At 44.7% G+C, this 213,417-nt stretch overlaps 3 protein-coding genes across 4 annotated transcripts; 2 read left to right on the plus strand and 1 right to left on the minus strand.

Annotated features, from left to right (window-relative positions):
- Positions 1–22,061: 22,061 nt before the first annotated feature.
- ITGA3 (integrin subunit alpha 3) lies at positions 22,062–125,443 on the plus strand. Of its 2 annotated transcripts, none has more exons than XM_033918180.1 (26): positions 22,062–22,341; positions 69,767–69,894; positions 71,670–71,749; positions 72,048–72,297; positions 74,814–74,900; positions 77,452–77,668; positions 81,373–81,566; positions 82,230–82,318; positions 82,456–82,592; positions 82,953–83,036; positions 83,279–83,346; positions 84,380–84,516; positions 91,852–91,998; positions 92,254–92,351; positions 102,737–102,902; positions 105,077–105,145; positions 108,252–108,331; positions 108,933–109,010; positions 109,617–109,719; positions 110,341–110,517; positions 118,434–118,544; positions 119,294–119,407; positions 120,061–120,159; positions 121,941–122,066; positions 122,498–122,648; positions 123,995–125,443. In XM_033918180.1, the coding sequence occupies exons 1-25, from the start codon at positions 22,163–22,165 to the stop codon at positions 122,606–122,608; spliced, it is 3,129 nt and encodes a 1,042-aa protein (XP_033774071.1). In that variant the 5' UTR covers positions 22,062–22,162; the 3' UTR covers positions 122,609–122,648; positions 123,995–125,443. The 2 variants fall into 2 exon arrangements, with proteins under 2 accessions (XP_033774071.1, XP_033774072.1); XM_033918181.1 differs by lacking the exon at positions 22,062–22,341 and adding an exon at positions 24,324–24,433.
- Positions 125,444–134,105: 8,662 nt separating this feature from the next.
- PDK2 (pyruvate dehydrogenase kinase 2) lies at positions 134,106–162,204 on the plus strand. The gene is made up of 11 exons (XM_033917548.1): positions 134,106–134,381; positions 144,982–145,123; positions 147,615–147,686; positions 148,705–148,889; positions 151,932–152,021; positions 152,123–152,200; positions 154,369–154,445; positions 154,530–154,628; positions 154,719–154,826; positions 157,041–157,154; positions 159,590–162,204. Exons 1-11 carry the CDS (start codon positions 134,258–134,260, stop codon positions 159,728–159,730), a joined length of 1,230 nt encoding a protein of 409 aa, XP_033773439.1. The 5' UTR covers positions 134,106–134,257; the 3' UTR covers positions 159,731–162,204.
- Positions 162,205–166,859: 4,655 nt separating this feature from the next.
- On the minus strand, positions 166,860–179,014 carry SAMD14 (sterile alpha motif domain containing 14; the record flags this gene model as incomplete). The annotated part of the gene is made up of 8 exons (XM_033917552.1): positions 166,860–168,362; positions 171,167–171,322; positions 173,980–174,096; positions 174,256–174,415; positions 175,207–175,281; positions 175,509–175,596; positions 175,921–176,179; positions 178,640–179,014. Coding segments are annotated over 8 exons (1,386 nt in total), but the record flags the coding sequence as incomplete, so codon positions are not given.
- Positions 179,015–213,417: the final 34,403 nt, after the last annotated feature.

The following is a 213,417-nucleotide window of genomic DNA, read 5'->3' on the forward strand; positions in this document are numbered from 1 at the left end:
GGCAGACTGGATGGGCCATTTGGCCTTTATCTGCCATCATGTTTCTAAGATTGTGTTAGAGGCAAAAACTTTATTAAGTATATTAGAAGCAAGAAGCCTGTATAAGAATCAGTTGGACTGCTAGATGACTATGGAGTAAAAGGGGCACTCAGGGAAGACAAGGCTATAGTGGAGCGATTAAATTAATTCCTTGCTTCAGTCTTTGCCGAGGAAGATGTGGGGGAGATATCAGTGCTAGAAATGGTATTCAGAGCTGATGAATCAGAGAAACTGAAACATATAGCTGTAAACCTGGAAGATATAATGGGGCAATTTCACAAACTAAAGAGTATCAAATTGCCTGATGCAAATGGTATACATTTCAGAAAACTGATAGAATTGAAAAATGAACTTTCTGTAGGACAAATTTTTTCAATAAAATTTTATGAACTGAAAAATGAACTTGCAGAGCTATTGTTAGTAATTTGCCATTTATCTTTAAAATCCAGCATGGTACTGGAAAACAGGAGGATGGCCAACATAACACTTAGTTTTAACCGCTTTTAAACTTTGAAGTGATATATACAGTCATTAAATCAAATCAAAAAGGGTTCCAGAGGTGATCCGAGAAATTATAGACCAGTGTGTCTGACTTCAGTCCCAAATGGTAGAGACTATTATAAAGAACAAAATTACAGAGCAAGTTGGAAACAACTGAAAGGGGGAAGAAAATTTGAGCGAGAGAAAAGAGAAATGCTGGACTGGGAGAGGAGAGAATGGTGAAAATTATGGACTATGAGGAGGGATGACGGGAGGAAAGAGAGAACAGGGCGATGCTGGATCCTGGGGAATGAGATGGAGAGATGCTAGTTTAGGAGACAGGACAGGAGAGAGAGAGAGAGAGGAGATACAGTATACAAGAAAAGCTGTGAGGAAGGCCAAGGGGGTTAACATGGAGATGAGAGAGTGGTGGATGTACAGTATATAGAAGTGGGAAGTGGTAAAACGGGGTAGTTGGACACGGAAACGAAGGGTAAAAGACAGGAGAAAGGAACTAGAGGGCATGAATAATAAGAATGTTGCTGGGGCTAGTGAGCAAATGAGAGTTAGATTTGGGGGTGAGTACAGAGGGTTGAATGGGTAATGTGTGGTGGGTGAAAGAGAGACGAGAATAAGAGGCTGAGAAAGGAGTGAGACAAAGGAAATGACGGAGCTAGGGAGAGGGAAAGAGTGAGAGATGGGCTGGGAAGGAAGAGAGAATGAGAGAAAATTGATAGAAGAAAAGTGAAAACAGTCTGAAAACTGGAGGGTGAGAAGCAGGGTGAATGTTGTTTGAATAGAGTGGCAGAACATGAAGGAAAAAGCTGAAAGGGAAAGGTCAACTTCAGAGATGTGGGGAAAGTGGAAGAAAACAGAAGAAAAGAGTGTTAGGGTAAAACAGAGAGAGGAAAGCAGAAAAGAGACACTGGACCCAATGCAAAAGGAACAAAAATGCAAAGACAACAAGGGTAGAAAAAAATATTTTATTGTTAATGTATTAATTGGAACGTCTTTGATGTCTCTTTTGCTCAGTACAAGTACAAATTCATATCAGTTTCTATTTCTGCCATACAAGTACAGTCTGACTTCTTGAGGTTTCCACTTACAGAATTGTTGCCTTTATATCTCTATGATTAATCTATAGTCACTTGTTTCTTATTTGGTGAAGGTCTGTCTGTCTTTTGTGTACCTGACCAAGATGCAGTATTCTGCTCGTATGTAGATTCTGTATAGAGATTTAACATAGTAAATGATGGCAGATAAAGCTCTGCAAGATCCATCCAAATTATCCAACTAGGCTTCTTATTATTCTGCACCATAATCACATACGTGATTAAACCAATCAACCAACAATCCAACCATATTGTTAACAAACAATATTTTACTCACTCATTTTTGTATTTTATTTTAGGGTATCTTCCCCTCCCCCCACTAAGATTCAATCACTGTTTGGTTATTCCTTCATTATCTAGAACTAGACTGGACTCCCTGTGGGGGTCTGCATTTCTCAATGTAGCTCCAGCTCTTTGGGATACCCTCCAAGCTCATCTTCATCTAGAGACTAACCTACAAAAATTTAAGAAGCATCTGAAGACATATTATATTCATTAGCATTTTAGGTCAATAGGTCAACAGATTGTACCTCCATAACTCTCGCTCCTTGGAAGAATATTCTCTTGTAGTTATTACTTCATTTGAGTAGGTTGCCACTAGGAGGATTGAAGACATCATATGTGTGTGTTTGTTATCCCAAGTTACTTAACCCGCCAGCTTTAGAGACCACTTTCTTCTCATACAAAGATCTGGCGGGTTAAGTAACTTGGGAAAACGCCTTGAAAAAGCTCCGGCAAAACATGTCAGTGGCCTGAGTATCCCGATGATTAAGACCACATGGAAAAAGCTAAGGACTTGTAGAATCTTAAGTACTAGTAGCCTTCGAGGGAAAATGAGTTGAGATTTAACTTTTGCACTTGCACGTTGCGCTTTAAAATAAAAATTATCTATTCAAATTAAACTATTAAGTTGGATAGTTGAAGAACAGTTTATCTAGAACCTGTGATAAACCTGCATGTCAAGCTTAAGGCAATGACTGCATGGAGCCTGGAGTGGTCTTCTGAGGTTCTTATGAAAAATGGATCTGCTTGAATTTGGGAGTAATCACTAACAGTGTATTCCTGGAGGTGAATATTGAGGATTGCTTCAAGCTAAAGGACAGAGGGTGCTGTATTGAGTACTGTATTTTGAGCACAAGAAACATTTGCATTTGAAATCTCCTGTACGTATGTCCTGGATCTTCTGTTCCACTTTTTTTGTTGTTAGGTACATTAGATAGATTGTGAGCCTGCCAGGACAGAGAGGGAAAACGCTTGAGTACCTGATTGATAACCTTGATAGGCGGTATATAAAAACCTAATAAACTTGAAAAATGCTTGTATCAGAATCCATGTAACATAAAAACATGACGGCAGATAAAGGCCAAAAGGCCCATCTAGTCTGCCCATCCGCAGTATCCATGATCTCTTTCTCTCTCTGAGAGATCCCACGTGCCTATCCCAGGACCTCTTGAATTCGGACGCAGTCTCTGTCTATACCACCTCTTCCGAGAGACTGTTCCAAGTATCTACCACCCTTTCTGTAAAAAAGTATTTCCTTAGATTACTCCAGAGCTTATCACCTCTTAACTTCATCCTAAGCCCTCTCATTCCAGAGTTTCCTTTCAAATGAAAGAGACTTGGCTCATGCACATTTATATTACGTAGGTATTTAAACATCTCTATCATATCTCCCCTCTTCCACCTTTCCTCCAAAGTATACAGATTGAGATCTTTAAGTCTGTCCCCATACACCTTATGACGAAGACCACACACTATTTTAGTAGCCTTCCTCTGGACCGACTCCATCCTATTCATATCCTTCTCTTTGAGTGTGGTTTTGCACGCCATAACCAAAGAGTGAAGTACAAAGCAAAGCACTGTCCCGGTGGTATAGTAAGTTGGGGGTGTCCACCCCAGGTGCCATCATGGTTTGGGTGCCAGTATACCTCCTCCTCTCTGCTCCCTGCCTCTTCCCACTTCTCCCCCCACCGTGTGTGCGCCCCCCCTTCCCTTCCCCTGTACCTCTAGTTGTTCACCTCCGCGACTAACAACTTCAACGTGCTCCTCGTAGCCACATCAGCTCCCGCTGACATCACTTCTGGGTGCAGCGCGCAGGAAGTGACATCAGAGAGAGAGAGAGGACGCGGTCGAGAGAAGCACACTGAAGTTGTTGGCCGCGGTGGTGAACCAATAGAGGTATGGGGTAAGGGGGCCACACGTGGCAGGGGCATCACCCTCACTATGCCACTGCACTGTGCTATCAGCCAATAGGCAAATAAGAAGACGCTTTTTCTTAATACAGCCTCTGTTTCAGTATTCATTTTTCCTGCACAGAACTCATTCTCTCTGGAGCAGCAGTCGCTAATATGTTGACAGTAAAGGGTTTTCTTTTTCACGTTTTAAGACCCTTTAACTACTATTTAAGCTGTTTACTTCATTAGCTGTTTGTGCAGCCTACTTAGAAAGTGCCACGGGACAGACTCCTGGGGTTTGCATGGTTTCTACGCATGTCAGAAACACACTATGATAGTCCCAGCAGGGGATAGGTGGGAGGGTGGGCAGTAGCCCTGAGTCCAGAGATTAGTTAAGCTTTGGAACGCGTTACCAGAGGATGTGGTAAGAGCGGAGAGCGTAGCTGGTTTTGAAAAAGGTTGGGACAAATTCCTGGAGGAAAAGTCCATAGTCTGTTATTAAGACGTGGGGGAAGCCTCTGCTTGCTCTGCATCAGTAGCATGGAATGTTGCTACTTTTTGGGTTTTGGCCAGGTACAAGGGACCTGGATTGGCCACCGTGGGAACGGACTACTGGGCTTGATGGACCATTGGTCTGATCCAGTAAAGCTATTCTTAGGTTCTTAACATTGTTTTTTTTATACATTTGCACACGGTCTATAAGAAACTCTTTTATTCTTTAACCTGCAGCATATGGAGAATTTGATGATTTACCTCGTTGGCGTGTTTAGCATGCCCCTGTTTTGGACTTAGGTGCAGGTATATAGGCCAAGGAAACTCTGGCCTAAGGCTAGGACGTCTACCAGCACCTAAGTCCACATTATGCGTTGCTAGGTGCGATTCTTTAGTTAGCGCCTAACTTAAGACTGACAGGTACTAACTTTAAGTGCAGCTTTGTACAACGGCCAAAACATGGGGCAAATCCTCACTCCTAAATTAGGTGCAGATCTGCACTTATTCTATAATTGTGCTCTTAAATTTCAGGGATGCCCCCGATCCTCCCATCACCACGCCCCCTATTTAGAACCATACCTACAATTTAGATCTGGAGCCTAAATTTATGCTCATAAATTTTAAATAATTCCAATGAGCACGATTCCAATTCTCGGCGCTACTTGGCTTCTTATTTGATAAAATTGTCTTGCAATTTGGTGGTGGTTAATGTATGCCTTTGTTCTGCAGACCAAAAGACAAACAGGAGAACCCGCCTTTACAACAGTGAGGGGCACGAAAACAACGAAGGAGAACAGATGGGGCTCAATCCTTTTTATTATATTATTGCAATAAAAATGCCAAAATAATGGCTGGCAAGGAATGCAGAGAAAGGCCAGTTTCATTTTCATTTTTATGAAATTTTCGCTACATTCGTTGCCAGCCATTATTATGGTGTTTTTATAGCAATATTTGGACATCTGGATTGACACATCTTTGGTTTTATCATTGAACATCAAGACTCCTGAGGCAGGCCTTCGTGGGCCGAAACACGATCGTGTCGAGTCGGTTTTATACTAAAAAAAAAGGATTGAATGCCATCTGCTCTCCTTCATTGTTGTTTCCGTGCCTCTGTCCTGCAATATCCTTCTTTGTTGTATTGTTAATTATATTTTGTTACATTTTCTAAAAGTTAATAAAAATAAAAAAGAAAGTAAGGAGAAGAAGAAACCTCAGTGTTGTGATTCTCTATCTGGGTAACATAGTAGATGACGGCAGATAAAGGCCTGAATCGTCCATCCAATCTGCCCAAACTGATTCAATTTAATTTTTTAATTTTGTTTTCTTCTTATCTATTTCTGGGCAAGAATCCAAAGCTCTACCCGGTACTGTTCTTAGGTTCCAAATACTGAAGTCTCCGTCAAAGCTCACTCCAGTCCATCTACACCCTCCCAGTCACTGAAGCCCTCCCCAGCCCATCCTCCACCAAATAGCCATATACAGATACAGACCATGCAAGTCTGCCCAATACTGGCCTTAGTTCTTCAATATTTACTATTATTTTCTGATTCTAGATCCTCTGTGTTCATCCCACGCTTTTTTGAACTCTGTCACCGTTTTCTTCTCCATCACCTCTCTCGGGAGCGCATTCCAGGCATCCACCACCCTCTCCATAAAGAAGAATTTCTTTACATTGCTCTTGAGTCTTCCACCCCTCAACCTCAAATTATGTCCTCTGGTTTTACCATTTTCCTTTCTCTGGAAAAGATTTTGTTCTACGTTAATACCTTTCCAGTCTCTCCTCATACCGGTGATAGTGAGCTCAGTTTGCAGCAGGGACAGATGCAGCCAGGCGATCCCTCATAAGAACATAAAATATACATACAGCGCCGAGTCAGATCAAAGGTCCAGCAAGCGATGAGTTAATGCCAGCAGGAAACTGCAAGTTAATTCCCAGCTAGCATGGAAACTTTCATGTGGCCACTGGATTTTTGGTAGGGAGGAGAGAGGGGAACGTTTACATTTTGTCGCTAACTAGTTTGGGGGTTTCTAGTTCAGTACTTAGAGCAGTGGTTCCCAACCCTGTCCTGGAGGAACACCAGGCCAATTGGGTTTTCAGGCTAGCCCTAATGAATATGCATGAAGCAAATTTGCATGCCTATCACTTCCATCATATGCAAATCTCTCTCATGCATATTCATTAGGGCTAGCCTGAAAACCCGATTGGCCTGGTGTTCCTCCAGGACAGGGTTGGGAATCACTGACTTAGAGAATGACACGGTGACAAAATTCATCACCGTTCCCGTCCCCGCGGATAACCGCGGGAAATAATCCCATGCCATTTTCTAGTGTCTATTTCAACCTCGGTCCTTCTACACCAGCATTCTTCAAAGCAAAGCTTGCGGGTCAGTGGTTGTGCCCAATTATACTCTGATTCTTCCCTCTCTCCTTAAAGAATGACATGAAGATGGTTTCCCGCGGTTATCCGCGGGGACGGGAACGGTGATGAATTTTGTCACCGTGTCATTCTCTGTTCAGTATCTTGTATTTGTACTACATTTCCCAGAATGCTTAGGGCTGGGAGTTTAAAGGAACATATGTAGCCTGGACTGGCAAGAGATATCACAGATGGCTTGGGGGAGGGGGGGCTGAATTGCTTCCAAAATGCCATTTCTCTCCCATCCCCTCTATTGTTGAATCTATCTTTGCTTCTCACCATGGGGTCAGAAGGCGGGAGATGAAGGGATAGAAAGGAGACATGTTAGAGCGTGTCCACTGTGGGAGTTACACATCTAACAGCAGTTAAGATACTCATCCCTGCAACCTGTTCAGGCATGAGATTTATCTCACTGATCTTTGCCTAGGGAGACTGGTTTTCCCTTTGGTTAGACACGTGCCCTTAGCTGACAAGCCTTCAGTACTTGAAAGGAAACCTCAATCCATCAGTGGTGAAAAAGGCAATCCAATTCAGTCTAGCTCCCTTTTTACCTGGACTTGAAGGGTTTGGACTCTGGCCATCGGGGTTTGTAATTTATCACTGAATTTCTTGATTACAGGGCATCAATAATGATCAGCCTCTCCAAAATAATATTCTACTTCCTGTCACAATATTTATTTTAAAATGTATTACTCGCAACCATCCAACAATTCTGAGCAAGTTACAATCCAACATACATGTCACAAACTGCGAAAAGACATACACAACACGATAAAAAAGATTCACTTAAATAATTCCTGCTCAATCATTTACCAAAACATTTCTGGAAAAGCAAAAAGTTTTAACCAATTTCCTGAACTGAAGCTCTTTTCTGCCTCTTGCTCATTATACGGAACAGACAGCATTGATAATGCTTATCCTTTAGTCAATAGTCCTTATTCTCATGTCATATAGAAGTACAGAGGAGCACACAGCATTGATAATCCTCATCCTTTATAAAAACAAAAAAAAACTTGTTTCTGCTTCTCTCACATTACACAGCAGTGCCATGGAACACAGCATCGATGATCTTTATTCTTTTGTCAATAATCTTTCCCTATACACATGTCATATAGAAGCACACGGAGTTGATCATCCTCATCCTTTTCACATGAAGCCATCTGTCTCCTCCTCTTTCACTTTATACAGCAGTACTGAGCATACAGCATTGACGATTCTTATCATTTCCACAATAAACTGTCCATCTCTTTTTTTATCACATTACACAGCATCGATGATTCTTATCCTTACCCTCTTCCCCAAGGAACACACAGCAGTGATAATGCTCAGATTTTCAACAATAGCCCTTCTTCACCCTCACACTACACAGCATTGATGATCCTCATCTTTTCCAACGACCCTTTGCCACTTCTGGGAGTTTCTTCTAGAATGGGATGCTACAGATATATGTAAATTAAAACATTATATAGCAGTGCTAAAGAAAAGACAATATCTGATCTTTAAGAGGACAATAGTTTAATTCTAAAGCAACTGTGAAAATAAACCCCCAAGACCATTTTAACTACCCTTGGGTCAGGATACAATAACATCATTGAATTAGTCAAATAATGCCACTGATATCTCCACTCTCACTACTAACCCAATGTCTCCTGTAGCTCTGAACTTAGAGCCAGTTTCTGTAACTTTTCCAAACTTGCAAACTGCTGTCCCTCCCGAACCTCCTGTAGGGATTTCTTTCACATTTCTAAGGAGGGCTTTTGTTGTGTGACTTGAATGCTACACACCCCAGAAGCTTCTGACCCACTTAGCAGGGTGCAGGTGGTTCTGGAGGTTCCTGCTTCCGTGAGTCCCAGCTCAGCTCTGTCTGTCTGTCTCACATCTTGCCGCTCTGTACGTCCACAGACAGGAAACCCTGAGTGAAAGTAGACAAGAAAGGAAGTCAATTCTCTTCAAAAACTTTCCTCTGTGCAGTGATGTCAGGTTTCAGCCCACCAGAACTCTCCATCTAGCCTCCATACCAACCATTTAATCGCACTGCTGGGTGTACACAGCACTGTACAGCAGTGACAAGTATTCAGGCACAAATCCCCTGATTCTTTAAAGCTGGGTGCTCCACCTTATATTTAGGCCCTGATTTCAGTGGCACAGTAGGGGGGAGGGGGTGGTGGTCCGCCTAAGAGCGTGGCACCCCTCCTCCTCCTCTCCTTGCCACGCGCATGAGCCCCTTGCCTTTGCCTGTACCTTTTTTACTTCCCCAGCGTGAGGCATCGGCGTTGTCTCTGACGTCACGTCTGCAACCCGCGCCTATGAAGTGACATCAAAGGGCGAGCCGACACCGAAGTGGGCACGCTGCTCACGCCAGAGAAGTTAAAAAGGTATGGGGGAGGGAGGGATGGGGAAGAGGGTGGGGGGAGGGGCACCGCCGCCCCGGGTTCCGCTCAACCTTACTACGCCACTGACTGATTCTATAAACAGCGCCAAGGAACACAACGTAGAGCAAATGCGCTTAAAAATGAATCTTTCAAAAATTTGAAGTGCAAACAATTTTTTAAAAGGCCCACCTTGAAATACGCAGACGAACAGCGCCGATGTGTGCGTGCAGATTGGTTTTGTCTGTGTATGTCTGTGGAGAAGAGAAGACTTAGAGAAGATATGATAGAGACCTACAAGATCATGAAGGGTATAAAGAGAGTAGAGAGGGACAGACTCTTCAAACTTTCAAAGAATAAAAGAACAAAAGGGCACTCGGAAAAGTTGAAAGGGGACAGATTCAAAACAAATGCTAGGAAGTTCTTCTTTACCCAACGTGTGGTGGACACCTGGAATGCGCTTCCAGAGAGCGTAATAGGGCAGAGTACGGTACTGGGGTTCAAGAAAGGATTGGACAATTTCCTGCTGGAAAAGGGGATAGAAGGGTATAGATAGAGGATTACTGCACAGGTCCTGGACCTGTTGGGCCGCCACGTGAGCGGACTGCTGGGCACGATGGACCTCAGGTCTGACCCAGTGGAGGCATTGCTTATGTTCTTATGTTCCCTAACTTTTGGTTTGTTAGATTTCCTTTGAGCATCGCTTTCTCTGTTTTTGCATTATGCACTTATTGGCCTGGCTTTGCACGATCAGCCTTTGAGCGATCAGATCACAGGGGTAACTGAAATGCCTTGACCATAAGTGTGTCAGACTAATACCAAATACTTATTTGATGAGGTTGGCAGTGTACCAAGGAAACATTTATAGGTCTGTGAGCAGAGTGGGTGATTGTGCTCTCAGTTGCAGAGCAAATTCCAGAAGTGAGAGTAGAAACGGAGTCTTCTGGTTTCACACATACCAACTGACTTTCCAGACAGTTCAAAACCAGCTTCCTGTTTTTCCCACCAGGCTCAGAGTCCATCTAGTACAGGGGTAGGCAATTCCGGTCCTTGAGAGCCAGAGCCAGGTCAGGTTTTCAGGATATCCAAAATAAATATGCATGAGGCAGGCATGCAAATCCATCTCATACATATTCATGGTGGATATCCTGAAAACCTGACCTGGCTCCGGCTCTCGAGGACCAGAATTGCCTACCCCTGATCTAGTATATCTTGAACTTGAAGTCACATCATTTGGAAAGATTCAAAGGCAAGCTGTATCTGCTGTTTTCCCAGCTCTGGGTTCCAATCATCACACATCCTGCGCTTGGATAATGGACAGTTTTTATAACAGAAAAGGCAGCTCAGTAGAGCATCTTCCAGTGCAGATTGCATTTACTGAGCAGGAATAGGGGCCTCTGGCCTTTATTCATGGCATGTATCAACAAAGCCTACTATGCACTGTAATAAGTGAAAATAAGGCAGCTTCTGGCACTTCATTAAGAAGGATGTTGAAACGTTTCCTGCAGAAAGCTGATTCATACACCGGGCTTCAGGGGCACCATCCGAGGGCATGAGGTGGGAGTTTTCTTGTCTCATGAGCCAGTCTGCAGGTGGGAGAGAGAACTCAGAAGTTTGAACGTGGGAGTCATGACAATTATTGTATAAAAAGAATGCTTCATTTTCCCGCAAAAGGCTGGGGTGGGGGTGCTAAAGTTATAATGCAGGAAGAGTGATTAGATTTCTAAAGCATGAAACCACTAAGCTAAGCAGATCTCGGATGTGTCAGCAATTGGCATTGAGTGACTCGTTCTTTTGATTTTCCATCTCCTATCAGCTCGTTAAGATTAATACAGGGATTTCTATGTTTGCATCTATAATACAATGTCCGCCATGCTATGTTTTACCATGCTTTGTTATGTATGTAAACTTGTAACCCGTTCTGAACTCTCCTGGGAGGCCAGGATATAAAATGAAATGAAAGCAGGGATCTCAAAGTCCTTCCTTGAGGGCCGCAATCCAGTTGGGTTTTCAGGATTTCCCCAATGAATATACATTGAAAGCAGTGCATGCACATAGATCTGGTGCATATTCATTGGGGAAATCCTGAAAACCCGACTGGATTGCGGCCCTCGAGGAGGGACTTTGAGACCCCTGGCTCAGAGGATGAACATAAGGATACAGAGCCTGTCACTTCTAGGACTGAAGGGTTCAGGGGATGGACACAGGTGGGCTTATCATATGACTTCAGTAAAACCCAAATGCCTCAATCCGTCCTCCTTTTCCTGAAGCCATATGGTTACCCTAGCCCAGGGGTGGGCAACTCCAGTCCTCGAGGGCCGGAATCCAGTCGTGTTTTCAGGATTTCCCCAATGAATATGCATGAGATCTGTGTGCATGCACTGCTTTCAATGCATATTCATTGGGGAAATCCTGAAAACCCGACTGGATTGCGGCCCTCAAGGAGGGACTTTGAGATCCCTGCTATATAGGGAGGAAAGCACAGGATGCTTGTACCATTTTTGCCACATTTCTTCTATGGTGGGGCAGAGTGAGAGGGAAGCACCGTTTATCAGCTGCACTTTTCTGAAGGATGTTTTGCCCTTACACTTCTTGTCAGCTGGGTTCTCTTTTTCTGCCTCTCCACATCTCCTGCAGACCTATTTTTTCAGGAAGTTTTGGTTATCTCCATGACTCTGTCTCTTTTATTACGGTGATCTTTCCTGCTTTATTCTCTGATTCATAACTGCATGTCAGCTGGTAATGCCACTGGAGCTTCAGCTGGTAAAAAGAGCAGAGAAGGAACTCACGGAGACTAGGGACACTGAGCTTCTCAAGAGATCCACCAATGATCCAACTCTTTGCCCAAAGACAGAATGATTAATAATTTCCAATTTGGATGCTGTGATGCAAACAGATAGGATGCCTCTCTGGTATATAATTGTGCAGCTGGAGACACACACAGCCACGTATGGGATGGATGGTTTGATGGCTGTACATTTCTGGCACCAGCCGGACCACACAGATGTCATGAGGAAGTGGACCAGTGTTATTAGATATGGAAACTGTCAGCATGTAAGCAATAGAATGGAATAGACTTAGTAGGGTACAGTGACTTGCCCTAACATTGCTTAGGAAGTGAATAGCAAAGCTGGGATTTGCACTTAAGGGAATTCATTCTTCCCTATGTGTTGACCGCAAAGACAAAACCAGCTCACTTTGACTTCCAAAGTAATCCTAAAGCCTAAACTAATCTAGACCTATGGAGCACTTGAGAACTACCAAATAACTGGGGGATGCACAAAACTTACCGATCGTGTCTCAATTGTCGCTAAACCAGTTTAGCAATCGATCAGATCAGATTCCCCAATGCACAAAACTGCCCACTGCGTGTTTTCCAATCTAATCCGACCCATGCAAATTAGGAAAATCCCATGCAAAATAGCAAAGCGATTGATGCACTAACATCGCTTGGCAATTCAGCATCAGGTTTTACTGATCCTAAAATCCGATTGCTCTAGATCTGTCAGTAACTGTGTTACCGACGGGTCTGCCTGTTTTGTTTTCATTTGTTTTTTTCAATGGCACAGATATTTGCATGTATTACACACACAAAATATCTGTCCCATAAAGAAAAAAATGAAGTCCCCCCAACAAACTTGCCCCCGACCCCCCCCCAACCCATGGCAAGAGGGATGCCCACTCCCTCCTGCCACAAAGGAACTCCCTCCCCCACCCAGAAAAAAAGGCAGTAGGGATGTCCACTCCCTCCTGTCATGAAGGTACCCACTCCTTCCCCCTTCCCCCTGAAAAAAAGGCAGGTGGGATGCCCACTCCCTCTTGCCATGAAGGTACTCACTCTCCCTTCAGGCCCCCCTTCCCCGTACATTGGGAGCAAGAGGTACTGATAATACTTCCTGCTCCTCCCTTGACAACGACACTGGGCCTTAGGTGTCTGAGCCAATCAGAGACTTCTAATCTAATCTTTAATTTTATATACCGATTCATCCCAGCAGGAGTGCTCGACTCGGTTGACAAAATATTAATAAATTAGAGAAAAGATTAGAAGAGAAACTATATCTTTTAGGCCAAAACTTTATCTTTTATGGTTGATTATTTGAAACAAGATAATTGACCCAATGATCTCCACAGACAAATCCAAGAAGAAACAAAAAACAATGTGGAGAAATGATGTTCCTGAGATGGACTTTATTAATATTAAAACCACATAAAAACCTCTAGGACGCAATCCGCTGAAAAGCTTTGGACCCTGGACCCAATACGGTCCGTGTTTCAACAGAATGTCTTCCTCAGGGGTCCCTATGAAGTCCTATGGTAAAGATACGTGGATAAAAATGGCAGTCGGAAATAAACTGATCCGTAAAAGCTGTGTGCAGGACAAGGGCTTTTTTTTCACTCGGCTTTTTGAGTCCATGTCCTGCACACAGCTTTTATGGATCAGTTTATTTCCGACTGCCATTTTTATCCACGTATCTTTACTGTAGGACTTCATAGGGACCCCTGAGGAAGACATTCTGTCGAAACACGGACCCTGGGCCCAGGGTCCAAAGCTTATCAGCGGACTGCGTCTTAGAGGTTTTTATGTGGTTTTAATATTAATAAAGTCCATCTCAGGAACATCATTTCTCCACATTGTTGATTATTTGACAGAGAATAATCATTAATAAATTTCTGAAATAAGTATGTCTTCAATGCTTTACGAAAAGTGGGTAGATGAGAGAGAACTCTAATTATAGAAGGAAGGAGCCAAGTTTGCCACGGGTCGTGAGGTGGGGGTTGGACAGTGGCTCGGGGTGCCAGTGCAGGGTGGGAGGTAATGGTGCTTTTTTAAAATCGGTCAGGCTGTGCATGTGTAACTCATGCACAACATCTGTTCCTTTAAATCCCCCCCCAAAAATAAAATCCACAGAAGCCCTAACAGCAATGACAAGAGGCTGCTTCCCCTGTCACTACTGTCAATCGTTCACTGAGCGGGTTTCAAACTCAAGTTGGATGCACACCTTCTTGCAGATCATATTGAGGGATACGGGAAATCCAGGTCTCCAACAAGGAGCACCTAAATGGGCCTCCGCGTGTGCAGATTGCCGGACTAGATGGACCTTGGTCTGATCCGGTGAAGGCGTTTCTTATGTTCTTATGTTCATTTGCATGCAAACTTGATAGTGCATCGATCGATCGCTGTTGGAGAATTGGTCCACAGCGATCGAGCGCATCTGCCTTTCAGTTTCAGCAGACAGGGTGGGTCTACTGGGCAGAGATTATATTGCTACATATTAACTGGACTGTGTACGCAACTGGGACAAACTTCCAGCAAAATGGTAAACATTGCACAGGCTGGACTCAGGCGCTGGAAGCCAAGGGATAAGAGGTCAGCTATATCTCACTTGCAAAAGGGAAGGAGAGACAGAAGCCCAACACCCGGATCAAGAATCCAGTCCAGGACTCTCTCTGATGGGTGCAGTCATTTCTTGTTGTGGCTATGGCTATGGCCTGGGTATTTCCCTGCCCCAGAGAATTTGCAACATGGAGGCTGAAGTGACTTGTTCCAGATCACAAGGAGCATCAGTGAGAGATGAAGCTTTATTATATCTGAATAAATGCTTTGATGTTTCAAAATCAGTTAAAAGTAAATGTTGCAATGACCGAAGTATTTATACATTGGTCGTGGAAAGAATTTGGGTTGGTGTCCTCCGGATATTTCTCTTGCTGGTGAGGTTGTTCCAGTGCGAAGGCAGTTGTATTTGATTCTACTCGGTCTTTTAAGGCCCATATTAAGACAGTGATATCCAGCGTTTTCTTCAAGTTGCATCTACTGCGGAGGTTGCGTGATTGACAACTTCCCAACGGTTATGACATTGATGATTACGTCTCTATTGGATTACTGTAATTCCATTTACCTAGGCTTGCCTAAATGTGTTCTAAGTGCATTGCACGCATCATTGCTCATGCTTCGAAATTTGACCACATTACGTACTCTGATATCTTGCGAGCTTCATTGGTTACTTGTTGGCATGCGGGTCGAATTTAAAGTTCTTTGCATGATCTCCGTGCAGAAACCCCGCGGATGACTATCTTATCTTTAGTTTTGTATAGGTTGTGTATGTGTTCCGACTGTTGTATCTTTTCCTTTGTATGCAAATTTTATGTATAACAATTTTTATTGAAAGAATCAAATAATCAGTACAATAGGATAATACAAAAATACATTCAATACAATAAGAATCACAATAATATTTCATACAAATTTAAATCATTCTTTCAAATTTAATTTCCATATGAATTAATTCAATTTTATCTACACCCCCCTTAATTCCATCCCCTAAATGAAATCCCTCATCCTCATTCTGGCCAGGCGGAGGGTAGTACACCCCCAGCACTATTCCCTTTCCTTCACAGATGGAATTTCTCTCCATAAAAATTCTACATTGCAATCTGTTACCTGCGGAATATGCCCTCTCCTACAATTTGATCCGTCCTTGCATTGCCAATATACATAATTTATACCTTGGTATCTTGGTGTCCCATCGTCGGTTGTCCTCCTTCCACCATATTACAATTCCATCTACCTCTTAATTTAATGCTATCCATTCTAAGGGGTCTTTCTATTAAGGTGCGCCATATGCTAAGACATCTATTATATTCCTATGGGCATCTTAGCATTTAGCGTACACTAATCTTTAGCACGCGCTAAATCGGTTAGCACACCTTAATAAAAGGACCCCTAAATCTCTTATTTTATTTTCAGGCTTACCATTGCATTATTTTTGTTTGTGTCTATAACCTGCTTAGCAATTAACAGGGATAATTTGCAAATTTCAACATGTGTCTGCTCTTTCCATAAAGGTACCTGCCTTACTATGGCTTTTATTGCAACTTTTCTATTGGAATGCACTAGTATTGCCCGATTTCCGATTTGAATCGATTCACCGATTCACTTCGGGTGAATCGATTTGTAAAAAAAAAATCAGGATTGCCGATTCATTGGCCAACTCTCCTCTCGTCCTTCAGGTCTCCTAAAGTAGGAGAGGCAGCGCTGCCTCTTGTTGGCCATCCACTGCCACTTCCGCTCTTGCTTTAGGGGGCAAGGGGGGGAGGGTCAGTCGGGAAGTGCTGCATAGGACTTTGTAGTGTCCTCCAGCTTCCTCCCTGGCCTCCTGGTCTTACCTTCAGCTAATTAGGGCAGCCTGAAGAGGATTGCCGGTGCTGTAGCAATCCTAACAGGCTGCCATCATTCTCTGCAGCATGTTCCCTCAGCCGCGATCCTGACCCTGATGTCAGAGGAGGGGTGGTAGGGAAGGAGAGAGAGATGCTGGATGAAAGGGTAGTTGAGAAAAGGAGAGATTGTGGATCTGGGGATGGTGGGGTCCATCACTGCAGCTGCGGGGAAGGAGATGAAAAAAGGGAAGATGCCAGATCTCCAGGGGAGGGAAGGGAAACGGAATGGGAGGACAGAGATGGAAAATGGATGGTTAGCACCGAGAAAGAAGAAATTGACAAATGGGCAGGAGACCCTGGCAAGCGAGTAATCAGAAGATGTTTGTCCCAGAGCCTGGGATCAACAGGATTTGAATAATGACTAGACAACAAAAGGTAGAAAAAATAATTTAATTTTCTGTTTTGTGATTACAATATGTCAGATTTGAAATGTGTATCCTGCCAGAACTGGTGAGCTAGGATTTAACAGAGAGAGGAAAAGTCTTTTTTGTTTGTTTATACCCCAACGCCAGTGTGGTTAGAAGGCAAAGGGGATGTAATGGGTGAAGAAGCTATAAAATAAACCCATCAGGACGTTTGAAAAAACACCTAATTGGGCAGGAAAATCGAATAATTGGTTCAATAGGCTGAATTGAATCGAATGGAAATTTTTTTTCCTGACTCGGGAGCACTAGAATGCACTAAAACATCCCTGTTTTGATAGTATTCTTCAAAGATAGTCCTCTGAACCATACAAGTCCCAGAGAGGGAAACAGAGGACAGGACATGGGAAAATGTTGAGGTCAAATTGTGGCTGAAGCCAAAAATCTATCAGTAAAAATGAGCAGCAGGAGTGATCTGGATGCCGTCTGTCTGTTTCTCTCTTTGCAGATGATACCACACCCACTTAAAGCTGGTGGCTTATTTCTCTTGTAATGTATTCCCATCCTTCAAAGGCACAGGATGCTTATAACAACATACTGTAACATGTAACTCTTCTTTTGACCATATGAAGCCTTTGCGTATTTGCAGGGGGATGGTGGACCATGCAACCTTCCTGCTAATGCAGGTGTGCCTTGGGCTTGGAAAGGTTAAAAAAACACTGCTCTAACCATTAGGCTGATGTCAAGGTCCCGGACTGTCGCCTCTCGCAGGATATATTGGGGACAAGCAAACCTCTGATTCCAGAGCACACCCCTCCTATTTTGGGATGCAAGGAATCCACCTTTTAAGTATTGCTCCTATCAGTTGGGTTCTAATCCCAGCTCCGCTCCTCTATTCATCATCATGGGTTTGGGCCATTATTGACCTGAACATCTGAACTGGCTTCGTAGCCCAAGATTCACCAGAGGGCAAGTGAAAGCCACAGCTGGCTACCTCTAGCCTTTCTACATGCTTTATCTTGTGATTATACTCCCAATTTCTTATCCATCGACTGTCTACTGGGCTCTAGAGGACGTCCCCACCCGCAGGTCACTGTGGCCTTTCCCCAGCCAGTTCTCAGCCCTGGCAAGTGAACGCAGCTTTTGGTGGTTCATTCTGAGGATGCCAGGAACAGGTTTAGGAAATGCAGAACTCTCCCCGCCCTTCCCCTGGCATGGACCTTCCTACCGGGCACAGCTCCTGTATTACTCACCATAGAGGGAGGGGGGGGGGGGGGGGCGGCTCAGAGATAAGGATCAAGGAAATGAGTCAGGCTCAGCATGTAAATCTGCCGTTCCCTTTCTCTGGCCAGATCCATTGGGAAGTCCATTTTCTGCTTGGAAAGTGTCCAGGGAGAGGTTACAGAAGCCCCAGCGCTACCGATAACATTACATGCACTAATTACACCATCAGTCTATAGCAAACAAAATTATGAAAGATTCACTTTGCTTCCCTTCTGATGTTTGTCTCCTTGCTGAAGAGAAATGAACCTTGAAAGCCTTTTCTCAGCTGTTCCTGCGCAGGTTTTCTCACTGTGGATTAAAGCGTTGCTGGGCTGTTTGTCATCTGGAGTCCACGCTGCTGCACAATGCAGGATGGAAGTGCACTGTTCAAATGAGGAGTGTTATTTTTCTAGGACCTAGGATGCTTCCTTATTCCTGTTTACAATAAGAAATCATTAAACCTTGCACTGATGAATGGCATAGTCAGAGGCTAAGTCATGGTTTCCAAGCACACCCTGGGGAGAGGATAATATTTGCAGGATGAAAGGGATACCTCTGTGCATTAAGTTGGTAGACAGAGCCAGAGAGAGACCAGGAGCTCCACTGCCCCCTTCTGCTCTTCCTCTATCTCCTGCCAGAAAACTAAAGCTGCCTAGTTTCAGAAGGGAGACCAGATTTCTGACAACACTAGCTTAACTAGCTAGACTACAACTCCCACACTGCTTTGAGGTATAAACTCAGCCCCGGGACTGGCCCTCCTAGAACTGGGTAATTTGGCAACGCTGCCATTCTGGGCTGTACCCACAGAATTAAACAACCTGTTGCAATGTAACCTGGTCGTGACTGAATCCTTGAGAACGTAGCGGAGGTGGCAAAGCCTGGTAGCCTCAGTGGCTGTCTTTCGCAGGCCTCGGAAGGGCCGCGTGGCACCTAACTCTGGATCCAGCGACACGTCCTATCCAGTCTGAATGTGATAATATGCCTCTTAAAAGGCCATTTGGGGGAAAAAACTGGCAAACGTCCAGCTCACATCTGTTCAAATCTCATGATGAAGCCAGAACATTTGGACTACCAGGCGACACAAAGGTGAAAATAGTTTTCCCACGAGAGATGAAATTACACTCTGAGAGACAAAATCGTTGGCTATTATCATTCCTAAAATGCAAACAGATATTCTAGAACAGTGGTCCCCAACCCTGTCCTGAAGGACCACCAGGCCAATCGGGTTTTCAGGCTAGCCCTAATGAATATGCATGAGCAGATTTGCATGCCTGTCACGTCCATTATATGCATATTCATTAGGGCTAGCCTGAAAACCCGATTGGCCTGATGGTCCTTCAGGACAGGGTTGGGGACCACTGTTCTAGAAGGGGGGAGGGCAACATGAAAGGGTGACCAGTGATAAGGAGCATGGGGGGGGGGGAGATCTGAAGTGAAGAGAATAGGGTTTGGACAAGGTGTATTAATTGCCTTACAATCAAATACTCAAGCATTTTTTCCCTATCTGTCCCGGCAGGCTCATAGTCTAGGACAGGGGTAGGCAATTCCGGTCCTTGAGAGCCGGAGCCAGGTCAGGTGTTCAGGATATCCACAATACATATGCATGAGATAGATTTGCATCTCAAGGAGGCAGTGCATGCAAATCCATCTCATACATATTCATGGTGGAGATCCTGAAAACCTGACCTGGCTCAGGCTCTCGAGGACCGGAATTGCCTACCCCTGGTCTAGGAGGATTAAGTGACTTACCCAGGGGTCACAAAGAGCAGTGTGGGATTTGAACCCACAACCTCAAGGTGCTGAGGCTGTAGCTCTAACCACTATGCCACACTCACTCTCCTCCAAGTGTGAGCATATGGGTGACGTATTAATTAGATTCCTTATTCATCAGCCGTAAGTCCGAGGTCATAATGCCATTGTACAGATCCATGGTGAGACCCCATCTGGACTACTGTGTACAATTCTGGAGACCACATTATCAAAAAGATGTGCAGAGAGTTGAGTCGGTTCAGCGAATGGCCACCAGGATGGTCTCAGGACTCAAGGATCTTCCGTATGAGGAACGACTGGGTAAGTTGCAGCAGTACTCACTCGAGGAACGCAGAGAGAGGGGAGACACGATTGAGACGTTCAAATATGTCACGGGCCGTATCGAGGTAGAAGAGGATCTCTTTTTCCTTAAAGGACCCAAGGCAACAAGAGGGCATCCGTTGAAAATCAGGGGTGGGAAATTTCATGGCGACACCAGAAAATATTTCTTTACCGAAAGGGTGGTTGACCGCTGGAATAATCTTCCACAACAGGTAATTGAGGCCAGCAGCGTGCCAGATTTTAAGAAAAAATGGGATAAGCATGTGGGATCTCTTCATGGAGGTAATTAGGGGGTGGGCCATTAGTGTGGGCAGACTAGATGGGCCGTGGCCCTTTTCTGCCATCATGTTCTATGTTTTTATTCTACCTGCGCTCCACAGAAACTAGTTTATCTGCTGCATTCAGGCCTTTTTTCTGTGTGTAGTGGGTTAGTAACTGAAGGGTTAAGTGACAAGGAGCTGCAGTGGGAATTACTAGTAACCATTTCTATAGGTGTACACAGCACTGTACAGAATTAAACCCGGTTCTCCTAGTCAGCCCACTGCATGAGCCATCAGGCTACTCTTCCACTTATACAGGTGTGTGCAAAAGCTGAAGGTTGGGTGAGGAAGAAGCAGAAAGGAAGCTAGGAATGGGTTTAGTAGGTCAGTACTGTGGGGAGAGGGATATGGATAGATGATGAAGGGGCCAAGAATGAGGAGTAAGGTGTGGGGTGGACAATGACACGGGGACAAATTTTTCTCCGTCCCTGCGGGAACTCATTTTCCTGTCCCATCCCTGCGAGTTCTTTTCCTGTCCCTGCCCCTGCCCCATTCCTGCAAGCTCCGTCCTCATCCGCACAAGCCTCAAACACTTTAGAATCCTAAGTAGCAACATTCTAGAGCTCAGATTGTGATGTCATAATGCCTCATTCCACCAATGCCTAAGCTCCGTCCTCATCTGCACAAGCCTCAAACACTTTAAAATCCTAAGTAGCAACATTCTAGAGCTCAGATTGTGATGTCATAATGCCTCATAGCGTTCCCTTAACGTCCCATCCCTACAGAGAATCGGTACGCGTCGTACTCTCACTTTCTCAGTCACCGCCCCTTTAATTTGGAACTCTCTCCCTCTATACCTCAGAGCTGAAGAAAACTTGCCGAAATTGAGAAAAGCAGCCTAAAATGCCTATAACTGATTTTTTGCACACATACTTACGTAACTTGTCCCCTTTTATGGATTCTTTCTAAGAAATTGCAGTTCTCTCCTTTTTTCCTAATGTTTCCATGTCATGTCGAATTATTTAAAACAGGGGTGTCCAATGTCGGTCCTCGAGGGCCGCAATCCAGTCGGGTTTTCAGGATTTCTCAAATGAATATGCATGAGATCTATTAGCATACAATGAAAGCAGTACAATCAAATGGATCTCATGCATATTCATTGGGGAAATCCTGTAAATCCGACTGGACTGCGGCCCTCGAGGACCGACATTGGACACCCCTGATTTAAAATGTTTGTCTCCCAGCTATGTACAACGCTTTGTACCTTTGGATAAGCGTTTAATCAAAATTTAAATAAACTATGAAACTATGATGTCATAACGCCTCATTCCACCAGTGCCTCAAATCCTAAGTGCTCAGGCTTGGGCTGTTAAGGCAGAGCTTACAGCAGGGGTAGGGAACTCCGGTCCTCGAGAGCCGTATTCCAGTCGGGTTTTCAGGATTTCCCCAATGAATATGCATGAGATCTATTTGCATGCACTGCTTTCAATGCATATTCATTGGGGAAATCCTGAAAACCCGACTGGAATAGGGCTCTTAGGACCGGAGTTCCCTACCCCTGGCTTACAGGAATGGGACAGGGACGGGCTATGGATGATGGGGACTTCACGCAGATTGCAACCGCTTTGAATGTCCTTTCAGATGGCAAATGCCACCCAGCCAGCTCGTCCCAGCTCAAGGCAGGTGCACGGCGATCCAGTCCAGGTTTTTGGAACGCCAGCGGGGGGAGGGCGTGGCCTTGCAGCCTCCGCGGGGTGGGCGGAGTCCCCGGAGAGGGGGGGGGGGAAGAGCTGCAGGTGCTGCGGGCCCTTTAAGCGGCTCCGGCTGCCTCTCGCTCCCCGGAAGAAGCGCGTTTTGGTGCCTGCAGCAGGTCGGACCGGGGATCGGGGATGGGCTCGGAGCGGGCCACCGGGCGATGTTGGGCGCTGCTCGTCTCGCTCGCTGTTTGCTGCTGGGGCTTTAACGTGGACACGAGGTTCCCGGTGCTGAAGAAGGGCAGCACGTCCGACAGCTTCTTCGGATACTCGGTGGCTCTGCACCAGCAGACCGAGGGCCAGCACCGATACTTGTAAGTGAGGGGGGGGGGAGATCAGAGATACCTGTGAATCCCGGAGGGATGGGGGAAGGAGAAGAAGAAGATCAGAGATACCTGTGAATCCCGGGGGGATGGGGGAAGGAGAAGAAGAAGATCAGAGATACCTGTGAGTCCCTGGGAGATTTTTTTTTTGGGGGGGGGGGGGTGATTAGAGATACCTGTGAATCCCGGAGGGAAGGAGGGGGAGAAGAAGATCAGAGATACCTGTGAATCCCGGGGGGATGGGGGAAGGAGAAGAAGAAGATCAGAGATACCTGTGAGTCCCTGGGAGATTTTTTTGGGGGGTGATTAGAGATACCTGTGAATCCCAGGGGATTGGTGGGGGGGGGGGGAGAAGAAGAAGATCTGAGATACCTGTGAGTCCCGGAGGGAACGAGGGGGAGAAGAAGATCAGAGATACCTGTGAGTCCCTGGGAGATTTTTTTGGGGGGTGATTAGAGATACCTGTGAATCCCAGGGGATTGGTGGGGGGGGGGGGGGAGAAGAAGAAGATCTGAGATACCTGTGAGTCCCGGAGGGAACGAGGGGGAGAAGAAGAGCAGAGATACCTGTGAGTCCCTGGGAGATTTTTTTGGGGGGTGATTAGAGATACCTGTGAATCCCAGGGGATTGGTGGGGGGGGGGGGAGAAGAAGAAGATCTGAGATACCTGTGAGTCCCCAGGAGATTTTTTTGGGGGGTGATTAGAGATACCTGTGAATACCGGGGAGGATGGGAGGAGGGAGGGGGGAGAAGATCAGAGATACCTATGAATCCCGGGGGGAGAAGAAGAAGATCTGAGATACCTGTGAGTCCCCAGGAGATTTTTTGGGGGGGTGATTAGAGAAACCTGTGAATACCGGGGAGGATGGGAGGAGGGAGGGGGGAGAAGATAAGAGATACCTATGAATCCCGGGGGGAGAAGAAGAAGATCTGAGATACCTGTGAGTCCCCGGGAGATTTTTTTTGGGGGGTGATTAGAGAAACCTGTGAATCCCAGAGGATTGGTGGGGGGGAGAAGAAGATCTGAGATACCTGTGAGTTCCAGGGGATTCAGGAGGGGGGGGGGGGTTAGAGGAAGATCAAAGATTCCTAGAGGGAATCACAGTAAGTACCTGCCACCACCAGGGAGTACTGAAAGAGACAGATGCACATGCTGGAGGGGGGTCTTCTGTTCAGATCCCTGCAAATACTGAGTGGAAGTAGATGTATTGGGGAATGGTGGGAGTTACGGGGTACAGGGCAGATGTAGAAGTGGGAGAGCATTGCATGGCCTTCAGGAATAAGTCTGACTTTGCAATTGGAGTATTTGTGTAAGAACGGACATGGATGAGTTTTCCCTTTTGTCTTTAGCTCACATGAGGTATTTCTGTCCCCAAAGTTTTTCCCTGAGACAATGGAGGGTCGAGTGACTTGCCCAAGAACACAAGGTGTGGTTTTAGGATTGTTATTTGTTTCCAGAAGGCATGCCATTGGTGTTTACTAAACAAGCAGACAGAGAAATAAAACATATCTGTGAAATATCAGAGCAGTAGGAGGAGGAATACAAGATGGCGGACGCTATGTAGCTGTGCTCGGCAGGCTTAGCGTTTTTTTCTTCATTTCAATAACTGTAAACAGATACTTACTCTAACGGAATGCCTCATACGAAGAGGAAGGGGAGTGTGAGAGTGGGGCACTTGCCGCTACTCACATCGTCTCCTGCCCAGCAGACAATTCATCGGTTTTTGCAGCCGCTGAGCCTAGCCGACGCCCAGATATCCCCGCGGCGGGAGAGTTCTGCGTCGGACCTGAGTGAGGGAGCACTCGGGTCTATGGATCTGATGACATCTTTGTCTCCACCGCATCTCTCTGCGCCCCCATGTCCAGCAGAGGCGCAGAGTGTCGAGCTTGGCCCCGAGGGAGAGGAGTTGGAGACCCCGGAGCAGGCAATGGGAGGAGCTACTGCCCTAGCTGGAACGCTGAGAGGAAGGGCTGCCGAAGGAGAAGGAGCACCAACAAGCACCCCAGCACTGACACTGGAGATACTTTTGGAGGCTATCAAGAGACTGGATGTGAAGGTGGAGAAGACTGCCTCAGATGTTGAGGTAATGGTTAAGAAAATGGATAACTTTTCTGAAAGTTTGCTAAAAGTCAAGCAAGAGTGCATGGACAAAATACAAATTGAGTCAGCTTCATTGAAAAATTCAATTACCACTATTGTTAAAGAACAAAATTCCACTGCCCGTAAAATAGAAATGATTGAGAACTTTAACAGAAGATTGAACCTGAGAATTTTAAATTGCCCAAGGATTTTGGCAATATCACCCATTGAGATTTTTAAAAAATTTCTGGTAGAATGTTTGAATTATCAGAAAATCAAATTCCGCCTCTAAATAAAGTATACTTTTTACCTACTTCAAAAAGAAATTCAGATATACCTGTAGGTGAGAATTTGGTCACTGATAAAGACTTGCAAAACCTTACGGCAATATTAGAGGAATCATCTATGGAAGTTAAAGAGAGAGGAACTTTAATTGTTAACTTTATCTTTGAACAAGATCTTAATGCAGTTATGAGGTTATTCTTTAAAAAGTCTGGATCACTTTTTTGTGGTCAACGTTTATGGTTATATCATGATGTAACTAGAATAACCCAGGAAAGACAGAAAATGTTTTTGGGCATGAGAGAAGAGACAAGGAAGCTAGGTGCTACTTTTTTGCTAGCTTATCCATGCAAATGTGTTATTAAGTTCAAAGGTCTGAAATATGTGTATTTTACACCAGATCATCTACGTTCCATTTTAGATCTCAAAGGTTTATCTAGTGGAGGGAGTGTAGCTTAAAGGAATTGCTGGGTTGTAGCGTTTAAGCCTTTACTTTTTTGTTATATTATTGTAATATTACTCCCTATAATATCTTTGTTTTCTTTTTCCTCCTCCTAATTTGAGGTCTAAGGAAGAGTTAAGTTTCATATATATATTTATTTTAAATATTGTAATGTTCAATGATGCTTTTCTTTTGGAACATGATTCTGTATTTCTAAATCAAGTAGTTATACTTGTAAGTATGTTAAATTCAATAAAAATAAAGTTAAAAAAAAAAATAATAAGAAATATCAGAGCAGATGCCTGAGGGGGAATTGAGAAAAGCACATCTGCCCACCCAGATGTTTCATGGCTATAGGGTCACTATCCCACTGTATCCAGAGCAGACTTGCTCCCTGGCTTAGGTGGCAGACAGATGCCGTCTGTCATGTTCTCGTGTGCTGAGATCTCGAGTCCCGCCCGCTCCTCAAATCAGGGACTTCTGTAACACCCCCAGCCTGCACTTCTCCCTCACACTGACCTGCCGAACACATTCTTGTCATTCTTGCAGTGAATGGAGAGACCAAGTTGGCCTCCCTCACAAAAGCCTGCCCTAATCTTTCCTTTGCTCTAGCTGGAAGCCCTCTGGAGTGTGCAAATGAATGACAAGGGGGGCTGAGATGGGGAGCCAGAACCATCGCCTCTAACGACAGCTCTTCTGGGCTCCGAGAGCCTTCCCTGTCTTTGGTAACATCCTATTATGGATTAAGAACGGGTTTCACCACTCTGTTATCTTCGACTACAGACTATAAAGCCTTCAGGAGAGACATTAAAACCATACTCTTCAAAAAACACATAAAACCTATCCAGCACAACCAATCCCAACCCAATATCCAACACTCTATTAGATCTCTCTAATACTCTTTTATCTACCAAAAGTTATCTAAAACCCATAATTTCACCCTATTCTTATCTCCTAATGACCTCCACTTCTCTTTGGTAACTCTTTACCCAATATATATTACCTTAAAAATTCTATGTCATCGCTTATTCTATTCCTTCAAATTTTGAATGTAATTTTGTTCTAGTTTGGATGTAATCCGCCTTGAACCACAAGGTAATGGTGGAATAGAAATCACTAATGTAATGTAATGTAATGTTAAAAGACAGAAAAGAGAGAATAGGTTTCAATGGTCAGTATTCTGCATGGAGAAGGGTAAAGAGTGGAGTTCCCCAGGGGTCTGTGCTTTTGACCATATTTCTCAATGATCTAGAGATGGGAATAACTAGTGCGATAATTAAATTTGCTGATGACCCAAAGTTGTTAAATAGCAAGAGGACGTTGTAAGATGGGCATCAAAATGGCAGATGATGTTTTAACGTGAGCAAGTGCAAAGTGATGGATGTGGGAAAGATGACCCCCCAAACTATAGCTGTGCGATGCTGGGTTCTACCTTAGGAGTAACCGCCCAGGAAAAGGATCCGTTGTTGGGGATACATTAAAACCCTCAGCTCAATGTGCGGCGGTGGCGGCTAAGAAAGCGAATGTTAAGAATTATCAGGAAAGGGATGGAAAACAAAGATGAAAATGTTCTAATGCCCTTGGATCGCTCTATGGTACGGCCGCACCTCGAATACTGGGTGCAGTTCTTTCCGCCATATCTCAAAAACTATATAGTGGAATTAGAAAAACTACAGAGGCTGTTGGTGGGGTCTGGGGTTTGGCTCTTTGGGGGCGGGTTGAATGCATACAAGGGGAGGAAGCTGGGTGGGGGGGGGAGTAAATACAAATCGCTTATTGTTGTACTTGATATTTGGTTTTTTCGACCTTGTTGTTCTTTTGATCTGTTGTTTGTTTGCTGGTTGTACGACAATAAAAAACGATTTACACTAGAAAAAGTACAGAGAAGGGCGATGAAAACGATAAAGGTTTGGGATGACTCCCTATGAGGAAAGGTTAATGCAGCTAGGGCTCTTCAGCTTGGAGAAGAGACGGCTCAGGAGTGATATAATAGAGGTCTATAAAATACTGAGTGGAGTGGAAAGGGTAGATGTGAATCACTTCTTTATTCTTTCCAAAAATACTAGAACTAGGGGACATGCGATAAAACTACAAAGTAGTAGATTTAAAACAGACTGGAGAAAATATTTATTCACATAAAGTGTAATTAAACTCTAGAATGTGGTGAAATCAGTTAGCTTAGCAGGGTTTAAAAAAGGTTTGGATCATTTCCTAAAAGAGAAGTCCATAGGACATTATTGAGATGAATTGGGGAAATCCACTGCTTATTCCTAGGATAAGCAGCATGAAATCCATTTTACTACTTGGGGGTCTAGCTAGGGACTTGGGTTAGCCACTGTTGGAAACAGGATGCTGGTCTTGATGGATCTTCAGTCTGTCCGTTCATATGTTCTTAAGATGCATACGATATCCTTTGGAAGAAGGGGCAAGTGAATTCCCCCCTCCACTTTATCTGAAGCATAGCCTAAGCCTTGTAGCCTCTTCATTGCAGGGGAAAAGGCAAAAAAAGCAGGCAGCACACAAATGATTTCTCATCGCCTCCTGTGGGCAGTGGGGTGCATTGCAATCATTTTTCTGCAGCCCTCTCCTGCATCCCCTTGGCTTGTTGTCTTTAAACCTAGAACCTTGAAATTAAATGCCAAAGCCCACTTCAACACAGATTGCCCAGAGAGCACCCGCTCTAGGCCTTCAGCCCTAAAACCAGTCTAAAAATGATCTGATTGGCTAGTAACAAGGGACCACTGATAGCCCACTGGCCTCATGGTACGCTGCCAGATTAAGATAACTTTATTTGCATGACAATTTTATGTGAATTGTCAAAGTAATACATTTTAGTTCAGGGGTTCTCAATCCGGTCCTCGGGACACACCTAGCCAGTCAGGTTTTCAGGATACTCGATGAATTTTCATGACATAACTTAACACACACCACCTCCAATTATATGCAAATCATTCATGCATATTCATAGTGAGTATCCAGAAAACCTGACTGGCTAGGTGTGTCCTGAGGACTGGATTGGGAACCACTGATTTAGTGATATGTAGAGGGAGAAAAATAAAGCGATAATTTACAAACTTACAAGCGCATTCCCTCTGCAGCCTCCCAGTAGCTCTCCTCACTTATCTCCCCCTATTCTTCCCCCCCCCGAACCCCCGTGAATTCCTCCACTGCCGACTCCAGATTCCGTCCCTTCTGTCTTGCTGCATGGTATGCCTGGAACAGACTGCCTGAGTCATTACATCAGGCTCTGTCTCTAGCCGTGTTCAAATCCAACCGAAAAGTCCAGTTTTTTTGAGGCTCCTTTCAACTTCTAACTCCCACTCACTGTAAGATACCTAGGTCCATCCTACCATTCCCTCTGCAAGAAACTTCCCGATGCCTATATGTCCGGTCTGTCTAAATTAGATTGTAAGCTCTTCTGAGCAGGAACTGTCTATTACATGCAAAATGTACATGTATACCGCTTTGTATACCTTTCAGCACTATAGAAATGATAAATTGTAGTAGATATTAATCCTTCTGTACATAACTGTTATTAAAATTGCCTTTCAAAGGGTTAAAAAAAACCTTCGCCAGCTTGGGCAGAGTAAGCATGTGCCAGCTGCTTGCATCTGTCTACAGCCGAGAGATGCAGATTGAGTGACAGCGTATCCTGCCAAGTTCCCTTCTCTTGTCCTGCAGCTGGGAATAAATGTCATCTTGAAAACATTTTACCAGAAAAGAGAAAAATGGACAGATACTCTGGGGTGAAATGAGATTGACCTGTCGAACAGAGCTCTGCCCCTTTTGGGGAGGGGGAGGTGCTTAAAGGTTCTCAACCCAACCAAGAAAGGAATGACGTGGAGCCATGAAATTTACAAGTTGTTCCACATATTCAACACACTTGAAACATGTCTGAAGTTTCCGTAACCCTTCCAAAAATATTATGAAGTCTGGTCGCTGAAATACTGCTCCGCTGCTGCAATCACCTCTGAATCGCTCTAAAATTGTCACCCTTTCAAACTCTCTTTTTAAGGTCTGGAATCAAAATCTGAAAAGTAGGGTAGATGGTCTACGCACTAAAACCCAACTGCATCAAAACATCATGTCTTGCAAAAAGAGAACTCCTTCCCTCTCTGTTAATCAGCAGAGCAACTTACAGTAGTATTCTGCATTGTTTGGCCCCCTTGGAAGATAGAAACATAGAACATGACGGCAGAAAAGGGCCACGGCCCATCTAGTCTGCCCACACTAATGGCCCACCCCCTAACTACCTCCATGAAGAGATCCCACTGCCAATCCCATCTTTTCTTAAAATCTGGCATGCTGCTGGCCTCAATTACCTGTTGTGGAAGATTATTCCAGCGATCAACCACCCTTTCGGTGAAGAAATATTTTCTGGTGTCGCCATGAAATTTCCCACCCCTGATTTTCAACGGATTTCCTCTTGTTGCCGTGGGTCCTTTAAGGAAAAAGAGATCCTCTTCCACCTCGATACGGCCCGTGACGTATTTGAACGTCTCGATCGTGTCTCCCCTCTCTCTGCATTCCTCGAGTGAGTACAGCTGCAACTTACCCAGTCGTTCCTCATACGGGGAGATCCTTGAGTCCTGAGACCATCCTGGTGGCCATTCGCTGAACCGACTCAACTCTCCGCACATCTTTTTGATAATGCGGCCTCCAGAATTGTACACAGTATTCCAGATGGGGTCTCATTACACCACCTTCCTGGTCCCAATACACAATGTGGCCTGCTGACTTTTGGGTCTTGAATGTCCTTGGCCGTGGAGAACCTGAGTGCCGCCATTGCGTGAACTGTTGTTTTGGTTCAGGATCACAGTGGTGTAACCATGTTTCATCAACAGTAACTAGTCATTCCAAAAAGTTGGCACCAGCTCGCTGAAAATGCTGCAAGTGTCCACTCGACATGGTTTCTCATCATCATTCAAACATTTGGGCTCCCACTAGGCTGACAGCTTCTGCATACCCAGGGGCTTGCAGATTACACATTCCCTGGATATCTGTAGTGTCTCGGCAATTGTTTTAGCTGATATTCGCCGACCTGCCCAAATCAGGTCTTGGACATGGTCAACAATTTCAGGCGTTGACACCGTTTGAGGCCTCCCAGGCCTTGCTGCATCTTTGGTCTTGAAATCTCCTTGCTGAAAGTTTGCACATCACTTCTTTACTGAGAAGTATGATGACCATTTGTCACTCAATGTTTGCATCATCCATTCATGGATTTCCTTTGGAGTTTTTTTCTGCAGGAACAGGAACTTCACGATGGCTCGGACTTCCACACTTCAAAATTCCACACTTTTTATTGACCAAGTTTCCAAGTTTATTTACATTTTAATATACCGACCATCAGCGTGTATCTGCCGGTTTACAAAGCCAAAAGCATTCAATGATCTTAATGTCAAAATATAGCATTACGATTCTGCATATTGGCACTTTGCAAAATGACACTGTTTTCCGCTACAGGGGGAAAATAATGCTTAGAATTAGGAAGCTGGTTGGGTTGAGAACTTTTTAGCAGCCCCTCACACTTGCACATGCCTGTAAATGAAGCAGTTCGGTTCCAGAGATTGCATCTTCCAGCTCCCATTGAGCAAAATGAATGAGTTGCCCGGTGAGGTGGCTGTGGGCTAGCAGAAAGGTCCCTGTCGAATTTAGGTCCACCAGGTTCATGGGGAAGGAGACGGGGACCACACTAGAGAATGACACGGGGACAAATTTGTCCCCCCTCCCCGCAGGAACTCAATTTCCCCGTCCCCACGAGTTTTGTCGCAATCCCTGCCCATTCCAGTGTAAGCTCTGCCTTAACCGCACAAGCCTCAAACACTTGTGGGATGGGAAAATGAGTTCCCAAGGGGATGGGGAACATCCTGTACCACTGCCAGAGGGCTTAATTATTTAACCCCTCTTTAACTAAACCGGGATAGCGGTTATTAGCGCAGGGAGCCGTGTTGAATGCTCTGTATGGCTTCCGACGCTCCTACACTTCCTATGAGCATCGGGAGCAGCACAGAGAATTCAACGCGGCTCCCTGCACTAATAACAGCTATCACGGTTTAGTTAAAGGGGGGGGGGGTGGTTCGTTAGTTAATTATTAGGATTTATTGTCTGTTTTTTTAAGAAACTCGTCCAAAGTTGCATCTACACTTCTCCCTTCATATTCGCTGTGATAGGGCATGGGTAGGCAATTCCCATATGCTCACACTTGGAGGATAGTGAGTGTGGCGTAGTGGTTAGAGCTACAGCCTCAGCACCTTGAGGTTGTGGGTTCAAATCCCACACTGCTCTTTGGGACCCCTGGGTAAGTCACTTAATCCTCCTAGACCAGGCAATTCCGGTCCTCAAGAGCCAGAGCCAGGCCAGGTTTTCAGGATAGCCACAATGAATATGTATGAGATGGATTTGCATGCACTGCCTCCTTGAGATGCAAATCTATCTCATGCATATTTATTGTGGATATCCTGAAAACCTGACCTGGCTTTGGCTCTCGAGGACCGGAATTGCTTACTCCTGTGATAGGGGATTAACAGACCCATGAATACGTAAAAAACGTGAATAACTTTTTCATACGTTATTCGGTGTTTTCTATTAAAAACCATCGTGAATATGGTGAAACCGCGAATAACATGGTGGGAGACCGGGTCTGTTTCTGAAGGAGAGGCAAAACACGGTGAAGAAAGTGCTGGGAATCGGCGATTTTTTTTTTGTGCACACTGACAAAATTTGGGGGGAGGAGCTAGCAAGCTAAAAAAACAAATATTCGAAACCGCAATTGTTGAAACCGCGAATACGGACGGAGAAGTGTCTATTCAAATGACATTAGGCATGCTACTTATATTTTTAACACTACTAGTAGAACTATTAATTATGTCTATAGCGCTACCAGATGTACGCAACGCACAATAAAACATTTGAATAGGTGTAAGCAAAGGTGGTACATATAAAGTAACCAGACTTAGGACGTAAGGCCCATGTTCTATAAACCAGTGTTCCTCAACTTTTTCAAGCCAAGTACCCCCACCCAAGCTCCGCCCCATACCCACCCCCCTAATAATAATACTAATTGTAATGCAATTTCTTCCATTCATTTTTCATATACACACAGTATAATCTTATTAACAATGCATAACCATAAAATTAAACTACACAAAGCACTCTGTATGCAGAGAAAATGTTAATCATTTATATTCTGCTTCTTTCAAAGAGGTCAAGGCAGATGATTTTAAAATATTCAATGTCGCCAGAAAAATAGACAAATCTAGTGCAAAATATAGACAGCAGATATAAATTCTCAAAACTGACACATTTCGATCACTACATTGAAAATAAAATCATTTCCCCTACCTTTCTTGCCTGGTGATTTTATTTGTCTAATCATCCTTTCCCAGTCTCTGGTTGCACTTACTTCTGTCTGTGCTCTTAACTGTGTTTCCAGGGCCTTCTTATCCATTGACTGTTTTTCTTTCTTCTTCACTTTCTGCCCTCCATCCATCTTTAATTCAATGAAAATAATCACTCACAAGTCTTCAAGATAACCTGTTTAGAGCTACATACAACTGTTAGTGAATTTTATGCTCAGAGAAATGGAGGCAATAACAGGGGAAGAACCCCAACACTACTGCCTCACCACCCAATCATCGCATATTCAAAAACTTGTTGTAAAAAGTAGATATTTGAATAATTTACGTGTGCCACTAAGGCTTCACTCTTTGCTCTTATATGGTTTAAATCTGAACAGCAAACTTATCTTAAAGCATGCAGGTTCCGACGCGACACGTTTTGTTCCTGCTTCAGGGAACCAACGAAATGTGTAAAAGTTTTCTGAAAAAGCAGGCAAGATAAACTCAAAGGTTTTAACGCATCTTACATATAAGCCAAATCATTTTTGAACTTTCTCCTATCGTGTAACTAACAGTTGTATGTAGCTCTAAATAAGGTTATCTTGAAGACTTGTGAGTGATTATTTTCATTGAATTCAGGATACTCCTTTTGAATTTTTGGACATTTTGAGTTTTTTGCTCTATTCTTGTTTATTTGACTGAGTCTCCATCCATCTTTGGCATTAACTTATAACATTAAACTTTTTTCCATTTTCTGCTTTCTTCTCAAAATCTACTTTTCCATGTCTTACCTCCTCTTCCTATCTCTCTCCTCTCCCATGGTCTGGCATCTCTCTCCTTTCCTCCCCATTTCCATGGTCTGGCATCTCTCTCTCCTTCCCTCCTTCCTCCCAGTGGTCCATCATCTCTCTCCTTCCTTTCCCCTCTTCCCACAGTCTCTCCTCTCCTTCCTGCAGTCTAGCATCTCTCCCCTCCTTCCCTTCCAATCCCTGGTCTGGCATCTTTCTTTCCTTCCCTCCCCCTTCCACTGGTCTGACATTTCTCTCCCCTCCAACCCCTTGCAGGTCTCTGCACCTCTCATCCCTCCCTCCCCTGACCCATAGCCAAGGTACTCTGCTCTCTCCAGGCCCCAACCCTTTAATCTTCCTCCCAGTAGCCTATCCTCATGGTGGCCAATCCCGGCTGTCACTAGTACTTGGCGAAAACCGAAAGAATAGCAATATTCCATACTACTGATCCAGGGCAAGCAGTGGATCTCCCCTGGACCTGTTTATAAAAACGGGTGTTTATTGGCCACCCTCCATTCTTCAGGTTTCATTTGAAATAAATTTGTGTGACTATGACCACATTCCCTGAAACAAATGCTTCCCCCACTTCCTTTCCTAAAATTTCTTCTTTATTATCCTTGTTTTTATGTGCATTTGTGAATAAATGTATGGGAACCGTTCTGAGCGTCCCTGAGAGAACGGTATAGAAAATTGAATGAATGAATAAATAGTTGTTGCGGTTTCTGATGAACAGAGCAGCCTCTTCCTCCAGGCACAATGATTTTATGTTGCTGAGATTGGGAAGCTATCAAACCTTGAAGGTTGATATCCTGGGACTTATAAGTAGAACATTGCACTTTCTTTTGGACTATTTAATATGTAACAAAGTGACTAACAGGGTTTTTTCTCCACTTTGCTATTTTTGTTTGAGGTTTGGCTTTCTGTCCCTGTTGGATAGGCTTGGAAGAGGGGTTCCAATGAATGCACAGAGTATGTGTGGTTAATTATTCAGTGAGCTATCAAACGCCCAAATATATTTCCTCGGGTATGAAATGAAAGGCTGGAGGGGAAAGAGACTTATCTCCCTCTGTGTATCTAATGCATTCATGCTTGAATTCAGTCAGCATTTTGGCTCTGCTGGTGGCAGTTCCAGGCATCTCCATCCTCTTGGAGGCATAGTATTTTCTTATGTTCCTTCTGGGTCTTTCCAACATCTATCATGACCCCTGACCTGGAACTTTTCATTCTACACACGATGCTTACTTTTGGAATTTTATTGAAGTTTGTTATCTCCCCCCCCCTCAAATGTGTGCATTTTGAAGTTGCGCCTTCAATCAGGATTTGTGGTACAGACCCTGCACTATTTGGCAGCCTGTCTTTGAAATGCTTCCAGGGATGATGGCATCCATTAGCATCGTAACACCATGAACTGGTCACTTTATGACCCTGAAGCTAGTGCAGAGGTTGCGATCACCGATTGTTTTACCTTTTACAATGGAGATATTTCATGTCAGTGGGCCTGTTAAGACTTGAATGGCAGTTTAATAGCAGTGCCTAGCCTTTCAGTCTGTAGCTGACATTATAAACTTCGGCCCAGGTTATTATGGCTGTATATCAGTCCCAGAAAGTAATAGTGACTTCCATGGGCAAACTGTTACTTTTTTGATGGAAGGAATATGGTACATCCTCAAAGTAATGGATATCGGGAACAGTGGAGAGCAGCAAGTCCTTCCCTGCCCAAAATCACTTCCAAGAACATTACCATGGCACATTTCTCTTTCTTGCTCTGGCTGCATTTCTATAATGGATTTCATCAGACATCATATACGTGAGGAACAGTGGATTCTCAGAGCAATGGACACTGCCTTCCCCCATGTAGTTCACTGCTCTGAGAAAGCATTCTAGTTCAGTCCCCCCAACCATGATTTTTTTTTTCTAGATGTTGGGTTTTCATCCATTTGGTGCGATTTAGATCCGGATTTGAGTTAAGTGGCTGTAGTGAGGATCCCATCTTTTCCCAGAACTGTGTAGCATCTATCTTCCCTCTAGACCAGGGGTGTCAAAGTCCCTCCTCGAGGGCCGCAATCCAGTCGGGTTTTCAGGATTCCCCCAATGAATATGCATGAGATCTGTTTGCATGCACTACTTTCATTGTACGCTAATAGATCTCATGCATATTCATTGAGGAAATCCTGAAAACCCGACTGGATTGCGGCCCTTGAGGAGGGACTTTGACACCCCTGCTCTAGACCTAAATAGCTTTCCTTTAGGACTTGGGTTTGTATGAATTGATCTACAGTTTAGAGTGAATCTACATAGATAACGGTCTGACCAAGTTACGGAGGTCAATTCGCTGAAGTACAATAGTATTTCATCATTTGTTGTAACTATAGCTAGTGAATGTTCTTTTTCATGAGCAGGGCCTACTACAGTGTGTGAGAAGGATAAAATGTCCAGGAAAAGTCTAGAAGAATTATAACCTTTCTCCACAGTGACAAACCTGATGCAGTTCCACTGTATTTGTAATCTTGACTTACCTGAACTTTCTGAGCTAAGCCATTGACTTAAGGCACAAGCATTCTAGCTAAGTTTGCGATTGCCTCCCATATCACCTCCAGGGTAACTAGACACTGAAATGGCAAGCAAGAAAGAATAGCCAAAAACTTCAATAAGGATTAGGCGCCATCCCAGAAGCACTGGTAGCTGCTGAAAATACATGCGAGTGCTTCTCTCTGACCTCTGACCACTAGTATGGTGACTCCACATCTTCAGACACCACAGTTACGTATGCCGGAATCAACAAGGTCTTCTCCTTTCTTGCTTCCACCAGCAAGGCGATTGCGATTGTGATAGTGGACATCTCGAATCTGGGCTGAGTGTAACGTCTAGCCCTAGTGAAGCTTTGGGCTTCCAGCCAGGCATTCCCAGATCCATCTACCTGAACCCCATCTCGGGTAACAAGAATCCATCTGGTCAGATAGATTGACAGGTAAGCTGAGGTCATAATGAAGGAAAATCTCTAAACTTGGCCACAAGTGCTTGGATCCATCTTTCGCTATTACTGCTCCCATCATCTCCCGTACATTAGGGAGGAAGCACGCTTAGATAAATTTAAAGTAGCACTAAAAATTCTTTTGTATAGGGATGCCTTTGAACACTGATGCCACTTCCTTCGTTCTCAGATTCCTCTTTTTGATCAGATTAAAGCAGCCCTCCCCTCCTATTGTCCTATCATTGTAGTACACCCCGGTCCTTTTGTCCCATGTCAGTCTGTTTTGTCTTTATGCAATTTTGTTGATATGTATCCCCTGATTTTATAATATTTTGTATAATCACTTAGTATTACGATAGACCAGTGGTTCCCAACCCTGTCCTGGAGGAACACCAGGCCAATCGGGTTTTCAGGCTAGCCCTAATGAATATGCATGAAGCAAATTTGCATGCCTATCACTTCCATCATATGCAAATCTTTCTCATGCATATTCATTAGGGCTAGCCTGAAAACCCGATTGGCCTGGTGTTCCTCCAGGACAGGGTTGGGAATCACTGCGATAGACGATCTATCAAATTATCATTAAACTTGAAACTATTATGACTGAAGGGAATCGTCACTTAGTAAGAGGAGTTTTCAGTAACTTAGATATCATAAGAACATAAGAACATAAGAAATGCCATCTCCGGATCAGACCTTCGGTCCATCAAGTCCGGCGATCCGCACACGCGGAGGCCCTGGCAGGTGTACACCTGTCGTAATTTATAGTCCACCATATCCTTACATGCCTCTCTTAAGGAGATATGCATCTAGTTTGCTCTTGAAGCCTAGGACGGTCGATTCCGCAATAATCTCATCTGGGAGGGCATTCCAGGTGTCAACCACTCTCTGAGTGAAGCAGAACTTCCTGACATTAGTCCTGAACCTGTCCCCCCTTAGCTTCATTTCATGTCCTCTAGTCCGTGTCAAATTGGACAATGTAAATAATCTTCTCTGCTCTATTTTGTCGATTCCTTTCAGTATTTTGAAGGTCTCGATCATATCCCCACGCAGTCTCCTTTTCTCAAGGGAGAACAATCCTAGTGTTATAAGTCTGTCCTCGTATTCCAGTTTCTCCATACCCTTCACCAGTTTTGTTGCTCGTCTCTGCACCCTCTCCAGCAGTTTTATATCCTTCTTTAGGTAGGGAGACCAATGTTGGACGCAGTATTCCAAGTGTGGTCTGACCATTGCCCTATAAAGCGGCATTATAACTTTCTCCGATCTACTCGAGATTCCTTTCTTTATCATGCCCAACATTCTATTTGCCTTCTTTGCCGCTGCTGCGCATTGTGCCGACGGCTTCAGGGTCCTATCTATCATTACACCCAGGTCCTTTTCTTGTTCACTCTTCCTCAGAGTTGCACCTGACATTGTATACTCGTATTCCTTATTCTTATTGCCTAAATGCATTACCTTGCATTTCTCCACATTGAACTTCATCTGCCATTTCTCCGCCCATCCTTCTGTATCTGTCCTGATCTTTTGTCTCCCCATAAATAATGTATATATTTTTTGTATTAGATGTCATATTAGGTGGGGTAATGGTGATGTCCCCTGACTGGAAGGGTCCTGCATGAGAAGGCCTTGGAATCTTCCACAGAAGCCTGAGCTCCGTGTTTTCTTGGCCTTGCTTTGCATGTTTTGTTAAATCTTTATTTATTGAATGGCCTCTCGGGAAATCTGCAGTTATTTTCCTATGGTTTATGATTATGAATAAAACATATTACTTCGGCTTGGTTCTTTTTTTCCCCTAGAGCTAATTGGCTGTGTACAGAGAGTCTCTGAGCCTGGGTCTGTGAAAGGCCATCGTGAACTGTTTTACTTAATTCTATTGGCACCGAGCCTTTTTGTTAAAATCTCATTTTCTCATGGCTTTTGCAGTTTTCCGTAAATTCCAGGGGCCAGGGTTGCTGGTTCCTTAGTAGTCTGGAAATAGAGAGATGATCTCACTCCAGTGAGTTTAATCTTCTTCAGACTGTTGTCATTTGGGGAAATGTTTGTCAGAAACCAGAGAACAGTGATTATAACTCTTTTTTTTTTTTAATCAGTACTTTGTTGTGCTTTACACAGAGCAAGCTTTGGCTTGAGCTCATTGGCGTACTTGCATCAATGCTATATTTATCTGAGGCAACATATAGAAAAACATGCTCTGAATTGATATATATTTTTACGTGTTTAGCTTTTCTTTAAGGGGGTATAATTGATTAATGCTATTTTAATGACGAGGGGATTCTTCATGTGAAGAAATTGACAGTGATTGTTTTATTAATTTGCGTGCCTCTAATGTGTCTCTTTCTGTAGAAACATAGAAACGTGACGGCAGATAAAAGCCAAAAGGCCCATCTATTCTGCCCATCTGCAGTAATCATTATCTCTTTCTCTCTCTAAGAGATCCCATGTGCCTACCCCAGGCCCTCTTGAATTCAGACACAGTCTCTGGCTCCACCATCTCTTCCAGGAGACTTCCACGCATCTACCACCCTTTCCGTAAAAAAGTATTTCCTTAGATTACTCCGGAGCCTAACACCTCTTAACTTCATCTTATGCCTTCTCATTGCAGAATTTCTTTTCAAATGAAAGAGACTCGACTTGTGTGCATTTATATTATGTAGGTATTTAAACATCTCTATCATATCTCCCTTCTCCCGCCTTTCCTCCAAAGTATACAGATTGAGATCTTTAAATCTGTCCCCATACGCCTTATCACGAAGACCACACAGCATTTTAGTAGCCTTCCTCTGGACCAACTCCATCCTTTTTATATCTATTTGAAGGTGCGTCCTCCAGAATTGTACACAATATTCTAAATGAGGTCTCACCAGAGTCTTATACAGAGGCATCAATACCTCCTTTTTCATACTGGCCATACCTCTCCCTTTGCAACCTAGCATCCTTCTAGCTTTTCAACCTGTCTGGTCACCTTAAGATCATCACATACAATCACACCCAGGTCACGCTCTTCTGTCGTGCACATAAGTTCATCACCCCCTAAACTGTACCGTTCCCTTGGTTTTTGCAGCCCAAATGCATGACCTGTAGATTTTATTTGCTGTTCTCTATTATGGCTTATAGTGCATCTTTGCATAGTTTATGTTGGAGACTTTTTTGGAAGGTAGGGCGTTCTTTGTTTTATTTAGAAGAATGTTTATATTAAACAGGTAATATGGGTAGATCAGCACAAATTGTGATTTGACTACTAATACTTTGACTCTTGAGTCTCATTTTTCTATTGATTGTTTTTTGCCTAGCCAGCCCTCTGATTTTTTTTTTTTTTTTTTTTTGGGGGGGGAATGCAATTCCTGTCTCTCCCCTCCCCCCTCTCTGTACACCAAAACTAATACCTTTCCTGGTGGGGATGCCAAAGAATCACCAGCCAAACCTCGTCCTCACACTGCTGCAGTATAGAAGTCATCATCGTACCTCCAGCCGCCAACCTGGGACTCCCCAAGCATGCTCGGTTCTTGTGCAAACTGAGCACGTGCGAGGAGTTTCAGCATCGGTGGTTGGCGTGCTGCCAACTTCTGTACAGCAGTAATGCAAGGAAGAGGAGAGCAGTTTGAAGACAGGTTTTGGGCTGAGAGGGCTTTGGCACCCCTAACAGCCAAATATCAGGAGCTGCTTATTGAAGCTTGAGCCCAGGCCCACTCCCTCCCTACCCGAGACTGTGTCCTGACTCTGGCATGAGCTGAAACGTGGCCGTGTCAGTTTCAGGATTTAATTATTTATATGTATTTAAAATTTCTTTTGGACATGGGACCCCTTGGTGTTTGCCACGTGTTTTTAATACCTGGTTCCTTTAATTCCCTGGACTAAGGCTGGCTTAACAAAGCTTAAAATAGCATGCTGCAGGACCCGCTGAGGCATCCCACAGTTGATTGCAAACGTGTGCGCACTACCCACATTCTAAAATATATTTTTATTGTTTATCGGAGGGGAGGCGTCTGGGGGTGGAGAATTAGCTTTTCGTTTGCCATTGCTGCGTGCCCTTCCTGTTTACAAAATAGAGGGAAGTAGGGGCTCAGGTGCTAACTAATGGCAACATTACATCGGAAAATGGAATATTGGCTATTTTATGGCCAAAGCAAAAAGTGGCCTTTGCGTGTGGGAAAGATCCACATAAAGGTATGCTAAGGCTACATTTTGCTGCAGATTTCTAAAAAGGCCCCTTAATGACTTCCAAGGAGGCAATATGAAGCAAATTGTGTCTCCCTGAATTTTCTGTCTGTTTTAGTGCTGGGCACCTATTTATTTTTCTTATAGATTATAAATTAAAGATCACCCCTCTCCTTAAATCACTTCACTGGCTCCCTATCTGCCATCGCATACAGTTCAAGATCTTATTGCTGACCTACAAGTGTGTTCATTCTGCTGCCCCTCAATATCTCTCCTCTCTCCTTATCCACCTCCCAGAGAACTCCGTTCCTCAGATAAGCCACGCTTAGTTGTACCCTTCTCCTCCACTGCCAATTCCACACTTCGTTCCTTTCATCTAGCTGCCCCCTATGCCGGGAATAAATTACCTGAGTTTGTCCGCCAAACCCCTTCTCTTCCCTTTATTAAAATCAGACTGAAAACCCACCATTTTGATATAGCCTTCAATCCATTACCCTACTCCCCACTGTCCACCAACCTAGCCAGCTGATTAACTATATCCATGACATCCTCTTTGTCTATTTAGATTGTAAGCTCTTTCGAGCAGGGACTGTCGTCTTTGTGACTGTACAGCGCTGTGTGCGTCTGGTAGCGTTTTAGAAATAATTCATAGTATTAGTTGATCTCTTGCAGGCTCAAAAGTGAAGTGGTGTACATGTTATATTATATAGCTCTTGTATCCTGCCAACTCCCTTGTTCAGTTGTTCAAGCATATAATAACAGGCAAGAAAAAGAGAAAACAGGAAAAAAAATATCAAAACAACATTTACCTACGCTAGGCATTTCTCTATTGTTGGATAGCTCGCAATCGGAGTTTTAACCTAAGGAGTGGAGGGTTAGGTGACTTGCCCAAGGTCACAAGGGTTAGGTGACTTGCCCAAGGTCACAAGGAGCAGCAGGGGGATTCAACCACGGGTCCCCTGGCTCCTTGCCTGTTGCTCTAACCATTAGGCTACTCCTTCAGAGATGGGCTGGTGGTAATGCTCAGCACCGATCCTGCCCTGACTCGTTGAAGCTTCTGTCTTAAACGGAGGCTTGTTCATATTTGTCCCTGAAATTTCCTTGCCCTGGAGGCACCCAGCACTTATGACTGAGCCACTGATTGTGGAACTGGATTAAGCTTACAGCAGCGAGTGCCTGGGGATATGCCCAGACTGTAGACTTCACTCCCTCCTTCTTCAGCTCATTGGCATCTTCCCTGGAGATAAGTCAGCACTGTCGATAGGCTTTGGAGGCAAAGAGAAAAATCCAGACAACGGCTGTTAGTGCCGGAGCCAACTTTCCAAAATTTATTGGGGGTGCTAAATCCAACAAAAATGATCCTTCCCTCCACACTGTCGAAGACATTGTTCAATATTAGGGATGTTCAAGCACCCATAGAGCATAATGAATGCTATTGGTTCCTGGTTGATAATTTTATTCTGCGGGAGATGTGTGAAAGGTTTGCGGAAGGTGGTCCCTGAATTCTATGGGGTATTTTGATGCTCAGATTCATTATGAAGCTATAGGATTTTCCCCATCTCTTTCCCTTACATAGGTGTCAAATGTCATAGCTTTGATATACTGCCTTTCTGTGGTACAACCAAAATGGGATATATACAGTATATTATATGCAGGTACCTTCTCTGTCCCTAGTGGGCTCACAATCTTAAGTACCCAAAGTAATGGAGGTGTAATTGACTTGTCTAGGGTCAAAAGGAACTGCAGTGGGAATTGAACCTGTTTACCCATGCTCTCAACCCACTGCACTACAGAGTAGACTCTTCCCCCACAAAGCCAAATATGACATAGACCAGGGGTGGGCAAACGTTTTGACTCATTGGCCACAATGGGTTCTTAAATTTGACAGAGGGGCTGGACCAAGAGCATCTTTCTATCCCTCCATCCTTCCCTTCCTTAGTGCAGCAGAACTCTTTTCCAGCTTCCCTCCCTCCCTCCCTCCCATCCCTTGTGCAGCAGAACCCTTGAGCACCTGCCCCCGCTGCGCAGCCGAAACCCTGCTGATCCTCCGTCCTTCCCTCCCATCCCACCGACTGTGAGCCCTACATACCTCCCTTCAGAGCAGCGTTGGGCCAGCAGCACTCTAAACAGGCTGCTTCGTGGCCTTCTCTCGTCGGGGCCTTTTGTGTTCCGAGTTACTGATGACATCATCAGTGATGCGACAAAGGGAATTCCCCGATGAGAGATGGCTGCGAAGCAGCCTGTTTAGAGTGCTGCTAGCCCGACACTGCTCTGGAGGGAGGTATGTAGGGTTGGCGGTTGGTGGGATTCAGATGGTCGGCAGGCTGGATTAAGAAACTAAATGGCCTGGATATGGCCCGCGGGCCGAAGTTTGCCCATGCCTGACATAGATCATCCATGGTGCTACTGGGCTTATTATTTCACCAGTACTAGTGAATCAGTAGGGGGAAGTGACATGGGCAGGAGAAGTCAAGGAAGCAGCTGCAGGAAGTATTTAAGGCAGGGTTAGAGATGTCCAGGGGCATAGTTGCCTGGCCCACGGTTTTCTCGCCCTCTTGGGCTGCTTTGAAACGCTGGTTGCGGGAAATTATGAGTAGCTGTGGGTTGTAGATTTTTGGGCTACGTTAGATTTAGGTCCTCTTTTAGTGAGCTTAAACAGAATAGAAGTATGGTTGAGTGATCATAAATTGGTTCTAAATATGTCTTATGACCATGTTGTATCTCTGGAGATAAAGCAACACCTCAACTAGATTTTTCATTAAATAATTGCAGCATAAAACTAGTAAATAGTTTCAGATATTTGGGGGTTATAATCGATTGTCTTTTACATTTTCTTGACCAGCTTTCAAGCGTGGTTGCTAAAGGTTTTGGGGCACTAAGACAGCTTAGAGCCATTTGAGAAATCATTGCATACATTACTTCATGTCTTTGGATTGTCAAAGTTAGATTATGGTAATTTAGTCTATTCAGGCACTGGGTCAGGACAGTTGAAGCGTTTGCAAACGGTGCAGAATACTGCAATTAGATTATTCGTGATCATGTGGTTACCAATGGAATTTAGGATCAAATTTAAGATCCTAAGGTTAGCACATAGAGCATTATTTCAGCTACAATCTTCATAGCTTTCTAATTTGGTGCTCCAAGGCGTTTATTACAATCTCTGAATGACAATAGGGTAGTCGTTCCTCGTATTTCGAAGGCACATCTTGCGTCAACTAGAGTTGGTGCATTCTTTTATTTAGTTCCGTGCTTATGGAATAATCTGCCCATAGACTTGAGAAAAGAAGAATCATATATCAACTTTAAAAGACATTTAAAAGCATTTTTTTTCCAATTGGCTTTCACAATTTAGAACAGAGTTTGGGACTGTGATCTGTGTCTATGTAATGATTAATTTTGTAATGAATAATTTTTAGCTGTAGGTATTAATTATGGTTCATTGAGATTTGATTGTTTTATTGTTTTACTATTAGAATTGTTATTGTTGAGATGTTTGCGATGATATTTTATGGGGAAAAAAATTAACTTTTGCTCTTAATCTTTCCCTTTCTATTTTAATGGAGTTCTTTTCTTGATGACTATGAACTATGTATTGTAAACCGCTTGGATCCTGTTAGGCTGTTATACAGTTCGATTTGGGCTGTGTCATGGCACAACTTGTGTTGGATGGAAAGGAGAAGGAAAGCTGAGGACTTGTTGTGGGCGATCGCATGACTTTGGAGTGGTGGTGGAAGAGTTTGAGGGAGATGCCTGATCACATACAGGGAAGAGAGCAGAAGCAAGAGGGATGGATGGGAGACCACGGGGAGGGAAGACCAGCTTTCTCCCCCCCCCCCCCCCCCCCCGGTTCATGATTCGCTGCTCTTGTCAGCATCGGGCATTCCTCTGGAGAAGTGTGTGGTGCGGTGGTTGGAGCTACAGCCTCAGCATCCTGGGGTCATGGGATCAAACCCCGCACTGCTTCTTGTGATCCTGGTCAAGTCACTCGGTCCTATTTAGCCCCAGGTATGTTAGATAGATTGTGAGTCCAGAGTGTAAAAAACCGCTTAGATAACCTTGAAAGGTGGTATATAAAAACCTAATAAACTTGAACTCTCTGCCAGGTCTCGCCTACTTCCTGTTTCTGAGAAGGTGGGACCCTGCAGAGAGGAAGGCCTGATTCCAACAAAAGCAGCAAATCATGAACTGGGGGGGGGGGGGGGGGGGGGGGGGAGAAAGCTGGTCTTCCCTCCCCGTGGTCTCCCATCCATCCCTCTTGCTTCTGCTCTCTTCCCTGTATGGGATCCGGCAACTCCCTCAAACTCTTCCACCACCACTCCAAAGTCATGCAATCGCCCACCAACAAGTCCGCAGCTTTCCTTCTCCTTTCCGTTCAACACAAGTTGTGCCACGACACAGCCCGTAGAGCGCCAATACTCCCTGTAGAGTATTAGGGAACTTCCAGATCTGTGGAGCAATTTGAATCCGATTAGAAAGGGTTGTTTTGTGGCTGTGAATACGTTCAGACGCTACTTTGTGAAGACTGTCCCAACTGAAGTTAGTTGGGCTGAGAACATTTCAGCACCTCCTCATACATTGGGCTGTTTTTGGGCTGCTTTTACAAGGAAATTGGGCGGGATTATAAAAAAGTATTTGGCAACACAGCTAGGGGAGAAGGAGGAAGAAGAAATGGCCTTAACATACTCCTTGACTTCAACATCCAGCTATTCTGCTTGGCTGAGTTAAGCCAGTTCTGGGCTTTGTTCTAAGGTCTGGCTGGGACCAGGCCTTGCTACCTGTTTTGAAGAAGAATTTTGCAGTCTATGTTTCAGGCGTGGCAGTATCAGCTCCAGGTTCAGCTCAGGGCTGTTATTTTCAAATCAAGAGACACTGGGGGTTTTGTGAAGCAACAGGATCCGAGGAGTTTTGTGTTTGGAGTCAATAAAGACTTTTTCTGCACTATTGCTGTTCACATCTGACTGTGTGTTTACAGGCCCCAAAATCCCGCTCGTGCTGTTATGTAGCATCAATTCTTTTTTCCCCAGTGCTGTTTATGGAATTTCTCCCTTTTATAAATCTAATATGCTGATCGTGAAGATATCACACTGAGAATCCAGTGCACTGAGGTGAGGGAAACCTAGGGTGAGCAGGGGTATGGGGAGATGCGACAGTTTGTTAGGAGGAAGGCAAGGAGTCTGAAGGGGGTTTATGCAGTTGGGAAGATAGTTCCAGTGTAGGGAAATTGCTAATTCCCATGCTTTTCTTAAACTGCAAGCTACAGTTGCCAGGCCAGGATTAGTTCAGTTTTGTTCCCTGTTCTATGCTTGCTCTGACTCTGTGATCGAAACTGGATACTGAGAGAAAAATCCAAGGGTGCCCAACTGAATGTAAAGGCAATAGATAGAACAAAGTACTAGGAAGTCGAATTTATGGACTGGCTGGCCTCACGGATGAAGTAGCACTAGCGAGGGTAGGTCACCACTATGCTGGATCTGGCTGTGCTGCAGAGGCCTCTGGGAATGAAGGACGAGGGAGTCGTGTTTCGTTGCTTAAGAAGAGTGGCGAGGAGCTGGATTTGGGGTCTTGACTGCAGGGTTCTGGTCCTTTCCCCGAGGGCCGCCAGACTAGGTATGATGGCAGGGAAAGAGGAGGATTGTTATCAGAGGTCACTGACCTCGAACCTTTTTGAACTTGGCAGGTGGATCAGTCCTGGTGGGCAGGAAAGAAAATAGAAAGAGGTCATGGCAACCGATCCCAGCTCTGGTTCTGATTGTGCTGGAAGCCCAAATGAGCTGTAGGAAGTAATAGCCAGGTTTTAAATGATTGTTTTTAGGGGAGGGGTGTTGGGGGCAGCTGTGAATTCATCAGGCTTCTAATACCAGTTCATTTCTGCTTAGTTTTGAAGTTGATTTGGATAGTAGAAATATTCCATTTTATAAGAAGGTGTAAGGTTTGGGTGTTGGACGTGCTGGGCCAGTGCAGGGGTTTAAGATACCCTGGGCAAACCTCCAGCCTTATGCACCCTTTCTTTACCTAAGACTTTTGATAATTTAGACTTTTTCGCAAAAGTCTTAAAACCTATTTATTCAGGAAATATTTTGTATAATAGGGAGGTCAAACGGAAAAAACTATATGATGGCCTCCTGGCCACTCAAGTAGCCAAACTAGACAACCAAATCGCCAATCTACTGACGGCATCCCTCGACTACAAGACTTTTAGAAAAGAAATAAAGACCATACTCTTCAAGAAAACTCTGAAAAAAGAAATAATACCGCAAGTCTCAAACTCCACCTCTCACTAAAGCCAACTACCCCAAACAAATAACCTTACCCATTTCTTACTCTTTTTGAAAATGACCATTTTTTTTTTTTTTTTTTGTAAGTTCTTGTAATACATCTTGGATAATTCTTTTGTAATCCGCCTTGAACTGCAAGGTAATGGCGGAATAGAAATCCCTAATGTAATGTAATGTAATAATTCTTTCTGTTCTTTTTTTTAACTGCTTCGAACCTTCATTTGTTGGGATTTAGCAGGATAGCAGGATACAAGAATTTTATTATTATAATTTAAACTCAAAAATTATGCTCGCCCCAACACCATCACTCCAAGAACAATCCTAAAAACATATTTAGTTATCATACTTTAAAATATGAAACTTTGTTCTGTAAACATATACATAATGAGAGTAATTTTCAACATCTATTTACAAGAACGAATGAGATATCTGGAAATTGAATTGAGTCGAACGGGAGTCCAAAGCACAAGAAACTAATCTGAATGAAAAAAGATGGCCTCCAAAGATGGCTTTGCATTTAAAATTGATTTAAAGGATTTGACACGGGCTGTATTTCGGCAAAAGGCCTGTGTAGGAGAACGTCAATCCAAGGCCTTCATTCCTTCAAAGATGGGTAAGTGATGCCAGCACAAATCAGTTGACACAACTTGGCTAAAATATACAGCTAAAAAAAGAGCTGCCAAGACTTTGCTCTTCTGTACTATTGATTTTTCAAAGAATAAAGGGCTTACATTGACAAACCCTCATGCGGGTGCTTTACCAAAACATAGCTCGTGTCAGATCCTTCAATAAACTTTAGATCCCAGCTCATCCTTGAAGGCCCACTTTGCTCTTTTTACTTGACTGTATTTGAAGACTCCCCATTTTTTCTTGCAGATAAAATATGTGCTAATATATTGTTTTGCTTTGACTGCAGGGGCTTTCTGCTTCCCCTAAGAAGCTGTTGCCCTAGGCGACTGCCTATTTCAGTGGTTCCCAACCTTTTCTATACCCCGCACTCCTAGGAAATGTTTGATTAATTGTTTGATTAATGTTCGCACCCCCTACAAAAGTAATATCGCAACCACCTACTACCACTGGTCGATGCAGATGGACAGTTGTCCAAGTGACGACTCGTGACTTGTCACTAAGGGACACAAGCCACTCTGTCGCACCCCCTGAAATTCCATCTCTCACCCCTGGTTGGCAACCCCTGGCCTAGTTTGTCTGCCTGAAGCCAGATTGTCTGAACAGATGCACCCCAGGCCTTTCCTCTTTTCTTTTGAATTACTCAGTATTTATTGAGGAGTTCTTGAACTTGCAAAACACAAAAAGCTTATTCAAGATGGACTGGCAACCAATTACAGCAGAGCCTGCTAAGGGAGAATGGATTACACTATGTGCGCTGATGAGAAACTGGCGCTGGCCGACTGCTTTTCTATCTAATGCTGCTTCCATGGCAGCATCTGCCTTCGGCTTCCCAGGGACTGATCTCTGAGCTCCTCTTTAATTCACTTTGATTTGTTGTTTTGTCCAAGAGGCAAATGTTATTATGGTTCTGTAAATAGCTCGGGGATGTGGTCAATAAAATCAATTAAGCCACGGAAACCTAAGAAGGCAGCTGCAAGGTATCTGCTTAGAAGCCAGGCAGGGTAAAGCAGAATCCAGGTTCAGGGAACTTTCATTTGTCAAGACAACTTGTGTAGGTGTTACCAAAGTAATACGCAGACAGAAAAGTTTTCAAAAGGTTTAAAATTGGAATTGAGTTCCTGCAAATCTAGTATTGAGCAAATTCAAGATACTTTGATAAAGGATAACATTAGTTTGCGGAGGAACATGGAAACCTTGGAGAATAGTTATCGGGGTACCAATTTAAGGATGTTGAATTTTCCAATGGTGCCCGCAGTGACACCCAGGGAAATGCTTAAGAGAGATTTTGGGAAGATCTTGAATATTCCTGAAGAAATCAATACCTCCCTTTATACAGGTTTATTATTGACCCACAAGCTCATCAGATTTTAGATCAAGGTCAACAGAACCAACAATTAGATTTTAACTTATTTTGGAATCCTCTGATCAAGAGGTAGCGAAACCTGCGACTTTATTGCTTACGTGGCATTATTGCCAGATAAAACTTGGATTAAGAAATTGTTCTTACAAAATAGACAGAAGGACTTTTTGGGATTCAAAATACAAATATTTCCTGATGTATCTTGTGAAACCCAAAGAAGGAGGCATCAATTCCTGCTTTTGAAAACTGGAGTTGCATCGATTGGAGGAACCTTCTTTTTGAGATATCCTTGTAAATGCTTAGTGAAATATTGCTCAGTAAAATATGTGTTTTTTGGACCTTCCCAGTTAACTACTTTTCTATCTTTGAAACACCTCGAAGGAGAAGGAACTTTGAGCTCAAATGAACAGATTTTGACATCTTGGTTCAGCTTTTCGGATGCTTAGTTACCTTGTTTGTTTAGATTTTTCTGGAGGTTCCTTATACCCCTTGAGAGTAATCTGGGATCCTAATTTGTGCACTTGAGATTGATTATGTTAAATTTTGCCTTTGTTTTCTGTATTTATCAAATTAGGGTTTAGGGGATGTTTTTTTTTCTTTCTTTCTTTTTCAATCTTTTCTGTACAAGATGTAAATGCTTGATAAATATTTGACATATGATAAATAAAATAATTAAAAAAGAAGGCTGAATGGCATGGCCAAGTATGTATGTATATATATATATATAGTTTTTTGGGGGGGAATGCATATTCTCCGTACTTCCGCTCTCCCCTGCCATGCTAACAATTCTGTCTTTACTGGCAGGACCACCCAATCCTCCATCTGAACTGTCCCAGTGCTGCTTCAGTGAAGAATTTGGCGGTCTCTTTATTCCTGCTTCCGACACAGGCACTCTTTGCGCAGGCTCAGGTCACGGGCAAACGAGGCCTGCTGAAGGAGTACTGGTGTCGGTGACTGGGAAGGAGGCAGCCAACTTTCACTGCTGAGAGAGCAAGGGGGGTAGTTCAGGCAGTGGATTTCATCAGCTGGCAAGGATTGGGCACCCCTGCCAGCCATTCCACAGATACTTTGGTTGTGGAGGGGGCCTGAGCCCAGACCTCCAAGGCCCCCCCATGGTATACTAGGCCCACTGGGACAGACAGGGATAAATGCTTGACCTGGATAGGTTCCTGGAAGACAAAGGGATTGAGGGGTACAGATAAGAGCAGTGGAAGGTTTAGAGATAAGTGTAGAGGTAGGCATAAAATTAGTCAGGGACCGCTGACCAGGCAATATGCCTGATGGGCCGCCGCGTGAGCGGACCGCTGGGCTGGATGGACCTCTGGTCTGCCCTGGCGGAGGCGACTACTTATGTACTTATGTACCTGAATAAATTCATGTAAACCGTTCTGAGCTCCCCTGGGAGAACAGTATAGAAAATTGAATGAATAAATAAATAAATAAGATATACCAAATCTCTGTTTCCACTTCTGTCTCTGCAGCAGACATGTTAATCAATTGTGCAGGCTTTGTAATTACTGTAGAGCAGACTTAATGGTTGCCAAGTCACCAGATGAGAACCTGCCAGAGAGAGAAAAGGATGATGGTTAATGAGCTGCGGGGGGATTATGACAGGACAATTCCCCAATCTTACACTCCCCCCCCCCTTCTGTGACCCAGATAAATAAGTTCTATACATTTTCTTGCCATTAATAGGAGAACCAGGTTCTGGCAGTTTCCTGTGTAATAGCTAGATTCGCTGTCTTTCATGGGTTGCCTCGTGACTGGTATGAATGGAGAACTGTTGGGCTCGGTGCCAGTCTGGACTCCTGGATGGAGTTAAGAGGTGATAGGCTCAGGAGTAATCTAAGAAAATACTTATTTACAGAAAGGATGGTAGATATGTGGAATAGTCTCCCGGTAGAGGGGGTGGCGACAGAGACTGTGTCTGAATTCAAGAAAGCGTGGGACAGGCACGTTGGATCCCTTAGTGAGAGGAGGACATAGTGGATGCTGTGGAGGGGCAGACTGGATGGGCCATTTGGCCTTTATCTGCCTTCATGCTTCTATTTTCTGCTTTCAGAGGCCCTTATAACTGTAACCAAATAACTGCAGAGGTGATAAATATCCTGTACCTGACATCGCAGTAAAAATTCACACATCTCCTTTTACAAAGTAGCATGTTTTCTCTGGGATGAGCTGGAAATTTTAGATGGGTTAATAGCTGAAGGTATGTATTAGAAAAATTTGGGACTAGCTGTCACCTGAAGGATGCCTCGGGCGCAAAGTGTCAGTTTCTAAGGGCATAGCAATCTGCTCGGCCTTGTGTTTAAATTTCTTGATGTGCGTGGCCTGCGTCTTTGGGGACATCGCCCCCAGAAATGTCCCCAAAAGTGTCCCAAAGGACAGCCAGAGACTCTTTCCCGTAGACTATGGCGACTCCAGGAAGTACTTCTTCACCGAAAGAGTGGTGGATCATTGGAACAGACTCCCACTCCAGGTGATAAAGGCCAGCAGCGTGACGGATTTTAAGAGAAAATGGGATACTCACGTGGGGTGCGGATACTTGGAATGGGCAGACTTGGTGGGCTATAGCCCTTTTCTGCTGCTTTTTTCTATGTTTCTATCTGTAGTGGTGTCTGCTCCCTGGATCCTGCCCTCTGACTTCCGTTGTCTCTATATAACATGCGCCATCCTGAGCTACAAGTATGCTCTCTTGATATATTGTTCATTCAGGAAGCATATAAAAGACTTGATATGCCTGAAAAATGTGCCCTGAGCTTCACCTATGTCCTCACCCACGTGGCACCCTTAGGGCTGGAAGGTGTGGCTCGCTGGTGGAGCTGCTGTCTCTGCACCCAGAGGTTGTGAGATCAAATCCCAGTGCTTCTCCTTGTGACCCTGAGCAAGTCACATAATCCTCCGCTTAGAATGCCAAAGCCACAAAAAGGCAGTCTATAAGTCCCCCATTCCCTTCCCCTAGCCTCTTTATCCTGTCTAACTCTTTGTTCCTCTGATATCATCCTCATCTGTACTAGGCCTCCTTTCCTGTTCTCCCCCCCCCCCCCCTTTGTCTTTCATCCTCCCTTTCTCCACCTTCATGTTCCTCATAGATTCACAAGCTTCCCCTTGTGCCTTTAGGCTGTTGACATTTACAGAGAGAGAGAGAGGCGTCCTGGCAAAACTGGAAGAAATGTGCATTTACTTGCAAGAAATCTAACTGCCCCACCCTGCCCTGCTTCACTGCTGAGAACAAGTAATGCTTCACTGCAGAAATAACAGTTTCAGACTTTGTGTCTGTTCTTTTGCTTGTATAAACTACACTTCTCCCTCCCGATTTGTGGGTTTAGGACTCGCGACTTTGGTTATTCGCGGTTTTCTAAACCCAGAATCACCCCCACCTCCATCCCGCCTCTCGGACCTCTCACACCTTCCCTGGTGGTCTAGCGGTGAAATGGGGCAGTAGCGATCGTCCTACGCTCCTGCCTCGTGCAGAGCTGTCCACAAAAATGGCTGCTGTGAGTTCCTGTGCTCTCATGAGACTATAGTGGGAATTCATGGCAGCCATTTATGTGGATGGGTCTGCACGGGGCAGGAGCGTAGGACGATCGCTACTGCCCCGCTTCACCGCTAGACCACCAAGTAAGATGTAGAGAGGTCCAGGAGGCGGGAGGGAGGTGGGGCCGAAAAGTTATTTGCGTTTTTCAATATTTGCGGGCCGGCTCTGCCCCTAACTCCCACGAATATTAAGGGGGAAGTGTAGTGAGACTCCTGGGAACGAGGGACAGATCCTGAGGTGGACATAAATGGTGGAATACGCTTAAAGAAGGGATTGACTTAGGAGGCTGGAGAGAGGAAGGCTAAAAAGGAAAGTGAGAGTGATGGCCACGTGGAACAGACATCCAGTGCAGTTGGCGGCAGCTGGACTTTATCTGCATGGGACAGAGTGGGGAGAAAGAGACTAAGCAGGGTCAGTGGCATTGACAGATTTATAAGAATAGATAACTCGTATCTTCTACCATCTTCTAGTTTTAGAATTGGGGTTTGTGGTAACCCCTCATATTAATGGATCAACTCAGGTGGGGTGGGGGAATACTCTGTGCTTCGATTAGGATCTTAAGTTCCCAGGTCCTAATTTTAGATAGATTTTTACTTGAACTTAGGATCCTAAATTTAGACCTGTGAGCTATTAGGCGTATTTAAATGAGCTGCCTAGGGTTGAAAAGGAGTTCCAAGAGGGTCATTTTAAAAGCCGTTTACATATATCAAATGGAGATGTGCTCAGAAATGGCTTCTTCTGAAATTGCCAGACAAAGGTGCACGAGCGTTTTTAGCGCACGCACTGGATTAGCGTGCCCTAGCTGAAAAACTACCGCCTGATATTCCGCGCGTGAAGGCCCTAACGCACCTTTGTAAAAGGAGAGCTAAGTGTGAGTGAAATGGCCTAATTCCATATCCCGCTGGCTTTCACCAACGCCCAGGGACGGAGCTGGGATGGGGTTTTTTTAGATTTGTATGCATATGGTTTTATTTTCCCCAGAGGATTTTTTTTTTTCTTGTGCCTGCTCATTAGCAGTTGTAAATGTCTGCAGGTCCTTTCCATGGGATAATTTAAACATTGAGAAGTGTGTCACTAGTTACGTGGCCTGTTCATAAAATCGCCCTCTGAACATCTGCCTTTATTCCCACCTCTGCAGATGCAAATGTAGACTCGTATATTTAAGAAACCAAAAGAAGCGTTTGCTCCACAACAATAAAGAAAAAATATAAAAAGACCATATGAAACTCCATGTTTCTAAATTTAAAAATATTTTATTCATGTTTCACTATCAGGCTGCATTATAAGAACATAAGAACATAAGCAATGCCTCCGCTGGGTCAGACCTGAGGTCCATCGTGCCCAGCAGTCCACTCACGCGGCAGCCCAACAGGTCCAGGACCTGTGCAGTAATCCTCTATCTATACCCTTCTATCCCCTTTTCCAGCAGGAAATTGTCCAATCCTTTCTTGAACCCCAGTACCATACTCTGCCCTATTACACTCTCTGGAAGCACATTCCAGGTGTCCACCACACGCTGGGTAAAGAAGAACTTCCTAGCATTTGTTTTGAATCTGTCCCCTTTCAACTTTTCCGAGTGCCCTCTTGTTCTTTTATTTTTTGAAAGTTTGAAGAATCTGTCCCTCTCTACTCTCTCTATTCCCTTCACGATCTTGTAAGTCTCTATCATATCCCCTCTAAGTCTCCTCTTCTCCAGGGAAAAGAAAATGTATATTGATGTAGTAGAGCACTCCAAGCACCATCTTCACGGAGGTGCCAGCGCTTCTCCACTCCGCCCCCCTCCTGCGTACTTCTTGAAATGTTTGCCGGCAACAGCAGCATCTACCAGCCTCGGCTCCCTTCTGACATCACTTCCTGGTTGCAGGACATGACATCAGAAGGGAGCCGAGGCTGGTGTGAGCAGCAGCCGGCAAACATTTCAAGAGGTACATGAAGGGGAGGGGGGGCACAGCTTGGTGTTACTGGGCACCACTGCCCTGGTGCCAACCTCCCTAGCTACGCCACTGATGAAATATATCATATTTATTTCCTAAATGTAAATCACATTGGTTCAAAATCGCAGCTTAATTTTCTTACTTTGAGCCAGTGGTGTTCCTGCTGTTACTGATGGTGAAACGTGTTGGGTCATTTGATGCATGAATAAAGGATTTTGAATTAAAAAACACAAACCTATTTGTATGTTTTGTTTCTTAGACTCATTTTTAGACATTTGGCCCTAGTCATTTTTTAATTGCATTTTGAAAAATGAGATTATATGTTAAAAATCTTTAAAAAAAAAATACTGAATACACCAGCGATCAGGGTAGGTTATATGCAAATGCAGCTGCTTTATAGATTGAAACCATTATTACCAGCATCTGATTTTTCGTAGTGTGGTCCAAGCTCTAGTACTGAGTAGAGTAGATTATTGTAACTCACTGTACCTGGGAGTTGCTAAAGCGAAATTGAAGGCACCGCAGACGCTGATCAATTTGGCCGCTAGATTGATTGCAGGGCTTCCTAGGAGCTCACATATAAATCCTACATTGAAACAGTTCAAGAGTACATTTGAAGATCATTGCAGTCATCCATCAGATACTGTCCCACGTTGCTCCAAGGGGCCTAAAAGAATTGTTTGAAATTTACCAACTGTAAGATAAAGGGTCAAAATATTTTTGAATGGTCTTTAATTTCCATAGTGCAAAAAAACACTTTTTCACCACTATAGTCGTATGTTCAACCATAGTCAGATGTGTGTTTAATCATCTCCTATGCCAAGAAAGGTGAATAGGAATTGGTTCAGGGCACCTTTCATCGTTGCACCAGCTTCTATAGCAAATTAAATAAAGTACCCCCAATATCAGTTGAGAGTGGGTTAATCTATAAACTGAATATTATGGATATTGGTATTAGATCCCTAGTATGTACCTGAATAAACTTGTACTGTAACCTGTTAACTGTATATTGTGTATGTTGACCTGTAACCTGTCCTGGGCTCTTTGGGGAGGAAAACAAATTGACTAAATAAATAAATGATCAGAGTAAAATTAATTTTCGAAAGAGCTCTACTAAAATAACATTTCAGCCAAGAATGCTGTGTCTGTGCCAAGTTCTCAGTTACTGTGGAAAGTATGTCTACTGTACCAGGGAGAAGGCAGGGCCTGGAATGATGAATGTATAAATAAAAAAATCCAAATGGCACGAAAAGTCCACCAGCGAGGAGACCCACAAACGCAATGCAGACTGGCAGCATCGGTTTCATCCCGCTGGCTCTTGTCGAAAGCTTTTTGTCCAGTCCCACTGTTTTCCCTGCCTAAATAAAAATCTTATAACTATTTAAGCTTTGCACTCTGCACTTTAAAATTAAATTATAAAATTGGATGGTTAAAGAAAATTTCTTTTGAACCTTAAGGCTATGACTGTTCTGAGGTTCTTCCCAAAAACGTGTTGGCTAGAATTTGTGAGTAATCGCCAATAGTGTATTACTATAAGTGAAGATCAAGGATTGGTTCGAGCTAAAGTATAAAACGTGTCGTATTGAGGACTGTATAAATAAAAATCAAATCACTTTTCTTAAAAAAAAAAAGAACTTGCACAAAGACAGCCAAAATAAAATGTAATCCATACAAATGTGCCAGCGCATCTCTTTAAAACCTACAGCATTTTACTTTGCACCTCTAGCAAACCTGATTGACAAACACAGAATAAAATATCTCCTGGTTGCCATCATCATAGGTTGTCATAACCCTGTTTGTAATTATTATTTATTAAATGTCAAAATAATTTCCAAGCATATAAATCTTGTACAAATAGTATGATTTAAACATTTATTTATTTTAAAAAATTTCTAAACTGGTTTATTCCAAAACGGTTTAAAATAAAGTTACATACATAAAATATTGAAACGGGTCAGAACAGATAAAAACAAAAGCAGAAAGATTCAATCCTTGCAATTGGTCAAATGCTCAAAGAAATGCATCGAGGAATTGCGTTTTCAGCAGTTTCCTGATCCCCACATTTCCGAATTTGGCCAACAAGGCCATTCCATAGTTTTACTCCTGCACATGAAAAGGTCGTGGCATTCGTTTCCACATCCTTGAGATTGGCCTTTGTTTTCAACAGTGCTGAGTTTTCAGAGCGCAATGATCTTGATGGTTGGGAACCAGAATCGTGCCATATAGAAATTGATAACAAAGCACGATTGCTTTGTATTGGATTGTACAACTGGTAGCCAACGCAGTTGTCGGAGAGATGGGGTAATATGCTCATATTTTGGGGTTCCGGTTATCAGTCTGGCCGCGGCGTTCTGGATCACCTGCAGTGCCCTGCACCTGGTTTTAGTTATTCCCAGGTATAAGACATTGCAGTAGTCATTGCTTGTCCAACAACTCGAAAGTCAACTGGTGACAGCATTGGCTTTCAAGATACAATAAATACTTGCACTGTCTACCACATAATAAGCATAGAAGAAGAAAAGGCAGACAAAAGCATAATCTTTTAACTTGATTGCATTATTATATGAGTAATATTTAAAGAAGATTAACTTTCTAAAGGAAAAATATGTCTGCTGCTAAGCAAGATGCAAAAATTATTCTTGGAGTTGTTAATCCTTCATTTTCCACGTGTTTTTGAGATAAAAAAAACTCATTGTATCGCCCCAGAATTTAACAAAAAAAACTGGCGTCATGCCACTGTAATTAAGAGGGTCTGAAATTTCTAACATCTTATATTTTCTAAGTAGTTAACTTGAAATACAGTTCATTGAAATATAATCCATCCAGATCTGGTGGTTTGTGCATTGAGATCTTTTGGATCCTTTTAGGATTGTCAATGAAATAGCAGAACTGAAACTTGTACAGTAGAGTCCAGTGGTGAATCTAGCATTTGTAAAAGAAGACAGAAAAGGCGACCTGGGGTGCTCAATGTCTTTATTCACAATTTGGACCCGACACGTACGTGTTTCGGCCGTAAGGCCTGCCTCAGGGGTCTGATTCACAATGTGGAACGCTGTATCGCAACTGACTTCGTATAATTGAAATATACAAACCAATAGTCGGATAAAACAAAATAGGTGAGCGAGATCTCTCATGGGAACTTAGCCGCTTGGTCGAGTGATGTGTAAATCACGTACCACTGCTAAACCGAAAGTGAATCTCCTATTTGGGTGTATTGGTTCGTCATGGAGATTCTGAATCTCCTGTTTGGGGTGTATGTGACACCCAGGGCCCATCATTTTCTAACAACTCCCTCCTCTATATGAAAACCATGATTTTTAGTAACAATCCACGCATCTCACAACAAGAGTGTACCTAGGAAAAGGCAGCATTTTACATACTGGAGTGACCAGTACAATATCCATACACCCATTGTAAAACTAAACAAGCTAGACTAGTACAGATCGATCCTGCACAGTCAATGCTATCGGAAACCCATGTCTTTTGTACACACAGAACACAGAAACACCCTCGCCTAGTATGGGATATGGAATCACAAACTGAAAATAGAAATATGTAAACAGACTTTTTCATGCAATGCAACACCACAGAAATAGAAGCTGTGATACATGACCCCTAATATTGTGCAAAATATAAAGATGGCAGTCGTAAATTTGAAAATAACCTGAGCAACAGCAATTGCCACTTTACAAATTAAGAAACAGAAATAAATCAAATAATGGGAAATCAGAAAATACCATTTTATTGGAGTAATCCATTTTTCAATTAGCTTTCAGAGGCCAAATCCTCCTCCTTCAGGACAGTACAGTATACTACTGTTAAGGTATCCTGTCCTGATCTGAGGAAGGGGGTTTAGTCCAATAAAATGATTGCCTTATTTCCATTTCCTGTTTAAAAACTTTTAGCCATACAGTTACAATACTACTTGATTCTAAAGCAACACAAAAATATATTTTCTTCTACCTTTTGTCATTTCTACTTTAATCATCTCTTCACTCTCTTCTTTCCATACAGCGTCTCTCCTCTCCCTTCCATGCAATACCTGCCCTCTCTCTTTGCCCCTTCCACTCAGCCTCTGCCCTCTCTCTCTGCCCCTTCAATCCACTATTTACCCTCTCTCTTCCATCCACCATCTTCCCTTCCATATGGCATCTTCCCTCTTTCTATGTCAGTTACATAAACTGTCTCTATCCTGTGCCCCATCTCTCCTTTATACATGATTCATTTCAGTTTCACCCCTTCTCCATTTTTCTCTCCATCTCCACCCTGTCCCTTATGCTCTGGCATCACTCTCTTCCACTTTTCTTCCCACTCCACCCCATGGTCTGGCATTTCTATCTCCTTCCCTTCCCTCCCTCATGCCCTGGCATCTCTCCTCTGCTTCCCTTCCATCTCTCTCTGTCCCTCTGGCATCTCTTCTCTTTCCTTTCCCCTGGTCTGGCATCTGTTTCTTCCTTCCCTCCCCTCCATGGTCTGATATCTGCTTTCCCTCCCTTTCTCATGGTCTGGCATCTCTCTTTCCTCTCCTCTCTACAATTGTGTGCATTTCTCTCCCTCTCCCCTCTCTTTGTCACCACCCCCTTATCAACAGCGCAACCTTCCTCTGCCGAGTCCCACCTACTTCCTGTTTCCATGAAGGCAGGACCTGGCAGAGAAGAAAGCCCAACGCTGTTATAGCAGTGAATTGTGAAAGCTGCCACTGCCGGAAGATGTTCATGATGCTGGCCCTTGGAGCGCCCCCTTATGGGCTGCACCTGGGGTAGACTTCCTCCTCCCCCTTGGTATGCCACTGGTAGAGTGTCAGTTATCTGAAGTTAACGGAACTGACAGGTTGTTGGATAATAATCAAAGTTGGATATTACAGAAAAAGTGAACGAAGGCTAAAATAAATATTGTAGGCATGTTTCTAAAGAGTGTAACCCCTGGCCTCCTATGGTACCGGCAGGCCAAAAGACACTATTAGGTAAAGGAGAGTAAAAAAGAAAAGACAAATAGGGTTCTGTGGCCACTGATCCCCCGAGCTATATGGACAGAAGCAGCCAATTTCTTAGACAAATTCCTTTGCCTCAATTGCCGTATGGTCATAGGAATAAAATGGGCCACACAACAGTTAACATGCGCTAAGCTTTAGAAAACACGGCCCACGATTATTTACTTTAGATATTTAAGAGGTTTTTCTTAAAATATGGTTTTATTTGATGTCGCAGGAAAATGTTTTCAGAAACAATTTGTTTAAGATATTACGAGATGGTTGTTTTTATCTTTGACTTTGTATCTTTGACTCTTTGACTTTGTATCTTTGACTTTGTATCTTTGACTCTTTGACTTTGTATCTTTGACTTTGACTCTTGACTTTTGTATCTTTGACTTTGTATATTTGTCTCTTTGACTTTTGTATCTTTTGACTTTTGTATCTTTTGCCTTTTGTATCTTTTGCCTTTTGTATCTTTTGACTTTTGTATCTTTTGACTTTTGTATCTTTTGACTTTTGTATCTTTTGACTTTTGTATCTTTTGACTTTTGTATCTTTTGACTTTTGTATCTTTTGACTTTGTATCTTTTGACTTTTGTATCTTTTGACTTTTGTATCTTTTACTTTGTATATTTTAAACTTGTGAGTGAAATAACAATCACATATCACTTTCTGGCGTTTAGGAATCCTCTGGATAAGGCTGTATAATAAGAGTTAGTCGGCCGCATAAACCCAGATATGGCCTTGTATCGAATGCCTGAGAATAGCGCTGGTGACGGCTAAAAAAGCGCTAGCTGTCTTTGACTGAATATCAACCCCAGTATGTCTATGGGGTGGGATTAGTGGCATAGCGAGGGAGGTTGACGTCCGGCATCACCGCCCTGTGCACTCCCCCCACGCCTCCTCACATCTTTGCTGGCAGCAAGCAGGCTGTCCTACCTGCTGCTGTGCCAGTTGAGCCGTCCTTCTGACATCACATCCTGGCCCTGCGAACAGGAAGTGAAGTCAGAGTGAGGGGCTGGCAAAGATTCAAAGAGGTAGTAGCAGGGGTGCCCTGTTGCTGGGGGAGGGGGAGGGGGAGGAGAGGCCCTGGTGTCAGCGGTCTGCCCCCTCCGCCTCTCCTCGCTATGCCGCTGGTTGGGATGAAGGCAGGAGAGAAAGCTGATTGCGTCTGACCCTAAATTGGAAAGCTTGAAAAGCCAGGAGCCTTGGAAGAATCCACAGACTATGGGACAGTCAGGGGCCCTTTGTTTCACTGCGTGTTTTTGCTTATTGCTTTTCATTCTTCTCTGTTTTGGTTTTCCCAGACACTAATAAACTGATGAGAGAGGGTGAAGTTTGTCATTTGCCTGCCTTTGATGGGTGCACCTGCAATGCTCCCCTGTCTCTCGGCTCTGCTGTTTTCTCTTTCTGGTCTTCTTCTAAGTCTCCTTTCTGTTTTGCCCGAATGTATTTAGTTTGTTTTGATTGTTAATTTGCCTTTTTGTACTTATTCACCTTTGAGCTATTAGGGCTGCACTCCTGGTTTTAAAAGTGTCCGCTTCCCCAGGAGCTCTCTTCACCTGTATATGCTGAATTGATGTTGGATCTGGGGGTGGATATGTAGGATATGCTTTGATGATGATCAGCAGAGCAGCAACCTCAGTTTTGAGTGATGCCAGTGGTGTGGGAGCATCCAAAGCAGAGTTTTTTCTGAGCTTTAAATGCTTAACAGCTTCCCATGAATGCTGTATATACTCGAATACAAACCAAGATTTTTGGGCCCCAAAAGGTCCAAAAATAGGGATCTTGGTTTATACTTGGGTCAGTGCTCACCTTCACCCCCTCTCGAACCTATTGCAAGCCTCCACCAGGTGGTTCAACGGTGGGTCGGAACAGGAGGGATCTCTCCTGTCCAATTCTTACCTCCCTTCTCTCCCTGATTAGTAAATATGGTACCTTTTAAAATCCTTGGTGGTTTAGCAGTGAACCGGGGCAGGAGCGATCTTCCTACGCTGCCACGAGTTCTCATGGTGACTGCGGGAACTCATGGGGCAGCTATTTAGATAGTGGCTCTGCACGGGGTAGGGTTACCAGATGTCAAGGAAAACCTGGACAAGTCCGGGTGCTTGGACGGACTTTCTAAAACCCAGCAGTTGCCTGGGTTTTGGAGAGCTCTGGCCGTGTCTGGAGGATCTCTGAGCATGTGCACATGTCCACACATGCTTGGAGGACCCCGAACATGGCCCAGAGGTCAGAAAGTTTAAAGAAAATGGTTTTCGGAGGCGGAACGTAAGGCAGAATGGGGCAGGGCCATGTGTCCGGTATTTTATTGAACAAAACATGGTAACCCTAGCATGGGGCAGGAGCGTAGGAAAGTTAGTTCTGCCCCAGTTCACTGCTGGACCACCAGGAATTTTAAAGGTACTACATTTACTAATGAGGGAGGCGGGAGGGAGGTGAGAATTGTTAGTCGGCCGGAACAGGAGGCAGGAGGGATCCCTCCCCTCCTGTCCCGGCCCACCAGGTCTTACAGTAGGCCTGAGTATACGCTGTAAGTGGGAAAGAGGAAGTCAAATGGTACATTTTGGTTATGTTTAACTGAAAATCTATATCTTCTTTTTTATTTTTTTTTTTTTTAAGAAAAAAAGTCTTGTTCCTTAGTTCTGTAGTGAGTTGTGCAGTCCAGTTCTTTCCATTCCGGTTTTTGGTGCTCTGCTTCCATTTGTACATTGCTGATCTTATGAGAGGAGCTTTAGGACCAGCGTCTTTGCATGCATTTATATATGCCTGAAGGACATGCCAGTCCAGGTGTCTCATCTCAGAAGTATGTGCCAGTGCTTGGCCCCACCCGTAGCACGCTGGAGCTCTTATCAGTCAGAAATTCCTCGGGAGGCCTCGCTTGTTTTCTTGCCTCCCATTTTACGAGCAAATGAAGAGGGCAGCAGGTTGGAATATTTTTGCTTCCTCTGTACATTCTTCCTTTTTTTCCCCCTCAAGCTTATACTAAGGCTGGAATTTTATAAACCTGATCTGTCCTGGCCTTGTTGGGGTTCTGAAGCAGGGCACGGCCTGTTCCTCTGCCGTCCACACATTGCCTGTTTTTCTTTCATGGCAAGTTACTGGTGATTCTTAGGGTGTGGAGGCCAAGCAACTTTATTTTTGTCATATTGTCTTTTACAGGATTTTTCATTTCATTCAGGTTTTTCTTTGAACTTTCTTTTCCATTTTGGGGGCACTGTGCTCATAATTATGCCAATAGCAGGTGCTGTTGATGACACAGGAAAACAAAATTGAGGGCCGGAAGAGACTCCTTATTGCTTGTCCGGTGCTAACCGGGTATATTTAGTGGCACTCGACCAGAGAGTGCCGTTGAACGTACCCTGTTAGCAACCCAACCAAAGCTGGCTATTTTGTGGGTGACCCTGGAGCGGAATTGGCACTTAACCAAATATATCCAGATAACTTAACTGGATAAACAGTACCTCATAAACACAGTCCTATCTTTAGTAATAAGAATAGCTTTATTTATATCCCGTCATACCTTTCAGTTCAAGATGGTTTCCAACAAGAGAGACTGCATGAATGCAGCTAAGTTACATCATGATTATGAAGTAGGAGGAAACAGACAGATGTGTAACGTAGTTATATACAACAGGAGTATGGCGGAAGACGTAGAGGGAAAATGATTAAGGAAGTTAAACAAATTTGTCAAATAAATGGGTTTTCAGTGATCTTCTGAATGATTGGTATGACAAATGGTTAAGGAGGAAGTCACTTCGAGTATTGTTCCAGATTCCTGCTTGGAAGGAAAGTGTCTTGTGGAGGAATCATTTGAATTTGCATCCTTTGGGAGTCGGAAAGGCGAATAGTAATGTTCTGCGTGAGAAGCGGAGTTTGTCTTGGAGAACAAAGTGATTCAGAAGGTACGTGGGTGCCGTACGTGGGTGCGTGTTTTGGAGCTTAGGAAACCGAATTTGAAAATTATTCTGGCCTCGACTGGTAGCCAGTGCAGTTTTTTAAAATATGGGGTGAGGTGGTCTGATTTTTTTATTTTTTTTTTCAGGTCAAAACTCAGTCGTATGGCTGTGTTTTGGATTGTTCTCAATCTTTTGGTAGGGTTTTTTTTTGTAGGATCCTAGGTAAATGATGTTGCAGTAGTCCAGCGAGCTTAGGATTATTGATTGTACTAATAGTCTAAATCAGGGGTCTCAAAGTCCCTCCTTGAGGGCCGCAATCCAGTCGGGTTTTCAGGATTTCCCCAATGAATATGCATGAGATCTATTTGCATGCACTGCTTTCAATGCATATTCATTGGGGAAATCCTGAAAACCCGACTGGATTGCGGCCCTCAAGGAAGGACTTTGAGATCCATAGTCTAAATGATGTGAAGTCAAAGTATGGTTTTATCGTACGTAGAAGCATTTTTTAATTAAGATGTCAGTGTGGGCGTCAAATGTCAGTTGCTGATCTAAGGTCACTCCAAGGATTTTTATAGTGGAGTTACTAGGAAAGTTTCTCCATTGGAACGTGATTGATGGTTCTTTGTATTTATTCGTTGGGGTGGCCATAAATATTTGGTTTTTCAGGGTTTAGCTTTAGTTTGAACTTTTTTGTTTATTCTTCTACCTGATCGATGACGGATGAAATGAAGTGTCTGGTTCCGGTCGATAGCGTAGAAAAGGGGATGATGATTGTGATGTCATCAGCATATATGTACGTTTGGATAGTTCATGGCCTAGTGAAGACATGTATAGGTTGAACAGGGTAGGTGATAGTGGGGAGCCTTGCGGGACACCACAGGAGTTGGTCCATGATTAGGAGTAGACTTGTTCACTGATGACCTGGTAGGATCGGTTTTTCAGGAAGCCTTTGAACCAATTTAACATGTGGCCAGAGATGCCTATGGTATCTAGACAGCTTAGTAGTAGTATGTCGTGGTGTACTAGATCAAACACACTGCTCAGGTCAAATTGGAGGACTAGTGCATGATTCCCTAAACTGAGTACATGGGTGATTTATTCCACAATGGAGGCTATGGCTGTTTCGGTGCTGTACTGTGTGCAAAATCCTGATTGGTATTCGTGCAATATTGAGAATTTTTCCAGGTAGTTTGTTAGATCAGTGTTGATCAGCCCTTCCATCAATTTGGTGAAGAAGGGAATGTTGGCTACGAGTCTGTAGTTGGTGATTGTTGATATGGGATCTATGTGGTTTTTCACGATGGGTGTGATGAGGATGCGGCCTAGGTCGGTCGGAAATTCACCGTTAGACAGTAGGAGAGTGATCCAGTCTAAAAGCATTGCCTTGAAGGAGGGGGGGGGGGCTGAATTCATGAGTATAGGTGGGCAGTTGTCTAGACAGCAGTAAGAACTGGCATATTTTTTGTAAAGCTTGAGAAATTGAAACCAGTTAGGGTTTTTAAAGTGATTCCAGTACCTGTCTGCTGGGGTTGTTTCTGGGGGGGGGGGGGGGGGGGTATGGTCAATGGGGAGTAGTTGAGAGGGGAGTTTTGGAAGGAGGTTTTTAGTTTGAGAAAACTTTTGTTTTGAAGTAAAAGGCAAAGTTCTCTGAAGATGGTAGTTGGGTGGAGGAAGATCTTTTGAGGTGGTCTATCTCAAATAAGGGGTTAATGAATCTGAAGAGTTCTTTGCTATTAATTGTGGAGGATCCGATTTTGTTTTCTTTGATGGTTCTCTTGTACTCATTTATCTTAGATCTCCATATTGCTTTATCCTTTTCGTTCTTTGTTTTGGTCCATATTCTTTCTAGTTGTCGTGCCTTTTGTTTTAGTGTTGCTAATTCCGTGTCGTACCAGCCGTCTGTTATGTGGGGTCTCTTTTTTTCCCTTATTTTAGGGGTGCAATTTTGTCTAAGATTTGGTTGGCCCAATTAGAATTGAACTCCTTTTCAGTGTTAAAATTGAATAGTGCCGGATATCGCATTTATCCCCCCTTTTACTAAGCCATGGTAGCAGTTTCTACCATGGCCAAGAGCACTGAACGCTCCCAATGCCACGCCACTGCTCATAGAATTCCCGTGAGTGTTGGAGTAGCATCGGAGCATTTAGTGCTCCGGGCTGCGGTAGAAATCTCTACCGTGGCATAGTAACCATGACCAGATAAGTGTTATGTGGTTATATATAACTGGATAGTCAACGTGGACCATGCTGGGCAGTGGCATTGAATTTATGAGGATGGTGGCCAAAAATAGCACCCCCCCCCCAAATGTCAGATCTCTTTTCCTGTCATTTTAGGATAAAAATGATATTTGATCTTTCTTGCAAATTGATGCACGTCCCTGGCGATTATGGAGCAGGATAGACTGTTAGAACACTGCTTCCTGCTCCCCACCCTTGGAAGAGATTTCAATTGGTCCTGGGGTCTCTGTCCCAGAGAGCTGACAGTGTAAAAGGGAGCTCATGAGTGTGAAGCGGCCTTTCAGGAGCTTGTGCTTCTGTAGGATTGGACTTGGGTTGTGCAGTGACAGTTCTGATTCTTTTCCTGTCAGGTCAACATTTATAGCTGGGGCAGTGAACATTTTTAGTAGACACCAGTTGCAGCAGTCGAATATCTGGATATTTGGCTCCACTTTCTGGATAGCAGCTGGCACTGAATATCCAGATAATGTGGTTGGCGTCAGCACTTATGTAAATAACGGAGAGATCAGTCCATTATCTGGACAGACTGAATATCACTGCTATCTGGATAAGTGCTGGGACAGCCCCTGCTCTGCCCCAGCACTTTGTGGATAGAGTTGAGGCGGTCTGTAAGAATATTCAGTGGCACTATCCAGGTAGTACACAACAGATCTGTTCACTCTTTCCAAAAATACTAGGACTAGGGTGTATCAGAGTTCCTCTATGACAGGTTTGGGAATCACTGCAGCTACAGGACAGATAGTTTTGTAAAAATGTCAGCACTAGTCGAGTGTAGATTTAAAACAAACCGGAGAAAATATTTCTTCACACAATGTGTAATTCAACTCTGGAATTTGTTGCCAAAGAATGTGATGAAATCAGTTAGCTTGGCGGGGTTTAAAAAAAGTGGATAATTTCCCGAAAGAGAATAGACCAATATTGAGATGGCTTGGGGAAATCCACTGCTTATTCCTAGGATGAAATCCGTTTTACTACTTGGGATCTAGCTAGGGACTTGGGACTTGGGTTGGCCACTATTGGAAACAGGACACTGGGCTTGATGGACCTTTGGTCTGTCCCAGTAGGGCAAGTCTTATGTTCTTATATTCAGAGGCATTGTTGGGTACTTTGGAATATTGACCTCTGTTTGAGAAGTATACATACACTGCACAACCCAAGTTCAACTTGCAGATAAGCAGAGCGTGCACATAAAGGGATGTAACCTGTGTAGGAGTGTGTGATGCAGTGGTTGTAGCTACAGCCCCAGCACCCTGGGGTTGTGGGTTCAAATCCCACACTGTTCCTTGTGACCCTAGGCAAGTCACTTAATCCCCGTTGCCCCAGGTACATTAGATAGAGTGGGAAAAATGCTTGAGTACCTGAATAATTTGTAATCCGCGTAGAATTATAGGATATGCGGAATATAAATTATTAAAAATAAATCAAAACTATCCCTGATGGCTGTGTGCTTTGTGGAAGGCTCCAGCATGCCCTAGCACTGAAATGACAGTAGTTGCCTGTCTCAGATAGGTTGTGGGTAGGAACTGTGCATTACTACCCATATTTATAGGTGCGAAGCCCAGGTATGAGGCGGTTCTTAATGGATAGGCAGGTGGAAGGGAGCTTGAAGCTGCTTGCCTGCACGCAGTGGGTCTGGAAAGTTTGGCTACTTTCTCGCTTGTGGCTAGGTGTCCAAATGCTACCTCAGCACTGAGGCGTCAAGGGTTGGTCTGGGCTTGTTGAAAGCCGACTCCTTCTCTGATCCACTCCTGTTATCCGGTTTACATAGCTGGAGGGAGGTAGAGTGATTCAGTAGAAAGGCAGTTTCCTTCCTCGGAGTTCCTGCACCTACTTTGCACGCAGTAATGACCTTAAGAACATAAGAATAGCCTTACTGGGTCAGACCAATGGTCCATAAAGTCCAGTAGCCCATTCTCACGGTGGCTAAGCCAGGTCCCTAATACCTGGACAAAACCCAAGGAGTAGCAATATTCCATGCTACCGATCCAGGGCAAGCAGTGGCTTCCCCCATGTCTTTCTCAATAACAGACTATGGACTTTACCTCCAGGAACTTGTCCAAACCTTTTTTAAAACCAGCTACATTAACTGCTTTTGCTACATCTTTTGGCAATGCGTTCCAGAGCTTAACTATTCTCTATCATTTCATTTGATGGACATCGAGTTATGTCACGTGATCTGTGATTATGCAAATGTTTGACTTGGATGCTATGTGCTTTGTCGATGTAGTAAGTATTGCCTCGGGTATATTGTGTTTTTCCGAAAATAAGACAGTGTCTTATATTAATTTGAGGTCCAAAAAAGGCACTAGGTCTTATTTTCGGGGTATGCATATGATCATCTCTCCTTCACCCCAGATCTTCCTCTTTCCTTTCTCTCCCCCACATGTGCAACATCTTTCCTCCCCTCCCTTCCATCCCCTTGTGCAGCAGAACCCTTGAGCACCCCCCACCCCCACCACACAGCCGAACCCCTGCTGATCCTCTATCCTTCCCACCCCGCTGACTGCGAGCGAGCCCTACCTTCATCCGAAGCTGCGTTGGGCCGGCAGCATTCTAAACAGGCTGCTTGGCCTTGTCCGTCAAGGATTTCACTCTGCCGCATTACTGATGACGTCATCAGAGTGAAATCCCTGACAGACAAGGCCAAGAAGCCTGTTTAGAATACTGCCGGCCCAACGCTGAAGGAAGGGCTCGCTCGCGGTTGGCGGGGAAGGAAGAATGGAGGGTCAGCAGGCATTTGGCTGCATGGTGGGGGCGGGGCACCGGCAGAGGTGGGGGGCAGGTTGAAGAGTTGCTGGTGAATCCCTGGACTAGGACTTATTTTCGGGGTAGGTATTTTCAGGGTAGGTCTTATTTTCGGGGAAACACGGTATTGTGAGCCCTCCGGGACAGACAGGGAAAAGTGCTTGAATACCTGAATAAATCCATGTAAACCAGGGATCTCAAAGTCCCTTCTTGAGGGCCGCAATCCAGTCGGGTTTTCAGGATTTCCCCAATGAATATGCATTGAAAGCAGTGCATGCACATAGATCTCATGCATATTCATTGGGGAAATCCTGAAAACCTGACTGGATTGCGGCCCTCAAGGAGGGACTTTGAGACCCTGATGTAAACCATTCTGAGCTTCTCTGGGAGAATGGTATAGAAAATTGAATAAATAACTTTGTCAGCGATATAACAAATTGTATCTGATAAATAGAACCCAATTGACAATGTTGCCTCGTTTCTCAAGCAAGCGTGCACTAGGACTTGGGACATTTTCTTAGATTGTGAAACACATATTAGCACCAGAAAAGCTCAGCTGCATTCTATAAAGGTTCCCACACCCACATTGGATGCCAGGACTTATGCCTGCTGAAACTAAATGTCATTCCTGGTACTCCATAACCCTGTTTGATTATATTTTGAATCTAAAAATATCTGTTCTTTGAACCGATGCAGCTCCTGTATGGCTTGGCTGGAGAGTCAATTCAGAGAGGAGCTTCCATAATGATGTTACAATGCAAGAGCTCCAATGAGCTTCTAGAATGGTGGGAGGAGCCTAGCACTGCTCCATGTGACTCTAGGCAAGACACCTAATCCTCCAGTGCCCCAGGTACATTAGGTAGATTGTGAGCTCACTGGGACAGAGGGGGGAAAAAGGTTTGAGTACCCAGTGGCGTAGCATGGGTGAGAGGCGCTCCCCCATCCCTTCCCTTGTACCTCTAGTTGGGACCAGGAAGTGACGTCAGGAGAGCCAAGGCTGGCATGAACAGCAGATTGGTGAGGTTTCATTCATGGCTGGGGAGGGGGTCACCTCCCACCCTCGCTATGCCACTACTGGTCAGCACTTTCAAACTAGCAGCTATCACATGATATAGCTGGCCAAGTTTTCATCGCTCATATTCAGTAAAGATAGTTATCTTCCACTGAATGATTAGGAGTTAGCTGGCCAAATGCTGTTCCTGGTCAATTAAATAGCGCTGAATGTCTATGTGTGTCCTTTGCACCCTGGACGCTAATAAACCATTCTGTCCAGATGTAGCCTGAACCCACATGTACCACAACCATTCCACACTTCGGATTTATAGAGGAAAACATAAGAATTGTTCTGCCAGGGGAAGGTGGAGGGGTTTTGTTGAAAGGGAGGTTGCCAAAATTGGAACAGTGGCACTGTATGTACACTGTAGGGGGTTGTAGGAAGATCGGATAGCGTAGCTGGTTTTAAGAAAGGTTTGGACAAGTTCCTGGAGGAAAAGTCCATAGTCAGCTATTGAGAAAGACATGGGGGAAGCCACTGCTTGCCCTGTATTGATAGCATGGAATGTTGCTACTCCTTGGGTTTTGGCCAGGTACTAGGGACCTAGATTAACCATCGTGACAACGGGCTACTGGGCTTGATGGACTATTGGTCTGACCCACTAAGGCTATTCTTAGGTTCTTATTCTAATGAAATTGACAAGATTGGTTGTTGCTGCTAAGTTCCATCAACAGACACAAATTTGTCACTCATCGTGTGTTTCTCTGCTTTACAGACTCCTGACTGGAGCACCCCAGGAGTTGGCTGCGCCTGGCCAGAATGCCAATCGGACAGGTGCCGTCTACTACTGCCCCCTGACTACTGAGATGACTGACTGCAAGAGGATGGACATCCAGCTAACGAGTACGTAAGGTATCTTGGGAATCGCAAAGATCTGCCTCCAAAGGTTACAATTGATTCAGAATACCGCTGCGAAGTTGATTTATGGAAAATGCAAATTTGACCATGCGACTCCTTTGCTTTTGAGACTCCATTGGCTCCCGGTTCTTCTCAGAGTTCAATTTAAGTGTATATGCATTATTTTCAAAATTTTGTATGGCATTTTCATTCCTCTTGTTCCTCTGCTCCGGAACATCTACAGATTTTCCTATGCAAGAGGCACTCAACAATTTCCACTTTCTCTCCCTTCTAGGAAAGGAATTAAAGGTGTCAAGAATTTCAGCCTTTCGTTGGCTTTTAAATTTTCTCAATTATGGAATGAACTTCCTTTAATTTTGAGATGTCCTAGTCCTTTCCAATTCTTCCGCAAACCTCTAAAAACTTTTCTATTTGTCAAACATTTTGAAAATTAATCTCCTCACAATTGTAGCATATTTTTATTAATTATTGTTAACCGTGTCGAGCTTCCTCTGGTTGATGACCCGGTAAATAAAGCTAAGTTTTAGTTTAGTTTAAGGAAGTGATGGGCAATGCCTCCGTTCCCACATCTCAAAATAAGTGCCTGTATATAATATGTAAATTCCTTTAACTGTAACCACAGACAGGTGGTATATCGTATCCCTAACCCTTTCCTAGTGACCATTGAAGGTATCGAAGGGCCATTGTGATTTTGTAAAGCAGAAACGGGTTGCCATGGCAACTTTTCTATATCCACAGCAGTCCCCATCGCCATTCAGCTATCTGCCTGGGAGTTTCTCTGAGCCTAGGCTTCATCCCATTTTCTGTCCATATCTTTTGTTTGCTTAAAACACAAACAGGAAGAATAGAACAGAAATCTAGCAGAGAAAACTAGTCAACATTTCGCCAGTACAGGGCCAGTAGATAGAACTGGACAAGTCTTTGGATTGCCACTTAGGAACACTTGAGCCCTATTGACTTATACAAATGGACCTCAAGGGAGTCTTTGCATATGGCTCTGCTTAGAAGTCACAACGTGGGCCAAAGAGCCTAAAGTTTTTAACTGCATATCAGTTCTATTTCTTATACCTGGTGCCATCCTTGAGGAGTGGAGGAGTACCTTGATAGTTAAAGCAATGGATTGAGATCAAATTGAACTGCTGATCTTCATAATCTGGAGCAGTGTTCAGTAATTAACCATCAAAGTTAACCAAATCAACTGAATCATGTAAAACACAGTCCTATCTTTATCCGATAAGAACATAAGAATAGCCTTAGTGGGTCAGACCAATGGTCCATCAAGCCCAGTAGCCCGTTCTCATGGTGGCCAATTCAGGTCACTAGTTCCTGGCCAGAACCCAAAGAGTGGTTAAGTGTTGAATATCACACTTACTGGATCAGAGATGGCTGGCTGCATAACCCTAGAAATTTAATGTCGGTGCCTGGACTTGGCCTGGCATTGAATATCCGGGCTTAACAAAAATTTCTAACTGCTTCTGAATGAATCGTTACCCCTTAGAGTTGAATGTTGCTACAATGGAAGAACATGTGAAAGAGAGAGAGGGACGTCAGCAGCGTTATGGATTCCAAATGGTGTCGAAGCTGCAAACCAGGCTGAAATAGCTTTCATTCCATTTCTTCCATTATTCCTTTTTCATAATGTCTATTATTGTTGTAAACTGTGCTCGGAGGGGGACCAGTCCTTCGTAACTCTTGCATCCCTGTGAATTGTCCAGCCAGGTCTTGGTAATGTCTCACGTGCTCCCGCACTTCCCTTTCAGATGACCCAACAAAGAACATTATTGAGGACATGTGGCTAGGAGTGACCATTGCCAGCCAGGGACCTGCAGGCAGAGTGCTGGTAAGACGGGATAAAACATTAGTGGATTAGAGGGGGGGGGGGACTGCTGCATACGTTGCCCTTATAGATTAGTAAAATCTCCAACACTCTCATAGAATTCCTAGGAGCGGTGGCGCTTTTATCACAGCGGCTGGCAATAAAAAACTCTAACATGGCCTAAATCTCTCTTAACCTCCATGAGCCGTGTCATCTTCTATGACCAGCTTCCATTTTCTTGTTGCCTCCTGCACAGGCTGGATGTTTTGGTATCTCTCGATTGGTTCCCACCTTCTGTGCTCTTCTCTCCTCTCTCCCCCAGGTCTGTGCACACAGGTACGTTCAGGTGCTCTGGTCTGGGACCGAAGACCAGCACAGGATGACGGGCAAGTGCTTTGTTCGGGGGAATGACCTGCAGTTCAACTACGAAGATGAGTGGCAGACGTACCACAATGAACTCTGCAACCCCAACACGGACCAGGATGGCACCGGCATGTGTCAGATGGGCACCAGTGGTGGCTTCACAAAGAAGTCTGTGTACTTTGGTGCGCCAGGAAGCTTCACTTGGCAAGGTCTGTGACGGTGGTGTCTTTTCCACTAAGGAGCAGTACTGGGTGACCTTTTTTCTGTTGTCTGGCATGCTTTGCTCTCAAATGGAAAACCAAAAGGAGAAGCTAAAACTCTATACCAAACTCGAAAGGAACAATCAAAGGAACAGAGAAGACCAGATCTTCAAACTAAAAACTTTCATGACCAAAAATGGGAAGTGGAACAAGAAAATGGACCCGACACAGGCCGTGTTTTGGCTATAGAGCCTGCCTGAGGAGTCCTCAAGTCGTCCACTCAATAAAAGGACAAATAACTGAGCTAATGTGGATGACTTGAGGACTCCTGATGCAGGCTCTGTAGCCGAAACACGGTCCACGTTGGGTCTGTTTTCTTGTTTCACTTCCTATTTTCGTCATGAAAGCTTTTAGTTTGATGGCTTGGTCTTCTCTGTTCCTTTAGTTTTTCCTATTGCTCTCAAATGGGACACAGGTGAAGTTTGCCGATGGGCTGTGGGACTTTCTGAAACGTCTGGAAATCTCCTAGCCCAAGCTGTTCTCCGAGTTGCATAAGTCCCCCCCCACCCCCAGATTCTATACATGGAACTCAAAATTTCATCCTAAAATTGGCATGCATCGGACATATTACATAATTGTGTCCGCAACGTAATTGACAAATGAGCAGCCAATCGTCAATTGTTGGTGCTAACAATTATTGACACTAATTGACAACGCTTTGAATTTACGTGTGCATATTTGTAGTCGGAATTCTGTAAAGATGTGCACATAAATTGCACGCTTGGATCTGAAAAGGGGGCGTAGCCTTGGGAGAGACACGGGCAAGTCAGGGTGTTCCTAGAATTTATGTGCAGTGTTATCAAAACAGACAGACGCTCGCTGACTTTGGGCGTGAGGATTTATATTGGGTTTCGGCTGCTGTAAATTCTCACGCCTAAAATTGGTGCAGATCCCGGATCTAAGTGCTATTCTAGAAACAGTGCTCAAATTTGACCACTATTTATAGAATAGTGCTTAGAGGCAGAGTCTACAAATAGCGCCCTACTGCCGCCTAACTCAATTGTCTTAATTGGTTTAATCAGCGTGCTAATTGACTGCGCCAATTAAAACCAATTAAAATCTTGTTTAAAAAAATGTAGGCACCCGAATCGCATCTACAGAGACACCTAAGAGCAAAGTAGGCGTGGTTTGGGCTGGAAATGACCTTAGGAGCCCACCAGGACAGACAGGGAAAAATGCTTGAGTATCTGAATAATTCATGTAAACCGTTCTGAGCTCCCTTGTGAGAACGGTATAGAAAACTGAATAAATAAATGTTTTGGACCGAGGCATGATGATGGGAGGTAGATGTATGGGCTGCTTGCTTACCAAGGCCTAGATTCACTAAGCAAACCGATCGTGCACCGATCGGTTTTCGACTCCGACCCAATTCACTAACCTTCTTGCCGATCCTGTCCGCACCCGATCCAATCCACGCATGCAAATTAGGGAAATGGCATGCAAATCTAGCAAGGCAGCGATTCACCACCATTTTTCAGGCACACCGAAACCAAGCGATTGGTGAGAACCAGTCGTTCACTCCTTTCCTGCTCTCTCCCATGCTGAAATACCAGCCCTGCAGCCCTGAAACTCCCTGCTTGCGGCTGACCATAGGATACGAGAAACTCCACTTGTTTTGTGTAGTGTGGAGCAGCCGTGTGTGCGCTACGTGGAGGAGCCAGACCACCGCAGTGCATTTTTTAAGCAAGAGCAACAGCAGAAACAACGGTCCTTGGGGGAGTTAATAAGATGCCCTTAAAAAACTCTACTCTCTGCCTTTCTGTTGTTACAAGCTCAGTCTCGTACTTGTGAGTGGAACTTTCATTCCCAGTTCGGCAGCACAAATTGGGATAAGCAGCCTGGGAAAGAGAAAGGATAAGATGTTCTTCCTGGAAACAAAAATGTACTTCAGAAATTAAAATGCATGGGTTCAACTGCTTTTGCCTTGCTTGCCTGCTGAATCTGTGGGGGAAAATGCTGCTCCGACTCTCCTGCTCTCTGCCGCCCTTCCCCGCAGTGCAGCCCCGCTTTAAAACCACGGGCTCACACTGCAGGGAAGGGCGGCAGAGAGCAGGAGAGTCGGGGCAGGTTTCGTGTTCAGTTCCGTAGTCTGGCAATTCCCTCCCCCCCCCCTCGGCTTCTAGAGGCTGCAGCCAGTCCACCTAGGCCTTGCTTGCCTGCCATTATTTCCCCAACCCTTCCCCCTTCTTCCGCTGGTGCAGGAGAGCGGTGCATGCGGGATCGCACGTACAGCCATCAGTGATTGTCTGCGCATGCGTCGCGATCGGTCTTCAGCTTGTAGGCTTGTGGGCGTGTTTACGATTAGGTGATTTGCATGGGGAACCTTTAGTGAATGGGTCGCCCGGCAAGACTCGGAAACAGAGCGGAACAGGATCGGACAGGTAAGAGGGCTTTAGTGAATCTAGCCCCCAAGTGTCAAGTCCAGCAGACTGAAAGAGTTTTTTGTATTTTTATTCCCATTGCAGGAACTTCTTACGTGCTGCAGCGAGATAACACCTGGGACATGAGAGATTTGTCTTATCCCAATGTGAAACATCGCAACATCTACATTGGTAAGATCAAACGCGAGAGCTGGTGGGAGGAGGTGTGGGGGCAGAAGCTTGAATTTGCTCTGCCATTGTCTCTAGGCGAGACCTTCTGCCTCCGTGCTAAGCGACAGCTTGGAAGTCTGGGCACTCCTTCTGTTTGCTTTTCTGCTCCCTTTGATAACCTGACAAAACACGACTACAGCATGCAAGTTTGCAGTGCTGATAGCACCTCCCTAATCACAGTGCAGGCAGGTGCTGCACTGCCCTGACCGCCTCCTTTTCTGGGGCAGGTGGCAACATTATACGTTACTGTGGCAACTCCTGCGATGTCTTCCATGGACTCTGAATGAATACGCAGCCCTGCCTTGCGTTGGCAGACCTGGCGAAGCTTGAAGAATGGTCTGAAATTTGGCAGCTAAAATGTAATGCTAAGAAATGCAAGGTCATACATTTGGGCTGCAAAATCCAAAGGGAACGGTACAGCTTAGGGAGTGAAGAACTTATGTGCACGACAGAAGAGCGGGACTTGGGTGTGATTCATAGTTTCATAGTTTATTTAAATGTGACTGCGAAAACTAGAAGGATGCTAGGTTGCCTAGGAAGAGGTATGGCCAGTAGGAAAATGGAGGTATTGATTCCCCTGTATACGACTCTGGTGAGACTTCATTTAGAATATTGTGTACAATTCTGGAGGCCGCACTTTCAAAAAGATATAAAAAGGATGGAGTCAGTCTAGAGCAGTGGTTCCCAAACCTGTCCTGGGGGACCCCCAGCCAGTCAGGTTTTCAAGATATCCCTAATGAATATGCATGAGAGAGATTTGCATATAATGGAAGTGACAGGTATGCAAATCTCTCTCAAGCATATTCATTAGGGATATCTTGAAAACCTGACTGGCTGGGGGTCCCCCAGGACAGGTTTGGGAACCACTGGTCTAGAGGAAGGCTACTAAAATGGTGCATGGTCTTCGTCATAAGGCGTATGGGGACAGACTTAAAGATCTAAATCTGTATACTTTGGAAGAAAGGCGGGAGAAGGGAGATATGATAGAGATGTTTAAATACCTACGTAATGTAAATGCGCATGAGTCGAGTCTCTTTCATTTGAAAGGAAGCTCTGCAATGAGAGGGCATAGGATGAAGTTAAGAGGTGATAGGCTCCGGAGTAATCTGAGGAAATACTTTTTTACAGAAAGGGTGGTAGATGTGTGGAACAGTCTCCCAGAAGAGGTGATAGAGACAGAGACTGTGTCTGAACTGAAGAGGGATCTCTCGTAGAGAGAGAAAGAGATAATGGTTACTGCAGATGGGCAGACTAGATGGGCCTTTTGGCCTTTATCGGCCATCATGTTTCTATGTTTCTAAAAAGGTGCATAGAGGAAAATTCTATAAAAGGCGCTTAAAGATAGGTGTCAAAAAAGCACCTAAGTTAGGCACCCCACTTAATTGGTTTATTAGCTTCAATTATGAGCTTAATTGAGTGATAGGGGCATATCTTATTAGGCATGATTCTACATAAGATAGGTGCCTAACTCCAAAGTAGCATGTGTAGAGGCAGAGAAGGACTTGGGCACCATTAGGCGTGATTCTCTAAAGTACTCAAGCACCTATAATGAAGACTTTTAAAACCCTGGCACCTAAATTTTAGTTAAGCCCGATTCTGTAATGGGCGCCTAAGTGCGATTGACATGAAATGTGTACCTAACTGTAGGCGCTTAGTTTTTTAGGCACCCAGTTACAGAATCTGGCTCTGAGTGTTTTCCACAGAGAGAAGGAATAGCCTAGTACATCTGTTTTCCCTTCAGATCATAGATCATGATAATGTTAGAGCAAGGGGGGCTGAACCAGGAAATCCCACGCCTTGTGGTCTTGGGCAAATCATATAACCCTCCACTGCCTCAGATACAGACAGTTTGTGAGCCTCTAGGGACAGGGACCTAGTGTACATGAATAACTCACTTTTTGAACCACTGTTAAAAAAGACATCCAAATTCTTACCTGCTTTAAGATAATCATTGGTAACATAGAAGCATGATGGCAGATAAAGGCCAAAAGGCCCATCCACAGTAACCATTATCTCTTTCCTCTCTCAGAGATCCCACGTGCCTATCCCAGGCTTTCTTGAATTCAGACACAGTTTCTGTCTCCACCACCTCTTCCGGGAGACTGTTCCACACATCTACCACCCTTTCCGTAAAAAAGTATTTCCTCAGACTACTCCGGAGCCTATCACCTCTTAACTTCATCCTATGCCCTCTCATTGCAGAGTTAAGGTCTGGAATGATGTGTTGCAGCCTAATGATTACCTTCAAAAGGATCTATTTTTAGCAGCACACTCAAGACAGAGTTGGTCCAGTGGGGTTACCATATTTAACGTAGGGCAAACCTGCATACATGGCCTTCCATGTTCCTCCCCGGCCCCGCTCTGTTCTGCCTGCAGTCCCATCCCCAGACAGCCTCGTCTCTTTTGTCCCCTCTAACTATTACTTTTTTTCTATGTTGCTCAGTTGCATGGCTCGTGTTGCCTTCAGTGAAGGTCCCGAGTCCCAATCATCCTCTCTCTTGCTTTCTTTCAGGATACTCCATTCAGATGGGCAGTGGAGTCCTGTATAAGAATCAGGGCACGGTGCTGGCAGGCGCCCCTCGATGGGAGCACAAGGGGGCTGTTTACCTGATGACCTTCAGCCCCACCAACCACACAACTGACCTACTCAGCAGCGTGCTTTTAGGAGGGGAACAGGTGGGGTCTTATTTTGGCAGCTCCATTGCCTTAGCTGACCTCAACAACGATGGGTGAGCTGAGTTGCTGTTAAACCTCCAACCTTGTTGCTGAGTTGTGTTAAATCTTTGTATGACGTTAGAAAATTGAGCTCTAACTCCTGCATTTCCAAAGGATCAATGGTGGCATTTTTACCCATAATGCAAGTCTTTGCAGGACCCTGAGAAACAGCAGCATGCCAGGCGATATTCAACCTGTGGTGGTCAGTGGTGTTAAAGAATGTGATGACCACGGGCTGAATTAGACCCAGCTATCCAATGCCAGACCATATCTGAATGCCTGGGTGTTCGGTGGACCCATAAGTTATGGAGTGCTGACTTAATATTCAGTGCCAGCGTCTGCATACCTAACCAGGCAAAGTTAGGCCTGCTTTTTTTTTTTTTGCAGTTGATTCTTCCCCATTAGGGACTGAATATCATCAGTGACACATGACTTCCAAGTTCCTCACTCGCCAGCCTTGTACTGCGGGCGGTCAGAGCCAATGTTCAGCGGCTCTGCCATTAGCTATTATTGAATTTTGGCGTCCAGTAAGCTCAGCATGGATTAAGTGGGCGGGAGACTGTTCTGCCCACGTAAAGCACCCTGAATATCGGTCCCTTAATTTCTGCAAGGCTGCTTCTTCTGAGCAAACGAGAGGATTCTGAGCTGCTTGCGTTTTAGAAGAGGCACCCGGGTGTCTCAGGTGTTCAACACAGACGGACACAGGACATTTTTATAAAGTGGGCAATTAAATCCAAGAACCGAATGCATGTCTGTGAGTTCTTCAGAGTTATCCTGTACATATGCATAAATCCAGTGATGTAGCGAGGGCGGTGGTGCCTCTCCCCGCCCCCTCCTCCATATTCTCTTCCCCTGCCCTCTCCTACCGCAGTCCGCTTCCCTTCCCCCGTGTCTCTGTAACGTCCCTGGCAGCACCGGCTCTTCCTCTGATGTCACTTCCTAGGGGCGGGTCCAGGAAGTGACATCAGCAGAAGAGCCGATGCTGGTGCAACAACAGGTCGGGGTTACTGCATGCACCAGGAACATTATAGAGGTATAGGGGAAGGGAGGTAGTGGGGAGGGGAGCAGGAAAGGAGTGGGGGGCGGAGAGGAGGATGGGTGCCTTCGCTCCCACCCCTCTTTACTACGTCACTGTTCTGCACATATGTATATATCTTAAATAGATGGGGCTCATTTATATGCATAACTTAGACTGCTGAAAGTTACACACCCATATCTCTGGCATTTAGATACAAACACTCAGTGGTGGCTTCAATTATAGGTGTGTATTTTACCTGTTCGCATAGTATTTTATAAAGGAAAGTAGGTGCCACACTCAGTAGCTTAGCCATGAGGGGCCTTGAGGCCCTGGTCCCCACCCTCACTCCGACTTCGGGCTCAGGTCTCCTGCAGCACCTGTTTAATAGCTGATGGGGATGCCAAAGCCCCGCCAGCCAAAGAAATTTGCCACCAAGCAACTCCTCCCCCTTGACGCTGGAACCCCTTACACATGCTCAATTCACTCGCAATATTGAGCAAACTCTTTGGGCTACATTCACTAACCTGCCCCATCTTGGCCGATCCGCAGCAGGCTGACGAATTCACCAAGGGTCAGCATGCAAATGGAGGCGATTGGAGGAAAGCCCTCCCCCCCCCACCGACCACATGGATCGCTAGTGAGCGATCCTGAAGCATGCGCAGACCATCTTCTTTGTCTGTAGATGGTCTGCGCATGCTTACAGAGTTGCGAGCTGGGTTTTTTTTTTTCTTTTCTACTTTTTTAATACTTTGCGAGCCTGTGGTTTTAACCCACTTTAAACCCACAGGCTCGCACTGCAGGGGAAGGGCAGGAGAAGTCGGCAGAAAGCAGGAAAGGTAGTGAGCGACTGATCCCCAGCAGTTGCTTCTTTTTTGATCAGTGAGCCCTGTCGGTGTTCCTGAACAAGTTTAGTGAATCGTGTCCTTCCTACTTTGAATGCCATTTCCCCTCAATTGCATGCGCGGATCGGAATCAGATCGGCCATGAGGTTAGTGAATCGGGTCGGGGTCGCAAACCGATTGGTACACGATCGGTAAGCTTAGTGAATCTAGGCCTTCAACTGTGTCCAAGGAGGGGTAATTTCCTTTGGATTTAGCACCCCCAATAATTTTGAAAAGGTTACTCCTTTGATTGGAAATGTGATAGCAAAACAGCACCCCCTACTGGTAGGACTGGAGGTGGCCTCCCGCATCACTTAGAACAATGGTGCCCTCTAGTCATCTAAAATGTATGTGCACAGTGATAGAAATTAGTACAGAAACTGGCATGTGGTTATGACAACCAAACGAAGGCAGAGCAGCTTTCAGAATGTTCAGATTTCCGAGATTGTGGCTGATCTGAAAAGACTATCCCCTCCCCCTTTTTACAAACCCACGGAACTGTTTTTAGTGCAGGCCAGTGCACTGAATGCTCTGCACTGCTCCCGACGCTCATAGGAACTCTTGAGTATTCGGGTTCAGCGCATTCAGTGTGCCAGCCTGCACTAAAAACCGCTTTTGTGGTTTTGTAAAAAGGGGAAGGGAGTGAAGTGTTGGGGCATCAAGAGCAGAGGAAGGCATGTGCCAGGGATGCCCAGGCACTGTGGCATGGGTGCTGGAAATTTTGAGACGGACAGGCAGCCACATGCACACAGGTCTGATGATCGTAGAAGGCCAGTTTCTCTGTAAGAAATTGGGTGATAAAAAGGGCATTAAAGAAACTTCAAAATCCAGGAGTCAATAGACAGAGCTAAAGGCTAATAATAGGAATATGTCGGTAAATTTTAAACACATTATTGCTTGGCAGTGCACACAAAAGAATGTATTTGACTTTAAAAACTTGGCTGCCAGCAAGATGGGAAATATTTGAAGTGTGAAATCAATTTATCTTTTATCCATGGGATCATCCTTCCGTTAATATGGGTTGGGTGCCCCTTTATGACAATAAAGAAGCTGATTAGATGGTCCTGAAACCAGAATAAAAGAGAGAGAAAATGACCTTTATGTGCACGGTGTTCTGGGAAACTTGCAGAGGACAGAAATGTGCATGGAAAGGAGGGAGAGGCTGGAATCAGCACACACAAAATTCCACAGGAAGAAGGAAAATCCCAAACAAAAAGACTGTGGAACCGATGTTCTGAACCACAAATGAAAACCAGTCAATAGAGCTAAAGGCTGCTATATGTTAAAAAATGCACACGTAATACAAAATATACACATCTACATACCTGGATTTGTATCGTTACACATTTCCTCTACAGATGTGTATATTTTGTATTACGTGTGCATTTTTTAACATATAGCAGCCTTTAGCTCTATTGACTGGTTTTCATTTGTGGTTCAGAACATCGGTTACACAGGCCTTTTGTTTTCAGCAGCCTCACTCTTTAATATTATTTATTTATTAATTTCTATAGTCCGTTGTGGGTTGTGAATCCCATGTAATCTATTTGCAGCCAATAGAAAGCAACTGAGCAGTGTAGCTTATAGAGGAAAGGGCCGAGAGATCTTCTGGAGCATCAATGTTTTTCTCTTATGATGACCCTTCCTTAGAGTTTATGAGCTTGGGATATGGGGGGGAGGGGGGTCATGGTTCCAGAAACTGTGCACCTCTCTACATGGAAGACCAAAAGAAAGACATGACCTCCCATCCCTCTTTTTAGGGAGAGGGGGAGCTCCTGGTCAGGAGATAAGCCTTATTCTTCTCTCTTTGTTTTGGAAGGTGGCAGGACTTGCTCATTGGGGCTCCCTTTTACTTTGACCGGAAGGAGGAGATTGGGGGTGCCGTGTATGTCTATATGAACGAGGCTGGGTCCTTCCAAAATGAATCGGCTCTGATGCTGAAGGGCCCCAGTGACTCTGCCTTTGGCTTTGCAGTGGCCAACATTGGGGATGTGAACCAGGATGGCTTTGAAGGTACCAAGAGGACTCTTACAATAGGAGCACTTGGGGGGGTGAAGTAGAAGAGCTGAGTCTCAATTTTACCTTCCAAAAGGGATGGGGAGGGTCTCTGTTCATGAAGAACATTCAAAGGGGTGCTTCTTATGAAAATTGAATGATAAATGGATGGAAATGGAAGGCAGAAGCCTTCATTTTAATATCCCTTCCACCTGTGTGCCCCCCCACCAAAACCATATTCCAGCTGGGTCATTGTAGTGATCACCCTGAGCTAACCTTCTTCATGCCACTCCCATGACCTCAATGACCCCACACTACCTCACCCTACCCTGGGGGCTGTATTCACAACCTTCACATGTTCCCCCTTCTCAGATGACCTGAGGAGCAGGAGTTCCACGCAAGATGTCAAACTCCTGGTATTTTCTGCATGGTACCATTTGAGGCAGCAAGCTGGGAGGAGAGTCAGGCTTCGTTATAGAAACATCCTTCCATTTAGAGCTTCTAAATTTGACACTGACTCTTCAGTGCCTCTTTTCTGGATCTTCTCATTCCCTTATTGCATGGTCTGTCTCATCTCTTCCCCCGTCTCTCTATCTTATTCGCAGTTGTCTTTTCTACTCTCCCAGCCCTCTGCAGTCTCTTGGTTCTAATCCTCTCCTCTGTTTTTGTGCGTGTTTGCAGATATTGCTGTCGGAGCCCCCTTTGAAGGATCTGGGAAGGTTTACATATTCCACAGTAGTTCCCAGGGACTCATAGAAAAACCACGGCAGGTAAGAGCCCTCCTTCTGGTCATGGGTATCAGTATAACAGCCATATATAACTATATCAGATCACTTTCACGGATTCCTGGAGCGCTTGAGGCTGTCCTTTGCTCCCTCTGAAGCCGTTTTCTCTTTTACCTCTGCAGGTGATCGATGGGCGTGAGCTGGGGGACTCTGAGATCCAGACCTTTGGGTATTCTCTCAGCGGGGGCCTTGATGTGGATGATAATTCCTACCCAGACCTGCTGGTGGGGAGCCTGGCAAATCGCATCGCTCTGCTCAGGTAGGATGTTCTCAGCCCCACTCTATAGGGCTGGGGGGTGGGCGCTCTTGTGCAGAGGGAAAGGGCATACATTTGGGGAGGAGGATGAGAATAAGGGGGAGCACTTGACAGTTTGATGAGTGGCCCATACTATTGAGAGGGGGAAGGCATTAGTGAGTGGTTCACTGCAGGGCATATTTTAGCAGTGAAACGAGGGATGTAGTCTTATTGCTGCCTGTCTTGCTGGAGGAAGGGAGCTTTGAAATATTGAACTATATACTGTGCTCTAATATGAGGACGAAGGGTGGGTGATGGTGGTGGTGTTGGTGGTTGTATTCCTTTTGATTATTATGTCCATCCTTTCTCGCCTTCCATGTTCAGGTCCCGCCCTGTGATCAATGTCCGCCACTCCCTTGAAGTCTCTCCCACAGTTGTGGATCCCAGTATCTGCACCCCGGACTCCTGGTAAGAACCAGCGCCAGGCGGAGGCTCCCCGCATGTGCAAAGAACGAACCGGACCGCATCAGGAGCAAGTTCTAGGGTGGGGGACGCTGGGTCTTTAATCCCTACAGCTGGCTGTGCCCAGGCGGTTCCCTGTGTTCTGTGGTGCTTCCCTTACCTCCTCTGTCGTTTATCTTTTTCAATATTTCTCTTGCTCATTCTCTCTTTACCCCTGTTTTCACATGTTTGTTTTTATTTTCTCTTAGCATTGATGTCACCGTGTGTTTTTCCTACACGCTGAGCACAGGGAATACCAACTATAAGAAGAATATCAGTAAGTAGGCGGCAGATGGCAAAGGAATGAACCCGTATGGGAGAGGTTGAGGAGTGTGTGGCGCAGTGGTTGAAGCTACAGCCTCAGCACCCTGAGGTTGTGGGTTCAAATCCCGTGCTGCTCCTTGTGACCCTGGGCAAGTCACTTAATCTTCCAGAGTCCCGGGTACGTTAGATAGATTGTGAGCCCACCGGGACAGATAGGGAAAATGCTAGAGTACCTGATTGTATAACCGCTTAGATAACCTTGATAGGCGGTATATAAAAATCCTAATAAACTTGAAACTTGTTGGTGGGGCTGTAAACTCCCCAAGAGCTGAAGGAGAGGTGTCCAAGATCTCTGAGTATTAGTCTCTCTTCTTGAAGAGTGGAAGGGGCAGGGGGGATGTCTCTGCCCCCCCCCCAGCCCTCAATGATTCAGAACACACCCAAAGGGAATATTATCCTAGCCATAGACTTTCTCTAGTTTCAGAATAAAGCAGATTTTATCTTGACTGCTGGAACAGTCTGTTAAGCTATGGGGGGGGTTATTTTCTGCTACCCCTCCCCAGGAAACCTCCATAATTGATTTTAAAGCATTATACCTCTCCTGAGCCCCCCTTAATTGAAATGATTTCCAGAGCTTCTCGGTATATAGATGTGGTGAAATGGAGGGGCGGGTTGTTATGATAATCACTGATGGCATCCCAGGCCCAGTCACTGCCCTTTTGTGGGTCACCTTGCATGAGATTAAAAACGCCGGACATGAAGGGCTGTTCATGTTTTGGCTATTCCATCACATACCATGTACAGCCCCATCTAGAATTAAAGGATTGTCACTTCCATGAGCTGTGTTAAAGTATTCTGTCCTCCCCCTCCCCCCCTTCATCATTGATGGTAATGCTGGGAGCCCTTTGGGAATAAGATGATTCAGGTTCTCTGGAACCCATTTCTGAAACATGTTTTTCTGTGGTTCCTGCTCCCACCTTCCATCTCTTCTGTTAACTCTGCAGTGGTCTATCCAGGACTAGACTTTTCTTTTTCTCCACATGCAGCACTGGCGTATACCCTCGAAGCAGACAGAGAGCGTCGTCCGGTGAGGGTCCGGTTTGCTGGGAGCCACTCTCCGGTATATCAGGGTTATTTCTCCATGCCAGACACCAAATGCCAGACCATCAAGCTTCTGCTGGTGGTGAGTATCCTGCGTGTGACCGTGAGAGCAGATGAATTTTCAGTTTCAGCTGTGCTTCTCATGCCTCAGCTCTGGACCTCAAAGTCCCTAAAGCGAGACGAGATGCAATTATCCCAGCTCACAGATCAAGCATGCAGATATAACTTAAAAATATGCATCATGGCTGTTCTTTTTAAGCAGCTTTGTGGGTTCCTGGGGGGGGGGATGGAAGATGGGGAACTCTGTGTTTAGGCTCGAGGAATCTTTTTTTTACTACCAGGAACTCAAACAGCATCTAAGTCACAGGATGTCTTTTCTTTTCTTATCCCTTCCCAACTTTAACTTAGCCTGGTCCTCAGCAGCCAGCCACATACCTGGATTTCATCGAGCCATGTGGTTCTGGGCCCTAAATCTAGCCATTAGATGTCACTAGTGTGCAGTGGCACACATTTAGAGCACTAGTGATTTACCCTCTTTGTACACTGAATTGATGCTTCCCAGAAACATAGAAACATGACAGCAGATAAAGGCCAAAAGGCCCATCTAGTCTGCCCATCCACAGTAACCATTATCTCTTTCTCTCTCTGAGAGATCACACGTGCCTATCCCAGGCCCTCTTGAATCTCTGTTTCCACCACCTCTTCCGGGACACTATTCCACACATCTACCATCCTTTCCGTAAAAAAAGTATTTCCTTAGATTTCCTTAGATCGCCTCTTAACTTCATCCTATGCCCTCTCATTCCAGAGCTTCCTTTCAAATGAAAGAGACTTGACTCATGCACATTTAATTACATAGGTATTTAAACGTCTCTTATCATATCTCCCCTCTTTCCTCCAAAGTATACAGATTGAGATCTTTAAATCTGTCCCCATACGCCTTATCACGAAGACCACGTACCATTTTAGTAACCTTCCTCTGGATTGACTCCATCCTTTTTATATCTGTTTGAAGATGCAGCCTCCAGAATTGTACACAATATTCTAAATGAGGTCTCACCAGAGTCTTATACAGAGGCATCAATACCTCCTTTTTCCTCCTGGCCATTCCTCTCCCTATGCAACATAGCATCCTTCTAGCTTTTCAACCTGTTTGGTCACCTTAAGATCATCACATACAATCACACCCAGGTCACGCTCTTCTGTCGTGCACATAAGTTCTTCACCTCGTAAACTGTACCATTCCCTCAGGTTTTTGCAACACAAATGCATGATCTTGCATTAAATTTTAGCTGCCAAATTTCAGAACATTCTTCAAGCTTCGCCAGGTCTTTCTTCATGTTATTCACACCATCCGGCATGTCTACTCTATTGCAGACTTTGGTATCATCAGCAAAGAGGCAAATTATACCCAACAACTATTCAGCAAGAACAGAACCTTGAGGCACACCACTGGTAACATCCTTTGCTCAGAGCAATCTCCATTGATTATTAACCTCTGTCGCCTTCCACACAACCAGTTCCTGACCCAGCCTGTTACTTTGAGACCCATTCCGAGGGCACTCAGTTTATTTATTAGCCATCCGTGTGCTACACTGTCAAAGGCTTTTCTAAAATCTAAATACACCACATCTAACACTCTCTATCCAATTTTCTGGTCACCTCGTCAAAGAAATTGATCAGATTTGTCTGACAAGACCTACCTCCGGTCCTGTAATCTACAGGATTCCAGAAACTTGACCATTCTCCGTTTTAAAAGCATTTCCATTAATTTGCTTACCACAGAAGTCAGACTTACCGGCCTGTAATTCCCTACTTCTTCCTTACTTCCTTGAAGCAGTGTGACTGCGTGTGCACTAGCTGACCCCTGATGCAGACATCAGGATGCAACATGGCCATATCAAGTCACTAATAAATGCTTCCGTTATCCCTTTCATGTGATTGCCGGAACTTTTATGGCTGGCTTCCTATCTTTTGTTGAGAATTTCCTTTTCTTATTTGATCTGTAGTATCCCTGGCCAGCCTAGGGCGCAGAAGACCAGCTTCACATATCACTAAGTTATCTGTAGATACTGGCAGAAAATCTCCTCCCTCCCACCCACCTACCAAAAAACCTTCAGATTTCTCAGAAATACAATACAAATTTAAAGGATACGGTGGGAAATTCTTCATTTTTCCAACTTTGAACTAGAAAGAGTCACAAAAAAAACCCCTTCTCAACACACTTGTTGAGTGTGTTATTTTTACTGGTTACAGCGAAAACCTTTCTTGCATATTCCAGGCAATAAGAAAAACAGAAGAGACTTTCCTTTCCTGGCTTCAATTCTATATCATACTGTTTCTTATACCCTGCAATTATCAGCAATCATTGCAGCTTACATATGATTAATAAGGATTCGTAACAGTAACGTGAAGGATCAGTTATTCACATGTAAAGCAACGACACCAACCAAAATATTGCTTTTGGGCATTGTAAACAAGGTATGGTGTGAGACACTACCCCTCAAGCTGGGTAAGATGGCCAATTCTTTTGAATTGTTGGAATTAAGAGATTTGGGAGGAAAATCATCTTAAGAATTACTTTGGGTAGCTCTATTTAAAAAATGGCTGCCAACATGCACTCTATTAAAAGAGTTTATAGCCCCACCTCTTGGTGAATAATGGAACATTAAGCCCCTGTTGGCTATCACGTGGAGGTCAGGAAGAAAGTCAAAAATTAAATGAAAAAAGCAAATAAGTTTAAGGTCAGGCATAAAGAATGCTCCTTTTAAGGAAGGCTGAAGGAAGCTGCTGTGTTTCTATATTTTATTTCTATCTGAATATTATCCTGAGTAGCATATTTGGGGATATTGCTTTGCTTTCAAAGTATACATTACAGAACAGCCGCTTTCCAGAAGACCAAATTTGGAATCTTTTTTTAAAATAATATTTGTTCAATTTCTTTGTGTATTGCTTTTGCCAGTTCTTGTCCAAAAGAAAACTCAGACTGCAAGGATTAATGTGCTTGTATACACAGTAGCTTCTTTTTCTGTTTGAAAATCAAAATCAAACCTTCAGTGAAGTGAATTACATCCAAGTTTTTGTTTCAAGAGCTTTGTGTTTTTCAGGAGAGAGAATTTAATAAAGCTTCTACGATGAGGTTACAGACCCTTATTAAGTTCTTATAAAGATAGGCTTATTGGGTTGGGAGTGGCAGTTCCTCCTACCCTTTCCCAATCCCTTTGGATTTCTAGTTCAAATGTAACTGGGTTGAGAAGAGTCTTCATCTGTAACTACCTAGTGATTTTCCTTGCCTCAGTTTTCAGAGGGGGAACTACAGACTTGGTTGATGTGAATGGTGAGTTTCACCACTAGGCGTCGCTACTGAGTGATGGATAAGAGTCCACTTGGGGGTTTTGAGAGCTGCAATCACTAAAGCAAGAATGAAGATGAAAAGTGAGGCAATCTGGAAACTCCCACAACGAATAACGACCTCACTATTTGGGAATTGATTGTAGAATGGCCTAGAAGCTTATCATATTCTTCTTTGGATTAAGCTTGAGACACTGCATTAAAGGATAAGTAAAAAGATTCAACTGTTGTGGTTATCTTGCTTTAGTAAATAACAGTGAACTGGAATAGTAAGCAAACGGAGCAAGCAGAATTGTTACTGTTTCTTGGTAGGCTGGAACCTTAATCCTAAGAAGAATATGATAAGCTTCTAGGCCATTCTACAATCAATTCCCAAATAGTGAGGTCGTTATTCGTTGTGGGGGTTTTGAGAGCTGCCTCTGTTGAACCACTGGGCTTAAGGTTAACCGGATTTGTTGAAGCAAAAAAGAGGACCTTTTCCACCTCAGTCCCGCCCCCACACAAACCTCGTCTCTTCTTCCCTGAGCTCGGGGCCGCAGCTAGAAGTCCTCCGAGCATGCGTGAATGAGACACGATGAAATGCATGTGTGCTCATGACGTCATCACATCCATGAATGCTCAGAGGCTCTCCAGATGCAGCTCCAAGCTCTTGTCAGAGCTGGGGGCCTTCCAAAACCCAGACAAACTTCTGGGTTTTAAAAATCCATCCAGACACCCGGACAATATTCTAAACTGAGGACACATCTGGGTAAATCTGGACAGCTGGTAACCCTAACTGGGATGGTCTCTAAATTTTGATTCCAGTGCAAAACGCACATGAGTCTTGAACCTTTGGGTAGTGCATCTTCACCCACAAGGAATGCAGAAGGCATCATCTACTTGTTCAACTCCGCCTCCTTGCATCACCAGGCACTTCATTTTTTTCCTTCTGCAAGCGAGTTGAAAAGATGTCTTTTTCATCTCCTCTATTTAAATTTCTTATTTTGGGGTTTTATCTGGCATTATTTTGAGGCTTTGGGTGCTGTAGATGTTTCCAGTAGTCTTGGGACATCTCTGCCTTGAAGAAGCTGCCCTAAAACTTGGATGGGCTCAGGTTCGGCCCCTGGGAGTCTGCTCACCTGGGAGGAAAAGGCCATAGTCTGTTATTGAGAAAGACACGGGGGAAGCCACTGCTTGACCTGCATTGGTAGCATGGAATGTTGCTACTCCTTGGGTTTTGATCTGGCTACTGGACTTGATGGACCATTGGTCTGACCCTGTAAGGCTGTTCTTATGTTCTTATGAAGAGCATGAGCGCAGACTGCATTTAGGCTCGGTGCTGGTCGGGAGACTTTACAGGTACCAGCTGCGCCCTCCCCCCCTTGAAGAATTTTGTGGAGACTGGTGGGGGAGAGACAAGCCCCTAGCAAACCTAATACAAGAATTGGTCATATGATTTTATATTTATGATTTCAAGAGGGATCCGTATAGCCCAGATTTCTGAGCCCATCAGAGTTGTCTTGATCTAATTGATGAGTGGATTTAGGTTAATCAGTTATCTCGTAATCCTTCCATTGTGGATAAGAGATCAGGCTTCCCTCCCTGCTTCTCTCTTCTTGCTAAGGAATGCCCCCGCCCCTCTCTGAGGTGTTTGTTTTTTTTTAATATCTGAGAGTGACCTTTGACTCTTGTCTCAACTCCTTTCTTACCCCGAATTTCCTCTGTGGTATGGTCTTAGTTTGTTAATGCCTTCATGTGCTAATGCTATGTGCTGCTGAAGCCTTACCATCCTGTAAATGTTTTTCTGGGATTTCCTTCCATCTTATTGGATGAATTTGAAAAAACGTTTCAATAATACGACTGTTAATGTTTTATTGTGTTTGTTCTGTCGAAACATGTTTTAGTATTTTTAATATGTATGCATGTAATTTTGTAAACCGCATAGTATTTATGCGGTATATACATTTTTAAATAAATAAAAACCATTGGCTCAGTTCATCCCCTTGTTGACGCTGAGGCCTGTGCGTTCTTATGCCTAACGTTCTTATCAAAAACCAAACTTTGAACAGGCCAAAATACTGCTGTTCGTATCCTTGGTGAAGCCCATCATTTTGCATAAGAACGTAAGAATAGCCTTACTGGCTCCAACCAATGGTCCATCAAACCCAGTAGCCCGTTCTCACGGCGGCCAATCCAGGTCACTAGTACTTGGCCAAAACCCAAGGAGTAGCAACATTCCATGCTACCGATCTGGTTTCATCAGCTTTCATTGTCACTTTCACGTACAGTTTAAAATTCTAACCCCAGCTCACTAAGTTCCTCACACGGAAACTCTTGTCATTCTCGTCTTTGTTGATTTTCCCGTATAGGCCATATAGGTTCTCTCGCTTATTGCACTTATTGTTTTCCCCTTATGTCTACTTTTCTTATAAATATTGTAGTTCTCCCCTCCTTCCTTTTGTTCGTATTGTAAGTCTATTCACATTATGTTACGTTAATCGTTGTTTGTTCCCTCCATTTTATCTTTGTAAAACGCTTAGAATATGATAAGCGTTTAATAAAATTTTTAATAAACTTGGAAACTTGGAAACTACTGCAAATCATTTATCTAGTTCTTCTGTAGCAGGGTTACCAGATTTTGCCTAAAAAAAAAAGAGGACGCTGGCTCTGTTCTGTTCCGCCCCCCTAACCCGGCTCCATAAGAACATAAGAACATAAGCAATGCCTCCGCTGGGTCAGACCTGAGGTCCATCATGCCCAGCAGTCCGCTCACGCGGTGGCCCAACAGGTCCAGGACCTGTGCAGTAATCCTCTATCTATACCCCTCTATCCCCTTTTCCAGCAGGAAATTGTCCAATCCTTTCTTGAACCCCAGTACCGTACTCTGCCCTATTACATACTCTGGAAGCGCATTCCAGGTGTCCACCACACGTTGGGTAAAGAAAAACTTCCTAGCATTCGTTTTGAATCTGTCCCCTTTCAACTTTTCTGAGTGCCCTCTTGTTCTTTTATTTTTCGAAAGATTGAAGAATCTGTCCCTCTCTTTGGGGATGCGTGTGACATCACCACGTTGCATCCATGCAGGCGCAGATGTCCTTCAGACATGGCCTTGATCTAGGTGCTTTTCAAAACCCAGACAAAGTGCCGTCCAGACCCCTGGAAAGTCCTCTAAAAAGAGGACATGTCCGGGTGAATCTGGATGTTTGGACGTTCCAGGCTTGAATGTACAAGACATTGTGAGGGGCTGAGGTCTGAGGTTAGACATTTTGTGCAAGATGTCCACAAACCAAGCAGGAAAAATGTCCATTTTCAAAGCTGCCAAATTTTTGAAAATGAGCTAGGTATAAGTTTTGGTCCTTAGGACGTCTACCTTTTTTGCCCATTTTCAAAAATAAAAATGTCCACAAGCAAGTTTTGTAGACATACCCACCAACTCCCTTGCCTGATCACGGCAGAAGGAATTCCCATTAGATGAGCCAGTTTCAGGGATTCCTGGCAGCTGAGCTGATCGGGATTCCCCCCGCCAGGATCAGCTGAGCTGCAGAGCCCTACACCCCTCCCCCGAAATCCCTTGACATCTTCCCGACATCCTGGACCTCCCCTGACATGCCCCGACATCTCCACACCCCCCTCCCCCAACATTCCTTGGCCCCCCTCGCACATCACAGAACCCCCAACCCTGTACCTTTGGAAGAGCAAATGGCAGGAGGGAAGCTCACTCTCTCCTGCCTACAAGGCCAATTGCTGCAAATGACAGGGCTTCCCTCTCCCAGTGCATCTTGGGATGAATTGAGATGGGCCAAAGGTCCTGATTGGCTCAAAGAGATGAGAATGGGGGAATTACTGATATGTTGAGGAGGAGACAGGAAGATGCTGGACTGGGGGGGAGAGATTAAAGGTTCCTTGCGTTTGTTCTCCTGGCCTATGCCGGATATCTTTTTGTATGAGGGGAAAGAGAGCAGAGGGAGGGGGTGAGAGATCAGGCTCTTAATTTGATGGGTTGACAGCACTTTTATTAATAGGTGGCAAGGCAGTGGATGATCAAATGCTAACCCATCATCTTTTCCGTTTCTTGCTGCCCATATAGGAAACAATTCGGGACAAGCTTCACCACATCTCTCTGTCTATGAATTATTCCATTTATGAAAAGGAGGTCCGGGCCCGGCAGACCGTGCGGTCATTGGATAACTTCCCTGTTCTGAATAAGGACCAGAGCAGCGAAGACCACACGGAGGTCAGCATTTGATATTATGTGCTATAGATTTGAACTCTGCTCTGAAGACAAAGACAGCCCCCCTAGTGGTCAGAATGGGTCTGTGCAGCTTAGAAGGTTCATTCGTTTTTGTCTGTTTTGCTCCCCGTTGATTTATTGCTGTTTTACTCATGAACCCTATGCCATGAGGATGGAGGGATGCAGTCGTTGATGTGTGTGCGAGTTGTGACATTCATTCTCTTTGTTGTTTGTTTTCCCCACCCTGTGTGGTTTCAGATTCACTTTAAAAAGGAATGTGGTATAGACAATTCATGTCACAGTAACCTGCAGATCGCCTATGCGTTCCTGAATGAGACCTCCCAGCCGCTGCCCAGGTGGGAAACTTTGATGCGTAACCTTTACTCGCTGGTGTTTTCCTGTTTCTCTTTCCATTCACTTAATCACACACTCGCACATAATCAAGGTTTTGTGACTGTAACTTTGCTTCATACTCTAAAATCTCAGAGGTCAATATTAGTGTGGTAGAAGCTGCACTGACCGATGTGGCACTGTGCTGTTACTGTCAGGTGGTCAGCAGGTGGAGTCGGGGAGAAGCTACGTTCATTGCTGATGTCTGCATAGCTAAGGGGGCAGATAGCGCTGTACAAAAGGCCTTTGTACCTTTATCCACTTAGCTAAGTGGATGCCAGCACTGAAAATCAGATGGCAGTAGCATAACTTCTGGGTGGCTGCCTGACCTTGGATATTCAGTCAACATCCCAAGTGACATCGGCCTATGGTTGTCAGCGGCTTAAAAACAGCTGATCGCTGCAGCCCCTCAGATTTGCTGACCAAAGCCAGCTGATATTTTCTTTTCTGCACAGGCATGCTCAGTTGACAGATCATGAGAATTTTAATCTCGGGGTGCATATGTCATTCTGTTTAATCTGCTCTAATGCAGTGAATGGGTCGGTGCTCTTAAGATGGCAGCTGGGGTGGGGGTCTGGTGTGGAAGGTTTACAAATTTGCTAACAAGGTTTATTAAGGTCATTGCACTTTGCTCACTGGATCTCCACCTCACACCCTGGGTTGTGAAAAAAGTTTTCACATGTGGCCACCTGTTGTACAAGAGAATAAGTACCCACTCTTATTAGGGCACAACCTAAAAAAGAGGTTTCAAACTCATTTCAGTGTTAAACTAAACTAAACTAAACCTTAGGTTTTTATACCGCACCATCTCCATGGTCGTGGAGCTCGGCACGATTTACAGGGATTGTAATAAGAAAGGAACTCCAGGGAAAGGGTTAGGTGAAGATCGGAGGGGAGAAGAATGTCAGAGAGCTGCGATGACAGAGAGGGGGAGAAGTTAGATTTTGGAGAAAAGCCAGGTTTTCAGATGTTTGCGGAAGGGTTGGAGAGCACCCAGGTTCCGAAGGGGGTAGGTGAGGTTATTCCAGAGCTCGGTGAATCTGAAGAGGAGGGAAGTCCCCAGTTTTCCTGGGTGGGAGATGCCTTTTAGTGAGGGGAAGGATAGTTTCGATTTTTGGGTATGTCTGGAGGTACTAAGATTCGAGGAATTCCAGGAGAGAGGAATTAATGGAGGAAGGATGCCGTGGAGGATCTTGAAGGTTAGGCTGATGCATTTGAAGTGGATTCTGGAAGTTATTGAAAGCCAGTGAAGCTTGGAAAGGAGTGGTGAGACGTGATCGAATTTGCTTTTAGAAAAGATAAGCTTGGCCGCGGTATTTTGGATCCGCTGGAGTCTGTGGAGGTTTTTCTTCGTTAGGCATATGAAGATGGAATTGCAATAGTCCAGTCTGGAGAGGATGATGGATTGGACGAGAACGGCAAAATGATTTTGATGGAAACAGGATCTTACTGATCTCAGCATGTGAAGGCTGAAATAGCATTTTTTTACCAGGGAGTTGAGGTGGTCGTTGAAGGACAGTGTAGAATCAATGATGACGCCCAGGACTTTGCTGGAGAATTCGAGCTGAAGAGAGGAGCCGGAAGGCAGTGGGATTGAGGGGGGTAGCTGAGCTAATTTTGGGCCAAGCCAAAGTAGTTTTGTCTTGGATTCGTTCAATTTCATTTGGACGGAATGGGCCCAAGATTGGAGATTTGAGATACAGGAGGATATGTTCAATGGGAGATCGGTGAGGTTCGAGTCGGTCTCGAGAAGGACAAGGATGCCATCAGCATAGGTGTAGATTGTTTCAAGGGGGGATAGATGGAGGAGTTTTTGGGAGGACATATAAATGTTGAAGAGGATAGGGGAAAGAGGTGAACCTTGCGGGACTTCACAGATTGGTGTCCAGGGGGAGGAAGAGGTACCATTCATGTTGACAATGTAGGAGCGGGAACGAAGGAATTTTGAGAACCATTCAAGAACGGTGAAGGTGATGCCGATCTCGGAAAGCTGGTAAAGTAGAATGTCGTGATGAACGACGTCGAAAGCGGCAGAGAGGTCAAATTGCAAGAGGACAGCGAACTTGTTGCGGGAGTGAAGTTGTTGGACCTTGGAGATTAGGGAGGTCAGTAGGGATTCGGTGCTGAAATTGGGACGAAAGCCGTATTGGTAGGGTAAGAAGATGGAGAATTTCTCTAGGTAGGATGAGAGTTGAGTCGATATGATGGACTCGAGCAACTTGGTTAGGAGAGGGATATTTGCTATTGGGCGATAGCTGGATGGAGTGGAAAGGTCGAGGTCGGGTTTTTTCAATAGAGGGGTTAAGGCGATATGGCCCATTTCTGGGGAGAAAAGGCCCGAATGTAGAGCGGAGTTTAGGAGTTTGGTAATGGAAGAGATGGCTTGAGTGGGTATTTCCTCGTAGAGGTAGGAGGGGAAAGGGTCTAAGGAACAGTTGCAGGATTTCATTTTGAGACAGAGTTTGAGGATGGTGGAATCGGATACTTGGTCGAAGGTAGACCAGAGTCTGTCGGCAGGGATAGCGCAAGAGGCCGGTAGAGTGGGGTTGGGGTCGGTGAGCACCAGGGAGTTATAGGAGACAGCGGGTGGGAAGGAGCAGCGTAGGGTAGTGACCTTTTCATTGAAGAAATTTGCCAGAACATTGGCTGAGGGAGAGGAGGGGAAAGAGGTGGAGTCTTTTTTGGAGGTTAGAGAGCGCCAGATTTTGAAGAGTGTGCTACTCTGGTTATTGGATCTGGAGATTTTCTCGCCATAGAAGTTCTTTCTTGCTTTTTTTAATGCAGAATTATAGTGCTTAATGTTGGCTCTCCAGGATTGTTTGTCAGTAGGGGAGTTGAATTTTTTCCATATGCGCTCCAGGGCTCGACATTTCTGTTTTAGTTCTCTATGATAAGGGAGGTACCAGGGGGCTTTGCGCGGATAAGAGATGGATTTGGTGGAAAGGGGGGCGAGGGAGTGGTAGGTGGATTCGGAGAGGGCGGTCCAGTTATGCCAGTTGGATTCGGGGTCTGCAGGTTTAGGAGCAGAGGAGAGTTGATTGAGAAATTTTATCCAGAATAGGTCGCTTGAAATTTTTTTGCAAAAGGTGATGGATTTAGAGGAGAGAGGAGGAGCCCCGAGATGTGACATGAAAATGGGGATGGAGAAGGACCCGAGGAAGTGGTCAGACCAGGGGACCTGTTCCCAGTAGGTGTCACCGACTGAGGTTTTGTAAGCGGTAAGATCAAGGAAAGTGATAAGGTCTAGAGTGTGACCCTTTTCATGGGATGGGGATGGTGAGGGGGGTGAAAAACCGAGAGAGGCGAGGAAGCTCTTCAGTTCGATCGTATCCTTGTTGGTATTGTCGTCAAGGTGGAGATTGATGTCCCCGATGATCAAGAGCCTTTGAAATTTGAGGAAGGCGTTTGATATGGTTTCGAGAACGAGATCGGAGGATTTGTTCCAAGGGGCAGGAGGGCGATAAAGAAGTAGGATACCCAGTGGGTGAGGTTGGAGTTCGTCGTTGACCGAGGCCAACATGTATTCTAGGGAGGTGTGGCAGCTCTTTTCGATGAGCTGGACATCGAAGAAGGATTTGTAAATTAGTGCCAGACCGCCTCCTATTCTGTGTTGGGCTATACTGGAAGCAATCCCTTGAGAGGGTCCCCTTTCAAAGGTGGAACATCAACGATATCCAAGAAATCAATCTCAAACTGGACAAAATCGGCCTATGGCTACAAACCAACAGACTTTCACTGAACATAGCCAAATCTTGAGGGATCCTATTCCCAGTCAAAAATAACGATACCTTAACTGGACAAATATGTATCGACTCTTATTCACTGCAAATACAATACAAATTAAAACACCTAGAATCATTTTTGACAAAGATCTCGATTACCATGATCAAATCAGCTCATTGACCAAAAACTGTTTCTATAAACTCAGTCTAATTCGTTCTAGAACCTGCTTCTATTCAAACTCTAATTCATTCACTGATCACCTCACACATAGACTACTGCAATTCACTATACCATGCAATAACTCAAAAGGAAATTCGTCAACTACAACTGATTCAAAATACCGCGATTAAACTCATCTATAAAACCAAAAAATATGACCGTGTCACCCCGCTTCTTCGAGAATCACATTGGTTGCCGGTCTCACACAGAACAACCTACTCCTACTTGTTTTCAAAATTAAGTTCTCCCACTCATCTGCCTTCTTAGATAAATATCTTATCTCCCATACCCCTTCCAGGGCCCTCAGATCCTCCGATGAGAACTCACTAATGGTTCTCTCGATCAAAGACCTATATTATACCAGAAACACTATCTTTTCCGCAACAGCTCCTTCCCTCTGGAATGCAATGCTACCACTTCTCCGCTGTGAAAACTCTCTAACCAAATTTAAAACCAACCTCATAACATTTCTATTCAAAGATGCATAGCAAAACTGCAGCTGAGAATACTTTCCAAAATATAAATTAATACATTTTTAAAAAATACAGAGAACCGCTTTTAAGAAGCAACCCCCCTTTTCTCCTGTATTCTCCTCCCCCCTTCCCTTCCTCTTATTTTTATTTTTTAATGTAATTATAATCTCCCCCCCCAAAAAAAAAAAATTCCTCTTGTATCCAACTTGTCTAAACGTTGTCCTTGTCTTGGCTTCAACCTGCCTTATTTTATTTATATTTTTTATGTTTTTATTAATTTTTAATATTTTAAACAGGCCAGATGTGATGGTCGGTATACCAAATTATAAATAACCTTGAAACTTAAACTAGTAACCAGGAAGGACTGTACCTCCAGTTCTGAAACTGTTTGGGTGAAGATGTAGAGAGGGCTTACTACTGTTTTGTTAGAGAGACATTGAGATCCCTGCCCTGATGCTTTAAAGTGCATCGTGCCATTAGAGGTTCTCAAAACTGCTTGCAGATAAGATAGAATGGCACAATGTACTTTAAAGCATCACCCTTAATGTGTGACAGTCAAGCACAACCTTAACTCCCTTGTGGGTTCCTTGAAAAAGTTCCACAAAATGTGGTCCATGTCAGGACCTGTGAGACTTTACAAGTTAAGTCACAAGCACTTTTCAAAATTTTTTTTGCAAATGTTTATTTATTTAGAAATTGAACATTTTTGAATGACATAAAGTATTTATAAAATATTCCTTACACAGTGACTGGGTGGTGGATCTGGCTGTCAGGACTTCGGTCCTAGCCTGAATTACACAATTCTGAGTGTATGAGAATCTAAGGTTAAACTTAACTTTTAGGTTAATCAATATTTAATTGGAGACCATTTGGTTTAGATTCAAGATTTTTGATCTCCACATTCTTACATGTCATTTCCCTTTAAAAATATTTCCCTACTTTTTTCATTTTTTGACTGTGAACCCAAACCTAGACATGACCATACAGATCCAACGTATCGTGAAAAATGCAAGCGGCAAGCTCTACAGGGTCAAAGGACTTAAACCCTACCTCACCCATCAAGCAATGTCCAATGTAATAATAACCCTGGTACTCTCAATCTTTGGCTACTGCAATGCAATCCTACTAGGCGTTCCAAAGTACACGATCAAGCAGATTCAAATGGTACAGAACGCAGCAGCGAGATTTCTGCTGGGAAAATTGAAGCAGATGAGTGCCATGGAAAGAGTTACACTGGCTCCCAACTGAAAGCAGAGTGAAATTCAAGATCTTCTTGCTGACACACAAAATCGTTCATCTCTTGGAACCTCAATGTCTAACTGTCAGACTACATTACTATATACCAGCAGGCACCCTGTGCTTGAGGGTTCATAGATGAAAGCGTGCAGGACAATTGCACGCGGACGTCAACGCACCGGATTAAAAGTTAAATTGAAACCCTCCAGTTTACTTGGAAGTATTGGTGCTGCCATTACAGAGGAAAGTGTAATTTTTCACAACACTTTAAAGTAAAGTTGGGGGGGAAGGGAGGTTCCCCCCCCCACACCCCTCGGAGCACTTTAAATTTAACTGTTAATCCTGCATGCATTTGTCTCTGTTCATTTGTCCCATCACCGTGCTTGAGCCAAGAATACCTGTTGGAAATACCCTCCTTCAGAGACATCAAATACAAAAGCATTAGAACAAGAATGTTCTCAGTGATGGCTCCGCGGTGGGGGACCTCCCTTCCGAAGAAATTGAAACTAGAAAAGGACACCGGAAAGTTCAAGAAAGGGATATAGACCATCCTCTTCACAGACTACTTTTAACTAATAATACAACTTTGAGGAGTTGCTGGCAAGTCCCCACTAGGAACATGATCGGATGAGCACTGTAGGGCAGTGTTTTTCAACCGCTGTTCCGCGGCACACTAGTGTGCCGCGAGATGTTGCCTGGTGTGCCGCAGGGCCGCCGGGCCCGGAGCTGACAGGGGGCCCGAGGCAGGGGCGCCAGTAGCTCGCCAAGGCAAAGTGAGTCGATCACCCAGGACTCACTTTGTCTTGGCGATCTAATCTATCGAGCCGATAAGTCTTCTTCTCCCCGACGTCAATTCTGTAGTCGGAGAGGAAGTTCGGGCCAGCCAATCGCTGCCTGGCTGGGCGGAACTTCCTCTCCGATTGCAGAATTGACGTCAGGGAGAGCATGCGTCGGCGTCGGCTTTGGGGCCTGTTATCCATTGGTGGGTCCTGTTCCCCGATGGCAGCGGCAGTGGCAGTGGCTTGGGGAACGGCAGGGAGAAAGAAAGAAAGGGGGCAGGCAGGGAAACAGAAGGAAAGAAGAGAAACAGAAAGAAAGGTCAGGGAGAGAGGAAGAAAAAGTTGGGGGAGGGAATGAGGTGTGGAGGAGAGAAAGCATACAGGCTGATAGAAGGGAAGAAAGATTGGATGCACAGTCAGAAGAAGAAAGTGCAACCAGAAATCACCAGACAAGGTAGGAAAAATGATTTTATTTTAAATTTAGCAAAGTGGAGGCAGTATTACCACAGTTTTCAAAGGAATTTGCCCAAATAACTTAATAGTTAACTGGGTAAATTCCCAGAGATGAAAACTTCCCTTCACTTCCAGTTCTGAATTTATATCTGCTGTCTATATTTTACAATATGGTCACCTTTTACTAAACCGCAATAGTGGTTTTTAGCGCAGGGAGCCTAGGAGCGTTAAGAGCAGTGCTGGGCATTCAGCGCAGCTCCCTGCGCTAAAAACTGCTATTGTGGTTTAATAAAAAGGATGGAGGGTATATTTGTCTATTTTTGTATGCTATAAAAACCAAATACAGAGAGAGACTGAGAGCTGTTGACGAAGAGCTACGTGTGTGTCTTTCTTCGATTCCAGCCAGAATATCAGCTTTGTGTTCAGCCAAACAGGCCCAGGTTTCGCACTGAATAAAGTATTTTATAATTTTTATAATTTTTATTTCGTAATAAAGTAATTATAAAATACTTTCTTTGTGTTTATTTGATTCCTATTCAAGAGAATTACTTTATATATAGTCAATATAGGCAGAGAGTTAAATTTTTTAACATTTTCTAATGGTGGTGTGCCTCGTGATTTTTTTCATGAAACAAGTGTGCCTTTGCCCAAAAAAGGTTGAAAAACACTGCTGTAGGGAACCCCAGAATTGCAGAGGATAGACGAAACACAGATAACTAGTTTTTCAGGAAGTTTTGTAAATTCAGGATGAACAATAGAGCAAGATATAGGTACTATATGTTCAATTAAATAGGATCAGTAGGAATACAGTACACGATACTAATTATATGTGTAAACATAAGCAGGTAGATTGATTATGCTATAAAATGTGCATTCAAGTAAGATGATTGATTATGGTCTAATTATGTCTGTATTGAAAACCATCTCATAAAACGCTAACTCTGTATTGTAACACCTCTACTAAGAACATAAGAACATAAGCAGTGCCTCCGCTGGGTCAGACCATAGGTCCATCCTGCCCAGCAGTCCGCTCCCGCGGCGGCCCAAACAGGTCACGACCTGTCTGAATCACCAGAAAGGGCTCCCTTGCCACCTTGGTTTCTCATTGAAGTCCTATCTTCCCATCGAAGTCCTAACCCTCCGTGCACATGCACGACCTGGTTGGGTTTCTATACTTATTACCTGGTTAGCTTTCTATACTTGTGTTACATCCCAGCTCCTCCCTCAGTATCCCACGATCCCTTTATCCCTCAGGAATCCGTCCAATCCCTGTTTGAATCCCTGTACCGTACTCTACCTGATCACTTCCTCCGGTAGCGCATTCCAAGTGTCCACGACCCTTTGGGTGAAAAAAAACTTCCTTGCATTTGTTTTGAACCTATCTCCCTTCAGTTTCTCCGAATGCCCCCTCGTACTTGTTGTCCCCTTCAGTCTGAAGAATCTGTCCCTATCCACCCTCTCTATGCCCCTCATGATCTTGAAGGTCTCTATCATATCTCCCCTGAGCCTCCTTTTTTCCAGAGAGAAGAACCGCAGCCTATCCAACCTCTCGGCGTATGGGCAGTGTTCCAGCCCTTTTACCAGTTTCATTGCTCTCCTTTGGACTCTCTCAAGTACTGAAGCTCTGAATTGACTCCACAGTCATTAGTAGCGGCATCGAAGCTTTCAGTAAACAATAAACTTACGGCCTCTTTTACAAAGCTGCGGCTGGGCTGCGGTAACGGCCCCGAAGCCCATAGAGATTTAAAGGGTTTCAGGGCTGTCGCAGCTTTGTAAAAGAGGCCGTTGGGGGTTGTTTTACAAAGCTGTGGTAGAAAATAGCCTTACTTAGGTCTTTCCTGCACGCTAAGGCCATTTTTACTACATGTCTCCCTGCTCCTGGCCAAGCTCCACTGGCTTCCGATAATTAACTTTCAAAATCCTATATGGTATCCTCCCTCCCTTTATCCCTCTTTCTTGGAATTCCTCAAACCCTAATACCACCAGATCCTCCCACAAATTAAAACTATCCTTCCCCTCGCTAAAAGGCATTTCCCACACAGGAAAGCTGGGGACCTCCCTCCACTTCAAAATCACTGAGCTCTGGAACAACCTTACCTCCCCTCTTCGGAACTTGAGCTCTCTCCAAGTTTTCCGCAAACATCTGAAAACCTGGCTTTTCTCAAAAAATGTAAGTCTCCCTCCAATTTAGGAATCAAGGAAACTCTTATATCTTGGCATCCCAAGTCCTCTAAATTTTCTTCACACTTCTACCTCTAACCCTCTGTTGTAGTTCCTTCCTATTTCTCCTACTGTAAACCGCGTCGAGCTCTACGAACGTGGAGATGATGCGGTATACAAACCTAAGGATTAGATTAGATTAGATTAGCCTGAAAATGGCTGGGTTTTGGTTTTTTTTTTTCCATTTTCTGAATTAATGATCACATGCTAATGTTGCTATTAGCGCACAAGCAGGAGCACGCTACAGGGCTTCAAAGAAGGTTTGGATAGGTACCTGGAAGACAAAGGGATTGAGGGGTACAGATAGGAGTAGAGGTAGGTTATAGGGATAGGATTAGAGGATTAGAGGCAGTTACAAAATTAATCAGGGACCACTGTTCAGGCAATAGGCCTGATGGGCCGCCGCGGAAGCGGACCGCTGGGCAAGATGGACCTCTGGTCTGCCTCAGCGGAGGCAACTTCTTATGTTCTTATTAGTGCAGAAATGCCCACTTCCTGCCCCCCCTTGGCCAAAAAAATGCAAGTATGTTTTACTGCATGAGTAGCTTGTGTACATTTTCCACGTGATGCCTGAGCATGCCCCATGGGCTTACCATAGCTTAGCACCCCTTAGGGCTCCTTTTACTAAGCCGTGATAGCGTTTATAGCACACGCTAAACCTGCGCCACGCGGCTAGAACTAACGCCAGCTCAATGCTGGCGTTAAGATCTAGCGCATGGGGGCAATTCATCGCGCACTAAGCTTGCGCTAAAACCGGCTAGTAAAAGGAGCCTTTAATGTTCAAATCAAGTTGCCATAAGGTGACATGAAGTGTTGTAGGAGAACCTTCACTGTGGTCATTACTGTAATTCTCAGAACATTATCACATGAACGATGAAAGACCTATATAGGTAAGTGTCCTGGATTCTCCTGGCGTGCGCTGCTAAGATGGTTAAAAGTTTTCTCGTTTTAGAGAAGTTGAATGTATGTATTTACATCAGTTTTAAAGGCTGCCTTGAGGCGATTTACAAGCGAGTGAGCTCTCTTCTCGGTTTATACATTTCAAAAAATGATTATAAGATCTTTGGGGAAGCAGAATACAGTGTCTGATGTATAATCACAACAGTCTTTGTTGCATAGGTAACCGGAGTTATATGAGCACTTCTTTTAGAACTGGAAGCCACCTAGAAGGTTTATCCGATGGGCAGGATCGACTCGAAACGTCATCTTTCTGCTCTAACTGTGGGGTAATCTGTGCTGTCTTTGCAGGGTGAATGGGACTCAGGTGTTACAGTATAATCCTGACGTGAAGAAAATGTATCTGCGTGTGAAGGTCACGAATATCCCTACGACCCTTTGGAATGGGGAAGATGCTCACGAGGCCCTCCTAAACATCACTGTCCCCCCCATCCTCCTCTTCTCCTCTGTCCGACCAGTAAGACCTCTCTTGTCCCGTATGCCAGATGTTAATCCTTGTAATGTCCTTACGTGACAGGGTATGAGGTGCTCTCCTTTCTAGCTGTTTCTCTCACCCCTCATCTGCAGCTCTTTCTTCTCTTGTCTGGGGTATCCAGCTGTTTCTAGGATCCAGAGATGCACACGGAGCCTACCACCCTGCTATCGGTTAAGCAGTGGGAATAATTTTCAGTCTACAAGCAGATATCTATGGGGTCCTTGTATCAAGCCGTGCTAGCGGGGTTAGCACGTCGGACATTTCATCCCGCGCTAACCCCCGCGGCCGGCTAAAAAACTAACGCCTGCTCAATGCAGGCATTAGCGGCTAGCGCGGCAGGCGGTTTAACACGTGGTATTATGCGCGTTAAACCCCTACCGCAGCTTGATAAAAAGACCCCTAGGTTTTAGATCTTGCTGGTGGGGGGTAATACCTTTATAATTTTACAATACAAGAAGGAATTTTTTTTAAAAAAAAGAAGAAATTAAAAAAAAATAGAAGAATTTTTTTAAATAGAAGAATTTTTTTAAAAAACAGAAGAAATTTTTAAAAAATAGAAGAAATTTTTTTAAAAAACAGAAGAAATTAAAAAAATAGAAGAATTTTTTTAAATAGAAGAATTTTTTTAAAAAACAGAAGAAATTTAAAAAAAACAGAAGAAATTTTTTAAAAATAGAAGAAATTTTTTTAAAAAACAGAAGAAATTAAAAAAAATAGAAGAATTTTTTTAAATAGAAGAATTTTTTTAAAAAACAGAAGAAATTTTTAAAAAATAGAAGAATTTTTTTTAAAAAAAACAGAAGAAATAATAATAATTTTTAAAAATCCTGCTGTTTCCTAACAGTTCAGTTTTCTAGAGAACTAACAGGCCACTATTGATTGACTTGTGTTATACTCATCTGTGCACCAAAGTTAAATCACAAGAAGATTGAAAAATTGCAAGTAGATCTTACGAGATTAGGCATCCAAATGGCAAATGACATTTAATGTGAGCAAGTACAAATTGATACATGTTGGAAAGAGGAACCTGAACTATAGCTACATGGTGTAAGGCTCTACATTAGGAGTCATTGCACAGGAAAAGATCTAGGTATTATCACTGATGAAACTTTGAAACCCTCAGTATGCAGCAGTGGCTATGAAAGCAAATAGAATGTTAGAAATGATTAGGAAATGAATGGGAAACAAAGATTAGTTATAATGCCCTTGTATCGCTCCATGGTGCGGCCACACCTCGAATACCGGATGCAGTTCTAATCACCACATCTCAAAAAAGATAAAGCAGAATTAGAAAAGGTACAGAGAAAGATGACAAATGATGAGTGATGAGGGCTCTTCAGTTTGAGAAAGAGGTAGCTAGCTGAGAGGGAATATAACAGAGGTCTGTAAAATACTGAGTGGAACAGGTAGACATGAATCACGTTTACTCTTTTTCAAAAATACCAGGAATAGGGGGGGCACACAATGGAGTTACTAAGCAGTAAATTTAAAATAAAACAGAGAAAATATTTTTTCACTCAACATGTAATTAAACTCCTGAATTCATTGCCAGAGAATGTAGTAAAAGCAGTTAGCGTAGCAGGGTTTAAAAAAAAAAAACTTTGGACAAATCCCTAAAAGAAAATTCTGTAAGATATTATTAAGATGGACTCATGGAAAATCCACTGTTTATTCCTGGGGATAAGGAACTTAAAATTTTGCTCTTTTGGGATCCTTCTAGGTGCACGTGAGCTGGATTGACCATTGTTGAAAACAGAATAGTGGACTTGATGGATCTTTGGTCTGTCCCATTGTGGCGATTCTTATGTACTAAGAATACTATCACTTCTAAGCTTCAATGCAATCACTTCATTGGTTTTGTGGAGTGCTTATAAGTGATGGCTCTTCTTTCCACCCTCTTGGGCATCATAATAATTGAAGATAAGGAAAGTTTGAATAACTGCCTTGCTCTACTCTTTTCTGGGAAAATCACACTTGGTACTGTAAATGTGATATGTTTGCCTGGTGTGTTATCATTTGGTGCGAAGAGCAACAGTCTGTGCTGCGTTCCTGGTAACCCCGTAGAGATGAAGGTGAAGAAGGAATCCAGAGTTTCAGAAGCGGTGTAATAACTGATTCCTTCTCTCTCTCTTTCTCTTCTTCCTTCCTGCCTCTAGACTGGAGCTTGTACCTTTGATGAGACAGTACTCTGTGAGCTGGGGAATCCATTCAGGAAAAATGAGACGGTGAGTGAGTCCAAGGAGCTGGACTCCCTACTTTCTTCCACAAGATCTGCTTCTCTCCTCGGGGTAGCAGTTTTGTGACAAACATGTCCTTTTGTTCTGACTTGTATACAAATCAATTGTCATACAAACATACAAGATTCTCAAAACTTTAACGCTGTCATGAAACTGTTTTCCAATTGTTTAGTCTGCAGGCATTTTAGCAGCAGATTATTAAAAGAGTTTATCTCTGTCTTTAGCGAGGTTTGTAGCCGTCTCTGACACTGACATGCAAACGGGTTCTTCAACATTGAAATGAGCACTCCAGTGGATTTTCAACAATTGCCGAGCCATTTTCTAAGAGTGCCGTCGGCTTTTGGCGACAAAAATCAGCGACTGTTCCAGGGGTGCCGGTACAGTGACAGAACTGTTTAAAACTCTGGCATGGCAGTGTCAGAGACTGCTAGAAAGCCAACCGTCTGTCTCCCTCCCCAGCAGCGGGAGAGATGCTGATTCTCTCCCGCCACAAACAACACCCCCCCCCTGCAGTGGCGACCTCACCCCAGTAGCGGGAGAGAGACCCATTCTCTCCTGCTGCTACACAACACTCCCCCTGCCTCTGACCCCTCTCCCCCTTGCCTTGAATTAGTTGGCTGCCTGGAGGGATGCCTACTTCCTGCAGCCAGCTGGCTCGCCTCATCAAAACGGGCCTTCCCCTCCCCGGTACATTCAGTTTTCTATACTGTTCTCCCAGAGGAGCTCAGAACGGTTTACATGAATTTATTCAGGTACTCAAGCATTTTTCCCTGTCTGACCCAGTGGGCTCACAATCTATCAAAAGTACCTGGGGCAATGGGGGGATTAAGTGACTTGCCCAGGGTCACAAGGAGCAGCGTGGGTTTGAACCCAGAACCTCAGGGTGCGGAGGCTGTAGCTTTAACCACTGCGCCACTCTAGAAATCAAAGTGTAGTAGAAGTGAACCAAGTATAGGACAATCCAGCCATTGTGACATCACTGCTGAGGTTGGCTCTTATTGGTGGAATGAGGCATTATCTCTGGTTATCGGGTGAAACCTTTCACACCATTTATTCAATTTTCTATACTGTTCTCCCTACATCCGTCAGTCACTTCTTATATGGCAGCCATTGCAGCAACCTATTCTTTTAACAATAGCGTGCCATCTGTTCAGCTACAAGACTACTAGGTGCACTTTTGTGTTCTGACTCAGCACCATCTAACACACTTGCTTCTCTGCAACACTGGTCACCCGCATGTGCATTTCCAGGAGCCATGTTTGCCACCTTGACATTCCCCCCTCCCCCCCAACTACTGTATGTTTCGGGCCAGTTTTAACAGTTATCTGCATAGCCTAATGTTTCGCAACTGCTTCTAAGACTCTAGTTCGGCAACTTTCTCTCGGACTCTGGTGACGGTTGTTGGCTGCATGGCTCGCATTAGAAATGTCAGTTTAATTCTTCTTTTCCATGGGCTGCTATTGTTATTTGGAATGATTTACCTACATAAGGGGTCTTTTTATTAAAGCGCGCTAAAGATTAGCAGGTACTAAATGCTACGGCAGCCATTATATTCTATGGGGTCGGCACTAAATCAGTTAGCGCACCTTAATAAAGGGACCCTAAATAAAGACAGAAGTTAGTTATTGCCAGTTTCATTGAATGTTGAAAACATTTTTATATGATAGATTGTAAAGTTGGTACTTTTGGTTAAAGAATTGTAAGGACATCTTTTTAAGCAAGGAATTGTATTGTCCCATAGAATTATTAGGGCTTCTTTTTGACGTAAATCGCCTTGAACTAAAAGGTATTGGGGCGATTCTGAAATTAGATTTGTACAGCTTCATTCTGGCCCTCAGTGGTATTTTGGATCTTTTCTGTTGCAGCTTGCAAATCTGTTGCTCCAACTCCCACGCTCTTCATCACGGGGGCCGCCACCCCCTTTTCCTGAAGGACTTGGATTCTCCACTTTATTTCCTGGAGGTCTCTTATTGCTTAATGGGTGCTCGTCCTCTGTATCATTGTTTACTGTCTTTCCAGTCTTCCGTTCCATGCAGACCTCCTCTTGCTTTTCTGAAGTTTGGTAGTTTAGCATAGCTCCTCGTTTGAGAGTCACGAGCCTTCACCACTTCGGGTTCACGGTGTCTACAAGCTAGAGCCTTTGCTGGTTAGTCTGGGCCTGTCATCCTGTTTCTCCTGTCCTGTCTCATCTCTTCGTGCTTCTAGCTGTATAAGACGTTTGATGGCACTAATTTCTGCTCTAGTCATCAACTAATGTCACTGTCCTAGATGATGGCTTCATAAATATCTTTGGCACTTCTACTGACTGCCTTTGGAATTCCCATTCGTTAATGCTCTAGTTTGCTCCTTCTCTGGTGTTTGGTCTCGCCTTAATTGGGACACTGGACTAGTTTGGTATGGATGAAAAGGAAGGAAAGATGACGTCTTTAATCCTGCCAAACCAGTCCAGAAGCCCTGCCTGTCTGGTTTTCCTCACACATAATAGCTGCTTCTTTTTGTTTCCTTCACATCTCCTGATTCACTGAAATACCTGTATGTTAGCTGAGTAGGAGCCGCCTTCTATAATGTAAACAAACAGTATGTCTCGGTGGCATATTGGCTTTAGGCATTTCCAGTTGTCAGCTATACATCTTCTGAGCACCATTGCTTGGCTATTCAAAATAGTGAACCTTCCAGGCTAAATGATACCCTAAATAGGCGAAGTTCTTGGGACAACTTTTTTTCTCTGTCTCTGAAAATAACCCATTTGATCAGGATTGGTTTGGTAGGAATAAAGGAAAGAAAATGATCAGGTAAGAGAGAATTTTTCCTTTTCAGTGAAAATAACTGGTTAAGTGAACGTCTAGCCCCCAAAAAGCAAGTTAACTGGTTGGTGGCCAGTCAGGCCGACTAATTCCCGCTGAATATCAGCTGGTGTGATCTTTTTTTCTGCCTATATCGTGTTTCTGTTGTGGGTAATAGGATGTAGCCATCTTACAGTCTCCACTGTTCACTACAATGGGGGTTTTTTTAAAGCTATTTTGAGGGGTAAGAGTTATAATTTGTGCCTTCCATAATGTGACATGAGACATTTTTCCCCTTCCCCATCTCCTAGAAAGTGCTGGTCTTGACCTTTGAGGCATCTGGGATCTCCCTGCACACCAGAGAGGTGACAACAGTACTTCAGCTTTCCACGTGAGTCCCACTTTGGGGGGCCCTGATGTCATGATGCAGCGCTCTTCCCTTAGATCTCTTGACTGAATACTGACGTGTGATTTGATGACTTGATTCTCGATTCAGAGGTTTACTTTTGGGACACTGGTATTGGGAAGGGGATGCCTGCCGTGACTCTTCTCTTCTCCCAGTGACTTGTGGTGGGAATTGTCCATCCAGCTCCCCAGTGTCCATTACAAATGAATCTAGAAGCACAGGTCACATACACGTGTCTTCAGCCATCAATTGAATTCTGCCATTTATATTTTGGTCTTTTACACACACTATCCCATGTGTCCTCTCTCTTGTGTTTCGATGAGCTCTTTTACCTGCTCTTATGATCACTAACTTGTATGCTCTTGTGCCCTTGCTTATGACACTTTCACGTACAAGTTTGCTTGCTTATTCTCTGTTCGTTGTGCCTGCCTGCTTCCTCTCATGCTCTCTGCACCCTTAAGCACTCTCATTTTTCTCACGGTCTTGCATCAGCTTGAATGCTTTCATGTGCTCTCTGTGCAAGGCATACTGTACTCTTGTGTACCACTGACACCTCTTCACAGGTCTCCTTGTATCTGTTGGGCAGGCTTAGCACTCAGGATGGCCTGGAACCAGAGGTGGCACAACTGCTTGTGGATTACACTGTGCAGACTTCCTTATCTATGTAAGTATTTCTATGCATCGACTCGGAGATCCAAGCAAAGTCCTGAGACAGGGATAGGAAAACAGTATTTATAAGAGGTGTGCTTGATGTAAAAATGTGTGGATCCAGCTGGAAGAACAAATAGTGATACTGAAACACTAAATTGAGGGCAATGGTGTGAGTGGAGGCTGGGAGAGGGTGAATCCTGGCACACAGCAGTAAGGACGATGGTGATTGGAGGCTGAGAGGGTGAATCCTGGCACACAGCAGTAAGGACGATGGTGATTGGAAGCTGAGAAGGTGACCCCTTAGCATGCTGCCATACGGATGGTGATTTGAATGGAAGCTAGGTTAGGGTTACCAGATTTTCCAGAACTAAACTCCACCCCCCAGGCCCACACAGTTCTGCCTGATTCACACCCCATTGCGCCCCAGCCCCGCCCCCTCAATGACATCACCGCACTCATGCACAGATGCCGTCCCTTGCACTTACTTGGAAGCTTTTCAAAACCCGGACAAAATGCCGGGTTTTGAAAAGCCGTCCGTCTGGTAACCCTAGGCTAGGAGATTTGTCAGGTACTCTGTCTGTCTGTTTTTCTTAATGCTGAGTTTTTTTGCCCTGAGCAGTAAATTCCCATGGCTGTCGACGCATTTCAGTGGAACAGTGATGGGAGAATCTGCTATGAAGACGGTGTCTGATATCGGGAGCCCAGTAGAGTTTGTTTTCATGGTAAGATCCGCCAGTCTAGTCTGCCTACCTTTTAGGACAGATTACTGATCCCATATGCTCCATCCAGAACTCTGCGGTCCTCTGACCCAAATCTTTTTTCAGTACCATCTCTTAAAGTTATCGGCACGAGACGAGCAGAAATATTTTCAATAGCTGCGCCTCAATTATGGAATTCTTTGCCAGGATATATTGGAGGAGAATCTGCTCTAGATAAGTTTAAAAGTTTTTTTGAAAATGTTTCTTTTTAAAGATGCTTTTGGAAATTAAAATTCACCAATCAAAACTTATTTTTATAGGTCTGTTTTTAAAAAAACATTTTTGCTTCTGCTTTTAGCCCCTCCACATTGACCCTTCAATGTTATCTTTTTCAAAAATTTTGGAGTTCCACCCTCTTTCCCCATTGTTTTCTGTAAGTCTGTCTATTTTCTGTTTACATATGTGTGAAATGTTCTTATTACCCCTTTTTTTATATTTGTAATTCGCTTTGAATCTATGTTATAAGCGTTTGCATCAAATTTTAAGAAACATGAAAGAAAGGTGGTCCAACCTGCTCTGGATGTGGGGACCACAGGTATATACATGATATGGTAACCCATGGTCAATTTTTCTGTCTTTTTCTAGGTGGAAAACAATGGGGATCCTCTGAAGATGGTGGGGACTCTAGTCCTGGAATTCACCTGGCCGTATGAAGTAGCCAATGGCAAGTGGCTTCTCTATTTGACCGAGATTGTGGTTGATACAGATGTAAGGGAACTCTGTGTCCCCCCTGGAGATATTGTCAATGAGCTGAACGTACTGGTGAGTTGAGCTTGTTGGTCTCTCTGCTTGAATATTCCATGGAAGGATGAGAGACATGTTTAGGGATTGGGGACAGCTGTGCTATGGCCACCATCTATTGGTTGATTCATGTTTGGCCAGTGCTAGGTTTCTGTTTGAACCTTACACTTGGAGGATTTGGCCTGTCCAGAACAGATCAGGTGAAAGTGGATTCTTCTTGGAACTTCACTCAAACCAAAGCTGGAGAGCCTTTTTATATCTGATTTCACCTACTATTATACTGGCAAATGTAGTTAGCTAAGGTTTTGAGAATTACTTTAAATAGCTCAGAGTTTTGAAATTTACCGTATGTGAAAACTTTAGTCCAGAAGTCTTTTTTTTACACTACAACAGTTTAGAAAGGTGAGATCCTATTTATCTTTAGCGCCCCTCCAGTCCGGCACAGATGGGTGGGTTTACGCTCCTCTGCCAGCAGATGGAGACTGAGAAAACACTGAATTCGAGCAGTACAAGTGGCCAGTGCAGCCCCTCCTAGAATCCGTCTGTTCTTAGTCTCCAGCAGGTGGAGTGATAAGCCTGTGCAGTCCTGTTATATTTTTCTAGGCCTTTCCTTTTGGAGAGGATAGGCAGGGGCTATTTCTGGCCTTTGATTGGACCGAGCTTGGGGCCCGTGGGGGTCCTGTTCAGCCTTGGGGGTGTCACACTCGGGCACCCAAGTCCCTCCCTGAAAATGGCAAGGATGGATCAGGAGCAAATATGCATGTTTTATATCACATTTATATGTTTATTTAAAAATTTATATACCACATACAATTGTGCGGTTTCCATATCACATACATAAAAATCTCATTTCCCTCCAATTATCACATATAACATAGATATGTCTAAAGAACATATTTAATCGTCCCTGTTATAATAGGGATAGAGCATAAATTCAATCAATTCCGAAATACAAGCAAGCTTTAAATCATACATTGATGTCAGAAAAATTCTAAAAGACGATAATCACCTGAAATATACCTTGAGTGCAGGTCTTGTATATTTCAGTAGTGGAGGGGAAGACATAATAAAGTGGAACTTGGCAAATAAACATGTCGTTAGTTCAGTAGTGAGTTGATCGTGAAAGATTGCTTTCAGCTCCTAATTTCCACTCACCGTACGTTACCCATGTCCATCCTATCATTCTTTCTGCTAGAAACTCCCCAACCTCTATATATCCTGTCTGTCCAAATTAGATTGTAAGCTCTTCTGAGCAGGGACCATCTGTTACATGTTAAATATATAGCGCTGCGTTCACCTTTCAGCGCTCTAGAACTGATAATTCTGTTTCATCCACTCAGGATTCCATACGTATGGTGATCAATCTGTTCCCATGAACTGGACTTGCAGAAGTGTGAATGCTTACAGCTTTGAGCACCTCCCTCATGGAGGCGGAGCCCAGAGTCCCCGTTCAGTTCTTCTTCTGCAAGTGAACTGTGCAGAGGTGTTGTGATCTGCTCTGCTTAGTTTTATTTTCGTTTTTTGCCTAAGTTCATTTTTTATGAGGCTTTGGTGCCCTGAGACCCCATTTTTGGGATCCTCTGCCTGGGAAAGGAGGCAGGTTTCGCTTAGTCGGACTGCAGCTCTTCAGGGCAAGTCATCGGGTGGACCTGGGGAGCCAGCCCGATGTGTGTCTTCAGGGCTCAGGGTCCATTCCCCTGTTAGCCAACTCGCCTCCAGAGTCTCTCAGTGGCTCAAGTACAGGCTGTAGATACCCTTGGGGTATCAGGGCACCGACTGTGTAGTTCGCCCACCCCCATCGCGCTGCGAGGTTCCATGGGGATGTTCAGTCCAACTGGCAGCCCAAAGATTTCTTGGTTTAGAGTTGGATTTGGAAGCATCTGAGGCAGAAAGTCCTTTTCTTCTCTCCAGCTGCACTGAAATAGCTGACAGGCAGGCACCTCCCCAGAACTATGAATATGGCCCCATTATTTCCAATGGAAAAATTGGGGTGGGTCTGAAAATCTCATTTTTGATGGTTTCTGAAGCTGGGGTTTAAGTCTCCCACCTCCAAAACCCCTTTTTCTTTGTTTTTAAATTTTCCAATAAGTCTCCACAGGATGTTTTTGGCATGAATTTATTGGGGGTGGCCATCTTGGATTTCCATTGATCTCAAGCTGTCTGAAAACCCCTCAATTTTGATTTTAATCAACTGGGATGGACTCCTCAGGGTGTGAGGACACTGTTAATTATAAAAATTGTGGCATATGTTCAGCGGAGGAATGTTCATGTCATGCAGCGCAAACGAGGGAGGGGCAGGAGCTTCGTGCTTGGTCCCATCTATGGCCTCTACGGCTGGTGAACCACTGTGGGCCTGAGAAATGGGTAAAAAATCCCATCTGGATCCCCTATATTGCGATGATGCCCAGTCAGAGATTCTGCAGACTTCATTTGCTTCCCCTGCACAAGGCTTCTCCCTAGAATTTGTAAATCTGATGTGGAGAGCCTTTCTGACCAGATTGGGTCAGTTAATGCAGCCTGCAGATGCACAGCCATCAACCCAGGGACCGTCCTCTCCTCCAGTGTCTGCTTCTCAGTTCAGCAGGCCATGTCTGGGCTCCATTGACCTTTTGGAGCCAGACTGTCTAGATTGGAGGTCAGACTCCATGCTGTTTTTGTCTCAAGACTCATATTTAGTCCTGGATGATTGGCTCGCTGTTTGGGTCTGGCAGTCAAGAGGCCTCCCTGGCTCTTGACCGGGGAATGACCCTGAAATCCACCATCTCTTCAAGTCAGTCTCTGTCCTCCACTTTATTGCCAATGCTGTTAAAGAACTGAGTTGGAAGCTCCAGCCTCCTCTTCCCAGTGAAGGGTCATGAGTGGCTCTAATGCTCAAACCTCCTTTTTTCCAGCGCATATGGACATTATGACACTGATTATGGAACAGTGGGAGACCCTGGAGGGATCCTTGAGGTTTTATCCCATGGCACCGGAGTTCCAGCAGCTATTCGACCAGCCAAATGTGGATTCAGCGGTGGCTCAGGTCACTAAACATACAGCTCTCCTGAGTGAGGGTGGTATTATGCTGAAAGTTGCTTAGGACATGATTTTGAAAAAGCTTCATTTGCTGCTTGGGCCTGCTACACCAAACTGCAATGGAAGCCCTTTGTGGAAAAGGATGCCCACAGCTTGTGCTAGAGGGGGGTTGATTACGTGGCAGATGCTTTATACGACCTTAGGGTCATGAGCAAGGTGTCAGCTTATGCTTTCTCGGCTCACAGAATGCTCTGGATCAGGCACTGGTGAGTGACTCAGCCTCTAAGGCGACCTTCAGCAGGCTGCCCTTTAGAGGACTGAGGCCTTTCGGTAAGGGCCTTGACTTTATAGCCAGTGTAGCAGATTGTAGCTTGAAAGTAGACCTCGTCAACCTCATAGTGGGAGTAGGAACAATTTTCATCTTTCCTGTCATTCTTGAAGTATAACCAAGGGACTTATGTCCAGAGATCCTTCCAGGGTTATAGATAGCAATTCATCAGTTCCATATGTCAGCAGTCCTTGGGGGCTTGTGCCATCACTCCCTCCAAGAAACCCCAATGATGCCAGGTTGGCAGCTGCACCTCCACATATTGGGGGGCAGCTGTCGGCGTTTCGGGGAGAAGTGGGAAAAAATTTCCTCAGACCAGCGGGTATCGGATATCATCTGAGTGGGTCACAAGATGAATTTTATCACCCTCCTCTGGATGTGTTCCTCGACGCTCTGGCTGGCAAAGGAGGCCAAAGTAAAGGCCATGCTTCAAAGATTTCTGGACATTTGGAGCATAGAACCTGTTCCTGACATCAACTTGGACTCAGGCAGACACTCCAGATACTTCATCATGCCCAAGAAAGGCACAGCCCTTCTGGTCAGATTGGTGACAGCCCCCTAAACTTTCACCAAGGATATGGTAGTGGTTGCGGGCCATCTCCAGAAGATTGGGATCCAGGTACAGTAGACTCTCAGTTAACCGGCATCCATGGGGATTCATAGCTGCCAGATAAATGTAGTTTCTGGTTGTTTGAGAGTTACTATTAAAATGGGCCTAACTAATGCTATACCCCATACTATGCCATACCATAAACTGTTCTCAGGTGTGGTGTGCCAAGTTTACACTTAAATTTACACTAGAAATTGATTTTATTTTCATTTTTATTTAAAGCATTACAGTATTTCTTTGACTTGTTTTTGCTGGTTGCTTGAGTTCTGGTTAACAGACAGTCTACTGTACATCCCTACCTGGACAATTGGCTGATCAGAGCCCCATCCTGGAAGGAGTGCGAGATGGCAGTGCAATGAGTGTTGGAATTGCTCCAGCAGTTGGTCTGGATTGACAATTTCAAGAAGAGCCATCTGGAACTGACTCAGACTCTGGAGTATCTGGGAGTTCTTTTCAACATGGCTCAGGGCCACATTTTTCTTCCAGAGCCACACAAACAGAAGCTGTGATGACAGATGCTGTCTTTCTTGGTGATCCAGATTCCCAATGCTTGGTATTGCTTTCAGGTGTTGGGCTCCATGGCAGCATCCCTGGAAGTAGTCCCCTGGGCCAGGGCACACATGCATCCTCTCCAAGACTCTCTTCTGTCTCGGTGTTCTCTGCAGGGGCATTCGCTTCAGATGCAGCTCCCATGGACAGGGACAGCAAAGAACAGCTTATGTTGGTGGCTTCAGGAGACCTCCTTGTCGAAGGGCATGCCTCTCTGAATATTGGTGACTCTCATGATTGATGCCAGTCTTTTTCCAACTGGGGAGCTCATTATAAGGACCAGAAGAGGTGGTCCATAAATTGTCTGGAGCTCCAGGCCATCCGGCTGGCCTTGAAGGCGCTGAAAAAGATTGTTGTCAGTTTGAAAGTGGCCCCCACAATATTAGGTGGTAGGGGTTAAGTGAAATGCGTACTGACAAACGCTGGTCCCAGGTTCAGTTCCCTCACAGATGACTCACCAGGAAGTAGAATAATAGACACAACCAGAGGTGATTGCATAAAGAATATATTATAGAAATAGGCTTACAGAAAAGTAATATTCATAAGCATTACAATTAAGCATTACAATTAAATAGAGAGCAGAGCAGTTTCCCTGCCATACAGTGTCCAGAAGGAAGCGTGAAGTTTCAGGGAAAGGCAGAGAGGGAGAGACAAGGGGGATGGTCTAAGCTTCGTTGTTCCATAGATAAAGAGAAGGATAGACAGAGAGAGGGAGAGCCAAGACAGAACCAGAGTGCCGAGCAAAGAGCCAAGAGATAGCTCCATAGAAAAAGAGAGAGCTAACTTGATAGAGCAGAGAGCAGGCTTTTATACCTTGGAATCTTATTCTGAATAGAGAAAATATTGTATCTCCCAGTATCTTTCTGTTTAGAATTTGTAAACTGTTTGAGACAATGGTTAATTTAATTAACAAAGGAGGGTGAGAAACCTGATGGGATTAAGTCTCTGGCTTGATCTGTGCACCCTTGTCCTAAGCACCCTCTTAATCAGGCATTAACACTTTTTAGCTAGCCATGATTCAATCAGGGCTACTTGAAACTTAAAATATATCAATCAGGGCTACTTAAAACAGTTTCCCTGCCCTAAGGGTCTATCTGCCTTCCCATGCCAGGGTCAGATTGATATAATCTCCCAGAGGCCTCTAGGCTGACAATTGTCAAGGGCAAAGCTGTATAGGAGGCACCAGAAACACCCCCTTATGCCTAGAGGCTCAGCTGCTTTTCTGGTGGCGGAAGCCCACTGTCAGGCTCTTTCTGCTGCCCACGTGGCTGATATGGAAAACATTCAGGCCGACTTCCTAAGTCATCAGTTCCTGGACCTTCATTAAATCTTAATATTGTACTAAAGGGCCTTGCCAAGACCCCATATGAGCCACTTGGAGATGCTTTCCTTTTGGATCTCACGGTCAAAACTGTGTTTCTGGTGCCTATTATTTCAGCATGGCATATCTTGGAGCTGCAAGCTCTCTCCTGTAGGGAGCCCTTCCTTAGAATTACGGAAGCGGGTGTCACTCTCTGTCCTGTTCCTCCATCCTTTCTTCCAAAGGTTGAGTCTGATTTCCATGTCAACCAGGAGGTTTGTCTGCCTGCTTTTCAATCTACAAGCAGGATAGAATTTTGAGAAAGCTTGATGTGTGGAGAGCTTTGCTCCAGTACTTGGAAAGGACCAATGATTTTCACCTTTCTGACCATCTGTTTGGGCTTACCAGCCAGTCTCGGCATGGCAGGCTGGCACCAAGGCCTCTATAGCTAGATGGATTTGCATGGCCATCTCTTTGGCATAGGTTGCCTGTGGTAAATATCCACTGGTTTCTCTCAAGGCACAATTCACCAGGGGTGTCGCCTCTTCATGGGTGGAGTCCTGCAGAGATTTGTAGAGCAGCTACTCGTTCTACTCTACATACCTTTTCCAGATTTTACAGAGTGGATATGGCAGCTTGAGAAGACGTTGCTTTTAAGTCCTCGGTCTTGCAGGCAGGGTCTTCTGTCCCTCCCTAGATGTCAACCATTGTTTTAATACATCACCATATGTACGGACTCCTGAGTGGATGTAACAGATAGATTAGGTTCTTATCTGGATAATCTTCTTTCTGTTAATCCTTTCAGGAGTCCATACAGCCCGCCCTCGGTATATACTGTTTCACCTGCTTTTCTGCCTCAGATGTTTCTAGATTCCAGGCTTGGAGCTCTTCTCCTGTCAGTCAGATGGCTGTATCTGAAGAAATCTTGTATATGTACGTGTATTCTTCAGCCTCTGGATCTTTATTTGTTAGTGCTAGTTGCACTCAGCAGGTTGGTTTTCTAAGGTTGCTTTGTACAAATTCATTGTTCTAATTCTTGTTTCTAAGTTAAAGAGCAGAACAGAATTGTGCAATGTATGCAGGGTCATTCCTCCCTGTTTTCTGTTCCAGTAGAGCTCGATTGTTTTGGGATGTAACTGGAAGGGGACACTGTGCTCCACCTCCTTGGGGGAGGTGCTCAAAACTGTGAGTATTCACACTGCTGCAAGTCCAGTTCGCAGGAACAGATTGATCACCACACCTTAGAGGATTAACAGAAAGATCATCCAGTGTGTGATTGTATGTGATGATCTTAAGTGGCCAAACAGGTTGAAAAGGTGATGGCGAAAGCTAGAAGGATGCTAGGTTGCATAGGGAGAGGTATGGCCAGTAGGAAAAAGGAGGTATTGATGCCCCTGTATAAGACTCTGGTAAGACCTCATTTAGAATATTGTACACAATTCTGGAGGCCGCACCTTCAAAAAGATATAAAAAGGATGGAGTCGGTCCAGAGGAAGGCTACTAAAATGGTGTGTGGTCTTTGTGATAAGGCGTATGGGGACAGATTTAAAGATCTCAATATGTATACTTTGGAGGAAAGGCGAGAGAGGGGAGATATGATAGAGATGTTTAAATATCTACGTAATGTAAATGTGCATGAGTCGAGTCTCTTTCATTTGAAAGGAAACTGGAATGAGAGGACATAGGTTGAAGTTAAAAGGTGAGAGGCTCCAGAGTAATCTGAGGAAATACTTTTTTACAGAAAAGGTGGTAGATTCATAGAACAGTCTCCCAGAAGAGGTGGTGGAAACGGAGACTGTGTCTGAATTCAGGAAGGCCTGGGATAGGCACGTGGGATCTCTTAGAGAGAGGAAGAGATAATGGTTACTGCAGATGGGCCATTTGGCCTTTATCTGCAGTCATGTTTCTTTGTAAGAACCTAATCTTTCAATAGTAGTAATAGTCATTTACTATGTTGCTATGACTAAACCGCTGCCTCAGGCAACAACTTAAGCTTGCCTAGTGATTAATCTGGCCTTTTGCTTCCCTCTCTCTCTTCCCCCATCATCTGAGTGCACTGGTTTGAAGTTGGGATTTGATTTGTGGAGTTCTGGCCTTGTGTCCTACATGACAGTTGTGTCTTGTCTTTTTAAAAGCTTTTGAATCAGACACAGTCACGGAAGAGGCGGGAGCTAGAAACCAGAAGTCAGGCCCAAGAAGTGGTGACTCTGGCAGCAACCAAGAGAGCCCGGTCTGAAACCTCCCTGGTAAGTAAAGTGAGCCTGTAACACCTCCCCCAACAATTCATGGATGTACAAGGAGTTTGCACTTCTGAGAAGCCAGTCCAGTGTTGATTCTCCAGTCTAGAAATACAACAAAAGTGGGAACATCTTGATTACAGAGACACTGACAAACACCACACTGGCCTGGAAGTGACTCTGCCTTGCCCTGTGTTGAAGAAAATGTTCTGAAGGAGACTTTTATTGTGGAGAAGATGTTATGGGCGTGGGTAATTTCAGGGAAAAGTTCTGGTGCCAGTGACATAGTAAGGAGGGGGTGCGATCTGCCCCAGGCGCGGTCTTGTTGAGTCCTCCTCCTCTCTTCCCTTCCCCTGCTCCTCTCCCTGATGCACGCACATGCCCTTTACCTTCCTTCGAACCTGTTTAACTTCCCTGGTGTGAGGTTGCTGCCCGCATCGGTGCTGTCTCTGACGTCACTTCCTGGACCTGCGCCTAGGGCGAGCTGACACCAACGGGGGCATGCTGCTTGCGCTGGAGAAGTTAAAAAGGTATGGGGAATGGGAAGGGGGTGGGGGAAAGGCGCCACTGCCTGGGGTGCCTCTCATCCTTACTACGCCACTGTCTGGCAGTAAGGAGTTTCCAGACTGTTCTGTGCCCTCAGGAGATGAAAAGAGAAATGAGGGCTTGGAGTACGGAGTCGCTACCTCCTGATCAGATCTGTGTGAACATTCTGTTTTTTTAACGGAGGGCCTTTTCACAAAATCTTTGCTCACCAGAGCTGCTCCCAAGGGACTGCGCGCTGTGTCCGATTCAGCTGCCCACTGCAGAACCTGAGGAAGACGGCCACAGTGACTGTACGGGCCCGCGTCTGGAACAGCACTTTCCTGGAGGTAACAAAATACTGCACTGTGTTAACACAAGAGCTTGGTGTTCCCTCTTCCTGATAGGCCAAGGACTGCAGAGTCCCAAAGCCAACATGTCTTTCTGTTGAAATGTCAAGGTTCCCCCATACCTAGCATGCCTTGCTGCTGACCTGGTGTTCCCTGCTCCTGATAGACAAGGCAGCACAGAGTCCACCTACCCAGCATGCCTTGCTGCTGACCTGGCATGTTCCCTGCTCCTGATAGGCCAGGCAGCACAGAGTCCCCCCCCTACCCAGCATGCCTTGCTGCTGACCTGGTGTGTTTCCTGCTCCTGATAGGCCAGGCAGCACAGAGTCCCCCCCCTACCCAGCATGCCTTGCTGTTGACCTGGTGTGTTTCCTGCTCCTGATAGGCCAGGCAGCACAGAGTCCCCCCCTACCCAGCATGCCTTGCTGCTGACCAGGTATGTTCCCTGTTTCTGATAAGCCAAGAATCAGGGGGTCTTCAAACTCTGCATGCCTTGATGCTAACAGACTGAGGACTACAGGCTTTCCATACCCAACAATTCTGGCTGTTGATGGCTGCAGGAACCCTTCCATCCTGAGTGCCGTGATAATTGCTACTCTGTATGCTCCATCATGCTGTGGATAGATGTTTACTCTGGCCTTTCTTCCCCACAGGACTTCAGCAGTTTTGATCGAATAAAAGTGGACGGTGAAGCAACACTGTACCTGCACACAAACCTTCCTAGTATTCATATGAAGAATCACACAGTGCAGGTGAGCCCTGCTTCCTCTCTGGCTAGGGTTACCAGATGTCTGGATTTGCTTGGACATGTCCTCATTTCAGAGGACTGTCTGGGGGGTCTGGATGGATTTAGAAAACCCAGCACTTTGTTTGAGTTTTGGATGGCCCCGGCTCCGCCGGAGCTCAGGGCTGTATCTGGAGGGCCTCTGAGCATTCATATGCGTGTGATGTCAACATGTCACATGCATGCTCACTCGAAGGCCTTCCAGATGCGGCCACAAGCTCCAGGAAGAAGTGGACTTGGGGGGGGGGGGCATATGCCCTCTCCCCCCCATTAAAAATATGGTAACTCTATTCCTGGCTTCATCCCATGAGAATTTATTTGGACTTAGCTCCTTTTTCAGTTACATTCTGGATGAGTTGAGGGAGTACAAAGAAGAGCAACTAAACTGATAAAGGGAATGGAAAATCTCCCATATACCGACAGATTGAAGCAGTGGGACTTTTCTCCCTGGAGAAGCGAAGACTTAGAGGAGACATGATAGAAACCTTCAAGATCCTGAAGGGCATAGAAAAAGTAGACAGGGACAGATTTTTCAAATTAAGGGGCACCACGAGCACAAGGGGGCACTCGGAGAAATTGAAAGGGGACAGGTTTAGAACAAACGCTAGGAAGTTCTTTTTCACTCAGAGGGTGGTGGATACATGGAACGCGCTTCCAGAGGCTGTTGTAGACAAGAAAACCTTAAATGGTTTCAAAGAAGGTTTGGATAGATTCCTAGAAGAAAAAGGGATTGAGGGGTATAGATAGGTATAGACCATTGCTCAGGCAATGGGCCTGATGGGCCGCCGCAGGAGCGGACCGCTGGGCAGGATGGACCTATGGTCTGCCTCAGCGGAGGCAACTTCTTATGTTCTTATGAGTTACATTCAGATATGCAAAGTATTTCTCTGTCTCCAGAGGACCTGCAATCTAGAGTTTGTACCTGGGGCAGTGGAGGGTTAAATGATTTGCCCAAGATCACAAGGAGCTGCAGCTACATTTGAACTGGGCTTCCCTAGTTTTCAACCCCACTAAGCAGTATCATGTAGCAATTTCAGTAACCCCCATGCTGGATGCTGAGTACAGGTTGACATTGGTGCAGTTTGGAGAGGTGGTTTGTACCTAAGTAATAGAGCATCTCACAGCTTCTCTCAGTGTTTGCCACTGAGTGAAGCTTTGAAAGCTTTCTCACTTCCCCCAGGGTTAGCTAACATTCTTGGGTTTAATTTCTAACGCCATTCACTTCCTGTACTTGAGACTGGAACAAGAGGGAACTCCTTTGGGCAATGCATCCTATTGCGTTCTCTGGAGTGACTCCTGAAGTTTGCATGGGGCCTACAATGATCATTTCTTGCCATGCCTCTAGCAGCATCTGTGGGCTTCCTTCTCCACCTCCAAACCTCTCCTGAAAAAATCAAACTCCTGCCCCATTTCCAACAGCGCCTCCAGCTGGGACTGGCTGGGACTACCAGAGCTCTACTCCAAATATTCATGTGGGAATTCTTTGGCACTAAAAATTCATAAAGCCATTATTAAGAAGGACTTGGAAAAATCCACGGCGTATTTCCAAGATAACCAGCATAAAATCTGTTTTACTCTTGGGATCTTGCCAGATACTTATGACCTGGATTGGCCACTGTTAGAAACAGGAGTCTAGGCCTGATGGACCTTCAGTCTGCCCCAGTTTGGCAATGCATCTGTTTTTCTGTCTCACACAGGAGATTTTGAGTCATCTGAGGTATTTTTTTTTCTCTCTCTCTCTTTGGCTAGTTCTTTGTAAATATTGACTCGGAGTTGCTGGAAGAGAAGCCGACCCAGATTGAGCTATGGGTGATTATTGTGGCAGTCGTGGCGGGAGTGCTGCTACTGAGTGTCATTATCCTGCTCTTGTGGAAGGTAAGATCACCTCCAACACTTCTACTCAGCTTCCCCATTGTCCACCCTGAAGGCTTTCTATGGTAGAGAAGAGGATTATTGGAAGAAATATTTTCCAGTGTGCAGAGTCCCCTTTAATGGGGCTAAAGGTGTGGGTGGTTAATACAGGTGGGCCCTCTCCAGGCGTAGGATGCAGATAGCTGTAAGGTTGGTTCTCTGGGCTGTGAGCACCACCCGTCAGCCCTTCCAGAGCTAGATCATGTAATAGCCGACTTTGCATGCTGTTGATTTTTATCCACGGCGTGCTCTGAAGGACCAAAGTATTTCCATCCCAGAGCCTCTTGCCCCAGTCCAGCAGCCGGGACCCTGGCTGGCGCCATCTGCTTCCATAATGAAGTCACTTCCCCCTCTCCCACACTTGGCCTTGACTGGTATCACCTGCTTCCTTGTAGTGCGGCTTTTTCAAGCGAGCGAGCACACGAGCCATGTATGAGGCCAAAGGTCAAAAGGCCGAGATGAAGATCCAGCCGTCTGAAACGGAGCGGCTAACAGAGGACTACTAGCCAAGGGCTGAGCCCGCTGGGGGCCTGCTCCCCCCTCTGGGTAATGAAATGGAAGGGGGATATGTCATAGCACTCTCCCTGTTTCTTCTGTCCTTGCCTCCTGTCGCGTCTTCTCCAAGGAGCCACATTGTCTTGCTGTCTTAACTGAACACTTTCTTGTTCTAGCGTCTGAGTCGCCTGTTGCTGCCTTTGAACCATGGCTTTGCTCCCCTCGGTTTCCTCCACTTCCTTCTCATTTAACCCCTCCATCTCCTTGTGGCTTAACTGACTAAACTTTTCTTGCAGCGCTGCCTGCATACTTGGTGAAATGCCTTTCTCTGACACACATTTCCTTCACAGCTTACAGTTCATAATACAATTAATAATGTTTATTGTGTGGGCCTGGTGGGACACCGCCTGAGTTTGACACCTGGGCTGGAGCTGGGGGTGGACCTAAGGCAGCATTCAGAGCCTTTGACAGAGGGAGTTGTCACGGTCACTCAACAGGGGCATCAGTCAGTGGTCCAGAATCAGACTGTCAATGGAATGGCTGGGCTGAACTGGGAGAGAGGAAATTGAGTGGAAGCTCAAAGCATCCTAGCCCCTCATCAGAGGGAATTTCCGAGGTGGTCCGTTGTATGGAATTGTCCAGGAAAACGCTTTCAGGCTACATCCTCGGGCTGCTGTGCAAACCTTGTCAGAGCCACAAAAGAAGTTGATAGCTAAAGTGTTTTTGGGGTTGTTTTTTGTGTTTTTTTGGGGGGTGGGGAGGAGGAGAGTATTTACAGGTTTCCATTGAATGGTGTTTTGAGCTGCTTCAGCTTTAGTTGTGAACAGAGCTGACCATGCCTTTGTAGACAAGAAACCTGAAGCTTTGCCTTTTGCTGGCCAAACAAACTTGGACGCACCTGTTTTAAGCTCAGAACAAAAGCTGGAGTGACTCAAAACTACTGTGGAACAGGAGTCTTACAAATATTTCCCTACGGGCTGGGGAGGGTTTTGATGGCTGGTCTGGAGTGAGCTTTGACGGAGACTCCAGTAGATGGAACCTAAGCACACTACCGGGCAGGGCTCTGGGTTTCTGGCCCAGAAATATCTACTGTGTAGCTGGTGAGGTGGGGGGCAGAAGGGGTCCCAGGCAACCACCTCCTTTTGGAATTTGTGTACTTCCCTTTGCAAAGGAACATCTGTAGTTTAGCTGTTTTAGCCACTATGGCCTTACCTCTTGGGGACTTAATGGTGAATCTTTGCATTGGTGCAGGGTGTTGAGGAGATCTGTACTGCTGCCTCTTTCTTTTCTTTTCCTTCCCCTTCTTCTCCTTCTCTCCCCTCCCTCTTCCCCACAATTTGCAGTAATCTCTCTTGTTTCTTGGTTTCCTTCCTCTCCCTTCCCAATTCCTCATTCAGTGTGGCTTCTTCAAGCGAACAAATTACTACCGGCTCATGCCAAAGTACCATGCAGTCCAGATCCAGCGGGAGGAGCGCTACAAACCTCGTGACAGCCTTGTGCCACGGAAGCCCAAGAAGCACTGGGTAACCAACTGGCAAGATCCCACGAAGTGCTAGCTGCGCAGTGCCCGTCTCTTTCCGTGCCTCGGAAAGGTGAGAGTTCTGGATCGCTGTGGGGGAAGAGTCTCAGGACCACCTGCCTGACTAGCAGAGGATTCTTTTTACGTTCTCTTTTAACCAAAAGCAACATGACCCTCTCAAAAACTTTTTTAAAAATCGTATAAACCTGTGTGTGAATGCAGCAAGGACCAGCAAGGGAATGAAAGCGTGTCCCCTCCACCAGAGTGTGACCAATACCTGTGCATTGTATGCACCTGTCACTTGCATGTGTGTGCACCTTCTCATGCATGCGTGTTTCATCTCAGTTAAACACACAGACATTGTTGCTTCACATCCTTTGTCTATTGAGTCAGATAGGCCGGTGCACACTCGCACTGTCATGGACTCCTGTCATGTGGTTCTTACATCTCGGTAACCCTGCACACACGAATGTGGTCACATGTCCCATCGTGGGCCCTTTTCAATGCCCAAACACGCAACGCGTCATTCCCTGTGCGCCCAAAATGCTGTCGTTCACCATCGGTCCCCCTCGCTCTCTGTAACATCCCCAGTCTGCTGTCGGGCCAGAGTCGGCTCTTCCTCTGACGTCACTTCCTAGGTGCGGGTCCAGGAAATGGCGTCGGAGGGAGATTCGACGCTGGCGTGACAGCAGGTTGGGGGGTTTGTGCAGCGCATATCCATGCCGCAAGCACCACGGCTCATTGTGTAACCAATACGTACACTCCCTTACGATTCGGCCTGTGCGTGCATGCCGGCTCGCTGTGCTTGGTTTCCCCCTCTTTCTGCTTTTGCATGCCTATATGGACAGCGGCCTTCACTCACGACCATAATTTCCATTATCTGGTTCCCACGCACATGCCTTTCACCGTGCAACTTCCATTACACCTGAAATCTTTTGCCAAAAAATGAGGTGGTGGTGGAGGGGAAGAGAGGACAACCTTCAGGTGCCCTACAAATCCCAAGAGGACGTGGCATTCTTGGAGGGCCTTAGCACAGACTGTGGACATCCCACCTATTACAACATGCCCTGCACTGGATTGCACTTCATTATCTCGGTGATACACTGGAGAAGATTATGCCTTCAATGGACTTTTTTTATTGAACACTTTCGTATCTTAAAAACAAAGAAAATAAGACTCTCTTTATTTTGCTAGAGATAAAACTTATCAGACAGGCCTTGCTCCCTGCCTGAACATCCCTACGGCAGTTCAAAAGGAAAAACTTTAATGTTATGCTATGATTGTTTTTATTTTCTGTTGAAATGAAAGTTGCTTTTTTTAATTAACAGTTTGGGTTGTGCCTTTCTTGGTGTGAATGAACTCTCCAGGTGGGGAAGGGCGGGTTGGTTGGTTTCAGGGCCCCTGATTTGCAGGCTGCTGCCAGCCAAGTATCCTGACTGGATTTGTCAGGATCTTGGTAGTAAGGGGGAGGGGTGCGGCCTGTCCCGGGCGCTGTCTTGGTGAGGGCGCATCCATTCTCCTCTCTTTCCCTCCCTCCACTGCCACGTGTGTGCACTGCTTCCCTTCTCCCCGTACCTCTGTAACGTTCCTGGCACGAGCAGCAACCCTCCAACCTGCTGTTGTGCCAGTGTTGACGCTTCCTCCGACGTCATTTCCTGGACCCGCACCTAGGAAGTGACATCAGAGGAAGAGCCAACGCTGGAGCGACAGCAGATTGGGGGTTACTCGTGCCAGGAACGGTACAGGGGGGAAAGGGAAACAGCGTGTGCACATCAGGAGGGGGCGGGGAAGGAGCACCCCCACTACACCACTGGGTTGGGGGCCGTGTGGAATTAGCAGAGCCTGGCTTCCTTGGTGAAAGGCAAGGGATTGATGAAACGAGGTTCTTGGAGACGCTGGCCCACAGGGCCTTGAGCCCTCTCACGCTCCTGAAGCGAGATCATATTCTCTCCTAAACTGAAGAGATTTTTCTGGTGCTTTGGCTTCTGAGGAGTCCCCCTTTTACTTTTGTTCTATGTAAGGTTTTTGGCTTGGAAAACGACTTGCTGTGAACTCTAGTAAGATTGCTTCTGAAAATGATATGAAATGCAGAAGAAGCGAAGAAACCGGCTCAGCTGCTTCAGCCAACTGTGAGAGTAAAATTTTATGTTAAGGGAGATGTGTAGGGAAAGGTCAAAGCTCACTCTGTCTTCTCCCTATGAAACAATTATTGGATTTTAGTGAATATCAGCATTAGAAGGTTGGATTTGACAAATATTTCTGTTTTGGGAGAGGTAACTAAGCAGGCAGTTTTATTATTAAAAATTTTTCCATATGTAAAGTTTTTTTTTTGTTTTTTACAGTTATAAAAGGTTTTTTTTAACATGTCATGACTGCATACACATGGAAAGCGTGCCTTAATGCATGCACACACATAACGAACGCATTATCGAGGCTGGTTCTGGGAGCCCAAGCGTCTGGAAGGTTATGTCAACAACTTTTTCATGTTGTGCCCATGGAAAGAGTTTGGGGGGGGGTCAGATCTTTGCTTAGTCCCCCTCTTCTCTTACACCCCTTTTTCTTTTTCACACCCTACTGGCCAGGGGTGGGGTTGTTGCTGTTGTCCTGTGGCAGGATAATGTGTGCTCCTGTGCTGTTGGATGCTACTTTGGGGGGAGGTGTATGGGAACATTTTAACTCCCTTGCCAGCAATGGGAGCCATTGTGTTGACAATCGAACACCTCCTGGAAATCTCTTTGGAAAGACCACTTCAGTGTAGAACCCCAGAACGTGGAAGGGAGCAGAACGACCTGGCAGAAAGACTCAGCCACCAGCTGGATCCCGATGAGTGGTGTCTCAACCCAGCGGCGATGTTGACCAGTTGGTTTTCTCACTGTTCATTGATTGTCATTGACCAGTTTCGCTGTTCTGTGAGTTAAGTAGGTCTTCCAGCACTCCTGTCTAGACTGAATGTGGAATAGGCAAGTATGAATTCTCACATGCAAGTACGAATTGTCACTTTGGACCAGTTGGTTTCTCACTGTTCATTGATTGTCATTGACCAGTTCACTGTTCTGTGAGTATTATTGCTCAGTTAACACAGCACTTTATCTAAAACCTTGTTTCCACAACTTTACCTGCTTTGCCTGATTACCTTGCCCGGCTCGGCCTCCACAGCCAGGCGAGGGATGCACAAAGCGCTAAGGCGCAGGTCCAGTCGGTACATCCCTAGGCTAGGGAGTCACCCATATGTGGCTGACTCATCCTGCTTGTCCTAGGAGAAAGTGTAGTTACTTACCTGTAACGTAGGTTCTTCGTGGACAGCAGGATAGTCAGTCACACAACCCACCCGCCTCCCCATACGGCCGACCCGGCCACAGCTAGGAACATCCTGGGGATTAGGGGGAAGCAGGGGGAAATGGGTAGGGCTCGGGCATGCCCAGGGGGCCCGGGCACTGCACATGCTCAGAGAAAAAAAAAAAAAAAAAATCTCTCTGAGCTATTAGAGAGCTTATCCGCAAATTGGGAGGTGTTGGGACAACACCCATATGTGGCTGACTATCCTGCTGTCCACGGAGAACCTACGTTACAGGTAAGTAACTACACTTTTAGGGATGGATTCCTGGAGAAATGAATGTCTCAGTACTGGCACCGGGAACCAAACCTCACCCCCCCCCTTCCCCCCGCAGTAGCGAAAATGGCAGGAGGGATGCCCACTCTCTCTTGCCATGCTGACCCCTCCTCCTGCATGAGAGAAAATTGGCAGGAGGGATGCCCAATCTGGGCCTTGGGCTCCTCCCTCTGTATCCCGTGTGATGCACAGAGAAGGGCCCAAGGCCCTGATTGGCTCAGATGCCTAAGAGGAGGGGCCTTAGGTGTCTTAGCCTATCAGGGCCTTAAGCTCCTCCCTCTGTTGATACTTGTACAGAGGGAGGAACCTAATACCCTGATTGGCTCATCGAGGTCTAGGTGCACTAAAGAGGATTGGTAAGATTGTGTGGGTCTGCTCCGATCTGATTTTTGGCTGATTCAAAAAGAGCTATTGATGTACTAAAAAGTTTGCATGCAAATGATTCACATGGAGGATCATCGTAATCCCTGATTGAGCACTGTGAGAGTGACTCACATGTGCAGAGTCAGCAGGGGAAGCTCTGAAAGCAGCCTCTTTCCACTCTGCTGTTCCGGAAAGGAACCCCTTTTTTGTCTTTTTCTTTTTAATGCCTCCCACCCCCCGATGAATGTGGCACTGGAAATCCCCCCTCCCTCGCGCTAGCAAAAATTGGCAGGAGGGTTGCCCACTCCCTCTTGCCACCGGATGCTCCCCTGGACCCCTCCGGTACTTTTGCCTGCCAATTTTCTTTTGTGTGTGTGTGTGTGTGTGTGTGTGTGTGGAGGGGTTCGCCATGGCAACAGGGAGTGTGCATCCCTCCTGCCATTTTCGCTGCCATGGAGGGGGGGGTAAGGTTGGTTCCTGGTGCCGGTTTGTCAGGGAGGATGGGGACATCGGGGAAGGCCATCATCGGCGGGGCTAGGGAGTGATGTTTTGTTTTTTTTAATGGGGCAGATAGTGGACATGTGTAACATACACAGCATTTATGTCCATTAAAAAAGGGCTAAACTATGGTTAGATAAGTGCCTGGTCTTGACCAGTTGCTTTTTTTTTTTTGGATCACTAAAAGTGATCCCTTTTTTTGTGTGTGTATTAGGAAGCCATGTTAGAGCATCAATCACTTTGCTAGTTTACATAATGAACTTATTTGCATGGTCAGATTGGAGAATGAGCCATCATGCAGAAAAACCAGCTGCTGAGCCGTTTTCTGCATTGGCGATGGTTGATAAACCAGTCAAAACTGGTTTAGCGACTATAATTAGATAATCGCTGACTTTAGAGGATCTGGTCCCTAGCCCAGAGTCCTGCCCCTGGGCTCCTCGAGTTCTCACTCTATTCAATGACGCTGATGCCTGGATTTGTGACGTTTGTGTAAATGTGTCAATTTCCTTGAGTCTTCTGTTCAGTTTCTTGCATTTCTACACCACCTCTACTCTCAAAATGCAGACCCAAAGTGGTTTACAATTGTGAAACAGGCTTACAAACAAAACAGAGGCAGGTGGCTTGTGAGAGTAGCATCATAGAAACATAGAACATGACGGCAGAAAAGGGCCACGGCCCATCTAGTCTGCCCACACTAATGGCCCACCCCCTAACTACCTCCATGAAGAGATCCCACGTGCCAATCCCATCTTTTCTTAAAATTTGGCACGCTGCTGGCCTCGAGGGGATGTTTTTAGGGGGGAAGGATGATCAAATGAAAAAGGACTTCAGTCAAGCTATTCTGTCATGTCTGGTCTTGCATCTCCTCTGCTGTTGTTGTACAGTCAGGGGGTAGGGAAGAAGAGCTCTATGCCTTCCTGGCTCAAATTGATACACTATGTCTGAAGCTTCAGGATTTCTGTAGAGCACCAGGTTTTGAGGACAGTTAGTCATCATTTCACACAGAAATCAGATACCCAGAATAACACATCTGTGCCTGTCCTGAAAAAGATTGGGAACTGCTCTTAGTGGGAATAGAGAAGATCCGTCACTCCATTACTATTCCCTATTGCTAGCTGCGACCAGGCCTGTGAGAAACTTAACCCTTTCAGGACCAAGGGACATATTTGTCCCATAACTTTAAAATCCTATAAATTTTGATTGGGATAGTCTACAGTTTCCATGGGTTTTGTCACTGTCTCTGTCCCTACCCCATTCCTGTAAGCTCTACCTTAACCCACAAGCCTCGAACACTTATGATTTTAAAGTGTGTGGTTTGTGCAGATGAGGACAGAGCATGCAGCAATGGGGCAGGGACAGGAAAAGAAGTCGCCGGGACGGGAAAACGAGTTCCACGGTGATGGGGAAAAATTTGTCCCCGTGTCATTCTCTACTCTAAAGTTTAAAGAGGGAGGGGAGAGGGATACATTATTTCAGGCGGTGTAGTTCCTTAATGTTTCTTTTGCTTACTAACACTTATGGGGAATTTAGGAGACAGCTACAATCATATCTGTTCCTGATGTACTTAGGTAGCTGATTTGTATAATGTTATTACACAATAATTGATCTTTAGTGCTTTTAGTTACTAGCTTAGAACTTTGTAAGTTTTACTTATTTGTAGCATTTTTAATTGTTGTAAACCACCTGCGGTATATAAAAACCTGTTGTTATTATTATTATATATGCAGTATCTTAAATGGCCACAGGAGGGCTTCTTTGCTCAGAAGCCAGACCTGCTTCCTCCACTGCAGAGCTCCCTGGAATGGGACAAACTAGGGATGGCAGTTGTTTCCCTGGATTTACTGGCAGATTGCCTGCTTTTATTTATTTTTTTGTGGGGTTTTTTTTGAGGGAGGGTGTTGGGAGTGAAGGTGCATGCCAGTGTGACCTTTATGCACAGGTGTTGACCAGATTCTAGGGATGATCCAATAAGTGGCACTGTCTTTCAGCCTTTAGTTCAGCGATTACTCAGGATTTTCCCATGTTTATTTTACTACGGTGTCTGCTGAAATAATAATAAAATTGTTAAAGGGTTATTAGGTCTTAAGGCTTTTAAGCTGCAGCGTGGAAGATGGTCATCTGAGGTTCAGTGCAGGACTTTACCTGACCCACCCTTTAACTTAGTTTTAAAAAAGTCCCAGGCCCTCTTCCTCTCCCCTCCCCCCCCCCCCCCCCCATCTCACCTTACTTTAAGAACTTGCTGCCTGGTTATCACCTTCAAACTATCCAAATCCCCTACGCCAAAAACGCGGAACCACTTTGTCAATTCCTGTTCTAAGTCAAACAGAAAACTGAAACGGCTTCAGCTGCTCCTCCCGTCTCCCAAGGGGATTAAATACAAATGTAGATTCAACTCGTGCGTCAACTTGCACGTCACATATCTTGGCACCAAGACCTGGATCAACCTCTCAACTGACATCAAGTCAGAAACATTCTACAACAGGTTCCGAAAAAAAATTAAAAACAGCTAACTCGAAATACCTAATGTTTAGCCATAGAATCTCCATTCTCTAATCTATTTCTCTATTCATGATGCTACCTTCCTCAAACTGCTACAATGTAGCTTTACATTCTATAATTCCTTATACGGGCAGTCCCCGGTTTAAGAACGCCCGACTTACGTCAAACTCGTACTTACGAACCGGGGTCCTGCTCCCTTCAAGTGCCAATATGACCCTTTTCCTCCCTTCCATGTCCTCCTCGCTTGCCTTCCTCCCACGGATGTTACTTCCTCTGGCTGGCTCCTCCTCCTCGCTGTACTTTTCAAAGCCACGGCCAAAGGTCCTGCAAGTGGCCCACAGCTGACCCGGAAGAATTCTCTCTCTGCTGGGAAGGCTTATGGGTCAGCAGCAGGCAGCTTGCCTGTGGCTGCAGTTTTGAGAAATATGACAGGGACGAGGGAGCAGCCAGCGGAGGTAATACCCTTGGGAGGGAGACCAGTGAGGAGAACAAGGGACGTATTGGGACACGGAAGGGAGGAAGATGGCTTCCGTGTCACGTGTGGGCTGTGGCTTTGAGAAGAGAAGTACTGTGGGAAGGAGGGAGCTGGCCACAGGAGGTAGCACCCGCGGGAGGGAGGCAAATGAGGATGAGGGGCGCGTTGGGACACAGAAGAAAGGATGGAGGGGAGGGGGCATGAACTTGGGACACAAAATGGAGGGAGGGTAGCATGAGACAGGATGGATGCATGGAGGGAGATGCTAAGGTGTGAGAATTTTGGGGCATGGGAGTCTGAAATAGGGAAAGAGAGATGGTGCACATGGGGAAATGAAGAAAGAGGAGAATTGGGCATAGAGAAAGAACGAAATATTTGACATAGTGATGGGAGAGGCATGAGGAAGAGAGATGTGGTGGTGGAGTGGGAACAGTGGGGTGGATGAAGAATGAAAGTGTAAATCTGCTATCTTTTCTTTCTGTTTAAACTACTGTTTTCTTTAATGTTGTTTATAGACTGAACTATATAGGCTCCGAGTTACATACATATTCAAATTAAGCACGGTTTTAAAAAAAATGGAAGCTGTTCTTAACCTGGGGACTGGCTGTATTGCAAGTCGCCTTGAACCTGTTTAGGCATAGCGTGACTCAGAAATACTCTGGCTTGTCTAAAATTAGGTAGCTTCTTTTGCCACTGGTAGGGAGAACGAGAGGGCACTCTCTAAAATTGAAAGGGGATAGATTCTGTATGAACGTAAGGATGTCTGTCGTGGGGAAGGACACCCTCCAGGGATTCAAGACGGGGGTTGGACGGTTCCTGCTGAACCAGAACGGGCTAGTCTCAGTTAGGGCAATGGTCTTTGACCTAGGGGCCGCCACGTGAGCGGACTGCTGGGCACGATGGACCATTGGTCTGACCCAGCAGTGGCAGTTCTTATATTCTTATGGTGCTGCCTTCTTGGAATGATACCTGACCCCCTAGTGTGATGTAGCACCTATGGAATAAGGAAGCATGCCCAAGTTTTGCAGATTTTTGCCAAAATAGAGACAGGAGCTGTTGCCGGTGCTTTTCTGGGCCTAGTTAAAGCCACAGGGTGCTTCAGCTTCAGGTGAGGTCTGGGTGAGGTTATCCCTGTGTCTGTATTGGGGGGAGAGAAGATATTACAGTGTCAGCGTATACAGTAAATAGGACAGGAAAGGAGAAGAAAGTAACTGCTACATTATGATGGTGAGATGCATTTAAAAAAATACTGCCGTAAATTGTATGTCAATAGTTTTCTAGGTCGAATAGAACTACGGTAGCCATCTCTAGCAGTATTAGGGGTTTTTTTCCCCAGCAGGCCGATTGTGGAATTGTTAATGGAAAATTGGGTGAGATTTAGGATTAAAGTTCTACCTCCCAGAAAGGACCAATGGAGATTATTAATGGTATAATAATGTCAGCCCCAGCCAATGTGTGTTATTTTAAATAATCTAGATCGGTGGTTCCCAACCCTGTCCTGGAGGACCACCAGGCCAATCGGCCCTAATGAATATGCATAGAATGGACGTGACAGGCATGCAGATCTGCTCCATGCATATTCATTAGGGCTAGCCTGAAAACTCGATTGGCCTGGTGGTCCTCCAGGACAGGGTTGGGAACCACTGATTTAGATCACATACCTTTCCAGTGGTAGCTCAAGATGTTGCCTGTTTGCAGAAAGCTTAGATTTGGACCGGAGACCATGAAGGGTAAAGCGACTTGCCCAAGGTCACGAGGGGTAGCAGCAGGATTTGAACACTAGAGCAAGGTCTTTCCGATTTCGGTCGAAGAGCTTGTCAAGATCTCCGCAATGAATATTCATCACTCACAGTAGCTCAGCCTGGATTGGGGGCTAGGAGGGGTGAAAATGTTCATCTACCCTTGTAAGGGGGGGGGGGGCGACGAGGGCTGCAATCCAGTCTAATTTTCAGGAGTTCCCCAATGAATATGCATGAGATCCATTTGCAAGCAATGGGAGGCAGTGCATGCAAATAGATCTCATGCATAGTCATTGGGGAAATCCTGAAAACCCGACTGGATTGCCAAGTGGCTGCATTTGTGCCAGGGATGATGATTCCAGTCCTGCTTTTATCCACTGCACTGAGCTGTACTTGTTGATGTGGAAAATCCAGGGACTTGCTGCTGTAATGGGGGCAAAACAAGCCCAACCTCGGCCCTGGACAAGTGGCCTTTCAGGATTTCCTAAATGAATATGCATGAGATCATGCAAATCCTGAAAACCCGACTGGATTCCGGCCCTGGAGGGCTTCTCTGCCTGGCTTTACTGTGCCACAAAAGGCTGCAGGGGAGACGGAGATTCGGGTCCCCCCAAGGGGCCAGGAACTGGGTCGCCACGGACAGTGAAGGGTTACTGCAAGAAAGGCTGACGCGACGGCAGTTCGAAAAGGGCGTGGCGCTGGCGAGGTGGGCGTTGGCTTTAGCCTTGTTGACTAGTAGTAATTGGCTGCGATAAGGCGAGGGGGCGGGGCAGCGCGCTGATTGGCGGAGGGAGCGCAGTAGGGTCTTAGGCGGCTGAGCTTTCGGTCCAGAGATGGAAGTCGGGCGGACGGGGGGAGCGAGCAGCGGAGGCAGCTGAGCCGAACCGAATCGGCACTGGATCGGGAGCAGGACTCGGAGCCGAGAAAGCGCGGAAGGGGATTGGACCGGAATCGGACATGAAGATGCGCTTCGTGCGGTACCTGATGAAGAACGCGGCCCTGTCCGGGGTCCCCAAACACATCGAGCACTTCTCCAAATTCTCGCCTTCCCCCCTCTCCATGAAACAGTTCCTGGACTTCGGTAAATCCCCGTGCAAGGATCGAGGGTCGCTAAGAGCACGAGCGTCGCTTATTAGAGGAGCCACAATCATTCTGTCAGGGATCGCTAGCGTCGCTTATTATATGAGCGATAATTGATCAATGATCGCTCATTTCACTAGCATCGCTTATTATATGAGCGATAATCATTCATGCTGTCATTTACTAATTGATCAATGATCGCTCATTTCACTAGCATCGCTTATTATATGAGCGATAATCATTCATGCTGTCATTTACTAATTGATCAATGATCGCTCATTTCACTAGCATCGCTTATTATATGAGCGATAATCATTCATGCTGTCATTTACTAATTGATCAATGATCGCTCATTTCACTAGCATCGCTTATTATATGAGCGATAATCATTCATGCTGTCATTTACTAATTGATCAATGATCGCTCATTTCACTAGCATCGCTTATTATATGAGCGATAATCATTCATGCTGTCATTTACTAATTGATCAATGATCGCTCATTTCACTAGCATCGCTTATTATATGAGCGATAATCATTCATGCTGTCATTTACTAATTTCACGAGCATCATGAGAGATAATCATTCATTGTCATTTATTATGCAATCAATGATCACTAATTTCACTAGCATCGCTTATTATATGAGCAATAATCATTCATTGTCATTTATTATGCGATCAATGATCACTAATTTCACTAGCATCGCTTATTATATGAGCGATAATCATTCATTCAGTCATTTACTAATTTCACGAGCTTCATGAGCGATAATTATTCATTCTCATTTTGCGATCAATGATCACTAATTTCACTAGCATTGCTTATTATAGGAGTGACAATCAATCATTCTATCAATGATCACTAGCATCGCTTATTATATAAGCGATAATCATTCATGCTGTCATTTACTAATTTCACGAGCATCGCTTATTAAATGAGCGACAATCATTCTATCAATGATCACTAGCATCGCTTATATGAGTGATAATCATTCATGCTGTCATTTACTAATCGATCAATGATCACTAATTTCACTAGCATCGCTTATATGAGTGACAATTAATCATTCTATCAATGATCGCTAATATCACTAGCGTCGCTTATTATATGAGCGATAATCATTCATTCTATCGGTGATCGCTAGCATCGCTTATTATATGAGCGATAATCATTCATGCTGTCCTTTACTAATTGATCAATGATCGCTAATTTCACTAGCATCGCTTATTATATTAGCGATAATCATTCATTCTGTCATTTACTAATATAACGAGCATCATGAGAGATAATCATTCATTGTCATTTATTATGCAATCAATGATCACTAATTTCACTAGCATCGCTTATATGAGTGACAATTAATCATTCTATCAATGATCGCTAATATCACTAGCATTGCTTATATGAGCGACAATCATTCTATCACTGATCGCTAATTTCACTAGCATCGCTTATATGAGCGACAATCATTCTATCAATGATCGCTAATTTCACTAACATTGCTTATATGAGCGATAATCATTCATTCTGTCATTTACTATGCGATCAGTGATCACTAATTTCACTAGCATCGCTTATTATATGAGCGACAATCATTCTATCAATGATCGCTAATAACACTAACGTCGCTTATATGAGCGATAATCATTCATTCTGTCATTTACTAATTGATCAATGATCGTTAATTTCACTAGCATCGCTTATTATATGAGCGATAATCATTCATTCACTATCTTATTGCTTATATGAGTGACAATCTTATATGAGTCACTATCTTATTGCTTATTATATGAGTGACAATCATTCTATCAAGGATCACTAATATCACTAACATCGCTTATTATATGAGTGACATTCATTCTGACATTTACTAATCGATCAATGATCGCTAATTTCACTAGCATAGCTTATTATATGAGCGACAATCATTCTATTAATCACTAATATCACTAGCATCGCTTATTATAAGAGCGATAATCATTCATTCTGTCATTTAATATGTGATCAATGATCGCTAATTTCACTAGCATCACTTAGATGAGTGATAATCATTCATTCTGTCATTTATTAAGCGATCAGTGATCACTAATATCACTAGCATCGCTTATTATATGAGCGACAATCATTCATTCTGACATTTACTAATCGATCAATGATCACTAATTTCACTAGCATAGCTTATTATATGAGCGACAATCATTCTATCAATGACCGCTAATTTCACTAGCATCGCTTAGATGAGTGATATTCATTCTGTCATTTATTATGCGATCAATGATCTCTAATTTCACTAGCATCGCTTATTATATGAGCGACAATCATTCATTCTGTCATTATGCGATCAATGATCACTAATTTCACTAGCATCGCTTATATGAGCGACAATCAATCATTCTATCAATGATCGCTAATATCAGTAGCGTTGCTTATTATATGAGTGATAATCTCATTCTGTCATTTATTATGTGATCAATGATCACTAATATCACTAGCATCGCATATATGAGCAACAATCATTCATTCTGACATTTACTAATCAATCAATGATTGCTAATTTCACTAGCATCGTTTATTATATGAGCGACATTCATTCTGACATTTACTAATCAATCAATGATTGCTAATTTCACTAGCATCGCTTATTATATGAGCGACAATCATTCATTCTGATATTTATTATGTGATCAATGATTGCTAATTTCACTATCATCATTTATTATATGAGTAATAACATTCATTCTGTGACTAATATTGCTATTATTTATTTCTATAATTTTTTATATGAGTGAACATTAATAGAGCTATTATGGAAAAATAGTAATAAGAAATAATCATTAATATCACAATTATAACTATATGAGTGATTATCAGTAATATTGTAATGATTATAATGTATGAGTGATAATCATTAATACCATTGACTATATAAATTATAATCATGAATAGCACTATGTAATCATGGGACATGATAATAACTAGTATAACTATCATTTATTATATAAGTTATAATCACTAATAGTACTATACTAATCATGAGATTTGATAACGAGCATATTTATCATATGTGTGACAATCAAGAATGATAATATTGCTGTCATGTCTATACTGATATTAATGATTATTGCTCGTGAAAATCATGATATAATCATTATATGAATAATTAATCTGTACTATCATAGTAATCATGAGATGTGTGGTAGTCATTAATATCATGATAATATAAGTGATAATCACAAATATCACAAGAATGATCAAAATAGTGATAATCATATCACTATCATAATTACATGAACAATGATCATTGATTGATATCACTATGGTAAACATGAGACATGGCATAATCCATATTAGCAATTATAAATATAGAAATAATCACTAATATCACCATTGTAATCATGAGCAATGATATCAATATAGTTATAATTACAATATTACATGAACAGTAACAACTCTAATAATAGCCATAATCTGAATGGTACAGAGAAGTGTGATGAAAATGATAAAAGGGATGGGACGATTTCTCTATGATGACAGGTTAACAATGGCTAGGGCTCTTCACTTGGAGAAGAGACAGCTCAGGGGTGATATGATAGAGGAGTGGGGTGGAAAGGATAGATGTGAATCACTTGTTTACTTGATGAGGGGGCATGCGATGAAGCTTCAAAGTAGCAGATTTAAAACAAACTGGAGAAAATATTTCTTCACACAATGTGACATTAAACTCTGGAATTCAATGCCAGAGAATGTGGTAAAAGCAGTTAGCAGGGTTTAAAAAAAGGTTTGGATAATAAGATAGACTTGAGAAAGACCACTGCTTATTCCTAGGATCCTGGGTTGGCCACTGTTGGGCTTGATGGACCTTTTGGTCTAGCCTAGTATGGCAACCCTTATGTATTTTTTATGGCTGGTACGTTCCGATTCTTCTTACAGCTTTCTTCATAGCATTCCTGCTGCTATCATTATTCTCGTTAGCATGATTGCTACCATTCTGCTGTCCAGCCTCAATATTAGCCGTAAGTCCATTGATAATATTTGTTTAGGTTAGCTTGCAGGGAGGGGTCAGATCTTCAGACAGAGTTGGATTTATATAGGATAGAGTCTCACATTGGATTAATAATGAAGATTGGGGGGGGAACCTCCCTCCTGAGAAAAAGCTGCAGGACTGGAGGTGTGCTGAAGGGGGCTCAGGCAGAGATGGCTGAACCACAGGTTCCGAGGGGGCTGCAAAACCATAGCTCATGTCCCGACGGTCACACAAATCGAAAGAACCAGCAGCATATTCTTTGAACTGCAGAGAGAGTAGACCCGTGCACACATCTATACAAAGCAGAGTCCAATTAGTTATACATTTTTACAGGATTGTTTCCAAGTGTATTTCTTGTCATCTGAGCGGTTTACAATCAGTTTTAAAATATGAAAATAGTTGTGGCAAGAATGGTGTTGAAAAGATCATGATTGTTGCGTTTAATCATCAAAATCTCAAGGGAGAGAGGGCCTATAAGGCTGTAGGGTTACCTGGGGTGTCCAGTTCCCTTGCTCTGGTTGCCTGCTTAAATAATTTTGGGCCTCTTTTATCCAGCAGCGCTAGAGGTTTTTGGCGTCGGAGCACTTACCTCGCTGGCCCGCCCCAAAAACCTCTAGCGCAACTTGGATAAAAGAGGCCCCAAATTATTTAAGCAGGCAACCGGAGCAAGGGAACGCGGTTGTGGCTTCATTTGAGTTCACTGAGCAGCAGGATTTCCTGTGGCAGATTCAGGATTGATGCAGGCCCACCTTTAAGAAGAGTGTGTGGTGGTGCATGCTGGACCTTACAGGGAACCCTGATAGAGATGGTTGACCCTTTTGTCAGCTGGGAACAGAGGTAAGCAGCAAGAATCCACAAGTTCTGAGTTGCATACAAATCCGACTTAAAAACAGCTTTCAAGTTTCAAGTTTATTTATAATTTGATTAATCGCTTAGTCCAAATTCTAAGCGAAGTACAAATCAGCAAAATACATAGTTAAAATATACATAAAATAAACATACATAACTAACAAAGGGACTAAGTCAGCAAAACATAATTTAAAAAACTCATTTACGAACACAATGAAACAATAGGCAAGGAAAGAAATACAATCTAAGTCATGTAGGAGTCAACAATTAGAGGTTAAGAACAAAACGGAATAGAAGGTTTAAAAATAAACAGAAGAGCAGTAAGCAATTCGATTAAATATTGAATGCATCTTTAAGAAGAAAACTCTTAAGTTTGCTCTTAAACTTTTCCAAATTCTTTTCCGCTCTTAAGTAAAATGGGAGTGAATTCCAAGTCTGAGGCGCCGTGATAGTAAAGATAAATTGCCATCGAGTACTGATAATTTTAAGTGAAGGAATGACCAATAAATGTTGGTCATTTGATCTCAATAATCTAGAAAAATTATATGGTATCAATGCTTTATAAATAAAAGCTGGAGTTTTAAATATGAGAGATTTGAATGTAAGCAAACATAATTTATGTAGAATACGATGAGACACTGGAAGCCAATGAGCTTTTTGAAGTAAAGGAGTCACATGATCAAACTTCTTTGGTTTCATAATTGGTTTAATGGAAGCATTCTGGATTATCTGCAACCGCCTAATTTAGAAATGTAAGCTATTCTTAACCCGGGGACTGTCTGTATATGTAAACCGTTTTGTTTGTTGAGAACAAAAAACAGTGGACGAGGATGTTCTGAGAGCTGATTTATTTATTACTCTTTACAATCAAAAATGCAATTTGATAGTCCACATATGTTTGTCCTACCAGACCTTGGCATACACGGTCCAATTTCTGGTGAACACGCCCTCCTCAGGGGTCCGGGTGGATATAAAAATCTCACATAAAAAATGTGCTTTGAACAAGTCACCAAAATGACTGTTGTAGAGACGGAGTGGCACAAAAAAACGCTGTTTTGTTTGTACCACGGAAAGGTGGTATATCAAGAATAATAATTAAAAAAAAAAAAAAAATTTATTGGGAACTTTAAAGGAAAGACTCCCCTTTGTCAGTAATTCTGTAGTTGATGTTCGAGAGGGGTTTTCTGAGCAGGCCAATTTGTTTCCTGCCGTTATTCCCGTGGGTTTTTCTTACCTTTCCTTGAGGTCGCGGCGGAAAAGTTCACGGATGGCTGAGTGCGCAGCTTCTTCAGCGTGCAGAAGGCTTGTGCCACGCCAATTTGACGTGCGCAGAGCTTGAGCAGTGATCGGGGGATGCCTGCCAGACAAAGCACACAAAGATTCAGCGGTAAAGCGCGGCTTCTTGCACGCTTGCCCGAAGCAAGTGAAAGTTGCCAGCCCACGTCTGCAACTGTTGCTATGCGCATAGATATTACCGCCATCAGTTTTTGCGAGGCTGCCATTTAATTGCAGAGCAGCTGCCATAGGTGTCCGCTTGACACTTCATTTTTGGTCAGACCCGTGCGCATTTTCGCCGTTTCCTCCTGCAGGTATTTTAAATTCTGGCTGGAGAAAAATCTTTATCTTTATTTAAAAATGTGAAAACTCGCTAAATCATGGTACAACCAAATCTAAGCAATGTAAAATAATATACTCGTATATAGAAGAGAAAAATGAGGCATTTAAATTTCGAGAAATCTTCTTAAGTATCCCTTCTAGTCTGCCCTGGACCTGGCAAAAAACGATCAAGTTATGCGCATCAGAAACCGCTGTTCCGTTCTATGCATTGTTACCGAATACTTCATGGCCTCGTTACCCTACATTTGAATGCAGTGGGCACCAGAGTTACCACATGGCGCTCAACTCCTCTCTGCCTCGCTCAGCCTCCATGTCTGGAGTGGCCTAAGCCTCGGGGCAGCTCCTCAGAATCGCTCTGTAGCCCTTGAAATAGCAGCTGCAGTTTCGTCAGCCAAGGCCTCTGGATTTGGCCTGGTCCCGCCCACAGCTTTCCTGGCTGGCACGGAATGTTGCCTACGAAATGGAGCTTATATTACAGCTGGGCTGCACAGAAAGTGTGGGATGAGGCTTCTTATGCACAATAAGACCTGGGACTTGTTTACCCGCTGCCAAATTCTGGTACCTTTCCTTCCTTGCCACACTATTCCCTGCCTAGCGGAATGTTTATATACCGCTTATTAATTGTCTAAGTCAGTGGTCTCAAACTCAAACCCTTTTCAGGGCCACATTTTGGATTTGTCAGTACTTGGAGGGCCTCAGAAAAAAATAGTTAATGTCTTATTAAAGAAATGACAATTTTGCATGAGGTAAAACTCTTTATAGTTTATAAATCTTTCCTTTTGGCTAAGTCTTAATAATAATATTGTCATTTATAGCTAAAGAGACTGTTTCATTTTACTTTTGTGATTATGATAAACATACCGAGGGCCTCAAAATAGTACCTGGCCGGCCACATGTGGCCCCCGGGCCGCAGGTTTGAGACCACTGGTCTAAGTGGTTTACATTCAGATACTCAAACTGTCTCCCAATCTTATCTAATGTACCTGGGGCAAAGGAGGACTGAGTGACTTGCCCAGGGTCACAAGGAGCAGCACGGGGCTTGAACCCACAACCTCAGGGTGCTGAGGCTGTAGCTGTAACCACTAGGCCATTCCTTCCTCCTACTGGTAAAGGCCAGGTTACTGTATGTTACTGATCTCAGAAGCTAAGGCTCACTAGGCCAAGGAGTGCCCACCGTGTGAACTATCTGGACTAGCTTAGAGAAGTGTCCTGAGGGCAGGCTTCCTATCTCATTTGTTAATCATTAGCACCTGTGTCACTGGAGTGAGCCTTGATGGCAAAGGCTGGGAGGTATGGCCAGTGCTGGGCAGACTTCGATGTCTGGCTCCTAGGAACACAAAAGCCAGAGCAGGATCAAGGCCGGAGTGGACTTTGACAGCAACTTCAGTCGAAGTGGAACTGGTGCCGGACAGACTTCTACTGTCTGGGCCCCAAAATTGGCAGGGAGAAACAGAGATTCAGTAAACTAGTGTTTAATCAGGAACAAGTCAAAGTAAGGCAGACGAAGTTTAGATGTGCAATAATATTAGTAACTTGTGCTCGAACACGAACTGAAAAACTTTTGGGAGCGTTGGCGGTTTCGAACAACCCATTTCATAGTCCATTAAGATCATTTTTGGATCTCCTGATGAAGAATATTGAAACGTGGTCTGCGTAGGGACCCAGGGCCTTGGTTATATACATTTGAGATAAGTGTTTGAAGATTATAAATCCTAAGAAAAATACACCGAGTTTATACAGTTTGATCTCCATTTAAAAACCCTTTAATTAATCTTAGTTCAAATGCAATGACGAGGTAAGATTAAATGTTAGCATTTGAACGCTTGTTACTAATCTTATTAATCATGATGAAGTGCCAAATTCATCTCTGACCACCTTGTTGGGCAGACCGTAAAGGTCTTTATCTGTCAAAATAATAATAATAATTTTATTTTTATATTTCGCCACACCCCATAGTTCTAGGCGGTTCACATCTAGAAGAACTGTACAATCGGTGACTAAAATACATTTGACTTAAAAATACATTAAGATCAAATTAAAATAAACATTTTAAACGATCAATTTGCGGTTTAAACAACCTCAATTTACAAATTTACCAAACAGATCAGTTTTCAACAGCTTCCTAAAAGACACATAAGAATAAGTCTGAGAAATAATGGTGCATAACCATGAATTCATTTTGCCTGCCTGAAATGCAAATAGTTTGTCAAGAAATCTCTTATATTGGCAAGATTTTATGGTTTCCTCGAGTGATCCTGTTTGGTTTATATCGTTCAAAACATGAAGACAGGTAAGTAGGAGCCAGAGCAAATAAGGCCTTAAACCAAATGCAACCGAACGTCAACAGTATTCTTGCCTCAAAAGGCAACTGCTGGTAAAATGGAGCAACATGGTCGTGTTTTTTCAGGCCGAAAATCAAACGAACCGCTGTGTTCTGAAGAAGTTTTAACACAGCAGTTCGTTTGATTTTCGTTAGCGTGCAGGATCATTTTGGTGCTTAGATTATTCCTGGCCAAAGAGCTTCTGGTCCAAGCGACCCATGCGAGATTGGCGTGGGATGACAGAGTGCAGGGATCTCGTCTCCTTTACTCCTAGAAAACGAGAGTGCACCCGTGGTGTTCCCTTTTCACATGTTCTGGCAGGGAATGTTGCGTGACGAGTTGTTCATTAACCTGGTTTCCTATTTGAGCCCACCCTTTATTTGGAGTCCTCACTCAGCATCCCTGGATTAACCTTGTTGCACAATTTCTGAGGCAGAGCAGGCTGCGGCTGGGATGGGGTTTCTCTTGGGTCTGACCAATTTTTGAGTGTCAGCACCACGGCAGTGAAACGTGAAGGTCCAGACGGCAGAATGCACATTAGTAGCTGATATCGACCTGTGAGACAGAGCACCTTATAATACCACTCTAACTTCATCATGTGTGTGTGTGTATTTTGAGTTTTCGGCAGGCATTCACACTCCTTTACAAGTGCCCTAGGTGAACCTTAGGCTAGAGCAGGGGTGTCAAAGTCCCTCCTCGAGGGCCGCAATCCAGTTGGGTTTTCAGGATTTCCCCACTGAATATGCATGAGATCTACTAACATACAATGAAAGCAGTGCATGCAAATAGATCTCATGCATATTCATTGGGGAAATCCTGAAAACCCGACTGGATTGCGGCCCTCGAGGAGGGACTTTGACACCCCTGGGCTAGAGAATGACACGGGGACAAATTTGTCCCAGTCCCCGCAGGACCTCAATTTATCTGTTCCGTCCCCGTGAGTTTGTCGCTGTCCCTGCCCTATTCCTGTAAGCTCTGCCTTAACCGCACAAGTCTCGAGTGTTTGAGGCTTGTGCAGACGAGGACAGAGCATGCAGAAAAGGGGCAGCGAGAGGCAAAGAACGGGACGGGGAAATGAATTCCCGTGGGGACGGGAACAAAATTGGTCCCTGTGTCATTCTCTACCCTAAGCCTTACGCCTGCACAATCTTGGAGGGGGAGCAGATGGGGTAAGGACCTGAAAATATATCTGCTCCCCTCCAAGATTGTGATAGTTAAACTCTGCTCTATAGAAATACAGTAAAACCTTGGATTGCAAGTAACTTGGTATGCAAGAGAAGCAAAACATTTTATTAAATTTTAACTTGATAAACGAGCAAAGTCTTGCAATACGAGTGCATACAGTATTTTGTATTGTTTTTGGGTTGTGGAGTCTCCATTATTTCTCATGGGGAAATTCGCTTTTATATACGAGTGTTTTGGATTACAAGCATGTTTTCAGAATGAATTATCCTTGTAAACCAAGGTTTTACTGTATTATAAAAACGCAGAATTGCGCATCAGACTTTTTTTGGTTATAAAAATTCAAAAAAATGTTTGAACTGAAAAAACGAAACACTTTGGCAGGTAAAAGTAGACGCTGATGGTTCTTGGACTTACTGTGGCTGTCGGGACTTTACTGTTTTGCTTTGACTACAGGTGGGTTTTGTTGGGCTTTTTTGGGGGTTTTTTTGGGGGGGGTTGTGGCCCTCTCAAAACTGCCTCCCTAGGCAACCCTAGTCATGCCTAATGGTTGGGCCAGCCCAGCCTGCTAGCCGCTGTCCTTAAATCTGTGTTCTGCTCCATGTAGGGTCCAGCAATGCCTGCGAGAAAACCTCCTTTGTGTTCCTGCGGCAGGAGCTCCCCGTCCGTCTCGCCAACATCATGAAGGAGATTAACCTGCTTCCCGATCGCTTACTGGGCACCCAATCTGTGCAAATGGTCCAGAGCTGGTGAGTGATGCAGAAGAGGCTGGCCTCACACTTATTTTGCCTTAAAGCATTTTTGTAAGGACTGTACGGTAATTATGTGTGGTCTCTGCTTGGGTTGCCATCCCGAATTTAAGGCTCAGGCCAAAACTGTACCTGAAAGAGGCCTCAATCCGTTTTCTGGCAGGCTTTTGAAACTTCTGCTTTTTACCCCAAAATATTTGTCCTTGCAACTTCTGGGAGGTGGGGGGAAGAATTCAGACTAAGTCATGCCTGCGAGACGTGAAGGGGGCTGTCTCCCCACTTCCTTGTGAATCTCCAACCCCTCTTTCCCCCCTCCCCACCCCCAGCACTTTGTGCAGAAAATTTTCTGGGTTTCTTCTTCTACAGAAGTTGCAGGACAGAAAATATTGAGTGAAAGAGTGCATGTCACAAGATTGGGCCTGCAAATGGACTTGTGGGACTTGGTACTGGATCGCTAGACATGACTTGAGAGGTTTGAGGGAAGCCTGACTTTACTTTGCTTTTTTAACAGGTTTCATCTGCTTTGCCAGTGGTTGTTAACATCAGCATTTCCCCAATTGGTTCAGATGGTAGGGCGTTAATTCCCTCCGCCTCATCCCTTACTCAAAAACATTTAATCTCAGCCAGAAGGTTTGGAAGGGATTGTCATTAGGTCTAGTTTGGACACTACACCTGGTCTTAGCAATTCCGCCCTAATTCCACCCCTCCCACCCCGGATATTTATTTCTCCATGGTTTGGTTAAAATGTGCATGAGAGCTGATCTTTCTTCTTAAATAGGTGACAGGAGACATGTTCTCTCAGGGCTGCTTGTGTGATGCTGGCTGGTGGCGGCTTCTTATAATTCCATATGACTCCCCCCACCCCAAGCCAGCTGAGTTTCCACATTGGTGTGTATCTGGGTGTGTATCTAATATCCTGAAATGGCATGCCACTCTCCCGGCACCTTTTCCAGCTTGCTGTATTTTCATTGGGTGGAGGTGGAAACCAGCACTAGCCCCAATCTGGAATGTGATAATTTGAAAAATCAGGGCTGTGAGGGCACCAGTATAGGTTTGCGAAACCCTGCTGTTCAAAATGGAAAACCCTTACCACCCACACCCATGCATATTCCTACATGTGCCCGCAGTAAGCGATGGCTCCTTAGGGGCTCCTGCACTGCCTCTTCCTGGCATGATTTGGGAGACTGGGATTGGCGAGATACCTTGTGTCCCGTACTCGTACAGCTTGGTGCCACGTCTGAAAGGGATCTTGTGTTTCCATCTTGTAGGATGAATTTAAAAGAAGATTTTAACAATGATGCCGTTAATGTCTTCTTGTGTTTGTCTTGTTGAAACGTTTAGCATTTCTTAAAATATGTATGCATGTAATTTTGTAAACCGCATACTTATTATACGGTATATCAATTTTTAAATAAATAAATAAGGGCTATTTTGGGGAGATAAGAGGAACACAGCCAGTTATGCCCAGAACAGGAAAAACGTGGCTTCATCTCCTCCCTGAATATGGTCGGAGAAGCCAGCTGGGTGAAGGGCATCTTATCAAGCGTGCTTAATTTAAGGAACACAGTGTGTTCAGAGTTTAAAAATCGCTCATCTATTTCTAGTCAGAGTGGAAACAAACCATCCCTTTTGTTCCATCAACAAGTCTGGCGAGCTGGTGGGGGAGGGGGGCGCAGGGGTGGGTTGGCGGCCAAGGACAAGCAGTGGCTTGCCTCAGTTATTCTGCAGCTGGCAGCAGCCTGTGAACTTTGCTCTACTTTCGGTATCACGTGAGGCTTGTTTTTCCGAGCTGTGCCTTCCTCCTCGGCCCTCCAAGGGCGCCTTCCCTCAGCCCCTCCCTGCCTCCACCGTACCCAGCCCAGCCTGAGAGGGAGACCAGTTCACGTTGGCCTGGGGGCTGCTGGGTGCCCTGGCTTGCTCTGTGCCCAGAATGCTTTACCTGGATTTCCTGCCTAATCACTTAAATGTCATTTTGACATGCAAACGGACCCACAACACCTGTTTTTTGGACAGATGTTTCAATGTTTTTTATTCTCTGCAGGACATAAAATCCCAGGGAAGGGCCAAAGTGTTTCAAAGGAGCAAATAGCCTTGCATCTGATTTGCCTCATTATACCTGAAGTTTAAGCCGACCTTTCATTAACTAAAACACCAGTGGCCCTGATCCTGCTGAGTATAATCAGTAAAAGAAAATCCATTCGATATACCCATAAGAAAAAGTCCCACACTGATCAATGAATCTGACTAAATGATATCCTTGAGAGGATCCCTGAATGACGTGGCTGGACAATTGTGTGGATATGTGAGCCAGTCCTGGTTTTACCTCCGGCACATGTAGGAACCAGTTGTATAGAATTTAGAATGGATCAGCACATAATCCCTGCGGAGCTTGTTGTGATGAAGATGGGAGACTAGCTGATGCAAAGAGTAGACGTGAAGTGAGTGGATTATAATCTCTCCCCCTTCTTCTTTCCATTTTTAATTCTCACAGGTATGTTCAGAGTCTGTTGGATATCCTGGAGTTCCTGCACAAGAACCCTGATGACCAGAGCACCCTGGGGAAGTGAGTTGGAGGGCTTTGGGTGTCACTTAGCATGCATTGACCCTCTTCCAGCTTTGTAAGGGGAGTGCTGGTTTTAGACATGCTGATACTCAGGGCAGAAATTTGGGAGAGAGTGCCAGAGCCCTCCAGCAGGCTGTGCCTTCTTCAGGTTCTGGTAGGCTTGGGGCCCAGGGAAGCTGTCCCAATTTCAACCCCTCATACCCCCCCCCCCCCCACTCCCAACATTATCCCTGTCTGCTGGACAGTGAGTATAGTGGGCTGATACTGAGCATGGACCCATCTCCTGATTTTGTAATTCTCTTGGCAGTGTAAGAGAGTAGTATTGTCAAACCCACCTCAGTCATTTTATTTATTTATTCAGTTTTCTATACCGCTCCCTCAGGGGAGCTCAGAACGGTTTACATGAATTTATTCAGGTACTCAAGCATTTTTCCCTGTCTGTCCTGGTGGGCTCTCAATCTATCTAATGTACTTGGGGCAATGGGGGGGATTAAGTGACTTACCCAGGGTCACAAGGAGCAGGGTGAGTTTGAACCCACAACCCCTATAGCTTTAATCACTGCACCACTCTAGAAATAGAAGTGAGCCAAGTATAGGACAATCTAGCCATTGTGACATCACTGATGAGGTTGGAATGAGGCATTATGAGGTCACAATACCAGCCAATCAGCCTGGTTATTAGAGGCTGAAACTTTTCATACTATTTATTTAGTCAGTTTTCTATACTGTTCTTCCAGGGAAGCTCAGAATGGTTTACATGAATTTACTCAGTTACTCAAGCATTATTCCCTGTCTATCCCAATGGACTCACAATCTATCTAATGTACCTGGGGCAATGGGGGGATTGAGTGACTTGCCTATCGTTCTCTCTGCTAGAAACTCCCCAACCTTTATATATCCTGTCTGTCCAAATTAGATTGTAAGCTTTTCTGGGCAGGGACCGAACATGTATAGTGCTGCGTACGCCTTTCAGTGCTATAGAAATAACTAGTAGTAATACGGCTCTGTCTGTTTCCAGCTTCACTGATGCTCTCATCACCATCCGGAATCGCCATAACGAGGTGGTACCCACGATGGCACAGGGCGTAGTAGAGTATAAGGAGGCTTTTGGCGACGACCCAGTCACTAACCAGAACATTCAGTACTTTCTGGATCGCTTCTACCTGAGCCGAATCTCCATCCGGATGTTGATCAACCAGCATAGTAAGAACTGGGCACCTATGCGGGTGGAGCGGGCAAGGTGGGGCTGAGACAGTGATGGGCATGGACCCCCTAGTGCGATGAGTACCGGGTCTTGATTACTGGTGTGAGGCCTGGGTCTATGAGAGCAAGACCAACCGAAGTAAAGAAACAATGGTCCAACTGTCTGCAGTGAAAAACAATCCAGAGCAAGCAAAACAAAAAACTGCAGACTTTGTACACGATGCAGGCAGACTTTATTTATAACGAATAAAACATTAGATTAAAAACCTTTTACCAGGCAAGGGACCCAACACGGTCCGTGTTTCGTATAATCTTCATCAGGGGTCCAATAAGTGACGTGCTGAGGAAATCTGAAACGCTGGTGACACGCTGAAAGTGCTGCCGAGGTTTCACTTTCAGCGTGTCACCAGCATTTCAGATTTCCTCAGCACGTCACTTATTGGACCCCTGATGAAGATTATACGAAACACGGACCGTGTTGGGTCCCTTGCCTGGTAAAAGGTTTTTAATCTAATGTTTTATTCGTTATAAATAAAGTCTGCCTGCATCGTGTACAAAGTCTGCAGTTTTTTGTTTTGTTTGCTCTATGAGAGCAAGAGCCAGTTTGCAAAGTCCCTGTATACAGTGTTCCCAGTTATTCACGGTATTTTCTGACTGCCTCTTCTTGTCAGCAAATACAGGGAATGAGTCCGTGAATCAGCCTTCTGCACAGCCGATTCCTCCTCCTCTCCTCTCCCGCCCCGTCCCGGTCAGCCAATCAGCCTTCTGCACAGCCGATTCCTCTGCCTCTCCCCCCCCGGTCAGCCAATCAGCCTTCTGCACAGCTGATTCCTTCGCCTCTTCCCCCCAGTCAGCCAATCAGCCTTCTGCACAGCTGATTCCTTCGCCTCTTCCCCCCAGTCAGCCAATCAGCCTTCTGCACAGCTGATTCCTCCTCCTCTCCCCCCCCCCCCGGTCAGCCAACCAGCCTTCTGCATAGCTGATTCCTCTGCCTCTCCCCCCCCCCCCCCCGTGATCAGCCAATCAGCCTTCTGCACAGCCGATTCCTCCTCCTCTCCCACCCCGGTCAGCCAATCAGCCTTCACAGCCGATTCCTCCACCTCTCCCCCCCGGTCAGCCAATCAGCTTTCTGCACAGCCGATTCCTTCGCCTCTTCCCCCCCCCGGTCAGCCAATCAGCCTTCTGCACAGCTGATTCCTCCTCCTCTCCCCCCCCCCCCGGTCAGCCAACCAGCCTTCTGCATAGCTGATTCCTCCGCCTCTCCCCCCCCCTGATCAGCCAATCAGCCTTCTGCACAGCTGATTCCTCCTCCTCTCCCACCCCGGTCAGCCAATCAGCCTTCACAGCTGATTCCTCCGCCTCTCCCCCCCGGTCAGCCAATCAGCTTTCTGCACAGCCGATTCCTTCGCCTCTTCCCCCCCCGGTCAGCCAATCAGCCTTCTGCACAGCTGATTCCTCCTCCTCTCCCCCCATCCCCCGGTCAGCCAACCAGCCTTCTGCATAGCTGATTCCTCCGCCTCTCCCCCCCCCTGATCAGCCAATCAGCCTTCTGCACAGCTGATTCCTCCTCCTCTCCCACCCCGGTCAGCCAATCAGCCTTCACAGCCGATTCCTCCACCTCTCCCCCCCAGTCAGCCAATCAGCCTTCTGCACAGCCGATTCCTCTTCCTCCTCTCCTCCGCCCCCCTCCCCGGAGCATATCAGGTATGATTTACTGCACCCGCTGGCGCCCCAGTTGCCCTCTCCTGCCTTCATACAGACTCAAAACCGCATTTGCGGTTTTTCGAAATTCGCAGGTGTTCCTGGAACGGAACCCCTATGAATTTCGGGGGAGTACTGTAGTGCAGTGACTGCTGCTTTCCCAGTTAGGAAAAGCTATAAATGATAGCCAGGGGAGGAGGGGCCTGTGGCGTCCTTGTTTACCACTGCTTAGTGATCCAGAACAAAGGACGGGGATTGTGTAATTTCTTCCTCCTTTTCTCTTCTTCCCCCAGCCCAGTCACACGAGACCTTCAGCGCCCTGCAAAGCTCTGCACCATGTTTAGACTTTGCTCTCCTTTTATTCTTCCTTGCTAACCTCTTATCTTGTTATTTTTCTCCCTCTCCCTTCTAAGAAAAACTCATTTTCTGGTCCGCCTCCTTCCATTTAATGTGTTTTCTTTATTATCTGTGTTTACGAGTCACTTCTGTAGAAAGTGATCAAGAGCAGGGCCCACATGGAAAGGGGGGCAGTTGAGGACAGACCAGGATTTTCATGTCATTTCTCACATTTGCACCCTGGGAATTTGGTGTTGATGGGGTGGTGTCCTTCGTTTCTGGCCTGTGGTCACAACATGCAACATGCTGGTTCTCTGGTAACCCCCCAGCCCAGGGTTATATGGAGCTTATATAGGTCTGCATCTGTCCAAGATTGTAAGCTCTTCCGAGCAGGGACCGTCTATAAATGTGAGCCCACCTCTTTGAGAGTGCTTCCAACTCTGAACTCCTCTCCCCTTGGCTTCTGCATCCCCAACCCTCTGTGTCATGTCTGTGTGTCCAAGTTAGATTGTAAGCTCTTCCGAGCAGGGACCGTCTATAAATGTGAACCCACCTCTTTGAGAGTGCTTCCAACTCCGAACTCCTCTCCCCTTGGCTTCTGCATCCCCAACCCTCTGTGTCATGTCTGTCTGTCCAAGTTAGATTGTAAGCTCTTCGGAGCAGGGACCGTCTATAAATGTCACAATGTACAGCGCTCTATAAGTAATAAGAGTAGAGGTAGCTTTTCAGCTGTCAGCTTCAGAAAATGTGCATCTCTGATACGTTTGCCCAGTGCAGGAGGAAATGTACGTTCCGTGTCCGTTTCTCTTACGTGTGATCTGCATCTGCAGTCTTGGGGTTTCCCGTTCAGTTTTCATCTGTACAGTATGTCTCTGTGTCGGACTGTGGTCACTCACTGTTTGGCACTCACTTAGGATTTTCGGGTTGCCTGTTCCCCCTTCTCCCCCCCATTCTTTGCCTCTATGTGCACAGTGAACATTTCCCTCTCTGAATCTCCCTTTTTAGCCCTTATTTTTGACGGCGCCATGAACCCTGCTCACCCCAAGCACATTGGAAGCATCGACCCAAACTGTGACGTGACTGAGGTGGTGAAAGGTATGAGGGGCTGGGAGTTCTTTCCGATGTAATGCCTGACAGATCAGCGCTGAAATATGCGTGTGCGAACCTCAAACTGAGCTCCTCGCGCTCTCTTTCAGATGCCTTTGACATGGCAAAGATGCTCTGTGATAAATATTACCTGGCTTCCCCTGAGCTGGAAATCCAAGAGATTAATGGTGAGTAACTGGTCATGATGGCGTTGCGTACTTCCAGATTAGGGGTGAGTGAGATGCTCCATTGAAAGCAGGATAAATCAGATCAAAGCATAATTGATGTGTAAATTGATTTAATTTTATTATGATTATGTGTATTGTTCTTATTTTAACTTGGTATTCGCGGTGGTTAGGGGCAGAGCCGGCCCGCGAATATTGAAAATTTGCAAATAACTTTTGGGCCGACTTTGACCCACCCCCGCCTCCCTCCTGCATCCCGGACCTTACCTGATGGTCTAGCAATAACGCGGGACGGGAGCGATCTTCGTGCATTCCTGCCCCACACAGAGCCGTCATCAAAAATGGCTGCCGTGAGTTCCTGTTGTAGTCTCGTGAGACCACGGGAACTCACAGCAGCCATTTTCGATGACGGCTCTGCATGGGGCAGGAGTATAGGAAAATCGCTCCCACTCGGCGTCACCGCTAGACCACCGGGTAAGGTCGATTCACTAGGTGTGTGTGGGGGGGGGGAGGGGGTCCCGGCACAAAAATCCATGAATAGTCGAAACTGCGGGTGCCGAAACCGCGAATAAGGAGGGAGGAGTGTACTGCCAAATACTTTGGGATTATTTAATAAATGTAAATAAACAAGGAACCTGCAGGCCGAATGGAGCCCACCATTGAATTTTAAGTGGCCTATGAACCATGGGAAGTATACACGGAAAATCAGAGTTAACCAAAGTTTTGATGATTTTAAAGGTTATAGTTTCACAATAGCCACTCCAGAAGTTTGTTTCTATTCCGCCTAATTTTCAAAGCGATTTAAGTGGCCTGGAGAGACTCCTGGCCGTTTAAATCGCTTGTCCATGGCTAACCACGAATATTCAGCGCAGAGCCGTAGCGAGGGAGGTTGGCACCCGGGGCGGTGGTGCCTGGCATCACCACACTTTGTGCCCCCCCAACTCTTCCCCGCCGCTTGGGAGTCTCCCGTGTACCTCTTGAAAGGTTCGCCCATGCGGCCCTCACGAAGATGGCGCCCAAGGCAGTCCGTCCCCCAACCCCCCCACCCCACCTCCCCTTACTATGCCTTACTATGAATCAGTCACAATTAGCACCTGATTACTAAATTGGCTCCAATTATGAGCTTTAAGAAGTTCATAACTGAAGAAAATGAATTGGGTGGTAGTCGCCTGTCTTCTTGGGCGTGGTTCTGCAAACGAGAGGCACCTATCACATGGCGCCTAGCAACGCCTAACAGTAAAGTCGGTGTGTTTAGGGGCAGAGAAGGGCTTAGGCGCTGCTAAGCGCCATTCTCTAAAGGACTTAGGTGCCTATAAGGTAGGCCTTTAAAACCCTGGCCTACATTAAAGGCACAAGTGGGATTGGCATGCGAGAGGTGCCTAGATTGTAGACGCCATTTACAGAATTTTCCCCTAACTGCACAAGTTTTAGCAGCCAACCGGATATTCAGTGCTGGTGGCCGGACATGGCCTGGCATTGAACGTCCTGGAATACAGACGGTGGTGGAGAAAAAAACCGCTGCCCACCACCGCTGACTGAATATTGTTTTTAGTTAAAATTTTACCTATGTATCCCAGAAGGCCAGTGGAGCTCTGTTCCTTTCCAGTTCCAACGTTACGTAATGTGGTGGCCTCCTAAGGATAGCACTGACATTCATGAGACCCTCTGTAAATAAAGGTTACCTTCCCCCGATCTATATGCGTGATATCAGAATGTTTGTGTTGTGAGCGACTTTTACTTGTCCAGCGGGCGGATTTCTCCCATTGCCTGCTTAGTGAACAGAAGTGTTTGAGTATTTCTACAACTGTTGATTACTTCTGTAGCTCTATCGGACGCACGCAGCACTGTACATTAAACACGCAAGAGATGGTCCCTTCTCAAAAGAGCTTACAATCTAATTATGACAGAGGGAATGATAAACAAATATGGTGCTTTACCAGTTGTGAATAAGGACTGGGCCGTTTGCAAGTTTATGAAGCAAGCAGGTGGCTTTTACAGTGGCTGGGGGCCCATACGGAGTGGCGGACACAGCTCTGGCTACCTTGTTGGGTAAACTAGATGGACCATGCGGTCTTTCTCTGCCGTCATGTACTGCGTCGCTTTGTGTAACGGGTTCTCGTGCTGGCTGTGCCCGAGGCTCTTCCTTCATCTGCTGCTCTTTCTTTCCACAGCTAACAATCCCAGGCAGCCCATCCACGTTGTGTATGTACCGTCTCACCTCTACCATATACTCTTTGAACTCTTCAAGGTAGGCGCTGTCCTGGTGTCTGTCCCGCTTTCTCTCGTGCTTCAGCGTGATCCTTTCAGCACAGTTCTCTGTGTTTCTCCACAGAATGCCATGCGGGCCACAGTGGAGAGTCAGGAGTCCAGCCCTTCCTTGCCCCCCATCAAAGTCATGGTGGCTCTCGGAGGAGAAGATGTGGCCATTAAGGTAGTGACCAGTGGTGAGCTTGTTCTGGGGTGATGGGAGGGGCTCCGGCGGCCCGCTCTGCAAAGCTTGAAAGATCTATTTCTTGTGCAGATGAGCGACCGAGGTGGCGGTGTCCCACTGCGGAAGATCGAGAGGCTCTTCAGTTACATGTATTCCACTGCACCCACTCCACAGCCTGGCACAGGAGGCACTCCCCTGGTACGTATCCTGGGTGGAAACCGTGCTCTGCTATCGGTCTTTTTCCAACAAATTGGTCTTTCTCTCCATCCAGTGGCCTTCTGTAGCTTGCTGTCAGTGTTGGAATTTGGCCAACCACCAAGCAGTCGATTAAAGATTAGTAATTTGTACGTCTCTCATTCAGTAACTTTAGAGCATTGTAATACTGCCTGGTTGTACAGTTTTTGTATTTTAGCCAATAAATAGCAAATGCCTCGCTTCTGAGGTTGTTGAATGGCCCAGGACATGACCAGATCAGCTCTGAGCTCTCTGGCCAGCTGCTGGTGATCCAGAGTTTGCCTCTCTGTTGACAAGAAGGATAAATGAACCACTCAGATGGGTAATGTGATGATATAGGCTCTCTCAAAGCTCAGAAAATGAGACTTTTTCCGAGCATGTGGGTGACGTTTGCCATTATTTCATGAGTTTGCCTCAGTCTGTATCATGTATGCTTGGACTTGGAGATGCCGAGCTCTTTCTGTATGATTTTTTTTTTCTGCTTTTATCTGTCATTCTTCTTTTTATCTTTCTCATTTTGTGCCCTGGACACAGCTGTTAACACTAGTAAAATGATGGAGAAATTTCAAAATGAAAGAGCTGGTTGTATCACGATCTGTATCTCTCACAAAATCACAATGAGGGGCATTTTTGATAGCATGTCTAAGTCCGACTTTGGATGTCCCGAGAAGCACTTCCAAAATCCGAATTCCCAAACCAGCCATTTTTTAAACCACTAGACCAAAATCTTTTTTGAAAATCACCTATTTGGACGTTTTGGCTGTCACGATGTCCAACTTGTTTGGCCATTTTCAACCACAAAAAACATTCCAGGTTCAAAATGTTCAAATCCAGACCATTTGGACTTGGGAGGGGCTAGCATTGTAACATACTGGCCGCCTACACTTACCAACAGAGCAGTGGGGCGCCTTAGAGGACACTGCTGTGAACTTCACATAAAGGGTGCCAGACGTACATCTCACCATAACCCCTTTATAATGTATAGTGAGCTCCCCAAAACCTACTATACCCACCTGTCTACCACCCCAATAGCCCTTATGGTTGCAAGTGGCACCTATATGGAAGTAGAATAGGGTTTTTGTGAGCTCACCCTTTCCACCATAAATGTAGTGGTTAGAGTGGCTTATGGGCCTGGGTCACTAGCCCACCTGTGTGATGCTATACTAGAGATAGGTATGTACTGTTTCATTCAGATTTTTGTGTGGTTGGAGGGGGTCATTGACCATTGGGGGAGTGTGTATGTGTGAGGGAGGGACTCATAACTTAATCCCTCCAGTGGTTATTTGGTCAGTTTGGGTTCATTTTTGACACTTCGATGCTTTTAAAATGGATCTAACTCAGGACGTCTGGGGAAAAGTTTGATTGTCACCACAAGACATCCAAGTGCTAAGCAGGCCCATAACATGCCTCCAATATGTCCCCTTGAAATTTGGACGCATAGCCGCTAAGAAGCCTAGCAAGATGTCCAGAAAGTCGGCTTTGAACGTCCAGCACTTGGGTGTTTTGGTGAGAAAAAATGTCCAAGTGCCGATTAATGCCATTTTTGGATGTCTTAGGGTTTCGAAAATGCCCCTAATAGAAACACTGTCAAACTGACTGGCATTGTGTCTAGCAGGGGTGCCAAGAATGGATTGGGATAAAACTGACCAGGTCAATGCTCTAGCTTCATTAGTGACTCACCTTCATTTGCTTCCAGTCGAGCCTTGTTAAGCGGCATCCTTTCACCTTGTACGACCAAGGAACTTAGTTCTTTGGAGCTTCTTCAGTTGATCTGTACAGTGCTCTTGTGGTCTAACCTTCAGCTGTGGGCACTTCCCATGTGTGTGGCTGATTCATCCTGCTCGCTGACGGAGAAAGCAAAATTGCAGACCTGTAAGGGGTGAACTTCATTGGCAGCAGGATAAATGGGACCCGCATACCTTTGCACCTGCTCCACCCCCGTGCGTTTAAGTCTTTGAAAGGCTGAGAAGATCTCACGAGGTAGCAGCTGTGCAGGAAAAACCTTCTGAGCGCAGAGAGCCCGTGTCGGCGCCCTCAGGATGACGCGCCCACTTGCTTGCTCGGTTCTGTCCTGCAGTCTACAGAGAATCTCCATCATGGCTAAACAATATTGCATACTGAATGTATGTATCTCCACCTGCCCGTCAATAACTCCTGTACCTCTTCTGACCCATTTAGGCTGGCTTTGGCTACGGCTTGCCCATCTCACGTCTCTATGCCAAGTACTTCCAGGGGGACTTGCAGCTGTATTCCATGGAGGGCTTTGGAACAGATGCTGTCATTTATCTAAAGGTGGGCATAGCTTAACCCTTAACTTTCTCTCCTGGGGGAGTTCTGTGCAGTCTGGCCTAGTTACTTCAGGACTCCTTGTGAGCTCACTGCTCCAATCCGGGAAGAGTTGTTGCTGTACAGCCACAGGTCAGGCTGTCTCCTCCTCTGCTTCCTTGGTCCCTGGCAGTTCCTTTAAGCTGCGTGGCTGTACAGAGGCGCGTGGACAGTCAGGCCTGGGACAGCAGAGGAATGGAAAATGGCCTGATGTGCAACTACTTATCTTGCAGCCCTGGAACAAGGAGGGCTTGGAAAAAATATAGATGGTGTTGGGGGGGGGGTGCTAAAAAAGGGTGGATGGGGCATGTGGGGGCTGGAACAAAGGTGTAAGGAATTGGAAAGATGGATGGTATGTGTGAAGGGGGTGGGGGCTGGAAAAAGATGGATGAGGTGCGTCTGTGAAATTCTACAGGAAGGCGAATAGGAAACTATTGTGGTGGAGAGGTATTTCATGCCTGTGTGGTGGGGGGGGAAGATGGCAGCCCTTAGAAATGGGAGATTTCTGTACAGATTAAAATTACAAACAAGAGTGCAGAACCTTGCAGAATTCCCCCAGGAGTAATGTACAAAGCAGTGCTTCTGGCCTCAGATGCATTAACCCCTAATTGCATTCACAACAGAAAAAAGTTTACAGATCTCCAAAATTCTGCCGCACTCATTCTTGGCTGTGGCCTTCAACTTGTAAAGGTTATAGAAATGTGCCAACAGCTGAGATGCGTCGCCGTTTGCAAATGGTAAAAAGCTTGGCTAGTGAGGGCCTGCTTCAGTGACCCTTCTTGTAGTTTTAGTGTTTAAAAAAAACCCTAGTAATTGGATGTGAAACATTGGTGAGAATGTCAGAAAGCGTGTATCACCCTCTGTTGGCACAACCCATGCTTTAGCTGCATTTGATTGTGGGCAATACCAGATCTTATAACAGATCTTAATCGATAAAGTCTGATGATGTCATGGGGAGAAGAGGCTCAGTTGCACCCTAAGAGGCAGGAGATGCCTTGTAGAAAACACAGATTAAGTTCATTTGTAGCTGGAAAACTAGACTCCTCTGCCCTTCTCAACATCGTCAAGAGTTTGTACAGCCGAGAACAGAATAGCTATACTGTGTCAGACTAATGGTTCATCTAGCCCAGCGGCAGGTCAGGTTTTCAGGCTATCCACAATGAATATGGATGAGATGGATTTGCATGCACTTCGCCCTTGAGCTGCAAATCTATCTCATGCATACTTATTGTGGATATCCTGAAAACCTGACCTGGCTCTGGCTCTCGAGGACCGGAATTACCTACCCCTGTCCTAGTATATTGTGAAACTTGTAGGTTTACATGTTCGGCACCTTTCCCCAACAACATCTATGCTATTTTACACAGTGGCATAGTAAAATCTGCCACTAGAAAATGTTTTCAGCTCAAGCCCCCACAAAAATACGAATAAAGCATCATTTAGGGCAGGGGTAGATAATTCCGGTCCACGAGAGCCAGAGCCAGGTCAGGTTTTCAGGATATCCACAATGCATATGTATGAGATGGATATGCATGCACTTCGCCCTTGAGATGCAAATCTATCTCATGCATATTTATTGTGGATATCCTGGGAAACCTGACCTGGCTCTGGCTCTCGAGGACCGGCATTGCCTACCTCTGATCTAGCCCAGTATCCTGTTTCCACAGTGGCCAATCTGGGTCCAAGTACCTGGCAAAAATCCAAATAATAGCACCATCCCATGCTGCTGATCCCCATGTCTGAGGAGAGACATCAGATGTATTGGGTCTGGAATTTTGGGTTGGAAGGGGACCAGCCTGATTTCACAGTGCATAATAGTCACAACTTAGTAGTTTTGTTTTACAAGGCATTCAGGTCAAGACTGGTGCAATCTAGTCTCAGGATAGTGAGACACAGTAAGGAAGTGGTTAGCAAAGACTTATAATGCCATTTAACTGTAGAAGATACCACAAACAGAATTGTTTATGTATTTGCTATCTTGAATGGCGATTATATCTCAGTCTCGTTCCTGGCCTGCACATGGGGAAGGGACAAAGTATTTTTATGGCTTCAGTTTCCACTTGGCATTTCCTAAGGCCGGGGTTTCCTCGTGTACCTTTTCTAAAGCATTGCTTTCTTCCAGGTTAAATATGGAGGTGGGACTAGTGAGGATCTGGGTTGGGTTGAAGGCCTGAGAGGAGATGATGGTGTGACTTTTGAGGGAGACCTAGGCTGGAATTTGGAAAGAAACATAGACATAGGAGACATAGGGCTGCTCTTTGCAGAGGGCCTTGAAGTGGGATTGTTCTGGTCCCCAGGACTAACAGGACTGCGGCCTTGGGATAAATAACTGAGCCTGTGCCTCTGGTCCTTCAGGAGGCGGGTCTTATGCTAACTCGGCCTTTTATTTTTTTTCCTTCAAGGCTCTGTCGACAGACTCGGTGGAACGTCTCCCAGTGTATAACAAGTCGGCCTGGAAGCATTACCAGCCCACTCAGGAGGCAGATGACTGGTGTGTTCCCAGCACAGAACCCAAGAACCTGTCCACCTATCGGATCAGCTAGGCAGGAATCGCCTCACCTCCACCAAGTTCAGCTCAGTCTGAGATAGAATCCCGAACATGGCAGGGCAAATCCCACCAGCACCCATAAAAAGATGAGTGTGGACTGGAATTCTCCTGTTGACCTAGGAAGATGCCAGTCACATGAGCACGGAACATTCTGGCCAGCTGATGGGATAGCAAGGTCCTGACCTGCACAGCATTGACTTGACATGGCTGTGACCAGAGCCTCTGCCATGAGAGAAGGTGCCAGGGGAAGACATGTTCTGAGCTGGTTAATCACTTTTTTCTTAGCTTCTGTTTGTGGTCATTGCAGTTGCCAGTCCTTTCGAAGGCCCAGGTGTGTGTGTGTGCCAGACTGGCAATAGTCAGATGGGAGAAACTCACGCTAAGATCAGAAAGGAGCCCTGCAGGAACCCCCTGAGTGCAGAGTCCAGACACTTTGTCAGGAGCAGGATATATGTAGAAATGAGAGTGAGGATATGAGAGTGTGTGTGCTGGAGGTTTAACCTCAGGGTATGTGATTAAAATACAGACCAATCAGTGCCTGAGAACCTGAGTTATTTTAAGGAACTGACAGTCTATCATGAGAAAATGAGGTTCTCTAGATGTCTGTGCACATGGCTTCATGCCTCTGTACAGAATTTCTGTTTGTGTAGGGGACCAGATGATTCCAGGAACTCCTTTCACTACAAGCATTCTGGGATTTGTAGTCCCACTGATAGTGAGGCTCTAAACCTCCATCATGCTTTGGATTGGGAGTTTGAAAACCTGGGCTGAATGAAATTGTTCCAGTGGTCATAGAGGTCTCTGTTCAACCTCTTTTAGGATGAATAGAGTGATAGAGAGTGAATGGGGGAGTGTATGGGAGGGGATACTGTGTGCTAGGCCAGTAGCTGTAGAGAAAGGGGGAGAGAGAAATTAACAGTGCAATGTACGCCCTAAATATTTCAAACTTTAAAAGGGCTGCTTAAGCTTTCTCCCATCAGTGGGAATCTCCAAAACAATGGGTCATGTAGACATGAACACCCATTTGCAAGGCTGAAAGGCCAATCCACATAGGCACCATTTTCTTCAAAATCTGTTTGGTGGGGGGCAACTGCTCCCCTTGCACCCCCCCCCCCCCCAAGCAATACCTCTGACAAAGGGATGTCTCCTTCTCTGCCCGTGGAAGAGCTAGTGTTAAACCAGGCTCGAGATTTTTTCCTGGCTCTTTCCTTGCTAGGCCCTTCTTTCTCTTTCAGTCCTCTCCTTCCCTATCACCCCTAGGCCCTGGGCATCTGACCTTGATGGGAGAGATTTCTTAACTGGCCTGGAGTTCATGGTATAGTGAGTTGAGGCTAGAGGAGAACTCCCTTCAATAAAGAGTCAGGGTCCTGATCGGAAGCAAAACAGGGTAGGTTCCCTGAAACTACCTCTGGCACATCAGACAAACAAAGCCCTGTACTGCTCCCTACCGACAGCAACTCGGCACCCAAAGACATTCCAGCTTCAAGGAAAACCAAAAACTAACCTCTGGATACTCCTAAAATCGCAAGTATTTCTCAGAGAGCAGGATGCATCTGCTAGGACACCTGGGGGGGCATTATACAACTTGGTTTTGATGTGGTGCTTTTATGAAAGAAAATATGGAAACATTTTTCAGAACCGTGTGTCTTTTAAAAACATTTTTAATGCTGGTTTTCAAGAAGCGGCAGACTTTTCGCCAGAGCAGTTTGCAGTGCTTTTATTCTTCCAGCATGGGCAGCAGTTAGGCCTAGAGGTAGTTCTTAATTTTGTTTTGAACTTGTTACACCCTAATGGTTTCTGGTGAGCTGACACCTTGGAGGTTACTAGTTCAGGAATGGTGAACATGGCAGGGAACTCTCGGGTGCTTTATCAGGGTGTCACCAATCGTAATGTCTGTATTCCATGACGTGAATATGGTGGCATGCTGGCTTTTCTCTTAATAGCTGGGTGGCGAGTTTTGCCAGGAGAAGTAAATGTTCAAATAGCTGTTCTTTGGCAAGACACACAGACACGCCCTAGACTAGCTGACTCTTCAAGGAAGGGCTCCCATGCATGCTCACTGGACAGTCTGCATTTTGCTGTACTAAGGGCAGTTCTAGTGATTCTGGGTGCAGGAACACCTTTTAGGTAGGAGGGGCTGGATAAACCACTCAGTGTCCCTGTCCTGTAGCTGCTGATGACACATGAAGCAGCCAGATGGTGGCCACTCCATTCCACTATCTATGGGTACGTGTGTTTGTTTTCTCTGCCAGTGGTTTGAGCAAGAGGCCGAGGACCAGGGAGGCCAAGGTTCAGAATCTGCTTCTCCCACCCACTGCTCCTTGTGATCTTGGGCAACTCACATCACCCTCCAGTGCTTAGCTTGTAAGTTCACAAGGGCAGGGCAATAACTTATGTCTCTGAATGGAATTTGCCTTGAGCTCAGATTTGAATTGGAACCTGAAATCAAAATAATAAAAAAAAAAAAAAAGATCAAAACAGGTTTAAGTGAATCAATTGAAATCAGCACAGCCTTCTGGAGACGTGGCGAGATGAACTTGGCTATGGAGGCCTAGCTGAAATCCCACTGTGGCTCCTTGTGACCCTCCATAGCCTCAGGTATAAATGTAGACTATAAGCCCTCTAGGGACAGGGGACGGACGTACCTGCTGTATCTAAATGGATTTAGCACCATCTCCAAAATTGCAGCCCAAACAGAGAGGACTGAAACCTCTTAAAGGAGATGGTCCCAAATACTTGAGGGAAAAGTAAGTACCGTTTGATTTCTGGAATTATATAATCAATTACTATTCAGAGACTGAATTTCTGTCTTGTTTAGTGAGCTGTCCCAGACATACACTGAATCTACCAGAAAGCTAAACCTTGGGCACACCGACACACACACTTATGTCTTTTCCGAAATATTTATTATTGCACAAATATAATAGATTTATTCACGTTTAGCAGTTTTCCTCAGAGGTTTGTTCCCATGAGCTCAGACTTCTTAATTCCATCTTGTTGCTTTAGCAGATGAGGATGAGAAATTGGAAAGCAGGAGAATAGTCCAGCAGAACAGAAGGTTTCAGAGCTGAGTTGTTGAAGCGCCCTGCATGTGTTCGGATAGCTCCAAAGAGGTAAAAAGATAGTTCTATGTTAGGAGATAAGAGGGGCCCCAACACGGCAGCTGTTCTCACAAACTGCCGGCAGCTGCCCTGAAGTTTTCCCTCTACTGCAACTTCCCGTTTCTGACAGGGCAGATCGCCGCAGGGGGAAAGCTTTGGGGCAGCCGCCGGCAGTTTGTGAGAACGGCTGCCATGTCGGGGCCCCTCTGAAAAGGAAAATTTAGGTGTTTAATAAAGAAGTTTGGATCACAGGGCCCCCTGGATCTGTGGGGCCCAGGGCAGCTACCCTGAGCTCCTCCCTAACGCCTCCCTTGGGGCTCCCCTGACAGTTTTTCCTACATAAAAGAGGCTTTTGAAACTTCACAGCCTTAATTTACATAAAAGGACACATGCCATAGCTAGGGTTACCAGACGTCCGGATTTTCAAAACCTGGCACGTTGCCAAGGTTTTGAAAAGCCTCTTCAAATCGCATTGGGCAGGAACTCTGCACATACACGGACTTCCTCCCTGCCTGACCAGTGGGGGTGGGGCTATACCCCAGCCCACTTACTCTTTAAAACAGAGGTTTGGTAAAAACCAGACATTTCCACTCAGAGGGATTTGGGAGGACAGTGTGACTGTTTTTGCATAGGAAAGTCATAGGGTGGGGAGGTTTTATTTAAAAATGTATATACCGCATATTGGCTATGTGGTTTACAAATTCCATAAACATTATCTTGAGCTCCTTACGATCACTGCAAGTGTAACAGGCAGACCAACTAGTCAGACACATTTTTAACATCCCACACTGGGTCACAAAATTCCAGGAAAGCATGAACAGACATTAGCAGCAAGTCCTGTTTTCTGTTGGTATTTGTTCTACAATGTTGGACCAAATGGTTTTGAAGGTTGTATTTTTGCTGCTTTAACGCAGGGTTTTGAGGTTTGCATTGCAATGATTAAACTGCGCCTGTCTTAGGCTCCCACAGACCCCCCCGACTCGCCTCCTGGGCTCTCGTCTTCTGGAACGGTTATTTATCTCCTTGTTTTTAGAGCACAAACATTAACATGATTCTGTCTGACGCATTCTGTCCTTAAAAGGGAAGAAGACTATAACTTCTCCAATGAGAGCCGTGTGCCAGCAATCCTGGAACCGGGCCCAGTAGGGGAGAGGTGAACTCTTACGACTAATTCTGGAGAGCCTAGTCTGAGGAGGGACAGTGCATTGTGGGTCTGAAAAGAGGGAGATGAGGCTGCGAGCAGGGCAAAATTAAGGCAGAGGCCAAACCAAGCATGCGCCGGGCCCAAATGGTTAGGAGGGGCTCTCTCAAGCTAATTTAATGGCTCCCATGACCGATTTTTTTCCATGGTAAGACAGCTATTGGCAGAAAGAATTGGGGGGGAGACCCCAGTTCCCATACACACTGCCTCTTTTCTGCTGTTTTTTTTCTTCGCAGTCAGAGCCACACAAGGCCCAGTTTGTGGGAGTTTTTAAATGTATTTACAACCTAGCGAGCAGCTAGGGGTTAATCCTGCCCTGGCAATTTGCTCTCAGCCAAGGGCAGCCTCACATTGGAAGTGGCTAGGCCCTGCTTTGTGCGTCAAGGATTCAGATTGACAACAGATGCCTGCTCTGGGGTAACCTTGAGTTGCGATGCCAACGATTGCACTTTGGCAAACACTGGCCTTTGCCAGCCTGCTCAGCAAACACCTGGGGCCTACAAATGTACTCGGTTCCTGGCAAGAAGCAGCTCTGTGCATGGATGACCTCAAAGGAGTTATGTGCTGACATCTTCTCAATAACACCCCTGCAATAAAGCTAACTTCCAGCCACCGTGCACTGTGTTCCAGGATCTGATTGGCTGAGGGGAGGGCGCTCCTGGAAATGGCGCAGAGACTCAGCATTAATGGCGATATTCAGTTGAACTTTGTAGCTAATTAACTCCTGGGTGAGGACAGCCAGCATTCTCCCCCCTGCATCATTTAATGAACTGGAAAATCCAGTGCAAGTCGCAAGTCTACACCCAAAGCCTTTTCCTAGCTGTGAGGTAGTACAGTGAGTGGGGGCTAGCTTATACATATTTTTATATTTCTCAGAGTTGCTTTATTATTAACCTTAGTTACTGCAGAGGCAAATTGGACTTGTGCTCAGGCTGCATAATCCCTTATTTTAGCCTCCAGTACTTGAAAATCTCTTCCTGAGTCTGCCCTTCAGCTGTCTGTGCTGTATCTGTCCTTTCGGGTGTCAGAACTCCATCTGCCTGGAACTTTGAAGATCCCTCATTCAGCTGTCTGTGCTCTATTCATGCTTCTGCGTGACTAAGAATAATGTATGTATAGGGTGTTCATACTCTGCTCTCCCCACCCCTAAGATACTAAGGTTCATAACAGTGAGAACAATGGCTTCTGAGGGGCTTCTGAAATCTTTAAGCACTCATTTCTCTCCCAGAATTAAGCAGCATTCAGGAGGTAAAACCATTTTGTTTCTTTTGCCAATCAAGTTCTCTAAGAAGAGCATGCTGCTGTAGTTTTTGCTGGTGGCTGTTATTGGCTGACACTGTGGTCTTGTTCCTCCACAGTGGGGTTTACGCCCCCTTTCTGTTCCTCCTTCTCCACAGTGATCAGCGTTCACTTCCACAACTTCAGCGGCATCTTTACGCCCCCTTGTGTTCACTCTTGATACCACAGAAATATTAATGTATCTTAGTTTTCCCTTCTTTCTTCTGATGCAGGCACCCCAGACAGTCTTCAGAAGCTACAAACCTGTCAGATTTTCAGAGACTTCCCTCTTGAATATGCACAAATCTATTTACATAAAGGGGAGGCAATGCATTCTGAGCCACCTTGGGGAGATACTGGGAAGCCATAGCGTCCATGACAAGTACCAGCTCCATCTGTCCTTAGACCCGCTCTCTCCAAAATGCCAGCTGCATATCTTCCAGTTAGCTATGTGTCGCTGTAAGGCTCATAAAGCTGGCCATACACCGGTCTGGCTCTCATTCAGAGCTTGTCTGTCTAGATGTACTTTCCCAAATCTGTGCAAAGGTGATATGATCACTCGTTCTGCTAGCAGTACTTTCCATTATACAGTAACTATTTCATCTTTTCTAGGCCTTTCATCACAGCTGTCTGCTCATGTTGAAGACATGGGCAATCATGAGCCGCAGGTCTCTTTCCAGATAGATCAATGCAGTCTTTTGAGAACTGGCTAGTGCAAGTTTTTGGTATGTTGGAGGAGGAAGAGAGAAAATAAAAGTCTCATGAATGCTCACAGCACCTGAGGGGGCGGGGGGGGGGTGGGGAGACTGCTGCCCGATTCGCGAAAGGCCTGCATGTTTCCCCCTTCTCTCTAGCGTCCTCCGACTTCCCCCCTGGCCTCATGGTCTCACCTTTAAAGCTAATTACAGCAGCCTGCAGAGCCTTGTAGGTAAAATGATTTTATTTTCAATATAATGATTGAAATGTGTCAGTTTTGAGAATTTATATCTGCTGTGTATATGAAAAATGAATGGAAAAAATTGCATTGCAATTAGTAAAGGGGATGGGATCTGGGGCAGAGCTTGGGTGGGCCTAGAGAGGTCTGTGGTTGGGGTACTTAGCTTGAAGTAGTTGAGAAACACTGCTGTAGGCAATCGGCTGGTGCCAGTGCCTCTCCTCTCCGGCCCTCTTCCCTGCTGGCGTCTCAGGGCCAATCTCAGGGCCTCTGCATATGCGTGATGTCATCATAGTGACGTCCTTGCACCTCTGGGTGCCTCAAGCCGTGGCCACGACCATTAGTGTGCCCCGGCTTGAGAAGGTTTGAGAGACACTACATTAGGCAATGACTCCACTCCAAAAAGCCAGATATGCTTAAGATTACCAGAAAAACCCGGACATGTCCTCTTTTTAGAGCAGGGTATCGCAAACTGTGTGCCCCGTGAGATTTCAGGTGTGCCATGACACATTGGCGACGAGGAGTTGTCCACACCAGCTGATTGCCTACAGGATGTATCTCCCGCGGCGAAGTCAGCCATCGCTGATGACTCTCCTGGCCGGTGTCTCTCCTCCTCTTCTCGTATCTCCTGGATCCCTCCACCGAAGCGGTTCGAGGCCACTTCAGGGTGCCTTCTGGCTGGGGCACCGGATTTAGTGCGCCGCCGGCCAGAGAGTTTGCGAGACACTGTTGTAGAGGATTGTCCAGGCTTCTGGATGGATTTTCCAAAACCTGGCATTTGTCCGGGTTTGGAAAGCCTTGACGAGCTCTGGCCACATCTGGAGGGCCTCTTGAGCATGCGCGGATGGCGTCATGCACATCTGCACATGCTCCCGATCCTCCAGACATGGCAGGAGCTCATCCGGAAGAAGAGAGGAGGCTTTGTGGGGGTGGGGCTGGAGGCAGATTGGAGTAGGCCTAACCTTTTTTTATTGTGGAAAAAGCAAAAGGTGTTGGTTGGAGTGGAATAGTAGGCCCTAAAATTGAAGTAACCTGAGAACCAGGAGATCTGGCTTGGGCGAGTCACTTAATTCTTCATTGCCTCAGATACAAAATATAATATATAAACCGCTTTGATTGAAACCACAGAAAGGCAGAATATCGAATCCCATCCCCTTTCCTTTTGGTGCAGATTGAAGCATGCACCCCCTACGTACAGGAAGCAGATGATTCTGTGAAATAAGAAGCCCTTCTGTCTCTAAATTCACCTTCATATACTGTATAGTCACCCTGCTGTAGCCCCATCATTTGGCAGGAACTCAGCCTGTATATCCCTGCAGAAGGACGTCTTACAGTCTCACTATGTTATATCATTATTTAATCTTTAAACATTGGCTGCAGTTATGTTCATTGACTTATGACAAACAAACAAAAATCCCCTGAAGAGCTAATAAGCATGAAGAACAGGGGTGGAGGCACAGACTGCCTTCTGCTGTTTAATCAGGAGAAACAGGAGTCCCTAGGACAGCAGGCCTCTTTCTGGAGGGGGTACTAGGCGGAATCCCCTCAACTGGTCCAATGGGCTTTCTACAGCCAGGCTGACGGTTTAGATCCAGTGCCTGTTTCTCCAGTATCAGTTGGTGTCCTGAAATAAAGTGGGGAGCCCCTGTCCCCACAATAGCAGAGTAACTGTCCTTCATCAAGGTAGCCATCTGGAAGTCACAAGAATCATTTGAAGGATGGTCAGCTTCAGGTTAGACACTGATTCGGCCTTGGTTTCGTGCCAGTGGGCCTGCTACTGTCTGTCCAGCAGGCCTTGGGCATTGACCTGCTTTAGCCGAAGGCTGCACAGAGTTGGCATGTCCACTCGGAAGCCGTGTATCACTGCCCAGGTTGTCCCCTCCCCCCTTTCCTTGCTGTCCCACTCTGTACTGCGAAGTCTTGCCTTGTCTTCCTTGCCCGATGAGTTGGCCTCGGCCTAGCTCTTCCTCTGTTCCTGCTCCTTCCGCTTCTGCTTTTCCTTCTGTTTCTCCGCCTTTTCATGAGCTTTTCTTTCTTTCTCCACTGCCGCACTCAGCTCTTTCACTTTTCGCTTGATCAGAGCTCGGTCGTGAGAATTGGTGACCCCGAGGCCCTGGTGGAAAGAGAGAGAGAAATGACAGTTGGGATGGATATGCATCAACTAAAACGCTTTGAACAAGTGGATCCACTCCTACTGCCTGATGAAGCTGTTGACAGATACGATTCACATATGATATGATGACAAAGGTAGAACAGTGGCGGCTCGTGGCATGGAGAATGAATGCAGGTCTCAGGGCCCGATGCTAAATCTGCATACAGCTCAATCTCACGCTACACAGCTCCAATCTTTCAGGCTCAGTTCTAAAGCATTTTGTTCCTTGCTGTCAGAGTTTACAACGCAAAGCTCTCACAGCAGCATGGGGATTTTAAACCTCGATTTTCTCCAAAACATGCTGCTTTTTTAATGAACAGTGTGAATCGCATTTAATCGGCTCTCAAAGTGAGTTTGATAGGGCATCCATGTGATCTTGCTGATATCACTGGAGTACTTGCAGGACTTGGGGGGGGGGTCCTTATGGTCCAGTCTAATAGTTTCATAAAGGATGCGAGATGGTGAGCTTTTGGGACACACCGGTCCCTACACCAGATATTCATTGTTCATGCAATGCAAACTTACAGGTGACAGAATTAACTATGGATAATATTTTAGGTTGGGTCATTGAATATAAAGTATTGTGACTTTGTTTCCTCCAGGACTAATATTGCTAAGAGAAATTTCTATTCTTAATGCCCTTGAAATTCAAAATAGAGGCCATTTGACAATGTGTTTTAGGGAAACTTAGATCCAGTGGTAGGCCTGAGTGGGCACAGACCCACTGACTTTGGGCTCAGGCCCATCCAACAAAGGCACACTTAGGGTTACCAGATTTGTGGGTGCAAAAAAAGAGGACATGTGTCTCTGCCCCGTTCTGCCTCCAACCCCACTCCCACAGAAACTTCATCTCTTCTTCCCCAAGTCTGGGCCACGTCTGGAGGGCCTGTGAGCATGTGTGGATTTACCATGATGACATCACACGCATGAGTTTGGCATCATCACTTTGTATCCGTGCATGCTCGATGGCTCTCCAGATGCGGCCCTGAGCTTGGGGCCTTCCAAAACATGGACAAGCTGCTGGGTTTTGGAAATCCATCTGGGTACCCGCACAGTCCTCTAACCCTAGGAACGTTGCTATGGTAGCTGGCAGGGATCTCTAAGCCCCGCCAGCTGAAGAGTGCCCAAAAGGCACCCAGAAACGCCTGTGCTCAACTCAGCAGTCGGCAGCTGCTTCCTTGACATGCTCGGTTCTTGCACAGGCATAGAAACTGGGTATGTGTAAGGGCCTAGCGCTGGCGGCTCAGGAAACAGCTGCCAACTGCTGAGCTGAGCACAGATATTTCTGGATGCCTTTGGGGAGCTCTTCAGCAGGCAAGGCTTAGGGATCTCCACCAGCTCAAGTACTTATCCTTTCTTTTAAAAGTTGAGTTTGGAGGCAGTGTCTGAGGGGAGCAGGGGTGAAGAGGACATTTATTTCCAATTCATTTCCCTCGTAGGCTGACCTAAAATTCACTCTCTGGCTGACCCATTGTGTACTGTATATGGGAACCACAGGAAAGATGGAGGAAGGAGTTTAGGATGAATACAGGCAGTCCCCGGGTTAAGAACGAGTTACGTTTTTCAAGCTGTTCTTAAGTCAGATTTGTATGTAACTCAGAACTTGTAGATTTTAAGATTCTTGCTGCTTACCTCTGCTCCCAGCTGACAAAAGGGTCAACTGAACCTACCAGTGTTCCCTCTAAATTAAATCATGCAAAACCACACACTGTTCTTAAGGTGGCCCTGCATCATTCCTGAATCTGCTGCAGGAGAAGTGTAGGAGTCTGTGCCACTGGAAATACTGCTCAGCGAAATCAAATGAAGCCTTAACCATGTTCTTAAGTACGATTCATACTTAAGTCAGACGTCTATAATCTGGGGTGTGCCTGTACTATGACCTATGAAAGAGCCAAGGTTTTTTTGCTTATGGAATAGAAGACAGGGGGGAGACCTAACAGTAGTCAAATTACATAAAGGGAGAAGCATTAGGTTGAAAATAATGGTCTTGAGCTTTGCAGTTAGGGAGATATGGGTTAGACTTTAGGAAGAGATTACTAATTAAGGCTAGTCGAGTCCTGGGAGGTAGTGGGATCTCTGACATTGGGAAAAGACAGTGTGGATGTAGTGGAACTTACTTGGGAGCAGGGCATGGTGCAAAAGGACCTAAAATGGTTAGGGCTCTTCAGCTTGGAAAAGAGAAGGCTGAGGGGAGATATGATTGAAGTCTACAAAATCCTGAGTGAAGTAGAACGGGTACAAGTGGATCGATTTTTCACTATGTCAAAAATTACAAAGACTAGGAGACACTCGATGAAGTTACAGGGAAATACATTTAAAACCAATAGGGGGACATTTTTTTTTTCACTCAGAGAATAGTTAAGCTCTGGAATGCGTTGCCAGAGGTTATGGTAAGAGCGGATAGCATAGCTGGTTTTAAAGGTTTGGACAAGTTCCTGGAGGAAAAGTCCATAGTCTGTTATTGAGAAAGACATGGGGGAAGCCTCTGCTTGCCCTGGATCTGTAGCATGGAATGTTGCTACTCCTTGGGTTTTGGCCAGGTACTAGTGACCTGGATTGGCCACCGTGAGAATGGGCTACTGGGCTTATTATGTTCTTAGGATCTATTTAAGTTCTGTGCTCTTGTGCTTTCCCAGTAAGACTTAGCTGGAAGAAGAACTCTTGCTCCAGTTTCTCTCTCGTTAATGGTCTTAGCTATACAATATAACATTGTTTTTCTTAGAAAATGATGGTCAGACACCACAGAGTACTGAAATAACCCATACCTTAAGTTTGGCTCCATCTAGGTGAAATAGCTGCTGCCCATCCACATCGCGGGCTGCAAACTCCGCCACATATGGCTCCAGATTCAAGCCCTCTAGCCACTGGCCTACTTGTTGGCTTGTCCAGCTGGTTGCCAAGGAAACCGGCTCATCCAAGAACTCCAGAGGGAGGAAGAAAAGCAGAAAAGTATTACTGGCCGAAAGGGTCAGCTTCAGGTGCTGAGTGCATAAGTGGTTAATGCATATCAGATACTATCCAGGGAAAAATGTATCTGTACAAAGTAGGGTAGGATTAGGGGTGGGGCCAATAAATATACACAGTGGCAAAATCCCACTACTCGCCATATTACTTATGTGTTCAATCTTGAACCCAGAAATAGTAGGGTGAGCTATAAAGTTAACATAAGAATCAGTATCCTGTTTCCAACAGTGGCCAACCCCAGGTCCCAAGTACCTAGCTAGATCCCAAGTAGTAAAACGGATTTCGTGCTGCTTATCCTAGGAATAAGCAGTGGATTTCCCGAAGTCCATCTTAATAATAGCCTCTGGACTTCTCTTTTAGGAAATTATACAACCCGTTTTTTGGGGGTTTTGTAAACCCTGCTAAACTAACTGATTTCAGTATACGATATATGCCATTTGTCATATATATAATTAAACACAGAATTCTGAAAATCCTAGTAAAGTATGTGGATAAAATAGCCATTTAAATTTACAAAATTGCCATCCTGTTGAATAATGCTATCGTTGAGGATTGTTAAAACTAAAATGGATCAAGTTGTGCAAATTCATGTAAACTCTAAGAACCTACATTTCTAGCTGAGAGGAACCCATTCAAGGCAAAATGTGGTCCAAATACAGCTGATGCTTCACTCTCATCCAGGGGTTCTCAGCCCAGTCCTCAGAATAAACTCAGCCAGTCAAATTTTCAAGGTACCCAAAATGAATATGCATGAAGTAGATCAGTGGTTCCCAACCCTGTCCTGGAGGAACACCAGGCCAATTGGATTTTCAGGCTAGCCCTAATGAATATGCATGAAGCAAATCTGCATGCCTATCACTTCCATCATATGCAAATCTCTCTCATGCATATTCATTAGGGCTAGCCTGAAAACCCGATTGGCCTGGTGTTCCTCCAGGACAGGGTTGGGAATCACTGAAGTAGATAATATCGTTATTTTTCATTGTTATTTTCTAAAACATGCGGCTTATTCCAAGCAGGTCCGCTCGGATACTACCTACCAAAATGTACATCTTATACTCTTGCTAAGCAAATTGTATTTCTATACTCTTGATTTCTTAAAGTCTATGCTATCTGTAGTTCATATGTATATCTGCATATTGTGTTTCGCTGAATGTTCAGCTCTCTTGATTGTAAACCGCCTAGAAGTCGCAAGATTGTGGTGGTATAGAAGAATAAAGTTATTATTATTATTATTTCCATCCAGCGGGGGCAGTACAAGCAAATTTATCTTATACATATTCGCTGCCGCTATCTTGAAAATATAACTGGCTAGGTGTGTCCTGAGAACCCCTGCTCTAGTCATAAAATCACCCTCTTTCACAAGTGCGGTTCGTTAGTAGCAATTGACAGAGCAGAGTAGTGAAAACAGAAAACTTGCTGTGAAAAATAAAACTGATGGGTTATTCAGCCTGCCGCGCTGAATCATTTTTCAGCTGCTGACTGAATTGACCTTAACTGTTCAGAACTGGGCTACGTCCAAGCTCTGGCATTGAAAATCCAGGTATGAGCAGTCATCCAGAAGTTAAACCAGATATCGATCAATATTCAGACTGGCGTCCAGTTAGCTCAGCAATCAAGTTAGGACAACTTGTTTTCTGTCCTAACTTTGGGGTCCTTTTACTAAGGTGCAGTAGCCGATTTAGCGCCCATAAAATATAATGGTTGCATTAGTAAAAGAGGGGGTTGATGCACTTAGGGCTGCTTTTACTAAACCGCGGAAGAGGTAAGTACTCCGATGTTTATTCAATTCCTATGAGCGTCAGAGCATTTACCTCGCCGGCCCACAGTAAAAAGCTCTACCGCGGTTTAGTAAATCCCAGCGTTACTTAGCTGATTACACCACGTACCAAAATTTAAATTTTTTTGTTCCTGGGCAATAAGTGTTTATTCTTAATTGCCTAAGCCACAAAAGTATAAAAAATGGCTATCATTCCCCTCAAACTTTGCTTTTGTAATCAGGACATTGATATTTTGAAATGTACCTTTTCTGCAGAACATTCCAGATTGATTCCAAGCTGAGTAAACTTAGGGGCCCTTTTACTGAGGTGCAAACGTCCTACAGATGCATTTTGCTAGGTATGAGGCCAATTTATCAAGACAAGAGGGAAAAAGTACTCCATAGAAGCATTTGCTAAGATGTGCGATGCCTTTCGGCATGTCTGTTGCGGATCAAGACAAGCCTCGGGCACCTCACTTCACATCAAGTTTCAAGTGTATTAGGTTTTTATATACCGCCTATCAAGATTAGCTAAGTGGTTTTACAATCAGATACTCAAGTTCTTTTCCTGTCCCTGCCCCATTCCTGCAAGCTCCGTCCTCATCTCCACAAGCCTCAAACCCTTGAAAATCATAAGTGTTTGAGGCTTGAGTGTTAACCAGAGCTTACAGGAATGGGGCAGGGAGAGGGACAGCGACAAAACTCATGGGGACAGAACAGGGAAATTGAGTTCCTGCGGGGATGGGGACAGATTTGTCCCTGTGTCATTCTCTTAGCTTTCCTTATAACTAGCTGGCTCTGTCAGTCTGTTTTACTTGTCTTTGTCCACTGGTGTTTCTTCCCTGGATAACTCACCTCATCAGAGGACTGGGACAAGGTATGGTAGGGGTGGGAGCATGTTTCTGTGGCTGCATGGCTTGTATGTTTTGGGCTTCCGCTGGGTGGGGTGGAGTCATAACTCAGGGTGGACTCCTGGAGAAAAGAAGTGAGCAAAGAGGGCAAGTGATCGATCCAACATATGCATCTCCCCTGCAGAGCAGAACAACAAACACAACCCAACACAACCCCTTACAGTCTTCGTTTATGATGAATGCCTACCATTGCTTTCATTTTCTGAGGAAAGACACTCACCTGAGAAGCTGATTTTTTAGGACTAAAGCCTTCAGATTTTGGAGAGCATGTCGGAGAGACGGTGCTACCAGATGAACCGGAGCCCTTACCACTGTCTGTAAACCAGGAGAAAGGCATAAATGGAGACACACACGATCGACTGGAGCCTTCCACTGACTCCCTGTGAAAACACCCACCAGGTTACAGTCAGTAGCTATTCTGGACCCAGACTAGCTTAGGGAAGTTGTGATAATTCCCGAGACAAGTATGCAAATCTGTGTCATCTCAAATTGATTCAAGGCATTTGCTGTCTGGCTATTCAATTACTCCTTCATCTACATCCTTCAAACGGATCTCCAAATTCTTTATCAACCACCTTCCCCAGATACTCCACCCATTTTCTTTTTGGTTATGCATCAACTACTTGCTTGTTCATCTCCACATCCATCCTAAAACCATCTCTCCATTCAGCCACTCACCAACCATTTTAATGTCCAATAAAATGGTATCCATCCTTCTACTCAATGACCATCCACCCACCTAGTTAGCTATCTTACCTTCCCAGGGCCAATATTAGAGGGCTACAAACAGGGCAACTGACCTGGGCTACCATATAGGGGCCCTAAGCCTGATCAAGGAAGAAGGCCAGCTGCCTTTGGAGCCCCCTCCCTTGCTGCCCTGAGACCCAGCATTTCTAACACAGGCCTTGTGGCCTCCTGTTCTTAATTTATCCTTCTTGGGTCCTTCTTTTCCATTTGGTATTCCAGACCTCTCATGTCTACCTCTTTACATTTCATAGCAAAGTTGATACTTTATCCACATGGAACAGATTTCACCAGTGATGGTTGTTTAGTGATAGAATAAAGATGACAGGAGGTAATAACAGAAGAATTGTTTTCTTCCCAAGAGTATTTTTAGATGTTATTGCAAGGGAGATGAGGACAGGAACAGAAAAAGGTCAGGGGTGATCACCTGCTGCCCATGGACAGTCTGTGGCTCCCTTTTTCTTTCCTGATTCGGCTGGAAGAAACTCTTCTCAATGTCACCCTGAAAAGCACAAACTTCACGTTACTTTTGTGATATTCACAAATGAAGAAATGGAGAGACTTGGAGAGAATGATCTGAGAAGGTAGCGAAAATGTTTCAACATAGAGGCAATAAAAGAAACCCACATTGTCTGAAAGAAAATATGCTTTTTGACCCCAACCCCAGGTGGGCCAGGAACAGAAGAGAGGTGTGAGGAGCTGAGGGTCGCCTGCTTTCCAGAGTCTTACCCTAGGTCCAAGAACTTTCTTCGAGTTTTTTTGTCGAGGCCCATGGTTGGACTGCTAGGGTCTGGTGGACTCATGTCCCTGCTGTCATCTGAAAGAGCACAAATGATAAAGGCATTCATATCTGAAGACACTGACCAGTCAGACACACATCTCAAAGTATGCATATGATATGTGTGTGTGCACTTATATGTGTTGCGTGTGAGAGAAAGTTCATAGAGCATGACATGAGGACAAATTTGTCCCTGTCCCATTCCTGCAAGCTCTGCCTTAACCACACAAGCCTCAAACACTTATGATTTTAAAGTGTTCAAATCTCAGACACTCAATACCAGTCTTTTTGCACCAGTGTATTACTTGCAGAAACACAGATGTGTGGGGGGTTTTTTTTGGCCTTCTTTAAATTGATGTTTACCTTCACTGTGCCGGTCCGCCCGGCGGTCCCTGCGGGTATAGATGGGAGAACTGTCAGAGCTATGGCAGTGCTTCGGAGGTGAACTGGTCGGGATGGAGCTCAAGGCCTCCTGTGAGGACGTGTTGGTGAGGGGCTGGTAGCGGATCAGCGGTGATGATGGGGTCTCGTCTTCCTCCAAAGTCCGCCTGACCACAGAAGGGTCAAAAGAGAATGCCGGGGAGCGGATGAAGGGAGAAGATGATGAAGAGGAAGAGGTGGTCTGAAGAAAAGAATGCAGAAGAGACCTTATACCAGGACAGGTACTCATAATTGTCAGTTTCTTTTAGATAAATCAAGTAGGATTTGGGTCCTGGATAACCACCCTGAACCTGATATTCTATAAAAGCTGAGGGGTTGATCTTCAAAGTGTTTTAACTGGGCAGAACAGGCTCCTGTCCAGTTAAATCGTCTGTGTGGAGCTAAATATTTCCTTTAATGGCCTATGCTTATGTTGTGAGCAGTCCGACATTGAGCCTTTAACTGGATAAGGTAACTAAACAGACTGAATTGTATAAAACACAGTTCTATCTTTGTCCAGTTTCACTTCTCCAGTTAAGGGCTGAATTTTGGCCTTTAACAGGATAAGAACTGGCCATCTGCACATACCTGGATATTTGATGCTGGTGCCCAGACGTGGCCTGGCATTGAATATTGGGGCATAAGGCCAGCGGCAGCTACCAAAAAATCATCCACTGCCACTGACTGACTATTTACCCCTATGTTCCTAAGCTAGGCTCTTAAATTTGTTCTCAATTTAGAAGCCCAAGTTTTCTACTGAAAATTAATCTTAATTTAGAACCCTAAACTTACAACTTTAAGTTTCTCATTCCTTTGCTTAGATTTATGAGCCTAGAGCAGAAAATCAGGGCTAAGTTCTTAACTTCTTTTTCCCACCCTAAATCACCCCTGCAGTCACCTACTTTTTATCAGGGTTACCAGATTTTTTAAATTAAAAAAGAAGCTATGTGGCCCCGCCCCATTCAACCCATGGCCCCGCCCTCATACAAACCTCTGCCGTCTTCCCTGAACTTGGGGGCCTGGAGGGTCTCGAACATGAGCAGATGCGACGCAATGATGTCACGTGCATGCATATGATGTCATCACGTCACATCCACAGATGCCCCACCCCCAGATGCAGCCCCGAGCTCAGGCTTTCCAAAACCAGAACAAACTGCTGGGTTTTGGAAATCCATCCAGGTACCAGGACAGTCCTCTAAAAAGAGGGCATTTGGGTTTCCCCAGACATCTGGTAACCCTACTTTTTATGCTCCTTAATTTAGGAGTTTAGTGAAATTTTGAGTGTAAGTCAAACAGCCAGCTCTGGTAAATTTTCACACAGACCAATTTATCAGCATAACTCTCTTAAGTTAGAAGCATAAATCTTTTGAATATTGGACCCTCTATGACTAACTCATGGATGAGGCCTATCCTTATTACTGGAAATAGCATCACATCCTCACTTTAATCATTCAAATATACTAGACTTGGCTCTTGGGCCTCTGCGGTCTTCCAACTTGCCTTGTGCTGCATGGTTGGCACACTTGTAAGTTAAATACTCCCTTCCTGATTCAACAACACAGCTTTCCTTGACATTGCCTTCATGTATACCATTGTCTCTCTATAAGAATAACCATACTGAGTTCAACCAATGGTCCATCTAACCCAGGGGTAGGGAACTCCAGTCCTCAAGAGCTGTATTCCACTGTGGAAAGAGGATGCGTTAGATCAAGGGTAGGGAACTCCGGTCCTCGAGAGCCGTATTTCAGTCGGGTTTTCAGGATTTCCCCAATGAATATGCATGAGATCTATTTGGTCGCCTCGCCGTTCCTTAAGAAGGATATGGAGTTACTCGAGAGGGTTCAGAGGAGAGCGACGCGTCTGATAAAGGGGATGAAAAACCTTTCATACGCTGAGAGATTGGAGAAACTGGGTCTTTTTTCCCTGGAGAAGAGGAGACTTAGAAGGGATATGATAGAGACTTACAAGACCATGAAGGGTGTAGAGAGGGATATATTCTTCAAACTTTCGAATAATAAAAGAACAAGAGGGCATTCGGAAAAGTTGAAAGTGGACAGATTCAAAACAAATGCTAGGAAGTTCTTCTTTACCCAACATGTGGTGGACACCTGGAATGCGCTTCCAGAGAGCGTAATAGGGCAGAGTATGGTACTGAGGTTCAAGAAAGGATTGGACAATTTCCTGCTAGAAAAAGGGATAGAGGGGTATAGATAGAGGATTACTGCACAGGTCCTGGACCTGTTGGGCCATCGCGTGAGCGGACTGCTGGGCACGATGGACCTCAGGTCTCACCCAGCAGAGGCATTGCTTATGTTTTTATGTTCTTATGGATCTACCTAGGTACTTGGGACCTGGGTTGGCACTGTTGGAAACAGGGTACTGGGCTTGAGGAACCTTCGATCTGTCCCAGTATGGCAATTCTTATGTTCTTATGAGTGAAAGGTGACTAGATCAAAAAGCATTGGCTTTCTCATATCTCCTAAAGGGACAATGATATGCAGTATCTATCAGGAAAGCAGAGGAAACATTCATCTTCTCTGGGTTTAAAAATAGCTCTAGATCACTAGAAACAAAGTGAGCTAGTCCTGGTTTTACCCCACTGCATTTACGGACTTGTGAATTCTGGTACGTGCATGCAACCAATGAAGCCGGGACTGTTTACCTTTCCATCCAAGCTGCTATCACCATCTGTGGAGCCAACGCTGTCCCTCAGACGAGATCTTGAAGGGCGCTGCCGCCTGCCTTTCACTGACAGCTGGGCCCTGGCCTTCTGCAAACTGCTGTCCAGCCTCTCGGTCTCTGGAATCACATCATTAAAATCTGGGAGTGAAAGAGAACAAGGGGCAAAAAGGTGGAAGATAATAGAGACAGACAGGGAGGGAGAAAAAGGAAAGGTGAAGACAATGAAGCAAATAAGAAGAAAGTTGAGTAAGTGAAGGACAGTCAGGATTGAAAGGAGAAATTGATAGAGGTAAAAGGGAGGAGATGGAAAGAAGTAAATGTGGCGAATATAGAAAAGGGAAACAAGATACAATTTTCACTGAACAGAAAGCAAACTTATTAAAGGGATGCAGCACTCCTGACAATGAGGACTGGTTTTTACTCCTGCTTTCTCCAATTATCCTGTCTTTACTGTTTCTTCCTGTGCCAGTTCCTGAAACCGACAATTCAGGGTCTTCTTTGGAAGACTAGCACTGCATATTTGAGGTAGTGCGACCAACTGCAGAACCAAGCAGCACCGGAATTCAAGGTGGGGGGAGTGAGGTAGCCATATACGGTAATCTGCCTTTTCAAGAGAATGGTGCCACCTTGTGGCAGATTTTATCACAGTCCCCAGTTGCTGGGAGTTCAGTTTCAGTTGGGGGGAACCCACCAGGAACAGGAGATTTCCAGTGGACAGGGAGAAAAAATTTGCAGGCATGAATTAATAGAGAAATAAATTACATTAGGCTTAGACACACACTGCAAACTTAGGAAGTCCCATTCCTCCCCAATGCAGATGGACAGACGGACAGTGTAGATAACAAAGAATGATTTAGAACAATGAATTACAAGACAGAAGAATTCTTGAAATCACTGAAGCAAAATCTTCCTTCTTTCCACTGACTCAGTTTCCAAGCTTTAAATAAATCAGCCTAATTCCCAGTGCAAGGTTCTAATCATGACTCTGCAAAATGGCTCACTGTGACCTTCGACAAGTCGCGTTATTTTCTTCCCTGATCACTGATTTTAATCCCAGCTCTGCCATTTGTTATCTCTGTGATCTCAAGTATGCCAATCCCATATGTGGGTTCTAATCCTAGCTTTGCCAATGGCTGTCTGTGTGACCTCAGGGAAATAATGTTATCCAGTTTCTCTATTGTCTCAGGCAAAGTTGGTGGTTATTTTAATTTGATATACCGTCTTTCCTCCATAGATATCAAAGTGGTTTACAATATATTGCTACTCTAAGCATTTTCCCTATCTGTCCCAGTAGGCTAACAATCTAGTTACTATATGTTATCCCCTAGTGCCTGGGTTCTAATCCTAGCTCTTGAGGTGAGTTGAAAGGAAGCTCCGGACTGAGGGAGCATAGAAGGAAGGTGAAAGCAACCTTAGAAAAGACTTTTTCACAGAAAGGGTAGTGAATGCCTGGAATGGCCTCCTGGTAGAGCTGGAAAATGTTTCTGAATTCAAGAAAGGTTGGGACAAGTATGTTGAATCTCTAAGGGAAATGACATGGAGAGGCAGACTAGATAGGCCATATGGTCTTCATCTGCCTTTGCATTAGGGCCTATGAGGATACACTGTAGCCCACTAAGGAATGAACCCAGTCAGAATCACATAGCATCACTCTCAGCTTCATCAAAGGCAGGGCCAGCCCAAGGCACAGACCAGGTAAGCACTGCTTCAGAGTACCAAGCCTGAGTGGGTGCTGAGAGACTTTTTCATCTGGTTCCATGCAGTGGCCAACTCCCTTCTCTTTGCTATTTATTATTTCTAGAGCACTGAAAAGGCATACTGTCACAGTGTGGGCCCTATGATTGAGAAGGGTAGTAAGAAAATGCCTGTGCCAAGTGATAGGCAAGAGAAAATACAATCCCAAAATGAAAGAACACTACCGACACCTCAGCTCAGAACTAGTCAGGGAAGGTCCAGTAAGAAGCAGCAGAATTCCCATTGGTTTTCACCTAGGTTATGGAATGGGGAACAACATGCAGGTGGAACCAGTAGTACTGGGAATATTGTTCCTAGGGGGAATGTTTATGGGATAACTCACAACATTCATGGGGGATCCAGTTTAGAGCAACACCAGGAACATTCTAGGCACCAGTTTAGCCAGAATCAAGCCAGTGCTCACAAGGGAGGCAGCCACTGAACCAACCCAAGCTGGAGAGGAAATCCTATGATGAAACCAGACCAGAAGCAGCTTACCTCAGCTAAAGGTACAGGTCAGATCTACTCATAATGATTTTGAAATGCTAAATGATGATTTTTATAAAACTGAGAATAGAGAGAGTTTAGACTCAGAAGAAGCTATGGACTGTTATGAGGGAGATTCAGGAAATGACATTTATTCCATGGAAACTGAAATGGAGTAAAACAAGCTGTGCTAAAGGGGGTTTTTTTCCCCTCTTGTTTTGTGCACAAGTAAGCAGGCCTAGTAGCTAGAACTGGATGCTAAGGTACTGTTGAGTTAGGGACTGGCTGCCTCAGCGAACTGTAAAGAAAAGGAAAGCTTGATTGAACTATGCAAAGTTAAGGTGAAGTTTGTACAACTACCTTAAGACTGTACTTTGTGGCAAGAGTGGCGGGGACGGGATGGGGACAAATTTGTCCCTGTGTCATTCTCTACTTCCCAATCCCCTCTCCTCCCTATCTCCCCTCCAATTTCCTCACCTGCCATTATCACACCAACAGACCCACACCAAGGAATCACATATAAAAATATTGAGACAAAAAAATGAACTGATAACCCCAAGAAGTTAAACTTAGCATGTGCTACAACACTGGATAAATAAAACCAGATCTGCATCTCCCTTTCTACTGAACCCAATACAGACATTTGCTGTGCACATTTCCCAAAGCTAACATATGTATACATTCAAAATAAAATGCTCTGTCTGAACATTTATTTGTCCATCATGTTGATTCCAGTTTCTCTTTTCTGTTGTCTTGTCTGTCTGCTAATTCTTCAAATGGTTGCTGTCCACTTGGCTTTTCTCCTCTCTCCTGTCTATTCCCTCACAACACCTGCCTCTGCCATATTGATTGCTCCTTTTTAATCTTTTTCTCTTCTGCCTATCTGACTGATTCAGATTTCACCCTTTTTCTCCTTTTTACTCTTCAGTTACCTATTAAATTTTTAGTTTTCCTAGTAGTTGCATTAATAATCCAGGACCACTTTCGAAATAGTGTCGCTGACCCCTAGGAACAGGTCTGCAGTACTACCAGTGAGGGGTTCAAGCTGCCGTATAAAGGGTTTTTCTTTTACATGGCAACTTGAACCCCTTAAATGGTGCCAGTTTGAAAAAAATCAGCCACCAGGGCAAGAGGAAGTGGGGATTGATCATGTCTCTGGGATCCATGGGCTAGGTTGAGCCTAAGGAGAATGGCTGACTGACTAGAAGGGAGCTGATATGAAGGAAAACTGATGTGATGGAGAGGGGATACACACCAATGAAGCAGAGAAGGGTGCTGAGGGGTGGGGAGCCAAAGCAAAAGTTGGCTCAGGGTGACACAGTCCCTTGAGCTGGCCCTGATCAAAGGGGGTGCTCTATGGCATTGGAGCACTGGGCAACTATCTAGAGAATGACACAGGGACAAATTTTTCCCAGTTCCTGCAGGAACTCAATTTCCCCATCCTGTCCCCGTGAGTTGTCGCTGCCCCTGTTCCATTCCTGTAAGCTCTGCCTTAACCACACAAGCCTCAGACACTTATCATTTTAAAGTGCTGTAGGCTTGTGCAGATGAGGACGGAGCTTGCAGGAATGGGGTAGTGGCAGGAAAAGAATTTGTGGTGACAGGATGGGAAAATGAGTTCCCGCAGGGACAGGGAAAAATTTGTCCCCATGTCATTCTCTACAACTATCCTGTTTGCCTCAATAAATCCACCCTTGCTTTTGTGTCCTTGTACAAGAAGCATGGTCCGCTCTCACCCCTCCTAGGCACAGGTTCTAATCCAGACTCTGCCCTGGCGTTCTCTCTCTCTCTGTAACCTTGAACAAGTACGTTCAAAGCCAGCAGAACACTCTGAATCAAAGCCCACTATTCAGATATTATCCAGTGGGTATTGCAAAAATATAGTGCAACCAAGTGTAATAGGATTCCTCGGCAGCTAGAACTTTTTCCCCTGCTCAACGCTCTATTCAGGAGTTCATCGCTGCCTTTGGGTCCCAAGGAGTGTCCAGAGCGTTGTCTTCTGCTCCTTCAGCAAGAGGAGAAGCCAAAGAGCTAGACTTTGAAACATCTTTCTCGGCTCCAGAGGCTGTTCCGCCACCATGCCCTGCTTCTAACGCGGCAAAGCTGGGGGAACCCCGTGAAGATGTTCTCGCAGGGGAAACCCCGATTTGAGGGGCAGATGCTGCAAGGAGTTTGGGAGAGCTGGGAGCTGGAGTAGAAGGTTGCTCCCAACTGTTGAAACCTCCGGTGGTGATGCTGCTTTACTTGTGAGTACAGTGAATGCTTTAGGTAAAAAGTCAGAAGGTACAAAGGAAGATTTTTCTACTGACTTAAAACAAGTTAAAGACAGCGTGGAAAGTTTTCAACATTTGACATCTGGAATTGTAAAGGATAAGATTTTTCTTAATAGGAAGATAGAACAATTAGAAAAAAAAAATACAATTGTAAACTGAATATGCGCCTTTTGAATTTTCCTAAAACTCTGGCAATGACTTCTTTGGAATTATTAAAAAAAATATCTGGTTGAAGTTTTGAGATTTTCCTCTGAAATATACTACCAGTAAATAAATATACTATTTGCCAGTATGGAAAGAAACAGCAGTAAATCCAGAGATGGAGCAAATGAATATACTGGTAAGTGGAAAGGAAAATCTTTTATTTTTTATTTATCATTTCCATAAATCATACATACACCAAGGTACAAGAAATCCTGAAAATATATAACATAGTCAATAAAAGTGACCTAAACAAAAATCAAAGTAATTTATATCTTATAAGTCCACTCTTGAGAGAGAGAAGCATATTAGAAAACCCCCCGAGACAGGGAGAATACATACAAAGAATGAAGAAATTCAGGAAAAAGAGCAGATGTAATCCTTCCAGTTATTCAAACTCCATACTAACAACATGGTTGATTCTTGCTGCTTAGAGATCCCTTTATCCTCTAAGAAGAAACCTAATTGGGCAAGTTCAAAAAAATATATATACTTTGTCATCAAATGGATAATACTTTGGTCATGCTTTTTGGTTGTGTCCCCGAATTTGGAGCTTTTGGGATATTTTGATTTAATGTCTCTTAAATTGTTGATTCAGTCATCAATTCTATCCACTCCGGACTATTGTAACATTCTCATCAAAAAAAAACTCTTAGTAGGCTTAGAATGATAGAGAATACAGCTGTCTGTCTGATTTTTGGCCTTAAAAAATATGATCATGTTAGTCCTTACTACCAAAAGCTCCATTGGTTGCCATTCGAGGCTAGAGTTTTGTTTAAATTTGGTTGTATTGTTTTAAAGCTTTATTTGGTTTGATTCCAACCTACCTCTCTTCCCACTTTGAATTTTATAATTCAAACAAGAATACACGAAGAACTTGGTTTGTTTCCATCAGTAAACGCAAGAGATTCTTGGGCAAAACCCTTGCACTTCAGGCTAGCGTAATAAATTCATGTTGGAATGCTCTAATTCCTTAAGCTCAGTCTTATTATCTATTTCGTAAAATTCTTAAAACTTATCTGTTTGAAAAATACTTGACGTAATTGCATTTTCCGAGAAACATTTGATGCTATGCTTGTAACTTATTGTTCAAATGTTTTTGCTGTGAACCGCCTTGAACTGAAGGTTTGGTGGTATATAAAAATAAATAATTATTATTTTTAGTGTAAATCGTGTTTTATTGTACAATCAGCAAACACACAGAACAAAGCAAAAGCATAACAAGGTCGAGAAAACCAGAAGTACAAGACAAGTTTTGGAAATAGACTCCCGTCCCCCATTCTGCCCACTCCCGATTGCATACACTCCACCCATACTGGATTCCCGCCCCCATATCCCCCCCATCTCCCCAAAGAAAACAAACAGACCAGAAAAACTGCTGAGCAAGCTGTGTTCTTATGCCACTCAGCAAGCACCGAACAGAGACAGCCCCAACTTGACCATCCTCCCACTGAAACCACCCCCACCCTCCCCAGCTTATAAATTATTATTACTAGTAGTACTTTTTCTTGGCATTATTTCCTGGGTTGTGTCTCCTTCTCCCAAGATGGCATTATTTCTTCAATTGGAAGAAACTTTTAAGAAGGGGGGTTAGGGGTTACTTCACAAGTCCTTTATTGTGGGTCAGAAATGTATTTTGCAACATTGGTTAGAGGAAACTCCGCCCTCTTTCTGACAGTGGAGGGCAGCATTTCATGCTCTTCTGCTTAGGGAAGCTAGGCCAACCTCCCCATCCTATAAACCACAGCGTAGGTTTCGGATGACCTGGGAAGCTTATATCCAGCAGCTATCGGCTAGAGCGCGCAGTTTTGTTGTGAATTCATTACATTTGTAATCAGGAAGTGGAGCACTTTTTCTTAGTAACATGTGGGTGGAGGGGGGGGAAGAAGAATGGAGAGATGGGAAGGGAGGTGGGAATATTGGCAGGAATATAGTTTATATTGCAGATTTATATTTTTATTTTGTTTATTGTTATATTGGTGGCACATAAGTATTGCTCTATTAAAATTTATAGATCCATATTGTATTTTCTTTCTGAACATATGTATTAACTATGTTAATATAATGTTCTTTGTAAGATTTTGATAAGAATGTTCTTTCTTTATTATTATAACTTAATAAAAATTATTGAACATAAAAATATATACTTATTTCCTTGATAGGAAATAAAACATTTGCAAGGAAACCTTAACTGGAAAACTGCCCCTAAGGAAATCACTTTTGGACGGTATATTAGAAATTCTTTCTTCCTAGATTGCGTCCATTTTGAGACGTCTGGAAATGTATACCCTTTCACCTAAATAGCTTCCTCAGGGGTCCAGAGGAATATAAGTTCGGATGTGAAAGCCAAAAGTGGATGATGCCACTTGCATCTTATTCAGGCTCCTGGACTCCAAAAGGATTTCATGTAAGAGCCGTCCTTCCCTGGCCTACAGGAGCGCAACGTATGAGGCGTGATGGGGGGGGGGGGGGGCAGCGCAGGAAGGCAGAGAAGGGAAACAGCCGCCACGTGCCCGGAGAACCCCACTCATAGTATTGCTTCCTGTGTATCATTTCACCATTCTTTTCTCCTTGCCAAGTTTCTTGCCTATTTACACAGAGTAAACACTGCAGCATATGATAAAAGCAAACCATTGACTGCAGTGTTTAAAACCGACAGCTGCCCTTCTCCTTTACCCCCGCATGCCTCCATCTTGCCAAATCCGTTGCTTTTACCTCCTCAGCATAATGCCCCTAAACTCAACCCCATAGACGCATCCCTTCCTGATGTCAAACGTTCACAACCCTTCTGCCTACAATGCAGGAGAACAGCAGGCGGTCATGAATAATGAAGCAGCTGAGGACAGGCAGTGCCCAGGATGGATCTGTCAGGTTGGATCAGGGAGTCCTGCTCTGATCAGGCGGAATCAATTCCTCCTCTGTCATTTACCAGCCTAGATTTTAAAAAAAAGAAAAATAGCCCCTCAGCAGATTCTGGGGAGAAAGTCATTAATTAATCAAGGGCACACATAAGGAAATAGTGGGGAGTGGGGAGGGGATCCATAAAGGAGAAGGAGAGGGCAAAAAAGATTGAGTAATGAGAGAGGTCGAGGTTCAAAATACACAGATTAAAAAAACCATAAGAACTGAGACACAATAAACAGACATGGGCAGGAAGGGATGTCATCAAGTGTGCCAAGAGAGTGCATTCATTAAAAAAAAAAGTGCACTCTACTTTGGATTCTATAAAGGTTGGCCAATTTTGGGCATGATGCCGAGATGAGGTTGTGACCTTGGGCATAACCAGCAGAAGAAAGGAGGTGTACATTGGTGAAGTTTTGGAGGCCGCATCTGGCTAAGGATGTAATACGACTTGAAGCTGTCCAGAGAAAAGCGATGAAAATGGTATGGGACTTGTGCCAAAAGACTTACAAGAAGAGATTGGATGTATACTCTAGAGGAAAGGAGTGACAGAGGAAGATATGATACAGACATTTAAATACTTGAGAGGTATTAATATAGAAACAAATCTTTTCCAGAGAAAGGAAAATGGTAAAACTAGATGGTGTGAATTGAGGTTGAGGGGTGGCAGGCTTAGGAGCAATATTAGGAAATTGGTTTTGGTCTTACACGTTGCATGAATGCAGCAGCTGAGTGCATGAGAACGTCTTACTGGCTTGAAAGGTTGGGGGAAGACATGCAGTGGTCAAACCACCCCAACAGCCCTTCTCTCTGATTTCTGTTGGTGGCAGCATAATAAAATAATGTCCTCTTTCATAGGTGGTGGACCTAGGCACAAGTTCAAACAACTTCATTCCAAATTATTGGAATACCTCTCCTTACCATATATCCAGTATGTGTCGCGTTAGGATAAGACTTGTATTGAAAAAACTTGCTTTGTAACTCTGGCAAATTGTAACCTGTAAACTCATAATCAAAACTTAAACATGTCTAAAATCCCGCCCGAGTTGGCACTTGGACGACCTAAAAGACAGGTCATCCAAGTACCGATAATCAAATCAACTTTCTGGATGTGCCACAGGACTTTATATGCCTCTGAATGCCGCTGTGCGCCCAGAGCTGAAAGGAGCGTATATGGAGGAATGGTTAGGGCAGTATATGGGCGGGATTGGGACTGACCTAGACTTAGTCGTCCTGCAGGGATAATCAAATGTTTTACTAGGTTAGGGCTCTTCAACTTGGAAAAGAGAAGCTTGAAGGGAGATATGATTGAAGTCTACAAAATCCTGAGTGGAGTAGAACGAGTATTTATTTATTTAAAAGATTTCTCAACCGCCTATTTCTAGGCAGCTTTACAAATAGTAACATACATAAAACAAAACAAACAAGATTTTTCAGTCCGTCAAAAATTACAAAGACTAGGGGACACTCAATGAAGTTACAGGGAAATATTTTTAAAACCAATAGGAGGAAATATTTTTTCACTCGGAGATTAGTTAAGCTCTGGAACGCGTTGCCAGAGGTTGTGGTATAAGCGGATAGCGTAGCTGGTTTTAAGAAAGGTTTGAACAAATTCCTGGAGGAAAAGTCCATAGTCTGTTATTGAGAAAGACATGGGGGAAACCACTGCTTGCCCTGGATAGATAATATGGAATATTGCTACTCCTTGGATTTTGGCCAAGTACTAGTGACCTGGATTGGCCACCGTGAGAACGGGCTACCATTGGTCGGACCCAGTAAGGCTATTCTTATGTTCTTATGTACTAGACATCCTGGATGAAACTTAAGTTAGACGAAGTAAAAACAGGTATAAGTGTCAAAAGGTTATCCAAAGTGACCAGATAACCACTGCAGAGACAAAGTAAAGACCCTACACATACTCCCCCAGTGTTCACTGATCCCCCTCACACTCCCACAAAGATAGAATAAAAAAGTACATACCTGTCTCCAGAACATCAGCACCTGTATAGGAAAGCCTAGGACAGCTGCACAGAGGTGTCTGAAATAGCCTGGGGGGTGGGCTAGTGAACCATAGAGAGGCAGACCCAGGCCCATAAGCCACTCTAACCACTACGTTTATGGTGAAACGTGTGCCCACCAACTCCCCCCCCCCCCACCCTACTCTACTGCCATATAGGTGCCATCTGCAGTCATAATGGCTATTGGGATTGTAGACAGGTGGGTATAGTAGGTTTTGGGTGGCTCACCATAACCTAGATGGGAGTTCTGGTGAGATCTTTTTGTGAAGTTCACACTGCTCTGCTATGTCTGGGTGGCCAGTTCATTACAAGATTGGCCCCTCCCACATCCAAATGGTCTTCTTCTGGGCGTTTGGGACTTGGACAAAATTTTGGTTGAAAATGTGGTATAAAAATAGATGTCCTGGCGGTCCGGACAAACAATAGCCTGGATGCCCAGATAAATGATTTTTAAAAAAATATATATATATATATATTCTAGACATTTTTTGAAAATGGGCATTTTCCCACTGCCAACTTTGGGTATCTAGCACCATGCGCCCAAATCAGACTTAGACGTATGTTTTGATTATGCCCCTCCACATATATTGGTATTAGATCCCTAGTATGTGTCAAATTAGGATAAAACTTGTATTAAAAAAACTTGTACTGTAACTTTGGCAATTTGTAACCTGTTAACTGTATATTATGTATGTTAACCTTCGAAGGGATCAACAAACGGATGGACAAAGGAGACCCCATAGACATCATATATCTAGATTTCCAAAAAGCCTTTGACAAGGTGCCCCATGAACGTCTACTCCGGAAACTGAAGAACCATGGGGTGGAAGGAGACGTACATAGATGGATCAGAAACTGGTTGGAGGGTAGAAAACAAAGGGTAGGAGTGAAGGGTCACTACTCCGACTGGAGGAGGGTCACGAGTGGTGTCCCGCAGGGCTCGGTGCTCGGGCCGCTGCTATTTAATATCTTCATAAATGATCTAGAAACAGGGACGAAGTGTGAGATAATAAAATTTGTGGACGACACCAAACTATTTAATGGAGCTCGGACTACAGAGGACTGCGAGGAATTGCAAAGGGACTTGAACAAACTAGAGGAAATGGGTGGCGAGATGGCAAATGAAGTTCACCATTGAGAAATGTAAAGTATTACATGTGGGGAGCAGAAACTCGAGGTACAACTATACAATGGGAGGGATGTTATTGAATAAGAGTACGCAGGAAAGGGACTTGGGGGTAATGGTGGACATGACAATGAAGCCGTCGGCACAGTGTGCAGCGGCCGCTAAGAGAGCGAATAGAATGCTTGGTATAATCAAAAAGGGTATTACAGCCAGAACGAAAGAAGTTATCCTGCCGTTGTATCGGGCGATGGTGCGCCCGCATTTGGAGTACTACGTCCAATATTGGTCGCCGTACGTTAAGAAGGATATGGCGTTAGTCGAGAGGGTTCAGAGGAGAGCGACACGTCTGATAAAAGGGATGGAAAACCTTTCATATGATGAGAGATTGGAGAAACTGGGTCTCTTTTCCCTGGAGAAGAGGAGACTTAGAGGAGATATGATAGAGACCTATAGGATCATGAAGGGCATAGAGAGAGTAAAGAGGGACAGATTCTTCAAACTTTCTAATAATAAAAGAACAAGAGGGCATTCGGAAAAGTTGATAGGAAACAGATTCAAAACAAATGCTAGGAAGTTCTTCTTTACCCAACGTGTGGTGGACACCTGGAATGCGCTTCCAGAGGACGTAATAGGGCAGAGTACGGTACTGGGGTTCAAGAAAGGATTGGACAAATTCCTACTGGAAAAGGGGATAGAGGGGTATAGATAGAGGATTACTGCACAGGTCCTGGACCTGTTGGGCCACCGTGTGAGCGGACTGCTGGGCACGATGTACCTCGGGTCTGACCCAGCAGAGGCATTTCTTATGTTCTTATGTTGTTAACCCGTTCTGAGCTCTTTGGAGAGAACAGGATAGAAAAGGAATTAGGAATTAAATAAATAAACTGAGTGCCCTCAAGATGGGTCCCAAAGTGGCGGTCTGGTTGAGTAGAAGGCGACAGAGAGTACTGATCAATGGCGATCGCTCTGAGGAAAGGGATGCTACCAGTGGTGTGCCTCAAGGTTCTGTCCTTGGGCCTGTTCTTTTTTAACATTTTTATAAATGATATTGCTGAAGGATTGTTAGGTAAGATTTGACTCTTTGCGGAAGATATTAAAATCTGCAATAGAGTAGATACGTCAGATAGTGTGAATAACATGAAGAAAGACCTGGTGAAGCTTGAAGAATGGTCTGAAATGTGGCAGCCAAAATTTAATGCTAAGAAATGCAAGGTCATACATTTGAGCTGCAAAAACCCGAGGGAACGGGACAGATTAGGGAGTGAAGAGCTTATGTGCATCTGCAAAGAAGCAAATCTTACCCGACAACTCTTCAGCAAAATTGTTTATAAAAATGTTAAAAAGAACAGGTGGCCAAACAGGTTGAAAAGCTAGAAGGATGCTAGGTTGCATAGGGAGAGGTATGGCCAGTAGGAAAAAGGAGGTATTGATGCCTCTGTATAAGACTCTGGTGAGACCTCATTCAGAATATTGTGTACAATTCTGGAGGCCGCAACTTCAAAAAGATATAAAAAGGATGGAGTCAGTCCAGAGGAAGACTACTAAAATGGTGTGTGGTCTTCGTGATAAGGCGTATGGGGACAGACTTAAAGATCTCAATCTGTATACTTTGGAGGAATGGCGGGAGAGGGGATATATAATAGAGATGTTTAAATACCTACGTAATGTATGAGTCGAGTCTCTCATTTGAAAGAAAGCTCTGGAATGAGAGGGCATAGGATGAAGTTAAGAGGTGATAGGCTCCGGAGTAATCTAAGGAAATACTTTTTTATGGAAAGGGTGGTAGATGCGTGGAACAGTCTCCCGGAAGAGATGGTGGAACCAGAGACTGTGTCTGAATTCAAGAGGGCCTGGGATAGGCATGTGGGATCTCTCGGAGAGAGAAAGAGATAATGGTTACTGTGGATGGGCAGACTAGACGGGCCATTAGGCCTTTATCTGCTGTCATGTTTCTGTGTTTCTATGCAATTAGAGGAGCAAAGAATTCATCAGCTCTCTGCATCCCCCCAATTCACCTCCTTATTCCGATTCCACTATAAAATCCCGGCCATCTTTATTGCATCAACCATGACAGGAACACACTGGACATAACCACACTTTTTGGAAATTGAGGAGACTGGATGGTCGTCTCAATGGTCTTTGGTCTAACGCAGCCTGACTTATGGGTCTGATATTCAACCAGTGGTGATCTGCATTTTGCTGACTGCCATCGGCATTAAACCTGGATATTCAGGCTACGTCCAGGCACCAGCACTAAATTTCCAGGTTTCTGGAGCCAGCTAACGCATAGCCAGTTAAGTACAATATTCAGTGCTTCAGCAGCTGTGGGTTACCACATAAAAATAGGACTGAATATTTGCACTTAAGTGTCGAAGTGATGGCCCTACCCCTGGAATACACCCAAAAGGCTGGCTTTCAGTTTGGCGCTAACCAGTTTCATTCAGCAGCTGAAAATTAGCTGCTAGCCTTGAACATTAGCCCCAATATTTTTATCTTCTGGAGAAGCTGGCCTCTCACATTTGCCCTTCTCTTTTCACAACTCATTCTAAGGCAGAGATATAATTATTCCATACACCCATCTGCCTGACCCTCCAGCTCCTCTTGCACACTCTATAGGTCAAAACTGGTATCCCAGCTTCAGTACTTTACAGCCTTGAGACCAGAATGCAATGGGTCGGGAATGGAGAGGGAGGGTTGACATGGCCAAGAACAGTTGGAGTTAGGTTTCTAAGCCCACACACTCATCCTCTAAAGCACTAATACAGTCTCTGTGCTCTAGAGCAATGGTTCCCAACCCTGTCCTGGAAGACCACCAGCCAATGGGGTTTTCGGGATAGCTCTAATGAATATGCACGGTACAGATTTGCATGCCTGTCACCTCCATTACATGCAAATCTCTCTCATGCATATTCATTAGGGATAGCCTGAAAACCCGATTGCCCTGGTGGTCCTCCAGGACAGGGTTGGGAGCCACTGCTCTGGACAAAGACAAGGACAAAGATGAGGCCACCAGCTGCTTAGAAGCCTTGGGTAAAACTAGACAGAAGGGCATGGAAGAAAAAACTTACCAAAGTCAGCATCAGGATCTTTGAGTTTGGAGGAAGACATTATGAAGCAGGTCTGAAAGAAAGAGAATCGGAGGGAGAGAAAAGGAAAAAGAAGGTAAGAGGAAGAGACAGTGAGAGGCATCACATCTCGTAAATACTGTACTATATCAACGACTTGTATACTGCCTTCTGGTCCTTTTACAACCACTTTCAAAGCGGTTTCCATACAGGTACTTCAAGTGTTTTCCCTAGTAGGCTCACAATCTATCGAATGTACCTGGGGCAGTGGAGGATTAAGTGACTTGCCCAGGGTCACATGGAGCAGCAGAGGTTTGACCTCACAACCTCAAGGTGTTGAGACTGTAGCTTTAGCCACTGCACTGCATTACATTACACTATATGCTCCCTGTTCTCCTCTTGTTTAGGCTGAGAACTTTTCAGCGGTCCCTCGAATTGTGATGTCATAATGCCTCATTCCACCAATGCCTATGAGCCAACCTCATCGGTGATGTCACAATGGCTTGGTTTCCCTATACTGGTGCCCATTTACTAGATGTATTTGCCTCATTGAAATGAAAAATGTGGATTAACTTGTAAGTTTCATGGCTCCACGTCCTATTTATGTATTTAATTTTCTATCCCGTTCTCGCAGGGGAGCTCAGAATGGTTGACATGAATTTATTCAGGTACTCAAGCATTTTTCATTGTTTGTCGTGGTGGGCTCACAATCTATCTAATGTACCTGGGGCAATGGGGGGATTAAGTGACTTGACCAGGGTCACAAGGAGCAGCATGGGTTTGAACCCACAATGGGCCAGATTCACAAAATGGCATCACAAGGTAGGTGATGGCAAAAATTCAAGCTTAGTGCTGGGCTCAGCACTCTTTATAGAATAGCACTTTAGCCCAGATTCTCTAAATGGCATCTAAGTTAAGGGGAAAAACCATTTAAAACACACACAAAAAATTTCAAGGCACCTACTTACGCCTAAAAAAACAACGCTGGACTCACACCTCCGCAGGCATCTACTGTAGGCGTGGCTAATGCCAGAAGCGGTGTTAGGTGCCAGTAGGCACTTCCGGAGGTGCGATTCACGTCTAAGGTGGGTGCTGGAAATGTAGGCTTTGAGGCCTACCTTTTTGGCACCTATCTTTGCAGGAAGCGTGATTCACTAAACTGTGCCGTCACGTGACTGACATTTGATAAGGTGGCCACTGACAATGGTGCCGTTTAGAGAATCCAGCTGTTAGCGTGCATTCTGGTGCCCAACTTTGGGTGCGAGGACTTAGCACCAACTAAAGCCTGGTGTCAAGCCTGGCATGCAACTTGGGTGTGCAGCCCCTAAATTCTGTAATACTGCGTGGAATTTTATGGCCTGCCCCTGACCCGCCCATGCTATTTCCATAATCACGCCCTCATTTGGGTTGTGCAGAAGATGATTTGGGCATGGATCTTTATAGAATCATGTACAGCCAGGTTGTAATGCATACCATAACCAATTAATATCAATAAGTGATTTGTTTACAACCCAATTATTGACTGTAATGGCTCATTAACTAATTATTTGCAGATCCTAGGATTATGGGAAGGAGTGGCCTAGTGGTTACAGTTAAAGCTTCAGCACCTATGGACAAATCTAAAGGACGCTTATGATAAGTAATCTTCTGACTTTAAAAAGAAGGCAGAGCATATCCCCTTCCCACTGTTTTGACCAGTTGAGTCTGCCACAGAATTATACTATTAAAAAACGAACAAACAAAACTAATCAGAAAGAACAGAAAAACAAGAAAGCCTCCCGAGAAGCAGAAGGGGCAAGTGGGGATTGGGGCATGGAGCCTCACTCAGAGTAGATAGTAACAGCAGGAATTGCAATGAAACACACTGAGTTAGAGCATCACAAAGAAGCTGACTAGAGAATGACACGTCCCCACAGGAACTCAATTTCCCTTTCCTGACCCCGTGAGTTTTGTCGCTGTCCCTTTCCCATTCCTGTAAGCTCTGCCTTAATCACACAGGCCTCGACCACTTATGATTTTCAAGTGTTTGGAGCTTGCAGGAATGGGGCAGGGACAGGAAAAGAACTCGTGGGGATGGGGAAAAATTTGTCCCTGTGTCATTCTCTACTAATGACATCAATTTCAGATTATCCAGGTATGTTATATAACCAATACCCTGACCATCTGGAGTAAAACCGAGATAGTGATGGAGCTTATAGAACCCATTGAATATTCTGTGTGATATGTCTTTGCCTGTAGCTCATCCCGTTTTCAGTAGTAGCTCAAGGTGAGTTTCATTCAGATGCAGTTGGTATTTCCATTCCCCAGATGGCAGATTATAGCCCTGCAGAGTTCATCCAGTCTGTGATGAATGGATAATCTAAATTTTGTAATGGAGGGTTAAGTGACTTGTCGAAAATCAAAGGCACACCAGTAGAATTTGAACCAAGCTTCTGTAGGTTATCTCCATCAAGTATCTGGTTTCTGCCAGATACTTGGGACCTGGGTTGGCCACTGTAGAAAAAGGATACTGGGCTTGATCAACCTTCAGTCTGTCCCAGTACGGCAACTCTTATGTGAGCTAACTAAAGGACAATCAAGCCATTGTGACATCACTGATGAGTTTGGCTCTTAGGCATTGGTGGAATGAGGCATTATGACATCACAATCTCAGATATGGAATGTTGCTACTATTTTGGTTTCTGCCAGGTACTTGGGACCTGGATTGGCCATTGTGGAAACAGGATACTGGGCTAGATGGACCATTTATCTGACCCAGAATGGCTATTATGTTCTCATGAATCCTCAGTCAATCAAGACTTCAGAATATGCACCATGAATATGCATGAGAGAGATTTGCATAGAATGGAAGTGAAAGGCATGCAAATCTGCTCCATGCATATTCATTAGGGCTAGCCTGAAAACCCGATTGGCCTGGTGTTCCTCCAGGACAGGGTTGGGAACCACTGATTTAGAGCACCGGTCTTTGACCTGGAGGCCGCCGCATGAGCGAACTGCTGGGCAGGATGGACCACTGGTCTGACCCAGCAGTGGCAACTCTTATGTTCTTATGTTATCAGGTGGGTTACAAGAAACAGAGCTACCAAGTTACCCAGTTCAAGAGGGAGATTTTAGGCCATTCCTGGTTTTCTAGCAACCCTTTGATATGGGTAGAATCAGGGACTATAAATACTATACTGTTTGGGGGGTTTAAGTTGGCCAAAAAGTCTCACTCCAGCAATTGACAAACTTGACATCCCTGCAGAAGGATCCAGGTAGACGGGGACAGGCTGAGCCAGTAGTGCTTTTACTATCAGGCATCTTGAAGAATAGATGAACTACAAGTCCATCGATACCCGAGGATATGGGGAATCCAGAGGTGATTCGGGAAATTATAGACCAGTGAGTGTGACGTTGGTACTGGGCAAAATGGTAGAGACTATTATAAAGAACAAAATGACAGCACATTCTGTATATGTAAGCAAGCATTAATGAGAGAAAGCCAACATGGTTTTGGTCGAGGGAAATCTTGCCTCACTAATCTACTGCATTTCTTTGAAGGGATGAATGACCATGTGGATAAAGGTGAACCAGTTGATATTGTGTATTTGGATTTTCAAAAGGCATTTGAGAGAGTACCTCATGAAAGACTTTTGAGGAAATTATAAAGTCACGGGATAAGAGGTAATGTCCTTTTAAAGATTGAGAACTGGTTGAAAGACAGGAATGGTCAATATTCTCATTGGAGAAGGGTAAATAGTGGGGTTCCTGGGGTCTGTGCAGGGACCACTGCTTTTTAACATATTTATCAATGATCTGGAGATGGGAATAAGTAGTGAGAACTAAATTTGCTGATGACACAAAGTTGTTTAAAGTTATTAAATCACAAGAAGATTATGAAAAATTGCAAGAGGGACCTTGTGAGTCTGGAAGGCTGGACGTCAACATGGTAGATGACATTTAATGTGAGCAAGTGCAAAGTGATGCATGTGGGAAAGAGGAAACAGAACTATAGTTATGTGATACTGGGTTCTGTGTTAGGAGTCACTGCCCAGGAAAATGATCTAGGTGCAATTGTTGGGGATATATTTGTGCCTATTGATGTATATTTTAAAATACTAATAAAGATGATTGAACTAAAAAAAAAAAAAAGTTTTGGATAATTTCCTAAAAGAGAAGTCCAGAGGCCATTATTGAGTTGGCTTGAGGAAATCCACTGCTTATTCCTAGGATAAGAAGCATAGAATCTGTTTTGCTACTTGGGATCAAGCTATGTACTTGGTACCTGGGTTGGACACTGTTAGAAACAGGATACTGGGCTAAATGGACCTTTGCTCTGTCCCAGTATGGCAATTCTTATGTTCTTATGAGTAGCTTTGCTTGTCCAACTTGTCTAGACAAGGTTGCAAAAGTGGATTCAGTTGAAGACACAGTAGAATTAATCTCAGTTCCTTCATTTGTCAATTACAAGGTTCTCCTCTATATACTCTTCTCCATACAAGTGGTGTCCCAATATCCCTCAGGAGCTGTGTTTAGACAGATATGAAAGAGAGACTGTGCCATGCCTGATGGCTGGAGTGACCTCTGCGGTGGTCATTCAGCACCGACCCCGAAGCGGGTAGAGTTATGGATGGGTCATTAGGAGTGGGATCTCTAGGAGGGTAGAATCAAGGGGTGGGTCAGTAGAGTGGGCAGACTTGATGGGCTGTGGCCCTTTTCTGCCGTCATTTTCTATGTTTCTATGTTTCTAGACCTGGAGAATGACTCGGGGACAAATTTTTCCCCATCCCCGTGGGAACTCATTTTCCTGTCCCATTTCTGAGTTCTTTTCCTGTCCCTGCCACAGCCCCATTCCTGAAATCTGTGTCCTCATCTGCACAAGCCTCAAACACTTCAAAATCATAAATATTCAAGATTTGTGCGGTTAAGGCAGAGCCTACAGGAAACTCGAGGGGTCGGGACAGGGACAAATTTGTTCCTGTGTCATTCTCTGCTACAGGTGACTCCACAGCTGGGTTCCACATGTGGGCTCTATTTGCTGTTGTCATCCATAAGCCTACCCCAAAATCATCCTGTACTGAAGCAAAGAAAATGCAACAGTGGCAGATTGGCAGTGGATAGTAGGCCACACTCCAGCCCAAAGGTTGTCCTACTGCACTGCCCCACCTTGTACTCTGGCAGTCTGGACGTCCAAAAATCAAGATGACAAGAAGCCCTCCCAACAGAAATGAAGAAGCCCTCCCATGCAGAAAATGAAAACTCTTGCAAAGACTATTTTCTGCTGGTGGGCCTGAGAAGGTGTATCTGATTGTAAAGAAAGTACCAAAGAAGGCCCAAGTACAGAGACATACGTCTCTTGTAAGAAAAAGATGACAATCTGCTTTCTCATTCCGTCCAAGGCCCGTGAGCAGTCGGTATTTATTTCAGAGCAGAGCAGTAGAGCAGCTAATTGGACAGGCAGAATTACGACTCTTTCCTAGCAGCTCTGCATGTTGAGGCATGGCTCCTTGTTCAGTAATGAACAGATAACTGCAGTTTAAATGATGGTGGCCTCTCTGGTCAGTGCTTTGTGTCGTGAGGCTATTTCCTTCATGCTGAGCTGTTCCCAACTGATTTATGACCATTGTAAACATGCCGGGTCCCCTCCCCTTCCGTCTCTCAGAAACTGGGCTTGGAAAGAGAAGCACCCAGCAGCATCCTGTAGGAAGGGGGGTGGGGAGGCCTGGGAGATGGGCTGGGAAAACCTCCAAGATGTGGTTCTTAGGAAGCTGGAACGCAGCAGGGATGATCCAGATGAAAGCCACATGTGCTCATATCAAATGAAGGCAGTGGGGTGGGTTCACAGATACTAAAGCTGGCCAAACTTAGGAAGTGGTAGTGATTGAGGGGTGGGGAGGGGGGCGCAGAGGAAGTGAACCTCTAGGGAAAGGTAAAAAGGAAAGTGAATGGGAAAACCCCCAGATATCAACCAGGTTTTATTGCATCAAAATAAATTAAGTGGGCAGACCGAATGCACCTTATGTTCCTTTATCTACTGTCATAGTCTGTCTTTCTGCAGACAGACAGACAGACAGACAGACAGGGAAAGCATAGAAAAAAGGAGACATGAAGCAGAACAAACAGGAGTTAGAAGGGAACAGAAAGTGTAAGATTTAGTAAGGAAAAGTCCAGAGTGGTTCTGCCTATATGGAAAGGGGATAGGAAGTAGTAAAGAGTGTGGCACAGTGGTTAAAGCTACAGCCTCAGGACCCTGGGGTTGGGGGTTCAAACCTATGCTGCTCCTTGTGATCCTGGGCAAGTCACTTAATCTCCCCCCATTGCCCCAGATACATTAGATAGATTGTGAGTCCACCAGGACAGACAGGGAAAAGTGCTTGAGTACCTGAATAAACTCATGTAAACCGTTCTGAGCACCCCTGGGAGAACAGTATAGAAAATGGAATAAATAAATAAAGCAGGAAAGAGTAAGGCAGAAGAGAGAGGAACAGGACAGCCTTGTCAAAGAGAGATCCAAACAAATTCACAGCAATGCAGAAAGCCCAACCACAGGGGCTTCCACCATTTGAAATTTTGCCATGTGTTTTAGGTGGGGCCTGAATCTCTAACCTCCATCTGGAGGAACCTTCCACCTGACAAAAAAATAAAGATGGTGGAGGGGTGGGGAGGGGAGCATTTTTTGACAGTTCAAGCAACGGAAGAGTCACATTCACCTTGCTCTAGGTTCAGGGGCTGAGGACCTGAGTTTCATTGTCTTTAATTTATTGATGCAAACAGAAAACATCGCAAATAGACTATCAGAGAGTGGGGAAGGTTTGGGCCCAGTTTGGATCCCAGAAAACAGTCCTTTTTAGCTGCATCTGACCGAATCCCCCCTTCTACTGCAGTTTCCAGCAGACTGTCAAACAAGGTTTTGCTGCTGTTATAACACCTCTGACTGCACAAACCGAAATCACCATACACAGCCGAAGAGCCCTCTGGAAATGTCTAGCCAGCCTATAATCCTAGAATGGGAAAGCAAAACGCCACCAGTATCCAAATCCCCTCACCTGAAGAGGGTACAAAATCGAAGCCAATTCAATTTCATTCACTGCATTTAATTGCATCAACCAAGTCTGCAGCTCTGTCGTTTCCCCCCCCCCCCCCCCCCAATCACACACACACGACAAGTTACTTACCTCTAACTCATCCCCGGTTCCTTAAATCCCTTCTGACACGTCCATGCTGAGGTGTTTTTCCTTTGCAGCCCACTTTAAGGAGAGGTGTTTTGTCTCAGGCAGAGGGACCTGGAGCCTGGGGCATGTTGAAAGGGATGTGCTGAGGCTCCACTGTGATAAATGAATACTGACCACTGGAATATCTGAGATGGGATGGTCCCGGTGATTTGAGGAGAAAGGGGGATGGGGAGAGAAAAGCAGAGTGGGGGGAGGGGAAGGAGAAGGAGGGGGTGGAGAAAGTGGATGGTGATTCACAGGAACCCGGAAGCGTCTTATCCAGAAGTCAGGGGAGGGGAGGGCACAAAGGAGGAGAGGAGAGATTTTTTTTTCTTTCCTCCTCCTCCTCCTCCCTGGGTCTCAAGCATCCCAGCTGCTGCCAATCAACCTCCCGAGTGCTACTGATGTAGTGTTCAACATGGAGAGACTCCCAGGTGACCTGCTAGGGCAGCATTGAAAATGAGCTCTTCTTGGGTGGCGGAAGGGAACACAGAAGGGCACACAAAGGGGGTAAGGAGGGAGAAATCTCATCTAGACAGCAGAGCATATGAATAAAGGCTAGGAAGGCTGACAGGAGAGAGGAAACAGTGATGGTGAGGTCCTAGGGAATATGCCCTTAGGTCTTCCAGATGCTACTTTAAGTACAATTGACAGTTTTACCCAGCCCATCTTCAAATTTTAATGTGTAATTAATCCGAGCATCAGCCTCAGAATGCAAATTCTCGCTCCAGAACAAAGTCCCAATGGTGTGCGTCCCAAGCTTGGAAAGTCCTGCCGTAGCAAAGGGTTTTATTCCATTTGGTGTCTGTTGTGAAAATGCTGATTATCTCTAGAGCTGGCACAGAGAGCCATACAAGTATAGCCTTAATGCAGTGTCCATTTGATGCAATTCAGGGTCGTCATTCTGTGCTAGCATATCTTGCAGTGCTTGTTATGGATTTAAGTTTTTGTATTGCATTTTATACATTTGAAATCCACTTTACTCTTAGAAATTCCATTCGATAGCACTTTCCAAGTACTGTATAGGAGCAACACAGCTTCTGAAGGGGGAAGTCAGCTGTGGTGCTGAATGGACAGCTCCCACGTTCTAACCAAAAGGTTGACGTTCACAGCCCGCAGGTAGAAGAAATTCCCTCCAAAGATAGATGAGAGCAATGCAATACAACTTCTTGTATCTCGCAATTTTCAACAGGGAATCAATGCAAGCTCACAGCAAAAGGATTTTACATTATTGACTCAGGTTAGAGATGAGCTCAGGTTCATTGATAGCTCAGGTTCAGAGGGAACAATAGAGGGAGCTCCTCCATTTTAAAAATATGGTTTGTTGGACTGAAGTTCTTCGAATGTGTATTTGTTACTACAATAGACTGTCTTTGTGCCCAGTGAACATGTTGCATCACCCAACAAACACAGGAGGCAAAGTTTCAAAATGATTTTGGGTGCTAGACACAATACAAATGACCCTCCCCAAGTCCAGTGAAGGAGTTCCCCCCCCCCCTCCAATATTAAGGGTGCTCATCATCCATTGTACCCACAGAGCTGTCACAAATGCTAGCAAAAGGATCATAGCCCAGAAAAAAATTCTAAGAAAATTCGTGGCACATTCATCTATTCATTACACTAGAATTAGTGTAGCCAGGGAAGTAAGGAGAGCAGCCACAAGTTGCTGAAAATAAAGAGTCGATAATTGGAGGTTATCAGTCTAGTAGTTCAGTTGTACAAAATTAGATGAGATGTGGGAAGTGTGTAGAGATAGACAGGCAGATGCCTTTTCTCTCCGTTCCAGATCTTGAGGGTTTGTAAACAGGAAGTGCAAGGCTCTTGTGTATTTTTTTTTGAACCAGACAAGATTTTGCAATTGACAGAAACATGAAACCCACTTCAGATCACCTCCTGTATGACCTTAATACATTTATGTAAGTTAGTTAGGCTCTGTTGATTTAATATTTGCCTCTCAAGGTCAGTAGTTAAAGAGGAGCCTCAGTAAGAGCATCTTCTGGGAAGTTAATAGTTCATAAAACATTTGAAAAGGAGAGGAGATCGAGCATTAAATGTTTTAAGCAATGCAATAAGAGCAGTGGTCTCAAACTCACGACCCGGGGGCCACATTTGGCCTGCCAGGTACTATTTTGAGGCCCTCGGTATGTTTATCATAATCACAAAAGTAAAATCAAACATTTTCTTGATCATATTCTTATTAAGACTCAGCCAAAAGGAAAATTGTTTTTTCTTTAATAAGACATTAACTATTTTTTTCTGAGGCCCTCCAAGTACCTACAAATCCAAAATGTGGCCCTGCAAAGGGTTTGAGTTTCAGATCACTGACTAAGAGGGTCAATTCTGGGATGTAAATATAAATCCCTCTTCCCCTTACTATGCAATCATTGGTAAGTAGGTTCTGGGAGTGAATTTTCGCAGGGCTCGGTGCTCGGGCCGCTGCTATTTAATATATTCATAAATGATCTAGAAACAGGGACTAAGTGTGAGATAATAAAATTTGCGGACGACACCAAACTATTTAGTGGAGCTTGGATTAAATAGGACTGCAAAGAATTGTAAAGGGACTTGAGCAAACTAGGGGAATGGGCGACGAGATGGCAGATGAAGTTCAACGCTGAGAAATGTAAAGTATTGCATCTGGGAAGCAGAAACCCGAGGTACAACTATACAATGGGAGGGATGTTAGTGAATGAGAGTACCCAAGAAAGAGACTTGGGGGTAATGGTGGACATGACAATGGAGCCGAAGGCACAGTGCGCAGCAGCCAATAAGAGAGCGAATAGAATGCTAGGTATAATCCAGAAGGGTATTACAACCAGGACAAAAGAAGTTATCCTGCCATTGTATCGGGCGATGGTGCATCCACATCTGGAGTACTGCGTCCAATATTGGTCGCCGTACCATAAGAAGGACATGGCATTACTCGAAAGGGTTCAGAGGAGAGTGACGCGTCTGATAAAGGGGATGGAAAACCTTTCATATGCTGAGAGATTGGAGAAACTGGGTCTCTTTTCCCTGGAGAAGAGGAGACTTAGAGGGGATATGATAGAGAGTTATAAGATCATGAAGGACATAGAGAGAGTAGAGAGGGACAGATTCTTCAAACTTTCGAATAATAAAATAACAAGTTGAAAGGGGACAGATTCAAAACGAATGCTAGGAAGTTCTTCTTAACCCAACGTGTGGTGGACACCTAGAATGCGCTTCCAGAAAGCGTAATAGGGCAGAGTACGGTACTGGGGTTCAAGAAAGGATTGGACAATTTCCTGCTGGAAAAGGGGATAGAGGGGTATAGACAGAGGATTACTTCACAGGTCCTGGACCTGTTGGGCCGCCGCGTGAGTGGACTGGGCACGATGGACCTAGCAGAGGCATTGCTTATGTTCTTATGTATAAGCAGTGGAAACGAGAACAATGGTGTTCCCACCTGACGAATCTAGAGTTAGAATTTTATATGGGATCCTGGCGATATCAGGAACCAATGTTCTTCTTGTAGTAAAGGTGTAACATGGTCCGATTGTTTGGCTTGTGATATCAATTTAAGTGCAGTGTTTTGGATGAGTTGTAGCCATTTTGTGTCTTTGATTCAAAGACACAAAATAGTCTAGATGCCCTAAAATCAATGAATGATGCAATCTCCTTAAAGCATTCTGCTCATAAAGTGATTGAATAGCACATATTTTTAATTAAAGCAGCATTTTTGGGTGTTGACGAAATGTTTTGTTGGAAATTCAGTTGATCATCTAGAATTTTCCTTAGAATTTTCATGGATTAAACTGTTGGAATCTTAATGAGTACTGAGGATAGAGCAGATGATTGTTGTGTGCTAAAGAACAGGGCTTTTGTTTTACTCACATGCTTTCTACCATCTACACCAGAAATTCCCAACCTTGTTCTGGGGATCCCTCAGTTGGATTTTCAGGATACCCATATTCATATTCAGAAAACCAAACTAGCAGATCAACTTCAGAGGAAACCTGGTTTGGTAGTGCTTTACACTGCTGTGCAGAATGCCTGGTTTCAATTTCCAGCTCAGGGCTTCTGCTCCACAAATTAGTGAATGGTGTTGTAGAAGGGTATTGCAGTCATTACACATTGGTGACACCTAGTGGCTGCAAATAAGATCCATGATTCCAAGGTCTTGAAAAGAAGGATTGGACCAAAGTAAGTTGGGCGGATATGTAAACCAGTCACTGATGGACTCAAGGGCCATAAACAAAGATTGGGTTTTCAGGATACTCTAATGAATATGCATAAGATAGTACGCATGCCTTGAAGACTGGAAGTGAATACCATTGTAATAGGAGAAAATAATTCTCAAGGCACCTGGTCCCGGACCTGATTTTCATTGAACTGAAAGCTCAAAGGAGCAGGAGGAACTGCTGATCTCTTCTACCTGCCCCCCTCCCCCCAAAAAAAAATCCTTGGGTATTAGAGCATCTGAAGTTTAAGTACATTCCCTTTTTATCTGAAATGCCTTTAGGGATGCCAACGATCCAATTCATCAGGGAGGCACTGATTCAATTATCATTCTATCTTCATTGTCTGTATGGGGGATATCCTGCTGCTCTAGGGAGAAGAGGACTTTTGTTTTTAATTCATATCTACCAACTTCTCCTAGTTCAGTTAGTAAGATACTGCTTTCAGCTCAGTAGCTTTCAAAGGCTGTCAATTGTAGTTCAAAGGTTTCTTAGAAACAATGGCGGTATTCTCGTCACATAGTTTCACAAGCTCCAAGTGAAAAGCACGGATTCCAGGGAATGCGAGTTGCTCCTTTAGAAGGGAAGCCAAGGAAACCACCTTTCCTAAGCTTTGGGATGTATATTTGTTAGTGAAACTGGTCAGAATGTTCACTTTGGAAAGAATAACCTTGGGTTCCCACTCATCCACTCATTGCGAAGCAACCAAGTCCTACAAGCATTTCATATGATCCTAATTATCTTCTTTACCTGGGCAGGTCAGAAACCCACCTGTGCCTAAGAAAGCTTGTAGTACAGTCGGGAATAGCTCAGGCTATCAGTCTGATTGTAATATCTACTGCAATGTACTTCCAGCTCAGTCGGAACCAGAGTTGTACAGGATCACTAGTCTTCATTTGTAATAACACAGAAGATGCTTCTTTTGTTATTCCCCCACCCATAGTTCTGTTCATTTATCTCACTAACAGTCCAGCTGAAGGCCATAGTCTGTGGATTCCGAATCTGATCAATAGATGTCACTTTTGTACAATGATCAGTTCTCTCCAGAGGTTTTGAATAGTTTCTCCACAAAATCCCCTGCCCTGAATGGCCACAGAGAGCAGATAGGGGTTACCACATGCTCCAGAAAAAGAAGAACAGATTGTGACATCCAGGTTTTACTTCCATTGAAAGCAATGGAAGTAAAATCCAGATGTCTCAATCCGTCCTCCTTTTTCTGGAGCCATAGGGTAACCCTAGATCTGACCCAGCAATCCAACTTGGGTCCTCTTCCATTGAACTGACCTATCAAACTGCTAACCTAACATTTTACCCACCTCTTATTGCAGACCCTGTCACTGTCTTCCATATCAGTATACACTAGGGCTATCATATGGCTCCGGAAAAAGGAGGACGGTTTGAGACATCTGGGTTTTACTTCTACTGAAACCAATGGAAGTAAAACCCGGATGTCTCAATCTGTCCTCCTTTTTCTGAACATAAGAACGTAAGAAGTTGCCTCCACTGGGTCAGAGCAGAGGTCCATCGCGCCCAGCAGTCCGCTCCCGCTGCGGCCCATCAGGTCCATGACCTGTAAGGTGACCGGCGTCTAAGCCCTTTTAATCCCCTTGTCCTTCCCTGTAAGCCCTTTCATAACTTATCTCTACCTCTATCTGTATCCCTCAACCCCTGTGTCCTTCAGGAATTTATCCAATCCTTCCTTGAAGCCCGGTAGGGTATTCTGTCCTATTACAGCCTCTGGAAGCGCATTCCAGGTGTCCACCACCCTTTGATCTTGAAAGTCTCTATCATGTCTCCTCTGAGTGTCCGCTTTTCCAAGGAGAAGAGCCCCAGCCTTTCCAACCTGTCTTCGTAAGAAAGGTTCTCCATCCCTTTTACCATTTTCGTCGCTCTCCTCTGAACCCTCTCAAGCATTGCCATGTCCTTCTTGAGGTATGGTGACCAAAATTGGACACAGTACTCCAGATGCGGGCGCACCATCGCGTGATACAGCAACATGATGACTTCCTTCGTCCTGGTTGTAATTCCCCTCTTAATAATACCCAACATTCTGTTCGCTTTATTTGAGGCTGCTGCAGGAGGAGATAGACTGGGGGAAAAGAGATAATGAAATTTTTTTGAGTTTCAGAATTTTTCCTCAGATAGAAAATGAGATAATGTTATTCATCAATACATAAATAGACATCTCACCTAGGTCAGCCCTAACACTGATCCAGTACATGATATGCTCCCATTGCATGCATGGAGTTGTATTTCTGATTTCCATAAGAAAGGTGGAGGGAACTACATTTTCATGCATGCAGTGGGTTAATGCCCAAACTGGATCAATCTGGAAGGGTTTCCCCCCTCCCACAGAGAAGCATAACATATTCTGTTCATGATGGTTCACCTTAGCAAAAGTGCCTTCACAAAGTGACTCGGTTTCCTCAACTAATTGTTCACTCTTCTCATAAATCAGAATGGCAGAGTCTGAAACTCAATAGCCAGGATTTATTTTCATTCAGTTTGAAGGTCAAAGGAACTCAAGTGCCAACTGACTTTTTGATTATTTTTGCTGAAGGGAATTTATTCACCATGAAAGGCATCCTGCACAGTTTAAACTATCAGGAAGCGGAACCCCCTCCCCCCCTCCCCACACACACACATACACACACACATGATTTGAGTTTCTGAGCTAAGGTGTTCAGAGAAGTCCCAAAATGGGACTGAGGGAGTTCCGCTTATTAGAATTATAGAAACCGCTCAGAGGTAGCTCTGCTAGAGAGAGTTTGGTATTGCAGAGGCAGCTCTTCTGGACAAATATTTAGATCCAAATGATGATTTATATTCAAATACATGGTGGGACGGATTTATGCAGTATACAGAGGAGGCTTAGAGTGTGAGAGGAAGGTCTTGCAAGCGCAGGTGTAGAGACAGTCAAGAGTGGGACCAGGGGTGAAATGACCATTGAATCAATAAGGCAGTACCCAAGGGCCCACCCTTCCCTAGGGTCCATCATTTTTAATCATGGGGCCCATGACTCTAGCGCTTGAGAGCTCAGTTTACTGTAGTCTGCCCCTAAGTGGGCCGGAGGGATTTGTGCTGGACAACTCTGATTGTGACAGGAGTCCTGTGTGTTTACTGGTATAGAGAGAACTTAATTCAGGTATCCTGGAGTGGTTTGTAACTGTTGCATCTGTGAAACATTTGGAAAATCAATGTCATTCCATTTCTTCAGGATTTACAGTATGAGCTGGAGAGATGAGACCCTTGATGTGATTCCAGAAACCTCTCTCCTACCCATACTCACGTTGCATGACTGAGCCCTTCCTTCTCCAGCTTCCCACTTTGAAGAAAAGCATGCAGACTCCTTAATCCAAAGATCATCTCCTTTCATTTACAGTCCTCCCATGAACATGTTCACATCTTGTCTGCTCTGGTGACAAAATGCCCTTTAGTTTGGCAACCACTATATGTTGCAAAGAGAAAGTGAGAAGCAGGAGAACATGACGTTTCCCTTCCCCAGGGATGATGGAGTATGTTGCTAATTCTGCCTCTAGCCCCTGGGGTGCAGAGATGAATGGCCAAAACAGATGGGTGGGTTAGGGGGTGGGAAGATGCTAGCCCGAGGGTGGCAAATTCCCAGGAAAACTGGGTATGTGACTAATTCTGCCAGTGCAAATTAATTTACCAACCTACCTGCTCTACAGATGAATTCATAGGATCTTGCAATAAGACAGGTTGTAACTGGATTCCAATTTGGAGATGATGTACTGTACATCCAAAAAGGACATAATATAACACAGGGGAACTGAGAGACCATAGCACAGAGGTTCTGAGTACTGATGAGCATTCATTTGCAATGCTATGGGAAATGTCGACAACATAGTCCATGTTATTGTATGTCATTTATCAAATGAAAACAAACAGAAAAAAGAAAATTTGTGTTTTAGTCGAGAGAGTGCACACTATTTGCACACAGAGTGCCCATCTTCTTAATGTAGAGGCCACAACCATCTAGCATTGTGTGGACTATCAGAACCAGAGTTTGAGGGGGTGAAGGGCTCTCAAGAGAAAGGAGGACCATTCCAAGGGTGTGCGGTGCAAAAATCATGTCCCATCCATTGTTTCCTCTGTAGTGGCCATGGCAGGGTTGCTAGGAGATGAGGACTCGAAGTAGAGAGTTGTGCGGGGACAGAAATCCCACCCATCCCTGCCAGGATCCTCTCCGTCCCCACCCATCCCCGCCAGGATCCTCTCCATCCCCACCCGTCCCTGTCAGGATCCTCTCCGTCCCCACCCATCCCTGCCAGGATCCTCTCTGTCCCCACCCGTCCCCGTCAGGATCCTCTCCGTCCCCACCCATACCCGCAAGGAATTGCCTCCATCCCCGCCCGCCCCCATAAAAAGCAGCAATTACTTCTGACAGGATCATCAATTCCACAGTTTCTTTTGTGTTTGCGCTGCTATTTTCCTTGTGGAATCTCTTTGGTGGAACCCTTTTTTTGTTTTCTGTTCAGGTAATTAACTTATAAACCCCCTCTTTTACTAAGGCTGTCATGTCCATTATATTATATGGACAACCCTGCTTCCAAAGTCTTCCATCCCCATGGGAGTCCCTTTGGCTAGAGGGGGGTCCCCGTGGGAGTCCCGTGGGCCAGAGGGGGGTTCCCGTGGGAGTCCCATGGGTTAGGGGGGGATTCCTGTGGGACTCCCGTGGGACCCACGGGATTCCCACGATCCTGGTTCCCATGCAGACCTCTAACTTGAAGAATAAGACTGGACAATGGCCTTTCTCGACATGGGGCTGTGTTTCAGAATCAACTAACTGCCTGCCTCTGGAGTTGTAATATCTTGCAAACTCAAGAGGGATCAATCAATTTCGTCACTGCACTGTAATTTGCTCGCATTTGTCAGGTGCTCAAACAGCTTGACTAGCAATAACCAGTTGCTTCTAAGTTGTAACTGCTATAATGCTTCTGGTGTTTTTCATTTTTTTGGAAAGGCCATTGTCTGGCCATATTCTCCTTGGTGATTTATTTGACATAGGGTTGATCTCCTCTTTTTTGGGTTGCTAGGAAATGAGTCACAAAGGGTGCGATTCCAGCTCAGGATGCTCCTGGAAGAAAAGCTAATCTACATCCTCTGTTATCTGTCCAAAAAACACAGTTCTCTTTTATTCTTTTACACCAGATAAGATTGAACTGGTCTGATACTAATTCAATCCCCATCTGTCCATCTCCCCCAACAAAATAATTATTTCAGTTTTCAAATAATTGTAGACGTTTCAAATTGTTTTCAAAATGCTTTTATGGAAAAAGTTAAATTTGCATGATTGACTCTCAGAAAATCAAGAGCCCTGCAAATAGCAGAATTTAAGTCATCACTTTTGAAATGACTTCATCAACATTTATGTTAGCATAAGAACATAAGAACTGCCATACTGGGACAGACCAAAGGTCTAGCAAGCTCACTATTCTGTTTCCAGCAGTGGCCAACCCAGGTCACAAGTATCAGGCAAGATCCTAAGGAATAAAACAGATTTTAAGCTGGTTATTCTAGGAATAAGCTATCGATTTCCCTAAGCCATCTCAATAATGGCCTATGGACTTTTGTTTTAGGATTACATCTAGGAATTGTCTGGGTGGGAACATCTAGAACAGTGGTCTCAAATCCTTTGCAGGTCCACATTTTGGATTTGTAGTTACTTGGAGGGCCTCAGAAAAAATAGTTAATGTCTTATTAAAGAAATGACAGTTTTGCATGCAGTAAAACTCTTTATAGTTTATAAATCTTTCCTTTTGGCTAAGTCTTGATAAAAATATTGTCATTTATAGCTACAGAGACATATGATCAAGAAACTGTTTTATTTTACTTTTGTGATTATGATAAACATATCGAGGGCCTCCAAATGGTACCTGGCAGGCCGCATATGGCCCCTGGGCCATGAGTTTGAGACCACTGGTCTAGAAGTGAGAAAGTAGTGGGCAAAACTGAAAGGGCAACACACCATTTTGTAAGGAAAGTAAGAGAAAAAGGCAGCCATTTTGGTTCTCAAAAGTAGTAGCTGAAAAGGTAAGGAAAAAGGGGTTGGTTATAATAAACTACAAAAGATCACAGAGAGAGGAAGATAGGCTAAAATATCTGGAAAAATTAAAAGAGGATGGTTCAGTAGTTATGAAAGTAAAGATGCAAATGGAAGAAAAAAATCTGGTAAATCCAGGGGACATTAGGTTTATTAGTGATAGGAAGAAGTGCAAAATGGCATTGTGACACTCTGAGGTGAAGGGGAGAAATATATGTAGAAGCTGATAAAGAAAAGCTGAATTGCATCTTCTGTAATCCACCTTCTATAACTCTTTTGTAATCTGCCTTGAACCGCGAGGTAATGGCGGAATAGAAATCCCTAATGTAATGTTCTGTGCTCACAGCTGAATCTCTGGGAGCAGGAGTGCAGGAGACAAATGGTGTGGAAGAACCTGATTGATTTCAGAGGAGTGTGTTCATGAAGAGCTAGCTAGACTAAAGGTGGACACAGCAAATGGTACGGACATTGGTATGCGAACGTGCGCACGTGGAAAATTGCTTTGACAACCGAACGCGCATGCTATTACCCCAACAGGAGTTGTGTCTCAAAACTTTCCGGCACTTTGTTCAGGTGAAAAGAAGAATGTACATACTTCTGTAGCTCGTGCATCCTGTTGAAGAGGAACTTCCGTCTTGCAGCCATTCACTTTGGGGTCAGGTGTGGTTGGTAATAGCAGCTGCTGGCGCGGGTTGAAAGTTAGCTGGCCAGGCAGCGAGTGTGGGGCCCAATTTATCTTCAGAGCGGCAGGGGGAGGCAACCTTTTCTTCAATGTCCGTGACTTCTTCAGCTTCCCCTATCTGGGGAAACCGCCGTGCCAAAAATGCCATTGCAGGAGAGCAGGGAGTGCCGCGTTGTAAAATTTCTCTGCCGCACATGGAGCCATAGTAAGCGCAGCGCATGCTGCACTCATGCCGGCCACGGACCTACAGATCATGGAAGCACGCCGATAAGAGTGTGCATGCGCTGCTTAGGGTTTTATTATAAGAGATTATCTTTAAGAGTGGACTAAAATGTCTGCCACATTGAGAGAAGAAATATTTTCTTTGGTTAGTTTTAAATCTACTACTTAGTAGTTTGATCACATGTCCCCTAGACCTATTATTTTTGGAAAGCGTAAAGAAGCGATTCACATCTACCCTTTCCACTCCACTCATTATTTTATAGACCTCTATCATATCACCCCTGAGCCGTCTCTTCTCCAAGTTGAAGAGCCCCAGACACTTTAGCCTTTCCTTATAGGGAAGTCATCTCGCCCCTTTTACAACCAATAGGAGGAAATTTTTTTTTGCCAGAGGATGTGGTAAGAGCAGATAGTGTAGCTGGTTTTAAGAAAGGTTTGGACAAGTTCCTGGAGGAAAAGTCCATAGTCTGTTATTGAGAAAGACATGGGGGAAGCCACTGCTTGCCCTGGATCGGTGGCATGGAACCTTGGGTTTTGGCCAGGTACTAGGGACCTGGATTGGCCACTGTGAGAATGGGCTAACTGGGCTTGATGGACCATTGGTTGGGCCCAGTAAGGCTATTATGTTCTTATGTTGCCCTTTTCCGTACCTTTTCTAATTCCGCTATTTCTTTTTTGAGATACAGCAACCAGAATTGCACACAATATTCAAGGTGCGGCCATACCATAGAGCGATACAAGGGCATTGCCATCCCTTTCCTGATAATTCCTAACATTCCGTTTGCTGTCTTAGCCACCACCGCACCCTGAGCTAAGGCTTTCAACGTATCATCAATGACACCTAGATCCCTTTCCTGGGTGGTGACTTCTAACGTGGAACCCTGCATCACATAGCTATAGTTTGGGTTCTTCTTCCCCACATGCATCATTTAGCACTTGCTCACATTAAATGTCATCTGGCCTTTATTTGATCAGATCTGGATTGCTCGCAGCAGGTAAAATCATTTCAGCAAGAATTACCCCCCTTTACAAAACTGCGCAAGAGCTTTTTAGCGCCGGTCGGCACACTGAATGCTCTGCGTTACTCCATTGCTCATAGGAACTCTATGCAGAGCATTTGGCACACCTGCCAGCGCTACAAACCTCTTGCGTGGTTTTGTAAAGGGGGTAATTTTGTCTTAAATTTCTCTGCAGTCTGAAACATGTGGCTATGGGGTGAGCAGCTGACTATTCTGTTGTTGTTTTTTTGTGGTAGTGGTGGTGGGGATTATAGGGGCTTTTGGGAGCAGAAACACCCAAGACTTTATTTTAAACTCATTTGTTTACTTGGCTCCCTCTGTACAGCTCAAAGTAAGATACAGTAAATTAAAAATTCCTGTCTTGCACCTAAACGTTACCCTTTCCTCCCAAACCCTAAAGGTTATCTTTCCTCTCCAGTCTCTACTTAGAAGGATCTTTAAATGGTCGTGGATTTGATATAATCGGTTTATAATCTAAGGAGTCAATATTTGCAACAATTTAACCAGCCAGAAATAGCCAATTAAATTGCCTGTTTAGGGCTAACTAGTCATCTTTTGGGGCATTCTGGGGGCAGAGTCAGCACTTGGCCAATTACACACTGATATTCATCACTCAACTATCATTTAACTAATAAATTTGGAATTGACTTCCTATAGAGATTTACATTACCCCTCTGTTTTGCAAAAATCTGAAACCATGGCTTTTCCAGAAGCCTCTGTGAGGTGTTTAATTTGACCTGATTTTGCATTATACATTTATTGGCGAGCAGTGTAACCCACAGTTTTAGAAATCTTTGTTAGGTGTGTAGTCTAATTTTGATTTTGCATTCATTTTTGTGTCGCCATAATGCTATTTGTAATCCACCTCGAACTCCTCTTTGCAGAATATAAGATGACATATAATTATAACATAACATCTTAAACAGCCAGTTTAATCACATAAAAAGGACTGCACAATCAGTGTTGAATATCACTTAACCAGCTCTGGGGTTTTCTGGCTCTGTAAATCTGGAAATTCAATGTCAGTGCCTGGTCATGGCCTGGCAATTGAATTTCTGAATATAAACCCAGCAGCAGTCATCAAAACATTGAAAGCCACTGACTGAATATTGACTTCTAAGTTTTGGCTTTTTTGTACCTGGGCCAATGGAGACTTGCCTAGGATTATAAGGAACCACACTGGGGACTGGACCCAGTTCCTAGGTTCTCAGCCCAGTGCACTAACCATTTGAGTCGAGGGGGTAATATCCATCCCACAGTGGTCAACAGCTTCTTAATCGCTCCCAGCCAATGATTAAATCAATCCCGGATATTCAGTGCTGGGGGGAATGTGCAAATTCCGGTATTGAATATCCAGGTATGTGCGCTGGGCACCAGTCAATATTCAGACTGATGCTTGGTTAATTTGTAGCATAAAGTGAAGGCATCCTTTTTCATGTTCTAAAATGATGCACTTGTTCAGATAGTTAATGGACTGAATATTACTGCTAACCAGCTAAGAGCAGGCACCATCTAAGCTCCACCCTGGACTGCCTCTATCAGGCTCCCTAGAAGCTCCACCCACAGACCACCTCTAGG

The sequence above is a fragment of the Geotrypetes seraphini genome, chromosome 13, assembly GCF_902459505.1.
Source record: "Geotrypetes seraphini chromosome 13, aGeoSer1.1, whole genome shotgun sequence".
Classification (NCBI taxonomy): domain Eukaryota; kingdom Metazoa; phylum Chordata; class Amphibia; order Gymnophiona; family Dermophiidae; genus Geotrypetes; species Geotrypetes seraphini.

Excerpts from the sequence above, each read along its gene's own strand:
- PDK2 (XM_033917548.1), top strand. The coding sequence starts at position 134,258 with ATGAAGATGCGCTTCGTGCGGTACCTGATGAAGAACGCGGCCCTGTCC. Across the intron at positions 145,124-147,614 it reads GTGCAAATGGTCCAGAGCTG|GTATGTTCAGAGTCTGTTGG; the intron begins GTGAGTGATGCA and ends TAATTCTCACAG. Across the intron at positions 157,155-159,589 it reads ATGCTGTCATTTATCTAAAG|GCTCTGTCGACAGACTCGGT; the intron begins GTGGGCATAGCT and ends TTTTCCTTCAAG.
- ITGA3 (XM_033918180.1), top strand. The coding sequence starts at position 22,163 with ATGGGCTCGGAGCGGGCCACCGGGCGATGTTGGGCGCTGCTCGTCTCG. Across the intron at positions 22,342-69,766 it reads GAGGGCCAGCACCGATACTT|ACTCCTGACTGGAGCACCCC; the intron begins GTAAGTGAGGGG and ends TCTGCTTTACAG. Across the intron at positions 83,037-83,278 it reads ATCTGCACCCCGGACTCCTG|CATTGATGTCACCGTGTGTT; the intron begins GTAAGAACCAGC and ends ATTTTCTCTTAG.